At 40.2% G+C, this 288,358-nt stretch overlaps 2 protein-coding genes and 1 long non-coding RNA gene across 11 annotated transcripts; 1 reads left to right on the top strand and 2 right to left on the bottom strand.

The window, feature by feature from the left end:
• Positions 1–21,515: 21,515 nt before the first annotated feature.
• LOC122548894 (uncharacterized) lies at positions 21,516–29,725 on the bottom strand. Its single transcript, XR_006311357.2, has 4 exons — positions 29,430–29,725; positions 25,187–25,229; positions 23,100–23,220; positions 21,516–21,609 (listed from the first exon to the last, which is right to left on the bottom strand). It is a non-coding gene; the product is annotated as an uncharacterized LOC122548894 (long non-coding RNA).
• On the top strand, positions 29,382–104,607 carry slc45a4a (solute carrier family 45 member 4a). 5 transcript variants are annotated; one of them, XM_043687819.2, is made up of 8 exons: positions 29,382–29,562; positions 69,539–70,068; positions 82,023–82,211; positions 88,542–88,721; positions 90,373–91,466; positions 97,942–98,041; positions 100,183–100,394; positions 100,839–104,607. In XM_043687819.2, the coding sequence occupies exons 2-8, from the start codon at positions 69,843–69,845 to the stop codon at positions 101,187–101,189; spliced, it is 2,352 nt and encodes a 783-aa protein (XP_043543754.1). In that variant the 5' UTR covers positions 29,382–29,562; positions 69,539–69,842; the 3' UTR covers positions 101,190–104,607. The 5 variants fall into 5 exon arrangements, with proteins under 5 accessions (XP_043543754.1, XP_043543757.1, XP_087842763.1 ...); XM_043687822.2 differs by having other exon boundaries at positions 100,844–104,607; XM_087986637.1 differs by lacking the exon at positions 29,382–29,562 and adding an exon at positions 30,633–30,841.
• Positions 104,608–118,434: 13,827 nt separating this feature from the next.
• Positions 118,435–224,339, bottom strand: dennd3a (DENN/MADD domain containing 3a). 5 transcript variants are annotated; one of them, XM_087986647.1, is made up of 25 exons: positions 224,074–224,339; positions 212,689–212,807; positions 200,546–200,828; positions 195,132–195,247; positions 193,288–193,427; positions 189,094–189,205; positions 186,295–186,414; positions 178,917–179,135; positions 173,210–173,331; positions 169,724–169,879; positions 168,434–168,530; positions 166,236–166,339; positions 162,084–162,265; positions 158,541–159,059; positions 147,457–147,561; positions 143,776–144,035; positions 142,189–142,356; positions 138,583–138,712; positions 135,162–135,260; positions 129,671–129,810; positions 126,265–126,425; positions 125,942–126,084; positions 124,734–124,852; positions 123,678–123,815; positions 118,435–120,142 (listed from the first exon to the last, which is right to left on the bottom strand). In XM_087986647.1, exons 2-25 carry the CDS (start codon positions 212,770–212,772, stop codon positions 119,948–119,950), a joined length of 3,912 nt encoding a protein of 1,303 aa, XP_087842773.1. In that variant the 5' UTR covers positions 212,773–212,807; positions 224,074–224,339; the 3' UTR covers positions 118,435–119,947. The 5 variants fall into 5 exon arrangements, 4 of the variants coding, with proteins under 4 accessions (XP_087842773.1, XP_087842775.1, XP_087842776.1 ...); XM_087986649.1 differs by having other exon boundaries at positions 223,809–224,339; XM_087986650.1 differs by lacking the exon at positions 147,457–147,561.
• Positions 224,340–288,358: the final 64,019 nt, after the last annotated feature.

A 288,358-nucleotide genomic window follows, 5' to 3' on the forward strand; every position in this document is an offset into this window, starting at 1 on the left:
CCTGCTGTGCTTTTCCAGTGATTTTTGGTTTCGTTCATGTCTTTCAGAGGATTTTTCAAAGTACTTTTGGAGCTAATGCAATCAAACACCTTTGACAGATCAATAAAAGGTAATGTACAACTTCTTTGCACTGTTCCAGACGTGTTCTTGGATTTCAGAAGTCATCAAACACTCCCCCTACCTTGTGTGCAATGCTAACAACCATAAACAGGTAAAGGTTAATTATGTAAGATTGTCTTTTTTGAAATCCATATTGGGTGCTTCAAATTGTTTTCTTAACTACATCTCAATGATGATGCAATTATTTAAAAGTCCATTTTTGACTCTACCATGGATACTAAATGGACTGGCCTTAATCTGCCTCTTTAATTACTTTTTGAAAATTATATTGGTTATTCTTCAGTCCTCTGGCACCCCTCTATTTGCATGAGAATCTTGAAATAATTGGTTAAACTTGCTGATGTCTCTAGGCTTCCCCCAACTCATCCACAAAAATTCAGAAATGATGGTGAATTGCCCTACAGGTGCTTAACAAATGTTAGGCTATTTATGAGTTTTTGACAGGAGGCAATGCCTCTGAAAGTTGCCAGTTAATCAAATTGCCAGTACTGTCCCATGCAAGCAATGCCACCAGGAGTGGTGTCAGACACACTGGGGCTGCATCTAACCCACAACAAGGAACCTTGTAGCTGGAAGGAAATGTAAAAGGGAGTGGGTGGACTGGTTTCAGCAGGCAGAGTTTCAACGTCAAATTAAAATAGAGAAGGTGGGGGATGGGGACGGGTAAAAGCCTGGAGTGAAAGTGGGGCTAGCCTTTTTATGGGCCAAGGGAGTCTTTTAAGGAAGAGCCTCAGCTCTTTCCCTGACACCAGCCTGTGCAGCGATGGCTGGCCTGGACACTCCGTGTGGACTTCGCCTGGATGAGAGACTATCTGACAACTTTTTTGTCTCTGGTAAAATTGCATTGGCAGCCACACATGCAACTAACACACCTGTGTTCTACTTACCCCACATGCACTGCATGCTCCAGACACCATTCACCAAATTAACGGCACAAACAGATGCATCCCTGAAATTGACAAATCCAAACTGCTTGGACAAAGACTAGGTATTGTTATAGTTCTGATTCTAATGTGTATTTTTTTTCTTTTTGAATTCAGCTATAATCCAAGAGATTTTGAGGAAGAGTTACTGGACCCAAAACATTAACTCTACTTTCTCTCCACAGATGCCAGACCTGCTGAGTTTCTCCAGAAATTTCAGATTTTTGCAGTTCGTTTTCTTTAGAAAACAATGAATTAGTTTTGAAACAATAGATAACATCCATAATCTATAGATAATTACAGCTGGGTGGGGAATGACTGTTCAACCGGAACTCCATGCAACACTGCACTCCATATGTGCACTCTGCCAGAGGGATCAAGAGAACTTTCATCCTCTTTTGTTTGTTTTCAGGGGGCACAAGATGGGGTTCTGGCTCATTGGCATGGAATCAAAATGTGCTGAGTGCTGGTGTCACATCCATTGAATCCAAATACTATCATGTGAGAAAGTTGCTGTGATGCAGCACACCTTAAAGGCCTGTAGCAGCTGAAAAGTGGTGGATTTTGAGTTAGGCTGGCTTCACTCCAGGGTTGTTGTTTATTCCCATTCCTACAGTGTTGTTTTTCTGCAGTTTCATTCCTTTCTCTAATTGTATTCGTCAGCATTAATTGTCCTGAATTAGGAAGTGGGTTTGTTTTGTCTGGTAACACTTCTGGGCGCCTTGTTTTCAATGGAACACAATAGAAATGTTATTGCAGGAAGTGCAAAATCAGAGGGAAGTCCTCCTTCTTTCCCATGACCGTAAGGTGCAAAATGTTGTGGCGTGAAAAAGGCGGCCCAGCAGAGGACATGGCTGTCACAATGCAACACACTCAACAATCTCACCAAGAGGGCAGTGGTTAGCCATCTTCTTTTGCAATCTCCATTAACTTTTGTGGTTATCTCCATTATCTAGCAACTCGGTTTATTTCTTGAGAATTAAAGCTGGAAGCCCTCTAGAACTGTCTAACAAACCAAATAACACGTAGGATGAGAAAATATTCTCAGAGCAATTAGAGATGGTCAAGAATTGTGTTCTTGTCAGACTGTCCACAAACTCCATCCATTGGTCCGTAACGTTCACTCTACCTTTTCCAATATCTCCTTATATTTTCTATAGCACAAACTCAAAAAATGCTACTAACAATTTCAATTTTTTTTACATGTATCTTTTTAATATCCTGTAGCAATTCACTTCAAGGCATTAAACGGATGTCAGCCAAGATTTGAATCTTCCCTAATGCTGTTTTTATTATTGTAGCATAGGCTTGTACATAATAGCTGGGAGAAAGCCGAAATCAAAATCTTTCTTGTGACTACTCACAGGCTTACCCTACTTGTTGTAAACAGGAAGACCTGTTCATGTTCTGACTCTATATGGGAAAAGCACTTCCTCATTCAAGCACAAATACACAAACTGACAATGAGTGGAGCACCATGTAGGTCAGCTGCTTGCCTAAGGCAGCTACTTGCTAAATAATTCTGAGTTCCTTTTCCTAACCATAGAACCTTTCTGCCTCTACATACAAAGCAGAAGAGCCATAAGGTTCTTCCCAGAAGCAGTCACAAAACTGGCATCACAACTCCTCAGACTCCCAAATATCAGTCCACATCCATCAAATCACCAGGTGATATACACGGTTCCTGACAGGAACAACTGGAAATGGAAGAACATGAATAGGAAGCAGCAGACTACCAGTTACTTAGATGAAAAGTCACTGGACTGAAAATGATAACTCCCTCCATAGATGTTGCCGCCAGCAATTTCTGTTTTTTTCAGAGTTACTTTTGAGCAATTCATCCTAAACTGTTTCCTCCAATCAAGGGAGCTAGTAGACTGTATGGCTTTTTTTATGGATTAGCATTTATATGAAAGTAAATCACATGGAAATGACACTGTTAAGTGAATGACAAGAATAACACAAATCCAAAGAGTTGATCATATAGCCCATGATTAATAATACCAATGATCTGCAAAAACACTGCATTTAATGCCTAAACTGAATGGAATGTCCTAAAGTCTAGCCCTTCACCTCACAGCAATTCATTATCTTAAATGTCCATCATGTGCTGTGTTTTGCATAATCTGGCTATTCATTGTGACATTAGACTAGATATGTGTGCTTTAATGATAGTGAGTATAGAACCACAACAGCTGATTTGTATACCTGATCCCTTTGAACCATTCAGAGGAACAATGGAATACCTTAATTTTTTTCCCTGAACCACAACAAAAATAGAATGAACATAAATACCATAGAAACACAAAGCAAATGATATTCTACTTTCATAATTTATAAATACTGGCATCTAAAGGGGTGAGTTATTTGCTCTATGTATTCAAAACTTAAGGAGAAAATACAAGATAAATCGGAAGAAACTATTTCTGCTGGTTGAGAAATAAAGGATGAGGAACATACTCGAGAAGTTAGGTGGGTAAAATTAATGATAATGCCAAAATATCTTATAAGTATATTAAGAGAAAGAGGATAACCACAGAAAGAGTAGGACAAATTATGGGCTAAGGGTGCATTCTGTGCATGGAACCGGTGGATACTGGCAGGGTGTTAAGTGAGTTGTTCACATCAGTCTTCACTAGGGAGAAGGAATATGGAGGTAAAGAATTTGGGAAAAGAGATTGGGATGTTCTTTAGCAGATTGACAAAGGGAATAAGGAGATTTTGTGGGTTTAAAGATGGACAAATGCCCAGGTCCAGATGGATTGTATCTCAGGTTTTTGAGGGGGGCAAGGGAGGAAATTAAAGGGCCTCTGCCCAAACTTTTACTTCCTTTGTGGCCACAGGCCAGATGACGGGCAACATGTTGACTCAGTGGTTAGCACTGGTGCCTCACAGTGCCAGGGACCCATGTTCGATTCCTGCCTCGGGCAACTGTCTATGTGGAGTTTGCATATTCTTCCCATGTCTGTGTGGGTTTCCTCCGGGTGCTCCAGTTTTCTCCCACAATCCAAAGATGTGCAGGTCAGGTGAATTGGCCATGCTAAATTGTCCCATAGCGTTAGGTGCATTAGTCAGGGGTAAGAGTAGAGTAGGGGAATGGGTCTGGGTGGGTTACTCTTTGGACGATCAGTATGGACCTGTTGGGCTGAAGGATCTGTTTCCATACTGTAGGCAACCTAATCTAAAAAAAGACAGCGAATGCGGTTCTTCTTTACAAGAAGGGTGGTAGAGATAAACCAGGGAATTACAAATTGGTGTCACATCAGTGGTAGGGAAACTAGTGAGAAAATTCTCGGAGAATTCTAGGAAAAACTAGGAGAAATTAATCACCCATTTAATGAGGCAAGGTTTGATTTGGAATAGTTCCTATGGGTTTGTCAGAGGGAGGTCATTTCTGACAAATTTGATTTAATTTTTCAATGAGGTGATCAGGTGTGTAAATGAGGGTAATGCAGTTGATGTCGTGTCTATGGATTTCAGCAAAGCCTTTGACAAGATTCAACATGGGAGACTGACAAAAAATGTTGTCTGGATTAGATCATTTTACAAATGAAGACGGACTAGAAATGCTCAAGTTGTTTTCTTTAGAGTAGAAAAGGCTGAAGGGTGACCTCATTGAGGTGTATTACATTATAAGGGGCATGAACAAAGTGGATAGGAAACATCTAATCTGCTCCCCTTAATTGAAGAATCAATAATGAGGAGGCAAAATTGTAAGGTGAAGAGCAGAAGGTTTAAAAGCAATTTGAGGAAACAATCCTTCACCAGAGGGTGGTTGAAATCTGGAATACACTGCATGGGGAAGATAGTTGAGGAAGGAAATCTCACACCTTTGAAAAGATCATAGATAAACACTTAAATGTCATAACATTCAAGGCTATGGGTCAATAGCTGGAAAGTGGGATTAGTGTGAACAAGTCAGTGCAGATTTGATGGGCTGAAGGGCCTTTTCTTGATGGGCTATATGACTCTATGCCTTCTTGAACTGCTGTAGTCCATGTGCTGTAAGTAGATTAACAATGCTGTTAGGGAGGGAATTCCAGGATTTTGACCCAGAACCTCTGCAGGAATGGCAATATATTTTCAATTCATGTTGGTGAGTAGCTTGGAGGGGAAATGCAGGTGGTAGTGTTCCCATGTATCTGCTGCCCTTGTCCTTCTAGATGGTAGTGGTCATGTGTTTAGAAAGTGCTGCCTAAAGAACCTTAATGAATTTCTCCAAAATATTTTGCAGATGAAACATTATCTATTGCTATCTTATGCATTGATAGTGGAGGAAGTGAATGCTTATGGATATGTTGCCATTTCAGTGGGCTGCCTTATTTCAGAGGGTGTCAAGATTCTTGAATGTTGTTCAGGCTGCACTCATCCAGACAAGAGGAAAGTATTCTCATACGCTCCTGACTTGTACCTTGCAGACAGTTGACAAGTTTTGGAGAGTCAGGAGGTGGGTTACTCGCTGCAGGACACCTAGTTTCTGACCTGCTCTTGCAGCCATAGTATTTATATGGTTCATCTAGTTCAGGTTTTGGTCAGTGGTAACTCATGATTTTGATAGTGGGAGATTCAATGATGCAAATGACATTTAACATCAAAGAGCAATGGTTAGATTGTTGGAGTAGGTCAAATATTACTTGGACAAATATTACTTGCAAATGTCTCCTCCATTTGAGCATGAATAGTTTCAGTGTTTAAGGAGTCGATATAGTTTGGAATTTTGTACAGGGTACAGTCATTAACGAACAATCCATTTCAGACCTTATGGTGGAGGGAAGATCATTTATAAAGCAGCAGAAGATGTTTGGGCCTAGGACACTACCCTGAGGAACTCCTGCAGGGATGTTCTAGAACTGAGATAACAGACCTCTAAAACTATAAACATCTTCCTTTGTGCCAGGAATGACTCCAGCCTGGACAGAGATTTTGCTGCTGACTTCCAGTGACTTCATTTCCACTCGGGGTTGAGCACTTCTCACCCAGGGTGTCTGCTTAGGTTGTTCAAGGGGTAGGCCATAGTCAGGCAATTGGGTCTGTCCACAGAAACTAAGTACACAAGGGAGACTGCTGACATAGGAAGGAGACTCAGGAGTCTATTCATCAGGTTTGGGGCTGCAAGCTTAGGAAAAGAGATGACAATTGTGAATATATTTATACATTTAAAGAAACTCTTATCAGTTTTTATATTCCTCATGAGGTTGCCCTTGTAATTTATTTTCTGTCTTGATTATCATTTTAGTCCTTCTTTTGCTGGATTATAAATTTATCCCAGCCTTCCAGGGCTATCATTGACTTTGGCCTACTTAAACCCAAAGATGTTGATGGAGGAGTCCAAGACAGTTGATGCAAGTACAAAGTAATTGCTATGGCACAATCTCCCAGAGGACTTTGAAGGATAATCTGGACCCTGTATTTTCCAGTGTCTAGGTCAAAGCTCAGCAGTCCATTTGGTTTTATTCTCAACTTTTCTGTGGTGATTTTGACTGAACTTGCTAGGTAGTTTCAGAGGGCAGTTTACAGCTAATCACATTACTATGGGACTAAAATCACATGGGTTGACAAGGTTAAGGATAATACCAGATGTATTTTTTTTGACAATTCATCAGTTTCTTGGCGATCATTACTTAAATTTAGTGTTCAATTCTAGATTTCATTAATTAACTGAATTTAAATTTTCTAGGTGCCATAGTGAGATATGAACTCAACAACATCAGCCTGGGCCCCGGATTGCTAGTCCAGCAATATTAACAACATGTTAAAAATAGAGATTTATAAAATCATGAGGAGCATGGATAGGATAAATAGACAAGGCCTTTTCCCTGGGGTGGGGCATAGGTTCAGGGTGAGAGGGGAAAAAAGTTAAAGGGACCTAAGGGGCAACATTTTCTGCAAAGGGTAATGCGTGTAATGAATGGACTGCCAGAGGAAGTGGTGGAGGCTGGTACAATTACAGCATTTAAAAGGCATGTGGAGACGTATATGAATAGGAAGGGTTAAAAGGGATATGGGCCAGATGCTGGCAAATGGGACTGGATTAGGTTAGGATATCAGGTTTGCATGGACTATTTGGACCAAAGGGTCTGTTTCCGTGCTATACACCTCTATAACTTTTATGGCACCTTTCACAATCTCAGAACGTCCAAAACACTGTGCAAAAGATGAAGTGTGAGTCAAATTCTTACCAATTCAGATATAAGTGGAGCGCATGCAGCTTGCCTTAATTGGAGGATTGTAGTTATGAGGAGAGGTTGGATAACCTTGGATTATTTTCACTGGAAAGACAGAGGCTGAGGGGTAACCTGATAGAGGTCTACAAAATTATAAGAGGCATAGATAGAGTGGATAGTCAGAGGCATTTTTCCAGAGTGGAAAGCTCAAGTACAAGAGGTTCAAGGCTAAAGGAGGAAAGTTTAGGGGAGAAGTGAGGGGAAAATGTTTCACACAGAGGGTGTTGGGGTGCCTAGAACACATTGCCAGTGAAGGTGGTGGAATTAGGCACGTTAGCAACATTTAAAGCGTGTCTTGATTAGACATGTGAGTGGGTGGCGAACAGATTGATAGAAACCGCACATGGTCAATAAGTAATGGGTCTAAATAAGGATTAGAAATTGGTGCAGAGTTGATGGGCTGAAGGGTCTGTTCCTATGCCATATTGAATTGTATTGTATAACATTTCTTAATAGTTCTCATTGAAATGCTGAGTACAACATTAAATACTCTATCTTTTTGTTATTTTTTTACCTGCCATGCTTTCAACAACAAAGGAATTTCCACATCATTTGTTGATGTGGATGCTGATGAAAATGCTGATGACTACCATTACTGAAGTGCATGTTTGCAAAGAACACAAAAATGACCTATTGTGGCTGATCAAATCTCCCATACTGACACAGCATTATACAGAATCATTCTTCTGAGGTTTTAAGCTTTTAGTGGTGTTACATAGCAGAAATATGGGCTATCAAATTTAAATATCCATCATCTGATTGTTACACCTGGGACTGTCAATGGACTCAATTTTAACTGTGAAACGAAAGAAACATGTACCTCAGAACACTGCATGCCCATCTGACCAGACTAGAGATAACCTTCATGAAACACATAGGGAATAACTGAAGCCGTTTGCAATGAAATTATCGTCTTGCCCAAAGTCTTTGAAACACAATAACTGAGTCAGCATCAGGAAATTCACATCCCTCTGTTTTAGTTTACACTTGTATGATAATTTCACATATTGGGAGATGAAAGGCTCACCTACCTGTTAACCAACCTAGAAAAACGCTCCGAAAGCTAGTGTGCTTCCAATTAAACCTGTTGAGCTATAACCTGGTGTTGTGTGATTTTTAACTTAGAAAAACAATGGATGCTACACTCAGGAATAGACAATATGGCTCTCCTTTCGAACAGCACAGTCGAGAGAAGCACTGACAACATTCAGGCTTGGGCTGATAAGTGGTAAGTAACATTCACATCACATAAGTGCCAAGCAATAACCATCTCCAAAAAGAGATACCATCACCTCTTGACATTCAATGGTATTACCGTTGCTGAATCCATTCATTAGCAACATCCTGGGGATTACCATTTATATGGGAGAAAGTGAGGACTGCAGATGCTGGAGATCAGAGCTGAAAATGTGTTGCTGGAAAAGCGCAGCAGGTCAGGCAGCATCCAAGGAGCAGGAGAATCGACGTTTTGGGCATAAGTTTCGGGCTTATGCCCGAAACGTCGATTTTCCTGCTCCTTGGATGCTGCTTGACCTGCTGCGCTTTTCCAGCAACATGATTATTTATGTCGCTGGTACAGTTCAGTTCCAGATCAATGGTAATATATGTGCAAGCACTTTCTTTCATGCAGGGCTGAAGTATGCAGACAAGGAAGATTTGATCTCTGAACAGTGATAAGTCAGCTGATGTCGGTGTGCACAGTCATAGGGATTTAATATTGACCTGAAGAATGATCTCAGGTTCCTGTGCTTGATTGCTATTCACTTACTTGAGATTATATCTGTAAGTACAACAAAATATACTGGATGAAAAGATGATATAAAATTAAGTTCAACTGTTTCTGATGGTATACCAAGTGAAGGTAAAAAAATTTGTGGGATCACATACAAAAGTAGAGCATCACTCTCATGCTTCACTATTGCTGAAGGATATTCCTGCACATTTAGAGTTTGCGGTTATCTGTAATCATTCACAATCTCATCAGGCTCAAACTGAACATTGTTGTGATCACCTTGTCTCGCCCAAAGTACTGTAACTTCCATTAATCTTCAGTAGTCATATGTAGTGTTTCTTTATTAACGCTTTGGACACTTAAGCACTTGAACAATTATGCTCATTCTGTTCTGGAAAAGTATCAAAGGAATTTTGATATATTATATCAAAGGCTAAGGAGTCAAATACTGCCGAGACTGTTTGAAAACAACAAATACTGCAGATCACAGCAGGTCAGACAGCATTCATGGAGATAAAGCAAACTAATGTTTTGAATCTAAATGACTCTTCATCAGAACTGGTGAAGAATCATCTGGACTCAAAAAATTATCTTACTCTCTCTCCATGGATGCTGTCTGACCTGCTGTGATCTGCAGTATTTGTTGTTTTCAGTACTGATTCCAGAATCTGCAGTAATTTGCTCCTATACTCAGGATTGTCTCCCTGAAATGATGAAACTGTGCCCCATAGTTCCAGAGTTTCAAGTTCATTTCCAGGTGTGTCTTCAGGTTAAGGGTCTCTGAAGAAATAAGCTCATCTGTTTATGAGAGGACGATTATCATGAAGCTGATCAAACCCTATGTAATGCTGATCTACTTCTTCACAATCATAGGAACATAGGAACAGGAGTAGGCTATACAGCCCCTCAATGAAATCATGGCTGATGTGTGGCTATTCCCAATTCCTCTGCCTCCATCACATCTGCTCCATGGAGGACTAATTCCACCATAGAACATCCCAGATGGCTTCCTTCTTCAAAGACCGCAATTTCCCTTCCCACATGGTCGACAATGCCCTCCAGCACATCTCCTCCACTTGCATCACCTCTGCCCTTGAACCTCACCCCTCCCAATGCAACAAGGACAGAACCAAGGACCCCTGTTCCTCACCTTCCACCCCCAACCCTCGGATACACCGCATTATTCTCCACCATTTCTGCCTCCTACAAACAGACCCCACCAACAGAAATATATTTCCCTTCTCACCCCTATCTGCGTTTCGGTGAGACCATTCCCTTATCAGGTCCACGCCATTCCCTCCCCCCACCCTCCCACCATCTCTCCCAGCACCTACCCCTGCCATCACAAGAAGTGCAAAACCTGCACCCACACCTCCCATCTCACCTCCTTCCACAGCCCCAAAGGATCCTCCCACACCTGTCAGAAATTTACCTGTACTTCCACACGTCATCTACTGCATCCATTGCAACAGATGTGGTCTCTTCTACATTGGGGAGACAGGACACCAACTTGCAGATTGTTTCAGAGAACATCTCTGGGACACACGCACCAACCAACCCCACCGCACTGTGGCTGAACACTTTAACTCCCTCCCACCCGACCAAAGACATGCCGGTACTGGGCCTCCTCCATCGCCAAATCCTAACCACCTGACGCCCGGAGAAAGAATGCCTCATCCTCTACCTTGGGACCCTCCAACCAGAGGATCAATGTGGATTTCCCTAGTTTCCCCATTTCTCCTCCCCCTACCTTATCTCAGTCTCAACCTTCCAGCTCAGCACTGCCCTCCTGAACTGTCCTAACATCCATCTTCCTTCCCACCTATCTGCTCCACCCTCCTCTCTGACCTATCACTTTCAGCCCCATCTTCATCTACCTATCAGTTTCCCAGCTACCTTCACCCCAGCCCCACTCTCCTCCCATTTATCTCTCAGCCCCCTTGGCCCACAAGCCTTATTCCTGATGAAGGGCTTATGCCCGAAACATCAATTCTCCTGCTTCTCAAATGCTGCCTGACCGGCTGTGCTCTTTCAGCACCACACTCTTTGACCCTAACCCCATATACCAGTCTTTGGCCAATATCCTTTAAAAACACCTTATCAAAAACATAACAAAAAATTGACTAAAATAAACATTTTGTTTATTTATTTATTTATTGGGGGTGCCACTGGCTAGGCCAACATTTATTAATCATCCCTAATTGTCCTGCAGAAGGTGGTGCTAGCTGCCTTCTTCAACTGCTGTAGTCCTTGGGATGTTTAGCATACCCATACTACTGTTAGGAAGGCTGTTCCAAAGAAAGAATAGCAATATAGTTCCAATTCAGGATGCCCTGTAGCTTTGAAGGGAATTTACATGTGGTAGTGTTCCTGCTGCCCAGGTCCTTCTAGGGATCATGGGTCGAGGAGGTGCTTTTGGAGGTGATTTGGTAAATTGTTGCAATGTATTTTGTAGATGGTACATATTGCTGTCAATGTACATAATGAAGTGACTAAATTTTGAAGGTTTGGGTGGGTGCCAATGAAATGGATGATGCTTGAAGGTGTCAAGCTTCTTGACTGTTGTTGGAGCTGCACTCATCCAGGAAAGTGAAGCGTATCCAATCACATTCCTGCCTTGTTCTTGAATTTGTTCATGGCATATGGGAGTCACTGAATAGGCCAACATTTATTGCCTAGAGGACAGTTAAGAGTCAATACATTGTGTGGACCCAGAGAGACATCTAGGCCAAAAAATCGAAAGGATGTCAGATTTCCTTCTAGAAAAGCCATTAGCAAACTGCATGGGTTGGAATGAGAATCAATTAGCTTTGAGAGTCTGAATTACTAGTCCAGAGACATTACCATTATGCCATCAACACCACTTAATGTAGATGGTAGACAACATTGGGGAGGCCAGAAATAAATTATTTGCTGCAGAATTCCTAGCCTCTGACTTGTTGAAGTTTTATCACCACCTTGCCAAGTAAGGATAGTATTGTCAAGGTGGTCAACAATATATAAGAAAATAATGACTTGGATCTGTTGCTGCTTTGAATGTTGACCTCAGACTATGTGGAACTACGTCTTCTGCAACACCTATCTAAGTGCCTGCTGCAACCTTTCAATTGAATCAAAGGGCTGTGGGAGAAGGAGGGACTGTTCACCTGGTTTGGACAGGCTTTGCCTTCAGAGTACATCTTCTACTTTCTTATTTCAGGAAAGCTTTTCAGGATTTTTCCCTTGTGTTTCCTCAATTTTCCAAATGGTTTTCAGATTCCTTTTTCTCTTTCACCCTCGGAATGTTATTTCCACTGCTGTTACCATGTTTTAGAACTGTTATCTTCATACAAGCTCAGGCCAGACTTCAAGGTTTCTTTTAAACAATGTTTAAAATGTTGATGACAAGGCCGTAGAGTTCACCACTCTGAGCTGCGCTAATTCCAACTTAAGCAGAGTCCTTTCACATGACAACTGAAGTCACAGATACATCACAGCATACCTCAGAGATTCATCTGCATATCTATTTAACCCTATCTCTACAGTTGAAGTTAATGTCCCATCTCCAAAACTCCCACCAAATTCAGCTAAAAGTTTTGATTTATTTTTAAAATTAGATACATTTCAGTACTAGTGTAAGGATCTGTTTGCATCTAGTGAATTCAATATAATACATTGAACAATTTTGAATGGAGCTTTCAAATGTTAATTCTGATCTCTCTCTCTCTCTCTCTCTCTCTCTCTCTCTCTCTATATATATATATATATATAATATATATATATATACACCTTCTCTGTGGCTGTAACATTGTATTCTGCACCGTGTTCTGTTACCCTGATGCATTTTGTATGATGTGATCTGCCTATATAGCACCTAAAACAACACTTTTCATTGTATCTCAGTACATGTGAGAACAATAAATCAATCACATCACGCACACACACTATATACTATTTTCTATTAAGTACTGACCATTGTTTAAACAGCAGAGAATCAGAAAACAATTATGCTAAGTATTTTTTTTATCAGCACGTCTTTAAACCCCCATCTAATGTCAATTCATCCTTCCAAAACTCTTCTCCCCCTCATGCTATATTCATCATCTTCCTTTCAGTAATCTCATATCATCACCAAGCCAATTCTTCAACCCAAAGCAATCCCCATTCCTCTTTCATTCCATATTTCTTACCAACATGAATTGCCCTTTCCTTTACCCCTTCCCAAACCACATCCTCCACTTTTGCCAACTATCACTACCACTCAATCTCCACACCTCTCATCCAGTCCAATCCTTGCCATTTTGCTCTCCCCGCAGAGTCCTTCCAACCAGGGTGTCTTTTCTTCTGACATCTCCTTGCCTTCTGGTGTTTGTTTTATCTATCAACAATCACTCCCACCACCACCTAGTTGACACCACCATCTGTCCCTTGCCACACCTTATTGCATGGGCTGATGTAGCAATGATAGGAAACTTTCATTAACTGTGGGGAAACAACCTGAGGTGTGTAACACTCACTGACACTTTTGTTGAGGTCCTGGATCTCATTGGCCACCATCAGGTGCCTTGTACATGAACCAGCAAATATTTAGATTCAGAACCCTGAGTACCCAAAGGTCCCAACAAAGTCTTAAAATATTAACTCACTGTCATTCCCATAGGTACACAATAACTGTTTTAATTCAATCACTGACTAATCAAACAAGTGCAGAAAGACAAAAATACAGTGCTTTATCATTATAAATTGATTGATATTGGAAATTTTATGACCAGAGTGATTTTGACCACAACACAGTCAAAACTTTGCCAAACAGTCAAAATCATTGATGTGATTAATTCTTTCAAAATTGATATCAAATAAAAGCAATAGAAACTACAGGTGGACATTTTAAAATAAGTTCTGACATAAACATAAGAAAAGTCTGTTAGCCTGAAATTAATGATCTCTCCATAAAAATATTTGATAAGTCACAGTTCTCTCACTGTTATTTTAATGAAAATAGTTTGTTATGATGAAGAATCACTGGACTCAAAACATTAACTTTCTCCTCACAGATGCTGCCAGACCTAATAAGTTTCTCCAGCAATTTCTGTTTTTGTTTCAGATCCCCAGCATCTACTGTTTTTTTTATTGAAATAACCTGTATCAGGTATTCATATGATAATATGCTTACAAATTTTCAGATTAACCAGGAAAAGGATGGGGGAATAATAAACACATAACCTCAAACTTACTGATTATTTTAAACTAAAAAGAATGCTTTATGAAATATTAACCATACTTGTTTTATAATAATGCTATTGTAAAGCTCCTAATCCACTTGAGTGATTTCACCCAACAAATAATAAACTGCGGCTAACAGAAATTTACTGAAGATAACTTTGGCTTAATTATTAGTCAGAATATCCTTTCGGGCTCACAAGCTGGAATTTGATGATGACATTGAGAAGGATCGGATCAACATAACTGATATCATCAGTGGCTACTGAAGTGACAAGTGGAGAGGGAAGCTGTGTGTAAATTCTATTGGAATGTCTTGGGGGTTGTAAATAAATTACGGATTCTGAATATAAATGTCAATTTGATTTATTTCATGCACTCTTGCCTTTGCATGATAAAAGTATGGATTGAACCTGTTAACATAGAACATCAAACAGCACAACACAGTACAATCCATTCATTGTACTATCTTCTATGTGTCTATCCAAGAGTTGCTTTAATGCATCTGACTCTACTACCAGTGTACTCTATACACTGCTGGCAGTGTATTCCACGCACCCACCCCTCCCTGAGTAATGAACCTACCTGACATCTCCCCTAAACCTTTCTACCTTAAAATTATGTCCCCTTATAAGAGACATTTCTGCCATGGGAAAAAGTCTCTGTCTATGCCTCTCAACATCTTGTATACCTCCATGAAGTCACCTCTCATCCTTCTTCGCTCCAATGAGAAAAGCCCTCGCGCTCTCAACCTTTCTTCATAAGAAATGCCCTCCTGGTAGCATCAGGCAGCATCCTGGTAAATCTCCTCTGCACTCAATCTAAAGCTTTCACATCTTTCCTGTAATGAGGCGACCAGAACTGAACACAATAGTCCAAGTGTGGTCTAACCAGAGCTCTATAGAGCTGTCGCGTAATCTCACAGTTTTTAAACTCAATCCCCCTGCTAATGAAAGCCAACAAACCTTAAGCCTTCTTAACAACCCTACCAACTTGGGTGGCAACTTTGAGAGATCTATGGACATGGACCCCCTCTATTCCTCCACACTGCCCAGAATCCTGCGTTTAAGCCTATATTCTACATTCAAATTCAACCTTCCAAAGTGAATGACTTCACACTTTTCCAAGTTGAATTCCATCTGCCACTTGTCAGCCCAGTTCTACATCCTGTCAATGTCCTGTTGCAACCTACAACAACTCTCCACACTATCCACAACTCCACTAACCTTTGTATCATCGGCAAACTTACTAACCTACCCTTCCACTTCCTCATCCAAGGCATTTACAAAAATCACCAAGAGCAGAGGTTCCAGAACCAATTTCTGCGGAGCACCACAGGTCACCGAGCTCCAGGCTGAATACTTTCCATCTACCACCATCTTCTATGGGCTAGGCAATTCTGTTTCCAAACAGTTAATTTCTGAATGAGCCTATCATGGGGAACCTTATCAAATGCCTTACTAAAATCCATGAACACCACATCCACTGTTCTACCTTCATCAACGTTTTTTGTCACATCAAATAATTTAATAAGGTTTGTGAGGAATGGCCCAAGTTGTGGGCGGCACGGTGGCACAGTGGTTAGCACTGCTGCCTCACAGCGCCTGAGACCCGGGTTCAATTCCCGCCTCAGGAGACTGACTGTGTGGAGTTTGCACGTTCTCCCCATGTCTGCGTGGGTTTCCTCCGGGTGCTCCGATTTCCTCCCACAGTCCAAAGATGTGCAGGTCAGGTGAATTGGCCATGCTAAATTGCCCGTAGTGTTAGGTAAGGGGTAAATGTAGGGGTATGGGTGGGTTGCGCTTCGGCGGGTCGGTGTGGACTTGTTGGGCCGAAGGGCCTGTTTCCACACTGTAATGTAATCTAATCTAAAAACCATCCTGACTATCTTTAATCAAACTGTTTTTCCAAGTAATCATAAATCTTGTCTCTCAGAATCATCTCCAATTCTTTGCCCACCACAGGCGTAAGACTGACTGGTTTGTAATTCTGAGGATTATCCCTATTCCCTTTCTTGAACAAGGAAATAACATGGACAAAGTTCATCACCAAAGGCGCAACAAAATCCTCCCTCGCATCCTGTAGTATCCTAGGGTATAGTCTGTCTGGCTCAGGGAATTTATCTATCTTCATGTTTTTCAAAATTTTCAGCACATCCTCCTTCATAACATCAACCCGTTCTAGCATAACACTCTGTTTCATGCTGTCCTCAGAAACGTCAAGGACTCTCTCAGTAGTGAATACTAAAGCAAAGTATTCATTAAGGACTGCTTCTACTTCCTCTGACTCAAAGTGCAAGTTCCCTCCACTATCCCTGATCAACCTTACCTTCATTCTGGCCATCCTCTTGTTTTTCACATAAGTGTACAACACCTTAGTGTTTTCCTTAATCCTCCCCGCTAAAGCTTTTTCATACCCCCTTCGAGCTCTCCTAAGTCCATTCTTCAGTTACTTCCTGGCTATCTTGTAATCCTCTAAAGCCCTGTCTGATCCTTGCCTCCTCAACCTTAAATAAGCTTCCTTCTTCCTCTTGACTAGATGTTCCACATCCCTTGTCACCCAAGGTTCTTTCAACCTACCATCCCTTCTTTGCCTAAGTGGGCAAACCTGTCCAGCACTACCAACAAGTGCTCCCTAAACAACCTCCACATTTCTGTCATGCATTTCCCTGAGAACATCTGTTCCTAATTTAGGCATGCCAGTTCCTGCCTAATAGCATTGTAATCCCCCCTCCCCCAATTATATACTTTCCCATACCGTCTGCTCCTATCCCTCTCCATTAGTATACCAAAGGTCAGGGAGTTGTGATCACTATCACTGAAATGCTCTCTTACCGAGACATCTGACAACTGGCCTGTTTCATTGCCAAGCACCAAATCCAATATGGCCTCCCCTCTAGTTAGACTATCTACATACTGCATCAGGAACCCTTCCTGGACATACCTGACAAGAACTGCTCCATCCAAACTATTTGAAATAAGTGGGTTCCAATCAATATTAGGGAAGTTAAAGTCACCCATAACAACAGCCCTGTTATGTCTGAACCTTTCCAAAATCTGCCTCCTAATCTACTCCTCTGTATCTCTATTGCAACTGTGGGGGCTGTAGAAAACTCCCAATAAAGTGACTGCTCCTTTTCTGTTTCTGACTTCCACCCATACTGACTCTGTAGACAAACCCTCCTTGATCTCCCTTTCTGCAGCTGTGATACCATCCCTGATTAGCAATGCCACTTCTCCACCTCTTTTACCTGCCCCCAGCCTCCCACCACCCACCACCCCCCCCCCCCCCCCCCCCCACCCCCCCATTCCTTTTGAAACATCAAAACCCTGGAACATCCAACAATCGTTCTTGCTCCTGTGATATCCAAGTATCTGTAATGGCCACAACATCATAGTTCCAAGTACTGATCCATGATCTGAGTTTGTTACCCTTATTCCTGATACTTCTTGCATTAAAATAGATACATTTCAACCCGTCACACTGACTGCACCTTTCACACATGCATCAAGCGCCTATCCCTCCTCACAGACTCCCAGGCCCCTGCCAATCTTGTTTAAACCCTCCCAAAGAACTCTAGCAAACCTCCCACCCAGGATATTGATCTCCCTCCAGTTCAGGTGCAAATTGTCTTGCTTATACAGGTCCCACCTTCCCCAGAAGGTATCCCATTGATCCACATATCTGAAGTCCTACCTCATACACCACCCCTGTAGCCTCATGTTCATCTGCACTCACTCTCTATTCCTAGCCTCACTAGCACATGACACCGGTAGCAATCCTGAGATTACTACTCTTCTCATCCTGCCTTCTAGTTTCCAACCTACCTCCTTTATTCTCTTTTCAGGTCCTCGTCCCTTTCCCTACCTATGTCATTGGTACCAATGCATACCACGATTCTGGCTGCTTTCCCTCACCCTTAAAAATCCTGTAGACTTGATCCAAGACATCCATGACCCTAGCACCCGGGAGGAAACATGCCATCTAGGAGTCTCGATCATGACCACAGATACTCCTGTCTGTTCCTCTCACAATTGAAACTCCTATCACTATAACACTGTTCAGAGAATTGAGCATGTAACCTAAACTGACACAGAAGTGTTATATTTTTGGAGCTGCGTTCTATTTATCTTGATAAGGCCTTATCTCTTTATTAAACTCATAGCGCTGTGCAAGGAAACACAGAGTTCTCCTCATGCCCTGACCCTCTGCTGCCATCAAAACTAATAAATTGATATTCATCTGTTGAATCTTAATTTTTTTGTTGAGCATAACATCAGAAATTGTCTCTAAAATAATACAATAGATTGAAGCAATCAAATGATCTAGTAATGAAATAGAAAGAAAGTGAAATAACTGCAGAAGCTGATATTACATCTCCAAGGCATCCTTTATCTCCATGTGGAAAGTCCTTGACACTGATCTAACTTCCTTAGAGCCAGCTCTCAGAGTCAACAGAACCTCTGACACTCCTGTTTATATCTGTCAGCCAAGATTAACAATCCCAATCAATGAATTCATATAATATGAGGTTCACCTGGCTGACTTCATTTCAATCATTACAGAAAGCTTTTCATTTTTGGTGTTAGAAAGGAAGCTTATGTGGGAATTGACAAATGTATTTTCTTGGCTGGGATTTTTCAAAACGTGGTGGGGATACAGAAGTAGTGGAGGCTCTCCTGCTAACCTCCATTTTTAGTGTGATCACATTTCAGACAGCTATTTAAGAATTGGCAGGCAGAGCAGTCAACCACACAGTGTCTGGGCTGAACATTTAGGCAGTGGTAATATTGTCACTTGACACAAAAGAAGGTATTATCTCAATGTTTAACAGGCTAGGCCCTAATCAAAACAGAAGCCTGCAAACATACAGCAGCCTGTGACCTGTGATCAATATTGTAGCAAAAGTTCCATCTATTAAATATTGGAAAAGCTGAATCCATCATGCAGTCACTGCTACAAACACCATTTCCATGTCAATGAGTATATCCACCTCCCTGGCCACTGCAAGATGTTGAAGCCCCCAACATTGCTGTTCTATCTGATCCTACACATTCTCCACTTAGACAACTTACTTCTACTGCCTGTCTGCGTCTCTACTTCAGCCCATCTTATACTAAAACACTCATACATGATTTTGTTAACTCCATATTTGTCTTTTCCAATGATCCAGTAGTCAAACACCCACCTACTGTAAACTAGAGCTCACCCAAAACTCTGCTGTCCATATGTTAACTCACACTGAGACCCATTCACCCTTCAACCTTGTTCTTGCCAATCTACTTTGATTCCTGGTGCATTAAAAACTTGATTTTAAAACTTTCATCTTTGTATTCAAATCCTCCTGTGTCCTTGCCCCTCGCAATCTCTATTATGTCCTGCAGTCCTACAATCCTCCAATGCTGACCTCTTCCATGAATTTTATCTGGTTTCTCCTGTCCACCATTCATAGCCAAGATGCTAAGCTCTGGATTTCTCTCCACAAAACTCTCTGCTCTATGTCTCACTCCTCTCAAGTAAAATCTATCAAATGTTTGCTTAAAAGCATTTGGTTGCATCTCCTAACCTGTTATATATGTTAATGTTGAAATTTGTGGTTGTTTTACGAAGAAAAGTTGAGCAGATTAGACCAACCTTATTGCAGTTCAGAAGAATGAAAGATAATTTTATTGAAAGACATAGGACTTTGAAGAGGTTGACATGTTAGATGCTAAGAGGATGTTTTCTGTGGTGGGTAGATCCAGATTGAGAGGCCACAGTTTCAAAATAAGGAGCCTCTAAGACAGAGATGAGTAAAACTTTCTTGTCTTAGGGGTCATTAGTGCTTGGAATTCTCTTCAACAAGTTTTAGAAGCTGTGTAATTTAACACTGCTAAATTAGACAGATTGATTATTTATTTTTAAAAATTCAGTCACACCTAGGAAGTCAAGGATTATGCAGAACAGTTGGTAAGTAGAGATGAGGGTGTAATCAGATCATGATCTTATTGAATAATAGAACAGGCCTAAGGGGCCAAATATCCTACTGTATATTTTGTATCTTATTTTGTATACTCTTATAAGAGTTGGTAAAGCATCTTGGAACATTTTAGTTGGTAAAGGCATGATATAAAAGTAAGATATTGTTGATTACATCTCGCAACAAAAATATCAACAGGAACCAATAAGACTCTTGAAGTAGGTACAAGCAAGAGAAGAGCTGAATCTTACCTTTTTCCAATTTCATTAAGTTTCGTGGAAGATTTCTCAAATCATGACCTAACGATTTTTCTCATATTATCATCCAAAATGCCTCATTAATTACTTAGCACACCCCTTTGGTGCCCTCTTGTTTGATGTTAGCGTAATTCTCCTAATTTCTGTAGCTGGAAGAGTTCGTAACTATCTCAATACTCTGGAGTGATCATTTCTGCTCTGTCAGGGTAAGTGCCAGTTAGTACCATCAATTTATCGCTGGTACCTTTCATTATATCTTTGCTACTGAATCCTCATCCCAACAAAGCTCATGCCCTACCCCACTTCAAAACCCTGCTAACCCTCCACGGAATCTGCACTGCCTATTCATGCACTTGGGGCACGTCATCATTTTTCCCCCATGAGCACGAACAGCTGTGCAACCAACTTTCATCCCCCTTAATACCCACTTCCCATAATTCCATAGAAAACAGATCATATAATGGCAAAAGCAGCCAAAATGGAAAGTGTGGTGTTTTGCATTAAGCTTGTCACAGTGCTGAATCCAATCACTCCAAGTAGCTGACTGACTGGTTTCAGAAGTTATATTTGACTTACGAGACCTGGAATCTTTAATTGAAAGCCATCTCCCTTGACTTAACTGAGAGCTGCTGATGACCATGATAAGCTTACTGATTTTGTGCCTGTGCTGCACAGCAAGTCTATGCAGAAGGCTGGTAGCTCTGAATGAAGGAGCAAAGCACAAAAAGGTAAGGTAAAGCAAGTAAGCAGTAAGAAACAAAGCTGACAGACATGAGAAGAGCTTGTTCAATCTGTGAGCTGTGTGTCTACCCCTGTATGTAATGTGCCCTTACAGCAGAAAGCAATCATAGTTGTTGATGCACCTCGAGTTGCAGCAGCATAGTTCACGTGAGTCAGAGATATTCCATACTGATCTGATGATGCTGGCAAATGTCTGATGTCAAGGTCCAAGGATGTGCTTGCATGCAGTCACTGCCAATGGACTGGGCCCTGGTATTGGAAGTCTGGAAGTAGAGGCAGTGGGCAGGAATCACCAGGTACCCGCTCACACTTCTTTGTTGGGAATTCTCAGCATCTAATTTGCTCACTGAGGGTGGTACGATAGGATCTTGCTTATCAATGGGCTAATTGAGATGACAACAAGCAATAATCCCGTAAATAGGCATCGCACCAATCAGAAATCTCTTCTTGATGCCTGGAATTCAGTTAGAAAATGCAATTAGTTGCTTGCAACATCTAGAAAGACCTCGCCAAACTTCTCACACAATTCTTGCAGCGCTCATTGTCAAAGCCCCTATAAGATTTCACCCTTAAGATAAAGGCAATGAAGAATTAGGAACAGTGCCAGCATGAGGGTGTAGGTAAAATTCCAACAGTGGAGAGAATCTGTATTGGATTTGGAAATAGACCCAACATGAAGGCAGAAGCGAGAATGCCCAAATGAATTAGAAGCATAAAGATACCTTGCTGGCATGGAGTGTGATGAGGGGACAATAATGGCAGTAGAGAGAAATATTAGCATCAGTATGATGAGAGAGCCACAGTGATATGTGGTCTATTGATGATCAAAAATTCATTCCTAGCTTTGGGTGGACACGTACCCATGCCATCAATAAAGGGGGATACAGAAGACATCAAAGGCACTGGTATAGGAGTGGAAAATGCCAGGATTAAGTGACAGAAGGAACACTGTTCACACTGGATGGTGAAAGGAGAAAAGAAAGAGATTCACCAACATAAACTTGTGAAATGGATTATTGTATCAGTATAAATCAGACAGGAGAGGGTTGAAGAAAAGATGGGGGCAATTTCTGTCCCTTCCTCTTATCATATTTTGAAGGGTGACATTATAAAAACATTAATTTTAGAGTTTGGATTTCAAACTAATGGCATATGAATGTTGGTTACTCTGGTGAAGGGTTTAAAAATAAACAAAGTCAGAGTGTCCTTTCAGAACTATGTTTTAATCCAGTATGTATCAGAAAGCAGGTAACCGAAAACTTCCTGGAGTGTAAATGGAAATTTGTTGATACTTTGGGATTTATGACTAAATATATATTCTTAATCAATCTTTTCAATGCTTATTCAAATGTTGATTTCATAAAGATCAGAAATTGAAAACCTTTTGGCCACTTTTGGATAAAGCTTGATTGAGATTAGCAGTAAATATAGTTTCTCTCCTGCAAAGGACTATAGGACAGCGAAGGGAAAGCTCAGTTACCTTCGTCTAAAAGTTTAGCTTGTGAAACGTATAGACTAGGAGTGTGTGATTAAAAATATTCACTTAGTAAACTAAAATTTCAACTTTTAGTTTCATGAAAAAAACTTTTACACCAAAATAACAGTTTTACCTGAGCTGTCCTATACTTAGTGGTATTCATGGACCAACGCATCACAGTTCACAAGACAGAACTGGGAGAAGCAGTTAAGTCAACTAAAGATTTGTCTAGAAGGATTTGAATTGTTGAGAAGTCATGGAATTGGTGAACAGATTAGCCTTTGACTTGCTGTGTGTTTTAAGATTTTTCAAACTGCATTCTCTATTTAAAATAGCTCAATTTTGTTTATTTTATTTTTCTTTATATAATAAACAACTATTTTAATGGTACAGAAAATTATCAGCCAAAGTTTCAGTAAATGACCACCATGTTAAAAGTAAACATGTAAAAGATATAATTTATTGACCTAGACTACATTCTTGGATCCAACTTGTCCACTAATAACATCAGCTGGAATCATAACTAATCATGTCTTGAATGTTTACTGCAGCTCCAAAGTTAAGGGAAACCTCACTGGTCCAATTTCTCTGCAAAAAAATGAAACAAGTTACACACCCTATTTAAAATATCCAATCCCTCCTCATAAGACAACCTGCCCATTCCAGGTATTAGTCTAGTAAATCTTCTCTTAACTGCCTCCAAAATGTTTATACCCTTCACTTAATAAAGTGACCAATATTAAACACAGTGCTCCAGATGTGGTCTCACCAGTGCCCTATATACCTGAAGCATAACCTTCCTAATTCTGTATTCAATTACCCCTACAACAATTTGTAAAATTCGATTATGTTTCCTATTAATTGCTATGCAAGCCCCATTTGTGATTCATGCACACTTAGATCACTCCATCTCTCACCATTTTGATAAGATGCATTTTTTTATTCTTCCTGTCAAAAGACAATTTCACAGTTTTCCACATCATATACTATTTGCCATATTTGTCTACTCACTTAACCTATCTACATCTTTGTGTAGTCTCCTTGTGCCCTTTTCACATCTTAATTTCTGACTTGTCTTTGTATCATCAGCAATTTTGTCAACCAACTTTCCATTTTGTGATCTATGTTACTTATATAAATTCTAAACAGTTGAATCTCAGCACCAATCCCTGTGGCCAACCACTCACTACACCTTGCCAAACTGAAAATTTTCCATTTTCTCTTATACTCTGGTTTTAGTTAGCCAACCAATGTTATATCCATGCCAAATGTAACTGTCTGCACCATAGGTTCCAGTTCCAGCCCTGAGCAAATGTCCCAAACTCTAGCACCAGACAAGCAACATGGTTTTCTGACCTCATGCACTTTGTTGAAAATGGTTTCAATCCCTTTCAGTATATGATGTACTGTTATCACCACAATCCTTCTTGATCCCGTTCTTTCTGAACCAAGACACCAAGATCACTTAGCACATCCTGCCCTGCAGCCCTCACTCTCATTCAGACAATTTGAAAGAACCTCAAACCTGCTGGAAAGACTGAGGCTTCTGCGCTCCTGTCTTCTGGATCCCTTACTTGACTGACTCACAGTCACACGCTCCTGTACCTGAACACCAACCAAATCAGATGATCCAACCCAACAAGCTATGACTGCCTCCTGTTACAAAGAATCCAGGTAACTTTCCACCTTCCTGAGGCATCATGGTGTCATTAGTTCAGCCTCAAGTGCAAAGACAGAGCTGTACCTGCTCAAACATCCAACATTTATCTCAGACCCATGTTTACTCTGAGCTAAACTGGTAACCATGCTGTAACTGAGGCACATCACCTGACATCCTAACCAAAATGTGCTCTAAATAACTACTTAATTATAATTAAGTTATTTAGTTATTGGTTAATCATTAGCCATGTGAATATGGTGGCGACAAGAGCAGGTCAGAGGCACAAGTCAGGAGTGTAATCCACTTGCCTGGATTAGTGCAGCTCCAACAGCACTCAAGAAGCCTGATACCATCAAGAGCAGAGCAACCTGCTTGATTGGCACTAAATCTACAAATATTCACCTATTCCAACCCTAATCCTCAGTCAGAGCAGTGTGTACCATCTGCAAAATGCTCTGCAGAAATTCACCAAGGCTCCTTAGACAGCACCTTAGTCACAAACACTTCCATCTAGAAGGACAAGGACAGCAGATAGATGAAAATACCAACACCTGCAAGTGTCCATCTAAGCCACTCATGATCCTGACTTGGAAATATTCATTCAGTGCCACTGGATTAAAATTCTGGAATTTTCTCCTGAATGTATTGTGGGTCAACTTCAGTCATTCAAGAAAACAGCTCATCACCATCTTTTTAAGGGCAACCGGGGGCTGGGAAATAAATGTTGACCTAGCCAGTAACGCCCACATTCCATTAATGAATGAAGAAAGTAGTATTCAATTGTATATTTTGTTCCTTTTTAATATATTTATTATATGGAACCTCACTATCAACTGCTATATGATTTTGGACTTGAGTAATAAAATAAACCATAATCATTTATTAGGTACTCACCAATTAACCAGATTCTTTGTCTGTAGCAGAATATGGATCAATCCTAGAAACGTGAAAAGCAACAGCACAAATCTTTTTTCTGTCCACTTAGCTCCCTGAATCACTTAGTTCTGGCACTCTATTGTATGTTGCACTCAAGTCCTAAGTTGATTAGTTTTATATACTCCTAACATAAAAGGCCTATCTAAATGTCTGGGAATTCCTTTAATACAAGCAATGTTGTAAAAGGACACGATTGATCCTGTAACACATTTACTCCTTGCAGATGTTTTCTAATCAACCTGTTAAGAAATGTTATTGCACACTTCTGAAGCAAGTGGAATGTGAACATGAATTGTCTGGCTCCGAGATATGGACACCAACACTGTGCTACAAGAGGAGAAAGTGAGGTCTGCAGATGCTGGAGATCAGAGCTGGAAATGTGTTGCTGGAAAAGCGCAGCAGGTCAGGCAGCATCCAGGGAACAGGAGAATCGACGTTTCGGGCATAAGCCCTTCTTCAGGAATGTGCTACAAGAGACCTAAAAGGCCTATTTGAATCATTAATAAGGATCCAGCTTATCGAGGCTACTCTGCCCTAGAATCTTTGACAGAACCCCATGTAATGCTGGGTGGAAGATCATAAGAAGACCTTAAGAAGTAGGAGCAGAAGTGGACCATTTGGCCCCTCAAGGTTCCTCTGACATTTAGTTAGTTCATAACTGATCTTATCATCCTCAACTCACTTTTGTGCCTTTTCCTCGTGACCCTTGATTAAAACATGTTACCTTTCAGCTTTGTATATACTTAATCACCCAACCTCTGTGTTACAGCCCTCTGTGGAAAAGGAGCCTTCAGACTCACTAGCCAATGAGAGATGAAATACCAACCCATCAGTAACCTGACTGGGCACCCCCTTAGTCAGAAATGATATACATTGGGTTCTAGACTCTCCCACAAGGAGAAAAACCTCTCAGCATCTACTCTGTCACTCCCCTAAGAATTTTAAACAAAAAAACAAAGATCTGAAGATGCTGAAGCAACAACAGAAATTGCTAGAAAAACCCATCAGGTCCAGCAGCAACTGTGGAGAGAAAACAGAGTTAACATTTTGGTTCCAGTGACCCTTCTTCAGAACCCCTAAGAATGGTATATATTTCAAAAAGTTAATCTTTCATTCTTCTAAACTCCAATGAATACATGCTCACCCTACTCATCACTCAGAAAATCCCTCCAAACCCTGGATCAACCTGAAGAACACTCTCTGGTCGACTGCCAAAGTTAGTATATCTTTATTTAGGTAAAAGTACCAAAAATATTCACAGTATTCTAAATGTGATTTAACTACAACCTTTTTTTTAGTTTTAGCAAGACTTCTCTATTTTTATACACTATTCCCTTTGAAATAAAGACCAACATTCTATTTGCCTTCCCTATGACCTGCTACCCTTATAGATTAACCTTCTGTGATTTATGCGTGAGAAATCAACCCACCCAACCTCGGCCATCTCTCTGTGCTGCAGCGTTCTGCAGTCTTTATCCATTTAAATAATGCTCAGCTATTCTTTTTGTCCAATGTGCATTACGTCACACTATCCCACATGATAGTCCATCTGCCAAGTTTTTGTCCTGTATTTTCACTCTGTAGACACTTTGTGCCATCCTCACCACTTGACTTCACATCTAGTTTGTGTCATCTGCAAACCTAGTGATAGAACATTCATTTCTGTCATCCAATTCATGAATATATATTGTAAATAATTGTGACTTCAGTACTGGTCCCTGTGGTACTCACTAGTTACAGGTTGGAATGCTTAAAATCCTTCCTCTGCCCCATCTCTCTCTCTCCCTCTCTCTCTCTTCAATTACTTAGCTATTCCTCTATCTATGTTAACTACCCTCAACACCATGGGTACATTTTTAACCACCTTTTGAAATTCAAATATGTACTGATTCTCCTTTATCTTTCCTGCATGGTACCTCAAAGAATTCTCCTAAATATTGGTTGCTTCATCGTAAAGCCATACTAAGTCTACTTGATGAAACATGTATTTTTACATTCCTTGCAATTAGACACTAGCATTTTTTCAATGACAGACAACTATTAAATTCAAGCCATATCAGTTAATCCCAAATACAAACTAAGAATTGCACAAAATAAAAATATAGACTTTCTTACCTAATAACAATAAGACCTCCGTTTGCTATATCTGTCTTTTATCCATTTCTCTAGAATTGCATGTATATCTTCTTCATAGTTTTGGTGGGGGGACGGGTAGAGACAGACTGAGGGAGTTTGATGGAGTGAGGGAGTGACAGATGAAGGTGATGGGCTCTGATGGGAGTGAGGAGGGTTTGCTGGGTATTGAGAGAGAGGGATGAGGCTGATTGGATTGAATGAGGGTAGTGAAGCTGAGGGGAATTGATAACAGTATGTGGGTTTAATGGGGATGAGGTGAAGGAGGTCATGAGGATGAAGATAATTGTCAGGGTTAACAGTGTTGCTGAGGTTAAGGTGAGGTGAAGGAGGTTGACGATGAGAGGGTGAGGTTGGGAGGGATTGAAGGGGGTGAACTGAGAGTTTTGTTGGGGTTGGGTGAGGTGAGGGAGGTTGATGTTGGGATGAGTGCAGGGAGGATTGATGGAGGTGTGAGGTGAGGGGGGCTGACAATGAGAGCATGACGGTGAGATAAAGGAGGTTGATTGAGAGAGACAATGTGAAGATGAGTTTAAGGAGATTAGTGATGATTATTGAGGGTGGGGGAATTGGTGGGGGCTGATAAGAATGTTCAATGGGTGTGGGAGTGAGGTGAAGGAGATTTATGATTTTTAGGGGGTCAATGAGGGTGAGGTTGAGGAGGTTAATGATGAGGGTTGAAGGATTTTTAGGGGGTGATGAGGGTGTTTGATGGGGGTGTGGGTGGAGACAATTAATGGGGATGAGACGGAGGTGATTGTTGTGGAGGTTGACAGATGGGAAGGATTGAAGGGGGTGATGAGGATGTTTGGCAGGGTGAGGCTGGGAAGTATTGTTAGGGAAGCTAGGTGAATGAGGTTGATTAATGTGAGAGTGAGGTGAAGGAGGTCGATGGAAGTGAAACTGAGTTGAAGGAGGTTGATGGAGGTGAGGATGTGGTGAGGGAGGTGAAGGTGAATTGAGGGAAGTGAAGGAGGTAAGGGGGAGTTGATGGAGGTGAAGGAGGTTATGGAGGTAAGGACGAGGTAAGGATCAAGAGATGGAGGGGAGAATGAGTTTACAGTGGTGAGATGAGGTAAAGGTGAGATGCTGGAGGTTGATGGATATGAGGGTCAGGTGAAAGAGGATTATAGAGGTAAGGATGAGATGAGGGTAAGTTGATGAAGATGAAGTAGGTAAGGGCGAGTTGACGGAAGTGAAGGAAGTTAATGGAGGTAAGGGTGAGCTGATAGAGGTTAGGGTGAGATGAGGGAGGTGAGGGTGAGTTGAAGATGTGAAGGGTTAAGAGTGAATTAATGGAGGTGAGGAGGTTGCTGGAGATGATGCGGAGTTGCTTGAGGTGAGGGTGAGGTGATGGAGGGGAGTGTGAGGTGTGTTTGAATTGATGGAGTTATCTTTGAGTTGATGAAGGTGAGGGTGAGTTGATGAGGTGAGGGGAGGTGAGTTTATGGAGATGAGGGTGAGGTGATGGAGGTGAGAGCTGAGGGAGAGTTGTTGAAGGTGAGGGTGAGTTCATGGAGGTGAGGTGAGGGTTAAGTGGTGGAGGTGAGTTTGAGTTGATGGAGGTGAGAGTGAGTTGATGAGGAGGGTGAGGTGAGGTGATGGAGATGAGGGGAGGTGATGGAGGTGAGAGTGGGTAAGTTCATGGAGATGACTTTGAGTTGATGAAGGTGACGGTGAGTTCATGGAGGTGCGGGTGAAGTGATGGAGGCAAGGTGGTAGTGAGTTCATGGAGGTGATGGAGGTGAAGGTGAGGGATGGAGATGAGGGTGAGGTGATGGGGTTCAGAGGTGAGGGTGAGGTGATAGTGATTTGATGGAGGTAAGAGTGAGGTGATGGAGGTGAGGTGATAGTGAGTTCATTGAGTTGAGGAAGGGGTGATGAATGTGAGGGACAATTTGGCGAACCAGCAGGTAATAGGCAGAAGAGAGGAAGGGCGCATGCGCTGGACCGCGCGCGGTGTCTTGAAGGAGCCGTCACCGGAAGTTGTCGTTAACGGTTGTTTCTTCGGTTTAAAAATCCCCTCCCCGCCCCCACGCCCCCTCCCCCCACCACCCCATTCACTCACGGGGACACGGTGAGCGAACGGCCCGGGCTTCCGCAGTGTCTGCACGCATCGGGGGCTCCCGGACCGCGGGCAGAACTCAATCCTTCTGCCTCCTGGAGAGGCCCCACTTCAGCAGCCCGGTCCGCGGGGAAAGGTGAGAGCGATCAAGAGGGAAGCGGAGCAGGGGGGAGGAGGAAGAGTGGGAGGCACGGCACTCAACGAAGTGGGAGAGGAGAGTGGGGATAGCTGTTTCCCCAGCGGAGTAAGGGGGTGGAGAGGAGGCAGCGAAGAGCTCTATGTACCTGGCTTGGCCTGGCCCTTTTTCGAGGAGGTCGGGTACCGGCTGCAGTGAGTGATGTGCAACCTGTCCCCCTGGCCCGCTCGCAGTGTTTCCTCTCTCCATGCTCTGCCTTGGAGCGGGGAGATAGGGATGCTAATGGCATTAACTCCCCGGGAGAAGAGGGTTGAGGACCGCAATGGGGCAGGTGGATGAACCCCGTGCAAATGTCTTTATTATTATCACTGTATTGTTTTTAAAACGAGTTGTTCAGCTACGCGTCTGGAAGTGGTTAAATGTCTTTGCCGACTGTATGGGTGATGGATTTGGAACAGGCGTTCTGTTTGTAAACTCTACAAATGTATTGCAGGCTTTTCAATGAACTCTTGCGCCTGTCACAGTTTATGTTGGGCACGACGAGTTTACAATTGAAACATGATCCCAGACACAGCACAATCATCTGGATTATTTGCTAGCCAAAGCTATAGTAAAAGGCTCCAGTTTGTTTTTGCTAATTGTTACTGTTCTCGCCCTTCCCATCTATTTGGATACCTGAGCCCAGATGATAGGTTTTGTTCGGGTTTGTTGTCATACTTTCTGACACGCTTATATGAATTTTGTGCCTTTCAACCTGTTAAAATGCGGTTTCGTAACTTGGTACCGGACCTTGTATATTTTTGTAAGAAACCCTTGCGTTAATTTCCTTGTCATGACGCTGAGTGAAACTCTTATTGCCCATCGTCAGAGTCTGGAGATTTCGTAGCTAATATGTTTTTGTCTCCTGAAATGGAAATGACAATAAGAAATGTTGGCAAGGAGTGCCTTTTGAAACTAGAAAAAGCATAATTGCACCTATTTCGTAAAATGTGAATACAGCTTAATAAAATGCGATTATTAAATAGCGTGTGTTTTTAAATGCTGCCTTAAGCGATCAGTTGAGCCTCGCCAATTCCCCGCATTATTTGTGTCACATTAGTTTAACCCAATTCCAAATCGTTCAGCCATAAAGGTCAGAATACGATTGCATAATATCACATTCACGGTCGCATGATCATTTACTATCGGTGACTAGCTTCACTGCTTTCAAGTCTTTTTGACCTAGCAACCACAACAGGCTGTGACTTCAGATTATTTTTAAATCTGGACTTTACTGAAGGTGAGATGCACAATTATGCAAGTGAAATATATAATTTTCTATTATCTTTAATTGCAGTGAGTACTATTGGGGTGATATATATTTCAGTGCTTTTAAGGACGAATAGGCAGTGTCTAATAGGTGATGTTTTTAAATAAGTTAATTTCATGTCTTTAACTTAACATTGGATTTTGCAGAACAAAAGAGAATCAATATTACTTTCTGACTAGATTGGATTGATTTAAGAAAATGTTTAGATATATTTTTAATGTGGCTGCACTTAATTAGTATGTTGTAACCAATTGCATATTTTTGGTTGCTGCCTGAATAAGGTTGGAAGCTTTTTTTAGGAATTTGCATTAGTGTTTTGGATGTGTTATACTGAACAGATATTTAGTGTTTCCTGAAATGTGGAACTGCTTTGCAGAAAGGAGCACAAGGGTTTCATTGTACCTGTTGATTCAGATGAATAGTCACTATTTCATCACAAAATTACATTCCTGAAGCTTTTGCCTACAAATGATCCAAAAACTGTGAATCACTTTCTTCTGGTAAGTATTGATATTAACAATAAATTATTTGATTTAATTAAAATTGATTTTGCTTTTTTATTCTTGCTTAAGGCAGTTCCCATACTAAATCTTTGAAGAATGCAATGTAAATAGATTCAAATGTAAATTCAATAGGAATGTATTTGTATAGCTGAACCTTTCTTGGGCAATCTTCAGTGGGGACATACATAACCGGAATTAATTGAGCAAAATTATTTTCTCAAAGGCAAATTTTAGAGCCATGTAGGACTGCATGAAAGTTTCAACCATTGAAGTATTTAGAAAAACAACTGTATTTTACTCCAAGGAGGTAATATTCAGTTTGCACCTGAAAGATGCAGATCGGCAAAGTTTTGAGTGATTCTACTGAAGAATCCTTTTCAAGAACATTAATTTTTTTTTGTTTGAGGCATGCTGTTAATGGGCGCACTGTTTTATTTCAGATTTGATAATTCAAGTGTGATGAAAAGATGAACAAGTGTATTGCTGCGGTTGGGGGGTGTAAGCCTTGGGGAGCGGCTGAATGGGCTGGGGCTATTTTCCCTGGAGTGTCAGAGGCAGACATTTAGAAATTCAAGAGTATGGATAAGGTGAATAGCCAAGCTCTCTTTCCCAAGGTAGGGGAGCCCAAAACTGGAGCACAAAGGTTTAAGTTGACAGGGAAAGATTTAAAAGGAACCGGAGGGGCAGCTTTCTCTCGCAGAATTGGTGTGTATGGAATAAGCTGCGAAAGGAAGTGCTGGATCCTGGTACAATTACAATATTTAAAAGGCATCTGGATGGGTACATGGATAGGAGGGGTTCAAAGGGCTAAGGGCCAAATGCTGGAAAATGGAACTAGATTTATGTAGAATAGGTGGTTGGTATGGACACATTGGTCCAAAGGGTCTGTTTCTGTGCTGTACAACTGAAATTTCCTAATCTTCAGTTTTTCTTAGCATTTCTAATATTGGCTTAGCTTATTTGGTTATCTTGCCTCCAAATCAAGCTTGTTTGTTCATTTCCCATCCCAGAATTTGAGCGTGCAATCTACACTAGCATTTTAGTGCAGTATTGTCTTGTACTGCATTTCGTGTTCTCACCCACTGTAGAGTCCTCACATTTAATATACGGCTCAGTTAGTTTTGTACATTGGGGAACTGGGGAGACCAAATGCAGAATGTGGCATTTGGAAAGCTATCATTCTACAAGCATGACCTTGAGCTTGTTCTTTTTTTCTCATTGTTTTCCAGATTGCTTGGCACAATACAGATTGAGTATTATTGTTTTTAAAATGATGAAAATATAAGATATTGGGGATGGGAAGTCGAAGGACTAAGAATATGGAGCCATAGATCTAAGATTAAATGCAAGTGTCTTTTAACAGCCAGCAAGATTAGTGTTTCTAAACTTTTGGCTGAATTCATTTCAGGTGTGATGTGAAAGTTGCACTTTTAACCATTCAATAAAAAAAATTGAATGGTGTGGATTGAATGGCAGTGGGGTAAGCAAATGTAAATTAACTACTGACATTTCTGAATACTTGGAAGTGCATGGTAAAATAGAATGAAGTCAGCATGGGTTTCATCAAGGACAGGTCATGCCTGATAAATCTGTTAAATGTCTTTTGAGGTAGTAACAAGCAGATTAGACCAAGGAGAGCCAATGGGTGCTGATTACCTGGACTTCCAAAAGGCCTTTGATAAGGTGCTGCACAGGAGACTGCTGAGTAAGACAAGGACCCATCGTGTTAGAGGCAAGGTACTAGAATGGATATAAGTTTGTCTGGCAGAAAGCAGGGAGTGGGGATAAGAGTCCCCTTCAGAATGGCAGTCAGTGTTGGGACCACAACTTTTCACTCAACATTCATGATCTTGATAAAGGAACTTAGTGCATTCTGGATAAATTTGCAGATGATACAAAAATAGGTAGAGAGCCAGGTAATATTGAGGAGATGGGACAGCTACAGAATTATTCACAGGTTAGGAGAGGGCAAAGAAGTGGCAGATGGAATACAATGTGGGGAAGTGTGAAGTCATGCATTTTGGTAAGGAGAATAGAAACATGGGCTATTTTCTAAATGGGGAGGAAATTCAGAAATCTGAAGTGCAAAGGGCCTTGGTAATTCTATTCCAGGATTCTCTTAAGCTAAACTTGCAGGTTGAGTCGCTAGTTAGGTGGATAAATAGACTTGGTCATAGAATCCCTACAGTGTGAAAACAGGCTATTTGGCCTGACAAGTCCACACTGACTCTCTGAAGAGTATCCAACCTAGACCCATTCTGCTAACCTATTTCTTTTATTTCCCTTGACTAATGCACCTAAACATCAGGGGCAATTTAGCTTGGCCAATTCACCTAGCCTGTACATCTTTGGACTTTGGGACAAACCCTGTGCAGAAACTGAGAATGTGCAGACTTCAAACAGTTGCCAGAGGCTGGAATCAAACCTCAGTCCCTGGCACTGAGGCAGCAGTACTATCCACTGAGGCACTGTGCTGCATTTATTGTTGGCATTTATTTTGAGAAGTAGGAATGTACTTTTGAGCTTTATAAAGCTCCGGTCAGGCCACATTTAGAGTATTGTGAGCAATTTTCGGCCCCATGCCTCAGGAAGAATGTACTGGCTCTGGAGCGGCTCCAGAGGAGGTTCATGAGAATGATCCCAGGAATGAAGGGCTTAACATATGAGGAATGTAAGGCAACTCCGGGTCCACACTTGGCGTTTAGAAGGATGAGGGGGTCCTAATTGAAACTTACAGGATACTGGACAGAGTGGACGTTAGGAAGATGTTTCCATTGATGGGAGTGACTAGGACTCGAGGGCACAGCCTTAGTAAAGAGAAGGCTTTTTTAAGAACAGTGATCAGGAGAAATGTCTTCTGTCAGAGTGGTGAATCTATGGAATTCATTGTCACAGAAGGCTGTGGCAGCCAGGTCATTGAGTATTTTTAAGATTGAGATATAGGTTTTTCATTTGAGGATAAAGGGTTACAGGGAGAAAGCAGGAGCATGGGCTGGTTTTGAGGGTCAGTTACCAACTGTCTCTCTTTCGTGGTTATGTCCATGTTTGGTTCCCTTGGGGAGGAAGCACTTGATGTCTGTCAGTAGGTTTAAGACCTACTGTAGTTGGCAGCTTACACTGCCTTTGAGCATTTTAAAGTTCTTGTATTGAGAAGGGCCATGACTAGATTAAGTAAAAAAAAAAATTGGCAAATGGTCATGTAAGTCAGCACATTTCAATGCAAATGCTAAGTGCTGGCAAATGGGACTAGATTAGGATATCTGGTCAGTGTGGACGAGTTGGACTGACGGGTCTGTTTCTATGCTGTACATCTGACTCTAAGTATACTTAATAAAGCATTGAGTTCACTCAGATATACTTGGAGTTAACTGAAATTTTAAACTTAAATAAAATATTTAAGGGAAATTATAAAATTGGGTAAAGTAGGAAAATTAATACAGGCTATTTCATGCTGCTTTAAATTCAGCAGGAACACAATGTTGCTACCTAAAATAATTGTCACCTAACTGGATGTTGTCATCAAGTCACAGAAGTACTGCCTATCAGTGTGTCAGTATAATACTTGACATGTAGGCCATATATCCAAAAGATTAATGGGTCATATTAAAAAGCATATTGCTTTACCTGCTTTCAACAAGCTTGGTGCTGACGTTCCTAATCGGCTCAAGCTTGCAAAATTCACAAGTGTCCAATCTTAGATTTGATTCCACGATTGGACAATATTTGCCATTAATTCTGAGCATAAAGGATTGACATCTAATTAGGATTGTCAGTTAGGATTAGTGGGGCACACTGAACATGTGTATATGCACTCTGCCTGTTCCAACTCAATAGTTTGCAGCATCCTGTTAGTGATGAACACTGCTCATCTGGCTACTGCATATTAAGTGTGAAACAGCTAGCTTCACCTGTTGCTCAAACACTTGAGGTAATGAAGTAATTTCATTTTTCAGGACCAAATGCACAGGATGACCATTATCATGCAGCATGGCTTTGTGCTGCAGTGAATGTACAGCAGTGCCTTTACCAATTGTCAACTTGCCAACCAATAAACAGTGATTTCCAGTATATTGGTATTTGCCAATTCTCCTGATGAGCATTTGACAAAATGTGACTTTCAGCAATATTTAAATTGCAAAGTAATTTTGGAAATAAGAATATAAAGAGGAAATTGAAAAGCAAGAATGTTAATTGCCTTAGCAGTGAAAAGGGATTTTTGTGCACAGATATGCAGTTGAAAGTACAATCTTTGATCACATATGTCATCTTAGTCATTTTTGTAAAACACTTTTAGCCTCTTTTGTCTTTTACATAATATGCAGAATACATCTAGTTCAACAAAGCCTCTTTATAAGTTTGAACACTTCTACTTTTCAGGTCTGTCTCTTTCTAGAAATGAGCCTGGTGCTTTTTGTATTGCAGATGTAAGCCGATGCTGCTTTGATTATTGAATCTATATATTTTTAACATATATATCTTGTCCTGCAAGGTATTTGTTTCATTTTTTATATTCTGCAAAAACTAATTAATTCAGCTTCTGATGTTGAAAATCATTTGCCAATTGCACATTGCTTCTGCTATTTTAACATCGTTTGTTAACTTATTCAGTATTAATTATATTGTCTCTCTCTGCCCCCTCAGGAAATTTGGTGTCCATAAATTTTGAAATTGCCGAGTCCAAGTTCTGTTTCAGTGATGAATAGCAATTGCTGACTAAATTGCTGATCTTTTCAAATGTGTACAGATCAGTCATATGAATGTTAAATTTTAAAATCTTCATTATGGCTATGATCTTCTGATTTTTACCTTACTCATTCTGAACGGGAAATGTGATCATCATCCTCTTTGTTCAACCTTTGTGCCTCAATCTTTCTCATTCAATCTGCCTCAGACTGTTTGCCTTAAATCTTTAGGTTTCTAAACAGGTGTATAATTGCCTGATTCATGTCTACTTTTGTATTTTTTTCAAACTCTTCCTCATGTGTTCTGCATAATTGCCTTCAGCATTCACAATTGAAATTTTGAACATCAGACACTCAGATGGCACTCAAGTTGCATTGTATCCATGATTCTCACTAGCAATTTCAAACATTTCTCAATATAGAGTATGTACCATACTTTAATGTTGTGTGAATTTTAAAAATTTGAGATGAGGGTCATTGGTAAGGTTGGCAATTATTGCCCAAAAGGCAGCTCAGTAGACCTTATTGTTGTGGGGCTGGAACTTATTGCAAATCAGATCAGCTAAGGATTTCCTTCCCTAAAGGGCATTAGTAATCTAGATGGTTTTTTTTAAAAAACAATTGACAGTGGCTATATGGTTACCATTAGGTGAACTTTAAATTCCAATTTGTAATGAATTCAAATTTGTCATATTGAAATGTGATCCCATTCCCTCGGCAGTAACCTGGATGTTATGGATTAATACTCAAGCACTTGGTGTTCAACCTTAATTAACATGGTCAACTAAAATATTCGTCTTGGGTTACCTAGGTAGAAACAAAGAAATAGGAATAGTGCAATAAGCCCTTTTAACTTGCTCTGCCATTCACTCTGATCATCCAACCTTGTTTGCTTCTTATGATCTTTGATTCCCTGGCTGTACAGGACATTGGTTAGGCCACTGTTGGAATATTGCGTGCAATTCTGGTCTCCTTCCTATTGGAAAGATGTTGTGAAACTTGAAAGGGTTCAGAAAAGATTTAGAAGAATGTTGCCAGGGTGGAGGATTTGAGCTACAGGGAGAGGCTGAACAGGCTGGGACTGTTTTTCCTGGAGTGTTGGAGGCTGCGGGGTGACCATATAGAGGTTTACAAAATTGAGGGGCATGGATAGGATAAATAGGCAAAGTTTTTTCCCCTGGGGTCGGGGAGTCCAGAACTCGAGGGCATATGTTTAGGGTGAGAGGGGAAAGATATAAAAGGGACCTAAGGGGCAACTTTTTCATGCAGTAGGTGGTACATGTATAGAATGAGTTGCCAGAGGATGTGGTGGAGGCTGGTACAATTGCAACATTTGAGGCATTTGGATGTGTATATGAATAGGAACGGTTTGGAGGGATATGGGGCGGATGCTGGCAGGTAGAACTAGATTGGGTTGGGATATTTGGTCGGTATGGACAGGTTGGACCGAAGGGTCTGTTTCCATGCTGTACATCTCTGACTATGACTCTGTCTAACTCATTCTTCAAAGTATTCACTGTTTTGACTTCAGTTGTTTTGTGTGGCAGAGAATTCAATCCTCTCAGTTGTAAATAGTCTACGCTTTTCTTTATACTGTGATCCCTTGTTCAGGACTTCCTTACCATTTGAGAACATCCTTCCTGTGTTTTACAAGTTTGAGATTTTTCCTCCTCCTTCCCCCCACTCAGACTCAAGTGAATATAGTCCGAACAGAAATAGTCTCGTGACAGTCCTGTCATCCCAGCAATCAGTTTTGTAAACTTCACTTGTGCTCCATAGATCAACCGCCCTCCTTCAGGTAAAGTGCCAAACTTACACACTACTCCAAGTATGTTCTCACCAAGGCCTGTACAAGGAAAGATTTCAATCCGAGACTGGTACAGTTGAGAACAAAGGGGAGTCAAACAGGCAGGGACAAAGTAGAGAACAAGGTAGGACTGAGAAATTAAATTGCATTTATTTCAATGCAAGAGGCCTAACAGGGAAGGCAGATGAACTCTGGGCATGGTTGGGAACATGGGACTGGGGTATCATAGCAATTACATAAACCTGGCTCAGGGATGGACAGGACTGGCAGCTTTGTTCCAGGATACAAATGCTACAGGAAGGATAGAAAGGGAGGCGAGAGAGGAGGGGAAGTGACCTTTTTGATAAGGGATAGCATTATAGCTGTACTGAGGAAGGATATTCCCAGAAATACATTCAGGGAAGTTATTTGGGTGGAACTGAGAAATAAGAAAGGGATGATCACCTTATTGGGATTGTATTATAGACCCCCTAATAGTCAGAGGGAAATTGAGGAACAAACTTGTAGGGAGATCTCCGCTATCTGTAAGAATAATATGGTGGTTATGGTGGGGAATTTAACTTTCCAAACATAAACTGGGGCTGCCATAGTGTTAAGGTTTAGATGGCGAGGAATTTGAGTGTACAAGCAAATTTTGTGATTCGTATGTGGATGTACCTACTAGAGAAGGTGCAAAACCTGACCTCCTCTTGGAAAATAAGGCAGGGCAGGTAGCTGAGATTAGTGGGGGAGCACTTTGGGGCCAGCGATCATAATTCCATTATTTTTAAAATAGTGATGGAAAAGGATGGACCAGATCTAACAGTTGAAGTTCTAAATTGGAGGAAGGTCACTTTTGATGGTATTAGGCAAAAACTTTCAAAAGCTGATAGGGGGCAATGTTTGCAGGTCAAGGGTTAGTTGGAAAATGGAAAGCCTTCAGAAATGAGATAATGAGTGACCAGAGAAAGTATATTCCTGTTAAGGTGAAAGGAAAAGCTGGTAGGTATAAGGAATGCTGGATGACTAACGAAATTGAGGGTTTGGTTAAGAAGGAAGCAGATGTCAGGTATAGATAGGATAAATCGAGTGACTCCTTTAGAGTATAAAGGCAGTAGGAGTATACTTGAGAGAAATCAGGATAATTTTGGCAAATAGTTGAGGAGAATCCAAAGCATTTTTACAAATACATTAATCACAAAAGGGTAACTAAGGAGAGAATAGGGCCACTCAAAAATCAAGGTGGTCTTTGTGTGGAGCGGCAGGAGATGGGGGACATACTAAACGAGTCCTTTGCATCAGTATTTACTGAGGAAAAGGACATGGAGGATATAGAATGTAGGGAAATAGATGGTGACATCTTGCAAAATGTCCATATTACAGAGGAGGAAGTGCTGGATGTCTTGAAACACGTAAAAGTGGATAAATCCCCAGGACCTGATCAGGTGGACCCTCGAATTCAGTGGGAGTGCTTGCTGGGTCACTTGCTGAGATATTTGTATCATCGATAGTCACAGGTGAGGTGCTGGGATATTGGAAGTTGGCTAACGTGGTGCCACTGTTTAAGAAAAGTGGTAGGGACAAGCCAGGGAACTATAGACCAGCGAGTCTGTGGTGGGCAAGATGTTGGAGGGAATCTTGAGAGACTGGATGCACATGTATTTGGAAAGGCAAGGACTGATTAGGGATAGTCAACATGGCTTTGTGCGTGGGAAATCATGTCTCTCAAACTTGATTGAGTTTTTTGAATAAGTAAGAGGATTGACGAGGGCAGAAAGTGGACATGATCTATATGCATAAGGCGTTCGACAAGGTTCCCAATGGGAGACTGGTGAGCAAGGTTAGATCTCACGGAATACAGGGAGAATTAGCTATTTGGATATAGAACTGGCTCAAAGGTAGAAGAGAGGGTGGTGGAGTGTTGTTTTCAGACTAGAGGCCTGTGACCCGTGGAGTGCCGCGAGGATTGGTGCTGGATCCACTATTTTTTATCATTTTATATAAATGATTTGAATGTGAGCATAAGAGGTATAGTTAAGAGTTCGCAGATGACACAACCTTCTTTGCTGTCCACTGCACCAACTTGTCTCAGATTACAACGGGATCTTGATCAGATGGACCAATGGGCTGAGAAGTGGCAGATGGAGTTTTATTTTGATCAAATGAGGTGCTGCATTTTGGGAAAGCAAATCTTAGCAGGACTTGTACACCTTAATGGTAAGGGAGTGTTTTTGAACAAACCTTGGAGCGCAGGTTCATTCTCCTTGAAAGTGAAGTCACAGATAGGTAGGATAGTGAAGAAGGCATTTGGTATGCTTTCCTTTATTGGTAAGAGTATTGAGTACAGGAGTTGGGAGGTCATGTGGTTGTACAGGACATTGGTTAGGCCACTGTTGGAATATTGCGTGCAATTCTGGTCTCCTTCCTATCGGAAAGATGTTGTGAAACTTGAAAGGGTTCAGAAAACATTTACAAGGATGTTGCCAGGGTTGGAGGGTCTGAGCTATAGGGAGAGGTTGAATAGGCTGGGGCTGTTTTACCTGGAGCGTCTGAGGCTGAGGGGTGACCTTCGAGATTTATAAAATCATGAGGGACATGCACAGGATAAATGGACAAAGTCTTTTCCCTGGAGTGGAGGGAGTCCAGAACTAGAGGGTGTAGGTTTAGGGTGAGATGGCAAAGATGAGACCTACAGGGCAACCTTTTCATAGAGGGTGGTGCGTGTATGGAATGAGCTGCCAGAGGAAGTGGTGGAGGCTAGTACAATTGCAACATTTAAGAGGCACCTAGATGGGTATATGAATAGGAAGGGGTTGGAGGGTCTTGGGCCAGGTGCTGGCAGGTGGGACTAGATTGGGTTGGGATATCTGGTCGGCATGGATGAGTTGGACCAAAGCGTCTGTTTCCGTGCTGTACATCTGACTCTTAATTGCAGTGAGACATCTATGCTCCTGCACTCAATCCTCTGTGGGGCCAGCATGCCATTTGCCTTTTCACTGCATGCTTGCTTTCAGCAACTGGTGTACAAGACATCAGGTCTACTCACCCCTCCCTTAATCTACCTCCTTTTTGCTACCAAAGAGGATAACCTTTTATTTATCCACAATATACTGCATCGGCCATGCATTTGTTCAGTCATTCAAATTTTCCAACTCAAACTGGAACATCTCTTTATTCTCCTCCGCTCATTGTTCCATCAACCTTTAAGTCAACTGCAAATTGAGATGTTTATATTTCTTCCATCAAATCGGGCGGCACGGTGGCACAGTGGTTAGCACTGCTGTCTCACAGCGCTAGAGACCCGGGTTCAATTCCCGTGGAGTTTGCATGTTCTCCCCGTGTCTGCGTGGGTTTCCTCCGGGTGCTCCGGTTTCCTCCCACAGTCCAAAGATGTGCAGGTCAGGTGAATTGGCCATGCTAAATTGCCTGTAATGTTAGGTAAGGGGTAAATGTAGGGGTATGGGTGGGTTGCGCTTCGGCGGGGCGGTGTGGTCTTGTTGGGCCGAAGGGTCTGTTTCCACACTAAGTAATCTAATCTAAAAAAAAAAATCATTGACATATATTGTCAATCACTCTGGTCTAAGCACTGGTCCTTGTGGTACCCCACTATATCAGCAATTAGTTCAAATAATTTAAAAGCTTCATGCCAGCCTTAGGTTTTTTGATTAGAAAAAAGGATGAATGCATTAGGTTCTTTGAAGTTCGGAGAGCTACTGCTTTTGAATAAGATTCTCAATGTGACAGGTCAGAATAAGAAAATGCATGTCTTTGGTGTTTGTGGATGACTATTGACTGGCACTTGATCTGTCACACTGTTTATCAATCCAATGTACGAGTATTAAATCACTGCCACTTTGTTCCAAATCATAATTACTTTCTTGAACTACAGGAGGAAAATGTCTATTACCATAAGCAAAACAATTTTGAAAGATCAATTTTGTAGGTCAGCAGCGATTACAAGGCAGTAAAATTATCAATCTTCTGTATTTCAACAGAAGTAATGATATACCAAAAGTGATGTGAAACTGAATCATTGCTTTGAATAATCAGTGTAATCTGACATGAATACATAATTATTAATTACTTTGTTGCTACTCAGAAGTTTCAGTCTTTAACAGTGGAAAAAGAAAGGAGGCTGGGAAATGTTGATGTCTTAAAGTCTGCGCATTACAGAAGAGTTGCAGGAGGCCTTAAAACAAAGGTGAATGTATCTCCAGAACCTGATCAGGATGATGTGGGAATTTAGGGAAGAAATTCTGGGGCCCTTGGCAGAGATATTTGTATCATCTACAGTCATGGGTGAGGTGCTGGAGGGTGGCTAATGTTATACCTTTATTTAATGCTGATTTCTAATAGTGATTTTCTTCAGATCCCCTCTCTAACTAGACACTTCCCAAATATGTTTGGGACATTATCTTGTCATCTTCTGCGAAGACTGAACCAAAATCTACATTTAATTGGTCTGCCATCTCTTTGTTTCTCCATTATAGCTTGCCCTTTTCTATTGCAACGGATATAAATTTGTCATGTCGTATCCATAGGAACCTTTGCAATCAGTTTATGTATTACCTGCAAGCTTATTGTGTTTTCCCACCTTAATTCATCCATTTTCATACTTTGAAATCTAAACTTCTTCCAGTCCTCTGGTCTGCTGCTTTATTTGGCCAATTAATGTTCCACTTCTGTGGATCTAATACTATCCCTAATTTCCCTTGTTAGCCATAGTTGGGCCACCGTTCCCATTTTATTTTTGTACCATACAGAAATGAACTATCATTACAGTTCTTCCATGTTTGTCACTGTCGTCCCTTAAATAACATTCACCAAATTATTATAGCAAGCTCTTGCCTCATACCTTTGTACTGTTTAGTTTGAGACCCTAGTCAAATGATCGACCACATCACTGTTTTAATGAATTCATCAATTATATTATGGTCACCCATCCCCAAGGAGCCTTGCAACAATGGATTAACAATTATTCTATTCTTATTACATACTGCCCAATCTAGATGGCCTATTCCGTAGCTGATTCCTCAATGTGTTGATCCAGAAAAACCATCCTATAAACACTTGTGGAATTTGTGCTTTACGGCATCGTTATTGATTTAATTTACCCAACCTAAATGCAAATTGAAGTCATCCATAATTATCGTTGAACATTTGCTTGCATCTCTGATTTCCTCATTAATGCCTTCTGCAATGTTATCTCTATAATTTGGTTTATATACAAACTCTATTATCCTTTTCTGTCCCTTGGTGTTTGAGCTCCATCAGAACAAATTTCACTTTAATGGAGCCAATATCCCTACTGTTGTGTTAATGTGTTCTTTACCCAGTAATGCAACCCACCTTTGCTTTGTTTGTTTTTCCTGAAAAACTGACTATCTGGATGTAATTTGCTTGTTGAGCTGGAAGGTTCTGAATATGCTTGAATATTCAATTCCTATCCGTCGTCACTCTGTAGCCATGTCTCCATTATCCCACTACAGCAATTCAGTTTATATCCCTTTGTGATACTAATTCATCCAATTTATGTGAATGCTCTGCTCATTAGTACACAAGGCTTGTCTGTTTGATATTCTTTATTTTGTACTGTTGTCCTATTTGATTCATGTCCTTGAATTCTCTCACTATTCATTTCCCTTTTTGTTTTTATCCTTGTTTCCCTCTTTCCTGTCTTCCATACAGATTTCCGTTTAGTTTAAACCCTCCCAACGATATTCGAAAATACATTCATTCCAGTCCTGCTCAGGTGCGACTAGTTCCACCTTTTCCAGAGCCAATCCCTATATCACGGGAGTTTGAAATTTCCCCCAGCACCCTCCCTTCAGCTACATAGTCATCTGATATATCCTGCTAATTCTACTCTGCCTAGCAAAGGACACTTGTATCAATCCTGAGATCACTACCTTTTAGGAGGTCCTAATTTTTAACTTGCTTACTAACTCCCTGTATTCTGCTTGAGGGCCAAGTTATGATTTGGTTTTAACAAATTGCTGATTTAAGATTCTGATTCTAGATAGACTGTTCTTGCTTCATTGGTCAACCATCCATCAAACAAACCACTGGCTTAAAGGTTCACAAATTAAGGGTGGCATGTGGTCCACGATCAAAGTTCAGACACCCACAGAGGTTCTTCAGAAGATGGATTAGTATTGCTCAAGATTTCCATGTTTGTGCTAGAAAAATGAGCTGTTATAGAAATCTTGTGTACAGAAATCCCAAATATTTGGAATAATATTTTCTTGTTGCCTACAAACTATATTACCAGTTGTGAAATTGTGTACCATGACTGTTAAAAGGAAAAAAAAGTTCTTGTAGCATTAGGACTCAAGATCATTAGATAATGGGAAGTTTAGCTTATTTTGTTATCCTGGAGCAATTCATTTTTTTAATTCTAGTTTAAAAAATGGATACTTGTCTTTTCTGTGCTTGGAACTGTATAAAGAATACCATTGGGATGACCTGTATACAGTATATGCCTTTAATGTTTATATATTGGTGAAATAGCTTTTGATAATTACAGGAAATATTTACTACAAGTAAATGGACCAAGTAATTTTTATCTTTCACTTTGAATAAATGAAGATGGAATTTCTAAAATTTAATGTCGGCTTTGATATTTAAGCTTGTTTTAATCTGTTCAGCTAATGGACAACAGCTGTGGTATTTGCTTTTTCATTAATTCTGTGGTGTTGCTGGCAGTTTTGCGCATAGGCAGGTGAAACTAGTTTAGTTTGGGGTTATGGTCAGCATGGACTGGTTGGACTGAACAGTCTGTTTCCATGTGGTATGACATTTACTCTCTGTAGTACCAGTGCACTGATTTCTGTCTCTATGGCTTCTGTTTCTCTCAACCTAAAAATGTCCTAAAAAAGCTGGTCAGCCGAGACAATGTTCCCACGTAATGGGGCAGAGAGGAGCTGTGGTTCAGTTTCCTGTTGGTAAACTATTACAGAAATGAAAAGGTAACATTTTTTGTAAATGGCTAACTAAGTAGTGAAATCAATCTTGATTTTATTTTTCACCAGTTTTGAAAGTCAGTTTATGTACACTTGCAATACAGAATTATGAACCCTGAGATAAATGAATGGATAGATCAGTTTTATCCTTATGGCCACATGAGCAATAACTTGCAGCAACTTGTTGTTGTGTTGCGTTTGACAGCCATGTGCCCTAAATATCAACTATTAGCCTTTAGTTGTCATTCCTACAAGAATTAAATATAGTTGAAATCAAAAGTGCTCTATTGAATATCTTGTATTTTATACAAATTTGGAGCAAGATCTTTATTTCTCCTAAGCCAAGATACATGCTGAATGTGAAATTTTTAATCCTTTGGCATGCAGTTGCTTAATGTTCATGTTTTTGAATTCTTTTCCAGCATCTTTTTCAAGCAGGTTGGCATAATTTGCTGTTTTTAAACAGAAGAAAATCTCTCTTCTCAGGTACTTTTTCTCATTGCCTTTTAAATCAAAAGGGTTGGGGAGAAAGTGAGGACTGCAGATGCTGGAGATCAGAACTGAAAATGTGTTGCTGGAAAAGCACAGCAGGTCAGGCAGCGTCCAAGAAACAGGAGAATCGACGTTTCGGGCATAAGCCCTTCAGGAATGGGGCTTATGCCCGAAATGTCGATTCTCCTGTTCCTTGGATGCTGCCTGACCTGTGCTTTTCCAGCAACACCCTTTCAAATCAAAAGGGTTAACAACCCTTTTGCCATTGGAATGCCTGATCTCTATATTTGTCCATGACTCCATGCAACTGGACTGACAGTACTTCTGGCCAGGTCCCACAGTGCTTTATAAAGAACCACTATGACTTTGCACACATCAACTAAATTATTCCTGTATTCACTTTACATCAAAAAACTTTAAAAGTATTGGTAACGAAAGTTTTTTAAAAATGTACTGGAGGTACTCAGCAAATATGGCAGCATGTGAAGAGAGAAACAATCAACACTTTGAATCCAATATGACTCCTCTTTAGAACTAGAGGATTAAAAATTGATGTTTTTGGCACTGTTGACAAAAGGTGTGTAAGAGAAGGAAGTAGGTGTAGTCAGGTTGAGTATGCAAAACCTGGCAGGTTGAATATAATGTGGGGAAATGAAAGGCTATGCACTTTGGCTAGAAGAGTAGTGGAGATGAATGTTATTTAAATAAAGCTACAGAACCAGGATTTGGGTGTCCTCATCCATGAATCTGTCAAAGGCAGCATCCAAGTTTAGCAAATAATAGAGAAGATAAGTGGAATGTTGACCATTTATTTTAGAGAATGGAGTATAAAAGTTAGAGGTTTTGTTAAAACTGTACAGTTCTAGTCAGTCCACAGTTGGATTACTGTGAACAGTTTTGGGCCCCTTTTTATCTAAAGGAAAATGTACTCCCATTGGAGGCAATCCACAGAATAATCACTAAACTGATACCAGATTATAGAGGGACTAAATTGAAGGGAGGTTGAATAGATTTGACCTGTACATATTGGACTACAGAAGAATGAGGTGGCCTTATTGAAACACCAGATTCTTAAGGGACTTTACAGGATAGATGCAGAAAGTTCCTCCTTTGTTCAACCGTCTAGAATCAGAGGATATAGTCTCTGAATAAGGGGTCACAGGTAAGGAGTTTCTTGACCCTATGGAATTTTGCGTTGGGCTGTCAGGTTGGGTTACTAAGTATATTCTGTATCTATACATTTCCTGTTAACAGTCCTTTTGTTCTGGGAACCTTTACCATCTGTTCTACTACCTTCTCCCCTTTTGTCAACAGCATTAGAAAAAGTCATTTTTCAACTACCTCAAAGCATCACTTCAGACTCAAAGCATTAATTTAGTCTCTGCACCAATGCTGATAAAACTGTTAAGTTTGTACACTTACTGATTTTTTCCATGTCACCAGTATCTGCAATATTTGTTTTTGTTTAAAGAATAACTTGATTCTAAAACAACATACTGATTTTCAGTCTTGCATGTTTCCTAGATGCTATTAATGGTTTAGTATGGTTTTGTTGAGCCCTGTTTAAATGCTTTTTTAAAAATCATTTTCTGTCTTTCCTCCCTCTTTTGAACAGGCATGTAGTAGCATTTGAGATCCCTTCCCCACTTTGGTATCCCTCTATTCAAGGCTGATTGTAATATTCTGCAATTTCCAACTTAGTTAACTTTGCTATCTAGGACTCATCTCATTCAGGTTAAGTGGCTAACTTTAAGCACAAAAAGCAAAAAAGTGGATGAGGAAATTGAAATAAAACAAGAAAATGCAAGAAATACTCAAGTCTGGCAGTCTCAATGGAGAGGGAAACGGTTAACGTTTTTAGGTGGTGACCTCCACATCGGAATTGGTTTCCTTTTTAAGACAGTTAACTTTAGTACTTTTTTCACCCAATTTCCATTGCTGTCTCCTTTTTTTTTCCCCCTGTGGCTTTGATAGCATTCTGGTTAGTGACACCTGCAGCATTTTTCTTGGTCTCTAACCAACACACTTTTCCTAAGATTAATGTTTTATTATTTGTTCTCTCTTTTTTGATCCCAGCTCCTGAAGCAAACCTGGTTTGATAGATTATATTTTGATTGTTTTCTTTTTAACAAAGTGGTCTCTTGTGGAAACATACTCATGCACTTTGACAAATTTCACAACAAGGTGAAAGTTTTAAACACAATGCAATGAAAACAAAATAGAATAAATTAAGCCATCTATGTCAATATAAAAATTCAAAGATTTTTAAACACCAGTATAAACCTGTTAACTCAAAACACTTATAAATTGAAAATTTGCATTGTATCCAAAGCACACACCTGATACAGGACCCAAAAAGCAACACTCATACACTACTTACACCAGAGTTCCTGTAGTTAATATGTTGATCAGTTCAAGGCATTTGTGATTTCAGTGTTTAAACTGAAACTACAGAGAGCTTTCCCTGGAGCTCTTATTCATCTGATGAACCCAGGAATGGTATGCCTCATATATGATTGGCTGAGGATCCTAGGGTTGTATTAATTAGAATTTAGAAGGTTGAGGGGAGACATATAATAGAAACTTACAAGGTAATGCATGGCTTAGAAAGGGTGGACGCTGGGAAGTTTTCTGTTAGGTGGAGAGACTAGGACCCATGGGCATAGCCTTAAAATTAGGGGGATGTCAACTTAGAACATAAATAAGGAGACATTTCTTCAGCCAGGGTGTGGTGGGCCTATGGAATTCGTTGCCACAGAGTGCAGTGGAAGCCGAGATGTTGAATGTCTTCAAGGCAGAGATTGATAAATTCTTGTTCTCGGAAGGAATTAAGGGCTCCGGTGAAAAGTACGGGTAAGTGGAATTTAAACACCCATCGACAGTGATTAAATGGCGGAGTGGACTTGATGGGCGGAATGGCCTTCCACTCTTGTCTTATGGTCTAATGTATTCAGGTTTAGTAAATTCAGTTTATCCTAACACTTCTAATCAAGGACCAATATTAATTCCATGCTCTAAGGAAATCTGGTTTATTCATCCTTTAATTTCTAGGAGCAGTGGTCTACACAACCATCCTATTCCAAGGACTTTGCAGGACTACCCAAGATCATAGTAAAACTGAAATCAAAGGTCTCCCTCTGTAAGCTACTGGTGTTTCTGTTGAGTTTAAAAGCAGCTTTCAGAAGTTGTTCATAAATTTTGAGGCCCCATTGTATTGTGACACAGCAAGGTAAATAATCTAAGTGCACTAAACTCATTCAGTCTAAAACTAGGCCTCAAATTGTCAAATAAATCGGTGGCTATAGAAATATCTAAAGATATTAGTAACTTAAGGTGTGCAGAAAGCTCAAGTTTTAACTAAATAGCAAGAAAACTTGCAACAAATGAAGTATATAAATCCTACACTCTACGTCACAATGCTAACCTATTCTTGTACCTGGCATTCATCATAAGCCTAAAGCAAAATGCAGTGAATGCTGGAAATCAATTAGTGGAGATAAAAATGCCGCAATAGTCAGTTGATCGTGGCATCTGTGGCCATACTTTGCTATCTTGTGGAGTATTTTAATATTCCATTTATATTCTTGGGCTATTTTTCTTTTATTTTTGTCTTTGTCCCTTTTGCCTATCACCCAAACAGCTATTCTCTTTGCCATTCTTTTTTTGCAAGTGGGAGTGTGTCTACTCTGTAGCAAACCATTCCCTGCTGACTGCAGCCTCCTAACTTTTTTGAAAAGAAACTTAAGATAGGCAGCTACTTACCACCAAGCTGTTGTTTGACTATGGACTGTGAATTTGACAACCAGTAATGTTGGCTGTAGTTTTGTTCCTGCATCTAATTATATTCTGGTGCGTATGCATGTATTAATTGATTTCAAGTTACAAAGTCTGTGGAAGCTAATAAAGATTATGAAGTCCTTTAAGCAAGTAAGATTCTCAGAAGCAATGAGGAGAAAGTGAGGTCTGCAGATGCTGGAGATCAGAGCTGAAAATGTGTTGCTGGTAAAGCACAGCAGGTCAGGCAGCATCCAAGGAACAGGAGAATCGACGTTTCGGGCATAAGCCCTTCTTCAGGAATGGGCTCATGCCCGAAACGTCGATTCTCCTGTTCCTTGGATGCTGCCTGACCTGCTGTGCTTTACCAGCAACACATTTTCATCTCAGAAGCAATGGTTTATCCCCTGATTTTTGTATTCTGTTCTGAAACGGGATTGGTCCAAACTGACAAGTGTACTTTGCTATGCTCAAACAAAAGTGTTGGGCTTGCTCAGAAGGCCTGCCACCATCTGGAGAAAAAATAGTTAATGATTTGTCTAATGACCCTTGGTCAGAATTGTTTTATGCTCTGGTTCATCAGAGTCCATGGCTCAAAACATCATGCTTCAGAGAAAAGAACTGAAGCAATTGAAAATTGGACAGAATTTTGTAATCCATGTTAAATATAGTTGCTAAACGGGTCAAGTCGGTAAACCATTCTGAAAGACATGGTTTGTATCCAGAAGAAGGATGATTATTAGTTTTGGGTTAATTGGGGATTTAATTGCATATGAATGAGCCAGGAAAGCAGCTGCCTACCTCACCAACTTAACCATTGACAGAATATTATGGACCCAGATGAAGGATATGTCCTCCTAAATGGTACTTTGGAGGGAATTGACAATTGGATCTAACTGTTATACAGACAAGGGCTGCACTTTCAATCAATGGTGCAAACTAAATATCTACAACCAGTCCTTGAACTAGTTAGCACAAATTGGCAAAAGTGAGATTTGTTTGGAAGTGAACTTGACTGGTGGTGTTCCTGTTACCATCTGTTCAGACTGCTGGAAGATGATGTGGTCCAGAAGGGCTAGAGAATGTGCCAAAAATTAGGACAAGTTTTAACTAAAATCAAGCCAAATGGATATGTGGAGGTGACACTGCTCTACTGTGGGTAAGAGCCTGGCCATTTGTTACTCTTTGTAATAAGTGTGGTCTGTGCCCTGTTCGTATGTTACAGCATTCACCTGAGCCACTTCTCTTTTTAACTGGAGATTGAAGGTAAGCCATGCCCACAAAGAGACCATACGATCTCTAGAAAAAGGAGAGAAAGTTATGCTTAGTCACTTTGTCTAACAGCGTGAAGCTGTTAAGTTGTATGCAAACAAGTAGTGACATTTCATGTGAGTTCTTTCACTAGTTCTGCAAAAAATAGATCTGTGCTTGTTGTCACAAAATGTTCCATTCATTGGATAATGTTAACTTTCCTTTGAGGGATAGGATTTAAGTGCTCTTGACTACAGAACCAAAACAATTGGGCAGTGGTCTGCACATTGTTCTAGAGGCTTCATAGTGGCAGAGCTTGTTGACTGGATTACTGAGAGACTCTGTAATTTGATAGTTCTTAACCAGAATCTTCAGATGAGCACTAAGATAGTTTGACTGGTAATGCTGCCTTTGTCTGATTCTTCTCTCAAAACTGGAGCTTCCACTGTCTGCTCAACACATGACATTTTGAAGGGGATGCCTTTGTTTTTGTCAAGGTTCATCCCAAGCAGTTCAATAACGTAGCTTATGGAATAAAGCACCCTTCAGAATGCACACTAAGACAAACTAATTAGAAAAGCATCAACGTAGAATCTTTACCCACAGGTGGAAGTGGGCCATTTGGCCCTTCGAGCCCACACCAACCCTCATGCATCCTGTAGAGACGAGCTGTAGAAAGATTTACAACCTAGTTTTCTTTCTGCAATCCATATAAGCTCTGGGCAAATGTATTGGAGTAGTGTTTTAAGTGGGTTGTCAATATGATCCAGTAATATATGGCACAAGAATCCGCATAATACTTGTATTTTTGCTGTTCCATATATTTTATTTCTTGAGATTTAAAGTTGGGTGAAAACCTTTGCTCCTTGGCCACACCATAATGGTTGAATTAACTGTACTCTGAAGTGGCTTAACAAACCACTGTTTCTCAGAACGCACCACCCTTCACTTCAGATGTAAATTTCTAAACAATTAATATTACCCTGCCAGTGAAACCCAGTCTGCAAATGGATAGAAGAGACTTTGGCAATAAGTTCTGACTGGTCTTTTAAATTTCAGCTTGTTTTGAGGCCAAAACCTATTATACAAAGATGAATGTCAGCTCTTTTGGTATTGGTGGAACTTTGCAGCGTTAGTACCACTGATCTGAGTCACAAGATTGTGGGTTTGTGTTACTCAAGACGAGTAAATAACCTGTCAGTAATATTTTGAGAATGCTTCCCTTTTTGAAGGGATGGAAGAGCATAGGGCATTATTGAAGTGTGTTGTGTCTTTGCCAATACTTATTACTTAGTTGAATAAAAATCTGCCTGTTTTTCTATTCTGCATCCCACTCCCCTCCAATATATCAGATTGCTGTTTCTGGGCGCTTGCTATAAGCATCTTGCACTGCAGGAAGCCCAGCAGTCAGCAGTGGCCAGACTTCAAAAATATTTAATGGACTGCTAAATGGTTTTAGGATCATTTGAGGTAACAAAAGTCAGCTTTTTTTTTGTGCTTGTTTACTTCAAATCAATGCATTTCAGTTTCTTAAAAAAAAACTTGCTATCTGTTGTAGGATGCTATAAAAATTTGTCCTTCCTGTGTGCATTTCAATCCTAGTGAGGGAATAGGTGAGAAGTGTAATTTTGGGACATATTGTGATCTGTTTTTTGCTGCCCTTTGTAATTACTGCTCCCAGGACACCTGTCATGTAGGCCATGCTTTTATTTGTTGTCAAATGTTCTCTAAGTTTGCCTTGGTGGATCACTTTTAATCTATCTTCTCTCCTAGAAGAGATCTCTGTAGGCTTTCAGCTGAAACAAATGCTTAATGTGCTGACATACTTTCCTGAGTGTCACTTTTTTCTGTTTGAGCCCTGCTAGTTGTATGGATCTATATATCCTATGGATTTTAAATAGCCCAAATATTTTATAAATATAGAGGGAAATGGTAAATGATAGATGGAGATAAAGTCCAAAGTGAAACAGTTGGACAAACGAAGGGGTGGGTAAAAGTCAGCCTGGGAGAATGAATAGCTGCTGATGTGGGCTATTAGTAGCTAGTAATGGATTGTGTGGTAGAAGCCCATGTGATGACAAGGCTTAATGTTGGGGTTGGGCTAAGGAAATGGGAGAAGGTGCTCAAGCCCTAAAATTGTTGAATTCGATATTAAGTCCAGAAGGCTGCAAAGTTTCCAAGCAGGAAATGAGATGGTATTCTTCCAGCTTGCGCTGAGCCTTGGAACACTGAAACAAGCCTAAGACACATGTTGGCTTGGGAACGTGTGTTGAAGTGGCAGGCAACTGTAAACTGTTTTTTTTTTAAGTAGAGAGCAGGTGTGCTACAAAGCTGTCACCCAGTCTGGGTTTTGTTTCCCCAATATAGAGGAGACTGTTGTAAGCACCAAATACAGTAGACTGGATTAAGTGAATAGGTAAAACACTGCTTCACATGGAAGTTTGGGGCCTTGGATGGTGAGGAGGGAGGAAATAAACAGGCAGGTCCTACAGCTTCTTCGGTTTCAGGAGAAGGTGCTGTGGGGACATGGTGGGAGTAAAGGACGAATGGACCAGGGTGTCTGAGAGGGAACAGTGCTTGTGGGAGGCTGACAAGGGAGGTGAGGGGAATATATGATGTCCTGCTGAGGTTGATGGAAATGGCAACTAATGATCATATGGATATTGATGTAGATCCTGGTGGGATGGGAGGTGAGGATAAGGGGGAAACCCTATAACAGCATCTGGGTGAGTAATTACAATTCTTGGGCATAGGCTGTCGACCAAATGCAGGTGATGAGATTCGTGTAGTTTGGTGTTTGGTTAGCGTAGATGTGGTAGGTTGAAAGAGAAAGAGCTGAAAACGTGTTGCTGGAAAAGCGCAGCAGGATTCCTGAAGAAGGGCTTATGCCCGAAACGTCGATTCTCCTGTTCCTTGGATGCTGCCTGACCTGCTGCACTTTTCCAGCAACACATTTTCAGCTCTGATCTCCATCTGCAGTCCTCACTTTCTTCTCTAGGTTGAAAGAGAAGGCAACTGTAAGCTGTATGGCTCGATAAGTGGCAAATGGATTTCAACCAAGAAAAGTGCATGGTAATGTATTGGGGAGGTTGAAGGTTAAAGGGGCCTTGGTGTGCACATCTTAATTCCTGAACTTAGCAGAAAATTAGTTAATACACAACGATTTGGCATAGCATGTAATGAGATGGAACAATGTTTGAGCAAGCTACATGTTCTGTAGAATGGAAAATTAGTTATTTTGGTTCTATTTTACTTCCTGGCAAGGCAGTGTAATGAAGTAGCTTTGCACTCTGTCATTCAGTGGCCCCCTAAGGTATATGGTGGTGCTATTTCATTGTGTTCATTTAAGTATTCCACTGTAGTATTGGTGAATCAAGGATGTTTGTGTTGTTTGTTTAAGGTGACTGAAATATCTTGTCTACCAAAGGCTTTTTCCTACTAGATATACTTGCATACAAAATCACTAAATTCATATTCGGGATTTGGAGGGATATGGGCCGGGTGCTGGCAGGTAGGACTAGATTGCGTTGGGATATCTGGTCGGCATGGACAGGTTGGACTGAAGGGTCTGTTTGCATGCTGTACTTCTGACTCTATGACTGAGAGATTTAAGTTTTCTAAACAACCTGATATTTTTCATGACATTAATATTCATCAGATTTGTCTGACTTTAAAATCTATATGCTTAAATGTAGCATTCACAAAAGCACCATCTACAGTTCATAGTTGCAGACTTATTTTCTATCTTGACTACATTAATCCTAAATGCACCTTGATACAGTTGTAGATATTTAATAAGTTTGCATTAAGACTGTGGAAACTTTCTGAAGTATTCTACTCCAATGTTGTCAACTTTTGTAATTTGTTTCACTTACCCATTCCCATTGTGAAACTGAGGTTATTAGGATAAGCCATTCCAGTTGCTATAATGACAGATACAATCTCTTGCAAAGTGTATTCTAAATTGATTTTCTCCCCCTTTTTTTTGCCCTGCATTCAGCATAAGGTAAACACTATCACTGTAGCATTTAAAGCTTAACAGAAGTGGTTGGTTGAAAATCTTTCATTCATAGCAAATATTCAATGTTTGTCCATGGGTCTTTCCAACATATAAATTACAGGTTAAGGATGGAAAATTGCTTGATGACCTTCCTTGACATTAAAGCTATAAGATGCTCTGAAGAAATTTCAAAAACTTCTCATTGCATTCAATGTTAACTTGGTTTCTGTTTCTACTGGTGCTGTGTAGAATTGTTCTCCAGCATTTTCCGCTTTAATAATGCTGCTTGGTATTACGAGCAATTGAGCTAATATTTATTGCCCAAATTTGCTGGTGGTGCGTCATTCTGTGAATTAATCACTTTTTGATAAAATGTCCTGCTTTGACCGTGTTAATTGAGTCTTGAGCTGTGATCTCTGTAGAACTTAAACTGGTTAGTAGGTGATACTTCATGGCGTGATATGATATTCCCATCAGCTTTTTGAGAGACAAAATGAATATATTAGATTAGTCTGCCATGCAGATGGGATATGTCCGGTCATTTTTTCTAGTATTATAGTTTGGCTTAACTGTGCTCATTTAAAATTGGGGGAATAAATCCTAGACAAGGTATTAGTTGAGATATTTTTCTGTTAACTTATTCCATAATTGGGTGCATACAAAAGAGGTGGCTCTGATAAGTTTCTGTTTTTCTAAATCTGAACCACAATCTCAGAAATTGGTCTGCTTAAGCCTTTAATACCACTTGTGTTTGCACAGCGATGTATATGAAAACTTAGTTTAAAAACTTGATAGCTCCAGCATATACAGTGGTCTCTCATCTCTGCAACTGGATTAAATTAATGTTTAAAGGTCAATGTAAAACAAATGCCCTGCTATTTACAAATATTTGAACATCGAGGAGGATGTTGGTATTGCATGTTGCGGAATGTTTTGTTTTCCAGCCCCTGCTATTTAAATTTTCAAGCCATACTGGAATCTAAGCTGTGTCATGAGCACTTGATCAGATAAAACCTGCCTAAACATCAGCTTAGGAAAGGAATGCAATTTGGCCAAGAGGCTCAAGCCAGTGTGTTGTAAATTTGATTTGTTTTTGATGGTTACATTTTTGTTTTATGACTAGTGCCATAACATTAGTGTACAGTGAAAAATCGACATTGAGATGTGAGGCATAGTCTGATTTGTCATTTGGCTGTTGTATGACTATTTTGAATTTGGCCTGTAAATTCTGCTCAATGTCTGCTCAACAAGTAATCTATTTTGCTTTTCCTATTGACACACTGAAGGATATATGGATGACAAGCTGGAAATGAGAAACAAAATGCTGCAGACACTCTGGTATGGCAGAATCTGTGGTGTGAGAAAGTGTTAAGGTTGAATCTCATGACTTTATGGAAAGTAATGTCTTCTGAAGTCATATGACTCATAACCTTCATACTCTTTCTCACTCCTCAGATTCTACCATACCAGTGTGTCTGCAGCATCTTGTTTCTCATTTCCAGCTTCTGCAGTGTTTTGCTTTTATACCTGTCCCAATTAGACAGTCTTCAAATGTGAATCTAAAGAAGACTTGTATTCCTTGCTACCTGAATGAACTTCTACTTGTGGCTTAATGGATAATGCCATAGTGTCACTCTGGATAAATTCCAGTAACACTGTACATTAACTACAACTGTAGAAGTACATCTGCTCACTGAGCCTATTAGATCCTTTGTACAAAACCTATATGACAATAGCTTGCTTGACTTCACACTCATCTGATTCTATTGTTGTAGACCTCATCACCTGAGGCAGCTTTATTAAATTCACTCATGGGATGTGGGCATTACTGGCTAGCCAGCATTTATTGGCTGTCCCTGGCTGTCTTTGAGATGCTAGTGGTGAGCTGCCTCCTTAGACTGTTGTATTCCATAAGCTGTAGGTTGGCCATAATGACCTTTATGGTCAGAATTCAAGTTTTTGACCCACTGAAGTGAAGGAATGGTAACATTTTTCCAAGTCAGGATGGTAAGTGCTGCAGTATAAATATTTTTACTTATTTACTCAAAAGTGCACTTTTTAAAAATGGGAAAGCAAGTTTGTATCACTTTGAATTGTATATTTAAAGTCAAAGCTGCTTACTCAGGTTATTGAATGATTTCTCAAACTGAATGTATCCTTAATCTTTTTTCCGCTGTTTTCATTGGAAATTAACACCCAAGACCCAGTGTCCTCTTTCTGTCTTCCAAGGCTATGCCTTTCTTTCTTACAACATGATCCAAAAGTGGTCACAGTGCATTATTCTTAACCTTGCTTCACCTTTCACGGTGATCCAGTGGCTGCTCACCTGTTTTCCAGCTCAATAGTGCTGCCCTTGCTTTAAGCCTTGAGGTAATTCTAGTGGAAGGTTTGAGAATGTTGATATGCTTATGAAATTAAACTTTGTATTTTGAAGTTCTGCAAACAGCATATAGATTAGGAATAACTGCAATGGGAAGAGAAGCAAAATTGGAAGTAATTAGTCGAAACAAGTGAGCAGACAAACAACATGACTAGGAAATGTTTTGTCCTAACTCACTAGTCTCACTACCTTGTATGAAAAAGCTCCTGAACTGACAGCCAGACTTTTCCAACCACTGGGATTCCTGACAGCCATGCTCTCCCACCCTCTTACCAGGATAAAAGACCTGATAGAGAAAATGAGGTCTGCAGATGCTGGAGATCAGAGATGGAAATGTGTTGCTGGAGAAGCGCAGCAGGTCAGGCAGCATCTAGGGAACAGGAGAATCGACGTTTCGGGCATTAGCCCTTCTTCAGGAGGGCTGAAGAAGGGCTAATGCCCGAAACGTCGATTCTCCTGTTCCCTAGATGCTGCCTGACCTGCTGCGCTTCTCCAGCAACACATTTCCATAAAAGACCTGATACCCATGTACAAGACTAACATAATTTACAAGATTCCATTTAAAGATTGCACGCAACACTATGGGGCGAATAGGCAGACAACTAACAATCTGAATCTGCAAACACCAACTAGTCACTAAACACAACCAGTTGTCTCTGGTAACCATACACAGATGACAGGGACCACAAATTCGACTGGAACAACGCAACGATCATCGAAGAAGCTAAACAGAACGGTCAGAATTCCTAGAAGCATGGCACTCATCCACGGACTCTTACCAACAAACACATTCACCTGGACCCAATATACTGGCCACTACAAGGAACAACTGGAATAGGAAGCAGCAGAAATGGAACCAAATAAATTCCAGTAGGGACAGTACAGCAATGCTTCGCAAAAGGCTCCAAAGCACTGGAGATGTCATCTCGGCAGGATGAAACATTTGTAAATCAACTTCCTAGCTTGGCAAGCATATCCATAACCATGATAACCAGCACCCAAGCTACAAGTCTTTACACAGACCTTGAACAAGTGAGCAAAAGTACAACTCCTGTTCTACCTCCAAGTCTTTCAATACAGCAATCCCCCAGTTGGGAACAGATTCCATTTTGAATCTGCTTTATAAGTTGATTTGTAAGCAAACGGAAACAACAGTAAAAGTTTGGAAATACAGGAAATGTTTGTATATCTGATCTTTAAGATGACACCCCATATGCAAAATTGTGCCCCCCCCCCCATGTTGCTTGTATCCAAATCAATGCCCATATTTCCTGCAATTCTTTGTTTAAACCTCCAATTGTGTTTTTGGAGTGATCTAGACGAAATGTCTGCACACAGAGCAGGCAAATTACGTGGCCAGTGTCAACATCTAGCCTCAAAAGGAAAGACTTTAGGAAGTTATGCATACGCAGTGACATCTGTGCGCGTGCCATTGCGTAATTACGGAGGCTTGGCCCTGGCTGTAGTAGTGGGGGAGGGCCGAGAGTATCCGCTTTCCAGCCACCACCACCCCACCTACTTCTCTCTTCTCCCCCCCCCAATCATTATTCACATTTCCAGCAGCCTTGCCACTTGGCAGTGACTTTCACAATAAGTATGCCTGTTAGGTTTCAACCCTACCGTAATACTAAAACAGGCCTAATGAAAATTTATACTGAAGAGAAGTGCGATCTGTGAATATACTCCAGTTTCATTATTAAATCGCTTGGAGCAAAATGAATCTGTTAGCCAATATTTGGAGGGCTATTTTTTGGACTGAGGCTTGTGACCAATAGTGTTCCACGGGGGTGGGGTGGGGGGGTCTGTACTGGGTCCACTTGATTGTTTATATAACTATTTGGATGAGAATACCTTAGGCATGTGTAGTAAGTTTGCGCGTGACACGGTGGTACAGTAGACTTTGAAGGTTATTTAAGATTACAAAGATTTTGATCAATTGGGTCAATGGGTTGAGGAATGGCAGTTGGAGTTTAATTTGGATAAATGAGAGCTGTAGCATTTTGGTAAAACAAACAAGGGCAGGACATCCGCACTTAATGGTAGGGCCCTGGATGGAGTCGTCTACCAGAGACACCGAGACTTCAGGTCCATAGTTCTTTGAATTTTGCATCATAGGTAGACAGGATGTTAAGGCATTTTGGTATGCTTAATGTCATTGTTCAGACCTTTTAAATGTAGGAGTTGGGGCATCATGTTGAGAATATTGCTGAGGTCTGTTCTGAAATGCTGTGTGCAGTTCTGGTTGTCATGCAATAGGAAGAATATTATTAAATTGGAAAGGGTTCAGAAGAGATTTACAAGATGTTGCCAGGAATGGAGGATTTGAATTAAGGATAGGACCTTTTTCACTGGATTGTAAGAGGTTGAAGGGTGACCTTATAGAGATTTGTAAAATCATGTGGGGCATAGGTAAGGTGAACAGCAAGGGTAGTTTCCCTAAGATAGTGGAGTTCAGAACTAGGATCATATATTTAAGGTGAGAGGGGAAAAGTTTTAAAATAGCATGTGCTTTTGGCTGGGTTTCTGGTCAATTTTAGACTTACGCATGAAAGATTTCGCTAATCATTATTTATTCAGTGGATAAGCAACTTTAGCTGACGTTGCACTGTAAAAAGTATTGGTTGAGATTGAATTTTCCAGCAATTAAGATATGATATGAAATTGCAAATTTCAGTTTGAGAAACTCTGATCATTCTGTGAAACATTGTTTATCAAATCAATTACGCAATATCTGGATTTAATTGCAACTACCAAATAAAACTAGACTGGGCCTTGGGTTATTGAAAAGGTTCCAAAAAGGGCATGAGATCTGAGGTTCGATTTTGGACTGAACTGCCAAAGGAAGTGGTGGATGCAAGTAAAGTTACAACATTGCCAAGATATTTAGATAAACACATGAATAGGAAAGGTTTAGAGGGTTATGTTGGAGCAGTTTAGTTTGGGATCACAGTTCGTTGACTAGTTGGACTGAAGGGTCTGTTTCCATGTTGTATGGCTCTGTCTCTTAGGAGTGAATAGTCATCAGGATAAGTTTCCTCTATCTAGATGAACTAAATTTGTTTACTGGATTGCTAAATGCAGTAGTCAATGAAATTTGACAATGAAGTTGCAAAACTTGTTAATTCTTATGGTTTGTGTTTTCAATAACCCAAGCCCCAGTATAGTGTTTCTTTGCTGGTTGTGTTTAATCCAGATATTGCGTAACTGACTTTCTGAACAAAGTACCACAGAATGATCAGTTTCTCCAAACTGAAGTTTGTAATCTTGTCCTGCTTCTTGATTGTTAAAAAGTTTTTGGTCTTGACCAATACTTTCTGCAGTGCAGTATTAATTGGAAGTCTTCATTATCCACTTTTGAACAATGAAAGACTTTAATCATGGTTCAGACATGGTTGTGTAGGTCTAAAACTGAACAGATAAATCCAGCCAAAGGCACATGCCATACTCGATGCTACATTTAAAAACTATGTTTAGGAAATGGTTGCTTTAAGAAGTCTGTGACTGTTTAGTGATCCCTCCCTTTTTGAATTTGCTTATGTACTTTTTGGGAGCTGTGTACAAGGAAATGTTCTGTGGTTTTGGGTGACTGCAGATCAAAATTTTCAATCTTCCAATAGAGAAGTGAAACTTGGGTTATGTTGGAAATGCTGCGCCAGCTCAACTGGCTTATTGCAAATTGTGGGGTTTAACGGAAAGCTGACAGAAGTCCAACCTGCGAATGTCATTGTAGTGTTGATCTCTACCGAAAGTTTATGGTAATCAGTAAATATTTCAGCACAACTGATTTTACTGAAACTGTAGAAACTATTAATTTTGGAATAAAAATCCTGAATGTAAACAAATGCACAGAATTCCAATCTCTACTGGAAAGTTTGACTAATTTCTAAATGTACCATGAAGATTGTAATAGTGGCCAACAAAAATCTTTCAAAAGAAAAGTTCATGAGACATTGGTTTGTATCAACCTTTTAAATTTCATTGAATTTCCACATTGGAATTCTCTCTCCCCAGGTAGGGGCAGGGCTGTTAAATATTTCTAAAGCTGAGTTTTGATTCCTGTCAGCCAAGAATCTGAGGGTTTGGGGGATACCTGGGAAATGGCGTTGAAGCTGAATGGCCTACTCCTACTTTGTTTACATGGTGCTCTAGTTCCGTTTTTTCCTAGTTTTGAACATTTTCATAGTGACTTTTAGTATTTCATCAATCACTTATACCTACATAGCTACACAGTCAGAACTAATGCACTTGCAATATTTGAATGCATAACTGTATTTAGAACTTGCTTGTCTTAATTAACTTCACCCTGCACTCAACTTCATGTTTGAAATGGAACAGTCAAATTACCACTTGTTTTCTCTACACCCTTAATGAGAGAATACCGAGAGGTTGTCTATTACTAACCTAACTTCACTGCCTAGTATATGCACTGGAATTCCCATACTGTAAGATTGAACAAATGGCTCTGGTTCTTTTTACAAGGTTGCCAGTAGGGCCATTGTACAAGCTTGATGCTGAAATAAGATCAAATGGTATAATGGCTACCCTGATTAAATAATTTCTCATTGTGCAAATTTATGAAAGCCATCACTTGAAGCCTTTCATTGCTCAAACCATTTTAGCAAAGGAATTGGGATGTTATGTTGAGGTTGTACAGGATGTTGGTGAGGCCACTTTTGGAGTTCTGGTAACCATGCTATAGGAAGAATATTAAGGTGGAGAGGGTTCAGAAAAGATGACCAAGATGTTGTCAAGACTGAAGGATTTAAGTTATAAGGGGAGGCTGGGCAGGCTGGGACTTCAGGGCATAGGAAGTTGAGGGGTGACCTTCTAGAGGATTACAAAATCATGAGGGCATAGATAAGGTGAATAGCAAAGGTCTTCTCCCTCTGGTTGGTTGAGGAGAGTTCAAAACTAGAAGCATATTTTAAGTGAGAAGAGAGATTCAAAAGGGACCCGAGGGTGTTTCCTATGTGGAATGAACTGTCAGGAATTGGTAGATCAAAATAGGTAGTTAAAACATTTAAAAGGCATTTTGGATAAGTATATAAATAGGAAAGGTTTAGAGGGAAATGGGTCAAATGCAGGTAAGTGGGACAGGTTTAATTTGGGGAAATCTGTTCCGTGTGGGTGAGTTGAACCAAAGGGTCAGTTTTTGTTGTGAAGTTGAGCACATAGTCCTGAAAAGTGCCTCTGATTACCCTGGAAATGTGAAGCACCCCAAAAATTTAAACAGTAAAGAAAGATGAAGTAGAGACTCATATACAAATGAATAGAGACAAATATTTAAAACTTCCATTCTCTGATTTTTGAAGCTGCAGTCTGACCATCTTTCTCCTCATCCATGTGGAGACCCATGAAAAGTGCCAAGTCTGATATGGTGCAGGCCTTGTTACGTTTGTAAGTGTAGCACATATTGCAGCTTACTGTAGCTGTAAATTGTTTTGGTGTAACAGCACCACATCTGGAGTGTTGTGTAATTGTGCTCTCCTTGCATAAATATGTACTTTCTCATAAGAGTGCAACAAAGGTTCACTAGACTGATTCCTGGTATGGCAGGTTTGTTGTTGAGGAGACATTAGTTCTACTGGGCCTATATTCCCCAGGGTTTGGAGAATATGGGGATTTTTTCATTGTGTGTGTGTGTATAGCATTCAGGCAGGGCTAGATGGATTGAATGCAGGGATGATTATTCCCCTGACTGGGCATTCTAGGACAATCTTATGGTATGTTCTTGTATTCTTATGATCTCTAATTATGGGTTAGCTCATTTTAGTACTTAGAAGCAATGCCTCCAGAGAGGTGCACTGGTGAAGGTGAAGTTATTGAATATATTTTGACGGGTGTTGAGAAAAGAGTATGGTATTGATAGAGAATCAGCCATGGTCATATTGAATGGCAGAGCAGTTTGATGGAGTGAATGGCCTATGCTGTTGTTATCAGTGCTGCTTTATTACTAAAATTGAAATTCATTTATATAAGTTGACCTCCAGACTTTCCAAACAACTATCATGGGGCACCAGAAGGTAATTGAATTCTGAAGTGATTGAGCACAATATGCAGTTTGACTTTTTTTTGTCACATGTACTGAATGAAAAGTATAGTTTTGATTGCTAACCAGACAAATCATACCATGCATAATTATATCAGGGTAATAGAACAATGCAGAATATGGTGTTACAGCTACAGAAGATGTGCAGAGAAAGATCAACTCTAACATGAGGTCCATAAGTCTGATACACTGGGGAAGAAGCTGTTCTTCAGTCTGGTACACATTTTCAAACTTTTGTCTCTTCTGTCTGTTAGGGCATAACCAGGGTGGGAAGGATCTTTGATTATATTGGCTGCTTTCCCAAAGCACTGGGCAGTGTTGACAATGTCAGTGAAATGAAGGCTTGTTTTCACGATGGACTGAGCTACATTCACAACTAACTTCTTACGATCTTAAACAAAGCAGTTGCCATATGAAGCTGTGATGTACCAGATTAGGATGCATGGTGCATCTATAAAAATTGGTAAGTGTTGTTGTGGCATCATAGAGGAAAAGACATAGTTTAATGACGTGTTCAAGTCTTTTTAAACTACTTGGAAGACCAGTAGAAGAGAAAAAAAAATTAAAGGGTAATCAGACAGCACATGGAACGCAAGTGGGTTATTTCCTTAATTTCACCAGTTCATAATTTTAATTTGTCCTCCTGTGGCAGAGGTACACGCGTGCTTTCTGCAATGCTTCAATGCTGGGAGAAAGTGAGGTCTGCAGATACTGGAGATCAGAGTCGACAGTGTGTTGCTGGAAAAACCGAGCATGTCATGCAGCATCAGAGGAACAGGAGCATCTACATTTTGGGCCAGAGCCTTTCAGGAATGAGGCTTGGATCTTCTGGTGGAGAGATAAATGGGAGGGGGTGGGGCTGGGGAGAAGGTAGCTGAGTGCTGCAATAGGTGGATGGAGGTGGGGATAAAGGTGATAGGTTGGAGTGGATAAGTGGGAAGGAAGATAGACAGGTGGGGCAGGTCATGAGGATAGTGCTGAGCTGGAAGGTGGAACTGGGATAAGGTGGGGTGAGGGGAAATGAAGAAACTGCCGAAATCCACATTGCCCTGGGATTGAAGCATCCCAAGGCAGAAGATAAGGCGGTTCTTCCTCCAAATATCGGGTGGTGAGGGAGTGGCGATAGAGGAAGTCTAGGACCTGCATGTCCTCGGCAGAACAGTGAGGGGGGTGGGGGAATTGAAATGTTTGGCCACGGGGCGGTGGAGTTGGTCAGAGTGGGTGTCCCAGAGATGTCCTCTAAAGTGCTCTGTGAGAAGGCGTCCAGTCTCCTCAATGTAGAGGAGACCGCATCGGGAGCAACAGATACAGTAAATGACGTGTGGAAGTGCAGGTGATTCTTTGAATGTAGAAGTCTCCTTTGGAGCCTGGGCTGGAGATGGGGGAGAGGGTGGCTTGTTAGGAGGTGTGGACCTGACCAGGTAGTCAGAGGGAGCGGTCTTTGCAGAAAGCGGATAGAGGTGGGGAGGGAAATATATCCCTGGTGGTGGGGTCCTTTTTGGAGGTGGCAGAAATGTCAGCAGATGATGCAGTTATGCGAAGGTTGGTGGGGTGGAAGGTGAGGACAAAGGGGGTTTCTGTCCTTGTTGCGGTTTGGGGGCAGAGATGCAGGATGTAGATGAGATGCATTGGAAGGCATCTTCAATCATGTGGGATGGGAAATTTTGGTCTTCAAAGAAGGCCATCTGGTGTGATCTGTGATGGAACTGCTCCTCCTGGGAGCAGCTGAGGGGGAGAAATTGGGAATACGAAATAGCATTTTTGCTGGAGATAGGGTGGGAGGAGGTGTAATCCAGGTAGCTGTGGGAGTCGGGTTTGTAAATGCTTCAATGCTACCTGCTCACTCTCAAACTTGTATAGAATTCGACTTGCGACAGCACCTTGTGATGTCATCTATTTAGAGATAGGAAAGGCTTGAGAATGTGATTAGAAGTTAGTGATCAGCATGCTGTGTTCAACTTGAGAATATTGCTCTTGCTTCAGAATGTTTCATTATCTGAATTGTAAACTTTTGTTCATGGAGTGTGAGCGTTGTTGGCTGGGCCAGAGTTTGACCCCCATCCCCAATTTGGGTGATTAAGACTGATAGTGGTTGCATAGTTGCTATTAGACCAACTTTTTAAAATTTCAGACTTTTATAAAATTTAAATTTTACCATCTGCCATTTGGGCTTTGAACCCAGGTACCCAGAAAATTAACCTGGCATTCTGGACTTTGTGTGCCACTGAACATAATGTCATTATCAGTAAACATCTCCACTTCTGATCTTTTATGGAACAAGTCATTGACAAAGCTGCTACTGTTATAGTCAGAGATGTACAGCATGGAAGCTGACTCTTTGGTCCAACCCGTCCATGCCGACCAGATATCCCAACCCAATCTAGTCCCACCTGGCCCATACCTCGCCAAATCCTTCCTATTCGTATACCCATCCAAATGCTGCTTAAATGTTGCAATTGTACCAGCCTCCACCACTTCCTCTGGCAGCTCATTCCATACACCTACCACCCTCCTGTGAAAACATTGCCCTGTAGGTCTCTTTTATATCTTTCCCCTCTCTCCCTCTAGTTCTGGACTCCCTGACCCTGGGAAAAGACTGTGTCTATTTATCCTATCCATGCCTCTCATAATGTTGTAAACCTCTAAGGTTACCCCTCAGCCTTCGACGCTCCAGGGAAAACAGCCCCAGTCTGTTCAGTCTCTCCATAAAGCTTAAATCCTCCAACCCTGGCAAAATCCTTGTAAATCTTTTCTGAACCCTTTCAAATTTCACAACATCGTTCTGATAGGAAGGAGACCAGAATTGCCCGCAATATTCCGACAGTGGCCTAACCAATGTCCTGAATTTGGTTCGGCTTGTCCATGTATGCAAGTAAGAAGCATTGATATGGCTGTACTGTATAAACTTTGATAGTTATTAGGTACTTTGTTTTACAGCATTGGACTCTCTCTCAAACTTAGGCTTCAGACAATGCACAATACAGATCATACAAAATCTACTGTGTGGAAAGAGGCCAGTTGGCTTGAGTTTGCATCGGCCCTCCAAAGAACATCCCAGACCCACACTTTTTTTTTTAACCCTATCGCCATGACCCAGTATTTGCCATGCCTAATCCACCTAGTTTACACACCCCTGGACTCTATGGGCAATTTATCATGCCCAATCCACCTAACCTGCACATCTTTTTGATTGGGAAGAAACCAGAGCACTTAACAAAAACTACCACAAACACTGTGCAAACTCCATACACAGTAACCCAAGGCTTGAATTGAACTCAGGTACTCAACACGGATGCTCAGTACAATACTACTTGTGAACAAATGCAATAGATTTGGACATGTGATGGGTGCTTTACATTAAATTGTGTAACTCCTGTATTAGTTATGTGAAGAGGCAAGGCAATATGAGGCCTAGATCACAACAATGAAAATTAAATGAAATCTGTAAAAGAGAATAAAAGGCACATTCTTGGGATTGAAGTGTGGCTTTCTGGAGAGTTGATTGTATTTAAGCACTAAATGTACTTGGATGTAGTACAGAAAAGGCGGAGATCACAGTATGTATCTCCATTAACGGAGCAAAACATTTCAAGGTGTTAACAGCATTGCCAGCAGTTTTTTCTTGCACAGTCTTGAAATATTAGAACATATAACCAAAACCTTGATTAGAGGCAGGTTTTTTTGAGCATCCTAAAGGAGAAGTTTAGGGAGAGGATTCCACACTGAAGATGGATGTTTTCTCTTTACAAAATTTGATGCCAAGTTGTCAGAATTGAAAGAGCTGTGTGATTTTTTTTTTAATGTTTCTGGGACTGGATTGGATAAATATGGAAGGGTGAACAAGTATCTGTGAATGACCAGTGATCTAAGATAGCAAAATTTTGGGTATACACAAGTTTATATTAAGTGATTAGATGGGAAGCTGTCAGGGGAACATTAATAGAGGTAACATAAAGGTCATGAATGAGCAAATGAACATGCAGCACAAGTGTTAAATGGATTCCTGTGGAGTTAAAGCATTAACCACTGATATCATATTGACTAGTGGAGAAAACTGCTCAAAATCTTGAAGTTAGAGTCTATCTTAGTCTCTGTCGCATTATCTAGCATATCAGTTGTAAATAATTGCTATTGTGCAATAAACTCTTTGTTTAACACTAAAGCTGCTTCTCATTAGAATATCAAGTGGTTTTCCATCAAGCCAAGCAGACCTTGTCTGTACCCTAAAAAGAATTGAGGCAGCAAATCTACCTTCCAAGGGATAATTGAGGACTGCGAAATGAATGGTGGTATGCATTGCTGAAAAATGTGTTGCTGGAAAGGCACAGCAGGTCAGGCAGAATCCAAGGAGCAGGAGAATCAACATTTTGGGCTAAAGGGCTTATGTCCAAAACGTCGATTCTCCTGCTCCTTGGATGCTACCTGACCTGCTGTGCTTTTCCAGCAACACATTTTCAGCTCTGATCTCCAGCATCTGCAGTCCTCACTTTCTCCTAGATGGTATGCATTGCTCATACGAGACGGTGGCAAATAGTGTAGCTTCTATTTTGCTGCCTCTTATAATACCAGTAGTGATGGAGGCCTTTTAAGAGAGCTCAAGGCTCTCCTGAAAGATATTTTAAGTCCATGGTTGATGAGAGTTTAAATTCAATGAAACTTTTGCACAATCTGATCTAAATATTGAATTTGAGCAGGTGTGATTCCTTATCACACTATATCTTCACTTTTGGCAAGTTTGCTTCAACAGACTGCCATTTGGGGTTGCTTTGGTCTACTGAAAAATCTCCTGGGTCATGAACAACACTCTACAAGATCTTCCAGGCATCATATGCCAAATGAATAAATGTTAAAACATGGTAAACTGGTTGCAGACCATGACAGTGGATGTGTAATGGTGCAAAATTTTGGAATGGTTAATGTTGAGGCATTCCTGAAGCACTAGCTGCAGTAATACCGTATGGAAACAGCGAAGGAATAGAACTGGTAAATCCTGTTTCTTTCTCCATTTAAGTTTTTAAATTCAGTAGTTTAGTGAAAAGATTAATAAGGTAGCTGATAACTGCCTGTTAATCGCCTGAAGCTTAAACAGGACCTTTTAATAGGTGCTGATTATCATTGAAGCTTAATGAGAGTCAGCTCAGCTGATCTCAGCTTTAAGATGGAGCATGTTGAAAGTGCATGACTGGTAAGTTGCACGGGTTGAGGAATGAGCACATCCAGAGTGAAACGCAACCAGAGTGCAGGTACAATTCGAGTAATTTGGTAGAGAGGGGAAGAGGAGCTTTTTGCTTGCTGCTTCAGCTCGTAGCTTGGAACGTTTTTAAACAGGATAAATTGAAGCCCAGGATCAGGGGCCCAACGCAAGTGACATCACCGGTCACAAGTTCATTGGTAGCTACTAATTTGAGTATCTATAATAGCTTTGCAGCAATAGCAAGAGTTCCTGGATGCGCAGCAGAAATTCATCCCAAGGTAGAAAAAAAATTTACTAAGGGAAGAATGAGGCAATCATGGCTGATAAGGACATCAGGGACAGCATAAAAGCAAAAGGATACGATGTGAAGAAATTACTCTGAATCCTTTAAAAGCCACCAGAGGATAACTAAGAAAGCAACAAGGCAGAAGATGCTGAACTATGAGAGTAAGCTAGCTAATATAAAAGATTGCAAGAGGTTAACATTGCTGGTTCTTTTGGCAGTTAAGGAAAATGCAATGCTTACATTCATTGTGTTAGAATACAAGAGTAGAGATGTATTGTTGAGGCAGTATAAGGCTCTGGTAAGACCACATTTGGAATATTGGGCAGTTTTGGGCCTCATAATCTAAGGAAAGATGTGCTGGCCTTGGAGGGGATCCAGAGCAGGTTTATAAGTATGACCCTGGAGAGGAAGGGCTTGCCACATCCACACTCTGGGTCTGTATGAATTTTAAAAAAGATGAGGGGGGGATATGATTGAAAATTTACAAAATACTGATGAGCCTGAATAGTGTGGATGTGGCGAAGATGTTTCCACTAGGAGAGACTAGACCTGAGGGCACAACCAGAGTGAAAGAACAACCCTGTAAAGGCCAAGTTGCTGAGTGTATTTAAGACAGATTGATAGGCTCTTGATTAGTAAGAGGGAGAAGGCAGGTGAGTGGCATTGAGAAACAGGTCAGCCATGATTAAATGATGGAGCAGACTGGATGAGCCCAATTTTGTTCCTATATCTTGTTTTTATGGTCTTTCAGTATTCAATTAGAGGAGCCTTTCTTCATTTAGTAATGGATAGTATTACAGGCAGTGTAGCAAATTTGAATCTGGAAGGAAACAGCATATTGGTGCACAACAGGAATCTTGCCTTCAGGTGACATCTCCGAAGCAGCATGTAGATAACTGTAAAAGCCTTAAAGTACTAAAGAATCTCTGCAATTAAACTTTACAACCTATGTCATTGGGAAGAGATCTCCAGATAGTCTAGGAGTGGTTCCTATGTGTTGAAATATAACAATGATTAAAAAGTAAAAATTTGCAGTGGTCAGGCAGTACACTTTAAAGGAAATGTCTGATTTACTCGAAGGCACAATCAGATGTTTGTTACCTTACCTACAATAACTCCTATCAATGAATTAGTGTTAAATTTTAAGTTTGTTTAGAAGTCTGTTACAGTTTCTAGCATATCTTTTTATGACTTTCATGCAGGTATTGTTTTTCTCTATTTTAAAAAAACGTGCAGATCTTCCAAACACTAGCTATTTGGCTTTCTTCAGTACTTTGTTTTATTTCTTTTTACCATTTTGTCTTTCAGAATATTCACTCGATGGGGAGCAACAGAGGACCCCTTTGTGTCGCCTTCCCAACTGTATGCTGCAAAGGAAGCATTTCGTCTATAATGAAACTAGTATTAACTGAATGGAAATTAATATGGATTTTTAATAGACAATAAATAAGCCATAATCCAAAGTTTTTACCAATTAGCTTTCTTTTGGTATATGGTTTTTTGGATACATTTAAAGGAAATTGCAGAAAAGTGCTGAATCTACGATTGAACAAAAAAAACCGAAGACACCTTTTCGTCCCAACAAAAGCACAAGTACATTTTTGTGGCAGCAATGGCTCCACAGAATGAAGAGACAGAATCTATGCAAACACAAGAATTGTCCACAAAATTGAAAAAGAAAAGGGATGGCAAAGAGAATGGTGATGAAACAGTTAGTGAGGAGTCCATTGATCGCATTCCTGTCAAATTATGGGTAATGCATGGTGCAGTGATGTTTGGCAGGGAGTTCTGTTATGCTATGGAAACTGCCTTGGTTACACCGGTATTGTTGCAGATAGGTGAGTGCTAAGCAACACTACAAAATTCCTATCAGATATAAGGACCAAAATATTGGGATTAAGCTGTTTTCCTATTGAGTTAGTTACTCATGTCTGCCTATTTACATTCACATTAATTCTATTTTGTTTAATAGAATGATTTTTATTCATGCAGTAATTATCTGTAGCTTTACTACAACAAATAAGCATATCACATTTTATAAATCGATTAATGAATATGTAAAATCAAAGGGAGGGGCATGGTCTACTGCTCCCTGCCTGAACTGATTGAGTTAGAAACGATCAACATTCAGACAACACTTAGGTATTCACTTGCATTTGGGGATGTTCACCAAAAGATGGAAGATGGGATTAATTTAGTTTAAAAATCACAACACTGGGTTATAGTCCAACAGGTTTATGTGGAAGCATGAGCTTTAAGAATGCTCCTCCTTCTTCCACCTGATGAAGATCCCTGATGAAGCACTTATTCCCGAAATGTTGCTCCTCCTCAGATGCTACTTGACCTGCTGTGCTTTTCCAGCACCACACTCTTGACTGTAAGCCGGTGTTGTGATTTTTAACTTTGCACATCCCAGTCCAGCACCACCTTAAATCGGGATTAATTTAATTACTGTAATCTATGTCTAACTGGCACAGACACAATTGGCCAAAGGGCTGTCTTGTAAGCAAAATTTTAAAAACTTGCAGGTGATATTTTTATTTATTGTGCCTTTTTTCTATAGGTATAGATATAAATTCCACTAAAGATTGTTAGCGTTTGGAGATTCTAACCAGTTGTAATAGTCAGATGTTCAGCATGGAAACAAACCCTTCAGTCCAACACATCCATGCCAACCAGTCATCCTAAACTAATCTAGTCCCATTTACCGGCACTTGGCCCATATCCCCTAAACCCTTCCTATTTGTATACCCATTCAGATGCCTTTTACAAGTAACCCCCACCACTTCCTTTTGCAGCTCATTGCACACAATGCTGTTTGCATTAAAAGGCTGCCCCTTAAGTCCCTTAATTTTTTCCCTTCTCACCCTAAACCTATGCCCTCTAGTTTTGGACTTTTTTTTTCCCCCACCCCAGGGCAAAGACTTTGTCTATTTACCCCGTCCATCCTCCTCATGACTTTATAAACCTCTATAAGGTCACCCCTCAGTCTCTGCTCCAGTGAAAACAGCCCCAGCTATCTCCCTATGGCTCAAACCCCCCAACCCTGGCACCATCATTTCAAGTTTCACTACATCCTTCTGCTAGGAAAGAGACCAGAATTGCAGGCACACTTCTAAACTAATGGCCTAACTAACGTCCTGTGTAGCTAGTACCTTTATTAAGTTTTATTGCCTTTCCAAAGCGCAGCACCTCACATTTATCTAAATTAAACTCTATCTACCACACCTTGGCCCATTGTCCCAATGATCAAGATCCAGTTGTACCCTGACAATTAGAACTGTGCATTTTCCCCCTTGTTCCATACATTTTAGTCAAATGTGATATAGTTTCTGATGACTATCAGTCACCTTTTGTAGAACTTAGAGATTAGAATGATAAACAGATAAAATGTTAATGCTAATCTACTTCCAGAATCTTGTGTAGTATTTATCAATTACAAATGCCTGACAGTACACTGAATAATTTTGTGCATATTAGGGATTTTATTATTTTATCCTATTATATTGTAACGAGTAGTAAATTGGTAAGTAATTACTAAGTATGATCAAAATTAGTATAAACATCAAGCCCCTGTTAAATGCCCTCAAAAGGCTGAGATGCTGCTGTAAGTACTTGCTAATTTTTTAGTAACATTTGTCCAAGCTCATCTTGAATAGGGTTGCAACTGGGTTTGTTTTACCAAAATAACAATTACAGTTGCTACCTTTTGTGACTCTAATATTCAAAATCCTCCTTTAGTACTGAACAAAACATTGTCAAAGATTTCCTTCTACATTCACCCCAGACAAATGCAAGAATGCTAAATTTCAAGCTCATACAACTTTATACCAAAGGAGGAAAGTACTTGTTGGCTGGTAGATCAAATTCACATGAGCTGTTGAATGAACCTATTCTTTTCTATTGAGTAGCGATCTTGCATGCAAATTTCTCTTCTAGCAAGCATAGGTGAATCTTATTACAAGGTCAATTGATCATCTTAAATGGATGATCATGTAGCTATTAGTGCACACAGGGTTATTCACTAAGTGCTCCCAAGAACTTGAATCTATTTTAGACAATTTTTGTTTGAGTTTTATATTTTTGCCTCCTATGAACAACTGAAGGGACGTGCTATTTGATTTGATCAGCCAATCACTCGGATGCATGTCCTAATAAATTTCTTCACACCAACACAGTAACTGTATTCTTGTTGAGTAATCTTAAATATTTGAAATTTAGCATTCTTTTGTCCTGATGAGTTTACAATAAAACACTTTCAATCAAAAGTCTATCACTTTGGCAATATTCCACTCCTTTTAAGAATCAGTGAGAAGTTTCTTTAAACATCCAAGAATGCCACAAAGTTAAGCAGCATTGTGCATTTGACATTTTGATAAAACAAGCTCCATCTAATTAGTTCACTAGCTTTAAAAAGGATTTTGGTGGAATTCATTTGTAATTAGTTTCTAATTACCTGCTTACTTTTGCTGTCTTTGACATTCTCATTTTTTGACTTTTGTGTTAGCTATCTAACCTTGTTTAGCCCATAAAGGATATGACAGTACTCAGTCATGATCAGTGTCACCAGTTCTTTTTTGTATAAATAAAGTCAAAAAATGATCCATTTTGGTTCTGGGCAACCTTTTTGGACAACATTTGGAAGATCAGTGTTGCCAAAAAGTTTTGCTTGCATTTTTTTCTATTAATAAATCAGCTTTCTCCTGTTATCAGATAATCAACATCTTTATATTTATTTATGGCTTGGTCCATTGTTAGACTGATTTTAAGCAAAATGTTCCAAAACAGCATATGCTGCAGTAAACAAACTTTTCCAGAACTTCCTCATTTCAAAATGTGATGGGTGTATGTAGACTTACAAAACATAGCTGAATTTGTTTGATTTTTCAGCTGAGATGTGAAAATATGCCTTGTCCTAGGAAAGTATTGGATCCAGTTCCTGGTATCATTCAATATAACTAATGTCCTGATATGTTTCTGGATGTGAGATTATCCTGACGTGTCACATTTCAACAGATAAGAATGGAAACCATACTGGAAAGCTTGCTTTACCTCTTGTCTGATATCTATTAAGGTTTAATGAGGGAATGCAGAGGAAATTTCTGTCTCATTAATTTACTGATGAGTTAACACTTTGTACTCTTTCCAAAATATCAGAATGAAACCACTCCTATCCATTTGATATTTATCCATCTGGAAGGATAAGGGCAGCAAACACATGGAACATCACCAACTGTTATCTTCCAAGCCCCCCCACCCCAACCTGACTTCAGAGCCATATCACCACCTCATTGTTTCTGAATCACAATCCTTGAACTCCTTTTCATATTTCTGCATCTACGCCATGTGCTATACAATTTAAGAAGGAAGCTCACCCCTACCAACTTGAGGGCAGTTGGGATGAGCAAGAAATGCTGTTTGAGCCAGCAGTGCACATATCCTGGGAATGTCTTTCCCATAGTCTGGTTCTTTTATGGCACCATTACCTAACTTGTACTGAACATTTGTACAAAAATGCTCCTGCATATTTGAATACAGCTATTAGAGTCAAGGTGTTGACATTTTACAGCAGCTATAAGGTATTGATTGTGGCATTAACTAAAATAAACTCAAATAATTGATGTTATAGTATTATTTACAGCCATTCTGCCCATTGAACCCTTGTTGGCTTTCTGTATAACACTTCAGTTCTATTTCCCTTCTCAGGCCTTTTTTCTCCTATCAAGTGCTCTTGCACACAACTAAACTTGTTACTCTGTCAAATTACCTATGGTTTTTTTCCACTGTTTAAATTGAGTAATATACATGCAAAACCCATTAACGATGATTCAGACTTCAAGGCTGAGGGACCTTCCCAGGCTGTAGCTCTACATATTTATTTCACTCAGTTGCTTGTTCAATTTCCTTTTGGAAGTCATTTGTTCATCAATATTCTCACTGTTTTGAGAGAAATTCTCATCCCTGGGGATTCAAATGCATTGGCCTTTTGAGGACATTGAGACTGTTTTGAAAAATGCATGTAGGATCTTATGCTTCAAATAAGAGCACCAAAATTAAATACCAAAGCAAATATGGTGTTGTAGCCCTGCTTAGTCTGTAACTAGAGTATTGCATCCTAATCTGGTCATATTGATTTTTTTTTTAAAAAGTCCTTGAGAGGCCAAAAATGATTTACCAGAATTGTTCCAAGGATGAGGGAGTTTTAGCTTCAAAGCTAGGTTGGAGCAGCTGGGTTGCTTCAAGGAAATGAGCATTTTGTTAGACTTTACAGGTTTGAAATCAATGGAAGCAATACTGTTTACCTTAATGGTATGAGGAGCTAAGGTGCTCAAAAGGGGGGGGGGGGGGGTCAGAAGGTTGGTGTGGACTTGATGGACTAAATGGCCTCCACGCTCCAGGAATTGTGATTCTTATCCTCTCCAAGCCCAGCCAAAAATGCATTCTGTATATCATGTGAATATTGCAAACAATAAGGTGCAAGCACGATCCCTATAGTATACCACTGCACATCTGGCAATGATAATGCAAACAGCCTTCTGCTACTACATGATGTCTGCAAAACCAATTTTGCACCCAATTGCTATGAGCAACTTTATCAGTTTCCCTTGTGGGACCTTGCTAAAGGCATTGCTGAAATCAGTATAAATTGCATCAATTGGTTCAGAAAAGATTGACAAGGATGTTGCCAGGGTTGGAGGATTTGAGCTATAGGGAGAGGCTGAACAGGCTGGGGCTGTTTTCCCTGGAGTGTCAGAGGCTGAGGGGTGACCTTTATAGAGGTTTACAAAATCATGAGGGGTATGGATAGGATAAATAGGCAAAGTCTTTTCCCTGGGATCGGGGAGTCCAGAAGTAGAGGGCATAGGTTTAGGGTGAGAGGGGGTAAAGATATAAAAGAGACCCAAGGGGCAACCTTTTCATGCAGAGGTACGTGTATGGAATGAGCTGCCAGCGGATCTGGTGGAGGCTGGTACAATTGCAACATTTAAGAGGCATTTGGATGGGGATATGAATAGGAAGGGTTTGGAGGGATATTGGCCACGTGCTGGCAGGTGGGACTAGATTGGGTTGGGATATCTGGTCGGCATGGACGGGTTGGACCGAAGGGTCTGTTTCCATGCTGTACATCTCTATGATTCTGACTCTGACTTGGTCGACACATCACAAAACTTCATCAGATTTGTTAGGGATTATCTCTCTGACAATGCCCCACTAACTATCTCTGATCAAACCTTGCTTCCTTAAATGGAGATTAATTTTCTTCACTATTTTCTCCAATAGTTTTCCTACCAATTATGTTAGAATCGCTGGGCTATAGTTTCCTGGTGTGTCTGTACCATCATTGTAAAATGAAACCAAATTAACTGTCCTCCAGTCCTCTGGCATTTTCCCTATGGCCTGAGATTATTTAAAAATTTGGGTCAGGGTCCTGTAATTCCTTCACTCCTCTACCACAGATACCTGGCGATTTCGCCAATTTTGAATGTCAAAACTTCCAATACCTCCTGACTTATTAATCTGGTTCAAGAATTTCATAACACAATTTCTCAAATTCTGAACTTGCATCGTCTTGAGAAAAGGAGATGTGAAGTATTCATTTAACACTATCCTTGAGTCTCCCCCTCAAATTTCCCCTTCGTTCCCTAATAGGCCTTACACTTTCCTTGGTTATTCTGTTCCCTTGATGAACTTGTAGATTATCTTGAGGTTCTCCCTAATTTTGCCTGCCGAAGTCTTTTTTAATGACTTCTTTGCTTTCCTAGTTGCTTGCTTGAATTTTCCCAGTGCTTTCTATACTCTTCTAGGGCCTACATTTTTGCTTCCTTTGTATCTGATGCATATCTCCCTTCCTTTTTGTCCAGTGCTTAATATTCCGCGGCAGCCAGGGTTCTCTGGGCCTTTTACTGCTTAGGGGACCATGTTGACCCTGTAACCTTACTTTTTACAGCCTTAGTGAATTGACTATGGGCTGTCCCTCTTTGGGGTCTAAAATGCACTCCTAAAATGTCACATCTTAGTGGAGAACATAGCTGCAAAATAGTTCCATGTATCAATCCATGACCTTAATTCATCTCTTTACCTCTCATACTCCTGGCATTGAAGTGGCTACCATTTAGTGTTACCTTATTCCATTAAGAGACAACATGGCTGAATGTGCTCTGCCTTGTTCCTTTTCTAAGTTATGCTGTATTGAGCTAATGCACTCTAATCCCTGCCCCAGTTTAAATTCCTCCCAACAACCCTAGCAAACTTTCATATAAGAATGTTTGTCCCATTCTGGTTCAGGTATAGACCATCCTGCTTAGAGATCTGACCTTCCCCAGAAATGATCAGTGATTCAGGAATCTAAAACCTTTCCTCCTGCACCAACTCTTGACCCGCATTCGTATGTATTTTCCTTTTGACTTGCATGCTTATTTATGGCATTGGGAGTAATCTTCAATTTCAACCCGAGTTCCTGCTTAATTTATTTCTTTGCTCTTTGAACTCTTGATGCGAGACTTATTCCTTGTTCTATCTGTCATTGGTACAACCTCGGTCTTATCACCTTACCCCTTCTGGCTGAGTGGAGTCCTCCAGGGTTTATGCTGGTACTTTAGCTTTCAACAATTTCTATCAATAAAGGGAGTGAAGAGTATGGTAGCTAAACTCCCTTATTTCAAAACTGTCTACCACCTCTTCAAGTACTTCATGATCTAGCCTCCTCGTTCTCTGGGGTAGGACATTCCAAGCACTTGCAATCCTCTGAAAGAAGGAAACCCTTTCCACCTTCATTCTAAATTCTAATACATGAAAGCCAACCATGTTCTTGCTGTCAACTCTGTCATCTCAGGAATCAATATGTTGAATCTCCTTGAACTGTCTCCAAATTCAACTTGCCTTAGTTACTGTGTAGGTACAAGTAACTATTTTCACTTCCACTGTGCACTTTTGGAGTCTCTATCCATTTAAGTAATAGTCTGCCTTTTCATTCTTCAGTGTGTGGCCTCACTTTCCTACATCAAACTTCAGCTTCCAAATTTTTGTCTACTCACTTAACCAATCAATAATCATTTGCAAATTTCTTAGATCCTTATCATAATATACCTCACACCTATTTTCATATTGTCAGCAACTTTGGATATATTATATTCTTCCCTTCCTTCAAGTCAATTTAAGGTAGATGGAAACTAATTAAGGCCCTTGGATTGTTTCTTGAGCACTCGTTACATCTTTCCAACCTGAAAAAGACCCATTAATCTTGACTCTATCTTGTGTTAACCAATCCTCAGTCTGTACTAATGCGTTACTCCCTGTACTGAGTTCCTGTCTTGTGCTAAACCTTTTATGTGGCACTTTTATCAAATACCTTATGAAAATCAAATCTATTACGTATACTGGTGTCCTTTATCAACTCTGCTCATTATGTCCAATAATTTCTCATGATTCCCTTTCACAAAGCCATGGTGACTTTGAGACTTTTTTTAAAAATGTCTCCCTCTTTCATCCTTAATAGACTCAGCATTTTCCCAATGACAAATTATAGGCTAACTGGTCTACAGTTTCCTGCTTGAACAGGAGCAACACATTGGGGGAAAACTGCCAATGTGCTGGAGCAATCCCACAGTCCAGTGAGTTCTGGAAAATTGTGACCAATGTCTCAATTTCCTCTGCAGCTTCTTTCTTTTAAACTCTTTGATACAGACAGTCAGGACATAGCTGCCTGGCAGTGAAGCGGGATCGTTAATATTTTTGTATCTGGGAATAATACCTATTGCTTCAACTGCACTATCCTTTATTACTATTTTTTTTTCCTCTTTCAACACTTGAATGGTGCTCTGGACCATCCAAACACAGCAAGTACCTAATTAGATAAGGGCACCAGCTGAGGCTCCTCAAAGCTAAATTCTGCGTCCTCATACGTGCGTCACTTGCAGTCAAATCTATTTTTGACCACAGACCCAAGTTTTATGTAATTCAATGTAAGGGGGTGTGTCCAGGTGTTTCTTTCTCCTCTTAGATGTGTCAGCGTCCTCAACTCAGACTCCACCTCATCAGTCAAGCAGAGATTCTTTGAGCAAACAGCATATTGCAGATGTGGTCGGTGTATAGCAGGTAATTAAGAATAATGGAATATTATCCATTATTCAAAAAGGAATTGAACCTAAAATGTTTTATGCTTTGTTTTTTCTTGGTTTGGGAAACGAGTAAATAATTTGAAGGCTGTTTTAGAGGCATTTTTATACTTTTTCATGGGATATAGGTATTGCTGGTAAACACAGCATTTTGTTGCCCATCCCAAATTTTGATTTCCTATTTGAATGAGCAAGTTATCTTAAGTTCAGACAGCTTGGGCTGTTTACTACTAGAGTTGAGTGAAATGAATTGATTGTCAAGACTGTGTAGAGGAGAAAGTGAGGTCTGCAGACGCTGGAGATCAAAGCTGAAACTTTATTGCTGGAACAGCACAGCAGGTCAGGCAGCATCTAGGGAACAGAAGATTCGACGTTTCGGGCACATGCCCTTCTTCAGGAAGAAGGGCATGTGCCCGAAACGTCGAATCTTCTGTTCCCTAGATGCTGCCTGACCTGCTGTGCTGTTCCAGCAATAAAGTTTCAAGACTGTGTAGAGTCATACAACACCGAAACAGACCCTTCGACCTAACTAGTCCATGCCAACCATGTTTTCTAAACTGAGCTAGATCCACTTACCTGTTTGACCCATCTATTTCTAAACCTTTCCTTTTCATATCTGTCCAAACGCCTTTTAAATGTTGTAATTGTACCCACCTCAACCACTGTCCCTGACCGCTTGTCCTGTATATACACCACCCTCTAAAATAGTTGCCCGTCTGGTCCCTTTTAAATCTTTCTCCCCTAACCTTAAACCAATGCCTTCTAGTTTTGGACTCCCCTATCCTGGAGAAATGATCTTGTCTATGTTCCTCATTGTTTTATAAATCTAAGACGACCCCTTCGCCTACTGCACTAGAGATCCGAGCCTTTATATAACTAGAACATTATAGTCTTGGTAATATCTTCTGTGCACCCTTTCAAGTTTAATAGCATCCTTCCTGTAGCAGGATGATCAGAATTATACAGTGCTCCAAGTGTGGCCTTACCAATGGCTTGTACAGCTGTAACATGACATCTCAACTCTGACCAATGAAGACTAATGCCAAACATCTCCCTCTGACCCTACAATTGCCTGTGTACCTCCTGTCCAGGTTTGTCTTACCAAAATGCAGCACCTCCCATTTATCTGAATGAAACTCCATCTGCCTTCCTCAGCTCAGTTGATCAAGGTCCACTTATGTACTCTTGCATTAACACCTAAATTGGTGGTTTAGTGTAGGTATCTGCAGACATACTAACTGTGCTGACTATATTATCATTCTAAATCATTTATATAAGTTACAAACAACAGTGGATCCAAGCACTGATCTTTGTGGCACACTGCTTGTCACAGGGCTCCATTCTGAGCAACAACCCTCCATCTCCTACCATCTCAGCCTTTTGTTCAGGATTCAGTTTAAGGTGTACGTCCAGGGGATGCTTCCTCTTGAGTGAGTCCAAAACCAAAGGCTATTGTTTTTGTTTTCTTAAAAAGTGGTTGCCTTTTTGGGAACTGATGAATTATGGTAGAGCAACTTTGTTATCTGCCTGGCAGTGAAGCGGGATCGTTAATATTTTTGAGGTAGATTCTTGGGCAAGAAAGATGAAGGTTGAGATTGATGTGAATGTGGAATTCAAAACACATTAACCATCAATTTATTGAATGATAGAGCAGACTTGAAGGGCTTGAATGACCACCTCCCACCTCATTCAGTAGGTTCATTTTCCAATGACTCTGCTCTCCAGAGAGCAGTGGAGACATTTCAAATGCTGATTGTCAGAAGAAATTCCTCAATTTTAAGTCTTTATTTTGAAACTCGCTCCTCGCACTTGCCCTATAAATCCCCTCCATCTTCTTGGAAAAAAAAGCTCCTCATCACTGCCTTAACTTTAAGATTTTGTTCTCTGGTCCAAGAGTCTCCAACATGAGAAAACAATTTCTCCACGCCTGTACAGCCTAGGAATCTTGCATGTTTCAATAAGATCCCTCACCACCTAAACTGTTGAGTACATACCCAACCTACTTTACCTCTCATAAGAAAATCCCTACATACTTGAAATGAACCTAATGCATATCCTCTGCCTCCATTGCCGGCATATCTTTCCAAAAAGGTCCACAGTATTCTACCTTATATAGCTTTAGCGAAACTTCCCTACTTTTTCTCTTTGAAATAAAGGCCAACATTCTGTACCTTCCCTATTACCTGCTTAACTTTAATGCTAGTTAACATTTAATCTCTCCTGTCTTCATGCTGTTCCAGAGCTTCCTGTTTTGTTGCTCAGTCTCTGGAGTGTTTATTTGATCAGTTTTTAACAACTGATTGTCTGTCTTGTCAGCAGGTCATTGGCGTATGTCCTGTGTCGTCACTTGAGTAAATGTGGCTCCTTCAGTCACACATGCTAGGCAATCTTTGAACAGTTGCTCAATTTTGAAAAATGAAGATGTAATCTCTGCAAACAGTAAATGAATGGGAAAGGGAGAGAAAATTCATTATTTTGAATAAACAGATGAAGTTTGTAGAAAATTGTTTTCAATTAATACTGTTTGTTTTATACTATATTGTATATCACACCTAACAGATGAATCCATCTGTTTCCTATTCAAATTATTAATTGCATTGATAACTAGAAGTAGTGAACTATCCACTTGCCATTAGTCTAGGAGCCAACAGGAAAGCAAGTTTTCTTGTGGCCAAAGGAAATTGCATAATTTCTAACCAAATTGAGCATGGATAGCCGGGTTGACTTTTGTAATGAGGCTGTCAAACCATTTGAGATCCAGTCATTCTGAGCTGGAGCAACACAATGAGTGTTTTCCTGCAGTATGGAATTTATGCAGACATTATTGTTTTCAGTCGATGACTTGATGCTCAATACCGTCATTTTATCCTGTGTATAGTTTTGTGAGAAAGGCTATTTCAACTAAATCCCACTGCTTTCCCGTTGTAGTACAGGATTAGACTTGCCCTTTAATTTTGTGTGATCATTTTGAATGCTCGGTTTCCATCAATTATTGTACACAATTACCATAGAGGATTTTCAAAAGAGCGATTTAGTTTAAACTGCAGCTTTAATAGCTTGAATGTACTTTGTTTTTACAAGCCTGAGTTGTGCAAATTTAACTTGAGGATGGTGGAAAGGAAGAAATAAGTGCTATAAGCATCCATAAACCTATGAATAAGTAATCTTGCACAGCAACACTAATACTTTCATTCCTTCATTTCGGTTCCTTGACAATTCCTAAGTTTAATCTGAATAAGATCAAATTGCTGGAAAAACTCAGCAGGTCTGGCAGCATCTGTGGGATAACCCTTTTATCTTACAAATATCCTTTGTGCAATTTGACATTTTATTGCACTTTTCCACTGTTGTGATTTTGTTTTCAAAGAAGTCAATCAGCAATTGATTAGATAAAATATTTATTTTGAATCCATATTGACTATGATTTGGTAAATGTTTATGCTACTAATTACATTCTCCTTAGGAATTTTATTCTATAGAACTGGGAAATAAAGTAGTGATGTGTCTGAATGGAAAATGAGGGAAGGTTATGTGACAACAGATTTGAGATGGTGAGTGGAAGGTAATAATTGTAAATTGAATGTGGGGGTGCACGCTGAGAGAATCAGATGTGTTGGAAGAAAATGAAAACCTGCACTTACAAACTGTCTTCTGAAGATTCCCATTTATTCTTGCAGGTCTTCCAGAACAATACTACAGTCTCACCTGGTTCCTTAGCCCAATCCTGGGGTTGATCTTCACTCCTCTGATTGGTTCTGCAAGTGACCGCTGCACCTTGACCTGGGGCCGTCGGCGACCTTTCATTCTGGCTCTTTGTATTGGAGTTCTCTTTGGCGTTGCCCTATTCTTAAATGGATCTGTCCTAGGTAAAAATGGAATTTTGCATTTAGTTGAAACATTTTTGTTTCACAGCTTGGCCTGAGGCTTGGAGAGGAACTTATCATTGGTTTTCCCATGTGTCTGCAGCCCTTGCCTTTGCTGGTAGAGGTTGCAGGTCGGGGTGATGCTGCTGAAGGAACCTTGGTGAATTGTTATAGTGCATATTGCTACCACCATCCGTGGTGGAGGAATGACATTTCAAATTAATGAAAGGGACATTGAGTATTTACATCACTGAACTCGATGCAATCAGCAACAAATATCCCTAATTCTGATCTTGTGTTTTTCTAATCAACCTGTTCAGAGATATTATGATGCAACTCTGGAGCAGTTGGGACTTGAATCTGGGCCTCCTGGGGTACTGCCACAAGGCCCTAATTCTGACAATATTTTTACTTAGTGCACCTAATGTGGGCAAATTTCAACAACAATTCTGATCTTCGTTATTTTCAAATACCAAGCTTCAGTGAGTTGATTTTGGTTTCACTTCTGACAGTCTATGGTGGGTTCCAGATCCACTTCAGAATCTTGAGCAAGGAATCAAGTAATGTTTAATCAACTTGGTCAGACTTATTTGGACATACCTCTGGAACAAGTTAGACTTGAACCAGGACCTCATGATCTAGAGAGAGGGTACTATTGGCTGTCATGAACCCCTGAAGCAATCAAAACAAGTGATGAAATGTCTTCTAATCAACATGATCAGATGTTATAAAATACCAGTGGTGCAGGTGGGAATTAAACCTGGACCTCCAGACCCAGAGGAAAGGACACTATCACTGCCTCAAGCCCTAAATTCTGACCTTTATGGGTATTTGTGATGTTCCACTTTACTGTGACTAATTAGGAAATATTAAGCTAGATGCTTAAACTGCATCTTTCCACTGCTTTATAGTTTAAACGAGTAGCGCAATTTGTTGAGAGATTTTCCAGATCAACCTGTTCAAGGACATTACTGCTGCAGCAGGTGAGACTGGAACTCTAACCTACTAGCTCAGAGGCAGGGACACTACTGTGCCACAAGAGCCATAAAATCTGAATTTGTGATATTTTTAATCTACCTGTTCAGTGATGTTCTGTCATACTTCTGAAATGGTGGGACTTTAACCTGGATCTTTCAGATCCTAAAGTTAAGGACCAACACTGCCACAGACTCAAAATTCTTAAGGTCAAGATTTAATATTTTTTATTTAACCTATTTTTCTGATCATCCTGTTCAGATGTTATACTGGAGCAGGTGGGACTTGATGCCAGGCCCCTCAATCTAAGGTATGAACACCACCACTTAAGCCACAAGAAGGTCCTTCATTCTGACCTTTTTTTAAAAAAAAAACTTTTTCTAATCAACCTGCTCATGTTAACACACCTCTTGCACAGGTGGGCCTTGTACATGGGACTCCTGGTCCAAGGGTAAGGACTCTACACTGTGTTGCAAGAGGGCCCCATTCTGACCTTATGAAGTATTGAAGGTCATTTGAAGCAACTGAAGATAGTTGGGCCTAGCTTTGTTGCAGTGATAGCCAGGTAGCCTGGGTTCAAGTCTCTCCTGCTCCAGAATATCTCTGAACAGATTAATGGAAAATATCCTGCAGTGATGGCCTAGAGTTGAAATATTGGCCATCCTCCTTTGACTTCACCCAATGGAGAAGTTTTACCCTTAATCCCACTGGCTTCAATTTTCACAGGACTCCTCTATTTTGTACTTAGTCAGATACTACCTTGATGTCAAGGCAGTCTTTCATTGCCTCGGTCATTCAGATTCCTTTTTTCCATTCATGTTTGGATTAACTTTGTAATGAGGTCATAAACAGTGTCTAGCAGTACCAAAATTGAACGTCACTGGGCAAGTTACTGCTGTACAACTACTAATGACAGCATTGTTAATGAAACTTGGTTGGCTGGATTGGATTTGTCCTGATTTGAGCTGCATAATTTTGCACCATGGGCAAGTTTCTAATATTGGATGGGAACTGCAAATAGAAGGCAGTTGGTATTAAAACCAACTAGAAATGAAAAATGTCTTTACTTGCACATAGAATGTAGAACTCACTACAGGAAATAGTTAAAATAAATGGTTTGGCTGCCTTCGAAATGAATCTAAATGATAGAAAAGGGATATAGAAAAATTTGCTGCAAGTCTTCAATGATGTGGGTGGAATGGGAAGGGACTTGTGTGAAGTATAATTGCTCACAGACTGGTTGAGCCAAACAGCCTGTGGTTTCTATAAAAATTGCAAGTATCTTTTCTGAAAGCAGTGAATTATTCTGAAGGGTTGTCATAACTATTTGGTAATACTTTGATGCTTTGTCATAAATGTGAATAAAAATTTTCACAGGTTGTACATCTTCCCATACTTCAACTTCAGTTAAATTAAATCATTTTAAGGCTTCAGAAAAATGGCAGTAAATGTGAACTACAAAAATATTCAGAAGTAATGAATTGATAATTTAAATGAATAATAGCAATTGCTTAGTACCCAGCAGCAAAGTCTAATGTAGCTAATTTTTTTCTTTTTTGGTTTAGAACAGCCAGACAATAAAATGTCAGCCCAATGTGATTTACAACTAAAGCATTGGAGTTTAAGTGACTTTGGATTCTCGTGGGTTTAAAAATGAGTTTGCTGTTTCCTCCTCTCAGCCACTATCCCTCACTGTCCTGGTCCACTGTCTCTCATTGCTTTTATAATTTCCCATCTCTCATCCTCCTCCTCCCTACTCTTCTCCCTCTATTGCATATTGCCATGTTGCCTCTCACCAATCCCTTTGTTCCCTTTCTCTCATGCTGTTTCTCTTCTCAACTCTCCCCCTCTAACGTTATCTTACATTGTCCCCTTAACTTCAAGAAAATAGTTCTTGGGGTTTGGCCTGCACTCAAGTTTCCATCAGCACTCTGAAGTGACACTCACTAGCAGATGTGATTGCCCACTGAGGAAATTATCTCTGGCTGTAAGTCGTATGGGTCCTTGCTTGCAATCCTAAAGGTACATCTCTGACCATTCATTTGGCACGTGTTTCCAGGAGGTGGAACTGGACCTTAAGATCACTGAAGTTCCTTTTCCATACTTTCTCTTGCCACTAGGTGTTCTCTAAGAAATTTGTCCTCTTCATACAGGAACTGCCTCGAAGTCCGTTCCTAATGAATGAGGGTCTCCCAAGCATTGACATCTATGTTGTGTTGTTGATGTAAGTCTTCAGGGAGTCTTTGAAACTCTTCCTTTGTCATCTTCTCAATCGAGCTTTCATTGAGCTGGATGGAGATTTTACTTTGGCAGTCAGAACTCTTAAGCTTGTCACTGGTTGTCAGTAATATTACTCCACCAGCAATGATCCTTGTAAACTGTGCAAATGAGTACATCAATCAATTTGCTGATGAATGGATTTTGAAATCCATTGCTGTGCCACAAAAAAAACTTGCAGGGTATTTTTGAGGACCAGCAAAAACTTTGCATTGCAATGAAATTGGCTGATTTTATTTTTCTCTGGAAAGATTTAAATGCATTTTGTTAAAACGCAACTTCATTTCTAAATGAATTCTCAGCAGCGATTCCCTTTCTGCCATGTGCACAAAGCACAGAGTTCAAACTCCATGTCCCTGGAATCCCCAAATAACTTATTCGTACATCCTGACCACATGTCAGCCCTAGTGTCCTTTTTCAATCTCACCATTTTTTCTCTTTACCTCCCACTCATTTTTCAAGCTCACTTGTTTTTTTTTTGCACTGTCTCTTTTGAATGAGTTCTAAATTCATACATCATTAAAGCAGACTTCAGGCCGTCTGGAATGTTCTTGTATGTGATCCATGGGCCAAAGGTTGAGAGAAATAGTACTCTGGTAATCTGAACACAATCAGTTCAGTTTACACAGGCATTTGCTGCGAATGGTTTCAAGTCAGCTAACTTTGACCATGGATTTTGATATGATTTTTGATTGGGTAAAGATGCACACTTTTTTGATACCCTCACCATTCCCTCACATATAAGGGAGGTACTATCTTTTCCCGATGCAGGTTCTTGTATAGTAGCACAATCCCTGTTTTAGAACCTTACTCAGATCCACAATAAATCTTTTCATTTGAGTCCCGTTTTACCTTCAAATTGGAGCTTAATCCAAAAGTTTCCAGTGCAAAATAAGGAATTGTATTGCTGGCTACTCTGCTTTGCAGAAAGTCCCAAGCCTCTACTCCCATAGACTAATGGAGCAACCCAAAACACTCTTTCTTCAGAGAAGAAATGAGTTGAAGTACTTAATTTATCAGTAACCTGCTAATTTCTCACATAGGAACAAGTTTGCCTAGGTCATACAATGAATTGTGGTTATCAAAAAACAGTGCATTTAAAAAAATTGTCTAGTTGGTCATTTCAATTTGATTCATTCACATGCTTCAGGCATTCCATAAATCCAACTTTTCACAGGAGAAAAATGGTAGGAAGCAATTCATAGGAAATGTTTCCTGTTGTTTTCCTTTTTAATAAAAGATTTCTCAAGCAGTTGTCAGAAGAGTACAAGTCCACATCCTTTATTATTGGAACACTATGCTCATATCAGATTTGAATCTTTAAAACACCTCCTGTTATGGTCTTCAGAAGAAACAACTTTTTTAAAATAAGTAAACACTTTTTCAAATGTGCAAGAACACTCTAGGACAAGCATTTTTTTATGTCCTTGTCAGTAATAAGATGAAATATGCACTTATTGCTCTGTGGTTTAGAATTGCTTTCCTGATAGTTAAGAATCAGTCTCTGTGAGTGGTTCTGAAATTCATTTTTGAACTGTATATATAGCATTTACATTTAGTGTGTCAGCTTAGTTCTAAAAATCAGTGGTTCACACTGCATTAGATTTATAGACCTAAACAAGATTTTAGAATATCCAGGCTATCAATATTCATATAAAGACTTAAATTGCAAAATCTTGGGTCAAAGAAATACTAGACATGTCTTAATAAAAATATCTCTCGCCAATAAATTCTTCAAGCAGAAATTGTTACATAAAAATAAGGAACATTCAGCAAATTCTACTTTAAGTATGTAAAGGAGCAACAATTCAGGTGCTTTTGATTCAGATTAACTTGAGTTCTCCAGTGTCAACATTGATGGATAGATTGGACCTGTACTAGTTGGTATTCAGACGATTGAGGGAGCAACCTCACTGAAACACATACAAGATTCTTAGTGGACTGGACAGTAGATGCTGAAATGTTGGTTGCCCCTTGTGGAAGAGTCTAGGACTAGAGAGCATAACCTCAAAATAAGAGGTAACCTGTATAAAACATAAGGAATTTCTTCTGAGGGTAGTGGATCTGTGGAAGTATTTAGCAAAGCTGTCGAGGCAGGCTTGAGTTATATTCAAGGCTGACATGGATGGATTTTTAAATAGTTTTATGGGGATAAGGCAGAAAAGTGGAATTGTGGACTACCATATCAACCATGATCTCCTTAAATGACAGAGCAGATTTGACAAGCTGAATGACTTATTTTGAGTGCTGCTAGCTAAGCTAGTATTTTTTGCCCTAGACAGTTGAGTCAACCACATTGCTGTGAATTTGGAGCCAGTTAGGCCTGATCAGGTGAGGATGCAGATTTCCTTCCCTGAAAGACATTAGTGAATCAGACGAGTTTTTATGGCAATTGTGTGGTTGTATGGTCACCATTAGACTAGCTATTCATTCCAGATTTTTGAGTTCAGATTTCATTATCTGCCATGTTGTCATGCCACCATGTCTTCAACACATTATCCTGAGTGCTGTGGATCACGAGTTTGATGACATTACTACTGTACCATTATCCTACTACTGCTCCTGTGTGGTTTAGTGGTCTTGTTTCTACTTGCTTCCTATTGGCTTCTCCAGAAGCATCTTTTGTTTGTAAAACTACTAATTCTAATGGACATTTAAATATTTGGAAGGTAAGGTTTTTGTTTTAGAAATTAGTTTCAATTAATGAGGAGTTCTAATAAAACTTAATAGATTTTTGAAAATCTTTATGATGTGCCTCATTTTAAATACTATCAAAGTACAACTTGATTCTTCATAGTATATGTTCTGCTTGAGAGTTTTAAAAGTTTAGCAGTATACTGAGCATTAAAGGTATTTCACTAAATTATTTGCTTGTCAGTAATCTGAGACTATCTAAATGTTTATCTCTACCGAAACAATTTCACTCGCTGTTTTAACAAATTTGACTTTTAACAAGTGTTTTAAAATGATCTAGAGTGGTATTGAAACGTTTCTATTTTGGAAACTGAAAATTATGAACTAACTTTAATTCAAACATGTTTCTTGCAGTCCTGTTTTACTTTTAGTAATTCTGCTCCTCAGGTCTAGCCATTGGAGACATCCCTGACCGTCAGCCAATTGGTATAGTCCTGACTGTTCTAGGTGTAGTAATATTGGACTTTTGCGCAGATGCAACAGAGGGACCAATCCGAGCTTATTTGCTGGATGTGGCAGACACTGAAGAGCAAGATCTGGCACTCAATATCCATGCCTTTTCTGCAGGTTTGCACTTAGTCTTTTTCTTTTCAAGTTTATCTCTTAAAAAGCAAAGAGAATAACTTGTCTTAATTTTGATCTGAACAGTGTAATTGATTCACATGGATGCAAAAGTAACGTGTATAATTAAGTACAAATCACCCTTGAGTGGAGAATTTTCATGTTCCTTTTGTTCAATTGCAAGTTTTGAAGGCCACCTGATAATTTGCTTCAGTTGAATATGTATGAGAAGGATTTTCTAAAGGAGTTTTGTATTAAAAGTATACTCAAAATAATCATATTTAATGTAAGAATCAATTTCAATATTTAATTATATATTGCCTCAGTGTGTCTGATGTTGACTTGATTGTAAAGCAAGAAACAGGAGTCAATTTGTACACACCAGGGTCCAAGTTTACCTGTCTTTGGGTGAAACTGATTTGAGCCTCAGACCTCATGTGAAACCACTTAGTTTATTTTATAAAAGCAATGTTTGAGTTCCTGTGCAACCCTGCATTATAGAGAAATCACACTTTAGAAACAGCGCTTAGTGTTGGTGCAGTGTTCTCATGGCAGCCAGCACACACTTCTAAAAAATTTGCACTGTAGGAACAGTGTCCCCAATTCATCAATCTCGTTGTAGCGAATTAAGGTAGACAATGTGTGTTATAACAGAACAACCTGTATTTTCATGTCACTTGACACTTCCATCTGTTTTGCATTTCATCTTTTGAAGAAATTGTGCAGCAACAGCCAATTCCAAACCTCTAGGTTTTAAAAGCATTTGAACAATATATAAATGTAAGTAGAAATGCAAGTCAGGCCTTCATAATTGTCCTGTCATTCAAATACATATTTCCATTTCTCAAGTAAAATGTTTGGATTTTCTTATGGTATAGAAGAGAAATGTAGGAATGTTAGTGGATGAAATAGTGAAATCCATGGCCAGTGGCAGAGGATATAGTGCACTTGTCTCCTAATTAGCTGCACTCTACAACTTGATTACCTTTATTGGAGTTAGGGCTTCCTTTGCTTTGTCTTTAAAAGACACAAAGACAATTGAAGAGCTAGGAATTGGATGCCTGAACTCCAAGAAGGAAGCTTAGGTGGAGATTTCATCAACATTTAAAACTCTAGCAGTATGATAGACTGACGCAACATAAATTGTTTGACATATGCCATTAACCTGGAGACCGATTTGAGTTTGGAATTTCAATGCAACTCTCTCTCATGGTGGGGAAAAAAATCTGAAATGCATTGTCTGAATAAATACAGCCTGAGCCAATTAAAGAATCGGTTGTCTGTTTCTCAGTGAAAAGGTTGATTTATGAAAATGATATTTGTTGAAAAAAATTGAATATGGTACTTTTGGGCTGGATTATAAAAATCTTTAGGTTCTGAAAGTAATGAGCAAGATTAGACTATACAGCCTGCTGATCTCGCTCTGTAGTTTAATATAGTCATGCTGACCTTGTATGTCGTTCCACTTTCCCCATATTCCTTTTTTTTTCCCTAAAGCCAAATGTCTTTACCCTCTTCCAAAGAGATTTTAACAGGATTTGAGAATTTTCACTATATTTGCATTCATTAAGAATGTGAAATCTTTTTAAAAAGACATGTTGTTTATAGACTTCTGCTTAAGATTCTTAATTGGTGTCCATCTTTAATTTCTCCCTAGGTCTGGGTGGAGCTGTTGGCTACATGTTGGGTGGTTTAGATTGGACACAGACCACTTTGGGGCGGATCTTCAGATCACAACAACAAGTCCTCTTCTTCTTTGCATCCATCATCTTTTCTGTATCTGTTGCTTTACATCTTTTCAGCATTGAAGAAGAGCAGTATAACCCGCAACAAGATCGCATTGATGACGAAACTGAGATACGATCAACTGTCAAAATAAATGACAGTCTCCCACCTATCTCTCAGCTTGATGTGGCCCATGAGGATGGGCGTTTCTCTGCTTCAGTCTTCCCTCATGAAACCACCTCTGTGCAAGATGTCGATCTCAACTTCCTAGATGTAAATATTGGACGGAGCCAAAGTGACTCTGTTTTGCACATGCCTGATGCAACAATAGAAGTTGAACCAGAGTTGTTCTTTTTGCGGGACATTGAACCTTCTATTTTTCAGGACCAATGTGATAGTATGTGTCACTCTTCTTCAAGTTTATCAAAAAGTTATAATCAGGAATTGATGTCCAGGTTCAATCAAGTGTCTGCTTTGCTCAGGGAACATGAACATGAAGATTTTTCTCAGTCTGATCTGAAGACTGATTCCAAAATGGCAAATGGACGTGCTGATGACCTTATCAATGGTAATATTAGTCATAACATGTCCAGAATTGGAATGAAGCAATCAACCACCAGCAGCTCCATGCGCAGGCGACGGCACATGTTCTACCGACAGCCATCTCACACTTTTTCATACTATGGCAAGATGGGTTCTCATCGTTACCGCTTTCGTCGTGCCAACGCCATTGTCCTCATCAAATCCTCACGGAGTATGAATGATCTGTATGATCTACAGAAGAGACAAAGGCAGCGACAGAGATTGCGTAACCAGAGTGGTGTGACCAATTCAAGCAGTGATACAGACAGTGAGGAAGGAGAGACTGAGACTACTGTAAAGCTTCTATGGCTGTCCATGCTGAAAATGCCAAAGGAACTATTAAGGCTTTGTGTATGCCACCTTGTAACTTGGTTTGCAATGATTGGAGCTGCAGTTTTCTACACGGACTTCATGGGACAGGTTATCTATAGAGGCGACCCAAAAGTAAGTTAATGTAATTGAACCATTTTCTTCCTATTCATGCTTGATATTCTGACTATGCAAGATATCACTAAGTCTGTTTGGCTTAACAAGTACGGAATATTCAGTGTTTGGGAGAAGAATAATGATATTTAAAAAATCTCAATCTCTCATCAGGGCCAAGTGTCATTTCTGTTCTTAGAATTTCAAATTGGAAATTTGGGGTTCTTTTACTGCTAGTTTGGAACTGAAGTCCAATGGAACCATGTGTTTTGCATTTAGAGAATGGGTTTAATGTGGATATTATTGGGTAGTACAATGCATATCAATGCATAGATTATACTTGGAATATTGTGTTCAGGAAGGATGTGGAAGCTTTAGAGAGGATAGAGATTTACCAGGATGTTGCCTGGACTGGAGGAAATGTCTTATGAAATAAGGTTGAGGGAGCTAGGGCTTTTTCATTGGAGGGAAGAAGGATGAGGGGTGACTTGAGAGAGGTCTACAAGATGAGAGGCAGAGTGGACAGCCAGAGACTTTTTTCCCTCCGAGTGGAATGGCTATCACAAGGGGGCATAGTTTTAAGGTGGTTTAAGAAAGGTGTCAGAGGTAGGTTCTTTACTACCACTGCTGGCATCCATGCACCCACCATTCAGTAGAGTCAATACGTTAGGGACATTTAAGCCACTCTTGGATAGGCTCATGGAAGAATACAATGAAAGGTATGTAAGTTAATTTGATCTGAGAGTAGGATGAAATATTAGCACCACATCAAGGGCCTGTACTGTTCTATATCTAATCCAATTCATTGAAAGAAATGAAAAATGCAGGCAGGAGTTGTCAGCAGATAGGAATCCTAGCAATGCTCACCAAAAGCATCATACTATGGCTTATATTATAATTGTAGCCTTTTGGTTTCTAAGACCTTAATTCTTTGTCATTTACTTGCCCTTTGTTTGGGAAGCCATGTATTTTAATCGGGTGAAATTGGAAATGTGCAGAAAAAGGGTGGTTTAATTTTTCATTTAACTCGAAGCTAAAATGTTGTTTGTAAATATGGACTTCGAATGTTTTATTGCTATATCCAGATGATTTATAGTTTCTTATTGGAGTTTGGAATAATACAAATTTTATTGGACAATATTCCATCCGTATTTGTTTTTGTAACCACTGACTAATCCTTCAGCTTTTATTATTCTCAATGTTGCAGTATAAGGAAAGCCAGAGTATGAACAGTCACGGTTTAAGAAAACAGGATGAAATACAAATGTGTGACTTGACCTTTACTTGTAACAATATCCAAACATCAACAAAGTGTACTGTAAAAGAATTAATGGATAGACTTTGTGCTCAACCACATTAGATGTATGCAATTTTTCATTCAACCTCTCAGCAGTTTTTCTGTTTTCTTACAGAGAGCAAAATTTATTTTTTAAATGGGTACTTGACTGGTTACCTACAGCAGGTTGTATGTTCCCTTTTAAGTTGAAACTGACTTGTATCTGAAATATGGACCATATAAGATCATTTAATTTGCTTTCTTTTTCCTATGATCTCTCTGTGCTTTCCCCCCCCCCCCCCACCCCCCACCACCACCACCAAAAACATCTACAACAGAATTTAAACCACGGCACAGTGGTTAGCACTGCTGCCTCACAGCGCCAGAGACGTGGGTTCAATTCCTGCCTCAGGCGACTCTGGAGTTTGCACACATTCTCCCCGTGTCGGCGTGGGTTTCCTCCAGGTGCTCCGGTTTCCTCCCACAATCCATAAATGTGCAGGTTAGGTGAATTGGCCATGCTAAATTGCCCGTAGTGTTAGGTGAAGGGGTAAATGTAGGGGAATGGGTCTGGTTGGGTTGCGCTTCAGGGGGGCCGGTGTGGACTTGTTGGGCCGAAGGGACTGTTTCCACACTAAGTAATCTAATATCAGTGAATTGGGAAAGGAGCAATGATGTTTTGTTGGACATCTTTTGGATGTTGCAACCACAGTAGTTAGTAAGTATTGTAGATTGATTGAAAGCAGGAAAAGAGGGAAACAAATGATTTATGAACATAATTGCATTCAAAGCTTTTAACTGAAAATTTAGCTGCGACTGTATTAGTCATAGAGTAATAGGAAACAGACCCCTCTGTCCAACCCGTCCATGCCGACCAGATATCCCAACCCAGTCTCGTCCCACCTGTCGGCACCCGGCCCATATCCCTCCAAACCCTTCGTATTCATATACCCATCCAAATGCCTCAAATGTTGCAATTGTACCAGCTTCCGCAACTTCCTCTGGCAGCTCATTCCATACATGTACCACCCTCTGCGTGAAAAAGTTGCCCTGTAGGTCTCTTTTATATCTTTCTCCTCTCACCCTAAACCTATGCCCTCTAGTTCTGGGCTCCCTGACCCCAGGGAAAAGACTTTGCCTATTTACCCTATCTATGCCCCTCAGCCTCCGACGCTCCAGGGGGAACAGCCCCAGCCTGTTCAGCTCCTCCCAATAGCTCAAATCCTCCAACCCTGGTAACATCCTTGTAAATCTTTTCTGAACCCTTTCAAGTTTCGCAACATCTTTCTGATAGGAAGGAGACCAGAATTGCACGCAATATTCCAATAGTGGCCTAACCAATGTCCTGTACAGCTGCAACGTGACCTCCAACTCCTGTACTCAATACTCTGACCAATAAAGGAAAGCATACCAAATGCTGCCCTCACTATCCTATCTACCTGCGACTCTACTTTCAAGGAGCTATGAACCTCCACTTCAAGGTCTCTTTAAGTGTACACATCCTGCACTGATTTGCCTTTCCAAATCTAATGCGCATTTATCTAAATTTAAACTCCATCTGCCACTCATTGGCCCATCTGATCAAGATCCTGTTGTACTCCGGGGTAACCTTCACTGCCACGACACCTCCAATTATTGTATCATCTGCAACTTACTAACCTCCTATGTTCATATCCAAATCACTTATATAAATGACACAAAGCAGTGGACCCAGCGTCAATACTTATGGCACACCATTAGTCACCGGCATCCACTTTGAAAAGCAACCCCCCTCTTCCACCCTCTGTCTTCTACCTTCGAGCCAGATCTGTATCCAAATGGCTAGTTCTCCCTGTATTCCGTGAGATCTAACCTTGCTAACCAGTCCACCATGGGGAACCTTGTCAAATGCCTTACTGAAGTCCATATAGATCATGTCCACCACTTTGCCCTGATCAATTCTCTTTCTTACTACTTCAAAAAATGCAATCAAGTTAGTGAGACATGGATTCCCATGCACAAAACCATGTTGACTATCACTAATCAGTCCTTGTCTATCCAAAAACATGTAAATAGTATCCCTCTGGGTTCGCTCCAACAACTTGCCCACCACAGATGTCAGGCTCACTAGTCTATAGTTCCCTGGCTTTTCCTTGCCACTTTTTCTTCAACAGTGGCACCACGTTTGCCAACCTCCAGTCTTCTAGCAGCTCACCCTGTGACTCTCCATGATACAAATATCTCTGCAAGGGTCACAGCAATTGCGTCCTGCGGATTTATCCATCTTTATGCATTTTAAGACATCCAGTACCATCACCCCTACAATTTGGATATTTCCCCACATTCCATATCTTCCATGACCTTCTCCACAATAAGCACTGATGCAAAATACTTGTTTAGTATCTCTCTCTTCTGGGGTTCCACACAGGCTACCTTGCTGATCTTTGAGGGGCCCTATTCTCTCCCTAGTTACCCTTTTGTCCCTAATTTACAGTATTCCTTTGGATTCTGCTTAACCTTATTTGCCAAAGCTATTTCACGCCCCCTTTTTGCCATCCTGATTTCCCTCTTAGGTGTATACCCATCTTTATAAAGATTCATTTGATCTCTTTTGTCTAAGACCGACATATGCTTCCTTTTTTCTCAATAGATCCCTTGTTACATTAGAGCCAGTCTCGGTACCAGAAACTTGGCTGTTCATGCTACAATCCCCTGAGTCCATCAGCATCTACATTTTCCAAAACAGCGCACTTGTTTGAGATGGGGATAGCCACAGGAGATTCCTGCACTATCTGCCACCTCCACCTTTCCTGGAGGGAACCCATCTGCCTGATTGTGTCTGTGGTTTTTCTCCCTTCCTATAACTGCCATTCATCACACACCCCTAGCCCCTGTAAATTCCTCATTGCCTCTAACTGCCATTCCAGCCAGTCTATGTGATCTGATAAGATTTGTAACCAAACACATTTACTGCAGACATAATCATCAGTAACATGGAAACTCTCCCTAATTTCCAAACGTCCAACAGGAAGAGCATGTCACTCTCTACTAAAGGCTATCTTTGCACCTTAACAATCTACAGACCCAGAAAATAGCGTAGTCGTGCTGCTCGAATAAACAGCACTCCAGGCTAATTTAGTACCAATATTTTTATATTAAAATTTTAAGAGCGAGATCGCAATAAAACATAACCAAAAAGGTCTCTGTCTCACTCTATTGCAGATTCTTAAAATAAAATGTCAGCAAGGTTGCACATAATAACCTTGCACTAATCTGTTTCTGTGCTGAAAGCTCTCCCACACAGGTTCCTCCGAGGTCAGCTGTGATTTTTGCGGTTGGTTAATTTTTCTTGGACACACTCCCATGACCAGGAATAATTGAACTCAAACAGCAAAGGCAGTAGCTGTGCAGATTCTCTGCTATGTCAGATAGCAGTGTAGGTTTCTTTTTCTCTGTCACTGACCATTTGGACTCTACCTTGGTGTCTCTTCCTCCTTTTTAAAGTGTCGTTGTTTTGATCTTTTTTTCTCCAAAGTTCCAAAACAATACGCAGCTTATAAAACAGTAATTACTGCTCCTGGAATTTGAGGAAATCTGCTCCATACCTAAAATACCTCCAAAAGGAGCAGATATTACAGCCACATTTTTAAAAATCTTATTCTTTATCTTGGATTGTCCCTTTAGAGTCATAGATGTACAGCACGGAAACAGACCCTTTGGTCCAACCTGTCCATGCTGACCAGATAAACCCAACCCAATCTAGTTCCACCTGCCAGCACCCAGCCCATATCCCTCCAAACCCTTCCTATTCATATCCCCATCCAAATGCCTTTTAAATGTTGCAGTTGTACCAATCGCCACCACTTCCTCTGGCAGCTCATTCCATACACGTACCACCCTCTGCGTGAAAAGGTTGCCCCTTGCGTCCCTTTTATATCTTTCCCCTCTCACCCTAAACCTATGCCCTCTAGTTCTGGACTCCCTCACCCCAGGGAAAAGACCTTGTCCATTTATCCTATCCATGCCCCTCATAATTTTGTAAACTTCTATAAGGTCACCCCTCAACCTCTGACGCTCCAGGGGAAACAGCCCCAACCTGTTCAGCCTCTCCCTATAGCTCAAATCCTCCAACCCTGGCAACATCCTTGTAAATCTTTTCTGAACCCTTTCAAGTTTCACAACATCTTTCCGATAGGAAGGAGACCAGAATTGCACGCAATATTCCAATAGTGGCCTAACCAATGTCCTGTACAGCCGCAGCATGACGTCCCAACTCCTGTACTCTATACTCTGACCAATAAAGGAAAGCATACGAAACGCCGCCTTGACTATCCTATCTACCTGCGACTCCACTTTCAAGGAGTGAAAGTGGAACCTGCACTCCAAGGTCTCTTTGTTCAGCAACACTCCCTAGGACCTTACCATTAAGTGTATACTTCCTACTAAGAAATGCTTTCCCAAAATGTAGCACCTCCCATTTATCTAAATTAAACTCCCTCTGCCACTTCTCAGCGCATTGGCCCATCTGGTCAAGATCCTGTTGTAATCGAAGGTAACCTTCGTTGTCCACTACACCTCCAATTTTGGTGTCATCTGCAAACTTACTTTAAACCCTTTTCTCCTGCACCAGCTCCTCAGCTATTCCAATTGATTTGCAGAGGGAGTGGTTTAAATAATTCTTCCATTTGCAGGTAGCTACCCCTGAGAAGTTCCAAACAGTGAATGCATAGCTAAGTTTCCAAAATAATTTCGCAACTAATGAAATCTGTATTTGTTCTGTATGTGGAAAAATTAGAATCAACAGAATATAGGATAAGATTGTTTAGAAAACAGTAGTTTTACTAGATTTTTGACATACTCCAAATCTTGATCTTTAATAGTCACGGTGGTGATAGAAAAGCATAGCTAGTCACGCAGCATCCAAGGAGTCGGAGAGTCTCAGTTTCAAGTATAAGCTTCTCTTAAAGGCCAAATTTGCTTAAAACAGATACGTGTGAAGATTCGCATTATTCATAGCTTGATGTTGATATGAACCTGTTGCCCTAAAGCTTAGTATCTTCCTTTCTCTGTACATCTGCCTTCCCCTCCCCACCCCCACCACACTCACTTCAGTTTCATGGTTGTAGGGTATGTATGTTGAAGCAATAGCAATGCATATTCAGCTAATGAACTGCAAATGCCAATATTTGTCGCTAATGTTACTGTTGGCCTAATCAGATTCTTCAATTTGTTTCTTCACAGGGTCCTCCCAATTCTACTGAGCTGTGGAACTATAACACTGGTGTACAGATGGGATGCTGGGGGCTAGTTATTTATGCAGTTACTGCTGCCATCTGTTCAGGTTAGTAATGAGGCTAACTCAGCCTGAATCAGGCTAAAGTATACCTTTAAAATTCAGTTTTTGCGCTAAACCTAAGGTTTTCCTGTGAGTTTGCCATGGTCAATTGCATGAATCTGCTTGGTATTGTTTCAGGAGAATTTTACTTCGTGGTTTGACTGCTGTCAACTTGGAAGAATGATTTGAGCTGGAGGTGAAAGGTGGCAGGGCAACAATGTGCAGGTCATGAATGGAGATTAGTTGTTAGACTCTTTAGTGCTGGCAATTGTGTCCAAATGTTTTCATAACTGCACGGTATGCTGTCCTTTTGTTTGTGTAACACTGCTTTTGGGAGCCATAAAAAGTGTTTTTAAAGAGGATGTTTTAACATGGCAATGAGTAAGGAGATATTGACTTTAGCACAGCATGGACACCATGGTGCACAGAACAGCAAAGCACTAAAACCTTTGTAAATGCAGTGTTCTAATTTATTATTGTGTATTTTTCCTACTGTGACAGAATTCAGTTAGTCATGTTCTCTTAACAGCAATAGTTATGATGAAGAAGAATATTGAGTTTGAAGATTAAATAAAATTCAAAGTTTTAGTATGAGTTATTTTGTTTATTCTTTTGATGGGAAGGGGATTTTACTGGAAAGGCCAATATTTGTTGCCCATCACTTTTTTGCCTGAATGCCTTGCCTACCCATTTGAGGGTAATTAAAAGCCACATTGTTGGAGTTTTGGAATGACGCACACCCAGACCTGATAAGAATGATTTCCTTTCCTAAAAGACGAGTGAACTAGATGTATTTTTAAGATGTTTGTCACCATTACTGAAACTAGTTTTCAATTCCAGATAAATAATAATTTTAAGCTATGCCAACCGCCATGGTGGGGTTTGAACCAATTTCCCCACTGTGTGTTTACCACTGCCTCTAAATTGCTAATTCACTGATGTTTCCACTATACTATCTCCCAAGTGTATAATGTTTTTTGGGCCAGGGCAACTCTTGAAAATAAACTAGCCATATTTGTTTTGGTTCGCCAAAGTCTGTCTCGGTGTGGACCTGCTGATTGAGATGCTTTGGAGGCAATGTTTTGGATAACATATCCTTGTTATGAATTAATATCTCTCTGAAATGCAAGATGTTGCTGAGGCTCTTTATCTCTCTCCCTCAGGGCAAACATAATGCCAAATTTCCATCAATTGTTTACTTTTTGCTACAAGAGAAAAAGGTGCTGACTGGTTGACAAGTCAGATGGTTAGCTGAGGTGTTGCTGTGGTAAACTCCAACAGGGCCCATATGCTCCCAAGCTGCTTTGGTTGTTTGTAATAATACACAGTACGGACTGAACTTGACCAGCGTACATTTATAAAACTTGAATCAAAACATCATCTGTTCGATGTGTTTCATTGTTATCCAGTTCTGATTGCATTAAAATCATTCTGTTTATCGATAATCCAGACTTTACCCAGGAGCTAGTAATTGAGGCATTATAGTAGAGAAAGTGGAGTCCATTTGCTAACCAATTCTTTGTCATTTTGGCATTCTTGTGTTGTCTTGATGAGAGACTTGGCAGCATGTTTTCTTCCCCCCCCCTCTCCCCCCCCCCCCCCCCCAAACAATCTTCACATTTTGTACTCCCAAGAGGTAATGTCTTTTCTGAATTTTGCTTTCTAAAAGATAGACTTTGGCGATTGCTTCTGGAAAACAACTAGTTGGTCATAATGGTATTAAAATGTTAAAAGGGTCAGTAAATATGCCTCTATACTTGAACAGTAAATTGTACCAAAACAGTATTAAAACTAAATGACAAACACTGTTGGAATGTAGATGTTCTCGGTTTTTGACTAGTTTGCACATGTATCACATGAATTCAGTTTGCTGAGCATATATTGCAAGTTGAGCTGTGCAAAACAAGTTGATATTGGGCAATTTCCCTTTCCTCTATTCTGTAAAGATTGGCAGGTATGAAAAGATCAGGGCGACTAGCTTTTTAACTGAGTGAGTATTGTCAGAATGTTAAAACTAAATTATCTGGGAAAACAGTAATTTTCATATGTTGAAAGCTCTTAATTGAAATCCATTTTCTCTCTTCACGTTTATAATGTATCTTGTTTGTTTTCACAAATTGCCAATTTTATTTTTCTTTGCCTTGCAGCTATTTTGCAAAAGTACCTGGACAATTATGATTTGAGCATTAAAGTTATCTACATACTGGGAACACTGGGATTTTCAATTGGTACTGCAGTGATGGCTATTTTTCCAAATGTTTATGTGGCAATGATAATGATCAGTACTATGGGCATAGTGTCTATGAGTATCTCGTATTGTCCGTATGCTCTTCTTGGGCAATACCATGAAATGAAAACGGTAAGCAGTATATTTAAATTTTTTTTGCTATCATATTTTTAGAGTTGTAGTACTTGGTGACAGTATTTTTAAAGTAGTTTAATCTAAATGTGGGTTGCAAATTTCAGTACAATTAATTAGACTTGAGTACAGATGATCCTTTGCTCTGTTGCTCAATGTACTGAATGACATATAACAGGATTGAGCATTTGAGCCTATGATTGAAACCAGAAAGCATTAAACAAGCTTATGTTGTTGAATTATTGGATAATTCATAAATGCAATTTAAATTTGGACAGACCAAAGTTCTTGCTGTTTGTAACTCGCGCAATTAGTGGGCTTGAGCCATCTAGTATTTAAACTGTTTGACTTAATTTTCAAAATGGTGTTGATTTATATTTTTCTTGGAGATGAATCTTCATTAACGAGCCTAGTAAAAATTTCTCCTTCTTTTTTCTTTTGCAGTATAGGAATCACAGCCCTGGAAACTCCAAGAGGGGCTTTGGTATAGATTGTGCAATCCTGTCCTGCCAAGTTTATATTTCCCAAATACTGGTAGCATCAGCACTAGGCAGTGTGGTGGAAGCTGTTGGTTCAGTTCGAGTTATCCCTATTGTGGCATCCATTGGTTCATTTCTTGGCTTTTTGTCTGCCTTATTTCTTGTCATATATCCAGAGAATCAGCAGGACACAGGAGAGGAAGATAATAGAGAGACTCTTATGGCAGAAGCAGACAAAAATACAGAGAAGCCAGTTGTTTTGAAGCTGACTCGTAAAGGCACCATCTCTAATGTGGAAATTGAGTCAGCTGTGTGAACTGGCACATTAGCAAAGCATTCCAGAAATTGCATGATCCGACATATGCAATGAATTCCTGTCCTCCTGCAGTCTTAACCCACCTTGCAAAAAACAAACAAAAACTAACTCCATTAGGTTCTGGTAAAAGTTTGCCCCAGCAATCTGGTATTATGTACTATAAAGCAAAATGGTTTCACGGACATTTTATTTTAAAAATAAGTTTTAAGTGAAAACTTTTCAAAGATTTGTGTTGATGTACCAAAGGCGGCTAGTCCATTCGGGGAAACAAGTTGCCTTGATTGACTGCAAACATACCATTTTGTAACTAGTAAAGCTTTTCTATTTTCCCTCATCAATCTATTTCCTAAAAAGCCACTTTGAAAAGTCTCCATTAATATTTGGTACACTGATAGGATTGAATTTTTACAGTTTCAATCTTGGCATAATTGGAATGTTAAAATTGTAATTTTGAACACTAAGGTGCCATTGATTTTTAGTGTGGAAATATCAGTTATAGTCTAATTTCTTTCCTGGGCAGTTTTAATTTTTTCAAATGGCATGATGCCTTTTATATGTCACCGTCAATCAGATAAGCTACAAACATATTTTATTTCTCCCTATAAATCTAGGAAGCAATCGGAAACCATATTTTCTCAAACCAGATGAGCATCATTAACTGGTTTTACTTATTAACTAATTGTGGCGAGCCATATGAAGAATAAGTTGTGTGAAATAGACAGCTGTCTTAGACATAGAACATTTGTATTAAATAGCTGAGACTGTTTTGTCTAATGTTCTCTGATAGGCAACCAGAAAATTGACCTCTTGTAAATGACCCTATGCTGTTATTACCTTATTCTAGATAGCAGCTGTCCAGGTTTTCCTTAGATTTTGAAAGGAGAAATTTATACTATAATACTATCTTTGTTTTTTATCTTCAATGGAAGAAGTGGAGATCAAACATCTGATGTGAACGCCAACACAATTGATTAAATCAAGACTAAGTGAAGAAATTGCCCCGAAAATACATATGGTTTACAAATCCTTACTGAGTTGTGAAAAAGATCTATCTTCATTGTGAATTTCTTGTACTCTGCTAGCTAGACATGTACACGTTCAAACTGTATGGTTTTACTCTTTCATACAAGGTTCTGTTCATCAATGCCTGTACGTGTTATGAGTTTTTAATTTTACAAAATAGGACTGTTCCTGCTAGTCTTTTTTGACCTTTTTTCCTCTTTCAGACTGATGGAGTGTCTTCACTGCTCCCAATATGGATTCAGAGCTTTAATTTGGTTTGAGACTGCTTTTGAGTTTGTGGTATTTCCAACTGATAGTCCCAATGCACTAGTCTAGAAGTAATGGTTTAGCAAATCCCTTTCTATTGAGGAAATCAATTTATGCCTGAAATTCTATCAATAGGAAAACAGATTCAGGTAGCCCAATTAAGGTTATATTTTACCTTAAAGTAAGGATGAAAGTTCAAGAAACGTCAGTCTTTTTGAAAATTAATCTGGGGCTAAAGAAGTCTGAAACTAAATGTGGCCTAGTTTTTGTAGATAAAATTGAGGTGGGTTGAAATTTGTCTATTACTACCAGGAAAGGACAGCGAAATGCAGAATAAAAGTAATTTGTTGTACAGGAACTCTTCATCTTGGAGTAAAAGAAAGCTACTTGTAAAACTTCAATCTTTTCAGGATTAATTTGGATTGCACCCACTAAAACATCATTCTCTCTGAGGGAGTGCTAATCGCTACCTTTTTTTGTTTTCTTTTTGCGTGCAGACGAATCAAATAAATGTTGCAATAATTTATCGATCTTTGTAAAATAGACTTCTGAATGCATGCAGAAACTGCTTTTTCATCATCAAGAAAACAATTATATTGCTGGTAAAATCTCTTCTAAAGTTCATTGCTCGTACTTGATGTTTGGGTGCAGTGCAAGGATGTGTTTGGAACAAAGGCATCATTAGTCAAACCAAATAGAAGATGACAAAGGAAGGACGTTTTTCAGATTCTGTAGTTCAACACGTTGGTTCTGTAGCATCATTATGCTGACTACTAAAGCAGAACTCTGAATGTAGTATACATGGTTTTTTGAAATGCTATGGCAATGCAACAGAAAAATTACACACAGGTCTACATCGAAAGACTTTTAAACATATTTTCAAGATCCTATTTATTTTGCAATTGTATTTTGAGTTTTTTTGTTTTAAAATACTACTGACTTTACCAGACCCAATCTACCAAAATGCTAACTTGTGTTGGGTGCAGTTTATATTTGAGTTGTTTTTAAAACCGGTATCTTCCTTGAATTTTATAAAAGTTAGCTTTCTTTTTTATACTTGTATGGGAATAAATTAAAGTGTAATGCTCTTTGATTTTTCTGAGCTTGTCAAAATTATAAATCTGTAGCTAACTCATGTCCAGCAAAAGTGGAACTTCTCACTGTTCAAACTGGACTTTGAAGATAATGGGAATGTGCAGTATTTTATGAATACTCGATGCAATTTGTAACCTCTGTCCTATGATAATGGGACAGAATGTGGGAAGAAAGCTATTCAAATACAAATTTAAATTTATTTATTGACAATGAATAAATCTTGTTTAATAGTATGACTTTTCACTTAATACAAAGAATTGAGCTTGGTTGCACCACCAGTAAAATGTATCCAGTTGATAATGTAGAATGTGAGCATGTTTGTCTTCAAAACAACTCTTCAATTATGGAGAATGGCCGGCTTGTTTGTTTTAGTTAACATGCCACAAAGATCTTGCATTTGACCCATCCACAAACAGCTGAAAAATGCCAAAACGCTGGTGATTGCTCCAGATTTGCACAGCATGTAAATGGTGTTTCTCTTCTGTATATTTAAGGTTCACCAAATTTATCTATGTTAATAGGTCTATGGATTTTAGGTGGCTACTGTCACCTTGTAATTATTGAACTGCACTTAGATGGAATGATGGAGGAAACACATCAAATGCCTCCAATATATACCAATCGCTTCTACAAAGGCATCTCATTTTAAATATGGTTCCGTAGTGAACTGGTCAAAAGATGACTGCTTTTTTTAATCAACTTATTAAGTTGGGGCACTATAGCTCTTGCTGAGTGGAAATATTAAATGTGTTAAACACATGCTTTAGTTGTTAAAAAAAGGGATGAAAGCAAAGAATGTGTAAGATAGAATGAAATGAGTGACTTAATGGCATAGACTTATTTCTATATTTTCAAGCTTTTTTGTTGGACAAATTGAAAATGAGTCATTGCATGAAACAGTGACTTTGTTAAGCACTTTCCATTTTAACTGTGTATTCAATTGATTTTAAAAGAAAATTAGAAAAATTCTATTCTTCCATATAGTGTTTCAATATATTCTATTTCATGAAAAATAAAAATTTCAGTGAAAATATTTTTGTCAATGTGCACTTAGTTCTACTGCTGTTTCTTTGTTACATAGTTTATACTCCTGACCAGTTGAGATTTGCTGACCTGTAAATTATCTCCTGATAAATTTGCTTAACTGCAAATAAACATCCACTGCATTGTGCAATCACATCAAATGTACTGGCAGTTGACCAGAATGCAAAACTCAAATTGCTCCACCAACTTTTTTAATTCTGCACTGTATAACCTGGTGTGGTTTCTTTCAAGGATGCTGAAGTTCAGACTGTGTAGTTATTGACTGTTCCGCTTGGTTTGTTATCTGAGCACCTTGATCCTGCTCATGATTGCTATAAATTCTAAATTGCTGCAATTTTACAGTTAAATGTTGGCTGAGGTTGTGTTCTGTATTCTGTCTTTACCATTTATTTCTCCTTTCTCCTCCATCCTTCTCCTTCCCAGTTTCATATTTTGCATCTTGACCCTTGGAAAGGGTAAGTAGCCATATTTTTGATAACCCCATGCCTTTCTGGTTGCACTATATCTGTCATCTCAACAATGTGTGCATCTTACCCTTGTTCCTCTTTAATATGCTGTTCTTGATTTTTTTTTTAAATTCATGATATTCTTTCAGGAATGGAACACTTAAGCCTGTTCATGTGACCCTATGGTAATTAAGCATATGGGCTCCCATGTGCACCTGCAAGCAGCTCTTGCATAGAACAAAATAAAACCTTCTGTAATAAAAAATCTGCCAAGGTGTTCTTGCTCCATTGAGTGCTGGCAGTGAATTCAGTCATTGCACAAGTGGACAATTTGTTCTACAGGTTACTAACTCTCTCGGCATTGAAAAAACTACTTGATGCCATCAAATTTAGTTCTCCCTAAGATTTCTCATTCAAATAGTTTGCTTGTGCAGTCTCCCACCCTACAGTATTTAAAACAAATGTAATCAAATGTCTTTGGTCTACTTTTTTTTTTCTGGAGAGAAAAAAAGACCTAATTCTCTGACCAATTGTTAGGATGGAGAGCTGTTAAACTTTAAACTTTATAATACTATAATCTAGATGACATCACTATCCCAAACCTTTTTGTATTGTTGCTATTTCATCTCTTATGCAGCATTCAAAACTGAATATTAATCTAGCTGAGGTTGACATGCTCCACAAAATTTTTTTTTTGTGGAATCATTCATCATAGCAAAGGAACAGGCTTTCAGCTAATTGTGCACATACTGCCATCTGCAAAAGCGGTTTGGTTAGTCTGTCCTCTGCCCTTTCCCAAACTTCCTGTTCGAATTGCAGTTATTTTCTCTATCAACCTGCTCAGAGGTGCTATTCCACACCTCTGGAGCAGGTCATGCTTCAACATATGGTACACTGGTAACGAACCAGGAAGTCTAAGAATCCTTCCCATTTTTGTTTCAATTTTTTTGCATCCATGCATCATGTGAAACCATATTCCCATAAACCCTTAAACAACATCTAGGAAAGAATATAAACTCTGATACTGTGAATTATAGCATGTAGCTAATTTTGAATATTGCACTAGCACTTCTTTCCAAGTCATTTTTAGATCCCAGAATCCCTACTGTGTAGAAACAGGCCATTCAGCCCATTGAGACCACACCAGCCCTGAACACCCCACCAGCCCCACTCTCTAACCTTTCCCTGCATTTCCCATGGTTAATCCACCTAAGCTACACATCTTTAGACTGTTGGAAGAAACTCTCTCAAACATGGGGAGAACGTGCAAGCCTCACACAGTTGCCAAGTGTGGCATTGAATCTGTGTCCCTGGTGCTGTGAGGTAGCAGTGCTAACCACTGTGCCAAACTTTGTGCAAAGGACAGTGATTTGGGAAGCCATCCCTATATTGTTAGAATGATTGACAGTTTACCTTGTAACCTGTTGATTTTGAACGAGAGTCATTATGTACAGCATGGAAATGGTCCCTTCTGTCTAACTTGTCCATGCCAACAAGATATCCTAACCAAATCTAGTCCCATTTGCCAGTATTTGGCCCATATCCCCCTCAACCCTTCCTGTTCTTATACCTACCCAGATGCCTTGTAAATGTTGTAATTGTACCAGCCTCCCCAATTTCCTCTGGTAGTTCATTCCATACACTCATTCACCTGCATGAAAATGTTGCCCCTTCGGTCCCTTTTATATCTTTCCCCTCTCGCCCTAAACCTATGCCCTCTAATTCTGGACTCCCCCACCCCAGGCAAAAGACCTTGTCTATTTATCCTATCCATGCCCCTCATGATTTTATAAACCTCGAGCTCACCCCTCAGCCTCTGCTCCAGGGAAAACAGTTAGCCATTCAGGCCTCCTATATTTAAAATCCTACCCTGGCAACATCCTTGCAAATCTTTTCTGAACCCTTTCAAGTTTCACAATATCCTTCCTGATAAGGGAATCAGAATTGCGCGCACTGTTCCAAAAGTGGCCTAACGCATGTCCTGTACAGCTGCAAAGTGACCTCCCAATTCCTATATTCAATGCTGTTACCAATAAAGGAAAGTGTACCAAACGTTGCCTTCACTATCCTATCTACCTGTGACTCTACTTTCAAGGAATTATGAACCTGTACTGGAAGGTCTTTGTTCAGCAATACTTCCCAGAACTTTTCCATTGAATGTACAAGTTCTGCTCTGATTTGCCTTTCCAAAATGCAGCACCTCACATTTATTTAAATTAAACTCTATCTGTCGATCATTGGCCCAGCTCGAGATCGTGTTGTAATCTGAGGTAGCCACCTTTGTTGCCTACTGCACCTCCAATTTTGATGTCATCTGCAAACTTATTAACTATACCTCTTCTGTTTGCATTCAAATCATTTCTATAAATGACAGAAAACCAGTGGACATAGCACTGAAGCTTGTGGTACACCACTGGTCACAGGCCTCCAGTCTGAAAAGCAACCGTCCACTACCACCCTGTGTCTTCTACCTTCAAACCAATTCTGTATTCAAAAGGCTTTTTCTGCTTGTATTTCATGCAATCTAACTTTGCTAACCAGTCTCCCATGAGGAACCTTGTCAAACAACTTACTGAAGTCAGTATCGATCACATCCACCGATCTACCCTCATCAATTGTCTTTGTTATTTCTTCAAAAAACTTGATGTACCTAAAGAAAGAAAAATGGCAACATTGGCAGTGGGGCACACGAATACCTGCTTTCCAAAACACAGCCCAGTATGCTCCTAAGATCAAATATATTTCAGCAGCACAAAAGCCACATGAAGCAGAATCCTTCAGTGTTTTTATTTTGGAATGTACTCCTATTGAATGGCACTAATGCTCCTGATTGGAATGTTTTTTTTCACATTGAGAGTGACCCTGTCCTACACAAACACTGCAGGTTGTATAACAAGCCCCAGGCACACAGTGCAACTTGTTCTGCAGTGAGGTTTTAAAATTTATAGCCATCTATCCTTTGGCAGTTCATTTGCTTTAATATGTCTGCACCTGTCACTCTCTTACCTCCTCGGCTGCAGGAAAATCTGATCTGATCCTATCCCTAGCTGTCATTTGTAAACTTGAAATATAGAGCTCTCATTCAAATCCTTGGCTTCTATAAAGGTATACATAGATATCCCAAAGATGTTAAATGCAGTCCCAGAGAAAAAATATAATGCCTGGAATAAAAGGGACAGGAGCAAAGGGGAAATCAAAGTTGACAGGAATAGGAAGCAGGGAGTAATGGTTAATGGATATTTTCAGGTTGGAGGAAATTTTGTAGTGGCGTTCTCCAGGGGTCAATTTTGAAAATTTTGCTTTCCTGATATGATCTAGATCTTGTGCAGGGAATAATTTTAAAGGTTGCAGACAAGACAAAGACTGAGAGCCCTGTAAACTGTGAAGAGGGTAGTGTAGAACTTCAAAACTAGATTAAGTTGGTGGATAAGTGGCAGATGAAAATTAATGTAGAGAAATGAGAGATTATATATTTTGATGCAAAGAATATGGAGTGACAGCTACTGTTTTAAATGGTGTGCAGAAGCAGAAAGACCTAGGAATATATGTACCTGAGTCATTAAAGAAATGTGCGTACAGTATTCTAGGCTTCATTAGAAGGGTTGAGTACAAAAGCAAGAAGGTTATGCTGATAATTTATATATAATGCACTACTTAAACCTAAGCTGGAGTGGTGTACTATTCTGGGTGCCATATTAGCAGAGGATGTGAACGCATTAGAGAATGTTTGTTTGAGAATGGTTCTCAAATTTTAGTTGCACTGTTGGTTGGAGAACTTTTGGGGCAGTTTTTCCTGAAGAGAAGACTCAGGAGATCTGATAGTTTTTCAATTTTGATATTGAAAACTTCAATGGTTCTATTACAGATTAACCAATGACATCCCTTTATCTTTAATTCCCTATGATAGCTGTCAGTTCACTCAGATAGCTGGTTTGTAATAGAGTAATGTCACCAGCGTTGGTTCAGTTCCTGATGAAGCTACCAAAATGTTGCATTGCCTCTGAGGCATGCTGACCATGAGGTTAAATCATCACCAGTCTTCTGTCTCTCTCATAACAGAGCAGGACTATGGTGACTTTACCTTTTTCTTTTAAGCTCCCTGTGCCAATTACATAACATAGCTTTCTCCATCCTTTTTTAACAAGGAAAAAATTATAAAGAATATGGGAGGATTTTGACAATGATTCCTTATAACAATTTGATAGTTACGCTGTGTCCCTCCAGTGGCAAAGCAGAAAAACACACCTCTTGTTGCAGTTCAGTAATAATGGAGTAAAGGATTGCAGTTCTGACTTAATATCTTTAATAATGAAAAAGTTCCCTAAGGGGATGGTGACACTAGTAGTATTATTAGACCACTAATCCAGAGGTCACAGCTAATGCTATACGCATGAGTTCAAAAGACATCAACTTAAATTGATTTTAAATTTAAAATAAATTTATTAATATATCTGGAATCAGAGGGTATTCTTAATGGCGACAATGAAACTGGTTTATTAATGTCCATAACTGGTCTGCCTTAGTCTCCAAAAGCAAATGATGTGGCTCTGGAGTGACTTGATGGGTGAATTGACCTCATTCCTAACTAAAACACTTTTTTTCGATCTACCCAACAAGGAAAGTTGTCTAGGTACGTCCTGTTAGTTACAACCTTATCAGCTCATCTTCAGTAAAGTTTTTTTTTGTTCACTTGTGAGATGTGGGCGTCGTTGCCTGACCAGTGTTTATTGCCTGTCCTCACTGCCCTTGAGAAATTAATAGTGAGCTACCATCTCGAACCGCTGCAGTTCACATTGAACAGACCCACAATGCCATAAGGGAGAGAATTCCAGCAACGCTGATATATTTCCAAGTCAGGCAATGAGTGACACAGAAGGGAACGTGCAGGTAATTGTGTTCCCATGTCTCTCCTGCCTTTGTCCTCCTTAGATGCAAGTGGTTTCATTAGAATTCCTGCAGTGCAGAAAGAGGCCATTTGATCCATTTTAGTTTGTGCCAACCTTCCAGATAGCAATCCACCCAGACCCAGTTCCCCACCCCATCCCTGTAACCCTGCATTTACCATAGACAATCAACCTAATCTACACACCTTTGGACTGTGGGAGATAACCAGAGCACCTACAGGAAAACCACTCATGCACAGGGAGAACATGTAAATGTGCAGTCACCCAAGGCTGAAATTAAATCTAGATCCCTGGTGTTGAGACATCAATTCTAACCACTGAGCCACTGTGGTTTGGAAAGTGTTGTCTAGGGATCTTTGGTGAATTTCTGCAGTACATTTTGTATGGCATGAATGTTACTTGCTACTTGTCAGCCCAAGCCTGGATATTTTCTATGTCTTTTTGTCTTTGGAGATGGACTACTTCAGTATCTGAGGAGTTATGAATTGTCCTGAATGTTGTGTAATCATCGGCAAACTTCTGCCCTTGAAATGGAGGGAAGGTCATTGATGGTACAGCTGGAGATGGTTGTGCCTAGGATGCTACTGTGAGGAACTCCTGCAGAGATGTCTTGGAGCTGACGTGAGTTACCTCTAACAACCCTGACCATTTTCCTACATGCCTGATAGAACTCTAAGCAACAGAGTTTTCCTAGATTCTCATTGACTCCATTTTTGTTAGGACTTATTGATGTCACATTCAGTCAAACGTGGTCCTGACGGCAAGGGCAGTCACTCTCACATCACTTCTGGAGTTCAGCTCTTTTGGGATAAATTGGGTCATTAATGGTACTATCAAATGGCCACCTACATAGTAATAATCTGTTCATTGAGGCTCAGCTTGGGTTTTATGTGGGGTACATTGCTCCTCACTGCAATGCTGACTATGGGGCTCTTTCTCAGCCTGCCTCACTGCAATACTGACTACAGGACACTTCCCAAACCTGCAGATATTACATTTAGATCCCTATCTAAATCATTGATATAAATCATGAATAGTTGGGGTCCCCGCATGACCCTTGTCACTACCTGCCATTCAAAGAAAGACCTGTTTATTTATAATTTGAAGATGCTGGTGTTGGACTGGGGTGTACAAAGTTTAAAAATCACACAACACCAGGTTATAGTCTAACAGGTTTAATTGGAAGCACATTAGCTTTCGGAGCAACGCTCCTTCATCAGGTGGTTGTCTTACAATTGTGTCCTCCACAACCACCTAAGACAACCACCTGATGAAGCGGAACTCCGAAAGCTAGTGTGCTTCCAATTAAACCTGTTGGACTATAACCTGGTGTTTATTTCTACCTTGTTTCCTGTCTGCCAACCAGTTTTCTATCTATATCAATACACAACCTCAATTCAATGTGCTCTGGTTTTACATGCTAATCTCGTATGTAGGAATTTAGCAAACACCTTCTGAAAGTCAGTAAACCACATCCAAGACCCCCCTTACTAACTTTACTAGTAACGATGAAAACTGAGTAGATTCGTCAAGCATGATTTCCCTTTTATAACTCCATGTTTACTCTTTCTGATCCTTTCACTTCTTTCCCCAACTGCTTTGCTTATAAACCTTATCTATGGGAATTTCCCTACTTCTGATGTCAAGCTAACCAATCTATAGTTCCCTATTTTCTCTCTAGCTCCTTTTCTAAAAATACATAGCTACCATCCGTAGTAATTGTTCAGAGATCTAAAAGATTTTGGAAGATAACAACCAATCAGCCATGATTTCCAATAATAGGGAGACCAGAATTGCACGCAATATTCCAACAGTGGCCTAACCAATGTCCTGTACCGCTGCAACACGACCTCCCAACTCCTGTACTCAATACTCTGACCAATACTCTTCACGATCCTATCTACCTGCGAGTCCACTTTCAAGGAGTTTTGAACCTGCACTCCAAGATCTCAACAACAACTCCCTAGGATCTTACCATTAAGTGTATCAGTCCTGCTAAGATTTGCTTTCCCAAAATGCAGCACCTCGCATTTATCTAAATTAAACTCCATCTGCCACTCCTCAGCCCACTGGCCCATCTGATCAAGATCCCATTGTAATCTGAGATAAGCTGCTTCGCTGTCCACTACACTTCCAATTTTGGTGTCATCTGCAAACTTACTAACTATACCTCCTATGTTCATATCCAAATCATTTATATAAATGACAAAAATAGTAGACCCACACCAACCTTTGTGGCACTCCATTGGTCACAGGCCTCCAGTCTGAAAAACAACCCTCCACCACCACCCTCTGTCTTCTACCTTTGAGCCAGTTCTGTATCCAAATGGCTAGTTCTCCCTCTATTCCATGAGATCTAACCATAAGAATAGTAATATCTGGATTACTCCCGGTGCTATGAGCTAGTGAGGTCAGGAATAGGAGGATAGAGCAGATGAATGCATGGCTGAGAAGCTGGTGTATGGGAGAAGGATTAACATTTTTGGACCATTGGAAGCTCTTTTGGGGTAGAAGTGACCTGTACAAAAGGACGGATTGCACCTAAATTGGAATGGGACTAATATACTGACAGGGAGATTTGCGAGAACTGCTTGGGAGGATTTAAACTACGAAGGTGGAGGGGGTGTAACCCAGGGAGATAGTGAGGAAATAGATCAATCTGAGACTGGTACAATTAAGAACAAGCGAGTCAAACAGTCAGAACAGGCAGAGACAAAGCAGAGAACAAGGTAGGACTGATAAATTAGACTGCATTTATTTCAATGCAGATGAACTCGGGGCATGGTTAGGAGCATGGGACTGGGATATCATAGCAATTACAGAAACATGGCTCAGGGATGGACAGGACTGGCAGCTTAATGTTCCAGGATACAAATACTACATGAAGGATAGAAAGGGAGGCAAGAGGGGAGGGGGAGTGGTGTTTTTGATAAGGGGTAGTATTACAGCTGTACTGGGGGTGGATATTCCCAGAAATACGTCCTAAGTCATTTGGGTGGAACTGAGAAATAAGAAAGGGACGATCACCTTACTGGGATTGTATTGTAGACCCCCTAATAGTCAAAGGAGATCACAGCTATCTGTAAGAATAATAGGATAGTTATGGTAGGGGATTTTAACTTGCAAAATATAGACTGCCATAGTGTTAATGAGTTTAAATGGAGAGGAATTTGTGTGTACAAGAAAATTTTCTGATGCAGTATGTGGATGTACCTACTCTTGGGAAATTAGGCAGGGCAGGTGACTGAGGTGTCAGTAGGGAAGCACTTTGGGGCCAGTGACTGTAATTCCATTAGTTTTAAAATAGTGATGGAAAAGGGTAGACCAGATCTAACAATTGAAGTTCTAAGAGGAAGGGTAGTTTTGACAGTTCAAAAGCCTTCAGAAATGAGATAAACGAGTGTCCAGAGAGCATATATTCCTGTTAGGGTGAAAGGGAAGGCTGGTAGGTATAGGGAATGCTGGATGACTAAAGAAATTGAGGATTTGATTAAGAAAAAGAAGGAAACATATGTCAGATATAGACAAGATAGATGGAGTGAGTCCTGAGATGAATAAAAAGGCAGTAGGAATGTACTTAAGAGGGAAATCAGGAAGGCAAAAAGGGGATGTGAGATAGCTTTGGCAATTAGGGTTAAGGAGAATCCAAGAGGCTTTTACACATACATTAAGGACAAAAGGGTACCTAGGGAGTGAATAGGGCCCCTCAAAGATCAACAAGGCAGCCTTTGTATGGCGCTGCAGGAGAAAGGAGAGATACTAAATGAGTATATGCATCTGTGTTTACTGTGGAGAAGGACATGGAAGATTTAGAATGTTAAGATAAGAATTTCTTATATTAATTTGTGCGATTAATTCATCCACTTTTTGTGAATGCTCCAAGCCAGAAGACTTTTTTTTAAAAAAAAAAGACATTCTCAGTCCTGTTCCATTTTCTTGCACTGTGGTCATGTTCTAATTTTGGAGGCAAAAGTGAGGACTGCAGATGCTGGAAATCAGAGTCTAGATTAGAGTGGTGCTGGAAAAGCACAGCAGATCAGGCAGCATCCAAGGAGCAGGGAAATCAACATTTCGGGCAAAAAAATTTTGCCCTTGGATTCTCTGCTCTTTTCTTATTTCCCATTCTGTCTTCTGTTTTTGCTGTCATTTCCCTCTATTCTGTTTCTGAGCATAGATTTCAATCTCCCTATTATTTCAGTTTAAACCCTCCTCGTTCTAGTCTTGCCCAGGTGCAACCATCCAGTTTGAACTGGATAATATATCGGTGCTGAGTCCGCTGCTTTTCATCATTTATATAAATGATTTGGATGTGAACATAGGAGGTATAGTTAGTAAGTTTTGCAGATTACACCAAAATTGGAGGTGTAGTGGACAGTGAAGAAGGTTACCTCAGAGTACAATTATCAGTTGGGGCAACGGGCTATGGAATGGCAGACGGAATTTAAGTTAGATAAATGTGAGGTGCTACATTTTGGAAAGGCAAATCAGAGCAGGACTTGTGTAGTTAATGGTAAAGTCCTGGGGACTATTGCTGAACAAAGCAACCTTGGGGTGCAGGTTCATAGTTCCTTGAAAGTCAAGTCGCAGGTAGATAGGATAGTAACGGCAGCATTTGATAGGCTTTGCTTTATTGGTCACAGCATTGAGTTTAGGAGTTTGGATGTCATGTACAAGACATTAGTTAGGCCACTTTTGGAATATTAGTTGTAATTCTGGCCTCCCTCCTATTGGAAGGATGTTGTAAATCTTTTCTGAACCTTTTAGAGTTTCATAAGAATGTTACTAATGTTGGAGGATTTGAGCTATCAGGAGAGGCTGTTTTCCATGGACTGTCCGAGGCAGAGGGGTGACCTTTATAGAGGTTTATAAATTCATGAGGGGCATGGAGAGGTTAAATAGACAAAGTATTTTCCCTCGGGTGGGCGAGTCCAGAATGAGACGGCATAGGTTTAGGGGAAGAGGGGAAAAATTTAAAAACGGACCTAAGGGGCTACTTGTTCACACAGAGGTGGTATATGTATGGAATGAACTGTCAGAGGAAGTGGTAGAGGTTGATACAATTACAACATTTAAAAGGCATCTGGATGGGTATATGAATAGGAAGAGAAGAGTTTAGAGCGATATGGGCCAAGTGCTAGCAAGTGGGACTAGATTAGGTTAGGATATCTGGTTGGTATGGACGAGTTGGACCAATGGTCTGTTTCCGTGCTGCACATCTCTATGACTCTAATCAATCACACAGCTGTTAGCTGTGAATGGTCTTAGTCATTGACAACTGTTCACTAATCCACAGTCCAATTAGCCACTTGTAGGGAAAGTGGTTCCTTCTGTTCTACCATTCTCACAAAATGCAACCGAAATCATCTCATTTGGATTCTACAAAATGCCATTAGCAATAGTCCAGAAATTCAGAGTCAAGCATTTGCTTCTGAAATGAAACAAAAAAGATAGTAGTATGTATTTATTAAAAATATGCAATATCTGAGAAATACAAGTATGAGATATGACCAGTGCAGCATTAAAAAAAACATTAATGTACAAAGCATTTTGTATTTATATAACAATTTCAATTTAACATTTGTGAAAATAAAAACCATTTTATATGGCCCATTAAAGAAACTTATTTTGGTTTTGATCACACTCACTAAATGCAGCTAATTTTGCTTAGGTTTACTATCAGTTACATTGTGGTTTAAAAAACATTCTATTTAACAGCTTAACTATCTGAAATAATGTACTGTAACAGGTAATAACAAACGTGCAGTAACCTCTTTGATAAGAAAAGAACAATCCCTCTGTGGGTAAAATGTTAAATACCTTTTTCTATTATGACTTCAATAATACTCCTGGGATAAAATTTATTTTTATTTATTAATAACTGACATGAGTTCTTTCAAACTACTAAAACGCTAATAAAAAGCCATTTTGAGCTGCGTTTAAAAAATGGAATATTGGTGCTTGCATTGGGTGATTGAGCAATATAACAAACACTTTACATGTATTTGTTGCAATAATAAAAACATATACAGCATGAGAAGAGAGTGCTGACTAGTTAGCATAGAGATGTAGCAAGATCTTTTAAATGTCAGTCATAATGAGCTAATTAAAGGCAGGTAACGTCTGAATTGTCAGAGCAATGCCATGGGAAATGGAGCAAGAATGTATCACAACAACATCAGAACTCCCATATCACATGAATGATGATTTGATGCGGGTAGTCTTGATACGTCCTCTCACAATGTCTATTCATGAGCCTGTCGATAAGCTCTATTTTGCAGCAAATGAAACTGTTGCAATTAAATGCATATATTGGCCATTGAATGTAGGCTTGTGGCAGATACTAGCACAGAATCCATTGGCAATTTTTTTAGCTAACACATCAAGGAAAGGGATCTTGTTTGATGCCTCCTTTTCAAATGGTAAACCTAAGCGCAGAATGGAGTTTACTAAATTGAGTAAAGATAATCTTTGATGCAGCTACGGATTCAAACATTGCAAACGTGTCACTGACTGTTGGAAGTGTTCAAGGGGTGAAAGATTCGTCATTATTCGATCAAAAGGGCGCATTACTATAACTGAAATTTAGCTTGACTACATGATCTATCAAGTTCATGAGTTTGATGGAAACAGATTCAGACACTGGTTGCACTACATTGCCAAGATATAGTGATAAAATATAAATGTGAATGGTTTCCTAGAGTGGTAAGTAAGCTAGCAATGTCAAAAGAGTACATGGACACAATACTGCTCTTGATATGTATGTTTTGCAGGATATACAGTAATGTTTCAGAGCGTACGTGGAAAACAAGAATTGGCTGCACTAGCTCACACTCAATCATTTGACCAATTCATGTTCTGCACAATTACATCATAGATCAGTGTAAAGGGACATCACTTTGGTATGTCTCGGGCAGCTCATATGACAGGATTTGTCCTCCCAGGTCACCTTATCCAATCATATATATCACTAGAAAGATCATGAGCCCACCAAATGTCTTTGCAACTTGCCCTCGAGCGTAGTCTGTATGTTACAAGAAAGAGAGTTAGAGACAGCCAAAACCCTGCTGCTTCACCCTAACCAATCAGACTCTACCTGCCTAGTATGAAGTATGAGTTTAATCAGCTAAGATTGATATTTACCAAGTCAACCATGAACCAGCAAATCAGCACTCTAATTTCATGCTATATTAATTTTTGGTCTTTTCCCAAGTCAGTTTCTTGCATTCCAATTCTGATTAATGCAAGGTGAAAATCTTCAACTGTAACTCTTTTTAGCAATGCTTAATTCTGTACTACCAAGCAATTATCAATAAAGAAAATCAGCATGACTTTTACCAAATGCTGCATTTTTCGTTCACTGCATGTTTTAAAAATTGTAATATCGCTGTGCCAGGCTAAACATTTACATTAAAACAAAGGCAGAAACTTCATAACACTATAAAGATATAGAAGCAGAAGTAGACCATTTGGCTCATTGAGTCTGTTCCACCATTCAATGAGATCATGGCTGATCTGATGATCTCAATTCCACTTTCCTGCCTTTCCCCCATAACCCTTAATTCCCTTATTGATTAAAAATTTCTATGAGCTTGAAATATATGTAATGACCCAGCCTCATCAGTCCTCTGGTGGTAAAAAAAATTAACAGATTCACTGCCTTCTGACAGAAGAAATTCCTTACCTTTGGCATAACTAGGCGACCTCTTACTCTGAGATTATGCCCTCTGATCCTTACGTGGTGAGGCCACTTTTAGAATACGATTCTGGTCGCTCTTCTATAGGGAGCATGGTGTTAAACTTGACAGGATGCAGACAAGATTTCCAAGGATGTTGCTGGGACAGGTCAGTTTGAGTTACAGGGAGTGAATAGGCTGGGGTGTTTTTTTTTCCCTGCAGCATTGGAAACTGAGTGGTGACCTTTTATACAGGTTTATAAAATCATGACTGGCATGGTTAGGATGCATAACCAACGTCTTTTTCCTATGGTGGGGGAGTTCAAATCTAGAGAGCAAAGGTTTAATGTGGGAGGGGAAGATTTATAAAAAAGGACCCGAGGGGTAACCTTTCCATGCAGAGGATTGTGTATGTATGGAACAAGCATGTACAATTACAGGTACACAATCCTTTATCTGAAAAGCTCCAAAATCCAAAATTTTTTTGTGGAGTGTCATTTTGGGGTGCAAACAGGTGACCTAATTCCACACCCACTCAAACCACATCACTCAGACGTGACATGGCAGCATGGCCCAGCACTGGTAGGCATCAATTCTGTCTCAACCTTCATGCTATTCACACATGTGTCTGCTGTTCGGTAATTTATTTTATTTTACTGTGAAAATGTCATTTATTCCAAAATCTGAAAAATTCCAAATTCTAAGAAACAACTAGCCCAAAGATTTCGGATAAAGGATTGTGCACCTGTACAACATTTAAAAGGCAGCTGGATTGGTACATGAATAGGAAGGGTTTAGAAGGATATCGGGCAAATGGGATTAGCTCAGACTGGGATACAGACATAGGGAGAATGTGCAAACTCCACATAGATAGTGGCCTGAGGCTGAAATTGAACCCAGGACCCTGGCACTATGAAAAATCAGCGCTAACCACTGTGCGACTGTGATATCCCTTTCTTATGGTGTTATGTCAAGTACAATTAAATCAATCACAGGATCATAATAGGTTTACTGATTTGAGTGGGCAGGGATTGGTAATGATATAATTTTCTTTGGAAGATTGAGGTAGGTGGGTTGTTTTAACTTAAGAAAAATTAGGAACAGTTGAATAATGTTCTGCAATTAGCAGCCTTTATATGTTAAGCATAATATAACAGATAATAGATGCAAGGCAGTGAATTATATTCTATGCCTATATTCAGATTATTTAAAATATGTCTGATCAAACATATTAAAATTTATAATAGACACATGGAAATAATGGAAGTATGCGCTACGGGCAGTAAAATCAGAGGTTTTAGACAATCGCCCCTCAACAGCTAAAGGTCAAAGCTCAAAAAACTGCTTGGTGTTGTATTGACATTTTGTAGTTTTCAAATACTTGCAAAAAAAATTGGTGTGTTTTGTTTCCCTCTGCAACTGAATTGATCAGATAAATATTTTCAGATCTTATACATACTATTAGATAGCATTACAAACTAGATAGCACTAGAAAAAAAGCATTGAAAGCAGCTCATTAATGATATATTAATTATATTACATCTAATCTTCAAGCTCAAGTTTGATTTTTGCTTTTAAATTGCAATTAATTTCTTTTTATAGCCTTTCTTCACTTTTTTAATTCCTCACTCCCTTTATAAATTATTAGTTTGCAGAGTGACCCCTACAAAACCCTTAGTAACTGTGAATACATGAAAAATACAAATGAGTAATAAATTCCAAATTTACACATAAAATTGTTGCAATTAAATACTAACAAATAGTATGCAGAATACAGAAAATCTGAAATAAAAACAGCAAGTGTTGGAAATACTTAGCAAGTTTGGTCATTGTCCTGAAACATTTCTCTCCACAGATGCTGCCTGATCTATGGATTTTGCATATTTGGCAATCTAATTAGCTTTTCTTTGGTTAATTTGTTATGTGAAAGGTAATAAATATATATGATTCGATCAAAATATAGTGTAGTAGAAAGTGAATTATGTTCAATTGCGCAATGGAAATAATACAATTCAAGTTAACCCAAATCATTCCACTTCAGCACCAATTTAAAACATTTTTGTCTGCACTATGTAATTTCAAGAGGAATGAATCAAAGTGAAAAAATCAAATCTACTCTTATTAGTGCAGATTTGTAATGATTCCATATAAAATAAAAATATTTAAGTCTCACTGTTGCATGCATTAAGTAATTCTGTAGTGCAATGTTTTTGTTTCAGACATACTTTGAAAAGCGTTATTGAATAGATGGGCCGAAGTACAGGAATTGCATGCTTCCCTCAAATGAGCAAAGTTCAACACAATAAAAGGCATGCCAAGATGATAAATTACCCCACATTCCAGATGGCAATTTTCCCATCTTCTTTGCCAGCACCACTAATAACATATCTGTCTTCAATACTGCACAGTACTCGAACCATGTCTACATGAGCCACCAGTTCCTTTTCCACACTGCATTTGATTGTGTCTACCACATAGATTTTCCCTCTCATTTTGTCTGATCCTTTGCCTCCAATCCAGAGCTGAAAGAGGTTTTTAAAAATTATATGTTATTAGTCACTTATGTTCCTTTCAACATAGCATTAACTAGTTCCAACAGAGAATCATTAGCAATACCTAAACTCTACTTTTTTTATTAAAGAATTATGATTTTGTCATACAATATTAAATTTCACTGTTCGTAAGTAGAATTTTGCATGCAGAAAATAGTCAAATACCTCATCTAATCAATTGTTTTTGTATTTGAAACTGGTAAAAAGAAACACAATTGCACATAAGTCAAGTAAATCTAACAGTTAAAAATATTTCTCTCCAAACCAAAGGGGAAAAAAAAAGTGGAATCGAGATGATATTTGACCCCACAAGACCCAACTAAAAGATATCTTCTAATCAACCTGTTTAGGTGTTATTACACACCACTGGAGTGCATAGGACTCTAAGTCAGGCCTTCTGGCTCAGAGGTAAGGCTCACTGTGCCACAAAAGCCCTCGATAGCCAGCTTAAAGCAATACTATTAAACCAGCTAGTAGAAGATAAATCAGCAAATGAAACCCTACCAACATAATGATAACCTGCATGTACATGATAAAGGAACACAAGATTGTTTAGATCACTGGAGGTTCTCAATAGGGGAGGTATTTCTTGATGCTTTGAAATAAAGGCAAACCAACATGAATTCCTTAATCGGAATATCAACATCGCAAAATGAGAGGTATTTCCTTATGCTTTGAAATAAAGGTAAACCAACATGAGTTCTTTCATCGGAATATCAACATCTTTTCTCCACCAACATAAATGCTGCCCCTTCCACCCTTCACCAGCTCAGATGAAGAGTCATCCAGACTCGAAAACATTAGCTTACTCTCTCTCCATTGACGCTATCTCCATCATTTGTTGTTTTCAGTACAGATTCCAGCATCTGCAGTAATTTGCTCCTACATGAATACTGATTGACTGACTTGCTACAATCTCTGATGCTATTTGTCTTTGAGAGGGGTTATGAAAAAGAAAATATTAGTAGAAGAATGATTATGAATCTACACTTAGTGCCTAAATTGAATGAGGATGGAATTGGAAGGCATTTTACCTCAATTGAGAAGATTACCAGGCAGATGAGGTTGCCAAAAGAGGTTACAAGATATTTTGACAGGTATAACTAGGACTGTGAATACCAGCCTGTCAAAAGAACAAATCTGCAGTGTGAGAACAGACAGGCAATACTTAATGCTTATGAGCTTGTACCTGAAGCTTGGCAATTTAAATTTATGATGACATGAAAGAAACTTATGGAATTTGTAGGGGAGAAAGAAATGTTTTGGGATTTATGGTTTGGATCACTTAGAGAAAAAATTAAGAATTTAAGGCAAATTTTAACAATGGAAGAATTCAGAAGGGTCCTCTGAACATTGACTCCTCCACCTCCTGATGCTGCCTGGCCTGCTGCGTTCTTCCAGCCTCCCGCTTGACTACTTAGAATTCAGAAATAGCATTCCTACGGATTTAAAAACGTATTTAGATGAGCATTAGGTCGCCTCAGAAAAGCAGCAATTCTAGTTGAACCTGTGATATTTCGCAAAGGCAATAACAAATGGAGGCTCATCCCAGAACTCTGCATTCATGTTGTTTAAGAGGGATCTGTGTCTTTCTTGACAAAGTAACAGAGTAGCTCTGAGTTCAAATTTGCTGTGCTGTGGTGAATTTTATTGCACAGAGTTGGATGATGGCTTGAGAAGTTACTAAGAGTGTTGTGGAAGTGGAAGATATAATAACAGTGGATTATTTACAACCTTTGACTACAGCTGAGCAGAGTTAATTAGCAGATACATTGAGGACAGACTTAAAATTAGGAGTCCATAAGGATAGATACTTCAAGTGCTTATACCGCATTTACAATTGGTAGGAAGCAAATCTGAAACTCAGATGTCACAACTGAAATTAGCTAATGTACAGTTAGAAGTTTACAAAAATTGAATTAAGGAAATAAAAGATGCAAAATTGAGGAGAAAAAAAGTTATAGCACAATGGAAAGAGAGGAGAAAGAAAAGCAGAGAGAAATTAAATTAAGAAAACTTTAACTCCAAGATATTAAGAAGTTACAGGAAATGAGTTAGCCAAAGAAAAATAATAAAAAATAAAGAGGTAGATAATTTGGATTATTCTATTTTATCTAAATTTCTTTTGCAACAGAATTCTAATTTATGTTTTAGTGAGGAACCACTTAGTTAAAACCAAATTAAATCAAACGTGATTTATCAAGCCAGGTCTCTGAGTGGGATTCGATTTTCCAGTAGGACCATCTGTAGGGATCATAACACAAGTTCATGCCAAACCATGGCCTAACACATGTCAGCAATGGTCTGGTATGATTAACTTGGTGTGAATACAGGCAGATCTTTGGATGGGTTCAGGATAACAGATAGGAAATGGACAGAAGACAGAGTAGCAGAAGACAGGGTTAAGGTTAGGGTTATTTAAAAGATATTTAAATTTTTCAGCTTTATCTGTTAATACTAGTGCATGTGGGCTGTGCATTTTAATAAGCAGGTGGGTAGACAGAGATGCTCTCCCTCCTGGCTTCCCTCACTCCTCAAATACCTCCCTTCTTATATCCTCCTCACATCTCCTCATTTGTCTCCTCCAGCCAGCCCACTCCTTAACCCCATCAAACTCCATTTCAATATTGCGTATCTTCTTTTTGCATGTGCATCATTGAATTTATACACATTGTTGTAGTGGGTCTGGAATCATGTGGAGGATGATTTCTAGAGTAGTGCATACATGCAGTTGTTCGCAGCAGACAGTGCCAAGTATTTCATGATTGTTGCAGACTAGGCTAGAAGTTTGTGATATAGGTACAATCCTGATATTTATTCTAGAGCCAGTTCTAATTAAAAGTTCAGAAGACAGTTGAGAAGTGTCAGGTGCCTTGCAAACCTGGCACAGGATATCTGGTGCTTCTACATGAATATAAATGTTTTGTGCTTATTTGAAGGTAGCTGGTTAAAAGAATTTTTTTTAACATGAAGAAAATATCATAATATCATGAAGAAAAAAATCAATGGTAGAACGTGGAAAGCATTACTTCCAGCACTTAGGCTAATTTATTAAAAATCAACATTAAAAATCCAAAACACATGTACACATTAGTCAATACATACTAAAAGAAAGAATCTGAGGAAAATAAATCTATTTAAAATTTGAAATATTATTTAATTTGATTTTTTTCAATAACTTGAATATGCTTGATAATTACTTTTCAACAGTTTGTTAAAAAAAGATCATTTAAAACATAAAACAGCGGACTAACAATAAGAGCCAACATCACACCAGAGCTTTTACTCATTCTGGTAAAGAGATTAAGTGGTGAGAAAATTAATATAGTTTTGGTTAGTTAATGCCAGAAAAAAAATGGCACATTATAGTTGACAACAGTAGCTCTGATTAAGACTCAACAAGGCAGTACTGAGAAAAATTAAATGTAATAATTTGAATTCCATGTTATTTAGAAATAATATTACCATTCCTTAAATAAACTTGAAATTGAAGTTATGTAAATACCTGATTTTTAACACGTATCATACAATTAATGCTATTGCAGGCCTGAAGCTGGATCTTCTGCAAGGGTTGTGACAGATATTTCAAATCCCAAATACAAACTTCTCCTTTATCAGCACATGCTGTCACCAACTGATTTTCCTGAAGAGAAAATATATGAGCCAGTCACGAAAATGAAACAATACATGTCACAAGTTTTATTTGCTTGTTCGACTTAAGAGTAATCTCAGAACACTTGTTCAAGACTCCTGCTTCTGTTGCTACAACACCAGTAATCAAAAATATGTCCATATATAAAATGTAAAAGTGTCACCTCCAACATACTGACTTTCTCAAAAGTAAAGCAGTTTTCTCAATTTCACAGCAGTAAATAGATGCCCATTTTCTTCAATTAAGTGTTTCCAATGCTGCAAAGTTTATGCAAAATCAGTACTATTATCAGGGACCATTTTTCCAAACATTAACTGCATTTTTCATTTCTTTACTCTTTTTTGAAATGAACACTGAATATTTTACTCAACTATAATATGTATTTCTAATACAAAAAAAAATGCTACGTGTGCTAGAAATTTGAAATAAATCAGAAAATGTTAGAATTATTCAGCAGATTCAAGCAGCAAATGTGGAGAAACAGTTCACATCTGTGACCTTCCAACATGGTGGAAAAAGGGGGTGAGGTGAAATTTCTACCATTTGACAAATTATCAACCCTCAGCAATCCACCACATTAAATACCTGTTCCGATCTTCAAAAAAAAAAATGAAGCTGGGGTTTCCAGAGAGTAATGGTGGTCTGTATTCTCCACGAAGCCTCAATATGTATTATACAAAGCACTAGAGAAACTTAGTAGCTCTGGCAGCAAAGGTACAGAGAGAAATGGAGTTAACTTTCCAATTTCAACTGGACTTGAAATGTTAGCTGTAGTTTTCTGTCTCTCCCCAGAGATGCTGTAGACCTGTTAAGTTTCTCTAGCACTTTTTGGTTTTATTTCAGATCTCGAGCATCAGCAATATTTTGTTTTTACTTTTGTTGTATCAAAATGTAATTGTTTCAGCCTACCTCAAGAAAGACAAGGAAACTGCTAAATTGGACATAACTCCCTTTTGGATTTTCCAGTAATGTCACTTTTCGTACCACCTGTCCATTTTTTTTCACTTCCAGCAAAGCGTCTCCTATACCTAATAGACTCAGGGCAGACAAGCTTGAAATATTAATATTACAGACAACCATTTAATTTGATAGAGTTTTTTGGGGGCATAATAGAGAGCATTAATGAGGGCAAGGTAATATAAACATAGAGTCTCAAAAGGCTTGAGGTAGGGCATCACCCAACAGGTTTGTTAGCAAAGTTGAAGCCCATAGAATAAATGGGACAGTGGCAGCATGGATTCTGAATGAGCTGAGCGACAGGAAACATTAGTGTTAAACTATTTTTTTAAATAAAGGAATGTATACATAGGAGATCAAAAGCTAGGAAGTAATGATTTGTTTAACAACACTAGCTCAATCTCAATGAACAGCTTTTGACATCATATTTTAAGAGGGACCAGAAGGCTTTAAGGAGGATACTCTTAAACAAAGAGTGAGAAGAGATTTGAGAGAAGTGTTCAAAATCATGAGGAACTTAGACTGAATAGATAGGGAGCAAATGCTCCCATTGGGAGAGGGGTCAAGAACCAGAGGACACAGTTTTAAATGATTGGAATAAAGAGTCAAAGGTAACATGATAAAAACTTTTTTATGTACTGTAATTTGAATCTGACTTGTACTACCTTAAATAGTGATAGCTACAGGTTCAACCATGGTGTTTAAAACAGAATTGAATAAAACCTGAATGGAAAAGAAAAACTCGCAGGGATGCAGAAAAGGGCCAAAGAGCAGAACTTCCTAAATTTCTCAGCATCAACCTAATAAGCCAAATAGTGTCTTTCTGCATGACAAAGTCCACGATTAAGTGAAATCCATGTAAGGCATCGAATAGAAGGAAACATTCCATCATATAAATGGATAGTCAAAAAATGCAGTATGCAATTGTTAAATAAACCTGACTGTTACAACACTGAGGAAATATATTTGGTTAGTAGTTAAATACTATGATCTTCTGTGCAATTTAAATAAATCTATTATCTATATATGCAATTTTATCTTGTTTTAAGAAACTGGAAAAATTTAAAGAAAATTAAAATATTGCTATTACTTATGCAATTTTATCTTGTTCTAAGAAACTGGAAAAATTTAAAGAAAATCAAAATATTGCCATTACTTACAACACCAGAGCATAGAATTGTGAAGTTTAATGGAAGTTAACTTGTGGCAGTTGGACAACTGAAAATTAGTCTTTATCTCTAATGTGTGCACATCCCAGCAAATGACTCTTCCATCGAGACTGCATGAATACACTTGCTTTTGACTAAAAATACAAAACCTTTATTACTTCACTACTTAACACAAACTAAATCAAAAGATGCTTACTCAAAGCATGCTGTATTAATTCATACATTATTCATATCTTCTCTTCAAATATCATAATTTCAAAGCTCTAAATCTAACTTCTAGACAGTAAAGAACATATTTGTTTGAGCTACAATACCTGAACTTTGAGCCCTTATCCTCCAAGACCATGTCGGTGACATCACTGAAGTGTTCAGTCAGTTGCTTGTTGCAGGACATGCTATGAGCATTGATAATGTAAACAGAGGAATCTTGTGAACCAACCCAAACTTGGCTGAACTCCACTGCCAACATACAGTTCTGAAAATAAATCAATAACAAAACCGGCTAATTTCAATAATAGAAATATCAAATTGTAACACAATTCATAAGAGCTCTTAAATAGGAATACATGTTTCAGGAAGTAGATTTTGTACCAACTATTATCACATTCGACACTGCACTTTTTGGACTGCAATGAAAATTAATCAATTTTCTCACTATTGTATTATCTCTAAGGTCTCCCTCCCTGCCCAATTATTCACAATGTTTTCAAATTGTATTTCCCAAAGCCAGACAGTCTACATTGCACAGTAGTTATGGAAGTGGCCCTCGAAATTGTGGATGCATCGGTGGCCATTTTCCAAGATTCTATAGACTCTGGAGCACTTTAGATTGGAGAGTAGCTAATGTAACCCTCTATCTTAAAAAAAAAGTTAGTTAGAGAGAAAACCAGGCATTTTAGACAAGTCAGGCTGTCGGTGGTAGTGGGGAAAATGCTAGAGTCCATTGTAAAACATATAATAACAGAGCTCTTGGAAAATACTGACAGAACCAAACAGAGTTAGCATAGACTCACATCGTGCTTGACAAATCTACTGGAATATTTTCAAGGATGTAACTAGTAGAGTTGATGAGAAGGAACCAGTGGATGTGGTTTAGTTCAACTTTTAAAAAGCTTTCAACAAGTCCCACATAAGAGATTAGTGTGGAATATTACAGCAAATGTGATTGAGAGTAGTGTATTGAGACGGACAGAAAGCTGGTTGACAGACAGGAAATAAAGAGTAAGAATGAACAGGTGTTTTACCAAATGGCAGGCAGTGACTAATTGGACATTGCAGGGATCAATACTAGGTCCCCAACAATTTACAATATACAATAATGATTTAGATGAGGGAACAAAATGTGATGTCTCCAGATTTGAAGTTGACACAAAGCTGGGGGGGGATGTTGTGAGGAGGACGATGAAATGTTGGACAAGTTGAGTAAATGCCCAAATGCATGGCAGATGCAATATAATGTGGATAAATGTGAAGCTTTTGTAGCAAGAAAATGTGAGTACAGGAGCGGGATATTTTGTTTCAATTATACAACACATTGGTCAGACTACACCTGGAATACCGTGTGCAGTTTTGTTCTCCTTATCTGAGGAAGGATATTCTTGCACAGAGAGAGCAGCAAGGATTTACCAGACTGATTCCTGGGATGACAGGATTACATTTGCTGGAGTTCAGAAGAATAGGGGGTGATCTCATAGAAACCTATTAAATTTGAACAGGATTAGACAGAAAGGCTGTTCCAGATGGCGGGGAGTCCAAAACCAGAAGTCACAGTCTAAGGATACAGGAATATCCATATCTGAGATTACCAGAAATTTCTTCACTCAGACAGTGGGGAGCCTGAACATGGCACAATTTCAAGTAGATGTCAGAAATAGCACTTGGGGCTAAAAGGATCTAAGAAAATGGAAGAAAAGCAAGAACTGGGTTTGAATTGGATGATCAGACATGATCATAATAATGGCAGAGTATGCTCAAAGAGTCCAATATTCAACTCCTCCTTCTATTTTCTACATTTCAGTGTAACATGTTTGTACAAGAAAGATTTCATTGAAAAGAACGTGATAGCAATTTTAGATCCATTTGAATTGACATCCAATCCTCAAATTACAATTCAAAACAGAAATGAGGAGACATTTCTTCAGCCAGAGAGTGGTGGGTCTGTGGAATTCATTGCCGCAGAGTGCAGTTGAGGCCGGGACGCTAAATGTCTTCAAGCCAGAGATTGATAAATTCTTGATGTCACAAGGAATTAAGGGCTACGGGGAGAATGCGGGTAAGTGGAGTTGAAATGCCCATCAGCCATGATTGAATAGCGGAGTGGATTCAATGGGCCAAATGGCCTTACTTCCACTCCTATGTCTTATGGTCTTATATCAACAAGGTATTCAGCAGACAAGATGCTGTCTGTTTTGCATCCCTTCCACAGTAAGATCTTACATTTTCAAAATGTCACACACTTAACACATGAAATCAAATTCTTCCAAGAAGTATTCCAATCAAACGCATGTTTAAGTAAACTTTTCAGACCAAACTTTTTTTCACTCAGTAATTTAAGGGATTGACATCTACATGGTTATTGTTTTTTAGCAGCTTATTTTCAACTAAAGACAGTTACCAGTACATTTACAAGGTAATAAAGAGTCAATGGCCTACTGGCATTATTGCTGGACAATTAATCCAGAAATCCAGAGAGTGTTGAACACAAAACCACTGTCGATTGTCAGAAAAACCCATCTGGTGCAATAATATCCTTTAGGAAAGGTAACTGCTGTCCTTATCTGGTCTGGCTTATGTACGATTCCAGATCCACAGCAATATGGTTGACTCTTAACCTTCCTCTGAGTAATTAAGGATGGCCACTAAATGCCAGTGACTGCCACATTCTGTGAATAAATTTTTTAAAAAACACTGGTGCCCACACATTTACAGTTTTTCTCTCTCTGTTATTAAAGAGCTTGCCCCCAAACCACAGGAGAGAAAGCATTGGCTGGGCCTGTGATTTCAATGCTTCTCAGGAACTGGGATAGAAAACCAGACGGGCTGCAGCAATAGAAAACATCACAATGACAGCTTCCAGACTGTGATTTAAGTCTTTGAATATCAGGATTGCATTAAACTTTGCAACAGCACGTGTTTTCTGTGTGGGTTGAGGGCAACAGTTTAGATCACAAGGCCCGAGCCATTGTTTTAATGTTTGGTTTGGAAGTTGGGCCCTATATCTTGTCTCAATGAAAGATGCTCTGATGCTTTAATGCTCTGATCTGCAAGTTGTTTCTCCTAAAATTCAAAATCAATCTTCATTCATCCTGCTTCCATGATAAACAATACACTTCATTGACAAGGAATATTGTGATTAACTTTGTTCATTAATAATAAATTGAGAATTTTGATGTGATTGGAGGGATTGTACTTTGGTTGTGATATTTTTGGACATTGATCACTGAAAATCTCAGGTCAACGTTTATACAAGACACTTGGAAAACCAGAAGTTTTTAAGCAAACAAAAAAATAACATGGAAAATTTCACACAAGTTTATATGGTAACCTAATGCCGGTTGTGAATAGGGGAATCTTTCCATTAATCTTAACACGATTAGCTAAGTAAAAGGTCAGAAAATGCACATTGTTATGCATCAGCAATGCATTTGCCAATTTTTTTCATCTGATACCTAATTTGCCCTCAATGCCTTCTCATATGTTTTAAAATACGTTTCAACTCACCAATTTCGAGTTTCCCACTTGAATACAATGCTGCTGAATGGACCACGTTTTTGCATTAAACAGCACTACTTTACCTTCACTTAATGCACACCATAATATTGGATTTGCATTGTCATCCTCTTCTAGATGTACCAGATGACCTAGCAGAGTAAAGTGTGCAATTTGTGATTTAGTACATGACTGATAGATTGTTAAAAAAAACAAATGATCCTGGAATAGTGAGAAATTTTTGCAGATGAGAACAAACTTCAACCATGTTTTATTTGGTCAAGAGTGTGGTGCTGGAAAAGCAGGTCAGGCAGCATCCAAGGAGCAGGAGAATCGACATTTCTCTTTTATTTGATCCAATCAAATCTGCTGTTGAAAGCGGTTATGATCCCATGCCAAACTGCTAACTTTACATAATGATTCTAGAGAGGACCACGAATTTTCAGGCCAGTTTTAGCATATTGCGCCCATAGGTGTTAGCGAATTTTGAGAAGATTTGTAGCTCAGGTTGAGGTTCTGGATGTAGGTTTGCTCACTGAGCTGGAAGGCTCATTTTCAGAAGTTTCATCACCATACTAGGTAACATCTTCAGTGAGCTTCCAGACGAAGCACTGCCGGTGTTTCCTGCTTTCTGTTTATATGTTTGGGTTTCCTTGGGTTGGTGATGTCATTTCCTGTGGTGACATCATTTCCTATAGCGATACCATTTCCTGTTCTTTTTCTCAGGGAGTAGTATATGGGATCCAAGTCAATGTGTTTGTTGATAGAGTTCCAGTTTGAATGCCATGCTTCTAGGAATTCTCATGTGTGTCTCGGTTTGATTTGTCCTAGGATGGATGTGTTGTCCTAGTCGAAGTGGTGTCCTTTCTTATCTGTATGTGAGGATACTAGTGAAAATCACCCATACAGTGTATTCAAAAAAGGTACCCAATGAACACAGTCTGCCAATTTCTCAGGAACAAACCCAAACAAGCAGACAAAACGCGTGCAGAAAGCCTAGCCACTCTCCCCTACAAAGACGTCTCAGAAATGACTCCCAGACTACTGAGACCCTTTGGCTTCATGGTAGCCCACAAACCTATTCAGACACTAAAACAGGAGCTAATGATCTTGAAAGACCATATACAGACAACAAGCAAAACTAATGTCATTTACAAAATACCTTTGCAAAAACTGTAACAAACACTACATTGGACACACAGGCAGAAAACTAGCCACCAAGATACATGAACATCAACCAGCCACAAAACGACATGATCCTCTCTCACTAGTATCCTTACATACAGATAAGGAAGGACAGTACTTTGACTGGGACAACACATCCATCTGAGGACAAGCCAAACAGAGACACATATGAGAATTCCTAGAAGCATGGCATTCCAACTGGGACTCTATCAACAAACATGTTGACTTGGATGCTATATATCACTCCCTGAGAAAAAGAACAGGAAATAGCATCACCATAGGAAATGACATCACCAACCCAAAGAAAACCAAAGGTATAAACAGAAAGCAGGAAACACCAGCAGTGCTTCATCCGGAGGCTCACTAAAGATGTTACCTAGTACGGTGACAAAACATCTTAAAATGAACCTTCCAGCTCAGCGAGCAAACATACATCCAGGACCACCTAATATGTTATAATTTGGTTCGGGACCAATAATCATTTTCCCTAAGGCAAGATCTAGGGAAGCCACAAGATTCCAGTTTCGAGCTAACAACAATTCTATACCACGTATGAGTTAGAACAGTAGTACAACCTACAATATATGTACATCTTTTTCCCAAAATTCAAAAAATGTAGCATACATGGTTAACGCTTGAAAACCCCACCTTGCACATTAAATAGCAAATGCAATCAACAGAGATTTCATGAATTTACGTAACTCCCTCCATATTGTAATGATCATGAAACTTCACAAGGGGTTGCTGTTTTTCATGTTTACTGATCTGGCCTTGAAACACTCTCTGAAAAGCTAGACTTAAATGAAACCTTCCTTGCAAAGCTAAAGGAATGAGAAAGAGTATCTGCACTAAATTATGTCCATGATATGAAGCTTAAATCCTGCTGGTTCTACTTGTCACAAGTACTTGTTTTTGTTTGAGTTAAGCTTTATAGTTTTCTAAATGTACTAAATATGCAAAGGAGTATCTATAAAATTTGTATTTAACTAATTATATCCATTTAGAGTCATTGAGTCACACAGCACAGAAACAGACCCTTTGGTTTAACCAGTCCATGCCACCATAATCCCAAACTAAACTTGTCCCACCTGCCTGTGCTTGGCTCATATCCCTCTAAACATTTCCTATTCATGTACTTACCCAAATATATCACTTCCTCTGGAAATTCATTCCACACACTAACCACTCTGTGTTAAAAAACAAATGCCCCTCATGTATTTTTTAAAAACTTTCTCCTCGCACCTAAAAAATATGCCCTCTAGCCCCACTACCCTAGAGAAAAGACACTTGTCATTCACTCTCATGACCTTATAAACTTCCATAAGGTTCCTCCTCAACCTCCTTTGCTCCAGTGAAAAAAATTCCCAGCCTGTCCAACCACTCCTTATTTAATTTTAACAGTAAGCAAGCATTGTCAGTGAAACGTAATGTTCAGAGTACATTCATTCCAGGAATTGTGCGGAGCATTCAATTCTACTCATATTAGGGAAAAGGACCATTTGCAAAGTTTTTCAATAGGTCACTCAGGACTGCTCAGGGTCACTAACAGAAGCTCAAGGGAATGGGAACTGAAAGTTCAGTGGGAGTGTGAGGGAGAGAAAAGAAAGACTCTATATTAGAAGTGTTGCCTTTTAGAAGTACCACATGAAAGGTAACTGAACAACAGAAGTTCTTGCTCGGGGTGTCCTGGAGCAGTTGGTTAGCTATGTGTTGGGACTAAGGAAAATCAAAGAAAATAAAGCACTATCCAGAAATGGGCTGTTGAGCTGTAGTGCTGCAAAGGTAACTGAACTACACCAAGTCCGTGTAGTTGGACACCATGTGAGAAGCAATCAAGCAGAGTTGGATATTCCTGTGCTTTTAGAACTCGGGTCACACTCTAGCAGTTATTTGGCAGTTACATGTTGCAGTCAGGGATTAGAAAATATCTTGGGAGTTGTGGTGACTTGCAGGAAAGTGGGTATCATTAATAGGTCAGTGTAGTTAGGAGTGGGTATTGAAAAGCTACCCAAACTGAACAAGAATAGAGCTCAAGGAAAACCTTGTTGAAGTTATGCCTGTGTTTAATTGTTGCAAAGTAGGACCCACGAAAAGGCAGCTGATCAAAGTGTACAAAAGCAGCTATGAAACAGTCCATGACGGAGAAGCTCAAACTATTTGCCATATCCTATGACTAAGGGAGCAGAAACGAAGGCCATTCCAAGGGAGACAACAGGGTGAGAGAGCGTCAGATGGTTTTACTGGGACTTAGGACAGCAAGGCTCTAGGGGAGGATCAAGTATATTGATCAAGTATATTGATAGTAGCAAATCTTATCATTCTCAACTCGGTTTCTTCAGAAACTACGATCTAGAAATTTTAAAAAATAATATTTTGCCAATTGCAGTGTAGAGTCATCGGGTCATACAGAACAGAGACATACTCTTTGGTCCAACCAGTCCATGCCGAACATTATTCCAAACTAGGTAAAAACAATGACTGCAGATGCTGGAAACCAGATTCTGGATCAGTGGTGCTGGAAGAGCACAGCAATTCAGGCAGCATCCGAAAAGCTTCGAAATCGACGTTCCCGATGAAGGGCTTTTGCCCGAAACGTCGATTTCGAAGCTTTTCGGATGCTGCCTGAATTGCTGTGCTTTTCCAGCACCACTGATCCAGAATTATTCCAAACTAAACTAGTCCTATCTGCCTGCTCCTGGCCCATATCCCTCTAAACTTTTCCTATTCATGTACTTATCTAAATGTCTTTTAAACAATGTAACTGTGCCCGCATCCTCCACTTCCTCGGGAAGTTCATTCCACAAGCGAACCATCCTCTGTGTAAAAAATGTTTGCCTCCTGTCTCTTTGAAACCTCTCCCCTCTCATCGTAAAAATGTGCCCCCTAATCTTGAAATCCATCCTCCTTGGGAAAGACAACTACCCTTAACTTGATCTATACCTCTCATTATTTTATAAACAACTATCAGGTCACCTCTCAACCTCCTATGCTCCAATGAAAATATTCCCAGCCTAACTCAAACCTTCCACACTTGGCACCATCCTGGTAAATCTCTTCTGAACCCTCTCCAACTTGATATCATTCCTATAACTGGGCGACCAGAACTGGACACAGTATTCCAAGTAGGAATTCTTTACCCATCCCTATATTTTTTGCTCCTGACCATTCTCTCCTGAAGGCCAGAATTTATGCTGGAATTCAATTGTGTCAATGATCCTTTTGTACACCATGTTACGATATTGCCTGGATATCAATACTGGTTTCGTGCAATAAAATCATTCCTTTTCATCACAGTTCTGCTGATTTTCATGTAAATTATTAAAATGCAACATAAAACCACAGAAAATGATGGGCCGTCAAACCAAATAAACTTGTTCAATCTTACAAGGTCTGACAAGATTATTTGTCCAGTATTTTTGTTCAGTAAGAAAGAAGTGCCATACACCTAAAGGAATGATGCCAAGGATCTGGTACAGATATTGCCTAACTGTGGGTCTCCCACTCTCACTGAGGCTGCTGGGCAATTAAAATCTCTCTCTCCTTTGAAGATTCAAGAGTGACTGTGGAACATTCACTTTGGTAGAACAGCCCTGGCATCAGCTCCAAGACCTGATGACATGCAGGCAACGTTTTGTCTTGCAGAGGTGCAATGGGTGCCGCCTAAAGAAAAAAAGCTCAGAGGCCAGATCATTATATTCAACAGAACATGCAAACCTGGCAGGTGAAAAGGAACTTTGTTGTCTGCTCTTCAAGCTCCCATCCCCTACTGATGCTGACCCGTCTTCCTGTCTTCAAAGCCACCTCACCCTAGTCTGTGGTCACACCCAAATTCCCAGCATCAAAACAGGACTACGGTGGAGAAATACATAATAGAAGCATTGACTCAGAGAACCTCTGGCACAGACTTCCTTTCTCCTGATGAAATCAGTGCCAATCCATAGGATCTGCAATGGTGCATATGCAGTGATAACAGTTAATCACAGTGCTTTTAACTTAAAATTGAATGCAGCAAAATAAATATGATTGGATTAAGATTTAACTTTAAGGATTTTTTTCGAGAGACAAACAGCCTCAAATTGAAGATTTGCAACAATTTGTAAATTTCCTGTTGATTGCAATCAAGGGGCCTGAAGACCCAGAGGATAGAGGCTCATTAACAGTAACATTTGACTTTTATTTCATGTTATTCTGAACATCTGCAGTCGATTTCACTGGAGTAATGACAACAAGCTTAGCATTTCTATTACCATTTCAAAATCAGATCTATTATCTCAATTATGCAATACCTACTAACAAAACGATAGACTTTTATTCTTACCTGGTGTATATAAAAGTGCATTCACAGCCTGAGGACTTGTTTGGCCAGCAGAAGGGTTTACCTTGTGTTTCAAAGTTTCTGAAGTTGTTTTCGGAAGCACTAGGAAAAATTCAAGGTACAAGTGAAATTGGACACAGAAATCTAATAATTAGAAAATGCTGGCCAATAAAACGTTGAGTACTTTTTATTATTCATTCATGTGTTTTAGCATTGCTGATTGGTCCAGCATTGATTGCCCATCCGCAATTGCCCTTGTGAAACGGATGGTGAGCTGTCTTATTAAATTGCTACAGTCTATTTGGAGTCCACTCACAATTCCCATCAGGGCGGCAATTCCAGAATTTTGACCCAGCAAAACTGAAGGAATGGTGGCATATTTCCAAGTCAGAATAATGAGTGGCTTACAGGGGAACATGTAGATGGCAGTGTTCCCATGATTCCACTATCCTTGTCCTTCTAGGTGATAATGATCATGAATTTGTAAGGTGTTGTCTAAGGAGCTTTAGTGAATTTGAAGTGACAAGTTTCTGGAATGTTGTTGGAGCTGCGCTCTTCCAAGCAAGTGGACAGTATTCCAACACGGTCCTGACTTTGACCTGGATGGTGACAGGCTATAAGGAGTCAAGAGATGACTTGCTTGCTGTAGGATTCTTAGCCTCTGACCTGCTCTTGTAGCCACAATGTTGTATGGATGGCCCATACTTCAGAGTGTTACTAACTGGTCACAGACTTAACAAATCAAAAAAATACTATTACACATAGCAATAACAGTGTCTGCAATAAGCTGTTAAGGAACAAAGGCAAGTTGTTACATGAGATTCAAGCAATTAGCCATGTCTTGGTGAGATTATAGAAACAAAACTGCTTTGACACCTGCTTGATAAACTGGATGCTTTATGAATATGAAGGGCAAGGACTGCTCCACAGATTTTAAGGAGATAACCACAGGAAAGCTGCGTCTTCAAACAAACAGTCAATGCCAAATGTAATAATAAACAAAGAAATTACTTTTTATACAGAAGTTAGCTACAGTCTTCAAATAACTTGGATGAAAGAAATCATCAATAAATCACCTCAGAGACCAAAGAATGAAAATCTATATAAGAATCAAATACCAGAACAACTCAACAGCAGAACTTCAAAGATCAATACTGCACAAGGTTAGAGCCCTGGACACTTCCAACCTCAGCATCAGACCACTGTTGGTTGAGGTCCTGGCCAGATTTTACTGTTAATTCGGTAATAGCTTGCTATCTGTCAGCCGAAACCTGGCCTAAACAATCCACATCTTGCTGCATTTGGATATGGACTGCTTCAGTATCTGAAGAGTGTGAAATGGTGTTGAACATTGTGCAATCAGTGAACATTCCCACTGCTGCCCCTTTAATCAAGGGAAGGTCATTGAGAAGCAGTTGAAGATGGTTAGATCTTGGACAGTAATCTGAGGAATTCCTGCAGAGCTGGGATGATTGATTTCTAACAACCATAATTATCTTCCCTTGTGCCAGATATGTCTCCAACCAATGAAGAGTTTTATCAATGACTCTACTTTCGTTAGGTCTCCTTCTTACCACACTCAACAAATGTAGCACTGATATCAAGTGCAGTCACTCTCACCTCACCTTTAAGTTTGAACACATGAGAACACTATGCCCATTAACTATGTAGTCTCTGCATGTGGCAGCTGTGTGTTTCAAGATTTTTAAAAATTGGGTATTAGCCATTTTCTTCAATTTAGTTCATAAAAATGGGCACAATTTCCTCATGAATTTGAGTATACTGTTTGTGAATAAAGATGAGCCTGTCAACATACTAACATTCTGGAAGACATTTCTATAAGGATGTCTAGAAAAGAATCCACATTACAGAAGAGGTGGTGCCAGAGGCTTTAAAATGCATATAGGTAGATAAAACTCTGGAACCTGATCAAGAGTGTCCTAGGATATTGTCCGAAGCTAGGGAAGAAATTATGGGCACCTAGCAGAGATATGTGTATCATCACCAGCCATAGATGAAAGGCCAGAGTACTGGAGAACAGCTAATGTTGTGCCGTTATTGAAGAAAGGCTGCAAGTAAAAGCCAGTGAGCTTAACATCAGTGGTGGATAAGTTGTTGGAGGGGACTCAGACACAGGATCTACATGCTTTTGGAAAGGCAAGGACTGACTAGGGATAGTCAACATGGCTCTATGAGTGGAGAATCTCACAAATTTGATTGAGCTTTTCTTTGAAGAGATGGCCACAATAGATGAAGGCAGAGTGATAGATATTGTCTACATAGACTTTAGCAAGGCCTTTGACAAGGTTCCCCATGTGAGACTGGTTAGTGAGGTTAGATCACATGGGAACCAGCCAGCCAATTAGAAACAAAATTGGCTTGACAGTAAGCAAGAGAGGGTGGTGTTGTTCAGACTGGAGGATGGTGACCTCAAGGATCAGTGTTAGGTCCATTGCTATTCATCATTTATATAAACAATTTAGGTGAGAATATAGGAGGGCATGGTTAGTAAGTTTGTGGATGACACCAAAATTAGTGGAGTAATGGACAGTGAAGAGGGTTATCTAAGAGTACAACAGATCATGATTAGCTGGGCTAGTGGACCAAGGAATGGTAGGTGAAGTTTAATTTAGATCAATGTGAAGTGTTACATTTTGGAAAGACAAACCAGGACAGGACTTACCATTAACGGTAGGGTCCTGGGGAGAGTTGTTGGGTGCAAGTACACAGTTCCTCAACAGTGGTGTCACGGTAGACAGAGTAATGAAGAATGCATTAGGTACATTTGCCTTCATTGGTCAGAGATATATAGGATGTTATTAAACTGGAAAGGGTGCTTAAAAGATTTACAAGGATGTTACTGACATTGGAAGGTTTGAATAATAAGAAGAGGCTGGACTTTCTTTCCTGCAAGGTAGGAGGCTGAAGGGTGACCTACTAGAGGTTTATAAAACCATGAGGGGCATAGACAAAGTGAGTAGCCAAGGTCTTTTCTCAAAAGATAGGCAAGTCCAAAACTATCGGTTTAATGTTAGAGGGACAAGATTTAAAAGGGACCTGAGGGGCAACTGTTTCATACAGCGGGTGGTGCATGTATGGATTGAGTTGCCAGAGGAAGTAGTAGAGGCAAATACAATTACAACATTTAAAAGACATTTGGTCAGGTACACAGATAGGTAAAGTTTAGAGGGATATAAGCCAAACGCAGGAAAAAGGGACTAGTTCCATTTAGGAAATCTGGTCAGCATAGACAAATGGAGGCCAAAGGGCCTGTTTCCACGCTGTATGACCCTAAATCACTATTGGCTAACATTTTTATACTCATGTTTAAGTTGCAATAAAGAACTAATATTAATGCAGAGTATGTAAATTAGACAATTTCAAAAGTTCGTGAAAATTAAAATAAAACTTTTCTTATTCTTACCCGTATTTTTCATTCGGTCAAAATAAGCCAATCTGGAAGCTGCATAAATAGCTCGAGGAGACTGCATGCATCCAACCACAGCATCCATTAACAGAACATTGGTTAGTGCTTGCTGAATGTACTGTGGGTCCTAAAAACAAAATTAAGGAAACACTACTGTTAATTAAACACTTTATGCTCATCTTCAAAATGTTGGAACAATACTGGCTTCTACAATGAGTTAAAGATTTTAGAAATAAGGATATTCAAAGTAGCAAGATCTTAGGGAAAGAACACATCAGTCTGGAATCTGTGGATGGAATTTTCCATTGCTTCAAATGTTGTGGGCAATGGGAGAAGGTGGAGAATGAATGCAGGTGAGAATCACATTCCTGACATTATGAAAAGAATTTCCAATTTTCCACTACAGCATCAAATAACAAGCTCTGAATCTCGCTAAGAAGCCACAAGTTTCTTACTCCCATTCATTTGCATCCCATTATCATCTAATCTTGCCTTTTTCCATGTGGTTCTCGATTCTCCCCTCCTTACTGAGGAAGGAGATGACATCAGTTCCCAGGATGAAATTCAGAACAGTTACCTGGTGGCAGCAGCTCACTGCTTGCTCCTCCTGGCAAACTTTGCCACTTTCATATCTCAACTGCACGATAACAAAACAATTTGTGGGCGTCATGGTGGCACAGTGGTTAGCACTGCTGCCTCACAGCGCCAGAGACCCAGGTTCAATTCCCACCTCAGGCGACTGACTGTGTGGAGTTTGCATATTCTCCCCGTGTCTGCGTGGGTTTCCTCTGGGTGCTCCAGTTTCCTCCCACAGTCCAAAAATGTGCAGGTTAGGTGAATTGGCTAAATTGCCCGTAGTGTTAGGTGCAGGAGTAAATGTAGGGGAATGGGTTTGGGTGGGTGCACTTCGGCAGGTCAGTGTGGTGTTGTTGGGCCGAAGGGCCTGTTTCCACACTGTAAGTAATCTAATTAATTGAAATGACTGCAACTACATGCAGCATTGGCACAATAAGTTACTCTTCTTTTTTTTCTTTTGGAGACAGCATACAATTCTTTGTATGTGAGAATGGCAATTGTATTCACAACACATCCACTGAGTCACTAATCTGGCCTCAAATTGGATTCACTGAAAATTCAGTTTTTTTCAACAAAGATTAAAACTTATGGCCTCAAATAATTGTGACTGTTACACGCTTTGCATCAGTTAGCCTCCTGTCATGTCAGAGAAGCAAAACCATGCAGAAACAAGTTCAAAAGTCTCACCTCAGTTTGCCACTTCTGCCTCAATTTTCATAATTGACACTGGAAAATTGTCTAGCCTGTGAGACAGTCATCTCAGGCTAGCTCCCAGGTGTTGGTAAGGAAGGCTTTTCACATTGACAGGGGTGAGTTTGCTGTTGTTATTTCCAGTGCGCTAGGTTGATGCCAGGTAGTCTGTCCAGTTTTAATTCTTTTTTGAGACTTTTTAAACAATTGATACAACTGTGTGCCATGTTACATCATTTCATAAGGCAGTTCAGAGTCACCCACATTGCTGTGGCTCTGAAGTCACATGTAGGCGAGACCAGGTAACACAGGTAGGTTTAGTACAGAAGAACAAGGTCATATTGCAGCTGTACAAAACTCTGGTGCAACTGCACTTGGCGTATTGCATACAGTTCTGGTCACCATATTATAGGAAGGATGTGGAAGCTTTGGAAAGGGTTCAGAGGAGATTTACCAGGATGTTGCCTGCTATGGAGGGAAGGTCTTATGAGGAAAGGCTGAGAGACTTGAGGCTGTTTTCATTAGAGAGAAAAAGGTTGAGAGGTGACTTAATTGAGATACACAAGATAATCAGAGGGTTAGATAAGGTGGACAGTAAGATCCTTTTTTGCTTGGATGGTGATGACTAGTACGAGGGGACATAGCTTTAATTGAAGGGCGATAGAAAGAGGACAGATGTCAGAGGTTATTTCTTTACTCGGAGAGTAGTAGGGGTGTGGAACACACTGCCTGCATCAGTAGGGCATTTAAATAGTCATTGAATAAACATATGGAGGAAAATGGAATAGTGTAAGATAGATTGGTTTCAGACTGGTTCCACAGGTCGATGCAACATCAAGGCCGAGGGGTCTGTACTGCACTGTAACATTCTACAACAAGGCCATTCAGCACAGCATGTCTGCACTAGTTTTCTGAGGACTTTAACTTGCTGCCAATCTCTTGTCTTTTCCAGTAAACCTGTGCATTGTTTCTGTTTAAATAATTATCCAGTGCCCCACTTCAATGCCTCAGTTGAACCTGCAGACAGTGCAATCCAGACTCAAACTTCTGGCTGTGTGAAAATGGTTTCCCCAACTCACATTTTCTCTGATTGCAAAATAGCTCTCAAACCTTTAACCATTGTGAACAATTTGCCTCTATCTACTCGATCCAGACTATTCATGATTTTGAACACTTCTATCAAATCTCCTATTAGATTTCTGCTGTCCAACAAAAACAATCCAAACTTGTCCATTCTTTCCTCATGACTAAAGTGATTCTTCCCTGGAACCATTCTTATAAACCTCTCCTGAACTCTACCTAATGCATTCAAACTCATCTTGTAACGAGATAACCAGAACTACACATAGTACTTAATCAATGTTTATATCAGTTCATCATAACCTCCCTGTTCTTGCATTTCATCCACTATTAATGATGCCTAGAATACAGTATAATTTATTACCAGTTCTGTCCACTTGTCCTGCCACCATTAATGACATAAGTACATATACACCCAGGTTTCTGCTCCTACACACCTTTAGAATAATACTCTTTATTTTATGCAACCTTTCCACGTTCTTTGAACTGAAGTATATCACCTAACGTTCTTTGCATTGAATTTCACCTGCCACATATACCCCCAGTTCGCCAATGTTGTTTTGAAATTCTGCACTATCCTCCTCAGCTTACAGTTCTTCAAAATTTAGGGTCATTTGCAAATTTTGAAATTATCCATTACAAACCAAGATTTGCATACACCAAGAAAAGCAAAGATCCCAATAACCTTCAAGTTTCCTTAATTTCAACTTTGTAACAACGTTCATCTCTGCCTCTTATCAGGATTAACTACCACTGGCAACTTTATGCGCATCTCCAAGTTCTGTCACCTCCAGATTCGATACCTTCCACTCTTGGCAGCTTACTACCATTAAGCTTCCTTAACCTCTTGTTTGCCCAAGATACAGATGCCACCACCATGTATGTATTTCTTCCAAATCGATAAGGACCACCAGTCACTTCTGGCCTACATTATGTCCCTCTTTAGTAGCACATCCAATTTTATGAATATTATACTGATGGTTAAATTCAGCCATAGTTCTTTAACTTTTGCTGCTAGGGACTTTTTTCTTAAAGAGCATTCAAATACCACTTTTGTTTTTTCTCTCTCTTCTGAAAAAATTGCTGTAAAACTAGGAGATGCTGACAAGAAGCATAAGATCATGGGTCAAAGATCACAAATTGCAACAAGATTTGTGCTAAATAAATGGAGTTTGTATACCTGATGAATGGATTTTTTTTTTAAAAAAGGTCAAAAGACATTTACACCATCAAGTATTTCAAAACAAAGTCTCAAACCTTGTGCTTATCAGCCATTTTTCTCCCAGCCCACATTTCCTTCACAATTAGCAGCCAAAGATCACGTTCATTCTTCAGGTTTCCAATAAATGGTTCCTTATGAGTAGTTTTAATTTTGAGAGCTGGGATTCGAAGTGGGAAAAACATCACTGAAATGTTTTCAAGTTCCTAACAATTGAGAAGAAAAGTATTGACAATGAAAAATAAGGTAACACTCAACAAATCCATTGATTAGAGCGCCAGAGATCTGGATTCAATTCCTGCCTCAGGCAACTGTCTGTGTGGTGTTTGCATATTCGCCCCGTGTCTACATGGGTTTCCTCCAGGTGCTCCGGTTTCCTCCCACAGTCCAAAAATGTGCAGTTTAGGTGAATTGGCTATGCTAAATTGCCCATAGTGTTAGGTGAAGGGGTAAATGTAGGGGAATGGGTCTGGGTGGGTTGATCTTCGGAGGGTCGGTGTGGACTTGTTGGGCCGAAGGGCCTGTTTCGACACTGTAAGTAATCTAATCTAATCTAATTTGTTAAACAGGAAGACAATGTTTCAGGGAGTACATTCTGTTCCAAGAACTATCCCATTTTGTACTGCAATTTTTGGACTGTGATGAAAATTAATGAATTTTCCTATTTCTAGATGATCATTCAGGTCTCTATCCCTGCTCAATTATTCACAATATTTCCAAACAATGTTTCCCAGGGCCTGATAATTTACATCCCATAGTAGTTCTGGTTACCAGACCAATTCCTGGGACAGTAGGACTGACATGAAGGAAGACTGGATTGGTTAGGACTATATGCACTGGAGTTTAGAAGAATAAGAGGATTTCATAGGAACCTATAAAGTTCTAGACAGTGTAAATGAAGGCTGTTCCCAGATCCTGGAAAGAACTGGGGTCACATCTCAGGGAAGGCTATTTAGGACTGAGATGAGAAGAAATTTCTTCATCCTGAGAGTAGTGAACCCGTGGAAATCTCTGCCACACAAAGCAGTTGAGGCCAAAACATTGAATGTTTTCAAGAAGAAGTTAGTTCATAGGGCTAAAAGAATCAACAGGTTCAGGGAGAAAGCAAGAACAGAGTGTTGAGTTGGATGATCGCCGTGATCATATTGAATGGCAGAGTAAGCTTGAAGGGTTGGATGGCCTATTCTGCTCTGATTTTCTATGTCTAAACTTTCAAGCTCAGTTATGTATTGCTTAATGAAGATCAAAAGCTCTAAATGATCAGTCAACTAAATATTAAGCATTCTATTGCACAGCTGGTGTTTTCCAATAACAGACCAATGCTTTTAATTTAAAAAGTTTGACCAGATCATACAGTTAAAAATATACTATTCTTTCAGCAACAATTAACTAAATTATTATCTTTCTAGAACAAATCTATTAAATCTTGATTCATTTATCATATAACTGGTTAACTGTGATATGAGAAAAACATGGACTTGTATAATTGGGCAGCAATCTTGCTTTGGTTGCCTATTTCCTGCTACTTGTGTAGAACAGAGGATCATCTCTATAACGTAAGGAGACAAAATAATTACAAAATCATTAAAAATGTATAAATTGTAACCATTATTCTCAAGTATTACCAGTATATCTCTAAATTTGGCAATCTCAACATAGCCAGGTCTTCCCTCTATAAGAAGAAACAGTCGCTTCTGTGTCAGTGCAATTTTGCCCACACCATAATTGGTTTTCACAGATGATGATAATTTATAAACACATTCATTTTTGTCCAAGCGCTCTATCACTTCCAGAGGGAGGTTAACTTCTTGTGCCTCAGTCTCAGATTCCTTCCAAAAGTTGTAAAAATCTTTAAATGTCTCAGGATCAATCTGTTTCAAATGCCCTGTAATTGAAACAAATTGAAACTTTGCTGCACAATTTGCATTATAAAAAAACATATAACCATTACCTGTTTTAAAGATGAGATTTTACTTCTAATGCAAATTAAAATAAATCTTAATTACAATGGTAATTTTTTAAGCAGAAAATAAAGTGTGCACAACACAAAAACGTCAACATTTGTTTGTCTTCAAAAATACTCAAAACAGCTCTGAAAACAGATTTATTCTACATATGCATCATTAGGAAATTTGGAGAGAAAACTTAAGGACAGATTTAACAAAGGTATGCTTCCAGGAAAAAGCTTCATGTTTGCAAGATGAAGATATTCACCTCAATAGTTTCATCAGCACTAATGGGTATAAAATGTTGGGAAGGAGTGCCGAGATTTCTTAGCATGAGCTACTAGAGAGGAATAATCAAAATCGACAAAAAAAAATGAACCAATATATTTTTAAATAAAATCTCCTGCTGAATCATTAAAGTCATTGCATCATCGTGCAAAGATCACATAAACAGACAAGCTCCACCCCACTGGCAAGGAAAAGAAGCAAATATTAGCTAAAGCCAATCAACAGCTGAAGCTGAAAGCACTGTTTACAATGCAGCAACATAAATCACCAACTATATTATACAACATAGCAGGAGCACATTAGTCTTGCGCCTAATACCTCAAACAGCTATCCACATGGGGGCAAGGGGTGAGTAGGAAGGGTGGAGGGAAATCTTGGGTACCAAGAGATCAGGGATGGAATGTTAGGTACAAAGTGCTTTTAAACAAGGGACACCTCACCCTACCTCCAGGAAACCACAGGCAACATATGGATTTTACTAGTCTTACCATCAACAAGCAATCCCTAAACTTACTATATTGTAATAGAAGTGACAGTGAGATGAATCCCTTAAATGTCCATTGCCCAAAAGGGCCTCAAATGACAATAAGACAGGGAGGTAGATCCACTGGCCTTCCCATTACAGAATTTAATTGGTTGGAGGTGAGAAAACAGTGTGGACCCATCAGCCACCTTTCCACCTGATTAACAGCCCTCTACCACTCAACTCACCATACAGAAAGGAATTGACTTCTACTCCTTTCTTCTCATCCAAGGTTCTTAAATTCCACTTAAAGTATGTTGCAAACTAGATTTGACGCCTAACCTATTGTTACACTTACAAACATACAAATTAAGAGGTCAAGACCACTTAGCCCCTCAAGCATGCTCAGCCATTCAATACAATCATGGCTAATCTGATTATTCTACATTTCCACTAATGCTTGATAAATTTTCACCCCCTTGTTAATCAAGGCTCTACCTACCTTTGCTTTAAAAATATTCAAAGACTCTGCTTCAACCGTTTTTGGGGAAGAGTGTTCCAAATACTCATGAGCCTTTGTTAAAAAAAAAGTTCTTCTCAACTTTGTGTTAAATGGATGATCCCTGATTTTTACAGTGACCTCTAGTTCTGGATTCCCCCACAAGATGAAAACCCTTTCTCTGTGCAACCTTTGGATGTTATACGTTTCGAGCAAGTCACCTCTTACTCTAAATTCCAGCATGTGCAAGCCCAGTCTATAACCGGCACCTCCAAATCAGTCTATAACCAGGTATCAATCTGCTTCCAACTCATTTACATCCTTCTTTAAATTAGGAGATCAATATAGTAGCCCAGTAGTTCTATGTTTCCAGCTCATTTTCTCTGGTAATCTAATTTTTTTCCTTACTATTAATGATTTGGTCACTCTTTGCTGGTTTTGATGTTCTGTTCAATCTTCTAACCTGCCACCCATCTTTGCCCAAATATGTGATTTTTTTTTCTAACTAAAACTAACTTTTGTTTTTAAAGCTAATCTCGAATGCTAGATCCTCCTCTTGGAATTCTTCTTTTTTGTTAGAATATATCTACCCAATGTATTCAGAAATAAAAACTTTAAGTGACTGCCACTGCTACTGTATTATTTCTAATCAATTTAGCCAGGTCTGATTTCATGTCATCATAATTAGAATTAAGTTTAAAAAGTAATTTTGGACCCTTTCTTCTCTCTCTCAATTTGAATACAAAATGTAATCATATGATTGCTGTTAACTAGACGCGTGTTAACTATGAGGTCAACCATTGATCCTATCTCACTGCACAATAATTGCTCTAGTAATTTTTAAAACAGTCCTTATAACTGAGTTCATTTGCCATCAGAAGAAAAGAATCATGAGTTATGCACCAAATTTCAATAATCAGACATGTAATACTTAGAACCATAAAATCATGAAGGTTTACAGCACTGATATTTTCATTGTCTAAAATAAAGATCCTGATAGTATATGATAGGGTAATTTCTAGGAAGCCATTTCATCTCATGTGGACAGTTCAAGAATAAGAGGCATCCATTTCATGTTTTCCCCCAGAGGTTGTTAGTATGTAGGGTATTCTTTACAGAAAAGTGTGAAGGCTGGATTATTCAATTTATTAAAGGCTGTCTTAGCCAGTTTTTTCATGGCCAAGGGTTATAGGGCAGACTGGAAAGTGGGAGTTGAGACCACAACTAGGTCAGTCATGACCTTATCAAATTGCAAATCAGGCTTCAACTTGACAGATTGTCTATTCCTGATCAAAGTTCTTTGTTCCCCATGCAGAACCAACAGAAATATTCCACTGCATTGTACACTCACCATTGTGTGTCTTGCTTGCTTCATACATTTAGTTAATTTGCCCTTTAAGTTATTATAAAGTTAAAAAGATTGTTTTCCTTACTTTTGTCCTCGCACAAAGTGAGGACTGCAATTTAATAACACCAGTTCCAGAACAGAGAAAAACAGTCTTTATGAAATAATATTTTATAAAGAAATAATCCAGGCAATACCAACAAGACTGGAACTACTAACTCAGTTCAAGTTAAAATATGAGCTATTTGCTCAATTCTAAATGCTATTTAAATTTGGATTTAAAAATTCTTTTCTTCACACAATTGAACTATGAGTTATTGATACTGTACACAATTCAAACATTTTAACAATAACTCATACTTATAAAGCACAGTAAGACTTCCAAGGTGCTTCATGGGAGCATTAAAAGCAAAATTTGTCACCAAGGCACTGAAGAGGTATTACAACTGGTGAGTAAAATTTGGGCAAATGGGTCGATCTTTAAAAAAGCATTCTAAAAGAAGAGCGGGGCAGAACTATTTGGGGAAGGAACTCTAAAGTTTGGGGCCTGGGTCACAGAAAGCACAGCTGCCATAGGTAGTCAAATTAAAATCAGGGTGGAAAAATGTTCAAAATTAGAACAGTACCTTAAGTACCACCAACAATAAACATGCATTGTGAAGATACTGCAGTTTTTGCATGACAATGTTATAAAGTAGAAAGGTATCAAAATGGATGTTAAAGTTGTTAGTGTTTGGAGATGGCACAATGTTATATTCTGCTTACCAGTCTCAGCCGATAAATAAAATACTGATCTTGAAACCACTTTAGATGTTGGACATTGTTCCGAAGTCATTTCACGATAATTAAGGCTGTTCTTTTCAGAACTGACTGAAGGAAAACAACAGAGATAAAACTAGAAGAACTGCATATTTCTAGAAATGGATGGAGGGTTACCCCAGTGTCGCTATTGATTAGTGAATGCAAACAGAAGCTGTTCTGGATTTAACTTTTATAATATATTGAGGCCAATATTTCCAAATCAGCATTTATTTAAGAAACATAAATGAGTTAGGAACTGACATTAATGAAGCATAACTGGAATGGGAGAAGAAATTACCCTGGAAATGGAAAGACCAGTAAATTTATCAGTATCAGCCCAGATTTTGCAGTCAGAATAAACAGAGAGGCCAATAACCTTTGCCTTGATTATGGAATAAATCAGACAACTTCTGGCTTCTGTCACATGGAGGATGCTCTTCATTTTCCCCTCCTCTTTGCACCAGCACCTCACCAAGGATATCAGCATCATTGTGATCCCTCCACAAGCCCCTGCATTTACACTATTCCTTGCACTTTTTTTTTGTTCTTTCCTTCAGTTTCATGTCTCTCATTTTATCACCATTTCTGCTTTCTTTGAAAACTAGCTTTTAAGCCTTACCAATATTAATTATACTAATGTTAAACAAAAAGCTTTGATGTGCAACTCCACCGTTCATCTGTACTTTAATGCAATAACAGCTTTACCTATCATTCACCCCTTGCCAATAAAGTCAGCCTGACTAAAATGTGAATTCGTAATAAACCCTTTTAAACAAGCCTAATATTGAATTCACACTTCAATCAGTGTTAAATGAGTCTTCTCTTACTCGTAAAATATTAACTCAGTCTGACTGATTATCTTAATTAATTAGTATAGCCTGCCCTGAGCTTACATAAAAAGCTTTAGTTGAAATGCTGAGTCTATTAGCTATGCATTGTTTATTAAGGTTTTAATAACATAACATAATATAAAATATGTGATGAAGCTGCTCCTTTAACAAGGTTATGCTGTCCTTGGCTTCTTTTTCAAAGAGTTCATAAATGACACAGACTCTGAAAAATCTGGAGTTTTAGGGCCAATTTGATACTAGCTAACAGAGACTGCTTCAGACAGAAGGCTTTCAAGCTTCCAAAAAAAAAAACACTTGTATAATGAAAAGGAGAATGGTCAGTTCCCCCAGCTCAGCTTTTCTCTAGGTTAGTTTTGTTTTTAGCAATAGTATGATAAAAGTTGCTGGACCCAAAGAAGCAAGTCCAGGCTGATTCAGGATAGAACTCAGAGAGTAAGAACCTCTGTTTGATTTTACCTTTTGCGCCAAAGGATGTTTATGGGGATTGTTGCAAGTATTTGGAATAGCATCATTAAGTTGGAATAGTCTGTTGGGTTTTTGGATAGGATAGGTATTTGGTATTCTATTCTTTTGTTTGTGCTTTGTTTAGTAATCTTGGAAATAAATTCTGTTTTGTTTATAACTAAATGGCTTGACCAGCTGATTTTCTCCTGAAATATTCACTTTACACTTGCTTAAAACAACTAGCAAAGTTATGGTCTGGGCTACTTTCTTGAAATGTTTTGAGGGGTCTGGCCTGGTCCACAACAAGTAATAACATTCTCACACTGCAAGGAATATGCAATTTTTAAAGAAACCGTTTTGACATGTAAAACGTTTGAGTATATTAAAATAATGTGTCTCTACATTTCTGATCTATAAACTGCTCCTGCCAAGCATATCGACGAGAATGACAACAGAATATTATCATAGTGTTGGAATATCAAAGCATAAAATTGTCAGTTTTTTAAACAGGTTTTGGCCACACTACCTTTTTACTTGTTTCATCAAGAAGCACACGTGAAAACACTACCAGGCCCATCAGGTTAGCTCTCTCAATGCGATGGTGCATATCATTTACCATTCCCACACTGCTCTAGCTAATTTATTGCAAAATTTATTCAGCTCTGGAGATCAGAGCTGAAAATGTGTTGCTGGAAAAGCGCAGCAGGTCAGGCAGCATCCAGGGAACAGGAGGTTCGACGTCTGCACAAAATGCAGAGGAAACTAGATATGGATTTACAGAGCTTCAAACAAATCTAACATGGATTTTAATTTAGTGCAGAATGCCTGAGGACCTTTTTTGACTTATCCCAGTGTTCAGGCTAACCCCTCAAGCAATCTGTGAAACAAATTAATAAGTCACTTATTTATTGACTATGGAACATTATTACCTGCAATTTGGCTACCAGGTCGGCCCACATGACTACACTTGAAAATCCTTTATTGGCCACTCAGATGTTGTAAAAGCCACCACAAATCAAAATTCCATGGTCTAAATGTTTTCCCAAAAAATTGGCTAAGTGTGAACTCCAGGGAGTTTGGTAGAAGGTTTCTCTTTGCAAACTCTAGCAAATCTTCTCATGCAATTTTATAGTGCACTCGCCTCCACTGCCCTGCTCTTGCATCCACAGAATCAGAAGTGTTCACTGCTGCTGCTGGGACCTTCCAGTGTTCACATTGCTGGTGCCATATTTAGAACAGAAAATGTGTTGCTGGAAAAGCGCAGCAGGTCAGGACTTATGCCCGAAACGTCGAGCCTCCTGTTCCCTGGATGCTGCCTGACCTGCTGCGCTTTTCCAGCAACACATTTTCAGCTCTGATCTCCAGCATCTGCAGTCCTCACTTTCTCCTCCATATTTAGAACAGACTTGCCCATTCCATTAATTTATTGCCTAAGAATTCAAGATAAGAATTATCTACCACTCGAAATTGTGGTGTAAATTCTACACTACCAGCATCCTAGAATTAGTTTTCCTGAATTTGTAAGACAGACTTATTTCAAAACAGCATCCCAGGGAACCTATAGATTAAGAACATAACAAATAGGAGCAGGATAGGATTTCCAAAGATAATGTGGATTCACCAAAGCCCTCTATAATTGCTGGAAGTTTTCCTAATCTTATACTCCAACCCTTTTACAATGAAAGGCAATCAGCTGTGACTTTGAACAAAGTGTTAGGCAAGTGAGTTAGGTATAGAGAAGTAGGAGATCCCCTTTGTTTTTCCTAACTTTTGCATCCTGTGGGAATTGGTTCTTCATCTACAAGGGAATAAGCTGGCTGAGTATCTGGCAAGTGGTTAAGGTCAAATTTATTCTTAAGGTTTGAAACAGTACAGGAACTAATGCTAACATTAACAAAATATACAAATGATGATAAATCATTGAACAAAATAATGAAAGTAATTAATTAAATTTAAAGATGACATGGCAGTGATGTGTGAGAACTCCTGGACCCTAATCCAGAGCAGACTATCTGCATTAAGTGTCTGCAGTTATCTCAGCTTAGAGCCACTGAGCTGGACGCTAAGTTGCAGGCACTGCACCACATCAAAAAGAGACAATGTCATAGTACCAGGAGGCAGTCATACTCCTTTGGATATGGACTTCTAATATGGCGAGTGGTCAGGATCAGAAGAGTTTCGCTGCAGCTGAGGCAGCTAAGGGGACGTAGATGGGGAAAATGCAGAAGCCTCAGCCTTTACAATTGGCTGAGAGACTTGAGGATCTTTCAACTAGTTATGATGAGAGGTGTATGAGTTTACCATGGCACCATTCAAGAGACCATAAGATGCAGGAGCAGAAGCGGGCCATCCTGCCTATCAAGTCTGCTCCACATTCAATGAGATTATGATTGATCCGATAATCCTCAATTCCACCTTCCTGTCTTTTCCCCATCATCCTTGGTTCCCTTTGTGGTTGAAATTCCATCTACTTGAATTTACTTAACAATCCAGACTCAACAATCCACAGAATTCCACAGATTCACTACTTTATGACCATAGAAATTTCTTCTCATCTCTACCCTAAATGGTGACTACTTATGGTGATTACAACTTCTGGTCCTAGACTCTTCCACAGAGGGAAAACAACCAAACAACCTCACCTACCGTGTCAAATCCCTTAAGAATCTTGTACATATCAATAATCCAGCCTCTCAGCCTCAAAATTCATGGAGCATAAGTTCGATCTACAAAACTCTCCTCTTAAGACAGTCCCTCCAAACCTAGAATCAGCCTAGTTTCTCGGAACTGCTACTAATGCCAGTAAATCTTGCCTTAGATAAAGCAGCCAAAAACTATTCACAGAATTTCAGCTGTGGTCTGACTCGTGTCTTGTATGGTTTTAGCAAAACACCCCTGCTTTTATATTCCATTCCTACTGAAATAAAAGGACAGCATTCCATTTGCCTTCCCTATTACCTGCTAAACTTGTATGTTAACTTCTGTGATTTATGCATAAGAACACCTAAATCCCTTTGTTCTGAGCTTTCTGCAGTCTTTCTCCATTTAAATATGATTCAAGTCCTTTATTCTACCTGGCAAAATGCATAACCTCATATTATATTCCTTTGCCAATTTTTGCCAACTCAAACTTGAAAGGGTTCACAAAAGATTTACAAGGATGTTGCCAGGGTTGGAGAATTTGAATTGTAGGGAGAGCCTGAATAGGCTGTTTTCCCTGAAGCGTCAGAAACTGAGGGGTGACCTTACAAAAGGTTTATAAAATTATGACGAGCATGGATAGGATAAATAGGCAAGGTCTTTTCCCTGGTGGGGGGAAGAGTCTAGAATTAGAGGGCATAGATTCAGGGTGAGAAGAGAAATATATAAAAGAGATCTAAGGAGCAACTTTTTCACGCAGAATGTGGTGCATGTATGGAATGAGCTGCTAGAGGAAGTGGTGGAGGCTGGTACAATTGCAGCATTTAAAAGATATCTGGATGGGCATATGAATAGGAAAGGTTTAGCGAGATATGGGCCAAGTGTTGGCAAATGGGCCTAGATTAGGTTAGGATATCTGGTTGGCATGGACGAATTGGACCAAAGGGTCTGTTTTTGTGCTGGACATCTATGACTCTGACTTAACCCATCTATATCCCTCTGCAAAGTCTGTGTTATCCTCAACACTTACTTTTCCACCTATTTTTGTGTCATCCACAAAATTGGGTAAAATACATTCACTTTCCTTATTCAAGTAATTTATATCCATTATAAATAATAGTGGCCCCAGCAATCATCCCTGCAGCATTCCAATAGTTACAGGTTTTCATCCTGAAAATAACCCCTCGATTGCAATTATCTTCTATCCATTAGCCAATGCTCTCAAAATGCTAACATACTACCTCCAACACCAAAAGATCTCATCTTAAGTAACCTAATTGCAGTGGGATGTTGACAGGATGCAGAGATGGGCTGAGAGGTGGCAGATGGAGTTCAACCTGGACAAATGCGAGGTGATGCATTTTGGAAGGTCGAATTTGAAAGCTGAGTACAGGATTAAGGATAGGATTCTTGGCAGTGTGGAGGAACAGAGGGATCTTGGTGTGCAGGAACATAGATCCCTTAAAATGGCCACCCAAGTGGATAGGGTTGTTAAGAAAGCATATGGTGTTTTGGTTTTCATTAACAGGGGGATTGAGTTTTAAGAGTCGTGAGATCTTGTTGCAGCTATATAAAACTTTGGTTAGACCGCACTTGGAATACTGCGTCCAGTTCTGGTTGCCCTATTATAGGAAAGATGTGGATGCTTTGGAGAGGGTTCAGAGAAGGTTTACCAGGAGGCTGCCTGGACTGGAGGGCTTATCTTATGAAGAGAGGTTGACTGAGCTCGGACTTTTTTCATTGGAGAAAAGGAGGAGGAGAGGGGACCTAATTGAGGTAAACAAGATAATGAGAGGCTTAGATAGAGTCGATAGCCAGAGACTATTTCCCAGGGCAGAAATGGCTAACACGAGGGGTCATAGTTTTCAGCTGGTTGGAGGAAAGTATACAGGGGATGTCAGAGACGGGTTCTTTACACAGAGAGTTGTGAGAGCATGGAATGCGTTGCCAGCAGCAGTTGTGGAAGCAAGGTCATTGGGGACATTTAAGAAACTGCTGGACATGCATATGGTCTCAGAACTTTGATCCTCATACATGAGGATCAATGGTCGGCACAACATCGTGGACTGAAGGGCCTGTTCTGTGCTGTACTGTTCTATGTTCTATATTCTATATGTAGTAGCTTATAAAACACTCTCTGAAAATATATTACATTCACTGGCTCCCCTTAATCTATCCTGCTTGCAACGTCCTTAAAAAATTCTAATAAATTTGTAAGACAGATCTAAAAGTTGAAGATTTTGCAGGTAAAGGGATTGCTGGAAAATGGGAAGCCTTCAGAAATAAGATAACGAGAGCCCAGAGACAGTATATTCCTGTTAGGGTGAAACAAAAGGCTAGTAGGTATAGGGAATGCTGGATGACTAAAGAAATTGAAGGTTTGGTTAAGAAAAAGAAGGAAGCAGATGTCAGGTATAAACAAGAGAGATTGAGTGAATCCTTAGAAGAGTATAAAGGCAGTAGGCGTATATTTAAGAGGGAAATCAGGAGGGCAAAAAGGGGTCAGGAGGTAGCTTTGGCAAATAGGGTTAAGGAGAATCCAATGGATTTTTACAAATACATTAAGGATAAAAGGGTAACTAGGGAGAGAATAGAGCCCCTCAAAAGATAACCAAAGTGGCTTTGTATTGAACCGCAGCAGATGGGGAAAGATACTATATGCATATTTTGCATCAGTATTCACTGACATGGAAGGTATAGAATGTAGGGAAATAGATGGCGGCATCTTGCAAAATGTCCATATTACAGAGGTGGAAGTGCTGGATGCCTTGAAACCCATAAAAGTGGATAAATCCCCAGGTCCTGATCAGGTGTACACTAGAACTCTGTGGGAAGCTAAGGAACTGATTGCTGGGCCTCTTGCTGAGATATTTGTATCATCGATAGTCACAGGTGAGGTGTTTGAAGACTGGAGGTTGGCAAACGTGGTGCCACTGTTTAAGAAAGGTGGTAAGGACCGCAAGCCTAACAACAGTGGTGGGCAAGTTGTCGGAGGGAATCCTGAGGGACAGATGTACATGTATTTGGAAAGGCAAGGATGATTAGGGATAGTCAACATGGCTGTGCGTGGGAGATCTTGTCTCACAAACTTGATTGAGTTTTATGAAGAAGTAACAAAGAAGATTGATGAGGGCAGATCTCTCTGGACTTCAGTAAGCCATTCGACAAAGTTCCCCATGGGAGACTGGTTAGCAAGGATAGATCTCATGGAATACAGGGAGAACTAGCCATTTGGATACAGAACTGACTCAAAGGTAGAAGACAGAGGATGATGGTGGAGGGTTATTTTCAGACTGGAGGCCTGTGACCAGTGGAGTGCCACAAGGATCGGTGCTGGGTCCTCTACTTTTCGTCATTTATATAAATGATTTGGATGTGAGCATAAGAGGTATAGTTAGTAAGTTTGCAGATGATACCAAGATTGGAGGTGTAGTGGACAGCGAAGAAGTTTATCTTGGATTACAATGGGATCTGGATCAGATGGGCCAATGGGCTGAGGAGTGGCAGATGGAGTTTAATTTAGCTAAATGCAAGGTGCTGCATTTTGGGACAGCAAATCTTAATAGGACTTTTACACTTAATGGGAAGGTCCTGGGGAGTATTGCTGAACAAAGAGACCTTGGAGTGCAAGTTCATAGCTCCTTGAAAGTGGAGTCGCAGTAGAGAGAATAATGAAGAAGGCATTTTGTATGCTTTACTTTATTGGTTAGAATATTGAGTACAGGAGTTGGGAGGTCATGTTGCAGCTGTACAGGACGTTAGTGAGGCCACCTTTGGAATATTGCATGCAATTCTGGTCTCCTTCCTATTGGAAAAATGTTGTGAAACTTGAAAGGGTTCAGAAAAGGTTTACAAGGATGTTGCCAGGGTTGGAGGATTTGAGTTATACGGAGAGGCTGGACAGACTGGGGCTGTTTTCCCTGGAGAATCGGAGGCTGAGAGGTGACCTTATAGATGCTTATAAAATCATGAGCACGGATAGGATAAATAGACAAGATCTTTTCCCTGGGGTGGGGAAGTCCAGAACTAGAGGGCATAGGTGTAGGGTGAGAGGGGAAAGATATAAAACAGACCTAAGGGTCAATGTTTTCACACAGAGGGCGGTGCGTGTGTGGAATAGGCTGCCAGAGGAAGTGGTAGTGGCTAGTACAATTGCAACATTTAAAAGATATTTGGATGGGTATATGAATAGGAAGGGTTTGGAGGGAGATGTGCCAGGTGCTGGCAGGTGGGACTAGGTTGTGTTGGGATATCTGGTCGGCATGGACGAGTTGGACCGAAGGGTCTGTTTCCGTGCTGTACATCTCTATGACATGACTTCCCCTTCATGAGGCCATGCTGATTCAGCTTGATCTTATTATGTATTTCTAAATGCTCTGCTATTTTACCCTTTATAATACACTTTAACATTTCCCAATAACAGACATTAAGCTAACAGGCCTATATTTACCCCTTCATTTTTATCTCCTTCCTTTTGTAAATAAAAGTACTGCATTTGCAGTTTTCCAATCTTCTGGTACTTTTCCAGAATCTAAGCATTCTTGGAAGATTCTTCCAGCACATCCATAATCACTACTTCTCTTAACATCCTAGAATTTATCCTATCAGGTCCAGGGGACTTATCAGACTATAGCTCCATTAACGTCCCTCGCACTTCTCAAAAAAATGATAGTTACTACATTTATTTCCTCTCCTCCATTTGCCCCTTGATTTTTCATAATTTTGGAATTCATGTCTTCACCTGTGAAAACTGAAGCAAATATTTATTCAACTCCTCTGCCAGTTCCTGGTTCACTATTATTTCTTCATATTTTGTGAATCAAGCAATTCTAGATATGTGACGGTTTGAACACAAGTTACCAGATCTCTGGGGTCTCAATCGAATGCCAATAAGGCAAAGTTTGTGAGATCAGCTATGCACCAGAAAACACTCTTGATCTATGATCTCTTCTACCATTACTCATTTACAGAAGGTAGAGGTCGCAAGTTAGATCTTCAAAATCAGTCTGTCAACGCAATGTCCCTTTCACAAAACTGTGATGACACTGCCCAATCATATAATGATTTTTCAGATAGACAGGGTGGCGAAGAAGACGTTTGGCATGCTTATCTTCATTGGCCAGAGCACTGAGTACAGGAGTCAGGATGTCATGTTATGGTTGTACAGGACATTGGTAAGGCCACTTTTGGAGTTCCATATACAATTCTGATCACCCTGCTGTAGGAAGGATGTTATTAAACTGCAAAGAGTGAAAAAAAGATTCATCAGGATGTTACTCAAACTGGAGAGTTTGAGTTATAAGGAGAGACTGGATAGGCAGGGACTTTCTTCCTTTGAGCATAGGAGGCTGAGAGGTGGCCTTACTGTGGTTTATAAAATCATGAGGCATATAGATAAGGCGAATAGCCAAGACATTTTCACCAAAGGTAGGGGAGTCAAACTTAAAGGGCATCAGTTTAAGGTGAGAGGAGAAAGATCTTAAAAGGGGCCTTAGGGGCTGTATGTCTCTAAATACACACAGTTCAATTGACAGAACCTAACCCAGAGAAAGTGCTGTAAATCAAGCAATACCAGAGATGTGGCTGTTTGAACAGTAATAGACCTCTGGGGTGTCTATCATGAATGCCAATGAGGCAAAGTTACACCAGAGAAAACATTGCTTTATCAACAGCTATTGGTTTGTGAATTTTTCTCCCATTATCCATTTACAGGAGATAGAGGTTTCAAGAAGTACATGCAGTTTATGTTATTCATACTTTAAAGGGTCGGGATGACTAACATTTTCATGGTGATACAGCAAAAACAGTTTTTTTAAGATTGTCTCAGGTTTAAAATGGAGAACATTTTCTAATGATTTTTCAAACATTCTTTTGTCATTATAGGATTCATTAGTTATATAGGGTTTTTGGTGGACCATTGCTTGGCCTGGAGAATGCAAGGGTCAGCGGGTAGCATGTGTGTCATTAGCAAGATCTTAATGTACTTTTCAAAGGTTCCCTCATCCAGAAAATGGTTCACAATACTTCAGAGGTGCCGCAAATCACAAGATATTTAAAGGTTGGCCCAACTCTATGAAAATTGCCAAGGACTAAGATACATCTATGCGCATAATAGAACCTGCCAGGTCAGAAATCCAACCCATATTCTGCACTGGTGAATACTGGAGGCGCCTGATTCAAGTCACAGCTATCATTTTTACACCTTCAATAAATCTCTGGTGACTATAAAAATCCAACCCAAAGTGTTAAAATTCCAATTTGTTAAAACCTCATTAAACAGCCAAAATCTAAGATGTAATTTCAGATTCTTACTTAAGAATTTTACACAAGAAGCTAAAGCATCATTTCACATTTGACAAAAGCACTGATAAATTTTCAATTAATGTTAAATTATGCTTAATGTGTGACTCTACAACCAACCATTCCATTTGATTCATCAAAACTAAGATCTCCCCAATAGCAACCCAGGTGCAATTTAGATTTTTGCAATTTAGTGCTTCCCAAAAAGATGAAAAGAGTTATTTTACGTGCATTAAACAAAGGGAGAGATATAGACACATCAAATAAGAAAAGAGAAAGAGAAACCAAAATTGAGAGATTAAAATCTACAACCAACTGTTAAAAAAGACCTTAATCCTGTCCCCTCAGTTTCATGCAAAGTCGCTAAAATTAAAATTGCAATGCAAAGATAAGCTTTGACCCTTTCCTCGCTCTCCACTGGTACGTCAGCCATTAGATGTTTAGGCAAGCGTCCTATTTGCATTCAATCCAGGAGTTGCAAACATTTCTTGCCAATGCAAGAGACCCTCCATTGTCTTAAACTAACCTTGTATGCAAGGAATACAATTATAAGACACAATGTTGCAATAATTTCTTCCTGAAACACATTCTGAATAATTGTGTTATTCCATAAATTAATCCCTTGTGAATTTAACTTCATGGAAATATCATCACAAAAATTATCCAAAAATCTTCTCAAAGTGAAATAGGTGCAATTATAGACTCAAAATTGGATGAACCAGATAGTTTGCCAAACAAGAACTTTAGTTTCCTTTTTTTAAGGAATGAGAAAATGCAAACAAAAGACACATTTATGTAAAATGCATCACTCACCGATAGTTAAGGCATCAAACAACCGAAGAATGGTGTCAACATCCTTCACAATTCCAGATTCCTGGATGCGTTTCAAAAAATCATCTTGGTGCATGTGGGTTTTAGGGAGCTGAAAAGTTTTCACATGTTCATCAGATGCAGTCATATCTCCTTCTTTCTCTAACATTATGCTAATAAGTCGCTTTAGTTCTGACTTTCGACTTGCATGTTTGCGTTGAGCTGGAGACATTGCACCAATCACTTTCTTTACAAGTTCTTTAGGGAAAATGTCACGGTCAGTCTTGTAAAGATTCTGGAAATCTGAAAGTGCCTCTTGAAACTTTTCCTGCATCAAATAAGCCAACCCACGAAGATAGTAATATCTTGCCAGGAGACTTGAGTTTTCTGGCCCTGTGGAACTCATGGCTTTGCTTAACAAGATGGCAAATTCTGTATACCAGTCAATCACACTGGAATATGTCAGAGGGCAACTAAACTCTGGCAACTTGAATCTTGTTGATTTCATGCTCTTTTTTAAAGCTGAAAGAAATATATTGTACATTAATTATAAATTATTCAATGTAATGTCTATTCAATATTTCTCATCTCAACGCATTTATTTTTGCAAGGTATCCACTAATTACTTGCATTCTCAAAATCATTGAAAGGAGGGCTACTTCATTGAAAGGTACTCTCATCTGAGAAAATTACTTTCATTTCATCAAGCTATAACTTGAAACTACATGTATCTTCAATGCACTTGTCTTATAAGACAATTGAAGTTTTACAGATATGCTGCATACATTATCAATATATAGTAGTAACATTTTGCAATAGATTGCATAGTTTCCAGCAAAGATAGTTGACAACTAGTTTCCCCTAACAGCTGGATTTTGAAAACCTTAGTTAAGCTTCAAATGAAGGCAAAGTACAGTGGAAGCTGGAGATCTGAAATCAATACAAAGAAATTCAGGAGGTTGGTAGTATCTGTGGCAACAGAAACAAAGTTACCATTTCAAACCTCATATGACTTCTCTTCAAAACTGCAGAGAATGTTAGATTCATTTCCTGTAAAATGATTGTTTTTATGCTGTTGACAAAGGAAATAAGAAGTGAGTGGAACAGATGAAGAAATTGCCCAAAGCAAAAAAACAAAGGGATTGCTAACTGTAGTAGAGATAGGTGTTAATGGTAGGTGTCAACAACAGAAAAAATAGGTCAGCTCTCCTGACAGCTCTGCAGGGAAGAAAGTGTAACCAAATGGAGGACAGTGTTCATGCTCTGAAGTGGTTGAACTCAATGTCAAGTCCTGATGACTAAAGTGTCCAAAGAGAAAGAGCACCTGATTTTGCACAAGCTTGCACTGGACTTTGTCGGAGCACAGTAGATGACCCATGACAGAACTGTTAGCATGACAGCACAATTATGTATTGAAGTGCAAGCAAATGGAAGAGTGTGTATTTTTAAAGACAGGATGGTCAATAAAGCAGCCATCCAGTCAGTGTTTGGTCTCACCGATGTGGCAGAGACTGAGTATTGTGAGCAGCAAATACAGATTGAATGAAGTACCAGTAAACCACTGCTTCAACTATAGATGTGTTTGAATCTTGGATAGTGAGAAGGGAGGTGGTAAAAGAGGAAATGTTACAGATTTTGAAATTAGGAGGTGCCAAAATCTGAATGAGGGATGTTAGGAGTGTTGGAAGAATAGACCCAGGTATCAAGGAAGGAACAGACCTTGCAAAATGCTGCCAAGAGAGGGGAAAGTACGGTTGGTGTGTGCATCCTGTTGGAGGCAGTGGAAATAGCAGAAGACGATCCTTTGAAACTAGAGGATCATGGATACTCTCTCATTGTTCTGGGAGGGAGGAGAAGAAAGGAAATGAAATGCAGGAAATGAATCTAACATGGCTGAGAGTGCAATGAAAGTTTAATTTTCAGTTCAGGAAAAAAAAATGAGGATATTGAAGATACCCTGTAGAAGGGGATATCATTGGAACAGATGCAATGGTAACAGAGAAACTGAGATAATTGAATGGAGTCCTTACAGGACGCAGAATATAAGAAAATATAGTCAATATCACTTTGGGAGTGTGTGTGTTTGTATGTGTAATGGATATTAGTGAACAGCCTATCTCCAGAAATGGAAACAGTAAAGTCCAGGCAGGGAAGTACAGGCTAGGTGGGTTAGCCATGGGAAATGTCAGGTTACAAGAATAGGGTAGGGGATGTGTCTGGGTGGGATGTTGTTCAGAGAATCAATGAGGACTCAATCGGCCAAACAGCCTGCTTCCATACTGTAGTGATTCTATGATTGATTCAATGAAAACTGATTAATTTTTCAAATTCCCAATGAGAAAAGGAAGCAGCATTGATGACATCATCAATTGTACCAAAGAACGAAGTGTTGGCGAAGTTCTGAGTAGGACTGGAACAAGGAGTATGCCACATAGGTATAGATATAGGTGGGGAGAAAGTGAGGTCTGCAGATGCTGGAGATCAGAGCTGAAAATGTGTTGCTGGAAAAGCGCAGCAGGTCAGGCAGCATCCAGGGAACAGGAGAATCGACGTTTCGGGCATAAGCTTTCCTGAAGAAGGGCTTATGCCCGAAACGTCGATTCTCCTGTTCCCTGGATGCTGCCTGACCTGCTGCGCTTTTCCAGCAACACATTTTCAGCATAGATATAGGTGGGACCCATATCAGACCTGTTGAGTTTCTTTTGAATAACTGGACTACATGGAACTGCCCTAAGTGAACACTGAGCATCAAAATCATTCATGACAATGATACATGACAATGTTTTCAATCAGTTTCAAGCTAGAGACTTTTTAATCTATGAGATAGCCATCATTATCTCTTCCACATAATCTATTAAAGAATTTTCAACCTAGTCACAATAAGTGACAAAACTGTAGTTCTGTCGAAGAATGAAAAATATTCAATCAAAAGATAACCTTTCAAATTGTACATATATAATTAAATCATATTTCACCCTCATAAGTTGGCTTTGGGTGGTCATAGAGTCATACAGTCACAAAGATGTGCAGCATGGAAGCAGATCCTTCAGTCCAACTTGTCCATGCTGACCGGATATCCTAAATTAATCTAGTTGCGTTTGCCAGCATTTGGCCAATATCCCTCTAAATCCTTCCTATTCATATACCCATCTAGATATCTTTTGAATGTAGTAATTTGTACCAGCCTCCACTACTTCCACTGGCAGCTCATTCAATCCTTTTATATCTTTTCCCTCTCTCCTTAAACCTATGCCCTCTAGTTTTGGACTCCCCTACTCTAGGGATAAGACCTTGGCTATTCACCCTATCCATGCCCTTCATAAATTTTATAAACTTTTAGAAGGTCACCCCTTTCCAAACCATTACATTTTTGGTATGCAGCAGTTTCACATAAACTACCGAAGGTTAACGGAAACAGCCATTAAAATTTAGTAATTACAGGAATATAAAAGTATAATGAAAAAATCTGTCTTGATGCAGGTAAACAGCTAACTTTGGAAAATGTATATCTTTCTTAAATGAATATTTGTCAATAGATTTTAATACCATTTTCATGCTTGTTCTTCCCCATAGACCGATGGACAATCGAAAAATCGTGCAAGGTGTCCACTGGTAGATTTGGCATGCTTGCAACAAGTCGTTTAATCATGAAGAAGTCAGAATTGCGCTCCCTCTTCATGGCCATTTCTTCCATTGTGGGCCTCCGCGGACTAGCTAGCATCTTTCCTCTAGAATAATGTCAATCACCTGATTACAATAGAATACTCAGCACGCTGGTAAATACAAGTCAAATGACTTAACATCCTCCTGAAGGCAAATAGATTCAGCATGCATGACACAGTAACACATCAGACTGATTTATTCCAAGCTGATAAAACCACAAAGTAATTTTTAAACTGTACCAAAACTAAATACAAACCTTTTATCTACCGCCTAAAGGTTTTGACTGGTGACCTTCTCTCCATCATAAAGTCAGAAGTAGGCATTGTCACCAATGATTGCACAATGTTCAACACCATTTGCAATTCCTCAGATAGTGAAGCAGCCCATGTTCAAAAGTGACAAGATCTGGACAATATTCAGGTTTGGTCAGACAAATGACCAGTAATATTCAAAACACACAAATGCCAAACAATGACCACTTCCAAGAAGAGACAATTTAACCACTGCCCCTTATCATTCAAATGGTATTATCATCACTGAACCCGCCACTATTAATTTTCTGCCATTGACCAGAAATTCAATTGGATTTGTCACATAAACAACAGCTACAACAGCAGGTCAGAGGCGAGGAATTCTGCAGCGAATAACTCACCTCCTGCTTCGCCAAAGGCTGTCCAATACCTGCAAATACACAACTCTGGGTGTTATGGAATGCATGCCACTTGCCTGAATGGATGCAGCTCCAACAACACTCAAGAAGCTTGACACCATCCAAGACAAAGTAGCCCACCTGATTGGCACGACAACCATAAGCACCTACTCTCTCCACCACTAAAGCTTAGTAGCAGCACTGTGTAATATCTACAAATGTGCTCGGAAATTAACCAAAGATCCTTATACTGCACCTTTCAAACTCACAACTACTTCTATCTAGAAAGATAAAAGCAACAATGAACACAACCATCTGCAAGTTCCTCTCCAAGCCACTCACCTTTTCTACATGGAAATATACTGCCATTCCTTCCGTGTTGCTGAGTCAAATTCCTGGAATTCCCTCCCTAAAGGCATTGTGGGTGAACCTACAGCATATGAACTGCAGCAGTTCAAGAAGGCAGCTCATTACCATATTCTCAAGGACAACGAGGGATGGAGAATAAACGCTGGCTAGCCCACATCCCATGAATGAATAAAAAAACTTGATGCAATGAATTTAGTAAATGGAACAGCAAAAAAAAATTAAATCAGATTTTTCCCTTTGAACTTTAAACTGGAGAATAAAAAGTTGGTCACTATTATGTAACTAAAAGTTACCAGGGAGATTTTGTGCAACATCAGGGTCAAATAGGGTTGTGTGGAATACACTTGAATTTCACAAGACCTACTAATTTTTGAAGAAGTGGATACTTTATGAAAGAGTGGCACCAGAAGTCTTTCAGTTAAGGAAAGACTGTCTCACCACCACAACTTGGTTTTGAGCTAGTTGCAGCTTGTTACAGAGCTATGATTGTGGTGCTCTTGAAGACATCCAGAAGCAAAAACAAAATTTTATAACCCTTCTCTTTTGAGTAAAAATGACAAAATTTGAAGTCTCTGAAACAGAAGAATTTTAATAGAACAAAAGGTCTACCCAACTGGCTACTAAACTGAAGAACAACCAGAGCTCAGCAGACAACATCATATCATCATTACTAAGAATCTAAAGGACTGAAACAACTTATCCAGGTTATGCAGTCTGGATTTTGATCAACAGAATTTGGTTTAGTAGTCAATTCAGCCTTGAGTATGCGCTCTCATTTAATATGATCTTGGCTGATCTCAACTCCACTTTTCTGCATGTTCTCCATGACTCTTCATCCCATTACTAATTAATAGTATCTATCTCCTTGAATTTACTCAATGTCCCAGCAATCTACTGCATTCTTGGGTAGGGTTTCTACAGAGTCATGACACTTTGAGAGAAGTAATTTCTCGTCACTTCTATTTTACATCTGTTATCCTTACCGTAAAAGTGTAACCTCTTATTCTAGATTGGCCTAAATAAGACAACATCTTTTCTACTTCCACTTTGTCAAATCCCCTTTAGCATCTTCTATACCTTAATTAGATCTCCTCTCATCTTTCTAATCTATAATAAATATAGGCCTAAACTGCTCAATTATTTTCATTACGACAAACTCCTAATCTCTGGATTCAATCTAGTGGACTTCCCATGAACTGCTCCAACATAATGACAACAACCCCCTCCCCCCTCAAGTAAAGAGATCAAAATTGTTTGCAATACTCCAGGTACATTTTCATTAATGCCTGGTACTGTTGCAGCAACACCTCCTTACTTTATATATCACTCCTTTCGCAATAAATTCCAAAATTCCATTTGCTTTCCTTCTTACCTGCTGTACCTGCACTAGCTTTCTGCAATTTATGCACGAGGTCATCCAAATCATTCTGCATCAAAGTATTAAGATTTTCTCATTTAGATAGCAAACTACTTGTTATCTGACCAAAATGAAAAATCTAATTTATTCATGGGCCAAATTTTGACCCATTTAGCTAACCTATTTTCATGTCATCTGAAAATTTGGCTATCATACTTTCTATCCCCACATCAAAGTCATTGATATGGATTGTAAATAGGTGAGGTCCCAACAACCAAGTCCTGCAGCACCCCACTAGCTATATCCTGCCATCTAGAAAAAGACTAATTTATCCTGACTCTCTGCTTTCTGTTGGTTAGGTAATCCTCTATATGTGAAGTAATGTGTGTATTGAGGTTTTAAAGAGGGATAAAACAAGTCACATTGTTGTAGATTAGTAAATTGTTTTTCTATTTATTCAAGAATATTTTTGTTTACAATAAGTAGTTATTTTCCTGTTAATGACTAAGCCTGGTGTGAATTACTTTTGTCCTAAACAATTGTCCATCAGGCAAACTGTCCATCAGGTGGCTTAATTGGGCAGTCACACATTTGTGATAACTTGTTAACATGAATAATGGGGCTTAATTATCCGAAAAAGCATCACTGGACCGCAACATTAACTCTGCTTTCTCACCCCAGATGTTGCCAAATCTGCTCCATTTTTCCAGCAATTTGTTTTTGTTCCTGATTTAGATTAATCTAGTTGGAGAAAACCAGATTCAAGTTCCATTCTGCTATCAGAAGTGAAAAGAGTAACAAGGTAGCAGTGAGAAAACTAAAGATGTTTTGCCATGATACATTACCATGTAAAATTTAGTTTCTTAATGCTCCAAATAAATCACCAATGCAGCTCACTAAAAAAGTAAAACTTATTACTCTTTACCACAGATTGTTAGCTATACACTATAACAGCCGAATGTATTATTGTAAATTGGCACAGTTTTAAATGCCAAAGTGTTAAACTGTCATAATAGAAACACAGCATGTTGTAAAGGTGCACCATATCAGAGGATAGGAAATTATTTTATAACCACAATCTCTGAAATGCTGAATTCTCACCAATGGTGATGTGGACAGGTTTAGAAGTAACGGTTTAGAAAATAAATTTAAAGTAACATGGCTTTAAATGTGATATTCAACTTTTAACTCTGAAAGTTGGAAGCCTGGAAATAACTACAAAACAAAATTTAATTAAGTGTTCTCAAATAAACTGCACCACAAATCTCAGCTTTCAGAAAGTAAGTGTTGAAACTTATTCTGTCACCACTAAGCTCCCATTCAAATTACTTTGGACACAAAACTAACATCTTTGTACAAATTTCATTACCATCACCAAACAAACAGTTCAGTTCATCTATATAACATAACATACTGCTAGTTGAAAAACCTATCAGCTATCTGGTGGGAAATTACAAAACTGTATTAATGTCAGTTACCACTGAAATCTTGTTCAGGTTTCTTTGGATGAGGATTCCATGTTTAATTTCAAGTAGTACTAAATAATGCCATTATTTTCAGTTAAACTGTTGATTTAGGATCTACTTAAATGGACTATGATATTTTTCATACTTTCTTTGAAGAATTGCAATTTCTAAAAAATGTTCGTTCATAGTTTTACCTGTCATTTTCGGAGCAACTGGTGAGTTCCGCGTAGCTGAAAGCATCCATCTTTCCACTCAAGCGAGCTTTAAGGAAAGAATGGAATATATATGTCTCCAAAACCTAGAATTTGCAATAACAAAATTGTTTTAGAAATTATGATAATAATTCAGTTGGACCATCAATATTCAACTTAAATCATCTGCCTTGAATACTTCAGACTGTCATGGACTATAATAGTTTTTTAAAAAGTCAACTGCTTATCTAAAACAGCTATTGCAATTACTTGACCAAGTTGAGGCATGTTCATGAAACTATTAGTAAACAAGAATCACTCTGATCCAAAATTAAAATGGTTCTAAAACGTTACTGAAACTCAGACCTGCGTCTCTGAACTGATTTGCACCTTTCTGCAAGTTACAGTTTGCGATAAAAGGTTGGCTATGGAGTATTCAACTTGGAAAAAACAATGAGCAAATTCAGGACAATATAAACCGACCTTCATCAAAAAATGTTTCCGGGCAGTAAGGCAAATAAAAGCATAAATGGAACTGTAAGCAGGAATTGAAACACACTATCCTGGAAGTCTCTCTCTCTCACTCTTAAAAAGCCATGATGTCGAGGACTGGAGGTGGACAAAGTTAGAAGTAACATGACACCAGATTGTAGTCCAATAGGTTTATTTCAGATCACAAGCTTTCACAGCACTGCTGCTTTGTCAGATAGGAGCCGCACTCTGAAAGCTTGTGATTTCAAATAAACTTGTTAAGACAATAACCTAGTGTTGTGTGACTTCTAACCTTAATAAGAAACTTGGAGTAATAATGGTTCACTGAAAACTCAAGATTTGAAAACTTTACCAGTGTTGAAGAGACAAAGCAACATGAAGGACTCAAAATTTAAAAAGACAATTACCTTTACTTTCCTGTCTATGTTAGGCATTCTCCCTCTTCTTTGTAAGCTTATTACTTTGTACGAATATTTGATATATAGTGTCTCCCCTCTTCTTTTCACCACAAGACTTCATCATTATTTGGTTGCTTCATTTGATTTAATTAACGAAGACTTAATTAAAGTGACTTCTTTTTGCATACCAAGTTTACTAAACTACCATAATTGCCCTAAAGTTTTACCAAACCACATTTCGTAAACCTTTGATCCCAATCTTCATAAATGCATAACACAAAGAAAAACACCTCCTGTGTAAATTATAAAGTTATTCAATATGCCAAGTTGATGTTTTGTTTCCTCAATGTATTTATTTCCTTGAGTTTTTGATATATTATTGTACCAAACAATCTAGCTTGCATTATCCATGTTCGAGCCCATCTCATGTCCCTTCATTATTTTAAAAATCTAGATTAATAGCCACATGATATTCATATTTCTTTGAAACATGACTGAAATAAACATTAATGTAAATACTTTAATTTGAAATACTATTAATAATAACAACACAGGAAATCTCATGTTTTTTGGAATTATATTCTACCAAAAACCAGCAAGAACGGAATGCTATTCTCAACTGGATGGAAAAGAATTTAAGGAACAGAAATACCTTAGAGTGTGAGAAATAACAGAAAAACAAAAAGAACAAATAGTAAACGTGTGACTGATAGAGCAAGTAGATCTCAAGTATCTGAGCGCAAGGTACAAGATTTTGGTTAGGCCATATCATTTGGAATACTATGTACAGTTCTCAAACAAAGTAAAAAGGCATTTTGGGGCTACTGAAAACATGTAATATGAATTCACTAGGATCAACAGAAAAGATTAAGTGGGGAACATGCAAAAATAAGAACATCAAACTTCAAAAGATTAGTAACTTTCAGAACGTAAGTAAAAGATTTTTCCACTCATTAGTTAATTGGCAACAATGAACAATTAATGAACAGAATTAGTGCTACAGTATTCAAAATTAGTTCTAGAAAAATAAAAGAGACGCTCAGGGATTTTTTCTGTAAAAGGTCTGCAAGAATATGAAATGAATTTTCAAGTTGGAATTCATTCTTGACATTAAGAAGAAACTAGAATTAGAAAATCAAAATATACTAGAGGGGACAGGGAAACAGTACTGAAACCAAGTTAGAGTTGATAACCTATCTGCATGAGAAAGCTGTAAGACAAGACCAAATGGTTCCCATCTATAATGAAAAATGTAATTGTCCATTGTATTAGTATAATTTTCGTACGCAGATATCATTTTTAAATTATTACCTTTTTGTAAAAAGACCGATCAGAATTGGTTCTGGTCTTCAAAAATTCTTCACTGTTGAAGACGCGATATTCATAATTAAGAAAGTCTGATACTTCCCTGCAAAAATAATGGTGTTGTAAATTCTACAGTGAGGATTTTTATATTTTGACACTCAATGTATACAAGTTAAAATTATGCTCATGGATTTAAGACAAACTATTCCAATGCAAAATCAAAAACAAAAGCAAAATACTGAGGATACAGGAGTTCTGAGATAAAAAGATTAAGTGTGAAGAAATTCAGCAGATATACAGCACCTATAGAGAGAGAGGAACAGAGTTAACATTGAGTCCAAAGTTCATTGGAATACTGTAAATCCTGCTGAATTTCTCCAGCACCTTCTGTGTTTATTAAGAACAGTAGTAACTTTTTGTAAAAAAAATAGGTTTAAGTAACTTAGAAAATAAGCGTCACAACCAAAGGAAAAAAAATTGACATTAGAAATTTTGCAGTACTTTTAATATTTGATACAATTCCATTTTGTATTTTCTCATGTGCATTTACCAGGGAAAGGTCTTTTTAAAAAATATATATAGTAAAACAGTTTAGAGGTAAGCACTTGATTTCAAGCAAGACCACTTATGCAACTGTGACAATATTGAGATGGATATTGTCTTTCTTTTCCTTGCTTAGCATACATGACACTTTCAACCAAGCAGTTTGCCATTATAATTATGATAAGCACTGAGGAATCATTCATTTGAATTGAATGAATTTCCACTAATAAAATTCCACTTTTTCAAAGATTTATTTACGAAATAACTAGAACTTTTTCCTGGATGTCTAGGAAAATGAAATTTCTCAATTGTCTACTTAACAATGATGGATCTAGAAACACAGATGTATATCACTTGTGACATCGTGCGTGATGACAGGAAACATATTGTGTGATGTATGTACCATACTGACATCACGCTTTGAAACTCTAAAGAGGAGTCATACTGGACTGAAATAATAACTCTGTTTCTCCCTCCATAGATGTTGCTAGGCTTTCTGAGTTTCTTCATCACTTTATTTCAAAAATCACAACTGATAATCTGCATTTAATCTCCAAATACTTTTATTTCACCACCCCTGAAATGGTCAACTGGCCTGAGCCATTCTCGTTTGGCCTGACTAAGCAGCAAGATACTTACCCAAAATCCTCTGGGCCTGTGGTGTGTATTTTTAAACTTTTAGGTAATAGTTTAAAATTAAGTAACAGTTCAGTGGTGAATTCCATAAAGAAGTGTTTCTGAAGTCATTCGTACCTGAAGATGTTAACCATCAGTTCCAAGGATATTTGCTGAATTTGAAAGTTCAGGTTCTGTTGCCATTCCCTTCTGCGCATGCGTAACTCTGAAATGTCTGTGCTGGAACCCAAGTGAGATAATTCCAGATCATAATACAACTGTAGACTTTCTGTCCTGAAAAAGAAGAGTTTTTAAAATATTTTTCTTTAGCCGAAGAATCAAAAGACTCAAGAATAGTGGAATACATATACCATCTTTAATAATATGAATCCTTATGACATTGGAGGTATCTTGCACAGAGGAAACAAACAAAAAGTTAATTAGTAAATGATGCAAGTTATTATAACATAGCAATTTAAAACAATTATCAACAGATTATCTTATTGTCCACAGCTATTGTGTATATTGTAATACCAGACTGGTAGTCTTAAATTTTGAGCTGGACTTGTCTCTTGTGGGGAAAAAATGAGGACTACAGATGCTGGAGATCAGAGCCAAAAAATGCGGCACTGGAAAAGCACAGTAGGTCAGGCAGCATAAGCTCTTCATCAAGAATTCCTGACAGAATTGCAATAAATTCCAATTAGCATTCCAAAATTGTCAATCCAATTCCAAATAATAAAAAGATTGATCAAATTGCATACCATCTAACTAGTTCAAATTAAACACCCATTGAAGTAATTTAGCTTGAGATAATAGGTTGATTATCACTTCATGAAATATAGCTATTTGCATTAGGCAGGCACAAAATTTTTGAGTTAGAATCAAAACCAATAAAGCAATTTCTAATGTAATTAAATTGTAAGAAAATAAAGGATTCAAATGAAGGGTACAACTTTAAATAAAAGGTTAGTAAAAGCTAGGAAAAGTTTTGAAGGATTTGTCCATTTCATAGCAAGGGATATCAATTCCAAGTGAGCCACATTAAAATGAGCAGAAAAGCAGCACACTTCAGACCTTTTAAAAATTAATACCTACTGGCAGGGCAGACCCAGCAGAGGTGGTAGCATAGTGGTATGCAGTCAGGAGGGAGTCACCCTGGGAGTCCTCAACATTGATTCTGGACCTCGTGAAGTCTCTGGGATCAGGTTAAACTTAGACAAGGAAACCTCTTCTTGGTTACCATGTACAATGCTCCCTTAGCTGATGAATCATCAACATGATCCTCCATGTTGAGCAACACTTGGCGGAAGTAATGACAGCGGCAGCAGCACAAAATGTACTCTGGGTAGAGGAATTTTAATGTCAACCACCAAGAGTGATTCGGTAACAGCATTACTGTTGGAACTGGTCAGGTCCTAAATAACAGCTGCGAGACTGGATCTGCAGCAGGTAGTGCAGAAACCATCAAGAGGGAAAGATGGCCTCATCTCACCAAGCTGCCTGCAACAGATGCATCTGTCCATGACAGTATTAATATGAATGACATTTGTACAGTTATAGAGACAAAATTCAGTATTCAGACAGAGAATCCCCTCCACCGTGTTGTATGGCACTATCACCATGGCAAATCAGACAAATTTAAAACAAATCCAGCAACTCAATGCTGGGCATCCATAAGGCACAGTAGCTATCAACAGCAGCAGAAATCATACTCTATAACATAATCTGCAACCTCTTGATCTGGCATATTCCCTATTCAACCATAACCATAAAAATTGTTTCAATGGAGAGTGCAGGAGAGCATATCATGAGCAGCCGCAGGTATAGCTAAAAATGAGGTGTCAGCCTGGGGAAGCTACCAAACAGGACTACATGCTTGCCAACAGCATTAGCACCAAGTGACTGACATAGCTAAGCAATCCCATAACCGAAAGGATCAAATCTAAATTATGCAGTCTTGCCACATCAAGTTGTTTAATTATCCACCACCATTCACAACTCACTAAAGGAAGAAGCTCCACAAATAACCCCATCCTCAATGAAGGGAGAGCTCAGCCTGAAGATAAGGCTGAAGCATGTCACGAAATGAACGTGTGCATGTCTGTGTATGGTATGGGAGAGGGCTCTCCTCCACAAGGACAGAAGGAGGAGAAATGAAATGGGTGAGAGTGGAGGTTGTGGGAAGGCTGCTGATTATATTCATGCTCAAGCTCAGAGTATGTTTCTTGGTTTATTAAAGAGGGTTAGACCACAAATGAAGATTTCTGTTTGAAGTCATTATCATCCATTTCATCAGATGGGAAACTGACTGTAGATCACCTTGCGCTTATTTGACTCACTTCAGCCAGAAGCACAAAGTTGACGATTAAACTCAGCCTCCTCAACAGGTTCCCAGCATCACAGGTACCAGTCTTCAGCCAATTTGATTCACGGCACATTGGAGGCACTGGATATTTCAAAGGTTATGGGCCCTAACAACATTCCGGCAGCAGTACTGGAGACTTGTGCTTCAGAGCTTTCCTCAACCCTGGCCAAGTTGTTCCGGTACACTAGTTGTACACTACTGATATCTACTCAATAATGTAGAAAATTGCCCAGGTTTGTCCCATACACAAATAGCAGGACAGATCCAAACCAGTGGATTACTGCACCAGTCTATTCCCAATCATCCATAAAGTGATGTAAAGTGTCATCAACAGTGATATCAAACAGCACCTTCTCAGTAATAACTTGCTCACTGACATTCTGCTCCTTCCAAAAGGAATTTTAGCTATGTCTAATTTGATATCTGACAAGTCTGAGGCACAAGTCAAGAGTGTAATTGAATACTCACCACTTGCCTGGTTTAGTGTAGTTCCCACAGCATTCAGAGAAGCCTGACACCATCCAGGCCAAAGCAACCCACTTAAGTGGCCCCACATCTACACCTCCTCCACCACCAATACTCAGTAGCTTCAGTGTGTATTACCTACAAGATACACTGCAGAAATTTGACAAAGATCCTTAGACAGCACTTTCCAAGCAGGCAACAACTTCAAACTGGAAGAACAAGGGATCACACCACCTGCAAATTCCAATCCAAGCCACTCACCATCCTGGCTTGAAAATATATCTCTATTCCCTCACTGTTGCAGAGTATAATCCTGGAATTTCTTCCCTAACAACATTGTTGGTCTAACTTCAGCACATGGACTCTAGTGGCTCAAGAAAACAGCTCACCACAACCTTCTCAAGGGCAACTAGGGTCAGACAATACATATTGGCAGGCAGCCATGCACATGCCCAAGAGAATAAAAAAAATTAAACCGATCATATGGCTGTTGGCAGGCTGAAGATTGGTTATTGATAACTTTTCACTAGTCGACAAATCATTCTGTGACTTGTTGCCAGCCAAAGCTCCATCTGTACACAATTCCAAGGTTCCAGCTTTTATACAAACTACACTTCAATGAATAAGCAGCTGTATAAAAGATACCTACTATCAGTGTCAGGTTTGTTTTTTCAAAACATGTAGTAAACCTTCAGCCATCCTTGTTTTTTTTTAAGACGTTCTTTTCTTATTTCAAACCACAATTATAGCAAAAAGTAAAAATAACAAGACAGTCTTTCCATTATATTTACCTTTGTATAAAACACTCTGCTGCTTCTAAAGGAATTTCAGGCATATCTATTTTGATATCTGACAAGTCTGATGATTTAATAGTTCCTTCATCGATGTTCACCAATATTAAGCCTTCAATTTCCTATATAATTAAGAGCAAATAAAGTAAATTTTAGACTTTATACATATGATTTAAATTGTTTCAATTCAATACAATTTTCTTTAAAATTTTCTGGAATGCGGTAGTTTATATTGTTCTATTTATTGTCCTGAACATTTTTTAAAAATTAAAATACTGAACTCTTAGATACAGGAAATGGCCATTTCCATATCAGATGGATGACAAACTAACTATTTTCTTTCTTGTCATATGGTCAGGTCAATAAAAGACATGATGAGATCATAAATTGGTTTAAAATCTAATTTCTTCTTTATGTTTTAAAATGGACTTTGCTGGACTAAAATGTGCTTACCATTGATCACACCATGTAAGCTAACTACAATTCTTGAAAGTTACCAGGCTAAAACTCAGACACCAACCTCCTCAAATCTTGTATTGTGTGGGTCTTGCAGTCAGCAAACGTAAAACAATAATCCATAACATGACTTATCAGCAGAGTCTGGTAAATAAAGACAGCTATCAAAATTCATTATACCTGCAAAGTGCTAATGGCTGACTATCCAGGTCTCACAATAAACAATGGTCTTGACCAGGACATAGACACTGGCTGATCCAGAAACTCTGACACAAACATTTCATAGGCCAAGAGTTTTGATTAATCTTAAGTTCTGGATACCCTTGCTTCAGTCTGCTATGAATTCAACCAGCTTGTTACAACCAGACTTCTTTGACTGTCCAAGTGATTTGAATCTACAAGACCATCAGCAGACCAAGGTCAGTAGCCCAGCTTGTCTCAAGTCCAAGTAAGCTGCTTCAAAACTAGTTCAGAAAGAAACCCCGAATTAGACTTAAAAGTGGACCAAGTCTCTACACATCAATGTTACATTAATTAACTTCAAAATGAATGATGTAACTCTGCCTTGGTTAGCTGAAAATCACTCTCCAAATCTTGGTTAGCTCAACATGCCTGAATTGGTGTTTCTACAGGAATTAACCGTCCACATTTTCGACTTTAAAAATATCATTTAAGTTATTTTTTATTGTAACCCATTTCCATTTCTTTTTCTTCCTTATATGACTCTATGTCTACGTTACAACAATTATTCCCCAGATTTGAAAGTATGAATAAACTATACTTCTGATTTAACCTCAAGATAGTTTAATGCTGGTCACTTTACAAACTGGACTCTTGTAGGCATATGCATAGAATCATACAGCATAGAAATTGACCCTTCAGTTCAACTTGTCTATGCTGACCAAGTTTCCCCAAACTAAACTAGTTCTATGTGCCTGCATTTCAAAGACACCCTACAGTGTGGAAACAGGCTATTCAGCCCATCAAGTCCACAACAACCTTCAAAGATCATCCCATTCGGACCCAACCCCATCCTATACCTGTAAATCTGGGAAATGCCAGGGTTACAAGGATGTTGCCAGAGTTGGAGGATTTGAGCTTTGGGAGAGGTTGAATGTGCTTGGGCTGTTTTCCCTGGAGCGTCAGAGGCTGAGGGGTGACCTTATAGAGGTTTACAAAATCATGAGGGGCATGGATAAGATAAATAGACAAAGTATTTTCCCTGGGGTGGAAGAGTCCAGAACTAGAGGGCATAGGTTTAGGGTGAGAAGGGAAAAATATAAAAGAGACCCAAGGGACAACTATTTCACAGAGGGTGGTATGTGTATGGAATGAGCTGCCAGAGGAAGTGGTGAATGCTAGTACAATTGCAAACGGCAAGTACAAACGGCATCTGGATGGGTATATGAATAGAAAGGGTTAAGAGGGATATGGGTCAGGTGCTGGCAAGTGGGACTAGATTAGGTTAGGATATCTCGTCGGCATGGGCGAGTTGGAATGAAAGGTCTGTTTCCGTCTTGTACATCTCTATGACTAATCCACCCACTTGCATGTCCCTGGACATCACTGGCAATTTAACATGGCTAATCCATCTAATCTGCACATTTCTGGACTGTGGGAGAAAACCCACGCAGACACAGGGAGAATGTGCAAACTCCACACAGAATATTTGAGGGAAGCATGGCCTGATTCAAAAGAGAAAAAGGAAACACTTCTGCTTGTGCATAGAATGCAAGAAAAATAGAAGTTTGATTTACCTCATTCACAACAATATCCAGCAATCTTAACTTTCAATCGATGGAAACTTGGATTGTTTTGAGGGATCTCTCTGGTGGAGACTCACAATATACCCAAATGATCAAGACTTCCAAATTATTTTTCAAGTTGTTTAAATTGAGTTACATTTCTTCAGGTTTTGTCAGCTAACTTGAGCAGCACATACTCAATTTCTTTGCTCCTCATAACAAGACCAGCTACAGCTTTTTATAGTTCATACATTGTATGGTGGCTCTTCTAAGTGGGCCAGCATATACTGTACATCCCTAGCTGCCCTTGAAAAGGTAACAGTGAGCCACTTTCTTAATCCATCACAGTCCCTTTGGCCAAGGGACACCGACAATGTTGTCAGGAAATAAGTGCCAGGATTTTCACCCAGCGACACTGAAGGAACAGCAATTTAAGTTAGGATGGTGAGTGGCTTGGAGGGAAATTTGCAGGTGTTGGGTACTGCTATATAGTCATTGTTGTCCAATGTATCTGCTGCTCTTCTAAATGGCAATGGTCACAGTTTTGGAAGGTGTTGCCATACGAGCAAGAAATAGGAGTAGGCCCCTCAACCCTTCAAGCCTGTTCCACCATTAAATAAGACATAGCTGACCTGTTTTTAACCTCAACTCTACATTCCTGTATATTCTCGGTAATATTTGTCCTTTTGGTAATCAGGAAACTAACAGCTCTGCCTTAAAAATATTTAAAGATTCTGCATCCATTGTCTTTTGTGGAAAGGAAAAATCTCATAACACTCTGATTAAAAAAAATTTCTTCATCTCTATCTTAAATGGATGATTCTTTATTTTAAACTATGACCTTGCGTTCTAGATTCTCCCACAAGAAAAAATATCTTTTCCACAACCACCTGGTCAAGTCCGCTCAGGATCTTTTCTGTTTTAATTAACTACTCTCGGACTCTTCTAAACCTCAGATGGTTCAGGCCGGGTCTGTCTAGCAATTCCTCAGAAGGCCAACCACTTATTCCAGATTCTAACCTAGTCAACCTTCTCTGAACTGCTTCCAATATATTAACATCTTTCTGCAAGTACAATGACTAGTATTGCACACAATACTCCAGATGCTAGAGCACTGGACAGACAGTAAGTCAACCAGTTCAAAAGCAATTAGAAATAGGCAACATACATTTCCAAAATCAACCTGGTTAAGTTCCTCAGCTCCTGTCTAAGGAGCCTTGATGAATTTCTGCAGCATATCTTATAGATGGTGCACACAGGTGTTTGCTTGTACCTGTGGTGGAGGGTGTGAATGGCATACATCCATTAACAAACAAAACAATCAAGTATGCTTTGTCCAAAATGGTGTCAAGTCACCATCTACAAAGATACAGGTCAGGAGTGTGGTGGAATGCACCCATTTGCCTGGATGAGTGCTGCTCCTTAAGATACAAGAAGCCTGACACCATCCAGGTCAAAGCAGACTGCTAAATTGACACCAGATCCACTCCCTCTACCACCAACGTGCAGTAGAAAAGTGTGTTCCATCTATAAGATGCACTACAGAAATTCGATGAACCTTAAACAGCACCTTCCAAAAACATGATTCCTACAATCTTGAAGGACAAGGGCATGAAATACATGGGAACACCACCATCTGCAAATTCTCCTTCAAGCCACTCACATCCTGACTTGGAACAATTCTGTAATTCCTTCAGTGTCATTGGGACGAAATCCTGGTATGTCCTTCACTCATGGCATTGAGGATCTACTGAAAGTACATAGCCTTCAGCAGTTTGAGAAGGCAGCTTACTACCACCTTCTCAAGGGCAGCTAGGGATGAGCAATAAATGCTAGACCAGACAATGATGCCCATGTCCAGCGGGTGAATAAATAGTAAACTTCTCAAGTGTTGTTGGAGCTGTAGTCATCCAGGTAAGCGTAATGTACTATTTTCAAATTTAAAAGTCATTTGATTGTAATGCTGTTAGTACTGCAAAGATCAATGCTGCATATAGGATCAATGCAAGAGAGCAAAATTTCTATTTTCTGGTCACCTTGAAGAACCAGGAATGGTATCAAAGAAAACTTCTGGTAGATGCAGCAAGTGAGGCAATTAATCTTCCTGGAAGGGCCAAGACACAAGTAATATTTTACTTGTTATTAATCTCAACTCCGAAACGTTTCCCATTTTCATGGATATCAGGAAAAGAGGAGAAAAGATATATATTTTAAAATTCTACTATCCTTACATTTTAAGGTATATGTAATGAATATATAATAATATATTATATTTATTTAGGAACTTGGTTTCTACAGCGGAAAAAATGGATTTTAGTCTTCGGTTCTGTGAAAGTCTGATATCTATTTTTAAGAAGATCAGAAAGTAATTTTGAACAGAGAGTTCAAAGTAGCATAGAACATTACAGCGCAGTACAGGTTCTTCGGCCCTCGATGTTGCGCCGCCCTGTCATACTAATCTGAAGCCCATCCCACCTACACTATTCCATGTACGTCCATATGCCTGTCCAATGACGACTTAAATGCACTTAAACTTGGCGAATCTACTACCTTTGCAGGCAAAGCATTCCATACCCTTACTACTCTCTGAGTAAAGAAACTACCTCTGACATCTGTCTTATGCCTATCTCCCCTCACTTTAAAGTTGTGTCCCCTCGTGTTTGCCCTGTCTCCCTGTCCACCCTATCTAACCCTCTGATTATCTTTACAAGCATTTACAAGAAGTTATGAGTGTTTCATTAAATAATATGCAATCTGCCTGGGAGATAATTGTTAAAGTGTTTGCAGACTTGGGTTTTATAATCTAAAGAAAGAAAGTGAGAGAGGGCCAGAGCAAGTTAATACAGACAGTAAGTTCTTACATCAGAAGCATTATTAGCAGCTCTGTCAAAGTCTGACAAAGGCTAAGGAGAAGTCATGTAAGGTATCAAGGTTAGCACAAAGAATGCTCTAGAAGTCTGGAAGTATCAAAGAAGAAGACATCTTATAAAACCTTTAAAACGTAATTTGGGGAAGTCTAGTGTGAAATAATAAGTGTGCTAAGTCAGCAATTTATTTAAAGGGTCTTTGAGAGACATTTACAAAAGAATATAGTATGAAGAATATAGTATGGAGTGAATGCTGAAAGGAAACAAATTACAGTTATGCCAAAGGAAGAAGTCGTCTTAGTTTAAAGATAAGGGCATGGTGGTGAGTGTCTCCAATTCTGGGAATAGAATGAATCTTTTTTTTGATGTTTGTAATAATGTTTTTCCAATTGTTCTTGTATCAGGTGATATAGATTGTACTTTTCCGGTGTAATAAACTTTTAGTATTTTTGTTAAATGTTCATTAGATGCCACATGAATACATTCAGTGACTGAATTCCACAGTAAAAAAAGAAACAAAATAAACAACTTACATTTATCAAAACAGATTCCACTCAGAAATCTGACCTGCCCAGTAATACCATTGGCTGGGATAGTATCTATAAATATATGTACACAGACATATATCACAATACTTACAGAGTTAATGTTATTAAAGTAATCAACATGGCAGCCCATCAAAAAAGCTGTTGGTGCCATTAGAAAATCCATCATGCCTTTGGACAGGATAGGCACATAGGTATGTTGCCACTGAAGTGGATGAAGATAGAGAACAAAACATTCTGCAACAAGTGTCAGCAAAGACCAATCAGCTGACAGAAGGACTATCCTCTGTTCAATTAAAAAACATGTCAGGATCTGAGGTAAAAAGAAAGAAATCATTAATATTTGGCATTTATTCTCTTTCAGCATTTCACTTATCCTTAAAATCAATTCACATCTACACACCATTCAACATTACTATTATTTTTCACTAAAATCAGGAACACTGCATTCCATAAATTATGATCAATGAGGCATTGTTCAAGCAAACAATGCAGCCTATACTCAAAAATGCAGAAAAGAAAAAAAGACTTCAACTACATCAACTGCACTTTCCATGTGACTTCAAAGCCACAACCACTACAATCAAAAAGACAAGGGCAGCAGATAGATGGGAACTTCACCACCTACAAATTCCTCTCAAAACCACTTAACATCCTAACTTGGAAATATATTGCCTTTCATGCAGCATTGCTGGGTCAAAATCCTGGAACTTGCTCCTAATAACATTAAGGGTGTACTTACTCCAAATGGACTACATATGTTCAAGAAAACAGTTCACTATACCTTCTCAAGGGTATCTAGGCTGAACAATAAATGCTGGCCTAACCAGCCACTTCCACATACTGTGAAAGTATTACATTTTTTTTAATTCAATGATGGCACAAAGTTTCCTCCAAAAAAAAATTTAGCAATGAAACTTCTGAGTAGATCCATGAGCTATTCCTAATGTATTCATTGCTGGTACATGCCTGGCCTACTTACATTAGTAATTTGAACACAAGATAAAGTGAGAAGTTTTGGTAGCATGCAGAAACACAATACCAAATAAACGGTAGAATTCTAACAATAGCACAGGTGTAAAGAAACGTGCATAAATCATTGGAGGTGACAAATCGAGAGATAGGTAAATAAATGATTAGAGCATCCTTTGCTGTACTAATTGGGGTGTGCACCACAAAAGCAAAAAAAGTTATATTAAACTTAGGCAAAACACTGGTTCAGCCTCAGTTGTCATACTGAGTTCAGTTCTGATATCACACTTCAGGGTGTGAAAGCATGAGAGAGAGCACAGAAACATCTCTCAAGTTCTTAAGGAAACTCAGTTAACTAGATTCGTTGCAGAAATGGAGACTTATCTTGTAGAAGAAAATACGAGGAGATTTGATCAAAGTTTTAAAAACTGTATAGGAAAACAGTGGCATGTTGGTAGTTATTGTATAGTAATGTGTTAGGACTAATAATCCAAAAGACCCAGGATACTGTCCTGGAGAACATGCATACAAATACATGTTAATCAATACATATTGATTAAATTCAGTTAATCAATACATTCTGAAAGCCAGTGTCAGATGATGACCAGAAAATCATCAATTGCCATAAAAATTCATTTATTTTATGAATATCTCTCAAGGGAATCAATCTGCTATCCTTCCCTGGTCAGGCCCACATGCATGTCTCCAAAACCACAATGTTGCCTGTTTACTGATCTCATGGGCAACAAATGCTGGTCTGACCAGCAGTGTTCATATCCATGAAAGAACTTTTTAAAAAGACCATAAGGCACCTAAACAGAGTAGATGACAAGAAACTGTTTCCATTTATGGGAGGATTGAGAAAAAGAGAATGCAACAAGTGCTTAGGTTCTGGAATACACCAGCTAGGAGTGTGGTGCAAGGTATTCGAGAGGAAATGGTGTTTTGATTTTTATTCATTTGTGGGATGTGGGAATCAGTAGCTAGGCCAGCATTTAATGCAGATATCCTGGAGAAGATGGTGAGCTATCTTTTTGAACTGCTGGAGCAATGTGATTACCTCATAACTGCTTTCTGAAATGGTGTAACAAGCCAGTCAGTTCTAACAAACTGTTACAAAGTCTGAAAGAAGGAATGAAACCAGGTAGACCACTGACATCGATCAAAGCATCAGAAATGACAATAGCATACGTTGTGCCATAAACTCTCCAAGTCCTCCTTGTTTAGTTAGCAGCTGGCCCACAAGCGAGTTAAGTAACAGCCTGACATAGATATACTAGGTAAAAACAAGGGTTGCAGATGCTGGAAACCAGATTCTAGATTAGAGTGGTGATGGAAAAGCACAGCAATTCAGGCAGCATCCGAGGAGCAGGAAAATCGACATTTCGGGCAAAAGCCTTTCATCAGGAATAGAGGCAGAGTGCCTGCAGGGTGGAGAGATAAATGAGAGGAGGGTGGGGGTGGGGAGAAAGTAGCACAGAGTATAATAGGTGAATGGGGGTGGGGATGAAGGTGATAGGTCAGAGAGGAGGGTGAAGTGGATAGGTGGAAAGGAAGATAGGCAGGTAGGACAAGTCATGGGGACAGTGCTGAGCTGGAAGTTTGGAGCTGGGGTGAGGTGGGGGAAGGGGAAATGAGGAAGCTGGTGAAGTCCACATTGATGCCCTGGGTTGAAGTGTTCCAAGACGGAAGATGAGGCATTCTTCCTCCAGGCATCAGGTGGTGAGGGAGCGGCGGTGAAGGAGGCTCAGGACCTCCATGTCCTCAGCAGAGTGGGAGGGAGAGTTGAAATTTTGGGCCACAGGGCGGTGTGATTGATTGGTGCGGGTGTCCCGGAGATGTTCCCTAAAGCGCTTTGCTAGGAGGCGTCCAGTCTCCCCAATGTAGAGGAAACCGGATCGGGAGCAACGGAACAGTAAATGATATTGGTGGATGTGCAGGTAGAACTTTGATGGATGTGGAAAGCTCCTTTGGGGCCTAAATTGGAGGTGAGGGAGGAGGTGTGGGCGCAGGTTTTGCAATTCCTGCGGTGGCAGGGGAAGGTGACAGGACGGGATGGTGGGTTGTTGGGGGGCTTGGACCTGACCAGGTAGTCATGGAGGGAATGGTCTTTGCGGAAGGCGGAAAGGGGTGGGGAGGGAAATATATCCCTGGTGGTGGGGTCTTTTTAAGTGGCGGAAATGTCGGCGGATGATTGGGTTTATGCAAAGATTGGTAGGGTCGAAGGTGAGCACCAGGGGGGATCTGTCCTTGTTATGGTTGGAGGGGTTGGGTCTGAGGGTGGAGGTGCGGGATGTGGACAAGATGCATTGGAGGGCATCTTTAACCACGTGGGAAGGGAAATTGAGGTCTCTAAAGAAGGAGGCCATCTGGTGTGTTCTGTGGTGGAACTGGTCCTCCCTGGGAGCAGATACGACGAAAGCGGAGGAATTGGGAATACAGACATGTTCCAGCTATTACCATCACTGGGTATGTCCGAGCCCAACAACAAGACTGACTCAAAGGTGGTGGTACTACGGTATACAGTAAAGAGGAAGTTGCCTTTGAAGACCTCAAATTGACTCCAGACCCCAAAAAACATTATGATATTGTCAAACGTGGTCATGAAACCTCCTGCTATTACCTAGCACTTAAGGCAGAAATGTTACTTGTCACTTGTCAGCCCAAGGCTGTGGATGTTGTCCTGATCTTGCTGCATATGGACACAGACTACTTCAGTACCTAAGGAGTCAGAATTGTACTGAATGCTGAGCAACTGTCAGCAAATGTCTCCACTTCTGACCTTTTGACATAGGGAATGCCTTTGATGAAGCAGCTGAAGATGGCTGGGCTAGGACGCAATCCTGAAGAACTAATACGAATGGATTAATTGAAGAATCACAGAATCAGTATGGTGTGGCAAGAGGCTATTTGGCCCATAGAGTCTGCACTGACACTCCGAAGTGCATTCCACCTAGAGCCAGCCTCTATTCTATCCCTGTAACTCTGCATTTACCATTGCTAATCCACCTAGCCTGCACCTTTTTGGAGCATAGGAGGAAAATGGAGCATTCAGCGGAAACCCACATAGACACAGGGAGAACATGCAAACTCCATACAGACAGACAGCTTCCCAAGACCAGAATCAAAGCCAGGTCCCTAGTGCTGTGAGGCTGTGGTGCTAACCACAGAGCCATCATGCAATTGGTGTCGATGTACTTATTTTCCCTAGTGGTTCTTTCACCAGCTGCTACTGACCCAATTCAGCAACCAAGTCGTTCATGACACATCCAGCTTGGGATCTGGAATCAATGTTGATGGCTCCCAACTGTATACGTTATGGACCCGGCCAGACCCCCTCAAAACATTTCCAGAAGGTAGCCCACACCCTGACTTTTCTAGTTGTTTTAAGCAGGTGTATAGTGGATATTCTAGGAATGATGCAGCTGGCCCAACCACTCAGTTTCAAACAAAATAAAATTTATTTAGACATGGACAAAAAGAGATCAAAAATATAGAATAACATAACTTCTCTGAAAATCCAAATGACTCCATCGCAACTTAATGATGTTGTTCCAATAGTTGCAACATCCCCATAAACACCCCCTTGGCAAAAAAGGTAAAAATCAAACACAGATTCTTACAGGAGAGGTGTCACAGAGAAAGAGGGTCAGCATGGAGCTATGCCTTTGACCAGCAGCCTCAAAAACTGACGAGCAGCTGCAAAACAGCCAGATTGCGAAAACCAAAACAAACCAGAGAAAAGCTGAGCTGAGAGAACTGGCCACTCCCCTTTCATTGTATGAGTGTTTTTTTTAAACTTAAAAGCTTCTTCAAGTAGATAAACCCAGACATATCAGAACTTTTGTCTTACGACCCCCCTGGAAAAAAAAAACCAAGACAATATAAACTTGTTAAATGAGCATCGTCACATATGCCACCATCTCGACTGTGACAGGAATGGTGCCGGTTGTTTCTTGGACATAATTCCATGAAAATGAATGTATTCGGCTGTTTTTTTTTAAAACTAGTCTATGAGACAGCAATCCCAATTTTAGTACAAGCCCCGATATTAATAAGGAGGATTTTGTAGCATTGTATCATTCATAGTCACAGGTGAGGTGCCTGAAGACTGGAGGTTGGCTAACGTGGTGCCACTATTTAAGAAGGGTAGTAAGGAGAAGCCAGGGAACTATAGACCAGTGAACCTGACATCAGTGGTGGGCAAGTTGTTGGAGGGAATCCTGAGGGTCAGGATGCACATGTATTTGGAAAGGCAAGGACTGATTAGGGATAGTCAACATGGTTTTGTGCGTGGGAAATCATGTCTCACAAATTTGATTGAGTTTTTTGAGGAAGTAACAAAGAGGATTGATGAAGGCAGAGCAGTAGATGTGACCTATATGGACTTCAGTAAGGCGTTCGACAAAGTTCCCCATGGGAAATTGGTCAGTAAGGTTAGGTCTCATTGAATATAGGGAGAACTAGCCATTTGGATACAGAACTGGCTCAATGGTAGAAGACAGTGGGTTCTGGTGGAGGGTTATTTTCAGACTGGAGGCCTGTGACCAGTGGAGTGCCACAAGGATCGGTGCTGGGTCCAAATCATTTACATAAATGATTTGGATGCGAACATAAGAGGTACAGTTAGTAAGTTTGCAGATGACATCAAAATTAGAGGTGTAGTGGACAAAGAAAAATGTTACCGCAGATTACAACAGGATCTTGACCAGATGCGCCAATGAGCTGAGAAGTGGCAGATGGAGTTCAATTCAGATAAATGCGAGGTGCTGCATTTTGGGAAAACAAATCTTAGCAGGACTTATACACTTAATGGTAAGATCCTACAGTGTTGCTGAGCAAAGAGACCTTGGAGTGCAGGTTCATAGCTCCTTGAAAGTGGAGTCACAGGTAGATAGGATAGTGCAGAAGGCGTTTGGTATGCTTTCTTTTATTGGTCAGAGTACTGAGTACGGGAGTTGGGAGGTCATGTTGCGGCTGTACAGGACATTAGTTAGGCCACTGTTGGAATATTGCGTGCAATTCTGGTCTCTTTCCTATTGGAAAGATGTTGTGAAACTTGAAAAAGTTCAGAAAAGATTTACAAGGAGGTTGCCAGGGTTGGAGGATTTGAGCTATAAGGAGAAGTTGAATGGGCTGTTTTCCCTGGAGCGTCAGAGGCTAAGGGGTGACCTTATAGAGGTTTACAAAATTATGAGGAGCATGGATAAGATAAAGAGACAAAGTCTTTTCCCTGGGGTGGGGGAGCCCAGAACTAGAGGGCATAGGTTTAGGATGAGAGGGGAAAGATATAAAAAGGACCTAAGGGGCAACCTTTTCACACAAACGGTGGGACATGTATGGAATGAGCTGCCAGAGGAAGTGGTGGAGGCTGGTACAATTGCAACAGTTAAAAGGCATTTGGATGGGTTTATGAATAGCAAGGGTTGGAGGGATATGGGCCGGGTTCTGGCAGGTGGAACTAGATTAGGTTGGGATATCTGGTCGGCATGGACGGGTTAGACCAAAGGGTCTGTTTCCATGCTATACATCTCTATGACTCTATGACAGGGCTGTTTCCACTGTCTAGTCATGTGCTCTGGGTGGTCTATCTGGATTCTTTCTTTTCTCTAACTTTTTCAGCAGTTCACTAGTTTGCAAACATGTGAAAAAATTTTCAGAGGGCAGTTAAGAGTTAAACACATTGCCGTCAGTTAAGTCATACATGGGCCAGAGTACAGAAGGATGCAGATTTTCTTTCTGCTATGGTAGTATTCAAATCCATCTCCCCAGAACATGAACCTAAAACTCTGAATTACTAGCAAGTAACACAAACACTTTGTCACCACCTACCACCCATCCTCCCAAGATAGAAAATATGCAGGGCTATGGGAAGCAGGCATGAGAATTGTATTTGGTGAAATGCTCTTTGTGGACAGCCACCACAGACATGCAAGGCCAAGTAACCATCTATGTGCTTCTGATGCTGTGGATATCAAAATGTATGGCCAATATCAAACCAAACTGCTTGGCAAACTAAGGAATTATTCAGCACAGCTTTAATAAGTTAGGTAGTTCAATGTAGTGAAATATGTCAAACCATTTTTAAAAAAGGGAAGTAATTAAACATATTCCCAGGTGCCCATTTTCCTTGTCCGATTCCCTCATGGTCCAGATAGTTTCCCATTTCCCTAGCAAGTTTGCAGTGCCAATGTTGCTCATTTTGACATTATTAGCTTTTCAGTAACCAATACACAAAGGTGTTTAGGTTTCATCCCTGAAGCAAATTATGACTCACTCTGGCAAATGGAAGACCAAAGCTTAGGTAGCTTAGAATTTGAGAATTAGAAGCAGTGACTTGGGGAAAGTTCTTTGTAATCACTATGTCAAAAAGAAATTGTTAAGATGGAATCAAAGAGTAAGGCTATACTTAGAAATTGCATAGTCAGTGATTGACAACATGAACGCAAACATGCCACAAGAGATGACAAGTGTTACTCCAAATATGGGGCAGTAATTACCTTAAGGATACACTCAGGTTTGAAGCAGAGAAAAGGAATGTGAAGGTCCAAATCTACTGTAGGGTATTTTCGATCCTCCTTTGAAGGCAATATAATCTGCAGAGGTTTCAAATTAAATACCTGAAAAACATATTAAAATCGTTTTCTTACAATAAATTTGAAGCTAATACTTAGAAATGAATAAGAACAAAAAAAAGATTAGAAGTAAGCTATTTGGCACTTCAAGCCTACTCCGCTATTCAATATGATCACAGCTGATCCAACATCCCTCACATCCACTTTCTTATGTTTCCCTGTAACCCTAGGTCACGAATCTATCTATCTATCTACCTCTGCCTTCAATATACTAAAGGGCTCTGCTCCCACAACTCTGTGACATGGAACCCCAAAGATTCTCAACTCTCAGAGAGAAGACGTTCTTCTTCAGCTGAGTCTTAAAATGGTGCCCCATTATCCTAAGAAGATGCTCTCTGGTCCTAGATTCGCTCATCACGGGAAAACATCCTCTTTGCCTTTACCCTGTCAAGCCCATTAAAAATTCTGTATGTTTCAATGAGATCACCTCATACTTCTAAACTCCAGTGGATAGAGTCCCAGTCCATTTAACTGGGACTGCTCCAATGAAATGAAATCTTTCTTCCAATAAGGGGACCAAAACTGCTCCTGGTTTTCCAGATGTGGTCTCACCAGCGCTTTATACAGTTATAGTAAGACTTCCCTACTCTTATACTCCAACTCTCCTGAAATAAAGGGTCAACATGCCATTCAACTTCCTGATTACCTGCTGCAACTGTGTGCTAGCTTTGTGTTTTGTGCACAAGTCTCTCCCAAGTTGTGTTGCAGATTCCTATAATTTCTGTTCAAATAAAGTAAGAATGAACAATATTCCATTCTTTCGTTCTCACTTCCAAAATGAACTTCACATTTTCCCATATTATACTCCACTTGACAACATTTTTGCCCACTTACTTAACCTTTCAATATTTCTTTGTATTACTCTCACAACTTGCCTTTCTACCTATCTGCAAATGCAATTGGACAATTTGGAGAATCGCGAAAAAGTTATTTTGAAACACGCGAAAAATTCCTGAACTTGAAAATATCACAACTACATTCTCTTGTAAAAAGCAATCACAAAGGTGGAAGGCAAACTTCTAAAGACAATTAGTCAGGATAAAATTAAAAAGGAAATTTAGAACAGCCAGCAAAGATTTGTCATGGGAAAACTGTGCCTACCCAACTTGCTAGAGGTTTTTGACGAGGGTTGATGATATTGCCAAAATGTGGTGTATATGGATTTGCAAAAAGTAGTCAATATACTGCCACGGAATAGACTTGTGAGAAAAGTCATAGCTAATGAAAAAAAAGGGACAATAATAAAGTGGATACAAATTTGACTAAGGAATAAGAAACATAGTAATGTTTCATGGGTATTTTTCAGGCTAGAGGATGGTTTGTAGTAGCGTACAATATTGGATCCTTTTTTTACTCCTGACAGATATAAGTTATCTCGATCTTGATGTGCAAGGGACAATTTCAAAGCTTACAGATGATATTAGACTTGGCAGCATTGCAAATATAAGTGTGGAATTTCAATGCAGTATTGACAAGTTGATGGAGTGGCTGATTGATGACAGAGGAAGTTCAATGCAGAGAAATGAGAGATGATACATTTTGATACAAAGAACATGGAGAGTCAGTACAAAATAAAGGGTGTGCAGGAGCATTTGGACCTGGGTGTACATGTGCATAAGTCATTAAAGATGACAGGATAGCTAGAAAGAACAGTGAAAAAAGTATAGAGTATTCCAGGCTTCATTAATAGTGGTATAAAGTACAACAGTAGGGAAATTATGAGGAGCCTATATAAGATCATTGTATAAATTGGACTTCAGCTCGACAACAGTGTACTGTTCTGGCAGACACACTTTAGAAGGATGCAACACAAAGAAGAGACAGTACAGAAGCAGTTTATGTGAATGATGGTTCTTGTTCTGGAATGGGCTTTAAGGACAGATTGAAGAAGTTAGGACTGCTTTCCTTAGAGTGGAATAGGCCAATTTTTCAAAAGATCTAAACACAGTTCATAAGGGATTAGGAACCACAGAGCACAGGTTTATAAGTGTTTTTGCTAAAACAGCAAATATGAATGAGAAAAATAACTTGCTCAGCATGAATGTATTCCCTGCAAGTGTGATTGACAGTGTTCTCAGTGTAAAGACAGGATTTGGGACTAGGTGATGGACATTCCTAAGAATGCAATCATAGAAAGACAAAATTTCAACTGATAGATTTACCAGAAAGAGTTCCAGAACTCCACTATCCCTTTACTATGACGCTTCTGAGGGGCTGAACTGCAAGTTTAAAAATGTTCTGCAATTTTCCTAGTTGATATAATAGTTTCACCGTATCCTTCCCCTCTCCAACCAATTCCCTCGGACACTTAAGGCACTTTACATTTAGGTTGACCTCAATTTTATAAACACTAAACATAAATCAGGTTCCTGCAAACTTTCTCTATAATTTAACTCTTTAAACTCATTCCCTTGGTTCATATTACATATTGCAAGAATGACAGAAAAGCAAGAAAGTTAGAGTCAGAGTTAATTTGTTAGTGTTAAAAACTTTTGATTATTACAAAATTTATTTTCACCAAAGCTTGGTAAATGTCATCTTCCCTTTCTCCAGTAATATAAGAAAGGAATACTACTTCAACACATTAATTTCTATTTCAGCATTTGAAGTTTACAGAACTCACTACTTTTAACAAAAATAACTTGATGATAAATGCTACTTTACCAAATGGAGAGTTCCAGGTGGTGAACTGGGAACCAATGCTAATTTTGCCGCAAATTGGTGAACTTTATGATCAAAGTCCACCTGATGACATGACTTCACTTGCATTGTGAGACTGAGAAAGAGACCACAGATTATAAAAAATATCAACAAAATAATACAAGCTTTAAATTCTGAAAAAGGTTACTGGACCCAAAATGTTAACTCTGCGTTCTCTCCACAAATGCTGTCAGACCTGCTGAGTGTCTCTGCAGTTTCTTGTTTTAGATTATGAAATTTCTAACACACCGACAATAAATAAGAGATTTGATAAACCCCAAACATATCACAACTTATAAGCAACATCCTAGAATGGTGAGATGAGAAATTCACACTTGGAAATTGCCACTGAGCAGGGGACCAATATGGACTAGATAGACTGAATAACCTTAAAGAAGAATCTCTGCCATGAAGCAAAAGAAGTTTATTTATTAGATTACTTACAATGTGGAAACAGGCCCTTCGGCCCAACAATTCTACACCGACCTGCCGAAGTGCAACCCACCCAGACCCATTCTCCCACACCTAATACTACGGACAATTTAGCATGGCCAATTCACCTAACCTGCACATTTTTCTTTGGATTGTGGGAGGAAACCGGAGCACCCGGAGGAAACCCACACAGACACGGGGAGAATGTGCAAACTCCACACAGAGAGTCACCTGAGGCGGGAATTGAACCCGGGTCTCTGGCGCTGTGAGGCAGCAGTGCTAACCACTGTGCCACCGTGCCGCCCACTAAGAATTTATGAATTCTCTAATTTACAATCAGCAATTAGATTTGATTACTTACAGTGTGGAAACAGGCCTTTCGGCCCAACAAGTCCACACCGACCCTCCAAAGAGCAACTCACCCAGACCCATTCCCCTACATTTACCCCTTTACCTAACACTATGGGCAATTTAACATGGCCAATTCACCTAACCTGCACATTTTTGGGCTGTGGGAAGAAACCGGAGCAAACCCACACAGACACGGGGAGAACGTGCAAACTCCACACCAACAGTTGCCTGAGGCAGGAATTGAACCCAGGTCTCTGTGCTAACCACTATGCCACCGTGCCGCCCACTTATGTAATCATCCCAAACCCACCTCCTTTACTATATATACCGACCCTATGGTACCCCACCTTGTCCAATGCTGGCTGGATTCTGTCACTCACCAAAGATGAAGGAACTGCCGGGATATCCAGGAATACACTATCATCACTATACACAACACTATCACTATACACAACACTATCTTTGAACCCTAGCCACGTGTCCAGAGAAGTATTGGGTGTACAGAGTTGCCCTTCACTGTCAGCACGGTGGCTCAATAGCTATAAACCTGCACTTCTCAATGCAATGTATACAGCACATATAACTGCACCTCCCTCCCAAATCTCTGTTTAAGTACCAACCCACAAGACTCAACAGTCCATAACAACATCCCATCTTGCAAACCTCTCAAAATCAATACTAGTCCTTCGCCAATACCCACTGTAGCCCAGAACATTATCATTAAACGTAGGATTATAATATGCAGGAAAGCCTTCAAATTATTTACAAACAAAAATGAACAGAAATCAAACAAACACAAGCTGCATCTCTTTCCCAGAATACAAGCAAACTGTTCGGATGTGGAGAGAAAAGTTTTTTGAAGTCAATGAGTGATCACTACACCAAGTTCTCATCTAATGGAACCAGGTATCATTTGAGTTCTGTTAGGTATGCGTTGCCTGATGCAACTGTACTCTGTCATGCTGAAGGCGCGGTTCTTCCTGCTCAATGTGCTCAATCTCCTTAAGGTGGACAGCCCATCTTAAGGAGGCCCCTCACGGTACACACACACACACGCATGCATGCATGCGTCTATGGCCAGACAATAATGAGATGGTGCCCCTAACCCTGACTGATAGTATATGTTGCCCTTGACTGACTGTACTGGGACTCCCCTAAGGGACAGCAGATATTCTTGAATCGACTGAGGACAACTACCCTTCTACTCTGTGAAACTGTCATTTGGTTGAAGTGCATGGAGCATGTTTGCCGTGCAAACAGGTGGCACGTGCAGCAGGTACATAGGAACATAAAAACAGGAGTGGGCCATTCAGCTCCTCAAGCCTGTTATGCTATTCAATAAGATCATGGTTGACCTGTGGTCTAACTCCACATACCTGGCCCATATCTTTTGCTTAACAAACATTTATCTCAGATTTAAAATTAACAGCTAATCTAGCTGTTTGTGGGAAAGTTACAAACCTCTACCACCCTTTCTGTATGTAGCAGTACTTCTAACATCATTCTTGAGTGGTCTGGCCTTAATTTTGAAATTATGCCCACTAGTTTTACAATCTCCAATGTAAGTAGTTTATTTTTATCTATGCTGTCTTTTCCTGTTAATATGTATGAGGCTGCCATAGCATTGTGCTGTCACACCCTTGACAGATGATTACTAACAAGCATTAAAAATTTCCTGGCTTTCTGTCTGCACTGAACAGCAAGGCAAGCCTTTAAGCTCTGGCTGAGGGACCAAGGCAATGACAAAGCAAGGCAGGAGGCTGTAAGTACCCAGGAAGGGTTTAAATGAGTGTCTGCTAGGACAGCAAGCAAGCAGTTCTGAGATGCATCTAGTCAAATCCACAAGCTGAACATCTGTCCCTACATGCAAACTGTCCTTCTAACAGCATGGCAACATGTATTCAAAAGTGCATCTAAGAAGTTCAGAAGCATATATGTCTTAATTATACAAGAGCCACGAGTGTACGATGGGAAACTGCCCATTGAGTTTGCCTCAAGATGTTGATGCCAGGTGTTTAATAAAGCAGTCCGGAAAAGCAAGCTGTGATCTAGAGTCATCAAGTATTCATTCTGATGTTCATGTCAGGAATTCTTAGTGTCTAGTCTCAATCCAATATATTCTAAAATAGGAACCTGACTTTAAATAAAGTTATGTATTACTGAGGGTGCTCATGAACAATATTGCCCAGTAATAGGTTCTTCACCACTTACTGGCAAGAAACTCATCTCAACTCCCAGAACGCCACTGGAAAATGCAGCTTGCTGGTCTCAACTTCAAGAAATGAGCACTCAACATCCCAACAATTCTTCCAAATTTCTCGCCATAGCCCACCTCATTCAAACCTGGGGAAGACTTCACCAAGACCTTAACTCATACTAAAAAAGATCAAATTCATCATCAAGCAAAATACATATTGCTAAGTAATAACTTTGTTAGAAAAAAGAAACAGAGCTGAACAATTTCTTTTGAATAGAAAACTACTTCATAATAAAATATTTCAGTGCCAATCCATGAGAAGATCCTGACAAACCTGCTGCAGCTATTTAATGTCTTTGCTTGGTCAAGTTCCAGCTGTCTTACATGCATGCAAGGGAAGTAACTGCCATTGCATAGCACAAAGTAAACTAACAGGCCTTAAGCTCAAGCATTCTCAGTTGCCTCATCAATGACGTTCCCTCCATCACAAGGTCAGAAGTTTGCTGATGATTGGAACATTCACGACTCCTCAGAAACAGTATATGTTCATATGGAGCAAGACCTGGATAATCAGCAGGCTGACAAGTGGCAAATATTTTGCATGCAATACAAGTGCCAGGAAATGACCATCTCAAATGAGATGGAATTTAAGCATTGCGCCTGGAGATTCACAATCACTGAATCTCCCACAATTAACATCTTAGGGCAATTGACCACAACTTTAACTGGACCAGCAAATAAATACTATATTGTGACTAAAATAACAGGTCAGGAGTTCTCCGGCACCGAACTCACTTTTAGACTCTGCAATGTCTGTTCACTAGGAGGAAGTGGGGACTGCAAATGCTGGAGTTCAGAGTCAAGAGTGTGGTGCTGGAAAAGCATAGCAGGTCAGGCAGCATCCAAGGAGCAGGAGAATCGACGTTTCAGGCATAAGTCCTTCACTATTTACGAGACACAATTCAGAAGTGTGATGGAATACTTTAAACTTACCAGAATGAATGCAGCTCCAAGAACATTCCAGAAGTTCAACATCATCCAGGATGAAGCAACCTGCTTCATTAGCACCACATCATCAACACTCAAGCCATCCACTACCACAGATGCTCAACAGTAGCAGTTAACCATTAACAAGCTGCACTACAGTTACAAAAACACAATCATATGCTAGTGCTTACCAGGAGAGAGAATCCTTAAAGGCTGTAAAGTAAGGAAATTTAGATATCACACAAATACTGAAAGGAGCATATAAAGACATCCTAGACTTTTGCACAGCTGCATCCCAATGTGCTTGCCCATTCTGAAAACTGTTTCCTTCCTGTGAACAGAAGCAAAATCACATTACTCAAAATGGTATTGATTGAACTTTATATTTTCTATGCAAGCCATTCAGATTTTTCCAAAGCTAATTTGTAAACGCTATAGCCACTTTCCAGTGAGGTAGATCTTACTTAAATAAGTAAAAGGAAAAAGATCCATCAGGCACACAATAAACTTAGAGTGCAGACTGATCATTTCTTCAAAAAAAAGATAAATGTTGGATTCAATAGTCAAGATATTAGGCAGTGAAAAAGAATAGCTAATTTGAAGGAAAAAGATAAGGGATGGATGGATAAAAGAAGAAGATGTTTCAAGAGAGGAAGATAATAAATGGAACTACTGTTAATGCACCAAACATATCAAACTACTACTCTAATGAAGTAAAATTACAGCTCAACAGAAATTCTGAAAGATTCCCAGAAAACAAAGTAGAAAAGTAAGGAATTAGCAAGTGAGGCATACTGAAAATACAGTGGTCAGTCACTTACTTCTAACAAAATTGGACAGCTGTCTTAGGGGACACAGATTTAAGGTGATGGGTAGAAAAATTAGAAGGGACTGTGATGATACTATTGCTTTAAGAGGTGAACATTGTCCTTCTTCTAAAAAATGAAGAGAGGTTGAGATAGCTTCAAGCAAATAAAATAAACACGTTGCGAGGCCTTGGATTTCTTTTTTAAAAAGCTTGGAACAATAGAAGCAGCTACATCTCTCTCTTTGGTACAGCTAAAAGCTTGTGTTCTCTTCCTTCTGATCGAATTGCATGTGAGACAATCTATTTTACTAAATTTGCCTTTGCCAACGATGTCCTTATGGAATGTTACTATATTGGAACAGTTAATCAGTAGTTAGCAATTTTGTTAAGTCTTTTGATAGAGTTATAGTTGAGCCAATTCTTTTATTTTTATTTTGTCTGTATTTTAACTATAGTGTAGGAATAAAAGTGTGTTTTGCTTCAAGACTGGTTGTTTAACCAAACAAATTGCTTCTGGAACACAATGTCTGGCACTTGCCTTTAAAATAAAAAAAAAGTTAGGGTCTAGGCTATCTCCTTGACACGTTTTGTGAGGGTTTGGACTGTTTCATAACAGGACACAAGGGAAAATAGTTTTCAGCCAGAAGGAGTTGACAGTGATTGGTTAGCTCAGTTGGCAATGCAACTGGCTAAAGTCATCATGAAGGTCCCACCTACTCAATGGTGCCTTATTAGTTAGTGATCCTCATGCTCAAGTCACCACCAGTCATTTCTCTAATGAGAGAGCAACCCTCTGGCTACAGTAATTTTACGTTTACCTATTTAAAAACTACACAGCTGAGCTAATACTTCATGTCACAATATGTAAAATTCAGTTTTCAATTCCATCACAAAAGGTCACCGAATATCAAATGGGGAAAGCTCTCATAGGTACCCTTTACATTGTTAGAAATCTTTACATTGATATGCAAGTGATTTGTGCACTGACTAGCACACATTTATTCATGGAATAATTATCAGTTCCTGACCTGTATCAGATGATTAGGCCAAAGGAACGTACCATTTTGCACCTTAGTTTTAGAAAAATCACTGGCAACAACTCAGTACATTAACTGGCAACAGCCTAGTTCGGATAAATTGGAGAAGATAAACATTTTCTGTGGAAACCTCCAGGTTCAAATCTGTACATTATTTTTCAAGTTAATTACTGGTGCATAATTTACATACCTGAATAGGCCTATAAAACTGCACCACCACACCATAGGTTCTTGCTCCAAAAACATCTGTGAACACCAAGAAGTGATAGTGATCCTCTTTTGGTTCAGTTTCTATTTGCAGTTCTCCTGTAAATGAATAAACAAAATTGTAGAGAACAGCCAATTATTAATGTTGTACATAACATTGTACCAAAAATTTCACCAGAATTACATTATGTTACAGCTTACAGCAGCATGCGACTGGGAAATTTGGGAAGGCAAATCAAATGGTATTTGTTGCAAGGTGAATGGGGTAGAAGGGAGCAAAGTTTTGTTGCAGTATTATGGGCCATTACTGAGATCACATCTGGGATACTATACACAATTTTAGTCTTCATAATTTTTCAAGAAGATACACTCTGACTTATTTGTGTTGACACTTTGGGCCCAAACTTTTATTGACATAACCAGTATGTTGACATAATTGATGTTCTAAAAAGGTGATCCATGCCCACCTATTTTCTTTAAAAGTGAAACACAGATTTCAAATATGTCCATCAAGAGAAATTTAAATTTGAATTCAAGTTGTGTCTACTACTGGTACTGCAGAAGGCCCAAACTGCAGGATTGTATTTTGAGCCCAATGAAGTCTTCCCATCTCTGTCTGGTTAAATGCTGGGAAAGTAGGAAAGTAACAAAGATCTCTACTCCACACCTTCTTGTCCAATTAACAGGAGCTCAATCTTCAGAGATATATTATAAATGCTGTCTATTATTTAACTTCAAGGTCAAATCACATGGGTGCACAAACATATGAATTAGAAGAAAGCATCTCTTCAGCTCTTCCAGCCTGCTATATCATTCAATAAGATCACACTGATCTATTGGTAACCACAAATCAGCATTCATGCCTGCCTCCGATAATCACCAAGCTCTTATTAGTCAGGAATCTATATACCTCTACCCTCACTTTAAAAGTACTCAATGACCTCACCACCACCTCCTTATTTGTGAAAAGGAATTCCAAAGACTCATGACAAAAGTGAGAGAAAAAAGTTCCTCCTCATATCTTCAGTTAAAGTTCTAAATTGAAGGAAGGCTAAATTTTGGCAGTATTAGGCAAGAACTTTCAAAAGGTGATTGGGATAGAATGTTCACAGGCAAAAGGGATGGCTTCAAAAATAAGGTATCGAGAGGACACAGACAGTATTTTCCTGTTCGGGTGAAAGACAAGGTGCAGGGAACACTGGATGACGAGAGAAATTGAGGTTTGGTCAAGAAAAAGAAGAAAGCATACGTCAGGTATAGACAGTAGAGGTTGAGTGAATCTTTTAAAGAGTATAAAGGCAGAGGGAAATCAGGAGGGCAACAAGAAGCACGTGATAGTTTTGGCAAATAGGGTTAAGCAGAATCCAAAGGAATTTTATAAATATATTAAGGACAAAATGGTGACTAGGGAGACAAAACGTTCCCTCAAAGATCAGCAAGGCAGCCTATGTGTGGAAACACAGGAGATGCAAGAAGATACTAAACAAGTATTTTGCATTACTGTTAACTGTGGAGAAGGACATGGAAGATATAGAATGTGGAAAAATAGATAGTGACATCTTAAAGTATGCCCATATTACATACAGTTGGTGGTGCTTGATGTCGTAAGATGCACAAAGGTGGATAAATCCCCAGGACTTTATCAGGTGCCCTAGAACTCTAGGAAAGCTAGGGAAGTGATTGCTGGGCCTCTTGCTGAGATATTTGTCTCATTGATAGTCATAAGTGAGGTGTTGGAAGACTGGAGGTTAGCAAATGTGGTGGCACTATTTAAGAAAGGAGGTAAGGAAAAGACAGGGAACTATAGACCAGTGAGCCTGACAACAGTGGTGGGCAAGTTGTTGGAGGGAATCCTAAGGGAGAAGATTTACATGCATTTGGAAAGGCAAGGTCTGATTAGGGGTAGTCAGCATGGCTTTGTGCATGGGAAATTATGTCTCACTAACTTGATTGATTTTTTTGGAACAAGTAACAAAGAGGATTGATGAGGACAAAGTGGTGGACGTGACCTATATGGACCTCAGTAAGGTATTCAACAAGGTTCCTGATGAGACAAAAGGCCAATTCCTGATGAAGGGCTTTTGCCCGAAATGTCAATTTTCCTGCTCCTCAGATGCTGCCTAACCTGCTGTGCTTTTCCAGCACCACTCTAATCTAAACCAAGGTTAGCAAGGTTAGATCACATGAGAACTAGCCATTTGGATACAGAACTGACGAGAAGGTAGAAGACATAGTGTGATGCTGAAGGGTTGCCTTTCAGACTGGAGGCCTGTGTCCAGTGGTGTGCCACAAGGATTGATGCTGGGTCCACTGTTTTTCATCATTTCTATCAATGATTTGGATGTGAGCATAGGAGGTATAGTTAGTAAGTTTGCAGATGACACCAAAATTTGAGGTGTAGTGGACAGCAAAGGTTACCTCAGAGTACAAAAGGCCAAGGAGTGGCTGATGGAGTTTAATTTAGATAAATGTAAGGTATTGCATTTTGGAAAGGCAAATCAGGGCAGGACTTGTGTACTTAATGGTAAGTGTTGTTGAACAAAGAGGCTTTGGAGTGCAGGTTCATAGTTCCTTGAAAGCAGAGTCATAGCTAGGATACTGAAAAGGTGTTTGATATGTTTTTCTTTATTGGTCAGAGCAGGTATAGGAGTTGGCAGGTCATGTTGTGACTGTACAGGACATTGGTTAGGCTAATTTTGGAACACTGTGTGCAATCTGGTTCCCCTGAGAATGTAACTTTTTTTTAAAAAGTTGGTGATTTACATATAAAAGAAGTGAAAATCATGGTCATTCTAACAGATGAGAAACTTAACAAACAATCAAGGTATTTTTCAATGTATAATTTCAGTTACATCACACTATAATTTTTGCTATAAATTCTGGATCGTACAATCAAGCACTCCACAACCACCTGATGAAGGAGCAGCGTTCCAAAAGCTAGTGCTTCCAATTAAACCTGTTGGGACTATAACCTGCTGTTGTGTGATTTGTAACTCTGCAAGATAAAATTAAGCCTAAAAAGAAAAATGAGGATTATAGGAGTATAGAATTAAAATATTACGGCATGAGAAGAAAACCTTCAGCCTATCCTGGCCATTTCACTGCACATGGCCCATAACCTATATTCTAGATATTATGGACCAGGCCACACTCCTCAAAACATTTCAAGAAAGTAGCCCAGACCCTAACTTTGCTATTTGATTTAAGCAGATGTACAGTGGATATTCCAGGAGAGAATCAGTTGGTCAAACTACTTAGTTTTAAACAAAACAGAATTTATTTACAAGATTATTGAATGAAACACAAAACAGAATACAGAATAACTTATCCCACCCGAAAACCCAACAGACTATCCCAACTGAATGACACTGTTCCAAAATACTTGCAACATTCCCCATGAACAGTCCTTGGCACAAAAGGAGAAATCAAACAAGTTCTTACAGGAGAGAAGCCAGCGAGGGAGAGGGTCCAGCAGCCTTTCTTCACGCACCCGCTGCTGCATTAAAACCAAACCAGGGCGGCACGGTGGCTCAGTGGTTAGCACTACTGCCTCACAGCGCCAGGACCAAAGTTCAATTCCTGCCTCGGGCAACTGTCTGTGTGGGGTTTGCACATTCTCCCAGTGTCTGCATGTGTTTCCTCCGGGTGCTCCGGTTTCCTCCCACAGTCCAAAGATGTGCAGGTTAAGTGAATTGGCCATGCTAAATTGCCCTTAGTGTCAGGTGCATTCGTCAGGGGTAAATGCAGGGAAATGGGTCTGGGTGGGTTGCTCTTCGGAGGGTTAGTGTGGATTTGTTGGGCCAAAGGGCCTGTTTCCATACTGTAGGAATCTAATCTAATAGCTGAGCTGAGAGAACTGGCCACTCCCCTTTCATTATACAGGTTTTTTTTAACTTGAAAGCCTCTGTCTGAGGTAGTATCTGTTAGCTATTATCAAATTGGTTCTAAAACCCATCCCCAACTCTGACTTTTCAGAACCTTTGTCGTTTACAACCTCTCTGAAAAAAACAAGGACAGCATAACCTTGTTAAAAGGAGAAGGTCTGTCACATATAGCAGTTCAAATGTCCATTTAAATACTTCTTAAATATTGTGATGGTCCCAGCTCTACCATCTTTCAGGCAGCAGGTATTCATCACACACCAGGTGAAAAGAAATTCTTAAATCCCCTCCAAACCTTCTGCCCCTTAGCTTAAATAAATATTTGATTTATAATTAAATTTAATTACTTAAATCTATGGTGCTGGTAACTGACCCCACTCTAAAGGGAACAAATTTATTCCCAATATGCCTCTCTATGCCCTTCACAAGTTTGTGCACATTGACTATTATCATCATCCCAATTAAGCATTTTGTAGTAGCAACAAGTTTAAGTGCACTTCCTCAGCATTGTCTTGTCAGCTTGCAACACTTGGTCATGGATAGCTCCTTGCAGTGGAAGAGTGACATGTTTCAGATCAAAGATCATCTTTTACGAAATTGATGCCGTGTTAGCAGTACTTGATGTTTTTCTTTGCAGCATTACTGGGATTAGCACAAATTCCTCATTAGGGAGTGTTTTCCAGATGTTATTGGTGGATACAAAATACCAAAGGAAATAGGCAACAGTCTCTTCCACCTCTGATAATTCATGAAGGACTGGGAGGGTCGCTTCATCAAGAGCCCAGCTATATTTTTGTTTGCAAATTCTACTGACAAGGTATTAGAGTCATAACAGAACAACACCAGTAACTAGGTTCATTACATTCTTACCACACTCCAAGCCATATTTCTAGCACCTTCAGAAAACTGTATTAAGAGTGAAGGCAACGTGACACCTTACCCTAGATCCCAATGCTATGTCAAATTGGTTTCAGATATTCAGCAATGAAGCAGATCCAAGCAGAAGACTCCCTACAGAAAGATGCCTAGATCTGCAAGCATCCATGCCTGCGATCATCATATTTTTATGCCAATTGATTCAGATTTGATACAAAACCTTAAGACAAAGCAGCAATGACAGTTTTGCTGAACTCCAGATTTGATTGTAAAGCTTTATAATTTCCATTAATTCCCAATTAAGTTGATTAAAATTGAAAGACTGACATCTGTGCATTTTAATCGGACCCAATTTTAGATTCCCTCATCAAATCCCATTTTGGGAAGCATCACAGGACTTTCATCCAACCCATGTTTTCAAAGTTCCAAGTCCGGGACCAACCTGATTAAGTACCTATCTCCCTGTATGTACACATAATCGTACATAATCCAAACTTAGCACATAACTCTGCTGAATTGGGAATTCACCACAAAACTAATGGAAAATTGAAAAATGTATGGCCATATTTAGTATAAAGTGGTTTCAAGGTAGGATGTGGAAAGGGGTAAAATGATTAATTTTCAAATATAAACAAAATACCTGGGAAACATAATTGAGGCAGTCCTTGGAGATCTATATTATTTGGAATGCTAATTTCTTCAGTCTGTGGCTCTTTGTGACCTGCATTTGTACTGCTTATGCCGGATGTTGCATGCTTAAAATCCTTTTTCCTCCTGAACGAGCGGTGTCTTGGAGTTCTAGTAAAACTTGGAGCAATGTGACCACAGTGGGGGATGTCTCGAGTAATAAATGGAGGAACATGAGCTGAGCGAACCTCTGGGCTAAGACAAGTATGTAACTGAGCAACATCTTTTTGGACTGCCTATAAGGAAAAAGACAAACCAATGCTGCATTATTCAAAAATTTAGCTTATCTTGCATTAGGACCACTTCTAACATTAAACAAGTAAAGTAACTGCTTAAATTTATACTTTGTAATGGTATCTACAAGTACCTCCAATTGATGATAAACTCTGAAAAATTACATTGATCATAGTCAACATGGTTTCATCAAGTTACCTCATTGAGTTTTTTGAGAAGGTAACCAAGCATGTAGATGAGGGTAGGGCAGTTGACGTGGTATACATGGACTTCAGTAAAGCCTTTGATAAGGTTCCACATGGTAGGATGTTGGAGAAAATGCAGAGGCATGGAATTGTGGGTGACTTAGCAGTTTGGATTAGAAACTGGCTTTCTAAAAGAAGGTAGCGAGTGGCAGTTGATGGAAAATATTCAACCTGGTATGCCACAAGGATCTGTTTTGGGACCACAACTGCTTGTCATTTTCATAAATGACTTAGACGCAGGCATAGGTGGATGGATTAGTAAATTTGCAGATGACACTAAAGTCGGTGGAGTAGTGGACAGGTTGCAGGGGAAATTGGATAAACTGCAGAATTGGGCTGAGAGGTGGAAAATGGAGTTCAATGCAGCTAAATGTGAGGTGATGCACTTTGCGAAGAATAACAGGAAGGCAGAGTACTGGGTCGATGGAAAGATTCTTGGTAGTGTGGATGTGCAGAGGGATTTTGGAGTCCATGTGCATAGATCCCTGAAAGTTGCCACGCAGGTGGATAGTGCTGTTAAGAAGGCTTACAGTGTGTTAGGTTTCATTCATAGAGGGATTGAGTTCCGGAGCCGCAATATCATGCTGCAACTATACAAAATGCTAGTGCAGCCACACTTGGAATATTGTGTACAGCTCTGGTCCCCATATTTCGGGAAGGATGTGGAAACATTGGAAAAGGTGCAGAGGAGATTTACCAGGGTGTTGCCTAGTCTGGAGGGAAGGTCTTATGAGGAAAGGCTGAGAGACTTAACCTGTTCTCATTGGCAAGAAGGCGGCTAAGAGGGGATTTGATAGAGACATACAAGATGATCAGAGGATTAGATTAGATTACATTACATTACATTACATTACATTACATTACAGCATGGAAACAGGCCCTTCGGCCCAACAAGTCCACACCGACCCGCCGAAGCGCAACCCACCCATACCCCTACATTTACCCCTTACCTAACACTATGGGAAATTTAGCATGGCCAATTCACCTGACCTGCACATCTTTGGACTGTGGGAGGAAACCGGAGCATCCGGAGGAAACTCGCGCAGACACGGGGAGAATGTGCAAACTCTACACAGTCAGTCGCCTGAGGCGGGAATTGAACCCGGGTCTCAGGCGCTGTGAGGCAGCAGTGCTAACCACTGTGCCACCGTGCCGCTCAACTAATAGATAGATAGGGTAGACAGTGAAAGTCTTTTTCCTAGGGTGATGACATCAGCGTGTATGAGGGGGCATAACTACAAAGTGAGGGGTGATAGATTTAAGACAGATGTCAGAGGCAGATTCTTTACGCAGAGAGTGGTAAGGGTGTGGAATGCCCTACCTGCTAATGTAGTCAACTCAGCCACATTAGGGAGATTTAAACAATCCTTAGATAAGCACGTGGATGATTTTGGGATAGTGTAGGGGTCGAGCTGAGAATAGTTCACGGGATGGTGCAACATCGAGGGCCGAAGGGCCTGTTCTGTGCTCTATTGTTCTATGTTCTATATAATCTGACAATTCAAGGAGAGAGGGAAACTTTGAGAGCAAGAGATTCAGAATGTGCATAATACAGTAAGAGAGCATTGATAAGGACAATGCAATCCATTTAGTACACTTGGACTTCCAAAAGCCAAATCAATAAAGTATCACCAAAAACAGGCTTGTCAGCAAGATTGAGGAAGTCAGTATATGTACTGATATGAAGTTTTTGAGTAACAGGAAATAGAGTAGTAATGCATGTTTATTTTGGACCAGGTCACAGAATCTACAGTGAGATTTCCTAGTGGTCAATATGGCTCTCATTCATTTGATCCATATTGATGGCTTACACTTGAGGGTGCACAGCACAATTTCAAAATATGCATATGATACCAAAACTGAAAGTATTGTGTACCACGAGGAAGATAATGACAAGAAATCAAAAGGATGTAAATGAGCTAGTGGATTAAATTTAATACTGAAAAGAGTTTTGAGATATATTTTGGTAAGAACAAAGTGAAAGGGCAATATAAAGGATACAATTCCACTGCAGAAATAGATGGATCTGGGAAGATGTGAATGCAATCCTTAAAGGCGATAGATGGAAAAAACTGCTAATACGGTCAACTTGATGCTGGGCTAGAGTCGAAAAGTGTGTTGCTGGAAAAACAGAGCCAGTCAGGCTATACAGGTGATAAAAGAAGAAGTGTTGAATCTCTATGCCATACTGGTCTAGCAAAAATTATGTCCAATTCAGAGCACAACACTTTAGGAAGAATGAAAAAGTACAGGAAAAGAAGTAAAAAAAAAGTTACATGAATGGTTTCAGGGATGAGAAACTTCAGTTATGTGGATTCACAGGTAAAGCTGGGGCTGTTCTTTTTGCAGAGGTTGAAAGATTTGTTAGAGGGTATTCAAAATCATGAAGTGTGGGAGATTGTGTTCAAATAAGGACCGGAATCAGAGTGGTGAAAACAGTTTCTTATTCAGCAGTCACAGCACAAGTTGGAGTTGGCAATAGAATCCCGAAATACAGTTCTTACAAGAGCCCTTTGAAACACAGTTCTTATATATATTAAAATTCCATTACTATGGTACTTTGTTTTTTTCTACAGTACACAAAAGGTTTGAAGGACTTCTGTCCCGGAGATAGGAGATGGGTTAAAACATGCTAAATACTGACTGCTACTTCTGATGGGATTACAAGTGTCTGTCCAGTCTGTTTACAATAATTAGGAGGTGTTTGTCTTAAGTTAGCAATTGTAGTAAAAATATTAGGTCTATATGCTCTAAGAAAGTTAGAAATTGTACCTTACTGAATAAAAATAATCTCATAGTCCCCCCTTTTGATTCTACCGAGACCTTTCAAAGCAAACCACATGATTCTTATCAGAGAACCGTTTGGCATCTACACTTTACGAAAAGAAAACATAGACAGTTAGAATAACAATAACAGACATCATGGTGGTCAGTCAGTCTCCGGTCCCATGTATGGTGAGATGCCCGCTTGATATGGGAGGCATGAATCCAAGCCTCCTTTCCTCGGATGTTGATGGTGCTGGTATGATCCTTGTCATTTCGCATCTAAGGGTTTTTTTGTGGGTCGTTTTCACAAGAGCCCATTTGCCTGGTACAGTATCGTGAGCTCCCTCCAGCGGGTCTTTCAGGGCACCCGTTACCAATTGGGAAGCAGAACTTACAGAATTGGTCAGTACCTGACAGCAAGACAATAAAGGTGACAGTCTGCAGCATAGCAGGAGTCTGAGTAAAAATTGGCAGACTGATCCTCTGATGTTCTGTAGGCTTTAGTCAGAACCTGTAATGCTGTTTTCTGTGCAGATGCTCCAGTGGGTAGGTTTCCCGATATCATGACAGGGCTGAATGTCTTGACAGTCCATCCAGTTTTCTTGTGATCTGTAGTTAATATGCATTCCCCACTTGCCTTTTGCACAGGCCACACCAGGCTGTTAGAGATACTGTCAGTTTATATCAAAGTCCCTTTTTCCTTTTTAGTGATGCTCTTGAAAAATTCACGAGTTCCATTTTCAGCAACCCGCAGTCATCCTTGTTTTTAGTCCAGATGGGGCGACCTTCTAATTTTTTGCTTTGTAGGGTTCTGATGGAAGTCATTGCCAGTCCATCAAAAAAATGTAAAGAGGAATTCAGCTAGGTGAGGATATCTATCTTGAGGAGCGGCTAGGTGACAGGTCCTACCTATATAAAAGTTACTAACTCGTGGGGGTCGAGTTCAAGGTGTATGAGTTGGTCTGTTTGATTTCAAACCTGTCAGTCCTGCTCCATAAGCTGTTCTCACAGTCCGATCTAGCAGGAGTTTGGTCTCATACGTCTGGGGTAAGCAGGTCCATTCTGCTCCTGTGTCCAAAAGGCACTCACTCAATGTCCAGGTCACCCACCCTCATGTTCATACACAATCCGCCTCCCCTCTGCTGGCTTAAAGCCAATAGGAGCATAGATGGGCATGGGGAGGGGTCTTTCAGTTTTTTGCTGAAAATGTGCTGCTGGAAAAGGGCAGCAAGTCAGGCAGCATCCAAGGAGCAGGAGAATTGACGTTTCGGGCATGAGCCCTTCTTCAGGAACTTCCTGAAGAAGGGCTCATGCCCGAAACGTCGATTCTCCTACTCCTTGGATGCTGCCTGACCTGCTGCGCTTTTCCAGCAACACATTTTCAGCTCTGATCTCCAGCATCTGCAGTCCTCACTTTCCCCTCTTTCACTTTTTTTGTCAACTTTAGCAGCTCCTGCTGGATGGTTAGTTTCTTTAAACTGTTTTCAGAGATTAACCTTACTCCCAGCTTCCAGGGTCTTCTCTTCCTCACTGCTTATTAGGTGATTTCGCCCTCTTCCTCTTTGCCAGCACCCCCTGGCCCAGTGGCCTTCCTCCCCACAGAAATGATTCTTCTCTGGACATTGGTCTTGTGTCTTCCTGGGGCTACTGAGGATATGTTTAATTTGTTCTATCTGTAGGGCTCACAGTTTGGCGCCCATATCTCCATTGAGTGTTGGGCCCAGTCAACCAATTCATAGTGATGATTCCCTTTCTGGTCCCAATCCTGTTTAGTCAGCTTTAACATTTTAGTGAGCTCAAGTATAAGTCCAGCCACAAAAGCAGACTTCAGCAGGCCATAATTACAACCTTCAAAACCCATATTATTCTGCAGATTTAGGACTCCTGCATATTCTTTTCAGGTTGTCATCTTAAACCTTTCCTCATATTGGACTTCTTCTGTGGGTTTTTGACAGTAAGCTGTAGCTTTTGTCCCAGTCTTATGCAATCTATACCCCTGTGCCAATGTTTTATTGCTGTCCAGCCAGCTTGCAGCTCCTGCTCATACTCTTCAAAAGCACTTTTGACTGTCTAATGGAGGAGGCATCCTTCTCTTTTAGTTACAATAATGTTCAGAATTTGTACCCTGTCCCAGGGATGGAGAATATATATTTCCCCCAATCAGTCTGGGACTTCCCATGTCTTCACTGGCCCCTTCTTCAGGTGAAGAATTTATTTAGAGCACCTGTCCATATTCTCAGAGATCACAGGTCCATGCACAGTGTGCATTTCAGTCCATAGTACTGAAATATTCACCTCAGTGCCATCCTCTAAATCTCTGCCTGACCATTTCTTCAATCTTTACTTACTTTTAAGGGGTCATAAAAATGGTGCCGGGGGTAAACAATCCTCATTGCTTTCACTGCTAGAGTCCCTCTGTTTCCCAAGGACAACAGCTTTGATTTTCCAAATCCTTTCCTAGATGTCTCGGATGGTCACGTACATATTCTGAGTGGGCTTGGGAACCCGGTGAAGAAACTAACTGGACTGTTGACACATCCTTCAGTTTCTTGTTCTCTTTTTCAAGCTCCTGATTTTTAAGGTGAGCTGTTTCCTGTTTGGATCTTTCTTTCTGCAGCTGTTCATGCACTACTTTTAATTGCTCTTTAAATTGAGTTTCTTCATGATCATGGGCTAATTGGGACAGGACTTCACTTCCCTGGCAAATTTGTCCCATTAATGGAAGGGGCCATTTAATTCTGTCTTTATTTTTCGGTCCCCAAACCGGTCTCATGTCATCAAGGGTCCACTGTCCTTGGAGAGAAAGTGAGGACTGCAGATGCTGGAGATCAGAGCTGAAAATGTGTTGCTGGAAAAGCGCAGCAGGTCAGGCAGCATCCAAGGAGTAGGAGAATCGACGTTTCGGACATGAGCCCTTCTTCAGGAACTTCCTGAAGAAGGGCTCATGCCCCGAAACATCAATTCTCCTGCCCCTTGGATGCTGCCTGACGTGCTGCGCTTTTCCAGCAACACATTTTCAGCTCCACTGTCCTTGGGGCATATTATACTTTTGCCCAATTTAGGTTAGAGTCTTCCCTAATGAGAATTGTACCTCAAGGTAATTCTGCAACTGCCGCAGCATTTCATCCTCAATTATGTCAGGAGGGCTGGCCTGCCTCTGGACACATAGGCAGATTCCCAGGGTCACTATTATAACCCTAATTCATGCATCGTGGGCAATTTCCTGCTGTGGGTAATTCCCTGCCCTGGACTATATCAGCCAATCTTAGGTTGAGACGTGGGTAATTCAAAATAAAATAGCCAACTCACAAAAGGTTCGGGATTGCATTCAGGGACTAGACCACAACTCTAAGAAGGAAGCTTCTTACCCTCAAAGAACTATCAGTGACTAGTCAGTTTAGATGGTGTCCCCAACCTGACTACGCCTCGTTGTGGGATCATATTCAAATAACAATCAGAGTCAGTGAGTGGTGAAAATAGCCTCTTTTATTCAGCAGTCACAGCACAGGTTCGAGATGGCAATAGAATCCTGAAATACAGTTCTTACAAACAGCCCCTTTATACATATTTCTTACATATAGTAAAATTCCATGACTATGGTGTCCATTTTGTTACCTATAGGACACAAAGGTTGAAAGGCTTCTATCCTGGGACAGGAGATGGGTTAAAACGTTCTAAATGCTGGCTGCTACTTCTGATGGGACTAAGAGTGTATGTCTGGTCTGCTTGCATAATTAGGAAGTATGAGTCCTTTTGGCTTTTAAATGAGTAATTGTTAGTTTAAAAAAACTAGGCCTGTACACTTTAAATAAGTTAGAAATTGTACCTGTACTTAATAAAAGAATCTCATAACACAATATCTCACAAGAGTCTGGATACCGTATTGGGGGAAATCAGTGAAAGTCAAGAATCAGAGAATAAAATCTAGAAAATAGCAAAACAACAAGTTGAACACATGAAACAAGGAAATCTTTCAAGGATGAGTCATAATGAGGGTGTCAGAGTGGCTCAATGCTGCCTCATAGTGCCTGGGACCTGGGTTTAATTCCACCCTCAGGCTGTGTGCAAACTGTGTGGAGTTTGCACGTTCTCCCAGCATCTACATGGGCTTTCTCCAGGTGCTCGTTTCCTCCCACAGTACAAAGAGATACTGATTTCGTGGATCGGCCATGCTAAATTGCCCATAGTGTCCAGGGATGTGCAGGCTAGCCATTGGAAATGCAGTGTCACAGGGTTGGGATAGGGTGAAAGAGGTATGGGTTTCGATGGGATGATCTTTGGAGGGTCAATGTGGACTTGATGGTCCAAATGGCCTGCTTCCATACTGTAGGGATTCTATGATAATTGAATGGACTGCACTAGAGTGTGATGGAAACAGGTGTCAAATTCAAGGGCTTCAAACAAAAATGGAATCAGATAATTACGTTAACTAAAGAAGAATTACGGGAAAGAAAGGGATTTAGGATACCTGAGGACCCTTTTGGGATGGACTAAAATATCCCCTGCTGGGCTGTAATGGATCTGTGTCATAGCTCACAGACAGATAAGAAGAAAATCAATCAATATATGGTGTAGTGAATATGAACTGGTTAAACAGGAATATTGAGAAAAAATACATTTGTTAATAAATTTTGAGTACTCAATTACCACACCAAGAAGCAGTGTTAGATGAAATAAAAGAGCATAAAAAAAAGATGATTCAAGAGACTGTTTAAGGAGCAGTTGCTGCGAGTGATGCACGCATCTATTCCTCTGAGACAGGTAAGAAGGGGTAAGATTAAGAAACCTTGGATGACGAGAACAGAGGAGCTTCTCATCAAAACGAAGAAGGCAGCTTACATAAGGTGGAGGAAGCAAGGATCTAGCACAGCTTTAGAGGATTACAGGCTTGCTAGAAAGGAGTCAAAAATGGACTGAGGAGCGCCGGTGGGGGTCACGAAAAAGGCTTGGCAAATAGGATTAGGGAGAACCCAAAGGCATTTTACACATGCGTGAGGAATAAGAGAATGTTCAGGGAGAAGGTAGTGCCGATCAAGGATAGCATAGGGAACTTGTGCGTGCAGTCTGAGCAGATAGGGGAAGCCCAAAATGAGTATTTTGCTTCAATTTTCTCTGAGGAAAGGGACCTCGTTGTGAATGAGAACTATGAGGAGCTGGGATACAGGCTTGAGAAAGTTGATGTCATAGAGTCATAGAAATGTACAGCATGTAAACAGACCCTTCGGTCCAACCTGTCCAAGCCGACCAGATATCCCAACCCAATCTAGCCCCACCTGCCAGCACCCGGCCCATATCCCTCCAAACCCTTCCTATTCGTATACCCATCCAGATGCCTCTTAAATACTGCAATTGTACCAGCCTCCACCACTTCCTCTCGTAGCTCATTCCATACACGTATCACCCTCTGCGTGAAAAAGTTGCACTGTAGGTCTCTTTTATATCTTTCCCCTTTCACTCTAAACCTATGCCCTCTAGTTCTGGACTCCCCGACCCCAGTGAAAAGACTGTGTCTATTTATCCTATCCATGCCCCTCATAATTTTGTAAACCTCTATAAGGTCACCCCTCAGCCTCCGATGCTCCAGGGAAAACAGCCCCATCCTGTTCAGCCTCTTCCCATGGCTCAAATCCTCCAACCCTGGCAACATCCTTGTAAATCTTTTCTGAACCCTTTCAAGTTTCACAACATCTTTCTGATAGGAAGGAGACCAGAATTGCACGCAATATTCCAACAGTGGCCTAACCAATGTCCTGTACAGTCACAACATGACCTCCCAACTCCTGTACTCAATACTCTGACCAATAAAGTTAAAAATCACACAACACCAGATTATAGTTAGTGTGCCTCCAATTAAACCTGTTGGACCTGTTTGGACTAACACACCAGTCCAAAACCAGCATCTCCAAATCCTGACCAATAAAGGAAAGCATACCAAATGCCTTCTTCACTATCCTATCTACCTGCGACTCCACTTTCAAGGGAGCTATGAATCTGCACTCCAAGGTTTCTTTGTTCAGCAACACTCCCTAGGACCTTATCATTAAGTGTATAAGTCCTGCTAAGATTTGCTTTCCCAAAATGCAGCACCTCGCATTTATCTGAATTAAACTCCATCTGCCACTTCTCAGCCCATTGGCCCATCTGGTCCAGATTCTGTTGTTAATCTGAGGTAACCCTTTTCGCTGTCCACAACACCTCCAATTTTGGTGTCATCTGCAAACTTACTAACTGTACCTCTTGTGCTCGCATCCAAATCATTTATGTAAATGACAAAAAGTAGAGGGCCCAGCACCGATCCTTGTGGCACTCCACTGGTCACAGGCCTCCAGTCTGAAAAACAACCCCCCACCACCACCTTCTGTCTTCTACCTTTGAGCCAGTTCTGTATCCAAATGGCTAGTTCTCCCTGTATTCCATGAGATCTAACCTTGCTAATCAGTCTCTCATGGGGAACCTTGTCAAATGCCTTACTGAAGTCCATATAGATCATATCTACTGCTCTGCCCTCATCAATCCTCTTTGTTACTTCTTCAAAAAACTCAATCAAGTTTGAGAGACATGATTTCTCACGCACAAAGCCATGCTGACTATCCCTAAACAGTCCTTGCCTTTCCAAATACATGTGCATCCTGTCCCTCAGGATTACCTCCAACAACTTGCCCACCACTGAGGTCAGGGTATAGTTTCCTGCTTGTCTTTCCCACCCTTCTTAAACAGTGGCACCACGTTTGCCAACCTCCAGTCTTCGGGCACCACACCTGTGACTATCGATGATACAAATATCTCAGCAAGAGACCTCGCAATCACTTCTCTAGCTTCCCACATTTCTCGGGTACACCGGATCAGGTTCTGGGGATTTATCCACCTTTAACCATTTCATGACATCCAGCACTTCCTCCTCTGTAATATGGACATTTTGCAAGATGTCACCATCTATTTCCCTACAGTCTATATCTTCCATATCCTTTTCCTCAGTAAATACTGATGCACAATATTTATTTAGTATCTCCCCCATTTTCTGTGGCTCCACACAAAGGCCGCCTTGCTGATCTTTGAGGGGCCCTATTCTCTCCCTAGTTACCCTTTTGTCCTTAATGTATTTGTAAAAACCCTTTGGATTCTCCTTAATTCTATTTGTGTGCTGGAAATTTTGGAAAACATGAAGATTGTTAAGTCCCCAGGGACAGACCAGATTTATCCTTGGCTGCTCTGGGAAGTGAAAAAAGAGGTTGCCAAGCCACTGGCGAAGATCTTTGCCTCCTCACTCTCCACGGGAGTCGTACCAGAGGATTGGAAGGAGGTGAATGTTATTCCTCTTTTCAAGGGTAATAGGGAAATCCCTGGCAATTATAGACCAGTCAGTCTTACATCTGTGGTCAGCAAAGTTTTGGAAAGAATTCTGAGGGATAGGATCTATGACTATTTGGCAAAGCATTGCATGATTAAAGGCAGTCAGCATGGCTTTGTGAGGGGCAGATCATGCCTCACAAATCTTATTAAGTTCTTCGAGGAGGTGACAAGACAGGTCGATGAAGGTCGAGCAGTGGATGTGGTGCATATGGACTTCTGCAAGGCATTTGATAAGGTTCCCCATGGTAGGCTCGTTCATAAAGTCAGGAAGTATGGGATACAGGGAGATTTGGCTATCTGGATTCAGAATTTGTTGGCTGACAGAAGGCAGAGTGTGGTTGTAGATGGAAAGTATTCTGCCTGGAGGTCAGCGTTGAGTGGGGTCCCGCAGGGCTCTGTTCTTGGGCCTCTGTTCTTTGTAGTTTTTATAAATGATTTGGACGAGAAGGTTGAGGGGTGGGTTAATAAATTTGCAGATGACACAAAGGTTGGAGGTGTCGATAGTATCAAGGGCTATTGCAGGCTGCAGCGCGACATAGACAGGATGCAGAGCTGGGCTGAGAAATGGCAGATGGAGTTCAACCCAGATAAATGCGAAGTGATGCATTTTGGAAGGTCGAACTCGAATGCTGAATATAGGATTAAAGACAGGATTCTTGATAGTGTGACGGAACAGAGGGATCTGGGTGAGCAAGTACATAGATTTCTCAAAGTTGCCACCCACGTGGATAGGATTGTTAAGAAAGCATATGGTGTTTTGGCTTTCATTAACAGGGGGATCGAGTTTAAGAGCTGTGAGGTTTTGCTACAGCTCTACAAGTCCCTGGTGAGACCACACTTGGAATATTGTGTCCAGTTCTGGTTGCCCTACTATAGGAAAGATACAGAGGCTTTGGAGAGGGTGCAAAGAAGGTTTACCTGGATGCTGCCTGGACTGGAGGGCTTGCCTTATGAAGAGAGGTTGAAAAAACTTGGACTTTTCTCTCTGAAGAGAAGGAGGGAGAGAGGAGACCTAATCGAGGTATACAAGATAATGAGAGGAATAGATAGAGTCAATAGCCAGAGACTTTTCCCCAGGGCAGGATTGACGGGTACGAGGGGTCATAGTTTTAAGATATTAGGGGAAAGGTATAGAGGAGACGTCAGAGGTAGGTTCTTTATGCAGAGAGTTGTGAATGCATGGAATGTGTTGCCAGTGGTGGTGGTGGTGGTGGAAGCAAAGTCATTAGGGACAGTTAAGCGACTGCTGGACATGCACATGGACAGCAGTGAGTTGAGGAGTGCGTAGGTTAAGTTATTATTTTTTACATTAGGATTAAACCTCGGCACAACATTGTGGGCCAAAGGGCCTGTTCTGTACGTTTCTATGTTCTCTAGAAGGAGCTGAGCAACTCAAGTGTAAACATCTTAACAGTAAAAGTAAACTTAATAGTTAGAGAGGGGCTTTGATGTTCTAATCTAGAACCTGGATCCTTTGATCTTTTTAAACAAAGAAACTTACCTGGCATGTTTCCTTCAGTTTTTCATCAGATGCTCCAACAACAACACAAATTTCCAATATTGCGTTAGGTAGGACATCAGCCATGATTGCCTGGTCTTCTCTTTAGTTGGAGAGTTAAACTGGATGGAAACGTTGAACATTAAAACCTTACTTGTAGTTTTCTGAATATTATTCAACATCTTTGACAATCTGTCACTGATAGTTTAAACATCATACAAGTTTTATTAAAATATATAATATGGATAGGATAAATAGACAAAGTCGGGGAATCCAGAACTGGAGGGCACAGGTTTAGGGTGAGAGGGGAAAGATATAAAAGGGGCCTAAGGGACAACTTTTTCACGCAGAGGGTGTTATGTGTATGGAATGAGCTGCCAGAGGATGTGGTGGAGGCTGGTGCTAGATTGGGTTGGGATATCTGGTCGGCATGGACAGGTTGGACCGAAGGGTCTGTTTCCATGCTGTACATGTTTATGACTCTATTACCCAACAGCTGTGATGAATGTAATTTTTTCTACATATGAAAAGTTTTACTTCTTTAATCTAAGCAAAATAAACACAAAAGCCATGCAGTTATGTTTATACTATTGCTCCAGCATATGTTGTACAATTATATGCCTGAAAATTATGCTACTGATCAAGTTCAATTTCAGATTTTTAAGATTAACAGGTAACATGCATGAGCTGGGAAATAAAATATGCCAAAATCCAGACTCCTCAAATTCCATGTGTATGCAATGGTCAAGATGGCACAAGGTGGCTCAGGAAATCCATTGGGACCCTCACCAACTTTTACAGATACTCCTTGGAAAGTGTGTGCGTGTGCGCGCGCGCCTGGTCTGGCAACTGCTCTGCCCAGGACCATAAGAAATTGCAGAAAGTTGTGTGCACAATCCAGACCATCATGGAAGCCAACCTTCCATCCGTGGACTTCATTTACATGGATCGCTGCTGCGGAAAGGCTGCCAACATCAAAGACCCAATGCATGAAGGTAATGCTCACCTACACCTTTCTGTCAGGCAGAAGATACAGAAGCTTGAACACACACTAGCGTCCTCCCAGCCATTACTAGACTGATGAATGGACTTTCTAACTTCAAATAATGTTGATCTTGCCTAGCACATGCCCTGTGCGATGTAACCGCTATGCCTCTAAGATTTTTTTCACTGGATGTGCACTGCTTGTAAACAAAGCTTTTCACTGTAATTACATACACATGGCAATAATGTTGTTGTTTTAGGTATGGCCTACAGAGAATCTGCAGTAGTGAGTAGAGTAGGTTCTTTCTTGATAAGTTTTTGGAGATATGTCTCTTGATTAAACTTAAAATATAATCCATATATATTCATTTAACCTGGGGCAGTGTTTGTAGAGGAATAAGACAGTGTTAGTTCCTGGGTCTGTAGATTGTAAAGGAGCAAAAATGGCCTTTAATACAGTGATATGCACTTCTTGTCAGATGTGGGACTTTAAAGAGAGTTTAAGGGTTACTGCAGATTATTTCTGCCATAAGTGCTGTTGGATGCGAATCTTATCAGATCGAATGGATCGATCGGCGAGACAGTTAGAAGCAATGAGGAATTTGCAACAGCAACAGTATGTGATGGATGCCAGTTATAGTAAGGGGGGAAAGTCTCAGATACAGTCACATAGATGGGTTAACTCCAGGAAAGGTAAGAGAGGTAGGCAGCTAGTGCAGGAGTCTTTTGTGGCTATACCATTTCAAACAAGTATGCTGTTTTGGAAAATGTAGGGATTGATGGATTCTCTGGGGAACAAACAGCCAGGTTTCTCGTATTGAGATTGGCTCAAATGCAACGAGGGGTACGTCGGGTTCCAAGAGATCAATTGTGTTAGGAGAGTCTCTAGTTCAAGGTACAGACAGACGTTTCAGTGTCCAGCAGCGAAAAAGCAGAATGGTGTGTTGCTTCCCTGGTGCCAAGATCAATGATGTCTCAGAGAGGGAGAAGAATGTTCTCACGGGGGAGAGGGGCCAGCAAGAGGTCATTGTTCACATTGGAACCAACGTCATAGGAAGGGAAAAGGTTGAGATTTTGAAGGGAGATTACAGAACGTTAGGCAGAAATCTAAAAAGGAGGTCCTCGAGAGTAGTAATATCTGTATTACTCCCAGTGCTACGAGAGTGAGGGCAGGAATAGGAGGATAGAGCAGATGAATGCATGGCTGAGGAGCTGGTGTATGGGGGAAGGATTCACACTTTTGGATCATTGGAATCTCTTTTGGGGTAGAAGTGACCTGTTCACGAAGGACAGATTGCACCTAAATTGGAAGGGGACTAATATACTGGCAGGGAGATTTGCTAGAGCTGCTCGGGAGAATTTAAACTAGTAAGGTGGGTGGGTGGGACCCAGGGAGATAGTGAGGAAAAAGGCCAATCTGAGACTGGTACAGTTGAGAACAGAAGCGAGTCAAACAGTCAGGGCAGGCAGGGACAAGGTAGGACTAATAAATTAAACTGCATTTATTTCAATGCGAGGGGCCTAACAGGGATGGCAGATGAACTCAGGGCATGGTTAGGAACATGAACTCAGGGCATGGGATATCATAGCAATTACAGAAACATGGCTCAGGGATGCGCAGGACTGACAGCTTAATGTTCCAGGATACAAATGCTACAGGAAGGATAGAAAGGGAGGCAAGAGAAGAGGAGGTTGTGTGTGCGTGTGTCACTTTTGATAAGGGATAGCATTACAGCTGTGCTGAGGGAGGATATTCCCGGAAATACATCCAGGGAAATTATTTGGGTGGAACTGAGAAATAAGAAAAGAATGATCACTTATTGGGATTGTATTACAGACACCCGAATAATCAGAGGGAAATTGAGAAACAAATTTGTAAGGAGATCTCAGCTATCTGTAAGAATAATAGGGTGTTATGGTAGGGGATTTTAGCTTTCCAAACATAGACTGAGACTCCCATAGTGTTAAGGGTTTAGATGGAGAGGAATTTGTTAAGTGTGTACAAGACAATTTGCTGATTCAGTATGTGGATGTACTTACTACAGAAGGTGCAAAACTTGACCTACTCATGGGAAATAAGGCAAGTCAGGTGATTGAGGTGTTAGTGGGAGAGCACTTTGGGGCCAGTGACCATAATTCTATTAGATTTAAAATAATGATGGAAAAGGATAGACAAGATCTAAAAGGTTGAAATTCTAAATTGGAGAAAGACCAATTTTGACGGTATTAGGCAAGAATTTTCGAAAGCTGATTGGGGGCAGATGTTCGCAGGTAAAGGAATAGCTGGAAAATGGGAAGCCTTCAGAAATTAGATAATGAGAATCCAGAGAAAGTATATTCCTGTTAGGGTGAAGGGAAAGGCTGGTAGGTATAGGGAATGCTGGATGACTAAAGAAATTGAGGGTTTGGTTAAGAAAAAGGAGGAAGCATATGTCACGTATAGACAGGATAGATTGAGTGAATCCTTAGAAGAGTATATAGGAAGTAGGAGTATACTTAAGAGGGGAATCAGGAGGGCAAAAAGGGACATGAGATAGAATTGGCAAATAGAATTAAGGAGAATCCAAAGAGTTTTTACAAATACATTAAGGAGAAAAGGGTAACTAGGGACAGAATAGGGCCCCTCAAAGATCGGCAATGCGGCCTTTGTGTGGAGCCGTAGGAAATGGGGGCGATACTAAATGAATATTGTGCATCAGTATTTACTGAGGAAAAGGATATGGAAGATATAGACTGTAGGGAAATAGATGGTGACATCTTGCAAAGTGTCCATATTACAGAGGAGGAAGTGCTGGATGTCTTGAAATGGTTAAAGGTGGATAAATCACCAGGACATGATCGGGTGTACCCGAGAACTCTGTGGGAAGCTAGAGAAGTGATTGCGAGGCCTCTTGCCGAGATATTTGTATCATCGATAGTCACAGGTGTGGTGCCCGAAGACTGGAGGTTGGCTAACATGGTGCCAGGGAACTAGAGACAAGTGAGCCTGACGTCGGTGGTGGGCTAGGTGTTGGAGGTAATCCTGAGGGACAGGATGCACATGTATTTCGAAAGGCAAGGACTGATTAGGAATAGTCAGCATGGTTCTGTGCATGTCTCACAAACTTGATTGAGTTTTTTGAAGTAACAAAGAGGATTGATGAGGGCAGAGCGGTAGATGTGATCTATATGGACTTCAGTAAGGCGTTCAACAAGGTTCCCCATGGGAGACTGATTAGCAAGGTTAGATCTCATGGAATACAGGGCGAACTAGCCACTTGGATACAGAACTGGCTCAAAGGTAGAAGACAGACGGTGGTGGTGGAGGGTTGTTTTTCAGACTGGAGACCTGTGACCAGTGGAGTGCCACAAGGATCGGTGCTGGGTCCTCTACATTTTGCAATTTACATAAATGATTTGGATGCGAGCATAAGAGGTATAGTTAGTAAGTTTGCAAATGACACCAAAATTAGAGGTGTAGTCGACAGTGAAAAGGGTTACCTCAGATTACAACAGGTTCTTGGTCAGTTGGGCCAATGGACTAAGTGACAGATGGAGTTTAATTCAGATAAATGCAATGTGCTGCATTTTGGGAAAGCAAATCTTAGCAGGACTTATACACTTAATGGTAAGGTCCTAGGGAGTGTTGCTGAACAAAGAAACCTTGAAGTGCAGGTTCATAGCCCCTTGAAAGTGGAGTCACGGGTAGATAGAATAGTGAAGGAGGTATTTGGTATGCTTTCCTTTATTGGTCAGAGTATTGAGTACAGGAGTTGGGAGGTCATGTTGCGCCTGTACAGGACATTGGTTAGGCCATCGTTGGAATATTGCATGCAATTCTGGTCTCCTTCCTATCAGAAAGATGTTGTGAAACTTGAAAGGGTTCAGAAAAGATTTACAAGGATGTTGCCAGGGTTGGAGGATTGGAGCTATAGGGAGAGGCTGAACAGGCTGGGGCTGTTTTCCCTGCAGCGGAGGCTGAGGGGTGACCCTATAGAGGTTTACAAAATTATGAGGGGTATGGATAGGGTAAATAGGCAAAGTCTTTTTACTGGGGTCGGGGAGGCCAGAACTAGAGGGCATAGGTTTCGGGTGACAGGGAAAGATATAAAAGAGACTTACACAGCAACGTTTTCACACAGAGGGTGGTAAGTGTATGGAATGAGCTGCCACAGGAAGTGGTGGAGGCTGGTACAATTGCAACATTTAAGAGGCATTTGTGGGCGGCACGGTGGCACAGTGGTTAGCACTGCTGCCTCACAGCGCCAGAGACCCGGGTTCAATTCCCGCCTCAGGCGACTGACTGTGTGGAGTTTGCACGTTCTCCCCGTGTCTGCGTGGGTTTCCTCCGGGTGCTCCGGTTTCCTCCCACAGTCCAAAGATGTGCAGGGTCAGGTGAATTGGCCATACTAAATTGCCCATAGTGTTAGGTAAGGGGTAAATGTCGGGGTATGGGTGGGTTTCGCTTCGGCGGGTCGGTGTGGACTTGTTGGGCCGAAGGGCCTGTTTCCACACTGTAATCTAATCTAATCTAATCTAATCTAATTCGGATGGCTATATGAATAGGAAAGGTTTGGAGAGATATGGGCCGGGTGCTGGCAGGTGGGGCTAGATTGGTTTGAGATATCTGGTTGGCATGGACAGGTTGGACTGAAGGGTCTGTTTCCATGCTGTTCATTTCTATGACTCTATATAAATCAACTTACAACTTCATTTGAAATTGACAGAATCCAGAGATCATGCATCATGCATCACTCTCCCTCTTTTTGTCACAGCAAGTGTCATAGCTAGACTAAAAGAAAGCATGCATCACGAGAAAAACTGTACAATACTCTACTATGGATAATGTTGGTGCAATTTTCAATCCCAATGTGAATATTCCTCCCCTTCCCTGACATCACAGATGATCTTTTGAACTTCCACAGATTTATAATATGATAATTGAAAAGTCTCAGAAAATCATTATATGTTTAAGCACAGTCAACATGGATTTCTGAAAGGGAAAGATCATTTGACAAATCTGTTAAGAGTTTTCTGAAGATATAATTAAAAAGATAATTAAGAGGGAACAAATATTTAGACTGTACTCCAGGATAGGAAAATACATTAAATCAATTAAGGATTAGCTATTAGACTGAAAAGTGAAGGGATAAAAAAGGCATTTCATATTGGCAGGCTGCAACCAATTAAATACCACAAAGATCATGAATTAGGCCCAAACTATATACAATCTTTACCAATGACTTAAATGAGAGGTCTGAGTTTAACCTATTCAAGTTTGCAAAGAAGGTTATCTCAGATTACAACAAGATCTTGATCAGATGGGCCAATGGGCTGAGAAGTGGCAGATGGAGTTTAATTCAGATAAATGCGAGGTGCTGCATTTTGGGAAAACAAATCTTAGCAGGACTTATACTTAATGGTAAGGTCTTAGGGAGTGTTGTTGTACAAAGAGACCTTGGACTGCAGTTTCACAGCTCCTTGAAAGTAGAGTTGCAGGTAGATAAGATAGTGAAGGTGGTGTTTGGTATGCTTTCATTTATCAGTCAGAGTATTAAGTACATGAGTTGGGAGGTCATGTTGTAGATATACAGGATGTTGGTTAGATCACTGTTGGAATGTTGCATGCAATTCTGGTCTCCTTCCTATCGGAAAGATGTTGTGAAACTTGAAAGGGTTCAGAAAAGATTTACAAGGATGTTGCCAGGATTGGAGGATTTGAGCTATAGGGAGAGGTTGAATAGGCTGGGACTGTATTCCCTGGATCATCAGAGGCTGATAGGTGACCTTTATAGAAGTTTTATAAAATTATGAGGGGCATCTCTTCCCTGGGGTTGGGGGAGTCCAGAATGAGAGGGAATAAGCTTAGGGTGAGAGGGGAAAGATGTAAAGGAGAAAGGGCAACTCTTTCATGCAGAGAGTGGTATATGTATGAAATGAGCTATTAACGGAGCTACTAGGTGGAGGCTAGTACAATTGCAACATTTACAAGGCATTTGAATGTGTATATGAATAGGGAGGGTATGGAGGGACATGGGCCAGGTGTTGGCAGGTTGGACAAGATTGGGTTGGAATATTCTGGTCGGCTGGACGAGTTGGACCGAAGGATCTGCTTCTGTCTTTAGCTACGTCTTTAGGACTCTGATTCAAAATAAGGAGAAAGGTAAAGTATCAACAGATCAACTGAGTGTATTACATTTGTCATATTATCCAATGTGCCAAAGTATGAAGTTATCAAATTTGGCAGGAAACATTGAAAGTAGATTTGTTTTGAATATGCAAAGTTTGCATTCAGTGGAACTGGACATCCTTGTACATGAAACAAAAAATAAAATGCAGAACTTGCAAGCAATCTTGAAGACTTGTCAGTTTTTGTTAGAAAGGGATTAGAGTACAAGAGCAAAGAAGTCTTTCAATGTTTGTGGGTCTTGACCCAGCATTTAATGTTTGGCTTATAAACTTTATTTTTCTGATTTTATACTAAGACTATAGTACTAAACTTTTTAAACTTATTTCTTTCTTTTTCCACTTCTGCAATTAAGAGTATGTACCTAGATACTGTACCTAAGAATGTGTGGTGACAACAGTACACTTCTTTTGGAGCTCATACTTGAGTATATGTGACAATAAAACCTAAATCTAAAATCTAACCAGTGCTTACTGTCCATAATCCCAACCTAAACTAGTCCCACCTGCATGCACTTGGCCCATATCCTTCCAAACACTACTTATTCATGTGCTTATCCAAATGTCTTAAACATTGGAACTATACCCACATCCACCACTTCCTCTGGAAGTTCTTTCCACACAAACCACTCTCAAAAACACTGCCTCTCAATATTTCTCCCCTCTCAAATATTCCCTGTAGTCTTGAAATGCCACCCTTGGCAAAAGACCCCTGCCATTCACTTTACCTATACCCCTCATGATTTTGTAAATCTTTATAAGGTCACCCCTCAACCTCCTATGTTGCGGTGAAAGAAGGTGCAGCCTATCCAACCTCTGCTTATAACTCAAATCCAAAAGTTCTTCAAAAGTGACCTCACTAATGTCTGACTTGAATTATCTTAATACAGACTGGGTTAATAATGTGCAGCTGAGAGGAGCAACAATTTATGAAGCAAACTAAGGAGAACTTTATGGAACGTATATTTCTGTCCAACAAGGAAATTAGTTTTGCTAGTTTGGTGTTGGGAAAAGTGGGTCAAATGGAGATACCTCCAGTATAGGAACATTCAAGTAACAGTGATCACAGGATCTTAAATTTTAGATTAGGAAAAGGGCAATGAATGATTAAAAGGGAAAATTTCAGATTAGGGACATATATCTGGCAGATAAACTGGAATCAAAGATTTGACTTGCAAACCATACATTAGACAATGCCTTTCGAGAGAGTTTAGTTCAAGTGCAGACTGTGTACATTCCCACAAGAAAAAGGGAAGGGAACTAAACAAGAGCTCAATGGATAACAAAAGAGAACAAAAGTAAGACAAAACTGAGAAAGGGTGTTTTATTACAATGTCAGATTAATAATACAAACGAGTAGACAGATCACAGATCTGAAATGTTAATTCAACTTCTCTACTGAAGCTGAGTAATTTCAGTATTTTCTGTTTTTATGTCAAAGTTCCAGCATTCTCTGTTGTGCTCATGTTGCCATAAGGAGTAGATACAGAAAAGACCAGTTGTACTTAAAACTACTCTAGTTCAGATTAGATGCTAAAATAAGCAAGAGTGGGAAGTGTGGAGATCTGTAACCTTTGGATACAAAAGGTGATGCCAGAGGGCAGGGACAAATGATGCAGCAGCTACAGGGAAACAAAGCAACCTACAAGTTCCATTCTGAGCCACTTAACATCCTGACTTTGAGTTACAGTATATCTCTATTCCTTGGGTCAAATTCTGTAACTCACTTCCTAACAACATTATAACAATTTACCTACACAAGGGCTACAGCAATACAAGGTACTTTCAGCACTTCTCTCTGGCAATTAGTGATGTGCAATAAATGCTGGTCTAGTTAGCAATCCCCACAAATAAAATAAAGTTGAATTGTTAATGTTACACTCTTGGTTTAAAAAGGGGTATAAATATAAACCTAGCAACTACTCGCTAGTCAGTTTAACTTGTGTTGGGAAAGCTTTTAGATACAATAATCTGAACAAAATCATCATACAGAAAGATGTGGAATAATTAAAGAAAGCCAGCATAAATATGTTAAAGACAACTTAAATTTAACTATTGAAGGAAAATTGGAGACCTAAAATCTGAACTCTGCTTTTCTCTTTCCACAGCTGCTGCCAGATCAGTTGTTTTCCAGCATTGTTGTTTTTATTCTCAGTTTAAAAAGTCATCCAGCATGGAAACAGACCCTTCAGTCCAACTAGTCCACAATGATCATGTTCCTAAACTAAACTAGCCCCATCTCCCTGCATTTGGCCCATATCCCTCAAACCTTTCCTACTCATGAACTTATCCAAATGTCTTTTAAATGTTGCAATTGTGTCCAGATCCACCACTTCCCCAGGAAGTTCATTCCACGGGCAAACCACTCCCTCTTTGTAAAACATTTGCTCCTAATGTCTTTGTTAAATATCTCTCATCTCAATCTAAAAATATGCCCCCTAGTTTTGAATGCCCTCATCCTAGGAAAAGACACCACAATTCACCCTACCAATACCTCTCTCAATTTCTTAAACTTCTATAAGATTGCCTCTCAACTTTCTACACTAGTGGAAAAAAAAGTCCTGACCAACTTGATTTTTTTTTGTTTTGAGATAACAAGAACTGGATGAAGGAAGTGGTGTACAAAAACTTCTAAAAGGCATTTTCTAAAATGTCACAATGTAAACAAGTCAGCAAAGTTGAATTAAAATAATGAGACAGCAAATGCAAAACTTAAGGTCAGGAAACAGTCGTGCTGAATGCATTTTCCAAATGGGATGTGGTGAGATTCATGTGGGTCAGTATGCAGTTCTTCCTGATGTTTATTATTGACTTGAATTTTGGTTTACAAGGCACAATGTTAATATTTTAGATGACACAAACTCAGAAATATACTTAACAGGGAGGAGGATTATGGACTTTCAAAAGATATAAGAAGCTCATAAAATGGGCAAGCACATGACAGACAAAACTTGTCATGTAAGTGAGAGAAGTGGTTTATTTTGGCACAGAGACAGAAAAGGCAAGAAAAGCTAAAAGAACACATTAAAGGAACAGAGGCACCTGAGTGTGTAGGTTAAAAGGCATTCAGGATCATTTGATTTCTAAATATAGGTATAAATGATAAGATTACAAGTTTTGATGATCCTTTACAAAACAGTGAGACAAGTCAGACTGTCTTTACAGACAACTAGCACAGGCAACAGTTCAAATGGCCTATTTCTCTGCTGTGACTGCTCTGCCATAACAAAAACAGCAGTCAATAAGTAGAACTTGACTTACTCAGTTATTTCAAGGCTCTGTTATTGTCCTACTAGCATCAATTCTGAATCATAGTAACTAAGAATTGCCTGACGGTTATATATCCAAGTATAATCAGAACGAAACCACTAATAAATCAGCAGGATTCCGTGCATTGTAACAAATGACATGAAAGCCTGAAACATTTCTTCTCTCACCTAGGAAGCACAAGCTGATGTCGAAAATTTTAAAAAAGTGGTGACATTGGCTATGATAACCGGAGTCCATCACCTTAACGATTAAAAAACACTGTGGTTTGACAAAACGTGACAATACCGAATACAACAACCTACAACAATGCCAATTAACCTTTCCAAAAGAAATTAAAAACCGAAAGAACTGCGGATGCTGGAGATCAGAACCAAAAACAAAAAATAAAAGAGACTAATCTGTGAGAAACGAAAACAGAAATTACTGGAAAAGCTCAGGAGGTCTGGCAGCATCTGTGGAGAGAAATTAAGAGTTAACGTTTCAGGGCCGGGCGCCCTTCCCCAGAACAGAGTTCTGCTGAGCTTTTCCTGGAATTTCTCACAGGTTCAGTCATAGACACCACATCCGCAGCTGACTATCCGTCATCTTGCGAAAGAAAGTTACTGAAGAAATCTCGGTAATTTGAAACAATGTCAACAATGCTGTAAAACAGGAGAATCAGTTTCCTTCTTTAAGTCAATACGCAGACATACATACATACATACATCCTTGCATCTTGCACAGATTATCGAAGGGCCGAAACCTTTTGACATCTTTCGAAAAATGATGATAACTTAAAATCCATTCATTTGCCATAAATAAATGTTGGATCCAACTTCCAGAGAAGGCTTGGCGATTAAGGAAATTAGGTTCTTGTTTGGCGCGTGGGATCCAAGTGCACCACGAATAATAAAGAAAAAACGTGTAACATTAGGGGAAGTTTGAAGTGCATGGAATTGCACGGAGAATGACAGCGAATTAAGTACTTACAAAAGGTGTCTAGTAGGAGTTGTGAACAGTAGCCATGTACAGAACCCGGGGTCGACGTTACGTCAATAAAACTGGAACAGAATCCAATTGTTCAACTGCACTGACGCGGTTCAAACAATAAAATAATTTTCATCCAGCAGTAACTGGAAGCATTCCCCGACTGCCAAACCGAAACCAAACTATCATCTGACTGGTTTACTTCAAACAAGAAGAAATACTTCACATTCCCGACACTGTTACTCTTCACAGCGGGATCAGTGACAACGTTTCGGCCGGTCCAAAGCGAATTTTGTGTGTTTCTGCTGCGCATGCCCAGCGGCACCCGCTCCCGCGCATGTGTGTTTGGCCCTGGCTGTTCGGATTTAAATCTGTGTTCTAACGGACGGCGGAGTGGGGAAAGAGAGTTCGCGTATGTGGGATTCATGTAATTCAAGGAGTGTACCTGCAGTGGTGATGGAGAAGCTCGGAAAATCTCGAAGTGTTAGCCCAGCGAATGATTGCCCACCTTTCACTGCCTTGTTGAACGGCCGCACTCTATGTGCCAGTGGCGCTGAAGGAATGGCTTGGAGTGGGACATGCGAGTGGTGGTGTTCACATATCTTCTCTCTTTCCAAATATTCTCCTCGTCCTTCTCAATGGTGGTGGTCTTGAGTTTGGAAGGTGGTATCTAAATTTGTGAATTTCTGCAGTGCACCTTGTAAATATTACACACTGCTATTACTGAGGGTCAACCGGTGCAGGGAGTGGATGTTTGTAGACATGATGGCAATCAGTTGAGCTGCTTTAGGACAAACCAGCACTGATGGTGTCAAGTTTATTGAGTGTTGTTGGAGCTGCAATCATTCAGGCTAGTGGAAAGTATTCCATCACACTCTTGACTTGTGCCTTGCAGATGGTTTTGGGGGGTTGGAAAGTGAGTTATTTGTCACAGAATTAATCTCCAGTTGACTTGCTGTTAAAGTACAACTTTGTCTCCATGATGATTGCATGGATTTTTCCCATTTTTCTCTAGCTACCTTTTTCCACGCTGATATGGCTTCTTTCATCTTACTTTCCTTTTTTCCCAAATCCCTTGTTCAACTTTAATGAGTAGATTTAAATCATGATTGCTTCCTAGAGGCCAATCCTTATTCTGTTGGGCAGCTGCAGTTTATATTCTCCTTAATTGTTTCTCAAAGTTAGGATACAGACTTATCATTTCTGTTAGGGGACATTTGTCCTCCATCTTATCTGGGGTTGCACCTATATTTATCCTATTTACATTAAACCTTCCCAAAACTACTGCTCTACAGGGGACTCTCACCCCACAAGCTTCTGTTTTTAGTACCTATTAAACAATCTCATTTAGAGTTCCGTCAGGGTACTGTAGGAGTGAAATAGGAGAAGTAGCACACAAAGATGTGGACAGAGAGCAATTAAGGTATAACCTTACCTTATGGACCCATTGGTCTTGAGTCTGACCTTTTAGGTGAGGCTCCTCTTTTCCAGTTTCACTCACATGTAAACCTTGTTGGAGCCCTGCAAGCAGTGTCAAATTGTTAAAGTACAAATTTGAGACGGCCCAGGAAATCTCTTGTGCACTCAGACTTGAGAGCCTCTCTTGGTTCATCCTGGAGATTGTACTCTTTGGTAGTCTGGAATAAAATCCTTTTACAGTTTAATTTAATTTTAATCTTCCCCTTTATTTACCAATAGCATCACTATTGCAACATAACACTGATACCTAGAAGCTACGCTAGCTAAGGATCTAAAACCAAGGAGAGTGGGGTACCAGCTCCTCCTTTAAAAGCCCTCGTAGGCTACTCTTTCCTGTCACAAACAGGCTTCTTTTATACAAAAACACTGCATGTTCTTAATTATACAAACAACAGTAGAAAGGCAATAATTTGTAAAGCAGAGATGTTAATTGACAGATCTGTGTGCACTTAACTGATCACTCCTACAGGCCCTTAGCCATACATCAGGTGTGAAAAACAGATCCAGTCAAGCAGGTGCCTGTTGGCAAGATAAGTTCCTATTATAAAGAAGTACCAGTCTAAACTAAGTGGGAGAGGTCATTACATAACCTTGCACAATTCGCATGTTAGATATCATTGTTTTACAAATTGTCTTCTTAGCGAGGAGGGCAAGCTTTGACCATAAAATGGCTTCCTGACAGATTGTTAAGCTTAGAATAATTTTTAAACTAGGAGCAGTCTCCTGCTTTTAATCTTAAGAAGAGAATCATTCTGTACCTAAGGCTGAAATGTTACCATGAGGTTAATTTTAAATTATTTGTTAGTCTCAAATTAAACATGCTTTCTTTCAGGGTTGCGATTCAAATAAGACTTAAGATCTGACTAGTTAGAAATGACAGTGGGGCAGTCGTGATCTGTAAGAACAGCAAGTTAAAGCTTCATCAATATTACCTTTTACAGAGTTTGCACTTAGTAATCAGCGATGGTTACTCAAAATCATCATGAAGTCCCATAATGCAATCTCATTTAGGGTTCCATCAGGGTACCGAGAGTGAAGTGGAGGAAGCAGCACACAAAGATGCAGACAGAGAGCAATTAAGATATAACCTGACCTTGTGGGCCCACGGGTCTCGAGTCCGACCTTTATGTGAAGCTCCTATTTTCCAGTTTCACTCTCGCAGATTGTCTCTTCGATGTTAAATTTAGAATAATTTTTAAGCTAAGAGCAGACTCTTGCTTTTTATCTTAAGAGATTTAGTCTGTACCTGAGGTTGAAATGTTACTGTAAGGTTAAATTTTAAATTATTTATTAGTCTCAAATTAAACATGCTTTCTTTCAGGGTTGCGATTCAAATTTAAATAAGACTTAAGATCTGACTAGTTAGAGAGACAGCAAATTTAAAACATTCAATCCATAGCTCGCGCTCACGTTCTCTCACTCTATTGCTCTTAAAGGTTCTTAATTGCCTTAGAGCATCCTGTTATCACTTGGAGAAAACAGATGTTTTTATCTTCTGCACATCCTGACATTCTCCTTGTGTGATCTGACGTCTCCCTTCCTGTCCTGTTCATTTTCTACTGTGCAGCAAACGTGTTCTATAACTCAGAGTCTAAATGTTTAAGGACAAGTTTTAAGGCTATAGACTTTCTCATTGCGAATGCATGAACAGTCTCAGATTGACTACCATGGGTCCAATTTGAGTGTATTCTAAGGGTGTTGATCATCTTATTGATATCACTTCCAATCATCTCCTGACTGCCTGAAACATCAGTCATATATGGGAACATCCTTTTTCATTTTGCTATAAATTTACTAAGTCTATCGATTTTAACATTTAAAAGACATTTGGATAGATATGAGTAGGAAAGGTTTAGAGAGATATGGTCACCCGTCCCAAATGCAAACCTTCCGGGCAAATGAGACTAGTTTTGCTTAGGAAATTTGGTCAGCATGGATGAGTTGGACCAAGGGGTCAGTTTCCGTGCTGTATGACTCTATCTTCACTTGAAGTAATAAGGCACCACCGAAATTTGTGACTGCTTAGATGTGTAGTAACACATCCTAATGATTAATATCATCCTATTAATTGCATCCCAAAGATAGCCAAAGATTGAGGCCTACTGTTCCCAGACTCCTCATAAAAGTTAAAAATGCACAGAATTCTTTAATTACCTATCTTTTTTGACAGAAAGCAGGGATCAGATTTCTGTATATAACGAGAATTACTACTTATTACAAATGAATAAATTCTAAGTACAGATAATCGATTAAGAACGGTCAATATATAATGTTACTCGTTAAAACTGTAACACCCTTAAATTCCCTCTCTACACACTTGAGACAGACACAGACAGGAAGGAAAATATGGTTATTAAAGGGGGACATTGTGCTGGCAGTTTAGTGGTCCCTGTTTGCAGGAGTTCACCTCCAAGCCACTCACCACCCTGACTTGGAAATATGCTGCCGTTCCTTCACAGTCATTGGGTCAAAATCCTGGAATTCCTTCCCTATCGGCATTGTGTGTCAACCCACAGGAAGTGGACTGCAGCGATTCAAGAAGGCAGCTCACCACCACCTTCTCAAGGGCAAATAGGGATGGGTATCAATGCTGGCCAGCCAGTGACGCCCAAGTCCCACAATGGAATAAAATTTGATAAGATCATTCTTGAGCTGATCAGAATGCTGTTTCTTGACTCCCTTCTCTAAATGCTTTCGTTTTATTTGTAAGAGGCACAAAGTGGCTAGTTCACATATATAAAGATTCCTGACTTATTAAAAGTCACTAGTTACACCAACTTCCGAAGGAAAAGTAAACTGCCTTTCTTCCACAGCATTGTTTCTTCTCCAGAGCACAGAGACAGCTCCTGAGTTTCCAGAGATCTGATGGCTTCACCCTATCTTGTTCCCAGCGCCAAGCTCTTCAGCTATCTGAACAAAGAACAAAGAAAATTTACAGCCCAGGAATAGGCCCTTCGGCCCTCCAAGCCTGAGCCGATCCAAATCCATTGTCTAAACCTATCACCCAATTCCTTAGGATCTGTAGTCCTCTGCTCCTTACATACTTGCAATCTGTCCAGACACACCTTAAATGAATCTACCATGCCTGCCTCTACTACCTCGGTTACCAATGCGTTCCAGGCATCTACCACCCTCTATGTAAAGTACTTTCCATGTGTATCCCCTTAAACCTTTCACCTCTCACTTTGAATGCGTGACTTCTCGTCATTTGAATCCCTCACCCTGGGAAAAAGCTAATCTCTATCCACCCAGTCTATACCCTTCATGATTTTGCAGATCTCAATCCGGTTCCCCCCTCAATCTCCTTTTTTCTAATGAAAACAATCCTAACCTACTCAACCTCTCTTCATTGCTAGCACCTTCCATACCAGGCAACATCCTCGCAAACCTTCTCTGCACCCTCTCCAAAGCGCCCACATCCTTTTGGTAATGTGGCGACCAGAAGTGTACACCATATTCTAAATACGGCCGAACCAAAGTCTTGTACAATTTTAACATGACCTGCCAGGTCTTATACTCATTATCCCCTCCAAGAAAGGTAAGCATACTATATTGAAGCCAAATACAGATGTTGGTAGGCAGAAAAGAACTTTGTCATCAATAACTGGTCACTAGTGCAGAGAGCCTTGTTACCAGATGAATCTCCATTTGTGCACACCCCTTGGTGCCAACTCATCTGCAAACCATTCACTACTCCGAAAACTTACAATGTTGTTTTCAAAAAATGAAGCAATCCCTTGACAACTCTTGGTTTTTTAGAATGGTTGCTTTCCTATTTCGGCCACAAACAAAAACAGAAAAATTAAAACAACTGTCTTTACAACAGGCTGACAGTACATGTTTGTAACATTTTTCACTACATTTTGAATCTTTATCTATTGAAAAGCATTGGATTGTTTGCGAGACTGGTAAGAGTCTATCTACTTTTCAAGAGCATATTCCTTTTAATGAATTCCTCTGCATTATTAATACATCTAATAGATTTTCAAAACAACAAACCATGTAATTCTCTTGTTTCTAGTTTTTTTTTTCTCTCTTGGTGTTCTATTTTCTTCTTTTCTTCGTTTCAAGCCTCAGCATGGACCTGACGAGATGTCCTGTCGGCCTGGCCTGTGGGGTTCCCTGGGCAGTGTTATGAAGTTGAAGGCATGTACTGTATCTTTGAGAGAGTGAAAGCTGAAAAAGTGGCAAGCACTGGGCATGTGACTGACTGGCAAGCACAAAGTGTACTGGACAATTTGAGATGTAACATTTGGGCTGTAACATGAGTTGTTTCCACAGCAGCTCAAATTTAACCAATCAGGTTAAATTATGCCCCAAAATAATAAAACCCAATTTAATTTGAATTTTGCTGTTTTGACACCATCAAACCAATGAGATGGTCCGATGTTTGGGATATAAAAAACTGGCATTTTGAACAGTTAGCCAGAGAAAGAGCACTTTCTGCCATTTAAAGACTACAATTCAAAAACATTCGCTATTAAAGGTACCTTTTTCACATGAAACATCTTTGCAACAGAAGTCCAAAGGCGATCCAGGGAGATCTACAAATAGAAGAGGATCAACACCGGATGTGACAGCTGCTGTCTGGTTTTGAAAATTGATTTGCTGTACATTTAATAGGGGCTTTATTGGATTAGCATATTGTTATATAGTAGGAGGTAGATAACAAACCTTTAAGAGAAAGGAGGCTTAAAGTTGTAAATAGTAGTCGTTTAATATTCACTTTTGGAGTTAAAGAATAACTTTTTTTTAGTTCTTTAAATGGTGGAATTTGGGTAGTTCTCTGTCACTTGACACTCATACTTTAACAGATTACAAGGTGAGGTGGGCTTTTCTAGGTATTTGGTTTAATTAGCAGAAGGGTTTACTGCTGTGTCTTAACAGTCTGGGGGCTCGGGTCCATGATTTGGACAAGTTTAGATAGATCCAGTCTGAGATTTGGACAGATTTGATGTACGAAAGATCCCAGCAGATTTAAACACTTGCCAATTAATGTCTTCGATCTTTAAATAAAACATAGGTGAGACAATTTGTTTAATTTTGGGTACTTGTGGTTAGTTAAATTAAAAGTGAGAGGAATGGCTCTAAAAATTGCTGAAGAGGTTTGGATTTGAAGATGATTCCCAAATTTGCCAAGAAAGTTTAGAAGGAAAGAAAAAGACCTTACTTTAAAAATTAGCAATGAGGTTAGAATTGGGCTTAACCAAGGACAAAAATAAAGCTGACATTGTAAGGGAGTTATTTAAACACGTGTGTCAGAGAAACAGACAAGTGCAGTAGGGTTAGAAAAACTTAAATTACATTTGAGGAAAATGGAGTTAGAAGATAAACAAAAAAGAGAGAGGAAAAAGAAAGACAAAGAAGGTTCTTAGCTGAGCAAAGAGAGAAGAAGAATGGGAGAGAGAGAAGGAGAATTTGAACTTCAGAAGTTGCAACTTAGCAAAGTCAATTAACAGGATGGCGATGCAAAGAGAAGTAATGATATATACAGATATGTTAAAATACTGCCACATTTTGAAGAAAAAGATGTCGAAGCCTTTTTTATTTGATTTGAAAAATTGGCAAGGCAGACGGAGTGGTCAGAGGAGTTGCGAGTAATGTTAGTTCAGAGTTGGTAGGCAGAGCTAGTAAGGTATTTACAGTGCTGGAAATGTGTTGCTGGAAAAGCGCACCAGGTCAGGCAGCATCCAGGGAACAGGAGAATCGACGTTTCGGGCATAAGCCCTTCTTCAGTGCTGTCAGATGAGGGGTCAAGAGATTACGAAGAGGTCAAAAAGGCTTTTTTGAGTGCTTATGAATTAGTACAGAAGCTTTAGACAGCAGTTTAGAAACATAAAGAAGGAACAAGGTCAGACTTATGTTGACTTCAAACAAATGAAACAGTCATTTTGATAGATGGGTGTGGGCCTTAAAAATAGATAAGACCAATGAGACTCTGAGAGATTATTCTGCTGGAAGAGTTTTAAAACTCATTTCCAGAGATGATAAGAATTCATGTAGATGAGCAGAAAGTTCAAGAAGTGAAAGGAGCAGCAGAGATGATGGATGAAGATAAGACAAAGTTTAGCTTCCGGCAAGAATTTCATCCTGTGAGGGATAGAAATTGGGAGAAGGGGAGTTCCTACACTACAAAACAAAGAGTAGAAAGCACTGTTAATTGTTTACCACAAGTTTAAAAAAAGAAACACAAGAGGGTGAAAAAGAGGTGAAACCCCTCAGGTGTTTTCACGGTAATGGAGTGGTACACAGAAAATTACAGTGCCAGTGGTTTAAGAAAGGCACTATGATAAGGTGTTCTCACTGCCAGAAAGTGGGACACATAAAGCCACAGTGCTGGTCTTTTAAAGAAAGACACTATAGGAAAAGACATGCTAAATGAAGCTAAGCCAGTGGCATTAGTGGAAGAAGTAAAGGAAACCTCAAGAAAAGTCTCGAACCCTCAGGGAAGAGTGCACAGCTCAGGCAGGGGCTGGGTATGGAGTTAGTGCCTGATCTTGATAAAGAATTCAGCTCTGTGGTTAAAGTTTATTCAGAAAGAACAGGGGGAGAAGGGCAAGAAGTTATAATTTTGAGAGAGACAGGATCTAACCAGTCTCTAATAGTAAGAGATGAATGTATTTGCACTCTTTCTGAACTATTACCCGAGACAGTGGTGATTTGTGGGATAGATGGACAGAAATTTAGCATTCCCCTCTGTAAGATCAGGTTGGAATGCCAACTCAAGACTGGGAAAGTAACAGCGGGAGTGATTGACAGCGTATCAGTTTGTTCTTGGGAATGGTTTAGCAGGATCTAAGGTGAGAGTGACACCCATTGTTGTGGAGAAGCCCAAGGAAGACCTGAGGAGTTAAAAGAAAAATATCCTGGAATTTTTCCAGGCTGTGTAGTAACCAGATCCCACTATCATAAGTCACAGCGTGAAGCAAAAAACTAAAGAGAAAGATGAAGGAGTTGAGGTTCAGTTAGCTGATACCTTGTTTGACGTAACGGTGCAGGAAAAACTTGAAGGGGTAGAGGGTCAAGCAGAAATGTTTAGCCCTGAAAGGCTAATGGACCTACAACAGAAAGACGAGACAATAATATATATATATTTATTGATGCATACTCAGAAAATAAATCAGAATGTATTCCTGAGGGTTATTATCTTAAAGGAGAAAGTGAGGTCTGCAGATGCTGGAGATCAGAGATGGAAATGTGTTGCTGGAAAAGCGCAGCAGGTCAGGCAGCATCTAGGGAACAGGAGAATCGACGTTTCGGGCATTAGCCCTTCTTCAGGAATGAGGAAAGTTGGTCCAGCAGGCTAAGATAAAAGATAGGGAGGAGGGACTTGGGGGAGGGGCGTCAGAAATGTGATAGGTGGAAAGAGGTCAAGGTGAGGGAGAAAGGTCAGACTGGGGTGGGGGCGGAGAGGTCGGGAAGAAGATTGCAGGTTAGGAAGGCGGTGCTGAATTTGATGGATTTGACTGAGACAGGCTGGGGGGAGGGGAAATGAGGAAACTGGTGAAATCCGAGTTCATCCCTTGTGGTTGGAGGGTTCCTAGCCGGAAGATGAGGCGTTCTTCCTCCAACCGTCGTTTCGCTGTGGTCTGACGATGGAGGAGTCAGGGAACACCTCTGGGACACCCGGACCAACCAACCCAACCACCCTGTAGCTCAACATTTCAATTCCCCCTCCCACTCCACCAAGGATATGCAGGTCTTTGGACTCCTCCATCGTCAGACCACAGCGAAACGACGGTTGGAGGAAGAACGCCTCATCTTCCGGCTAGGAACCCTCCAATGAGGCACGGAAACAACTGGAAGGGTGGGTTGACACTGATACAAGCCTCAAAGGAGCTACGTAATGGTATGGCTCTCCTAGCATCTGCAAAGAGTATTCTTTTTAAATAGAATTATAGATTGTATAATGAAAATCAATTTGTAGACTATGACCTCAGAGATTAACAAAAACACAAAGTTCAGATGAATAGTCACTAAATTTGAAATGTTAACTCTACTTTCTTCCAACAAATGCTGCCAGACCTGAGTTTCTCCAACAATCTTTGTTTTAGTTTCAGATCTCCAGCATCCACAGTTATTAGTTTTATTATTCTCATGGATTAATCTACTTTTTTGTCTAAAGAACAAATAATGTGACACTTGAATTTGACACAGGTCTGGAACAAAGCTTCAGGTACTCACCAACAAGTTTGTGGGTGTCAGTTGAGAAGTGTGGCAGAGGAAATGGGAAAGATTTCAAGTGCACATGGCCAGTCTCCAGTGCCACTTCCCTTGCCTAGTATAGTCAGCTCAAGCTTGAGCATTCCACTTTACTCCATTTGCTGAGTAAATTAGGAAAATGTGTTACAGTGTAAAACTAAAATTAAGTAATTAAAATAACATAGATCCATTTCAAATCAATTCAACTCAAATAACTTTTTTTGTAAACCTATACGCACTGAACTATTGATTTTAGCTGGTTCTGATGATATTTTTATTTCAACATTTAAATATTTCTGTGAATGCTGACAGTAACCTATTGAAGGATAAAAGCCCTGACAGCACCCAAAGAGGACGGTTACCCTGAAAGCAGACTGGCAGCAGAGAGAGGAGAGACCCACAACTGCAATAAGTGAACCACTATAGCGAGGATTTAGTTTATAAGTGAAGAAAACATTCGGGAGGTTAATCTCATACAGCAAACTGGGAGAGGGGGAATGTTTACAGAACTTCCAAGGTTTCGAAAGCTGATTGGGTGCAGATGTTCACAGGTAAAGGGACGGCTGGAAAATGGGAGTCCAGAACTAGAGGGCATAGGTTTAGGGTGAGAGGGGAAAGATATAAAAGAGACCCAAGGGACAACTTTATCACACAGAGGGTGGTACGTGTATGGAATGAGCTGCCAGAGGAAGTGGTGGAGGCTGGTACAATTGCAACATGTAAGAGGCATTTTGGATGGGTATATGAATAGGAAGGGTTTGGAGGGATATGGCCCGGGTGCTGGCAGGTAGGACTAGATTGGGTTGGGATATCTGGTCAGCATGGACGGGTTGGGTCTGTTTCCATGCTGTACATCTCTATGACTATGTAAATGATTGTTTTGAGCTGATGGCTTTGTTTTTCTGTGGTCTTTGCCAATCACTTCTTGGAAGTATTCCAGTAAAATGTTGTGACTGAAATGTCTGCCCTGCAGAACAATACCATATATGGTAAACATTTGAAGGGTTGTAATTTGCAAGTTTTGTATGGGAAACAGCTAATGTGTAAAAGAGAAAATGACCTAAAACGTATACTTTACATTTTGACCTGATTTCTTCAGCAACAAAACTATTTTCTAAATTTAATGGTTGTGTTTCTGGCTGATGGACACCCGATTGGAAAAACAACAGCCAGACACAGTTTAGGAGTAAATTACTGCAGATGCTAGAACCTGTACTGAAAACAGCAAATGTTAGAGATCACAGTGGGTCAGACAGCATCCATGGAGAGAGAGCAAGTTAATGTTTCAAGTCTTGATAACTTCATTAAAGTCAGGCATAGTTGATCACTCTTCAGCGCAGAAATGCTCTGGCAAGTTGAACAGAGTAACACTCCTTTACCCCATTATTTTGCAACTCCTACATCCGCGAAGCTCGGTGTTATTCCTTGACATAGCAGTATTTTAACAGTTCAGAATATAAAGGTAAAGTTGTGAAGTATCTTGGGATATTTTACAAAGTGGAACTTAAGTCTAGAAATAATATAGAAATAATAGGGCAATATTCAAGTAGATTTCAACTTGGCCAGTATTAACTAGGATAGATAAGGTCTAAAAGGCTGTGAGAGGCCTGAATTCTTGAAATGGGTACAGGAGAGCTTTTTCAAACCAGCATGTAAAAAATTCCTATAAAGGCTGGGCATAACTTTGGCAACAAAACCAGACAAGTTATGTAAGTGGGGGTGCATTTTGGTGATAGTGACCATAATGCTAAAGATTATGGTAGTTGTGTAACCAAAAACAAAGGTCCTAAATTGGGAGAAGGCCTTTTTTGTTAAATACAGTTCGATATGGTATAACATGTGTTTTGTTAACACAAATTGGCTATTATGCAGTTGATGAATTGTGGACACTGTGTCGATAACACAAATTTTCTACTGAACAGGTTTAGCAATTTTATTTCTTCAGCGCAGAAATGCTCTGGCAAGTTGAACAGAGTAACACTCCTTTACCCCATTATTTTGCAACTCCTACATCCGCGAAGCTCGGTGTTATTCCTTGACATAGCAGGTAGGAAAGGGTCGTGCGAGGGAGCCGTGGTTTAATAAGGAATTGGAATCCCTTGTTAAATGGAAGAGGGCGGCCTATCTCAAGATGAGACGTGAAGGTTCAATTGGGGCGATTGAGAGTTATAGGGTAGCCAGGAAGGACCTGAAGAGAGAGCTAAAAGCAGCAAGGAGGGGACATGAAAGGTCCTTAGTAGATAGGATTAGGGAAAACCCTAAGGCTTTCTATAGGTATGTTAGGAATAAAAGAATGACTAGGGTAGGAATAGGTCCAGTCAAGGATAGTAGGGGGAAGTTGCGTGTGGAGGCGGAAGAGATTGGGGAGACACTGAATGAATACTTTTCTTCAGTATTCACTCAGGAACAGGGCATTGTTGTCGATGAGAATACTGAGGCACAAATAAGTAGAATGGATGGCTTTGAGGTATGTAGAGAAGAGGTGTTGGAAATCCTGGAAAAGGTGAAAATAGATAAGTCCCCTGGGCCTGATGGCATTTATCCTAGGATTCTCTGGGAAGCAAGGGAGGAGATTGCAGAGCCATTGGCCTTGATTTTTATGTCCTCTTTGTCTACAGGAGTAGTCCCAGAAGACTGGAGGATAGCAAATGTGGTTCCCTTGTTCAAAAAGGGGAGTAGGGATAGCCCTAGTAACTATAGGCCGGTGAGTCTCACTTCTGTTGTGGGCAAAGTCTTAGAGAGAATTGTAAGGGATAGGATTTATGCACATCTAGATAGGAATAATGTGATCAAGGATAGTCAGCATGGTTTTGTGAAGGGCAAGTCGTGCCTCACAAACCTTATTGAATTCTTTGAAAAGGTGACGAAGGAGGTTGATGAGGGGAAAGCGGTAGATGTGGTATATATGGATTTTAGTAAGGCGTTTGATAAGGTTCCCCATGGTAGGCTACTGCAGAAAATACGGAGATATGGCATTGAGGGTGAGTTGGAGGTTTGGATTAGGAATTGGCTGGATGGAAGAAGACAGAGGGTAGTAGTTGATGGCAAAGTTTCTTCATGGAGTGCCGTCACTAGCGGTGTTCCGCAAGGATCTGTTTTGGGACCATTGCTGTTTGTCATTTTTATAAATGACCTGGAAGAGGGGTTAGAAGGTTGGGTGAGCAAGTTTGCAGATGACACGAAAGTCGGAGGAGTTGTTGACAGTGAGGAAGCATGTGGCAGGTTACAGCAGGATATAGAGAAGCTGCAGAGCTGGGCAGAAAGGTGGCAGATGGAATTCAATGTAGCTAAGTGCGAGGTGATTCACTTTGGGAAGAATAACAAAAAGATGGGGTACTGGGCTAATGGTCGGATACTTGGTAGTGTGGATGAGCAGAGGGATCTTGGTGTCCATGTACACAGATCTCTGAAAGTTGCCACCCAGGTAAATAGTGCGGTGAGGAAGGCATATGGCGTACTGGCTTTTATTGGTAGAGGAATTGAGTTCCGGAGTCCTGAGGTCATGATGCAGTTGTATAAGACTCTGGTACGGCCGCATCTGGAATATTGTGTGCAGTTTTGGTCGCCATACTATAGGAAGGATGTGGAGGCATTGGAACGGGTGCAGAGGAGGTTTACCAGGATGTTGCCTGGTATGGAAGGAAAATCGTATGAGGAAAGACTGAGGCACTTGGGGCTGTTTTCACTAGAGAAAAGAAGGTTTAGGGGTGACTTGATTGAGGTGTACAAGATGATTAGGGGGTTAGATAGGGTCGACAGTATGAACCTTTTCCCGCGTATTGAGTCGGGTATTACAAGGGGGCATAGCTTTAAATTAAGGGGGGGTAGATATAGGACTGATGTTAGGGGTAGGTTCTTCACTCAGCGAGTCGTTAGTTCATGGAATGCCCTGCCAGTAACAGTGGTGGACTCTCCCTCTTTATGGGCATTTAAGAGGGCATTGGATAGGTATATGGAGGATAGTGGGTTAGTGTAGTTTAGGTGGGCTTGGATCGGCGCAACATCGAGGGCCCAAGGGCCTGTACTGCGCTGTATTCTTCTATGTTCTATGTTCTATGTTGACTGATCTTGTACAGTGCAATTTTCTCAAGTGGCTTTCCATAGCATGATTTTTTATAGCCTGAAGTTGCAGAGTAATGCAACTGTTGCATTATAGTAGAACGACCTGTATGATAGGACTAGTAGCAGTAGATTAGATTCTCTACACTGTGGAAACAGGCCCTTCAGCCCAACAAGTCCATGCCGACACTCCGAAGAGTAACCCACCATTTCCCTCTGACTCATGCACCTAACACTATGGGCAATTTAGCATGACCAATTCACGTAACCCGCACATCTTTGGACTGTGAGAGGAAACTGGAGCACTCAGAGGAAACCCACGCAGACACCAGGAGAATGTGCAAACTTCACACAGACAGTCACCAAGGCTGGGATCGAAGCTGCGACCCTGGTGCTGCGAGGCAGCAGTGCTAACTACTGAGCCACCGTGCCGCCTACTTGTAGGAAAATCTACATCAGAGCTGTGGGAGCCATTTAAAAAGTAATAGTATGAGTTCAAGGCCAACATGTTCTTGTAAAAGTGAAGGATGGGACTAACAAGTCCAGGAAAACATATGGTAGATACTGAGGGCTAAAAACAGTAGTAGCCCTAGAGGATTGTAGAAACAGGATTTTTTTTTCAAGCCAGAGAACAAAGAGGTGGCATGATAAAATACTGAAAGTTCAAATAAAGGATAATCTACATGTATTTTAGAAATATGTTAGACATAAAAGGATAACCAGGAAAAGAGCAGGGTCCATTATGAACCAAAGTGGCAATGTGTGTGTGGAAGCAAATGAAGTTTTAAGTAATTATCTTCATAGAATCCTAGAATCCCTATTGTGTGGTAACAAGCCATTTGGCCCAACAAGTCCACACCAACTCTTTAAAGAGTATCCCACCCAGACCCATTCCCTACCCTAATACTTTACATTTCCCCTGACAAATGCACCTAGCCTATACATCCCTGAAAACTATGGGTAATTTAATATGGCCAATTCACCTAGAGTGCACATCTTTGAACTCTGGGAGGGAACTGCAGCATCTGGAGGAAACCCACGCAGACATGGGGAGAGTGTGCAAACTCCACACAGACAGTCCACACACCAGGTTCTCGTCCAACAGGTTTATTTGGAAGCACTAGCTTTCACAGAGGCAACACTTAGGAGACTGGTTGAGAAGGTAAGAGCACTGCTCCTTCATCAGGTGTTTGTGGAATACAAGACCGTAAGACACAAAATTTATAGCAAAAGTTTACCGTGTGATGTAACTGAAATTATATATTGAAAAAGACCTGGATTGTTTGTTAAGTCTCTCATCTTTTAGAGTGAACATGTTGGTTTCAGTTCTTTCATATATAAATTGCAAAACATTTAAAAGTTACATTCTCAAGTGAACTTTAACAATTGGTGTCATGTCGACCCAGATAATGCATTTAAGGTGAGAGCTGCCTTTATTTGACTGTTAACTATTTTATAAAATGAACTAGCAAGCCAACGACGATGAGGGATAGACAATAAAGACTGGCCTTGCTAGTGACATCCAGGTCCTACAAAAGAATAAAATTTAAGAAATCTACGAGTAATTCAATATAGAAGAAATGGCTAATGTATTTTTTTACAGTATCTGCATGCTTCTTTGCGAAGATGTGCTGTTAAAGATTTCTTCTGGCTTTTCCTGGGTTTTAGGGAGGATATGCAGTTGACAATGTTTCACCGTACCATCCTTAAGCTCTGAAGACATCACTGGTTTCAGTCTCTGATTCCTATTGCTGTATTGCCCATTCGTAGTTTTGAAGCACAAGAAATTATGTCAGCTGTTCCTCTTTGGAACGTATAAGTGCTACTGGCACATTCTTGTTTGAAAAGATTTAATGTTTTGGCCTCAACTGTTTTTTTATACCAGAGAATGGGAGAAAGTGAGGACTGCAGAAGCTGGAGAGTCAGATTCAAAACATGTAGTGCTGGAAAAGCACAGCAGGTCAGAGCGCATTGAAAGGAACAGGAGAGTCAACGTTTCGGGCATAGGCCCTTCGGAACGATGAAAGGCTTATTTCCATGCTGCAATTGTCTATGACTTTGGAGTTGGACTGTGGCTGAGTTTGGAAATGGTAAGGAGTAGACGGTGTTTGTAGAGTTGTACTTGCAATAAGAATGTGCCAGTAGCACATATACATTCCAAAGAGGAAAGGCTGACATAATTTCTTGTGCTTCAAAACTACTAATGGGCAATACAGCAATAGGAATCAGAAGCTGAAACCAGTGATGTCTCCAGAGATTAAGGAAGGTATGGTGAAACAATCTCAACTGCATATACTCCCTAAAACCCGGAAAAAGCCAGAAGAAATGGTCATCTTTAAAGCACATCTGTAAAGAAGCATGCAGGTGCTGTAAAAAAATACATTAGCCATTTCTTCTCTATTGAATAACTTGCAGATATCTTAAATTTTACTCTTTTGTAGGACCTGGATGTCACTGGCAAGGCCAGTCTTTTATTGCCTATCCCTCATCAACGCTGGCTTGCTAGGTAATTTTATAAGCTAGTTATGAATCAAATGAATTGCTGTATCACAGGTAAGCCAGACCCGGTAAGGAAAGCAGCTTTTCTTCCCTAAAGGTGATTAGATTAGATTACTTACAGTGTGGAGACAGGCCCTTCGGCCCAACAAGTCCACACCGCCCCGCCGAAGCGCAACCCACCCATACCCCTACATTTACCCCTTACCTAACACTACGGGCAATTTAGCATGGCCAATTCACCTGACCTGCACATCTTTGGACTGTGGGAGGAAACCGGAGCACCCGGAGGAAACCCACGCAGACACGGGGAGAACGTGCAAACTCCACACAGTCAGTCGCCTGAGGCGGGAATTGAACCCAGGTCTCTGGCGCTGTGAAGCAGCAGTGCTAACCACTGTGCCACCGTGCCGCCCTCTGTTGGTGCTGTTGGTACAAGTAGCTTCAGATAGCTTGATTACTTTGTTGCCCGGCTCTGTGAAACAACAATTCATATATAGACAAAGACATAGCAGAGACACTTAGAGATCCGTAAAACCTAAATAATGTATTAAATATTTAAAGAATAACACACCTTTTTAACTACCAGGGATATCTCAGTCACTGTCTTGCACTACCCTGGGTTCTGTAACTAACCCCAAACATCATTACCTGGGAGAGTTGGCAGCTGGCCAGGCTGGAAGTCTTTTAGACATTTTCACCATGTCTCCTGATGTCAGGTACCTCTTGCAGTGTAATTCTTCGGAATTCTGCTGAAAGATCAAGGATCGTCTGGGCTGCTTTATACACAGGTCACTGTGCCAAGTGTATGTCTCACTCTGAATTACCTGTGCTCATGACTAATCTTAAATGTTTTGTCTTTCTTTAGTAGAGACAGTAGTTAGTGATTACTATCTTTCAGCAGACCTGAAAGACTCTGCATAGTTCCACCTGCATAACAGCCCATTGTAAAGCCTCTTGTCAGTTTCTGTATCTTCAGCCTTATCCACCATCTTATCCCGCTTTGATCCAGAGACTTTTAGGACAATCAACCATACTGGATTTGCTGCATTCTCCAGGCAGGTGTGAGCATTATCTCCTCACAACGATGTATTCTTGGAAAAACATTACTTTGTTTGTGTTATTTGAAATGCCATTTAGATCATTTAATTTATTAGAATAGTTTAAGGGTTACTGCGGATTATATCTACCATAAATGCTGTTGGATGCGAATCTTACCAGATCGAATGGATCGGTTGGAGAGACAGTTAGAAGCAATGAGGAGTTTGCAACAGCAACAGTATGTGATGAATGGCAGTTATAGGAAGGGGGATAAGTCTCAGATACAGTCACATAGATGGGTTAACTCCAGGAAAGGTAAGAGAGGTAAGCACCTAGCGCAGCAGTCTTTTGTGGATATACCTATTTCAAACAGGTATGTTGTTTTGGAAAATGTAGGAGGTGATGGATTCTCAGGGAACGTAGTACAAACAGCCAAGTTTCTGGTATTGAGACTGGCTTTAATGCGACGAGGGGTACGTCAGCTTCCAGGAGATCAATTGTGTTAGGGGATTCTGTAGTCCGAGGTACAGTCAGATGTTTCTGTGGCTAGCAGCAAAAAAGCAGAATGGTGTGTTGTTTCCCTGGTGGCACGATCAAGGATGTCCCAGAGAGGGTGCAGAAGGTTCTTGTCCACATTGGAACCAACGACATAGGAAGGGAAAAGGTTGAGATTCTGAAGGGAGATTACAGAGATTTAGGCAGAAATCTAAAAAGGACGTTCTCGAGAGTAGTAATATCTGGATTACTCCCAGTGCTACGAGCTAGTGAGGGCAGAAATAGGAGGATAGAGCAGATGAATGCATGGCTGAGGAGCTGGTGTATGGGAGAAGGATTCACGTTTTTGGATCATTGGAATCTCTTTTGGGGTAGAAGTGACCTGTACAAGAAGGACGGATTGCACCTAAATTGGAAGGGGACTAATATACTGGCAGGGAAATTTGCTAGAACTACTCGGGAGAATTTAAACTAGTAAGGTGGGTTGGTGGGACCCAGGGAGATAGTGAGGATAGAGATCAATCTGAGACTGGTACGGTTGAGAACAGAAGCGCGTCAAACAGTCAGGGCAGGCAGGGACAAGGTAGGACTAATAAATTAAACTGCATTTATTTCAATGCAAGGGGCCTAACAGGGAAGGCAGATGAACTCAGGGCATAGTTAGGAACATGGGACTGGGCTATCATAGCAATTACAGAAACATGGGTCAGGGATGGGCAAGACTGGCAGCTTAATGTTCCAGGATACAAATGCTACAGGAAGGATAGAAAGGGAGGCAAGAGAGGAGGGGGAGTGGCATTTTTGATAAGGGATAGCTTTACATCTGTGCTGAGGGAGGATATTCCCGGAAATACATCCAGGGAAGTTATTTGGGTGGAACTGAGAAATAAGAAAAGAATGATCACTTAATTGGATTGTATTATAGACACCCAAATAATCAGAGGGAAATTGAGAAACAAATTTGTAAGGAGATCTCAGCTATCTGTAAGAATAATCGGGTGATTATGGTAGGGGATTTTAATTTTCCAAATATAGACTGGCACTCCCATAGTGTTAAAGGTTTAGATGGAGAGGTATTTGTTAAGTGCGTACAAGACAATTATCTGATTCAGTTATGTGGATGTACCTACTAGAGAAGGTGTAAAACTTGACCTACTCTTGGGAAATAAGGCAGGGCAGGTGACTGAGGTGTCAGTGGGGGACAGCGACCATAATTCTATTAGATTTAAAATAGTGATGGAAAAGGGTATACCAGATCTGAAAGTTGAAGTCCTAAATTGGAGAAAGGCCAATTTTGACAGTATTAGGCAAAAACTTTCAAAAGCTGATTGGGGGGCAGATGTTCGCAGGTAAAGGGACAGCTGGAAAATGGGAAACCTTCATAAATGAGAATCCAGAGAAAGTATATTCCTGTCAGGGTGAAAGGAAAGGCTGGTAGATATAGGGATGACTAAAGAAATTGAGGGTTTGGTTAAGAAAAAGAAGGAAGCATATGTCAGGTATGACAGGATAGATCGAGTGAATCCTTAGAAGGGTAAAAAGGGGACATGAGATAGCTTTGGCAGATAGAATTAAGGAAAATCCAAAGAGTTTTTACAAATACATTAAGGACAAAAGGATATCTAGGGAGAGAATAGGGCCCCTCAAAGTCAAGCAGCATCCGAGGAGCAGGAGAATCGACGTTTTGGGCATAAGCCCTTCCAAGGGCTTATGCCCGAAACGTCAATTCTCCTGTTCCTCGGAACATGCCTGGCCTGCTGTGTTTTTCCAGCACCACATTTTTCAACTCTGGTCTCCTGCATCTGCAGTCCTCACTTTCCCCTCAAAGATCAGAAAGGCGGCCTTTGTGTGGAGCCGCAGAAAATGGGGGAGATACTAAATGAGTACTTTACATCAGTATTTACTGTGGAAAAGGAGATGGAAGATATAGATTGTAGGGGAATTGATGGTGACATCTTGCAAAATGTCCAGATTACAAGGGAGGAAGTGCTGGATGTCTTGAAATGGGTAAAGGTGGATAAAACCCCAGGACCTGATCAGGTGGAGACTGATTAGCAAGGTTAGATCTCATGGAATACAGGGAGAACTAGCCATTTGGATACAGAACTGGCTCAATGGTAGAAGACAGGGTGGTGGTGGAGGGATGTTTTTCAGACTGGAGGCCTGTGACCAGTGAAATGCCACAAGGATCGGTGCTGGGTCCCCTACTTTTTGTCATTTACATAAATGATTTGGATACAAGCATAAAAGGTGCAGTTAGTAAATTAGCAGATGACACCAATAATGGACAGCAAAGAGGGTTACCTCAGATTACAATAGGATTTTGACCAAATGGGCCAATGGGCTGAGAAGTGGTAGGTGGAGTTTAATTCAGATAAATGCGAGGTGCTGCATTTTGAGAAAGCAAATCTTAGCAAGACTTATACACTTAATGGTAAGGTCCGAGGGAGTGTTGCTGAACAAAGAGACCTTGGAGTGCAGGTTCATAGCTCCTTGAAAGTGGAGTCGCAGGTAGATAGAATAGTGAAGAAGGTGTTTGGTATGTTTTCTTTTATTGGTCAGAGTATGAGTACAGGAGTTGGGAGGTCATGTAGCGGCTGTACAGGACACTGGTTAGGCCACTGCTGGAAAATTGCGTGCATTTCTAGTCTCCTTCCTATCGGAAAGATGTTGTGAAACTTGAAAGGGTTCAGAAAAGATTTACAAGGATGTTGCCAGGGTTGGAGGATTTGAGCTATAGGGAGAAGCTGAACAGGCTGGGGCTGTTTTCCTTGGAGCGTCGGAGGCTGAGGGGTGACCTTATAGAGGTTTACAAAATTATGTGGGGCGTGGATAGGGTAAATAGGCAAAGTCTTTTCCCTGGGGTTGGGGAGTCCAGAACTAGAGGGCATAGGTTTAGGGTGAGAGGGGAAAGATAGAAAAGAGACCCAAGGGGCAACCTTTTCACACAGAGGGTGGTACGTGTATGGAATGAGCTGCCATAGGAAGTGGTGGAAACTGGTACAATTGCAACATTTAAGAGGCATTTGGATGGGTATATGAATAGGATGGGTTCTGAGGAATATGTGTCGGGTGCTGGCAGGTGGGACTAGATTGGGTTGGGATATCTGGTCGGCGTGGACAGGTTGGACCGAAGGGTCTGTTTCCATGCTGAATATCTCTATGACTCTATTATAACATGGTCATAAATGTAAACAAAATTATTAATCACTTTACAAATCTTACTGACTTTTCTTTTGATCCACAGTAAATATATTGATATATGCTTTCCACATCATGAAAGATTTGCATAATATCAATGCAAACGAATGAACAGTAAGAAATACCATGAACTAGTTATATCTAGATTATTTCTACCCTGTAGTAAGCAATCATTACAAACCCTTTACCAAACCCTGTTGTCAGACCCTTCCATTTCTTGACATTCTGTTTTAACAAACAAAGCAAGACTATTACAACAACATTAAGTACGTGAGATATTGTGCTTTAGGTGATCTTTATTAACTTACTCACCAGCTCCCTATATTCATTAATACTGGTTTCCTGTTCATTCATTCATAACCCTTTACTTATCTGTTATTTACTATAACACAATTTCATTCATTATATTTTACTGTCATAAGATAGACCAAATTTAAAACAACCCTTACTAATCAAAACAACCATTTCAAACCCACTAGTGCATTTTCAGACCTTACCAGCCCTTGCTACAAGCAGTGTTTACCTCTGAATAAGTGTAGCATACAGAACAACACCATCCCCATCAAGTCTCCATGAAACTTATAATATTAATCAGCCCTTATCAACCACCTCCCAGATCTGAATAGATTGCAGAACACCAAACATTTTCCCCAATGTACTTGTTAAATACCTTTTAACTGGGCTGTTATCCCTTTAAGAAATTAACTTTAAGAAACTAACTGACAAGTTCGGTACCCATGAGGATAGCCTCAGCCGGGACCTTGGATTCATGTCACACTACAGATGACCCCACTACACTAAACACTCTCACATATACACACATTCTTACATACTCAGGCAGACCCTCTTTCTTGCACTCTCTCTCTCTCTCTCTCTCAAGCACACAGACACACCCTTCACAATCACAATCATGCATGCATCCTCTCACAGGCATATATTCCATCACACTCAAGCACATACTTTATCAACCATGCACACACACACACACAAACTCTCTCTCTCTCTCTCTCTCTCTCTCTCTCCACTCACTCTCACTCTCACTCTCACACTCACTCTCACACTCACTCTCACATTCACTCTCACTCTCACTCTCACTCTCACTCTCACTCTCACTCTCACTCACTCTCACTCACACTCACACTCACACACTCACACTCACACTCACACTCACTCACACTCTCACACTCACACTCACACTCACACTCTCCCACTCATATGCACACACACAAGTTGAGGGATGAATTTGTATTTGCAGATTCATTCTATTTTGTTCAAAATGCACACAATCAATATTTTTTATAAACTATGTGACATTTTATAAGTTTCTACTTTGGCAATAGAACCAGTCTGACTCAAGATTGGAATACGTACAAACTCTAACCTCACATCTTTAATGCATTATCTGAGCTGGGATGTCACCTTTTTTTATTAAGCCTTAAGTTATCTCTGGAATGTGACTTGAAAGAAGTTCTGAGATTTACATATTAATTAATTGAAACCTGCAACTCATTCTAAAAGATTTTTAACTTTGTCCACCCCAGTTCAAGACCGGCTCCTCCAAATCATTCTAAAAGACGAAAGACTTAACAGCAATCTCGGTTTCTTCAATATATCGCATCAGTTATATGACACTATGATCTTTTGCTATAAATTCTGTGTCCTATGATCCTACTCCACTAACTACCGGATGAAGGAGCAGCCCTCTGAACGTTTGTACTTCCAAATAAACCTGTTGGACTATAACCTAGTGTTGTGTGATGTTTAACTTTGCCAAAAACAGCACTTAAGTGAAATTGCATGAATGAATGAAACTCATACTGGCAATCAGTAAAACATTTCACAACCCTGCTGCAGTAATCAGTTTAATATGCTTTATTCTTTTATTGAGTACAGGTACAATTTTTAACTTATTTAGAGCTTATAGGTCTAGCATTTTTACTAACTTAAAAGACAAAAGGACTAACACCTCTTAATAGTGCAAACAGATCGGACAGATACTCTTAATCCCAGCAGAGGTAGCAGCCAGCATTGAGCACATTTTAACCCATCTGCTGTATCCCAGGACAGAAGTCCTTCAAACATTTGTGTACTATAGATAAAACAATGTAACACCATAGTATTGAAATTGAAATTTATGTAAGAATTGTGTATAAAGGGGCTCTTGTAATAACTGTATTTTGGGATTCTATTGCTGCCTCAAACTTGCCCTATGATTGCTGAATACAGACATTCTTTTTGCCATTCACCAATTTCTATCGTTATTTGAGCACAGTCCCACAAGTATAAAAAATTGCAGTGCAACAATCACTTGAGACACAATTCTGATCCACAGATAGACCTGAGTGTTCAGTTCTCAATTCCAAATTTTACTCCAGAAACTTGGAGCCTGCAAGTCACTATGTGCCTCTTCTGCATGAGTTTTAATCTCCTTCTCATCCATAGTCCATTTATGGATAATTTGCTTTGCCTCAAAAATGGTCTTTGCCCAGTCTGCAGTTAGTTGTGTGGAATAGGTGGAAGTTCCATATCTACAAATTGCCGTTAATCTTTGTCTGTATCATTTAGGTGGACAGATAGAGCTCTGCAGTTTCTCATCAGGTCCTGCCTTAAACAGAACATAGGAGGTATAGTTGGTAAGTTTGCAGATGACGTCAAAATTGGAGGTGTAGTGGACAGTGAAGAAGGTTACCTCAGAGTACAACGGGTTCTTGATCAGATGGGCCAATGGTCTGAGGAGTGGCAGATGGAGATTAATTTAGATAAATGCGAGGTGCTTCATTTTGGAAAAGCAAAACTTAACAGGATTTATACACTTAATGGTAAGGTCCAGGGTAGTGTTGCTGAATAAAGAGACCTTGGAGTGCAGGTTCATAGTTCCTTGAAAATAGAGTCGCAGGTAGATAGGATAGTGAAGAAGGCATTTGGTCAGAGCATTGAGTACAGGAGTTGGGAGGTCATGTTGCAGCTGTACAGGACACCGGTTAAAACGACTTTTGGAATATTGTGTGCAATTCTGGTCTCCTTCCTATTGGAAGGATGTTCTGAAACTTGAAAGGGTTCAGAAAAGATTTACAAGGAGATTGCCAGGGTTGGAGGATTTGAGCTTTAAGGAGAAGCTGAATAGGCTGTTTTCCCTGGAGTGTCCGAGGCTGAGGGGTGACCTTATAGAGGTTTATAAAATCATGAGGGGCATGGATCAGATAAATAGGCAAAGTCTTTTCCCTGGGTTGTGGGAGTCTAGAACTAGATCGCATAGGTGAGAGGGGAAAGATATAAAAGGGACTTAAGAGACCATTTTTCATGCAGAGGGTGGTGTGTGTATGGAATGAGTTGCCAGAGGAAGTGATGGAGACTGGTACAATTACAGCATTTAAAAGACATCTGGATGGATATGTGAATAGGAATGGTTTGGAGGGATACAGGCCAAGTGCTGGCAAATGGGACTAGATTAGCTTAGGATATCTAGTTGGCATGGACGAGTTGGACTGAAAGGTCTCTTTCTGTGCTGTACTTCTCTATGACTGTATGATTCGAAATACCTCATGATTTCCAATGATTATTGAAAACTAACAAATTTAATATATGATAGTAAATTTAATATATGACTAGTTTGATAGCTAGCAATTAAGTTAGAAGAGATATTGCTAGTAGCTACATAATGTCCATCCAGGATGCACCATGTCCTCCTCCTTCATCATCACGGCAGCCTCAGGATACCGTAGGTGTCTCCTACTAAGTCATACTTTAGAAAAGCTTGGTTATTCACCAGCAGGATGGACAATGAGCAGTTCTCATAACAGACAAATCCACATTGAGTTAGCCTTTCTTTGAACATTTCTTCTGGATATGCCCCTTGACAGCATTGGGATAAATTCATTCTCCTTTTGGATCCCTCCAGAACTATAGCATAGATTAGTGGGTTACTTGATGACATCCAAGTTCCTTCATGGTATTAGGAGAAAGTGAGGACTGCAGATGCTGGAGATCAAAGCTGAAAAATGTGTTGCTGGAAAAGCGCAGCAGGTCAGGCAGCATCCAAGGACCAGGAGAATCGACGTTTCGGGCATAAGCCCTTCTTCAGGAATGAGGAGGGTGTGCCAAGCAGGCTAAGATAAAAGGTAGGGAGGAGGGACTTGGGGGAGGGCATTGGGAATGCGATAGGTGGAATTGGGAATGCGATATTTGTGCTGGCCATAGACACGAGCCAGCTAATATGTTGAACAAAATGCTGCTTTATTCCTATGGGTTGCCTCAAGAGCCATGCTGTCTATAATCTCATTGGTAATATCTTGAACAGAACTCAACATTTTATGGTGCTCTGCCGCTTACTGTCCTATCCAACCCACTTTTTTTTATCCTGGTATTCCTGGCCTACTATCATCCTCAGCATTTCCTAAATTGAACTCAATTGGGCCTCTAATTCTGCTATGTTAAGGGTGCTAACAGTAGCCAACCCTGATGCATAGCCTGCTCCAGCTAACTCCATCAACCCCATCTTTCTCCCTTTTCTTTCTGATATAAATTCACCATGACTAAATTGCCTCTGAAGTAGCTACTAGATTGTGCTATCACATGAGGATGACACCTGGATGTCTGTCAGGTTAAACACTATTGTATGTGTGTATGTTCTGAAATTTCATCCGTTTCTTCTAAAACTAAGCATACTCCCACAGTATTTCTCTGAGATTCTAGGAATTATGATGGTGATAGTTGGTGGGTCATCTCTGTACAATATGAAGGGTACCAGCCCATAGCACCTATCCAAGTTGTCTCCATCCACCCTAGATGTATTTGGCTTTGTGTGGTAGGTTAAGGCTTACGCTCTAATCCATTCCATGTCGAAAAATGTGGTACTGGAAAAGCACAAAAAAACTCTCTAATCCACTCAATTGAGCTATCAAATACCATAGGTGTCCAGACTCAAACCTTAAGGCTTACTCTTGTCGCAAAAAACATCAGGAATATTACCTTCATTTTGACCAGCAGAGCCATTGTCTGAAGGGAGAGGTGAATCCCAAAACTTGATTTAAAAGGACCCACATTTCATCTGAACGCGTGATTGTCAACTGTGACATTTATTCAAATACTTAAGGTTTTACACTCTCACTTGATTATCGCCATCCCTTTCCTTCCATAATAAAAGTCTGGCAGCTGCCCATTCCAAGATCCTATGTTTATCCAAATCACAATTCCAAGGAAGACAACAATGACCATCAACTCTCCCATGGTTTGTCTCTTCCTGTATTTTATCATGTTTCCCACATTATATGCATAGTTTCTGCTCTTATTTACAGTTTATTCTATAACTTTTATTGTATTTATAGTGTTAATCTCCTCACCCCCCTCAGCCAATTCAAGGACTGGTTCCAGTCTTCAATCCCTTGCATCCTTCCATTTCAGTTGGAGGGTGGATGGTTCATCCATTGTGATCCCCTTTATATTTTTTCCTTTTGTTTTTGTGTCCATTGCAGTACCTGAGGAGTCCATCTGACACCTAAGGGGTTTGGAAATAATGGTGCATCTACCAGATCTACGTTTTGTTCAGGTTGCTCTGCTCCTCTGATCCCCTGGTCTAAGTTCCAAAATCAATCCCATTCTAAGTTTCTTAACTCTGGGGCATCACATTCTCCCAACATTGTGCAAATGATGATAATTATCTTGCCCCCACTCCAAATGGGTTTAGTTGGTTAGTATACCAGACACTATTGTTAGGGGCTGTTTGCACCTTGTATATTGGTGGACTTTGTTTGCCTATCACTTCCTATAGACCTGCAAATCTAGGAGCCAGCAAGGATATTGTTTAGTGTACGGGTATCATTACCTGATGCCCACCTGCAGCTCAATTGGCTTTGTCTCGGAGTCCAAAAGTGTTGTTTTTGTTACTTCTTGTTTCTTCCTTCCCATATTATTTGTGGCCACTCTTTTTTTTACACTGCCAACCATCTTTTGTACCCACTTATCTTTTACATTTCCATCTACTTCTGGCTTGGATAGGTCGAATCCTAGCAGTGGCTCCAGGCCTCGCATCTCTTGACCTGTCAACAACCAATAAGAGGTAAATCCATCAGGATATAAGGAAGTACCATCACCAAGTGGTCTGATAATTAAGTTGTCTGCTAACATGGTAGTATTTTTAACTCTTTTCAACCTCTGTTTCTCTCTTGTAGTAACAGCATCCAGCTAGCAATTCTGTTTTGGCTCACCACATCATTGTTAATACATCCATCCAGCAACATCTGAATGAGTATATGTTCTGTCAAAATTGACAATGGGTTCAGCCCTACAATTTAGGTAAAATATTGTCCTGCCCAGAACACTGCCAACAAATGCTTTTCAAATGCTGTTTATCCCCGCTCTACTGGCACGAGCATGGACAAGGTGAATGCTACTAATCTCAATTGACCATGCACCTCTTGTAATAAGACCATCAGTACTGTGGAGTCTATTGCAGCCACCTCCAAGGAGAATTGTTCAGCTGAGTTTGGGGATTTTAGGGCAGGAGCACTCACCAAGCCCTGTTTCAAAGCTACTATTTCATGTGTGTGTTCTGGCTTCCATTCCCACGGGACATTTTTCTTCAGTTACATAATTAGTGGTGCTATCTTTATGGCAAAATGTCAATATGGTCTCTTCAATACCCAACGATCTTAATCCATGTGGGGATGTGAAGCCTAGCTGTTGTTTTAATCCATTATTTGCCCATCTATCTTTATCTTGGTGTTAACACCACTCCTAAATAACTCACTTCCTGCCTCGTTATCTGAGCCTTTTTTGTGTTCATTTTCAACCCAGTAGTAATTGCAACAACTCAATCAGGAGATGGTTGGTTTGGTTTGGGACCTGTTTGGTTCTTGCTTGCAAATCATCAACATACTGTACCTGACCATCTGGCCTAGAGAAATCCCACAATCCATTAGAGTCATAGAGTCATAGAGATGTACAGCACGGAAAGAGACCTTTCAGTCCAACTTGTCCATGCCGACTAGATATCCTAAGTTAATCTAGTCCCATTTGCCACACTTGGCCCATAACCCTCCAAACCTTTCCTATTCATATACCCATCCTGATTCCTTTTAAATGTTGCAATTGTACCAGCCTCCATCACTTCCTCTGGTAGCGCATTCCACACACATACCACAATCTGCATGAAAACGTTACTCTTCTCACCGTAAACCTATGCCTTTTAGTCTGGACTCTCCCACACCAGGGAAAAGACTTTGCCTATTTACCCTATCCATGCCCCTCATAATTTTATAAGCCTCCATAAGGTCAGCCCTCAGCCTCCGATGCTCCAGGGAAAACAGCCCCAGACTATTCAACGTCTCCCTTTAGCTCAAATCCTCCAACCCTGGCAACATCCTTGTAAACCTTTTCTGAACCCTTTCAAGTTTCAAAAGATCTTTCTAACAGGAAGGAGACCAGAATTGCATGCAATATTCCAACAGTGGCTTAATCAATGTCCTGACAGCCGCAACATGACCTCCCAACTCCTGTACTCAATACTCTAACCAATAAAGGAAAGCATACCAAATGTCGTCTTCACTATCCTATCTACCTGCAACTCTACTTTCAAGGAGTTATGAACCTACACTCCAAGGTCTCTTTGTTCAGCAACACTCCCTAGGACCTTGCCATTAAGTGTATAAGTCCTGCTAAGATTTGCTTTCCCAAAATGCAACACTTCGCATTTATCTAAATTAAACTCCATCTGCCACTTCTCAGCCCATTGGCCCATTTGATCAAGATCCTGTTGTAATCTGAGGTAACCTTTGCTGTTCACTACACCTCCACATTTGGTGTCATTTGCAAACTTATTAACTATACCTCTTATGCTCACATCCAAATCATTTATATAAATGATGAAAAGTAGTGGACCCAGCATTGATCCTTGTGGCACTCCACTGGTCACAGGCCTCCAGTCTGACAAACATCCCTCCACCACCACCCTCTGTCTTCTACCTTTAAGTCAGTTCTGTATCTAAATGATTAGTTCTCCCCGTATTCCATGAGATCTAACCTTGCTAATCAGTCTCCCATGGGGAACCTTGTTGGACGCCTTACTGAAGTCCATGTAGTTCACGTCTACTGCTCTGCCTTTATCAATCCTCTTTGTTACTACTTCAAAAAACTCAATCAAGATTGTGAGACATGATTTCCCCCGCACAAAGCCATGTTGACTATCTCTATTCAGTCCTTGCCTTTCCAAATACATGTAACAGCTGCTCATTTTTTGAGGTATTTTAGGTGTTGGAGGTAATTTCCTCGAATTCCAGGAACAGCAAATACTGTTTTATATGCTGTTGCATTGTTTTGGAACTTTGGAGAAAACAAAAGTCAACACAACAGCACTTTTAAAAGAGGGACAGACAAAGGAAGCACATGGTGAGGTCAGTGCAGGAGAGAGAGGGAGAAAGAAACCTACATTGCTAACCGACTGAGCAGTGAACATGCCTTTGCTGTTTGAATTCATGTATCGCTGGACATCGGAGTGCATCTGGGAAAATTAACAAACAGTTAAATTCACAACAGAACTTGGAGGAACCCATTTGGGAGAGGTCACAGCACTGAAACAGATAAATGGATGTTTTCAGTGTGGCTGTACAGCAAGTCTGCAGTAGTGAGTTGAGTGTGTTCTTTCTTGATTATATATTTTGTTGAGATATGTCTCTTGATTAAACTTAAAATATAAACCATAACTATTACTTTAGCCTGGAGCAGTGTTTTGCACAGGAAAAAGACATTGCTATTTTTTGGTCTGTAGATTGAAAGAAGAAAAAATGGCCTTTGTAGAGTAATATGCTCTTCTTGTCGGATGTGGGAGTTCAGGGAGCGTTTATGGGTTACTGAGGATTATATCTGCAATAAATGCCGTTGGTTGTGAATCCTATCAGATCGAATGGATCGGTTGGAGAGACAGTCAGAGGCAATGAGGAATTTACAAGACCAAGGAGATGTGATGGATGGCAGTTATAGGAAGGGAGAAAAGTCGCAGATACAGTCACAGAGATGGGTTAAATTTAGGAAAGGTAAGAGAGATAGGCAGTTAGTGTAGGAGACTTCTGTAGCTATGCCCATTTCAAACAAGTATGTTGTTTAGGAAAACATGGGGGTGATGGATTCTCAGGTGAACGTAGCACAAACAGCCAAGTTTCTGGTATTGACACTGGCTCTAATGCAATGAAGAATACGTCAGTTCAAAGAGGTCAATTGTGTTTGGGGAATATCTAGTCCGAGGTACAGACAGACGTTTCTGTGGCCAGCAGCAAAAAAGCAGAATGGTGTGTCTTTCTTCCCTGGTGCCAGAATCAAGGATGTCTCAGAGAGGGTGCAGAATGTTCTCAAGGGGGAGAGGGGCCAGCAGGAGGTCATTTTACACATTGGAACCAATGACATAGGAAGGGAAAAGGTTGAGATTCTGAAGGGAGTTTACAGAGAGTTAGGCAGGGATTTTACAAGAAGGTCCTTGAGAGTAGTAATATCTGGATTACTCCCAGTGCTACGAGTTAGTGAGGGCAGGAATAAGAGGATAGAGCAGATGAATGCATGGTTGAGGAGTTGGTTTATGGGAGAAGGGTTCACATTTTAGAATCATGGGAAATTCTTCTGGGGTAGAAGTGACCTGTACAAGAAGGATTGAACCTAAGTTGGAAGGGGACTAATATACTGGCAGGGAAATTTGCTCAAGCTGCTCAGGAGGATTTAAACTGGTAAGGTGGGAGCATGGGACCCAGGGAGATAGTGAGGAAAGCGATCAATCTGAGGCTGGTACAGTTGAGAACAAAGGTGAGTCAAACGGTCAGGGCAGGCAGGGACAAAGCAGAGAACAAGGGAGAACTGATAAATTTAACTGCATTTATTTCAATGCAAGAGGCCTAACATAGAAGGCAGATGAACTCAGGCTATGGTTAGGAACATGGGACTGGGATATCATAGCAATTACAGAACATGGCTCAGGGATGGACAGGACTGGCAGCTTAATGTTCCAGGATACAAATGCTACAGGAAGGACAGAAAGGGAGGCAAGAGAGGAGGGGAGTGGCATTTTTGATAAGCGATAGCATAAGAGCTGTGCTGAGGGAGGATATTCACGGAAATACATCCAGGAAAGTTATTTGGGAACTGAGAAATAAGAAAAGAATGATCACCTTATTGGGATTGTATTATAGACACCCGAATAGTCAGAGGGAAATTGAGAAACAAATTTGTAAGGAGATCTCAGCTATCTGTAAGAATAATAGGGTGGTTATGATAGAGGATTTTAACTTTCCAAACATAGACTGGGTCTGCCATATTGTTAAAGATTTAGATGGAGAGGAATTTCTTAAGTGTGTACAAGAAATTTTTCTGATTCAGTATGTGGATGTACCTACTAGAGAAGGTGCAAAACTTGACCTACTCTGGGAAATAATACAGGGCAGGTGACTGAGGTGTCAGTGGGGGAGCACTTTGGGGCCAGCGACCATAATTCTATTAGATTTAAAATAATGATGGAAAAGGATAGACAAGATCTAAAAGTTGAAGTTCTCACTTGGAACAAGACCAATTTTGACGGTATTAGGCAAGAGCTTTCAAAAGCTGATTGAGCGCAGGTGTTTGCAAGTAAACGGATGGCTGGAAAATGGGAAGCCTTCAGAAATGAGATAAACGAGAGTCCAGAGAAAGTATATTATTGTTGGGGTGAAAGGAAAGGCTGGTAGGTATAGGGAATGCTGGATGACTAAAGAAACTGAGGGTTTGGTTAAGAAAAAGAAGGAAGCATATGTCAGATATAGACAGGATAGATCGAGTGAATCCTTAGAACAGTATAAACACAGTAGGAGTATACTTAAGAGAGAAATCAGGAGGCAAAAAGGAGACATGAGATAGCTTTGGCCAATATGGTTAATGAGAATTCAAAGGATTTTTGCAAATACATTAAAGACAAAAGGGTAACTCGGGAGCGAATAGGACCCCTCAAAGATCAGCAAGGTGGCCTTGTGTGGAGCCGCAAGAGATGAGGGAGATACTAAACGAGTGTTTTGCATCAGTATTTACTGTGGAAAAGGACATGAAAGATACGGAAAGTCGGGAAATAGATGGTGGCATCTTGCAAAATGTCCAGATTACAGATGTGAAGTGCTGGATGTCTTGAAACGCATAAAAGTGGATAAATCCCCAGGACCTGATCAGATGTACCCTAGAATTCTGTGGGAAGCTAGGGAAGTGATTGCTGGGCCTCTTGCTAAGATATTTGTATCATCCATGGCTTAACCATTTATGACGTATTGATGGGAAGTTGTGAAATCCCTGTGGCAAAGGGATTGCTGTCCCTTAGAATTAAATGCAAGTTTATATTGGCGTTCCTTGGTCAAGGGGGTTGACCAAAATCCATTACTTATATCCAGCACTGAAACCACTGTGCTGATTCAGTCTGTTTAATCATGGTTTTGGGGCTAGTAGCCACTGTGGATGCCATTAAGCATGTTATCTTATTTAGTTCTCCATAATCAACAGTCAGTCACCAACTCTTGTCTAGTTTCTTTACTGGCCATACAGGTGAATTGTTCATCGTGGTGATTCATCTTAACACCCCTTGCCTACCAGGCTTTGCATTACCTTTTCTAAATCACTTTCAGCCTGCTTGGGGAATCCATACTGCCTCTGGGGCTTTAGATCTGGATCCTGTATGCATAGTTTCCCTTGTATCTGTCCACGGTCATGTTTGGCAAACACCTCTCGGTTTTGTCCAATAATTCCTTGTACTATCAGGTATTCACTCATGTTGGACTGACCTACATTTCTCCTACCTACACACTCTGTCCTTATATTGTCCTACAGGGATTGCAGGGAAAAAAACTGCTCCTCACTAATTCCTAGCACTTGCCATATCATGCAGTTCACTGCAGTTCAAAGCACAGTCCTGCTCTGGCCATGTAATGACTTCCTAGGATATGCTGTTGATTTACTGCAAGTTTTATTAATATTATTGGATGCATCATTTCTACCTCTTATTTATATATTTAGTTTTCCGACAGAGAATGTCCTGTGAAACCACTCAAGGTTATTTCTGTTCCTATTTTCCAATTGTCACTATTTACAATAGATATGTTCAGGGTGGTGCAGGATTCTCCAATGTCCCAAAGAAAAATGATAGGGTGGTTTCCAACCATACCAGCCACTAATGGTCTCCATGTCCCATCCCATTTTTGAATCACACATCCGTATTGGAGAGGCCTGAGACTGTCATTATAGGTTGAGGCACAACCCACTTGTTGCCTCAGTTGGTTGCACATTGTTCTGGGGTGCAGACTGGGGTCCCTCTAGTGGCAAGGAATGGGCCTGCATCTGATTTATCCCACCCATCTGTGGGTTTGGACAAACTCTGGCATAGTGCCTTGCTTTCATTTTCCCCCATGGGCCTACCACTCCTATAGCTGCAGGCAGGGCTCTTCATCCACATCTGTGTCCCCTTTCTACCATCTCATAGGATGGTGGTAGTCCCCATGCTACCCTTTGATCTCTAAGAGGTGCCATTTGTCCTCCCTGGGCCTTATGTCTTCATGTCTCCTTCTCCAAAATCTGACCATTTTCCTCAATAACCTCAGTGTGTGCATGTGTGTTGTCGGAGGGGTCGAACACAACTGTCTCATGGGAAAGGCAAAAGGGGGGACTGCAGATGCTGGAGCTTAGAGTTGAGATTAGAGTTGAGATGTAGGTTTGCTCGCTGAGCTGGAAGGTTCATTTCCAGACGTTCGTCATCCTACTAGGCAACATCTTCAGTGGGCCCCTGGATGAAGCACTGCTGATAATTCCTGCTTTCTATTTATATGTTTGAGTTTCTTTGGGTTAGTGGTGTCATTTCCTGTTCTTTTTCTCAGGGTGTGGTAGATGGGGTCTAACTCGCTGTGTTTGTTGATAGAGTTCCAGTTGGAATGCCATGCTTCTAGGAATTCTTGTGCGTGTCTCATACATACAGATGAGGAAGGACACCACTTCGACTGGGACAACACATCCATCCTAGGACAAGCCAAACAGAGACATTCACTAGAATTCCTCGAAGCATAACATTCTAACCAGAACTCTATAAACAAACACCTTGAGTTAGACCCCATCTACCACCCCGTGAGAAAAAGAACAGGAAATGACATCACCACAGGAAATGACTTCACCACAGGCAATGACATCACTAACCCAAAGAAACCCAAACATTTAAATAGAAAGCAGGAATTATCAGCAGTGCTTCACCCAGAGGCCCACTGAAGATGTTGCCTAATAGGGTAACGAAATGTCTGGAAATGAACCTTCCAGCCCGGGGGGGGGCAGGTGTTGGCTGAGGGGCGGCAGTGCAGACGGGGTCGGACAGTAGGCGGGGGTGGATGGGGGTGCGGGCAGGTGTGCAGGACGGGAGTGGACGGGGTTGGGGGGGTCAGACGTGATTGGGGATGGGTGGGGAGCGGATGGGGTTGGGGGCAGGCAGGGTGCCGCTGCCTAGTCTCCTGATGGGTAGCAGACTTCACAGAAAACTTTGAGCCCACCCATCCCGTTCGGATAATCAAGGTTCCCTTGTATATGCTTTGGAACACTAACCCAGGCTGACGATCCCCTATACCCTTGGCTATATCTCTTAGCTAGCTCAGTTAATATTATGTGATGTCAGGGGGATGGGTTGTCCTCCTATTACTGTTGGCTGCTGTTTTCTAGAGATCAATGCAGGCATAAGAGCAGTGGGTCTTTCCCTTGACTCTGCCTCTAAAGGGGGACTCAACCCCTGTCCTCTCCACATCTGGCCGCATTGTATGCTAGCCCTCCCCAGTTGAAATCACCAGTCTTCCTCCCATTCCCCCTCAAAGGGTGGGGTGACAAATGCATATATTATCCTTCTTTGTGCTGATATCTGACCCTGTAACTTGTCTCGGCCCTTCATACACTTCATTTGATTGTCTGAAGTCCCCTTGCATTCCTGCACTGACTTATACACTACATTCATAGCTGTTTTCAAATCACTACACTTTCTTTAATTTCTCTGTCTCCATGTTAGCCCTTTCAATGTCCTCTTCACTTTTCTCCTTTTCCCTCATCCGTTTCTCCAACTGCATTTGATACTTGCTCATATGCATGAGATCTACATCTTTCTTGCTTCGTAAATTCTCAAAGTTCTCGGTTAATCTCTTTATCTCTTCTCTTAGTTCGGCTACCTCTGTTTGCAGCTTCAGCTCTTGTTGCTGGCTTTCTGCGCAGTCTTGCAACATACAGGCTACTGCTACCACATTCTGCACTTTCTTAAAGTTCATTTTTCCCATACTATCTTTTACCATACACAATACAGTATGGTCCTGTTAGGGTGAAGGGCAAGTTTGGTAGGTGTACGGAATGTTGGATGACCAGAGAAATTGAGGTTTTGATCAAAGGAAGCATATCTCAGGTAGAGAAAAACCTTGGTTAGCTGAAAATCAATTATCCGAATTTCGGATGATCCAAACAAGATCTCAAGGTTCCGTAATTGCTTCCTTTGTTTACAATCAGATCAGTTATCCAAACAATCAGTTATCCGAACAAAATACTCCCCGCCCATCTCATGCAGACAATCGAGGTTGTTCTGTAGACAATAGAGATTGACAGAATCCCTAGAAGAGAATAAAAGTAATAGGAGAATACTTACTTAAGAGGGAAACCAACGGCAAAAAGGGGATATGGAATAGCTTTGGCAAATAAAGTTAAGAAGAATCCAAAGGGATTCTGCAAATACATTAAAAACAAAAGGGTAACTAGGAAGAGAATAGGGCACCTTAAAAATCAGCAAGGTTGTCCACATGTGGAACCGCAGGAAATGGGAGAGATACTAAACGAGTATTTTGCATCAGTGTTTACTGTGGAGAAGGATATGTGTGGGAGATTTGTTAGATTTGAAGCAGCCATCTTGTCACACATTAAAAACCTGGAAACCATTTTGAATCTCATGTTAGTGTCTGCTTGCTAAGCTCGTACTTTCCCAGGCTCAGTGAGGTGGTTGGTCTTGCAGCTGTATTAATGCCTGATAAATGAATTCTTTCCCAGCATGGGAATGCTCTTCTTTTACTAGAACCTATTGCATACTGACACTTGCTTATCAGTTACTAGCCAACACTGTCCAGACATGATGTGACTGAGGCTAGTGACTGGGCAAAGTTGCTCATTATACTGCAATTAACAGTTTGCTCATTGTTAAATGATTGTAACCTATATAATTACACAACTCTCTGTATCTTGTCAGAGTGACTTGTGACCATTAGGTCAACTTGTCTTCCTCCGTGAGCTCATGAACAAACAAACAAACAAACAATCAATAACTCAAGGTTTATGCGGCGCGATTACTGATCTAAATTGGACCGGTATGAGCTAATCTACCACTGCATAATTCATCTTATCCCCAACAGCTGGCATAGCCAGGAGGACCTCTATTCATGAGGTTTCCGGACTTATCTTTTCTCAATTTTGTCCCCACTTTGTGCAATCTCCCTGAGTCAGTGGGTTTGTTTTTTTGCGACAAGACAGGAGATGAGATTTCCTCCCTGAGTTGGAGGGTTTCTTTTGCGACAAGACAGAGAGTTGTTTTCACCGCTGGCGGTGTTTCCCTCAGCCACGAGCCGGAGTGAGTAGGATTGGGCTGTGGTGACAGAGGCTAGTTGTTTTAGTTTGTGATTGACTTTTGTTTTGGTGCACCTGGAGCCATGAGCTACAGGCTGTGGCAAGAGAGGTTGAGTTTAGAGATTATATCAAAGTGCCCCCCGGCAGTGTGTGGCCGTTCTTCCTCTGAGCCAACAAGTGTGAATAGGGAGTAGGATTCCCTTGTAGCTACGGCCGTTGTGAGATGCTGAGGCAAGATTGGGTTTAAGGAGACCATGCTGGACTTTGTAATTAATTCGGCTGCATTCGCCTTGAGCTGTTGGCCGGGATCCTGAGTTCTGTTGTCTGTCTCTGCTTCTCTGTTGTCTGCCTCTGCTTCTCTGTTGTATCTGATTTTGGCTTGTCTTGCTTTGCTGCTTTGTCTTGTTTGTCTGCTAGGTTTTGTTCTATTTGTTTTGGTGTGTGTTCTTTGCTTCTTGTTTGTTTGCATCCAGGGTGAAGGGATCGCTGAACTCTAAATGCAAGAGAAGGGCTGCCCCGGGGACAAGTAAATCTTGTCTCGCTGAGCAGGGCGGCCCGCGTCTGGTTGCTGTCTCAAGAAAAACACAAGTGCCGTGGCAAATATGTTCGAATCGAGAGTAAGGTAGGTCCTGCCAGGTCACCGGCCGATATTTGAGAGATGAAATATAGAGAGCAGTTGCTGCTATTGCCATGTCCAAAAACAAAAAAGTTGTCCAGGGACAAAAAAGCTGTTAGAAATGCTGATACAGTTCTCACTACTTGGCCACAAGATACTCGTATAAGTACTCAACAGGGTCCTAGTGTAAAGTGCTGCTGACAGCATCTTACAAAATTAGTAATAAATAATTTGCTTGCCCCAGGGTTACGACAGGTGAAACCCCATTTGATAAGCCTTGGGCCCACATTAAGGTCTGCGGCATGCACCAAGATGCCACCGATCTGTTTGGATGCCCAACATTATTTTTAATTGGCTAGTACAAATCTGCAGTAATCGTAGTTGCCTGTTTCAGAATGTCCAGACTTTAATGAATTTGGTATACGGGACACATTGGGCAACTATTAAAGACTGTTGTATTCCCCTGGACTAATGTAGAGGCACGAACAACTTGCTTTGAAAATATTGTTAGAATTGCAAATGGAATGGCTGAGAGGTATTTTGATTTTGCACACTTGGTTAAGTAGCTATGTGTCGCAACCAGGATTTGAGGCTGAACTCCCTAACTTTGACTCTTCTTGAATGTGAGTGCCTCATTTCCCCTACAAGCAAGGAAGAAACAAAAGCTAAAAACTGAGATATGAAGAAAGTTGGAAAACATTCATGTGTGTATGCGAGAGAGACTGACTCAGCACTGATTCTCTGCAGCTTGCAGAAAGTTTAACCCTTTCTGATTTGGTTTAAATGCACATTTGCTTGTTGGTGATTGTGTGTTCCCTGGCGCTCGAGATCCAGGACTGTTTTAAATTTGATTTGTTTTTTGGGAATTTAAGATGAGTTCTTTTTAAGGTTAAGGAACCATCAGTGATTATGAAAAGAATCTTCTTACAGACTATGACTGCCTTACTGTAAATTTCTAACTAATCACTTTTACGCTTGCATGAAACCCAATCTTAATTAATTTCAAATCAGTTCACTGTGGAGGAATACTACATTACAATCTTTAAAAAAAGTCTTCTCCTTAGATTCTGCACCATTTGACATCAGTATAAACTTGCTCTCAAATTCCCATAATTTCATGCTACTCTCAAAGATCACTTTAACTCCCCTCACCCCTACATGTTGGACAAATGAAAGAATTGACTAAAGGAAGTAAAAGCAGTAGTACTAAATCATTCCCTCCCTTACTGACAATTGAAGTTTCAGTTCGACATTGTTATGATAAATCATGTGACAAAATTGACATCCTATTGTTAATATCTGTGCCTTTGGATTCGGCCATTATTTGTGCATTAGAAGTATTCTGTTACCATGTGAGTAGGCAAGAAATTTTAATGCAGCTGCAGTCATTTCACAACCTGTAACATTGTAAATAAGCAATGACTGGTCAGAACCGCTTAAGGAACCTAATCTGGAATTTAAATTAAGGGACTAGAACCAGGTAATTATAATGGATTTCAGAGTTGAAAACTATACATTTTACATTTTAATATTGAATTTTGATTAAATGAATTTACAGTTTATATAAATGACTTTTAAAAGGTCTTAATCACTTGTTCAGTTTCCATCTCTGAATTACAGACAATGGTTATTTTAGTTATTTTCTTTTTAATAACCAATTTATTAGCCCTGAATCACAAAATCAGAATTATTTGGCAGGATCGCTTGGTTTTATTCCTTTACACATTGTCAGTGACCTGGGAATGGGGTGAGGGATGGGGATTTTATTCCAGGATACCCACTGAGCCCCTACCATCTCCTGATTGTCCCCAGCACAGCCCCCGCATTACAAACCTTTCCTTCTTTGGAAAATGAAGCGTCCAGTCTCCATAGCCGATATCATGGGGATGGGTGGCCTGAACCATCCTAAACCAGGGGCCATCCTGGGAATCAGAGTAATGTTACTAAAGCATGCCCCTGACCACAGGAACAAACTGGCCCAATTTGCTCAATATGTCCAAAGAATGATACAGATGTAAAGGTTTGTGTATAAGACTGAAATAAGTGGCCATCTGTCTGATGGAAGTGGTATATAGCCCATAATTGAAAAATACTCAAAGTTGGCTAACCTTTTTTTAACCCCATGCTTTTGCAATGTATTCCTCCTGGTGTCACTGACATGATCCGGACAAACAAAATGAAATAGTCCAGGAATTTCCAGTCAAAAATGAGGTGAGCGGTGGTTTTCTATTGGGATGGCCAGAACTAGACTGCACCCCGATGCATGTTACAGGTAAAACCGATTATGTCCAGTGCCCTTGCGATCCCAAATGCCATGTGCCATCCAAGACAGGATTGATTTGGATCAGGATACCCCACTGGGAGCTGAACCTACCTCAGATGCCAACCAGAAACCACTGCTGAGCAACTCTTTCCCGAGGGGATCCTGGAAATGGGGACAGGCAGGCCCCAGTATTACACCTTTGGGACTGGGAACAAGACAGCAAAATCCCGCAGGGTCAAACGGCTGGCCCTTGCTTTAACTGTGGAAATATGGCCACTAGGGAGTGATGTGTCGTTAATGTTACTTTGGAGCTAACGCAGGGATCGACATGCTTACATCCTCGCATATACACTGATTCTTCATTGTGCTTTTGGTGTGACCCACAATTATGGAGCCTTGTGTGGGAACATAGAGGATTTTTAACCTCCATGGGGCAGCTTAATAGTAATGCTGTTTTGTCCAATCAATCTGGCAGTTATTAGATTAGATTACTTACAGTGTGGAAACAGGCCCTTCAGCCCAACAAGTCCACACCGACCCGCCGAAGCGCAACCCACCCATACCCCTACATGTACCCCTTTTTACCTAACACTACGGGCAATTTAGCATGGCCAATTCACCTGACCTGCACATCTTTGTGATGTGGGAGGAAACCGGAGCACCCGGAGGAAACCCACACAGACATGGGGGGAATGTGCAAACTCCACACAGTCAGTCGCCTGAGTCGGGAATTGAACCCGGGTCTCTGGTGCTGTGAGGCAGCAGTGCTAACCACTGTGCCACCGTGCCGCCCACAAGATGTTTGGCTCACGATAAAGCAACTATGATCAGATAGATGCTGTTGCCAAGCAGGCATCCCAAACTTCTGGTCCAATTGGGTCCCCAGCAAAACCCAGATTGAGACAATATGGGGACAGGTATGCCAGACCTGGGTAAGGTACAGATGTCAAAGGGAATGCCCCCTGCTGAAGAGCACAAATTATGGCCTCAAATAGGGTACTCCCCCTGCAACCGCAGGAGGTGCAAGACTTGCGCCCACACCTCCCTCCAAGGCCCCAAAGGAAACTTCCATATCCGCCACAGATTCACCTGCACCTCCACACACATCATCTATTGCATCCTCTGCACCCGATGTGGCCTCCTCTATATTGGGGAGACAGGCCGCCTACTTGCGGAGCATTTCAGAGAACACCTCTGGGACACCCGGACCAACCAACCCAACCACCCTGTGGCTCAACACTTCAACTCCCCCTCCCACTCCACCAAGGATATGCAGGTCTTTGGACTCCTCCATCGCCAGACCACAATAACACGACAGTTGGAGGAAGAGTACCTCATCTTCCGCCTAGGAACCCTCCAACCACAAGGGATGAACTCTGATTTCTCCAGTTTCCTCATTTCTCCTCCCCCCACCTTGTCTCAGTCAAATCCATCGAACTCAGCACCGCCTTCCTAACCTGCAATCTTCTTCCTGACCTCTCCGCCCCCACCCCAGTCTGACCTATCACCCTCACCTTGACCTCTTTCCACCTATCGCATTTCCGACGCCCCTCCCCCAAGTCCCTCCTCCCTACCTTTTATCTTAGCCTGCTGGACAAACTTTCCTCATTCCTGAAGAAGGGCTTATGCCCGAAACGTCGATTCTCCTGTTCCCTGGATGCTGCCTGACCTGCTGCGCTTTTCCAGCAACACATTTTCAGCTACTCCCTCGATACTCAAACCGAAATGTGGGTGACCCTTGCTGGACAAGTTTGTGTTCCTTCTTTGCTGCTGCCCATTTTAGTTGAATATGTGTATAATTGTACACACTTGGGCATGGAGGGAATGGTTAATACTCTGTTACAAACTTGGTGGCACCCAGACCTTCAGAAAGCAGCTCGGAAAAAAGCTGAAGTGTGTTTAATTTGTCAACAAACAAGAGGGATGTCCTGAGGTTGTTAACCACTTTTTTGCCTGGTGGGCCTTTTTTAATTGTCTATAACTTGCTTTTATAGAATTACCTCATGTACATTGTTGTGAATATTGTTTAATAATGTTTTTAGTAGATGAATCAAAACCATCCCAATGACTGAAACAGCTGCCACTAGAGTGTTGGACAATTGGGAAATATTTGTATCAGTTAACCAAAACTCTTCAAAGTTTACATTCACAGGTATGCCAAGCCTAAGAATTAGGAATGGGGCAAATTGGAGCCTAGGTGGAAAGGCCCATTCTTAGTCCTGGGGAGGTCGCATGGACACACGTGACAATGCAGATGAGCGCTACCCTGGAGGAATACCAGAAGACCCTGTCAGAGACACATCTTCCACCTTCATCTGTGAATGGCTCAGCCTGATTGTTCTGCCTTTCACTACACTCTTTCTTACCTTTCTTTCACTAACTACGTTTGGCTGGGGCCCTGTGGACAGCCTAATGGCCTCTAACAAAAGGGAATTACTTTTCTTTACATGACATACCTTTATGGACAAAAGGTCAACCACTCTAGCTGCTGGATTTGTGCCCATATTCCCATCTACTCCAAGGGAGGTATCTCCATAAAAGCCATGCCTTTTAATGAATCTGACACTGTTGAATGGTGGCTACATCAGCTGCTATGACAACTTTTCGCATCCCTCCTAGCTTTCTGCAGCTGATAGGTACCCCTTCATCTTAAGGGGATAACTCCTGCCTTCGCTGGCAATCAGTGGGAAATAAGATGGACACATTTAAAGGTTGGTTCCAGCCTCAATACAATCTCTCACGCACACCTCCTTCCCTGTTCCTCACCAATCTCATGGCCACGACTACACCCCTATGAAGTGTTTGCATTAAAAGCAAGTATCCTTCAGGATGGCAAGCTGGCTTCATTGGGCCTTCATTCCATCCTTCTTTCTTCATCTGCTTATCAGTCCATTGTGGATGGGAGCATACTTAACCTCAGAAGTCCCAACAGGACTGCCATTAGTTCCTCTTTTACCACCATTTGGATTGGTATCCAACGCAATCATTTGTTAGCTTTCAATGGCACCTATTTCATTTGTGGCCAAAAGGCCTACCACTAGTTCCTGGACTTAGGTTTGTTGTCCCTTTCCTTTACCACTCCCACACTACACCTTTCGAGACTTCGAGACCTCGTATCAAGAGGGGACTCACTACATTTCAGCACCTTTTAACTATCGTTTCCCATCCCTATGCCACCCTCGAGGTTGAGGTTCGCCATATTGCAACCACTCTGGAAAAGATTGCCAATGCCACATCTTTCAGCCTTTGAACTGCTCAATGCAGAGCGGGTCACTGTCTGTACTGTGGCCCTCCAATATCGCATGGCCCACAACAACCTAGGCCAAGAAAGTTATGGCCTTATCGGCTCTGACTGTTATACCTATATCTCTGACACCAGTGAGAACATTACAAACATTGCCACCCATATTCGCAAGGCACCCTTCTCCCTCTTTGACAATACTCCATATTGGGATCTTTGGACTTGGATGGGTAATTTTGCTTGGCTCTTGGTCTTCTACACTCCTCCAGAACCTTGTGGTTCTCATTGCTTTTTGTTTTGTTTTGCTCTCCCTTATCATTACTTTCCTGAAACAATGCTGTGCCCGTTTTTGCTCCCTACTGATGCCGAATCCGCCTGCTTCTTTCCAGCTTGTACGGCTTCCTGCTTCTGACGCTCCCCTACCAGTGGATGGTTTCGTTGACTCCTACTCTCTTGAGCCTGGTAACTCAGACTCTGACAATTACCTGGACGATTCTAAACCCCCACCACCTGACAACATCCCCCCACCCCACCCCACCCCAATGGCTCCAGCTATTTCCCTCTTTTTGCCAGTTACTCAACTGCCCTCCTGATTTGGTGAAAATAAAAAAGGAAGGAATTGTGGGAGATTTGGTAGATTCAAAGCAGCCATCTTGTCACATCATAAAGCTTGGAAACCATTTTGAATCGCATGTTAGTTTCTGCTTGCTAAGCTTGTACTTTCCCAGGCTCAGTGAAGTGGTTGGTCTTGCAGCTGTACTAATGCCTGATAAATGAATTCTTTTCCAGCATGGAAATGCTCTTATTTTACAAGAATCCATTGTATACTGACACTTGCTTATCAGGCTACTAACCAACACTGTCCAGACACGATGTGACTGAGGCTAGTGACTGGACAACGTGCCTAACCTGCTCATTATACTGCAATTAACAGTTAGCTAATTGTTAAATGATTGTAACCTAAATAATTACACAACTCTCTGTATCTCATCGGAGTGACTTGTGACCATTAGGTAGACCTGTCTCTCCCCATGAGCTCACGAATAAACAGTCAAAAACCCAAGGTTTGTGCGGCACAATTACTTATCTAAATTGGACTGCTACGAGCGAGTCACCACTGCATAATTCACTCAATCCCCAACAATATGGAAAATAGAAAACATGGAAAATTAAATAGAGACATCTCGAAAGATGTCCATATTACAGAGGAGATGGTGGATGACTTAAAACATATAAAGATGGATAAATCCCTGGGACCTGATCAAGTGTACTCTAGAACTCTGTGAAAAGCTAGGGAAATGATTGCTATGCCCCTTGCTAAGATACTTGAATCATCTACAGTCACAGGTGAGGTGCCAGAAGACTGGAGGTTGGCTCCCATGGTGTCACTACTTAAGAAAGGTGGTAAGGAAAAGCCAGGGAACTATAGACGGGTGAGCCTGACATCGGTGGTAAGGAAAGTTGTTGGAGTGAATCTGGAGGGACATGATTTACATTTATTTGGAAAGACAAAGATTAGGTATAGTCAAAATGGCTTTGTGTGTGGGAAATCGTGTCTCATGAACTTGATTGAGTTGTTTGAAGAAGTAATGAAGAATGTAGATGAGAGCAAAGTGGTGGATAGGATCTATATGGGCTTCAGTAAGGCAGTCAACAGAGTTCCTCATGGCAGACTGGTTAGTAAGGTTAGATCACATGGAATATAGACAGTGGTGATGAATGGTTGCTTTTTGGATTCGAGGCCTGTGATCAGCATTGTGCCACAAGAATCAGTGCTGGATCCACTACTTTTTGTCATCTAGATAAATGATTTGGATGTGAACATAGATATGTTTAGTATTTTTGCAGATGACACCAAAATTGGTGGTGCAGTGGGCAGCAAAGAAGGTTACCTCAGAGTACAACAGGATCTTGGTTAGATGGCCAATGGCCCCAGGAGTGGCATATGGAGTTTAATTTAGATATCTGTCAGGTGCTGCATTTTGGAAAGGCAAATCAGGGCAGGACCTATACACTTAATGGTAAGGTCCTGGGGAGTGTTGCTGATCAAAGAGACCTTGGAGTGCAAGTTCTTAGTTCCTTGAAAGTGAAGTCACAGATAAATAAGATACTGAAGGCAGCGTTTGGTATGCTTGCCTTTATTGGTCAGTGCCTTGTGTATAGGAGTTGGGAGGTCATGTTGCAGCTGTACAGGACATTGGTTTGGCCACTTTTGGAATACTGCATGCAATTCTCGTCTCCCCTGCTATAGGAAGGATGCTGTGAAACTTGAAAGGCTTTGGAAGATTTGCAAGAATGTTGCCAGTGTTGGAATGTTTGAGCTAAAGTAGAGGCTGAACAGGCTGGGGCTATTTTCTCTAGAGCATCGGAGGCTGAGGAGTTTATAAAATCATGAGAGGCATAGATAGGGCGTTAGGTAGATAACCAAAGTCTTTTCCCCAGTGTAACTAAATCCAGAACTTAAGGGCAAAGGCTTAAGTTGAGAGGGGAAAGATTTAAAAGGGACCTAAGGGACATCTTTTTCTTACAGAGGGTGATGTATATATGGAATGAGCTGCCAGAGGAAGCGGTGGAGACTGGTACAATTACCTGAATGGGTATATGAATGGGAAAGGTTTACAGGGATATGGGCCAAATATTGTGGATGCAGTGTAACATGGATAGATTAATTTAGGATGTCTGGTCAGCATGGACAAGCTGGACTGAAAGATTTGTTTCCATGCTGTACATCTTAATGGCTCTATTTGCAGCAACATAGACTTGCTCCTGTGTTCAAACTCCCTCATAATGAAGGTCAACATTCTATTAGCCTTCATAACTGCTGAACCTGCTTGCTTGCTTGCTTTCAGTGACCAGGAGTATAAGGGCATCCAGGTCCCTTTGTACATTAGCATTTCCCAATCAATCACTATTAAATTAATATCTCCCATTCTGTTATTCTGACCAAAGTGGACAATGTTACATTTATCCATGTTACACTGTATCCACAATATTTTTTGCCCACTCGCTCAACTTTTATTAGTAATTTAGACTGATGCCAGCAGTGAATTTATCCAAGGACTTAATTGCCAAAGGGTTGGAGTTTAAAATCATGGAAGTCTTGATACAATTATGGGGTGGCACAGTGGCTAGCATTGCTGCCTCACAGTGCCAGGGACCCGGGTTCGATTCCAGCCTCGGGCAACTGTCTGAATTTGCACATTCTCCGCAGGTCTGCGTAGGTTTCCGCCGGGTGCTCTGGTTTCCTCCCAGAGAAAGGAAAGATGTGCAAGTTAGGTGAATTGGATGTGCTAAATTGCCCATTGTGTTCAGAGATGTGTAAGTGAGGTAAATATAGGATAATAGGGTGGAGAATAAATATAGGTTTGTTACTCTTTGGAAGGTCGGTTGGGCCGAAGGGCCTGTTTCCACACTGTTGGGATTCTATGATTCTAACTATATCGGGTGATGTTGAGGCCACAGTTGGAAAGCTGTGTACAGTTTTGGTCCCCTTATTTAAGAAAGGATGTACTGGCATTGGAGGCAGGTCAAGAGATTCACTAAACTAACTTTTAGGATGAAGGGGTTGATTTATCAGGAACAGCTTTACAGGTTAGGCCTTTAGTCACTAGGGTTTAGAAAACTAGGAGTAACCTAATGAAACATTCTAAGGAGACTTGATAGAGTAGGTATTGAGAAGATGTTTCTATTAGTGGAATCTCAAACTAGGGACATAGTTACAGAGGAGAAAGTGAGAACTGCAGATGCTGGGAAGTCAGAGTTGATTAAGCGTGTGCTGGAAAAGCATGGCAGGTCAGTCACTGAAGAAGGGTCCTGCCCGAAACATTGCCTCTTTTGCTGCTCAGATGCTGCCTGACCTGCTGTGCTGTTTCTAGCACCATACTTTATCGACATAGTTACAGAATAAGATGTTGATTAAGGTCCCCACTACAGTTCACTCAGATAACAGCAGTAATGCTTATAACTTAGTTTTCTACTCCCAAACGCTGCTAAGGGAGGTTACATTGGGAACTTTTGAATATTCATGCTGTAGTATCAACAGTCAGGTTATTTATCGATAGAAAACACAGTCCAAAATCCTATTGGAACCCTGACCACTCATTGTCAGACTGAGTCTCCCCAATGAGGTCCCAGTTACCATTCAATGTCTGCTATATGTTTGCACATAAGGCCTTTTCCAAACTTGGATTCAATTCCCAGTATTAATTATTAATAGAGAATTTCTCATTAATAGCTAACTTCAACTATCTGTTTACATAAAGCTCTACCCTAGTGATGAAGACGTCTGCAGAACGTTTTGATCAGGAATGGAAATTAACTTCCCGCCTGGGTTCAAAACAAACAAAAGCTTTTTCAGACACAACAAGTCAGGCAGCATCAGAGGTGCAGGAAGTTCGATGAAGGAATCCAATCTGAAATGTTGTCTTTCCTGCTCCTTCAATGCTGCCTGACCTGCTGTGCCTTTCCAACACTACTTTTTTTCGACTCTACATTCCAGCATCTACTATCTCCAAAAGCTTGTTTAGTCTGTTTTCCTTTTAATGTAAGCTGTTACCCACAGTCCAAAAGTCGCCTTTAGTTTCCAGTTTATAGCTCTAAACCAAAATTGATAAAATATAAAATAAAAATAATGAAATATCAGTGACCGCTCTGGCTCTATAATTTATTGAATGGGAGGGCTTGAAAGACTGAATGGCCTAATCCTGCTTTTATTTCCATGTATTTATCTTGGATATTTCTAAGTGAAACCAACATATACGAGCACTGAGATTCAAATATACAAGACTTAGCATAGCAAATGAAATTGTAATCTTCAAAAATATTGGTATTGAATAAAAAGACAAAGAAGCTGAACCAGGACAAACAAAGAACACTGATCCCTTCAGCCCTCCAACCTTACACTGCCACGTTTGGCCCTTCCATACTAAAACTGTCTTCACAAACAGAATCCCTCTGTTCCTTTCCTATTCCTCCAGGTACTTCTTGAATGCTGCTATTGTGTCTGCTTCCACCGCCTCCTCTGGCAGCGCATTCCAGGCACTCACCACTCTTTGTGTGAAAATTTTGCCTTGCACATCTCTTTATAACCTCCCACCATCCCCACCTCACACCTTAAACCTGTGTCCCCTAGTAATAGACCCCTCCGCCTTATACTTTCCATTCTATCATATGATTCACAATCTTATGAACTTCATTTAGGTCTCCCCTCAACCTTGTGCAGTCCAGTGAAAACAAATCCAGTCTATCCAACCTTTCTTCATGGCTAAAATCCCACAGACCAAACAACATCCTAGTGAACCTTTCCTGTACCCTCTCCAAACCATCCACATCCTTCTGGTAATGTGGTACCAGAACTGCATGCAATATTTCAAGAGTGGCCGAACTAAAGTTCTCTAAAGCTGGAGCACAACATGTCCATCTTTATACTCAATGCCCCTTCCAATGAAGGCAAGCATGCCATAGACCTTTTTTACTACCTTATCTACTGGCTTTGCCACCTTCAGTGATCGGTGGACCTGCACAACAAGATCCCTCTGCATAGCAATAATCCGAAGGGTTCTGCCATTCACTGTGTTATTTCCTCCTGCCCTTAACCTTCCAAAATGCATCACCTCACATTTGTCCAGATTAAACTCCACCTGCCATTTTTCTGGCAATGCCTCCAACTGATCTATATCCTGCAATATCCTCTGACGATCCTCCTCACTATCCACAATTACACCAATCTTTGTATTGTCCTCAGACTTACTAATTAGACTAGTTACATTTTCCTACAAATCATTTATGTAGATCATGAACAGCAGAGTCCTAGCATTGGTCCTTGTGGAACACGACTAGTCATGACCCACCATTCCAAAAAGCATCCTTCCACCACCAACCTCTATCTCCTATGATAAGCCAGTTCTGTATCCATCTAGCCAGCTCACCCCAATACCATATGACTTGTGTACCAGTCTGCTATGAGGTACTTTGTCAAAGGCTTTACTGAAGTCCATGTAGACAAAATCGACCACTTATTCCTCATCAATTATCTTTGTCACCTCCTCAAAAAAATTTGATCAAGTGAATGAGGCATGACCTCCCCCACACAAAACCATGCTGTCTATCACTAATAACTCCATTTGCTTCTAAATGCATTTAGATCTTGTCCCTGAGAGTCTTTTCCAATTATTTCCCTACCATTGACGTGACAGTCACAGGCCTGTCATTTCCAGGATTATCTCTGCTACCCTTCTTAAATAGCGGGACAACATTGGCTATTATCCTTTACAAAGCTTTGGTTAGCTCACAACAAGAGTATGTACATGATGCTGCTTCAAAGAAGATTTACCAGAATGGTTCCAGTGATGAAAGAATTTAGGCACACCGAGAAGTTGGCAAAGCTGAGTTGTTTTCCCTGAAAGAGTGAAAATTGAGACGTACTACAAGGTTTTGACAGGTTTACAGAAAGTAGCAAAGAATATCAATTCCCATCATTTGATCATATGATGTGGAAGCTGTGAAGAAGAATTTCCTTACATAGTGGTGGTAATGACCTAGAACTCATTGTCTACAGAAGTGCAAGTAGAGATGATAAAAGATTTCAAAAGGAAATTGAATAGGCACTTGGAAAATAAACTTGTAGGTCCATGGGGTTTGAGCAATGGAATAGAAAGAACTGATTTGCTTTACAGAGATTTAGAGTGGATTCAAGGGTCCAACTGGGCACCTTCTGTGTTGTAATCCCTCTTATCCTAACAAATTAGACATTCTCAAATCAAACTATTTCTGTCAAAATACAATTTTAAGTGAAACCTATTTATTAGCTTGTAATAGTCACTTCCAACCACTTGATGGCGCAAGTAGAATAACAAGTTGCATTTTTGTAATACCCAACTCAGCTTGATTCACTGAGGGCACCGTAATGAAAGCTAAAGTTAGGCAAATAATACATGCGCAATATACCTGTATTTAAGCAAAACACAGATCCATTTTGTTTAGCCAAATTACATCATTTTGTCTCCAACTTATCATGGTCATTGTCTGTTGAAAGACCAAACTTTCTGGAATCTGGTCAACAGCTGAGTTGTCCAAACAAATTGGAATTTTCTGTCAATCCAGTCAATAGAAGACTAAATACGATATAGTCAGGTTCAATAATTCTAAAGTATAAAGGGGAAAAGTATGAACCAAAGGTCAATCTTTTCAAAGGACAGCACAACTGAATCAGAATTCCTTCTAAAACCTTAACTCTCTGATCACAATGATTACAGTAGTAATGACTCTCTCATCAATAATTGTCCAGCAAGCAACAGGCACAGAGGTTCAGTAATCCAAATCAATTTTTAAAAATAGCAATTTAACCCAGAAGATCTGATTTTATCAATCATTCAGGATCACAGCTCATAAACAGAGTGTCAGCATTTTTGGTAACTTATGAACAAAAGTATTAAAATATAGTGTAGTCACACTAAACTCAAGAAGGATTACACGGAGCTTATAACCTAACAATGAACATGTTTGCTATTCTCAGTGTATTCAACAACTCAGTAACAACAACTTTGGTCAGATTGACTGAGCGTGCTGCCCACAAACAGTACTTGTCTTGTGGAACGTTGCTTGATTTTGTGACAGCTGAAGCTCTATTTTAGTGTTTTGGAAAATGGGTCACCAGTAGTTCACCTTCAGTGTTGACTGTATTTTTATTATTTATAGAAATAAATCATGTGTTTTGTATTTAAAACCTTCTACTTGTAATATTTTAACTACAAGTTGATTTGTAAGTTTCACAGATATGCATTTGAATTGCTTATTGTTAAATAATTAAAACAAAATATTTTAAAACAAGAGTTTTTAAAAATTATTTTAATGTATGCAAATAAACACCCTCCTCACACATTCAAAAACATTACTAGGAAACATAAAAGATTAAAAATAGCATTTTGCTATGAGTATTATCACATTAAAAAAAACTGACAAGGAAGCATTCCAAGCTACCAATTTGGGCTAATTTTCCAAAATTATTTGAAACAAATGCTGGAACATATTTAAATAGCTTTATTCAGATCAGCACAATTTTCAGTGTGCTTGTCAGAAAATACAGGTTTCACATTGAAACAAATAAACACAGAACCAATTTCAAAATAAATTAAACTGACTGAGAATGAGGTAGTGAGAGCAAAATGCACAAGTTGAACAACAAAAGTAGCAGTGAGTAATAGTACAAAAATAAAAGAGTAAAATATGGTACTTAAAAGTGTTTTTTTGCAATGAAACATTAACTCAAGAAGTTATGTACATTGTGAAATCATCTAGATACAAACATTGCTGGAGACTGAGGCAAGATTCACTTGGAGTTGTTGCATTCTTAAATCATGGAAGCTAGAAATTTCTCCACTTCACACACACACGGATGTTAAACTTAAAAATACAAGCCATAAGTATTAATTTAGCCTGGGGCAGTGTTTTGTAGAGGAATAAGACAGTGCTATTTTCTGCAACTGTAGATTGAAAGAGGCAAAAATGGTCTTTAGTAGAATGCAATACTCTTCTTGTCGGATGTGGGAGTTTAAGGAGAGTTGATGTGTTACTGAGGATTGTATCTGCAATAAATGCCGTTGTTTGCGAATCCAATCAGATCAAATAGTCCAGTTGGAGAAACAATTAGAAGCACTGAGGAATTTATAAGAGCAAGGGGATGTGATGGATGGCAGTTATAGGAAGGGAAAAAAATTGCAGATATGGTCACATAGATGGGTTAACTCCAGGAAAGGTAAGAGAGATAGGGAGTTAGAGCAGGAGTCTTCTGTGGCTATACCCATTTCAAACAAGTATGCTGTTTTGGAAAATGTAAGGGGTGTTGGATTCTCAGGGGAATGTAGCACGAATAGCCAGGTTTCTGGTATTGAGACTGGCTCTAATGCAATGAGAGGTACGTCGGATTCCAAGAGATCAATTTTGTTAGGGGACTCTCTAGTCTGAGGCACAGATAGATGTTTCTGTAGCCAGCAGGGAAAAATCAGAATGGTGTGTTGCCTCCCTTGTGCCAGGATCAAGGATGTCTCAGAGAGGGTGCAGAATGTTCTCAAGGGGGAGAGGGACTAGTATGAGGTCATTGTACACATTGGAACCAATGACATTGGAAGAGAAAAGGAATAGACTCTGAAGGGAGAATACAGAGAGTTAGGCAGGAATTTAAAAAGGAGGTCCTCAAGAGTAGCAATATCTGGATTACTCCTGGTGCTATGAGCTAGTGAGGGCAGGAATAGGAGGATAGAGCAGATGAATGCATGGCTGAGGAACTGGTGTGTGGGAGAAGGATTCACATTTTTGGATCATTGGAATCTCTTTTGGGGTAGAAGTGATCTGTACAAGAAGAACGGATTGCACCTGAATTGGAAGGGGACTAATATACTGGCAGGGAAATTTGCTAGAGCTGCTCGGGACGATTTAAACTATTGGGTTGGGTGGGACCCAGGGAGATAGCGAGGAAAGAGATTAATCTGAGACTGGTACAGTTGAGAAAAGAAGCGCGTCAAACAGTCAGGGCAGGCAGGGACAGAGCAGAGAACAAGATAGGACTGATAAATTAAACTGCATTTATTTCAGTGCAAGAAGTCTAACAGGGAAGGCAGATGAACTCAGGGCATGATTAGGAACATGGGACTGGGATATCATAGCAATGACACATAAACGTGGCTCAGGGATGCACATGACTGGCAGCCTAATGTTCCAGGATACAAATGCTAGAGGAAGGACAGAAAGGGAGGCAAGAGGGGAGAGGGAGTGACGTTTTTGATAAGGGATAGCATTACAGTTGTGGAAATGTGTTGCTGGAAAAGCGCAGCAGGTCAGGCAGCATCTAGGGAACAGGAGAATCGACGTTTCGGGCATTAGCCCTGAAGAAGGGCTAATGCCCGAAACGTCGATTCTCCTGTTCCCTAGATGCTGCCTGACCTGCTGCGCTTTTCCAGCAACACATTTCCATCTCTGATCTCCAGCATCTGCAGACCTCACTTTCTCCTCAAGCATTACAGTTGTACCAAGAGAGGATATTCCCGGAAATACATCCAGGAAAGTTATTTGGGTTGAACTGAGAAATAAGAAAGGGATGATCACCTTATTGGGATTGTATAGTCAGAGGGAAATTGAGAAACAGATTTGTAAGAAGAATAGGGCCCCTCAAAGATCAGCAAGGCGGCCATTGTGTGGAGCTGCAGAAAATGGGGGAGATTCTAAATGAGTATTTTGCAACAGTGTTTATTGTGTAAAAGGATATGGAAGATATAGAATAATAGGGTGGTTATGGTAGGGGATTTTTAACTTGCCAAACATAGACTGGGACTGCCACAGTGTTAAGGGTTGAAATAGAGAAGAATTTGTTAAATGCGTACAAGAAAATTTTCAGATTCAATATCTGGATGTACCTACTAGAGAAGGTGCAAAACATGATCTACTCTTGGAAAACAAGGCAGGGCAGGTGACTGAGGTGTCAGTGGGGGAGCATTTTGGGGCTAGCAACCATAGTTCTATTAGTTTTAAAATAGTGATGGAAAAGCATAGACCAGATCTAAAAGTTGAATTTCTAAATTGGAGGAAGGCTAATTTTGATGGTATTAGGCAAGAACCTTCAAAAGCTGATCGAGGGCAGATGTTTGCAGGTAAAGAGACGGCTAGAAAATTGGAAGCCTTCAGAAATGAGATAACGAGAGTCCAGAGACAGTATGTTCCTGTTAGGGTGAAAGGAAAGACTGGTAGGTGTAAGGAATGCTGGATGACTGAAGAAATTGAGGGTTTGGTTAAGAAAAAGAAGGAAGCATATGTCAGGCATAGACAGGATAGATCAAATGAATCTTTAGAAGAGTATGAAGACGGTAGGAGTATACTTAAGAGGGAAATCAGGAGGGCATAACGGGGACATGAGATAGCTTTGGCAAATACAATTAAGGAGAAGCCAAAGAGTTTTTACAAATACATTAAGGACAAAAGGATAACTAGGGAGAGAATAGGGCCCCTCAAAGATCAGCAAGGCGGCCATTGTGTGGAGCTGCAGAAAATGGGGAAGATACTAAATGAGTATTTTGCAAGAGTGTAAAAGGATATGGAAGATATAGAATGTAGGGAAATAGATGGTGACATCTTGAAAACTGTCCATATTACAGAGGAGGAAGTGCTGGATGGGTCTTGAAATGTATAAAGGTGGATACATCCCCAGGACCTGATCAGGTGCACCCTAGAACTCTGTGGGAAGCTACGGAAGTGATCGCTGTGCCCCTTACTGAGATATTTGTATCATCGAGAGTCACAGGTGAGGTGCCAGAAGACTGGAGGTTGGCTAACGTGGTGCCACTGTTTAAGAAAGATGGTAAGGACAAGCCAGGGAACTATAGACCAGTGAGCCTCACATCAGTGGTAGACAAGTTATTGGAGGGAATCCTGAGGGACAGGATGTACTTGTATTTGGAAAGGCAAGGATTGATTAGGGATAGTCAACATGGCTTTGTGCGTGGGAAATCATGATTGAGTTTTTTGAAGAAGTAACAAAGAGAATTTATGAGGACAGAGCGGTGGACATGATCTCTATGGAGTCAAGATTAGAGTGGTGCTGGAAAAGCACAGCAGGTCAGGCAGCCTCCGAGGTGCATGAAAATCGATGTTTCAGGCAAAAACCCTTCATCAGGAAATCAGTGATCTATATGGACTTCATTAAGGCATTCAACAAGATTCCCCATGGAAGACTGGTTGGCAAGTTTAGATCTTCGGAGGATCGGTGTGGACTTGTTGGGCCGAAGGGCCTGTTTCCACACTGTAAATAATCTAATCTAATCTAATCTAATGGAATACAGGGAGAACTAGCCATTTGGATACAGAACTGCCAAAATGGTAGAGATAGAGAGTGGTGGTGGAGCGTTGTTTTTCAGACTAAAGGCCTGTGACCAGTGGAGTGCCACAAGAATCGGTGCTGGGTCCACTACTTTTCATCATTTATATAAATGATTTGAATGTGAGAATAACTCCCTCTTGGGAGTTATCTACAGGCCCCCAAACAGTAGTCTGGATGTCGGATGTAAGTTGAATCAGGAGCTGAAATTGGCCTGTCGCAAAGATGTTACTACAGTTGTTATGGGGGATTTCAACATGCAGGTAGACTGGGAGAATCAGGATGGTATTGGACCTCAAGAAAGAGACTTTGTGGAGTGCCTCTGAGATGGATTCTTAGAACAGCTGGTGCTGGAGCCTACCAGGGAGAAGACAATGCTGGATCTGGTATTGTGCAACAAACCAGAATTAATCAGGGACCTCGAAGTGAAGGAACCATTGGGAAGTAGTGACCATTGGGAAGTAGTGACCATATTACAATAAGCTTCAATCTGCAATTTGAGAGGGAGAGGGTACAATTCAATATTTCTGTTGAATAATGGGAACTATGGAGCTATGAGGGAGGAGCTGGCCAAAGTTCAATGGTGCAATACCTTAGCAGGGATGACAGTGGAGAAACATTGGCAGATATTTCTGTGTATAATGCAGAAGATGCAGGATCAGTTCATTCCAAAAAGGAAGAAAGATCCTCGGAGGAGGCATGGGTGACCGTGGCTGACGAGGGAAGTTAAGAAACATATAAAGTTATAAGAGATAAAGTATAACATAGCAAAGATAAGTGGGAAAACGGAGGACTGGGAAGCTTTGAAAGAACAACAGAGGATAACTAAGAAGGAAATACGCAGAGAAAAAATGAGGTACATAGGTAAACTGGCCAAGAATATTAAGGAGGATAGTAAAAGCTCTTTTAAGTATGTGAAAGGCAAAAAAATGGTTAAGACTAAAATTGGGCCCTTGAAGACAGAAATAGGGGAATATATTACGGGGAAAAAAGAAGTGGCAGAAGAATTGAATTGGTATTTCAGATCTGTGTTCACCGGGGAAGACACAAGTAATCTCCCTGAGGTAACAGTGGCTGAAGGACCTGAACTTGAGGGAATTTATATTTGCCAGGAATTGGTGTTGGACAGACTGTTAGGTCTGAAGGTTGATAAGTCCCCGGGGCCTGATGGTCTACATCCCAGGGTACTGAAGGAGGTGGCTCGAGAAATCATGGATGCGTTGGTGATTATTTTCCAGAGTTCGATAGATTCGGGATCAGTTCCGATTGGAGGGTGGCTAATGTTGTACCACTTTTTAAGAAAGGTGGGAGAGAGAAATCCAGGAAACTATAGACCAGTTAGTCTGACCTCAGTGGTGGGAAAGATGCTGGAGTCTATTATAAAGGATGAAATTACGACACATCTGGATAGTAGTAACAGGATAGGTCAGAGTCAGCATGGATTTATGAAGGGGAAATCATGCTTGACTAATCTTCTGGAATTTTTTGAGGATGTAACTCTGAAGATGGACGAGGGAGATCCAGTAGATGTACTGTACCTGGACTTTCAGAAAACTTTTGATATAGTCCCACATAGGAGGTTAGTGAGCAAAATTAGGGTGCATGGTATTGGGGGCAAAGTACTAACTTGGATTGAAAGTTGGTTGGCTGACAGGAAACAAAGAGTAGTGATAAACGGCTCCATTTCAGAATGGTAGGCAGTGACCAGTGGGGTACCGCAGGGATCAGTGCTGGGACCGCAGCTTTTTACAATATATATTAATGATATAGAAGATGGTATTAGTAATAATATTAGCAAATTTGCTGATGATACTAAGCTGGGTGGCAGGGTAAAATGTGAGGAGGATGTTAGGAGATTACAGGGTGACCTGGACAGGTTAAGTGAGTGGTCAGATGCATGGCAGATGCAGTTTAATGTGGATAAATGTATGGTTATCCACAGGAAGGCAGATTACTACCTAAATGGAATCAATTTAGGTAAAGGGGCAGTACAAAGATATCTGGGGTTCTTGTACACCAGTCAATGAAGGTAAGCATGCAGGTACAGCAGGTAATGAAGAAGGCTAATAGCATGCTGGCCTTCATAACAAGAGGGATTGAGTATAGAAGCAAAGAGGTTCTTCTGCAGCTGCACAGGGCCCTGGTGAGACCACACCTGGAGTATTGTGTGCAGTTCTGGTCTCAAAATTTGAGGAAAGACATTCTGGCTATTGAGGGAGTGCAGCGTAGGTTCACGAGGTCAATTCCTGGAATGGCGGGACTACCTTACGCTGAAAGACTGGAGCGACTGGGCTTGTAACCCTTGAGCTTAGAAGACTGAGAGGGGATCTGATTGAGACATATAAGATTATTAAAGGATTGGATACTCTGGAGACAGGAAACATGTTTCCGCTGATGGGTGAATGCCGAACCAGAGGACACAGCTTAAAAATATGGGGTAGACCATTTAGGACAGAGATGAGGAGAAACTTCTTCACCCAGAGAGTGGTGGCTGTGTGGAATGCTCTGCCCCAGAGGGCAGTGGAGGCACTGTCTCTGGATTCATTTAAGAAAGAGTTGGATAGAGCTCTCAAGGATAGTGGAATTAAGGGTTATGGAGATAAGGCAGGAACAGGATACTGATTAAGGATGATCAGCCATGATCATATTGAATGGTGGTACAGGCTCGAAGGGCAGAATGGCCTACTCCTGCACCTATTGTCTATTGTCTATTGTCATAAGAGGTATAGTTTATAATTTTGCAGATAGAATCATATAGTCATAGAGATGTACAGCATGGAAACAGACCCTTCGGTCCAACCCGTCCATGCTGACCAAATATCCCAACCCAATCTAGTCCCACTTGGCAGCACCCGGCCCATATCCCTCCAAATCTTTCCTATTCATATACCCATCCAAATGCCTCTTAAATGTTGCAATTGTACCAGCCTCCACCACTTCCTCTGGCAGCTCATTCCAAACACGTATCACCCTCTGCATGAAAAAGTTGCCCCTTAGGTCCCTTTTATATCTTTCTCCTCTCACCCTAAACCTATGCCCTCTAGTTTTGGACTCCCCCACCCTAGGGAAAAGACTTTGTCTATTTATCCTATCCATATCCCTCATAATTTTGTAAACCTCTATAAGGTCACCCCTCAGCCTCCGTCGCTCCAGGGAAAACAGCCCCAGCCTGTTCAGCCTCTCCCTATAGCTCAAATCCTCCAACCCTGGCATCATCCTTATAAATCTTTTCTGAACCCCTTCAAGTTTCACAACATCATTCCAATAGGAAGGAGACCAGAATTGCACGCAATATTCAAACAGTGGCCTAACCAATGTCCTGTACAGCCACAACATGACCTTCCAACTCAATACTCTGACCAATAAAAGAAAGCATACCAAACACCTTCTTCATTATCCTATCTACCTGCAACTCCACTTTCAAGGAGCTATGAACCTGCACTCCAAGGTCTATTTGTTCAGCAACACTCTCTAGGACCTTGCCACTAAGTGTATAAGTCCTGCTAAGATTTGCTTTCCCAAAATGCAGCACCCAGATGACACCGAAATTGGAGGTATAGTGGACAGTGAAGAAGGTTACCTCCGATTACAACAGGATCCTAATCAGATGGGCCAATAGGCTGAGAAGTGGCAGATGAAGTTTAATTTAGATAAATCTGGGACTCCAGAACTAGAGGGCATAGGTTTAGGGTGAGAGGGGGGAAAGGTATAAAAGGGACCTAAGGGGCAACCTTTTCATGCAGAGGGTGGCGTGTGCATAGAATGAGCTGCCAGAGGAAGTGATGGAGGCTGGTACAACTGCAACATTTAAAAGGAATCTGGATGGGATAACAAGTAGGAAGGGTTTAGAGGGATATAGGCTGGGTGCTGGCAGGTGGGACTAGATTGGTTTGGGATATCTGGTCGGCATGGAGGAGTTGGACCGAATGGTCTGATTCTGTGTTGTCAATCTCTGTGACTCTATATAACTTTCTTGCTTTGGTTTTTTTGCCTCCAGCATGTCGATTTCTTTTCAAATAAAAGCTTTATGAAGGACAATTCTTGGGAGATGTGTTGTATTTACAAATCAAAGAGAAGGTAAGAAGGATTTTTGTAAGTGTCTGATATTGTGATACCAACTATTTTTTCCTTTATTCATTCATGACATGTGGGAGTCATTGGCAAGGCCAGCACTTATTGACCATCCACAATTGCCTTGAAGAAGGTGAGCTGCCTTCTTGAACTGCTGTCGTCCTTCAGGTGTCGGGATACTTATAACGCTGGAAGGAAAAGATGTCCAGTATAAAAGTGAAGGGACGGTGACATACTTTCAAATCTGGATGGTGAGTGGCTTGCAGGTGGTGGTGTTCCCTGCATCTATTGTCCTTTTCCTTAGGTAATACAGATTGCAGGTTTACAAGGTGCTGTTGAATGACCCTTGGAGCATCTTGCAGATGCTACACACTGCGTCAGTCATAATTCTATTGAACATTGACGTTTACAGATAGGATGCCAATCCAACAGGCTGCTTTGTGCATGGATGGTCTCAAGGTTCTTGAGTATTGTTGGAGCTGTGTGCATCCAGGCAAGTCACATCACATCATTCATCACATCCATCACATTCCTGCCTTGTGCATTGTGAATGGTTGACAATGAAATACTGCTGCTTTTATTAAATATAATTTATTTTGTGCTTGTTATAACAGTCTTAAATTCTGTAAAACATGTGAAAACCCCTTTTAGTATCTGGAATGGTCTTGTAAGTAATCACTAATAATGTAACTCACTGACTGAGAACACTGCACCTCACTGACTGAGTATACTGCACAACACTGGCTGAGAATACTACACCTCACTGACTGAGCATACTGCACCTCACTGACTGAATATACTGCACAACACTGGCTGAGAATACTACACCTCACTGACTGAGAATATGCAAAACACTGAGAACACTGCATCTCACTGACTGAGAATACTGCACCTTACTCATTAAGAATATTACATCTGTCACGAACTGAGTTGTGAATCTCTGACTTTTTGTAGCTGCTGTATTTTTATGATTGTTCCAGTTCCAGTTTCGGGTCAATAGAAATCCTCCAGGATTTGTTACTGGAAGTTTGTTGATTGTTACGCTAATGGTTAAGTGACAATGGTTAGATTTTCTCTTGTTGCAAATTGTCACTGTGACCTGCATGTTTCTTGACAGTGATCAGTCTAAGCCTGAATTTTGTCCGGTTCTTGCCACATTTGATGATAGATTACTTCAATATCTGAGAGGTTGTAAATGACTTCAACGTTGTGTAATCGTCAGTGAATATTCCCACTTCTGACCTTATGATGGAGGGAAGATGATTATTGATGAAGCAGCTGAAGATGTTTGGGCCTTGGACACTACCCCGAGGAACTCCTTCAGTAATGTTTGGGAGCTTGGATAACCATAAGGAGGTCTGTTCAATGAGATTAAATCTGATTCACTGAAAACTGATAATCTTCAACTTTGTATTCCTGCTTTCTCCAGTAATTTTTGGTATAGAGTCTTAGAGCTGTATAGCGTCGAAAGAGACCCTTCAGCCGAACTCATCTATCACCTCAATGGCTGATAGCCTAAAAAAATCTAGTCCCATTTGCCAGCATTTGGCCCATATCCCTCTGAACCCTTCATATTCATATACCCATTCAGATGCCTTTTAAGTGTATTTGAACTAGCCTCCACCACTTCCTCTGGCAGCTCATTCAATACACGCATCACTCTCTGCCCTTTAGGTCCCTTTTAAATCTTTCCCCTCTCACCTAAACCTGTGCCCTCCAGTTTTGGACTCCGCCAACCTGTGGAAAAGACATTGTCTATTTACCCTCTCTATGTCCCTCATGACTTTATAAACCTCTATAAGGTCACCTCTCAGCCTCTGACGCTTCAGGGAAAATAGCCCCAGCATGTTCAACCTCTCCCTATAGCTCAAACACTCCAACCCAACGTCATTGTAAATCTTTTCTGAACCCTTTCAGGTTTCACACCATCCTTCCTATAGCAGGGAGACGGGAATTGCACGCAATATTCCAAAAGTGGCCTAACCAATGTCCTGTACAGCTGCAACATGACCTCCCAACTCCTATATTCTTGAGATTCCCTGCTCTTTATACTCTACTGTAAAGATATATCATATTCATGATTTTAAAATATCATCAGTATCAAGCTTATACTTAACCAGCTATTTTTAAGAAACAGAAGAAAATCACAGGAAACTTAGACACAAATTGATAATTGCTTTAACAGCTAGAAAAATTCACTAATCCTGAGCTGGGAGAACTGGCCACTTCCTTTCATTGTATAAGTGCTGTTTTTAAATTTAAAAGCTTTTTGTCTGAGGCAGTATCTGTTAACTACAATCAAATTGACTCTAAAACCCATCCAACCCAGACTTTTCTGAACCTGTGGCAAAACAATAAATTCAAACTTGATTGGGTTTTAGTGTCCTGGGGCATAATTTAAACTGATTGGTTAAATTCAAATTGGTTAAATTCAAATTGTTGTCACAATAGCAATGAAAACTCAGGTATCCATTTCACAGCCAAGTGTCACATATAATCAATTTTCCAGTACACTCTGGGACTGCCATTTAGTCATATACACAGGTGCTTGTAATCCCTCAGTTCAGGACAGCATTCATACTCTCTTAAAGATACAGTACATGCCTTCAACTTCATAACATCTCTCCCCTTAAGAAAAAAATGAACAATCATAATGAAAAGATGGCTTCATTTCTTTTCTATGTCTTAATCCCATTACATTGAAATACATAGGTCATTAATCTAAGTTATACTTTCATATTAATTTCTGCTAACACACACATATATATAAAACATTAGAATCTGTCCAATCCTATCTATATTTTTTTCCTTTAAATCCACAATAACCCACCTGCCATCACATTCTTACAACCCACAACATGTATGATTTTCAAATTAAAAGTCTGTAACATAAGACTCCAATGAAATAGTCTCATATTTTTGTCTTTAAATCTTTCCAAGAATGTAGAGGATTGTGGTCAGTGTAAACAACTGTCTCTAACGCATTGTTTATCACATAAACATTAAAATGTTGTAAGACCAGTAGAGTATTTTTTTCTAATGGGTATTGAGTTTCTTTGAAAAGTAGTCAACTGGCCATTGAGTTCCATCATCATCTTCCTTTAGCATGACAGCTCCAACTCCTATATCGCTAGCATTGATTGCAACTTTGAAGGGTTTCAAAAACTTTGGTGCAGTGGTTAATACTGCTTTTAAATTTTCAAATGCCACCTGGCATTGTTCTGTCCACCAAAATTTTGTGTTCTTCTTTAGTAAACCTGTTAGCGGTGCCACTACGCTGCTGAAGTTGGGAACAAACTTCCAGTAGAATCCACTTAGTCCCAAAAATCGAAGCACCTCTTTCTCAAGGTTGGTCAATGAAATTCCTCAATGACCTTCGTCTTTGTGTTCCTTGGGGTCAATGTTCCATTACCAATGTTATGCCCCAAGAATGTCACCTCTGCCTTCACGAATTCTGTTTTAAGTTTATTACCAGTTAAGCTTCTTGTAAACGTACAAAGAGCTCCGCCAACTTTACCATGTGATCTTTCCATGACTCGCTAAAGATCACTACATCATCCAGATAGACTCCACAATTTGTTAATCTGGCCACAACTCTGTTCATGAGTCTTTGGGATGTGGCAGGTGCATTCTGCATTCCAAAGAGCATCACTTTAAATTGATATAGCCCATTTGGGATGACAAACGCAAAAAACTTCTTTCACTTTCTTTGATAAAGGTATCTGCCAATAACCACGCAGTAAGTTCAACTTTATGATGTATGTGGCTTGACCAACTTTCTCTAAACAGTCCTCCAATCTTGGTATGAGTCCACTTTTGTTATGGTGTTGACCTTCCGATAGTCCACACAAAGTCATTGAGTCCCATCAGGTTTGGGAACTGACACGATCAGCGAACTCCACTCACTCTGACTCGGATCGATGATATCTTCATTGAGCATCACATCCACTTCCTGCTGGACCTGTGTGGCTTTAAAAGGATTAAGTCTGTAAGGGTGTTGTTTTATCAGAACAAAATTCCCTACTTCCACCACAGGCACAATAGTGTTAGTTGTCCCCATCTTATTGCTGCATATGTCCTCATACTGCTGCAACAAATCTTTCAACTAGGTTCTTTGCTCCAGAGACAGATCGTTCACTAAGCTATCCCACTCCTCAAGGACTTCCTCATTGTTTAACATATTTTGAGGCACATCAAATTCCACAACATCTGCATTTGATTCCTCACTCTGCGGGGTAGTAACTAACACCTGTTACTCCAGTTCCCTCTCTCTATTGTAATAAGATTTCAACATATTCACATTACATACCCGATACAGTTTTTTCCTATCCAGCATCTTTACCAGATAGTTTCCTGACTCAACTTTTTCTCAATTTGATAGGGACCACTAAAGGGATCTTTGAAGGGATCTCCTACCAGTGGTAACAATACTAATACGTTATCCCACAGGAAAACATCTGATTTTTAGAGTTTTTATCTGCCACCTGCTTCATTCCATGCTTTACGTGCTGTTTGGCTAACTCACCCAGCCGATTTAATCTCTCCCTCACCTCAGATACATAATCCAAGTGTGAGACCTCTGGCTTCAGACCTATCAATTTTTCTTTAATTGATTTCAAAGGCCCTCTCACCACATGTCCAAATATTAACTCACAGGGAGTAAGCTGAGTAGAGTTATCTGGGACATCTCTAATGGCAAATAATATGAATGGGATATCTTTGTCCTAATCACTCAGGTAATCCTGACAGTATGCTCTTAACATAGTCTTCCGGGTCTGATGCCACATTTCCAAAGCTCCCTGGGATTCATTTGATTTAAAGTGACATATACCTAAGCTATACATGACTTCCTTAAACAACCGAGCAGTAAAATTAGATCCTTGGTCTGACTGAATCTCTCTGGGTAGCCCATACTGAGTAAAGAAAGCTATTAACTCCTGTACCACCCTTTTCGCCTTAATGCTCTGTAATGGAATTGCCTCCAGAAATCTGGTAGACACATCCATTATGGTTAGCAAGTATTGGGGACCTATACAATCAATCATAACCCACTTCAAAAGCGGGAATTGGCAACAATGGTGCAGGTTTTATTACTGCCTGTGGTTTACCTACCATTTGGCACATATGATATGTATGGTAAAATTTAACTACATCCTTCTGCAGTCTAAGCCAATAGAAGTGCTTTTGTACCTTAGCCTGAGTCTTTCTCACACCTAGGTGACCTCCTACTGGTAGTTCATGTGCTACCTGTAACACTTCCTGTCTGTATGCTACTGGCAACACAATCTGGTGCATTTCCGCCCATTTCTCCTCTGCACTAACCTGCTGTGGTCTCCATTTTTGCCTTAGGATTCTATCTTTAAGATAATAACCCTCAGGAATATATTCTGATTCCTTTTCTGAATATGCATCAATATATATGTCTTTTAGTGTCTCGTCTTTCTGTTGTAAGTCCATTAGCCTTTCAGGGCTAAACACTTCTACTTGAGCCTCTACCTGTTCAGGTTTTTCCTGCACCATTACGTCAAACAGGGTGTCAGCTAATTAAACCTCAACTCCTTCATCTTTCTCTTTAGTTTTTGTTTCATGCTGTGACTTATGACAGTGAGAACTTGTTACCACACACTCTAGGAAAATTCCAGGGTAGTTTTCTTTTAACTT

This window comes from Chiloscyllium plagiosum, unplaced genomic scaffold, assembly GCF_037043375.1.
Source record: "Chiloscyllium plagiosum isolate Xiang-an unplaced genomic scaffold, Cpla_swu_hap1 HiC_scaffold_4, whole genome shotgun sequence".
NCBI lineage: Eukaryota > Metazoa > Chordata > Chondrichthyes > Orectolobiformes > Hemiscylliidae > Chiloscyllium > Chiloscyllium plagiosum.

Excerpts from the sequence above, each read along its gene's own strand:
- dennd3a (XM_087986647.1), bottom strand. The coding sequence starts at position 212,772 with ATGGCTGATGTCCTACCTAACGCAATATTGGAAATTTGTGTTGTTGTT. Across the intron at positions 193,428-195,131 it reads AGTTTTATAGGCCTATTCAG|GAAGGAAACAGTTTTCAGAA; the intron begins GTATGTAAATTA and ends TTCTGTTCACAG. Across the intron at positions 144,036-147,456 it reads TTATTTATCGGCTGAGACTG|GGCATTTGAAACAGATTGAT; the intron begins GTAAGCAGAATA and ends TTTCAATTACAG.
- slc45a4a (XM_043687819.2), top strand. The coding sequence starts at position 69,843 with ATGGCTCCACAGAATGAAGAGACAGAATCTATGCAAACACAAGAATTG. Across the intron at positions 70,069-82,022 it reads ACCGGTATTGTTGCAGATAG|GTCTTCCAGAACAATACTAC; the intron begins GTGAGTGCTAAG and ends TTATTCTTGCAG. Across the intron at positions 98,042-100,182 it reads TACTGCTGCCATCTGTTCAG|CTATTTTGCAAAAGTACCTG; the intron begins GTTAGTAATGAG and ends TTTGCCTTGCAG.